This window comes from Pinus tabuliformis, chromosome Q (assembly GCF_031772625.1).
Source record: "Pinus tabuliformis cultivar Carrire ecotype Pingquan chromosome Q, CPIR1, whole genome shotgun sequence".
Taxonomy (NCBI): Eukaryota; Viridiplantae; Streptophyta; class Pinopsida; order Pinales; family Pinaceae; genus Pinus; species Pinus tabuliformis.
The window spans coordinates 1,144,636,270-1,144,907,430 of NC_142296.1; the positions used below are offsets into that span (position 1 = coordinate 1,144,636,270).

Here is a 271,161-nt window from a genome sequence, read left to right on the forward strand (position 1 = left end):
TTTTTCTCCCGAAAGGGTTTCCCAGAGAGAATACCTTGTGTCTTGTGTGTGTGTATGTGTGCATGCACTTATTTTTTTGTGTTCTCTATTTTTCTGCATAAATTCTATTCGCATGCATGCACTGATTACAATTAAATCCATAGATTTTTAAAGTTAATACATTGTAATAGTGTATAATTTTTAGAGTTTTAGTATAAATTTATCATATCTGTTATGAAAAATTGTACAGTGGAATATCCACAATAGTTTATGGATATTTGGTATCGAGCAGGTTTCTTTGGGTAGTTTTGGATATTTCAAGGGATCTAGGTCAGCAAGTCAAAAATCATAAAACCATAACCATGGTCATGAATCTATAAACAAATCGCTTGATCCTGAAGAGGTGAGGTTTCACTGCTTGAACAACAATTTGTGGATACAAACCATAATGTAAACCTCCTCATGGAGGCCCTAAACAATAAATTGGGGATATTTGGAGAAGATGGGGGTTCGAATGCAGAGGACAAATCAGAAGGGGGATCAGGAGATCCGAAAGACACTGAGACCCACCAAAGAAAGAACCCAGAAAAGATCAACCCAATTCGAGTATTATAATCAATCCCTGTTCAAAATGGAAGCAAAATTCCGATATCAAGTCATACCACGGCAAGATAGATGCTTTGAAGCTGAACCACTGGTTTCAGCAAGTGGAATTTATTCCAGCATCCATCAGATCAAGGAAGGGAAAAAGATCTCATTTGCGCGGCTAAAATTAGAGGGCCATGAACTGACTTGGTGAGAGAGCCAGACGAAAACCCTGAGGTTGGGAAGGAGAACCTCCAATGACTAAGTGAGAGGATTTCAAAAACCCTAATTAAGTCACAAATTTATCCCATTGGGTACGTGGAGGACCATGGATCCGTGGAATTACTTCAGGCCAAAGTAGGCCAAAGCATGCAGGAGTACACCACAGAATTTAGAAAGGTGGATATAATGTTGGTTATCTCTCGAAAGAACCTAAATGTACCCCTCAAGTACTGGGGTTTGCGCCACCATCTACGTGAGAAAGTGATGTTGTTCAAGCCCAAATCAATGGATGAGGCTTATGTACAAGCACAATACCTGGAGAATATTGGCCTGAAAAGAGCGCAATCAAGTGGCTCGAAGAAGAAGAAACATGAAGCTTCTAAGGAGGGAAGAAGAAGAAAAAAGGGGAAAAGATAAAAAGACAGTAACCACAACACACCAGTGCAAAGATCCTAGTAACCACTACAACAACTGCAACATTTATGGCCATATAGAGGAGAAGTGCTAGAAGTTGCATCTAGAGCTAAACCTGAAGAACAAGAAGAAAGATAATAAGAAGAAGAATCTCATGGCCACTGATCCGAGCAACCAAGTTCAAAGCATCTTGTGTGGATGTGATGAAAGATCGTCTCTACATCGGTTCAGAAGGAGGTGAATCTAAGTAGCCTCTAGCAACAAGAAGAGAAAGAAATGACCAAACTCTTCCATACAAAAATACAGATCAAGAAGACGAAGATTGATGCTTCGTTTAAAATTCATGATCATCCAAACCCATATCCATTGGGATGGTAAATAAGGATGCATAGCTAAGGTAACAAAACAACGCAAATTAGATTTGTTATCAGTGTTGATTTTATTGATGAAGTAGATCTGGATGTGGTTCCCCTTTATGTATGTGGATTCGTGTTTGGAGTCCATACATGTACATGTGTGATGCAATATTCATGAGGAGAGCTAACCAGTACTGGCTCATCAAGGATGGAAAAATGTTCATCATCAACGCACACAAAGGCAAGTAAAAAATTTCACTTGTAAGTGCCAACCAAATTAATAAATTTATCAGTTCCAACAAGAAGTATGTTTTACTGTTTTTAAGAGAAAGTCAGTGTGAAGAGGAGTCAATAAGAGGCAAGGCATCCCTAGAGGGGTGTACTAATAAATAGAAACAACAATTGGAGGAGTTGTTAGAGGCATATCGGGATGTGTTCCAAGAGCCCAAAGGTTACCAACTAAGAGAGAATTGGAGCATGAGATCCAGCTATTTCCATGCTCCCCGTTGCCAAATATTGGGTTGTACAGGTAATCTGTTATAGAGAAGTGAGGTGAAGAAACAGTTGTAGCAGATGCTAGAACAAGGTGTCATTCGACTAAGTACATCACCATGTGGATCACCCATCATCATTGTGCCAAAGAAGGATTGGACTTGGCGAATGTGTATAGATTATAGGGCATTGAATAAAATCACGCCCAAGAAAAGATACCCCCTGCCCAAGATAGATGATCTACTAGGTCAGTTGTAGCAAGAAAAGTATTTCACCAAGTTGGACTTGAAGTCTGGATATCACCAGGTTCGAGTCAAAGAAGAAGATACATGGAAGACCGCCTTCAAAACCAGACAAGGTTTGTATGAGTGGTTAGTTATTCCATTTGGACTATGTAATGCACTAGCTACGTTTATGATATTAATGAATGATATATTGTTCCCTTTTATAGATTCATTTTTTATTGTCTATATTGATTATATAATAGTAAATAATGCTACCTAGGAGGAGCATATTTCACATTTGACAGAGGTACTGGAAAAATTGAAGAAGCACCAATTACTAGCAAATATCAAGAAGTGTGAGTTTGCATAGCAATCCTTGGTGTATCTGGGGTATGTGATTGGTGGAGGAGAGCTGAAGATAGATTCTTCCAAGATGGAGGCCATCATGAAATGGTTGGTTCCTACTAATGTTTCTGAGGTTAGGATTTCATTGGGGCAGCATAGTACCTGAGGAAATTCATAGCCTCATTTTCAGCAGTAGCAGCACTACTCCACACCATAACAACAAGTGGCAAGATATTCCAATGGGGAAAAGGTTAGCAGAAGGATTTCCTGGAGATAAATAAGAATATCATTCAAGCACCAATTCTGGAATTTCCAAAATTGCAGCAGACATTTGAAGTGGAGACAATACTAGTGGGTATGTTATGGGAATTGTCTTGATGCAAGGAGGAAGACCCATTTGCTACCTTTCTAAAGTATTTCATGGGGAAATTCTTAACTACCCTACCTACAACAAGGATCTCTATACCATGGTGCAAGTTGTGAAAAAGTGGAAACACTTTCTGATGGGAAAGGAGACATTAATCCACATAGTTCACCAGTCGTTATAATACTTGCAAGCCCAGGGAAAGCTACAGTAGACCAGGCATTACAAGTGGATGGGGTTTTTACAGCAGCTTTATTTGGTGATCAAGTATAAGAAGGGAAGCACAAAAAAGTTGTCCAATATGCTTTCAATGCCACCCACATCAAATATTACAGCATTGAGGACTCTTATGCACATGGATCCATTCACCCATGGTGCATACAGAGAGGCATATTCAAAATACGAGTACTTCAAGGAGGTTTATTAGCAGTTGTAGAGTCAGATTCATGTGCACAATGGTGACAACATTGATGAGCCTCATCATTGGGTAATTATATGGGCCTTAATTCACCTCCTGGCTTAGTCAAACCAGCTTTTCTCATAACTTATTACATGTTTTTTATTATATTTTGTTTATGAGGTGAGTTAGAGTTGGATATTATGCTTAGTGGACTAATATGAATTGAATGCGGGATTAAAGGAGAAAATCAAGGAGTTTTGGCAAAGACTAAGGTCAAAACTTGAATGGGACAAGGGAGAGAGATTGTAGGAGGTAAATCCTCCTCATTTACTACTCCTACATTCGAATATTCCTCCATTCATCACATCAGCTCAGAGTGCAAACAGCCAAATCATGAGGACTAGAAGGTAGCCAAGCAAGTGAGAGACAAAGCCCCAGTTTATCTCGAGTTTGGGAGCCGAGCCTCCTTAATTTTAAGGAATTTGTTGGGGACTTCAATTGTATAAGTAGAGAGGCCTAAGACCTCAGTAGGATTCAGATTTTTATTGTAAAACTCTAAGCTATTTTCGAGCTGCAATACTTATGAAAGCTCTATTGATGTAATTTTCTTTTTTGGTAATAAGAATGAGTTTTGTTTTGAGCCAACACAGAGTTAACTCAGAGGGTTGAAGCTCTTGGGCTAGGGCCTAACCCTAGCAACCAAGGCTCCTCTTTCTTGTATATGTATGTTTAGTGTAGCTTCATAGCTTCATTGCTAATTTGCTTTTTAGATGCATTTCCATTACAAGTAGTGTAGATTAGATTGGTTGTTTATTAGTTTGCTTTCATTTGTGCCTTACTTCAGTAGCAGGTTAGTAGGGAAAAAGGATCACCATAAGGTTGACAGCAAGTGTCTCGGCCTCACTTTCTCCCTCTGGGATCATGACTTGAGGAAGGGACCCTTAAGCAACCCCAAAAACACAGATTTCTAGTTCTTTTATGAGCTTTGGAGTTTGTTGTCTTTAAATTAGTATTTGGTTAGTTTTGCAAGGTAGATTTCCATTGTCATATTTTTTATCTCCATTTTTGTAGTAGATCTCATCCATGCTTTCATTCCTTTCAGCGACTTTCCTCATGCATAGTGTAGGCAGTTAATTCATTAATTTTGCTTTTCTAGTTTATGAAAAGGTTTCTTGTTTGCATAGCTTTTGGAAGATATACATGTTTTATGCAGAGCAGGTGTTTCAGGAGGAGACTAATACTTCATAGCCAGCAGCCACCTTCCACTCCATCCACCTTAGCAATCCCTTGTTTTCACCATCACCTTCACTAGTTTTTCATCATTTTTCATAGAAATTCTTCCAAGCACATTGAGCGAATCCGCCATCTACTATCTTGGATGTTGACTTATGAGTGATCCTAGACCTTATCCCACTCCATTCCACCCATCACACACCTTTCTTAGGCCTTCCATCACCTCCAACACCTCACATTTTGCTCTCGGTTGTATCCTATAGGTTTACAGGGGATCCTGTAGGTTTCTAGTACATCCTATAGGTTTTCCTGAAATAGCCTGTTTTGAGGCCGAATTGATGGAAAACCTCTAGGAAGTCACCAAAATCCTCCCAGGGGTCCTCCAGACCATCCAACCATCTCATAACCCTTCCATCCATCCTCAAACATCCTTAATTCACCTGCCACATCAACAGAAGCAATTAGTTTGCATACTTGATTTTGCATAAAAAGACAAAAAAGCAAAAACAGATTTAGTTCAGTCTCTTTACTTGCACATTAGTGATGTTTGATGCTTCTTACTTCTATAACTTAGATAGTAGCATTTGTTTCATGTTGATATAGCATTTCTGCCAAGCATAGTTTCTTAGCAGTTAATTAGGAAATGGTGTGATTTAGCATTACATGTCGACCTTCTCCGTTATTGCAGTAGAGTAACTCTCTCTTAGAGTAGATTTACCTTTTTTCCATCAAAGAATCAAGCTTCTTCTGACTCCATAGAAGTCTGACTTGGAAACCCAGTGGTCTCTCGCCAGCTGAACAGTGACAACAAGTAGAACCATCACTTTTACTTGTGTATACAACACTGTCACCTCCAAGTTTGTACGAACCCTGGGTTGATAAAGTAAAGTTGGTAGCCCAGGAGTTGCAGCATCCTTGCTACAATACTGGCGCTCATCACTTTTTGGTGCCATTGTCGGGGAGGTGTCTGAGTAAAATGTGATTACTTCTTTCTTTTCTTCTATTTCTTGTCTTCAATATTCTGCCATTAGTTTATTTCTGCAAAAGTAATCTAGTTGTTTCCTTTCTTCCATTTTGCATTTTATGCTTTCCTTTCCATTTTTCAAGCAAGATTTCAATTCAGCAAGTACCTTTTTCATGCTGTCAGTAATTTTCATTCATTCAGCAATTTCAATTCTGAAAAGTATTTTCCAAATCTAAAAAAATACAAAACCAAACCAAAAATATTTCCTTTCATGCCTCGTAGGAATAGGGACAGCTTAGGGAAATTTTTTCCAAATACCCCCACTGCATCAAACAACCAACCTTCCCTCTTCTTCGGTGGTTGTGAACTGGAGGAACCCTTAAGTGAGCAACCTGGAATATTTGAAGAGCCTACAAGGGAAGAAGAAGGAGAAGAACACATTCCTACTGAACCAATGGTTGAAAACAGAAATGACAGAGGGAATAGAGAGAGAGTTAAGGGTGCCTTCCCCATCAGGGAAACCAATGGGGACACTAAGATGAAAAATATAAGCCCCTCTTCCCTACCTCATTTCCATGGCCTGACCACAGAGGACCCTGACACTTTCCTATTTGAGTTTGTTGTTATATGTCGAACCTATGACTATACAGATGATGAGCAAAAGTTAAAATTATTTCCATCTACCCTCAAGGATGCAACATTGCGCTAGTTCATGGGTTTACCTAGAGATAACATCACAACTTGGGCTTAGATGTAGTAGGCCTTTAACAACAAATATTGAGACTACTATCGGTCAAAGGATACTAAAGAAGAAATTTTCAGGATGACCATAGGCAATGATGAATCCCTAGAGGATTACGAAGAAATATTCCAGCTTAGTTACAAAAGGGCCAGGTGCACACTTGACCCTGAGTCCCTAAAGTTTGTCCTTCTTAGGGGAGTAAGGGAAGATCTTCTGCATACCCTACATTTGTTAGCAGGAGGAGATATCTACCAATTAGCCTATGAGGATATCAAGACTGTCTTTAGAAACCATTCTAGGGCAACTAGGAAAAAGGGTAGGGGTAGTCAACCTATGGTCAATACATCGTCTTCCAACTCATCCATCAAGGGTGAAATTGGAAACATGTTGGAAGATTTCAAAAGTGATATGTTGTAAACCCTTGCCTTGCAAATGTACACCATGCACATTAAGAGGAAGCAGGAGGAAGCAGAGAGATCCTTGGCCATTTTTTGTCCTAGATGCACCAGGAGGCATCCTAGGAATGAATGTCCATTGAACTCTATTGAAATTTGCTTAGTCTGTGAAGAAAACCACTCAATAGACAAGTTCCCTTCTTTGCCTGGACTGAAATTTGTATATCAAGGAGCTGAGGGGGTCACTGAGCAGCTCTGCTACATTAACCAAAGGAGACCTCATGGGCCTAAACCATACCAACAGGGCATGCAAGGGTCATCCCATGCATATTACAACCCCAACCAAACCACAACCATTCCTTCTTGGGGACCCCCTACTCATCCTTCTTGGTCTACACCCCTCCTTGGTCCTTTGCATCTCAATATCACTCCCAGCCAGCCAGCTAGTCATTTCAAACTTATGCTCCGCCACAACCTCCATGGAATGAACCACCCCAGGGGTGGAGGCCCCAATACAACAATGCTCCAACTCTATTGCCTCCACCACCTACCCAACCACAGCTCCTGCACTCTGCTCCACCCAAGCAACCCCAGATGCCTGCCCAGCCAAATCCGAACCTGAACAATAAGCAGGCTCAACAAGTATACAGTGGAGAGACATCATATCCAGCTTATGTTGTGGAAATCCAGGAGATTAACTTGAGATCTGGGAGAGTTCTCTCAGATAACCAACCTCCACCTCCACCTAAGGAGGTTGAGGAAGAAAGAGAGGAAAGAAATCTTAAAGTGAATCCAACCTTTCCTGAGAGATTAGCCCAACCACTCCAGCCTACCCCAGAAGAGACTGAACTTCTGGGAGAATTGAAAAATCTATGTGTAAATATTCCACTTCTCCAAGTGATAAAATATGTTCCTATTTACAATAAGTTGATTAAGGAGAAGTGCTTCAAGCATCCAGGGAAGCGAAGAAGGGATGCCCCTACCATTAATGTCATTGGGCAGCGGTCCGACTTAATGCTGGGGTAGGTAATCTGTCCAAAATATTTGGACCCTGGAAGCCCTATAGTAGATGTGCACATCAATGGCACCATTGTCCCACACACTCTGATCGATCTTGGGGCTGTCATTAATGTTATGAACAAGGACACCATGCTCAAGCTCAACCTCCAAGGTTCATTAAGGAAGACCACAACAGTTCTGCAACTTGTAGACCGCTCCACAGTAACCCCTGAGGGGATTGTGGAGGATGTGATGGTCTCCATTGACTCTTGGGAGTACCCTGCAGATTTCCTAGTTCTCCAGCCTAAGGCTAAGCTTACTGGTTACCCTCTCATCCTTGGGAGACCATGGTTGGCCACTGCTGATGCTTACATTAGCTGCAGAGTTGGGAATATGACCATCAAGAATGGGCATATGTCCAAGCAGTTAGTCTTGTACCCTCCTGCTCAACCTTCTCTAGAGCATGATTTACCTTTATGGTTGGAGGAGGAGGAAGAAGATCAAGTTTATTCCGCCCAACTTTATACTTTAGAAACAACCATGGGAGGAGGATAGCAAGATGAAGATGACTTGATTGAACACCTACTCCAAAGTCCAACTCCCAGTTCATTGCCCTTAGAAGAAGCAGTAAAGGAAACCCAGAACAATCATCCAATTGACTTATGCTTGGCCGATTCCAACCCACTCCTTGTCAAAACCATAAAATTCGGCCGAGAGAGAACCTTGAAAATCAATCCATCTCTTTCTCCTCTCCAAGAAGAGAAGTTATGCAACATGCTAAAGAAAAATCAAGAAGCCTTCGCTTGGAGTTACAAAGAAATGAAGGGAGTACACCCCTCAATGTGTACTCACCACATATACATCAAATAAGGTTGCAAGCCGGTCCGACAACCCCAAAGGAGGATGAATCCAGCGCTTAAAGTTATAGTCAAAAAAGAACTGCAAAAACTTCTAGATGCAGGATTCATTTACCTTATCTCCGACAATGGGTGGGTCTCTCCTTTGGTGTTAGTTCCAAAGAAAAATGGTAAGTGGAGAATTTGTGTCGATTATAGGGAGTTGAACAAAGCCACAAAGAAGGACCATTTCCCTCTACCCTTCATTGACCAAGTGCTAGATGGCCTGGAAGGGAAAAGGTTTTTCTCTTTCTTAGATGGATTCAGTGAGTACAACCAAATCCAGATCAGCCCAAAAGACCAGAATAAAACCACCTTCACTTGTCCTTGGGGTACTTTTGCCTATAGGGTCCTTCCATTTGGCCTATGCAATGCTCCTACCACTTTCCAGAGAGCAGTCCTGAGTATTTTCGCCGAATTAGTCCATGATGCGGTGGAAATTTATATGGATGATTTTATACCTTATGGTTGTGATTTTCAAGAAGCTTTGTCTAACCTAGGCAAAGTACTACACAAATGCATTGAAATGAACCTGTCTCTCAGTCCTGAAAAATGTGAATTCTTGATGACTACAGGAACCGTGTTAGGCCATTCAATATCTTAGCAAGGACTGCAGGTGGACCCAAACAAAATAGTTATCATCTAAACTATGAAACCGGATTCGTCCTATAGGCCCCACGAATCCTGAATCCATCGTGTCCGACACGATTCTCTCCAGATTCGTGTCCAAAAACCATGACACGTCGTGTCCTATTTTGACACGTCGAATCCGACTACGTGTCACGATTTTGGCAGCGTGTCCTGTTTTCCAAGACTCGTTAGGCGGCAAAAGTGACCTGCGCGGGTATGAAAAGGCCACATTTGGTCATTACAGCCATGCATATTTTCATTTGGCAAGCGTTTTGGCAGCTTAATGATCAAGTCTAGGCCCTAGTATTGATATGCTATTCATGGTAATGTTAAATTCTTAAAGTAAGAGTGACATTCTCCTTAATCTTCATTTTCATCCTTTTACTTAAATTTTTAACATTACCATGAAATGACTCAGGATGTTTGAGAGTGGTTCCGGCTTCATTGGATTTCATATGGAGAAAGTATAATTTTAGATTTCATTCAAAATCCAGTAGACTTATCAGTTTTTCAGGATTTTAGGATTGGGAGATTGCAATGTTTCCATTGAATTTTGTCATGTATTAGGGTATGGAACTCATATTTAATCAAGAGAACCAATCCCTCTATGTACCTTGATATTAGTGACATTGGTTGTCGAACTCCTGTATCATGACCCTCCTAAAAATGTATGCATCACTCAAACAAAATCTTGACTTGACATGTTATGCTTGTTCTATCTTATGTTAATGCTTAAAGGGTGATATTAATGACAAAGATCCCTATACAGATACAGAGGTAATGACAAAGATACTTCTCGATATTAATGCTTAGAGGGTGATATTAATGACAAAGATCCTGATTTTCCAACAAGACTAAAAAATTAGACATTTCTCGTGGTGGCAAGAGGGCCAAGCATAAGAAATAGATAATAGATTGACATGTATTTGAATTTTGTATGTACTATGCATGCTAATAGCTATAGATGAAGATTTATATTTGAAATCAATAAATTTGTATCATTAATTAAAATTTGTGTAAGAAATATCTAATATATATATATATATATATATATAACGAATCCTACGTGTCATGTTCTGGGGGGTCAACATGTCCGAATTCGACACCATGAATCTCGAATCCTACGAATCCCGAATCCCCGTGTCAGGTGACTTAGCATCTAAAGGGTCCCACCTGCTTAAAAGCAGAGAAATGTCAGAAGTTTCCTAGGGTTAGCTGGGTACTATCGAAGGTTCATAAAGGACTTCAGCAAGTTGGCCTCTCCTTTATTTGGTTTGTTGGCCAAGGACTCTGAGTTTATATGGTCAAAAGGTTGTCAATAGGCCTTAGACATCCTAAAGGGCAAGTTAACCATTGCACCAATTCTTCGAGGCCCAAATTGGGCCCTCCCCTTTCATATTCATGTTGATGCCTCACACAAAGTTGTTAGATAAACTTGACTCAGGATAGAGTCAAAGTTGACCAGGTTAAACAGTGATGGTTTTGGGGCACATGGTATTGTGCACCCATAGTATTCTGCCCATGGTATTATATGTAATGGAGCTTATAAAAGGCTGGAAGGACTTCATTGTAATGCAAGACCTGGAGGTGAGCGGTGAAGGCTCACTTGGTCGGATTGGCCAAGGTTTTGGCCAATGCTAATAAGATCTTATTAGGTTGGGTTTTTCCCCGGATTTGGGGTTTTCCTAGATAAACATTTGTGTTTATGTGTTTATGGTTGTTGCTGGTTATTTTTATATTTATTCCTCTCAGTAATTATTTATGTTATGCAGTAAATTTCTTAACAACTGGTATCAGAGCCAGATATTGGCTTCAAAGGGATTCTTTGATGCCAGGGGTTTATAGTGCCTGATGAGATCAATGCAGCCTTTTTTACAGATCTGGGTCTGAAAATAATGGTGGAACAATCGTACGCGGAAGAACCTCGAGGAGAATGTGCAGAAGATAGTGTTGTAACTGTCAGGGATCGCAGTGCATTTGCGATATTTACAAGTTTGGAACATGCTGACGAATTGTTTGGGATTCATGTGGCTTCGAAAATTGTTCGTTTTCTGCTACGTGAGGCCACCGGTGCTGGAATCTACGAGGTTCTCGTCGGGCTCGCAGTTGAAGCAGTTTGATAGAAGTTTTTGAGCAAATCAAATTGAGAGAGGATGGATCAAAATCACAACAGTAATAAACAAAACAAAACAAAATAATGAAGTCAAAATTATTGCATGTAAATGGGCATACCACTATAAGACCTGGTAAGGCATGTGTACCCCTCAGTGATCACCGGTAAAGTCTGGGTTACACCTAGGTGATAGGGGGGATGTTGGGTTAACAATACCCCAGTAAAAACTCTGAGGGGGGTAAGAGCTAGAGTGAGCGGGATTGTCTCACTTAGCAAGTTTAGCTGGAGTTAGTCAAGGAACCCCAAGTCAAGTTTAAGGGGGGAATTGTTAGATAAACTTGACTCAAGATAGATTCAAAGTTGACCAAGTTAAACAATAATGGTTTTGGGGCACATGGTATTGTGCACCCATAGTATTCTGCCTGTGGTATTATATGTAATGGAGCTTATAAAAGGCTGGAAGGACTTCATTGTAATGCAAGACCTGGAGGTGAGCGGTGAAGGCTCACTTGGTCAGATTGGCCAGGGTTTTGGCCAATGCTAATAAGATCTTACTAGGTTGGGTTTTTCTCCGGATTTGGGGTTTTCTCGGATAAACATTTGTGTTTATGTGTTTATGGTTGTTGCTGGTTATTTTTATATTTATTCCTCTCAGTAATTATTTATGTTATGCAGTAAATTTCTTAACAAAAGCCATAGGAACAGCCCTAGGTCAGATAGATGAAAATTTTCATTATGATATCTATTTTATTAGTAAGAATTTGTCAAAGGCTGAACAAAATTACACAGTGACCGAAAAGGAACTCCTGGCTGTTGTGCATTCATTGAACAAATTCGGGCATTATATTATAGGCTATCAAACATTTGTGCATACTGACCATGCTGCAATCAAATATTTAATGAACAAACGAGATTTGAATGCTCGGATTATAAGATGGTTACTTTTATTATAATAGTTTGATCTAACTATTGTTGATAAGCCTGGTAAGGAAAATGTTGTTGCAGACTTTTTGTCTAGAGTAAATTTACCTGCAGGTGAAGAAGGAATGGTTGATGACCAGTTACTGGACGAGAACTTATTTGATATTTCAGTTCTCTCTCCATGATTTGTTGATATAGCAAACTATTTGGTATCAGCACAGTTCCCACCAAACTTGTCCTCCAAAGAAAAGAGAAAGATAGTAAGGAAAAGAGCCCCCTTCACTTGGATTGGGGGCAATCTCTTCAAACTTGGCCCAGATCAAATCTTGAGAAGGTGTGTCAGGGAGGAGGAAGTCTTTGACATCCTTCTAACCTGTCATGATGGGCCTTGTGGAGGTCACTTTGTAGCAAAGAGGACAACATTCAAAGTGTTACAAGCAGGCTATTATTGGCCCACTCTTCATCAAGATGTGAAAAGATATACTAGTTAGTGTGATCGGTGCCAAAGGATGGGAAGGCCTACTCCAAGAGATGAAATGTCTTTGTAGCCTCAAGTGACTTTTGAGCCATTTGACAAGTGGGCATGGACTTCATTGGGCCTATTGACCCTCCTTCCAAGCAAAAATAGTACATCATTGTGTGCACTGATTATTTGACTAAGTGGGCTAAAACCAAGGCAATTAAGGCAGCAACAAAGGAGAAGGTGGTTGAGTTCCTAAGGGAGAATGTATTCTACAAATTTGGGTACCCTAGAGAGTTGGTCACAGACCAAGGCAGCCAGTTTACCTCTAACATGATCGAAGGCTTGCTCAGCCAGCACAAGATCAAGCATAGAACCTCCACTCCCTCTCATCCATAAGCTAATGGGCAAGTGGAGGTGACCAACAAAGCATTGGAGGGCATCTTGACCAAAGTGGTAAGCAGCAGCAGGAAAGATTGGGCAAATAGACTAGTTGAGGCCACCTAGGCCTATAATACCACATGGAAGACCACCACTAGATTCACAACCTATGAGCTGGTCTATGGGAAAAGGGCCTTGCTGTCCATTGAATTTGAGTATAACACATTAAGGATGGCAGCCCAACTAGATCTAGATCTTAGCAGTACACAAAAAGAGAGATTGCTCCAGTTGAATGGTTTGGATGAATTCAGAATGCAGACCCTCCTACATACAGAGGTATTTCAACTTCAGAGGAAGATCTAGCATGATAAAACATCAAGGAAATTCAATTTCAAGAAGGCAATTGGGAGTTACTATATGATTCCAGTATAAAGACTTCAAGGGCAAGTTAAGGACAAGATGGCTAGGACCTTATGTTGTAGAAAGATGCCATGATAATGGTTCAGTGTAGATTAGAACCATAGATGAAGAGGCCATCCCTTTACTTGTTAATTGACACCGATTGAAAATTTACAAGAGACCTTTATCAAAATAAGAGTTCATTGATAATATCAATAAAATAGTGATGATATTGGAGCAAGTTCCAGCTCCTCCTTCATCAAATCACTGAGAAAAAAGGAAAAAAGAAAAATAAGGACTCAGGTGAAAACCTCCATGAGGCGCCTGAGTCCCATCATTGGGTTGAAAAACTCTTGAGGCGGCCCAATGGTGTCAAAACCAAAAAAAAGAGAAAAAAGAGAATGAGAAAGATCCATGGGTGAAAACCTCTCTTGAGGCGCCCAGGGCAAACAGCTAGGGTGAAAACCTCTCAGAGGCAACCTAGTTGTTTTCAAAAAAAATAAAATTAAAATCATGAAATTTCCATTTGCAGGTCATCAAGAAGGACGGTCAAGGAGAAAAGGAGGATCACAAAGAGACCCCTTGTCACTCACATCTTTATTTTTCCACTCATTACTATTCATTCCTCCACCATTTCTGTCATTTTTTTCCACTCTGTTGCTTCATATTACAAAGGGAATGTGTTTTCTATAGGATCCCCTGAAAACCTACAGGATGATCCTGTAGGAATTACAGTCACCTAGAAATCCTACAAGAGGTAGTCCTAAGGAAAATGAATGACTTTCTATGCCAATAAAATTCACCCCCTTCATCATTCAATCCCCATACCTTGTCCACCATCATCACCCCTGCACTCACCATTAAAAACAAAATAAGTTTCAAGAGTATTTTTTTTCAGTCTTCGAAAAGAAGGGAAACAAGGAGGAATAGAGAGCATCACCTAAGTATTCCTTGTTCTCCACACTCCTATTCTTTCTATCCATCCATGTCACCATCCTCACAATCCCAAAAAAAAGTATGATTAAGAGTTCTGAGGGAGAAGCAGCTACAGGACATCCTGTAGGAAATCCTATACCAGCATATCCCACAGAATACCAATCATAACAGCAGCAAGCCTCCAGCATGATGATCCAGGAGCTCCAAAGCAACAGCACCACCACCATCTTCAACCACAGGTACCTGCACAAACAAAGGAGTCATTAGGAAACAGCAAGAGGAGGAAAAAGAATAGCATGCAGCCAATACACACAGCAGCACCTCTGGTCTTCGACAACTATAACAAAGCATTGGAACCACAGGTAAGTATCCCGCTCACTCTCTCATATGCATCATGTAGTCAAAAAAATGTAAGGGTTACGAGTAAGTTGGTTTATAAGAGAAAAGGTGGCCAGTTAACTTGGCCACCTTCGTTCAGTCAACACATACACAACAGGGTGTCCTCTCACACGTGGCAGCAGTCAACTCAAAGACAGAGAGGGAGAAGGACAAAAGCGGTTAAAACTACGGATGCATAAGGTGGGAGATAATTATGAGGAGTGGGGAATGATGAGGTGGTAGTGGGGACCAACGGTCCAAAAATGGAAACGTACCTTTGCTTCCAGCACACCACCTCACCCTGAATAACCATAAGAGGAAATAATCATTGTCCCCATGCATTCATGCATTCACTTCCTCGAAGCTCACTCTCATAGGTCGCTCTCATACCCAGGCAACCTACCAGAAGCAAAACTCCATCGTTTTACTACACAGTAATTCCTACAGGATTGCATAGGAATTCCTATAGGATTGTACATGAATTCCTACAGGATTGCACAAGAATTCCTACAGGATCATGCACAGGAATCCTACAAGATATATAGCATAATCTACAGGAAGCAGAAGAAGTCCTACAGGATACTCTGTTGAACCTACAGGAGGCACAAAAATTGGAAAAGGAGGTAGGGGAGCAACAAGAAACTAAAGAAGAGAACCCAAAGACAAAAGAACCCAACCCCCAACCTAACTTAGAATCCTACTACAGGTTTATTGAAGGAGGCAGGGTCATACCTCAAAAATTTGTTATCCCACTGTTCTTCGAGCTTGAGAAGGAGAGGGCCAGAACTCACTGATGGATGCAGATCGCCAAATCAAAGGGGGTGGAAGACATTGGGCACATGGAGGAGAAACTCAAGGAGATGGGCAGAGAGCTAAGTGGCTTGAGAGACAGAGAGGCCATAATGAGAAATCAAATAGAAGCAGAAAATGCATGGTTGAGAGGACAGATGTAGGAAAGAGAGAATCAATTGGTATGCATGGCCAATCTCTCTTTGGAAGTGATCCAATGTAGGATGCCAGCTAAATCCTATGCCCTATACCTCAAAGAACAGTGGTTGCAGTTCCAGATCAAGACCCTAGCACAAAGAGGCACCATGCCATTTTAGGACTACAGGCAGTTCATTAATCTTTGTGATCATAGCACACTAGAAGATAGGGCCAAGATGGCTAAGTTTTATTTTCACAACATGGCCCTAACATACATGAATGTATGGGACCCTAATGCCAAGCTAGGAGATTTACAATTGATGGCTTTGGCATCATGGATGAACCATGAGGAGTCAAGGGCTACAGAGATGAAAAGGATATTGGCAAGAGAGAAAACTAAACCTCTTATGATCAAAGTTGAACAATCAAATCCCATGGCCCTCATCAGTACCCATTATTTGTTGCAAATGATCCTCAGCTTGCACCTAGATATGTTGTGTCCCAAGAGCAAGCAATTTCACATTTTGAGGACATGTTCAAGTTGTTAGGAGAAGATAGCATACATGCTTACCTGAGGAGATGGAACACACTGCCATACAGCTTAAAGATAAGAGATTATCACTCTCCTCAAAGGTTAAGAGAGGCACTAAACAGGACACCCATGTATAAGAAATCTATGCAAAGGTTGAAAGTCAATTGGATTGTCCTAAAACTCAGTCCACCACTACTCTTAGGGATGCTAGAAGGGAGAAAGGAAGAAGAAGAAAAGAGGTAGTGGGAGGAGGTAGAAAATAAAGCAGGCTTCTATGAACAAGAGGAGGAGACCATAGTAGAGGCATGGGATGTTAGAGAGGCCACTAGAGTCACAAAGGATATGGATATTGATTAAGGTGCTCAGAGGATGAGCAACACCTTCAGTAGGGGGTGATGATGAGCCTCATCATTGGGTAATTATATGGGCCTTAATTCACCTCCTATCTTAGTCAAACCAACTTTTATCATAACTTATTACATATTTTTTATTATATTTTGTTTATGAGGTGAGTTAGAGTTGGATATTATGCTTAGTGGACTAATATGCATTGAATGCAGGATTAAAGGAGAAAATCAAGGAATTTTGGCAAAGACTAAGGTCAAAACTCGAATGGGACAAGGGAGAGGGATTGTAGGAGGTAAATCCTCCTCATTTACTACTCCTCCATTCGAATATTCCTCCATTCATCACATCAACTCGGAGTGCAAACAGCCAAATCATGAGGATTAGAAGGCAATCGAGCAAGTGAGAGACAAAGCACCAGTTTATCTCGAGTTTGGGAGCTGAGCCTCCCTAATTTTAAGGAAGTCGTTGGGGACTTCAGTTTTATAAGTAGAGAGGCCTAGAACCTCAATAGGATTCGGATTTTTATTGTAAAACTCTAACCTATTTTCGAGCTGCAATACTTGTGAAAGTTCTATTGATGTAATTTGTTGTTTTGATAATAAGAATGAGTTTTGTTTTGAGCCATCACTGAGTTAACTCAGAGGGTTGAAGCTCTTGGGTTAGGGCCCAACCCTAGCAGCCAAGGCTCCTCTTTCTTGTATATGTATGTTTAGTGTAGTTTCATAGCTTCATTGTTAATTTGATTTTTAGATGCATTTCCATTACAAGTAGTGTAGATTAGATTGGTTGTTTATTAGTTTGCTTCCATTTGTGCCTTACTTCAGTAGCAGTTTAGCAGGGAAAAAAGGATCACCATAAGGTTGACAGCAGGTGTCTCGACCTCACTTTCTCCCTCTGGGATCATGACTTGAGGAAGGGACCCTTCAGTAGCCCCAAAAACACAGATTTCTAGTTCTTTTATGAGCTTTGGAGTTTCATGTCTTTAAATTAGTATTTGGTTAGTTTTGCAAGGTAGATTTCCATTTTCATATTTTTCATCTCCATTTCTGCAATAGATCTCATCCATTCTTTCATTCCTTTCAGCAACTTTCCTCATGCATAGTGTAGGAAGTTAATTCATTAATTCTGCTTTTCTAGTTTATGAAAAGGTTTCTTGTTTACATAGCTTTTTGGAAGATATACATATTTTATGCAGAGCAGGTGCTTCAGGAGGAGACTAAGACTTCATATCCAGCAGCCACCTTCCACTCCATCCACCTTAGCCATCCCTTGTTTTCACCATCACCTTCACTAGTTTTTCATCATTTTTCATAGAAATTCTTCCAAGCACATTGAGTGAATCCAGCCATCTACTATCTTGGATGTTGACTTCTAAGTGATCCTAGACCTTCTCCCACTCCATTCCACCCATCACACACCTTTCCTATGCCTTCCATCACCTCCAACACCTCACATTTTTCTCTCGGCTGTATCCTGTAGGTTTACAAGGGATCCTGTAGGTTTCTAGTACATCCTATAGGTTTTCCTAAAATGGCCTGTTTTGAGGTCGAATTGATGGAAAACCTCTAGGAAGTCACCAAAAGCCTCCCAGGGGTCCTCCACACCATCCAACCATCTCATAACCCTTCCATCCATCCTCAAACATCCTTAATTCACCTACCACATCAACAGAAGCAATTAGTTTGCATACTTGATTTTGCATAAAAAGACAAAAAAGAAAAAACAGATTTAGTTCAGTCTCTTTACTTGCACATTAGTGATGTTTGATGCTTCTTACTTCTATAACTTAGATAGTAGCATTTGTTTCATGTTGATTTAGCATTTCTTCCAAGCATAGTTTCTTAGCAGTTAATTAGGAAATGGTGTGATTTAGCATTACATGTCGACCTTCTCCATTATTGCAGTAGAGTAACTCTCTCTTAGAGTAGATTTACCTTTCTTCCATCAAAGAATCAAGCTTCTTCTGACTCCATAGAAGTCTGGCTTGGAACCTCAGTGGTCTCTCACCAACTGAACAGTGACAACAAGTAGAACCATCACTTTTACTTGTGTATCCAAGTTTGTATGAACCTCGGGTTGATAAAGTAAAGCTGGTAGCCCAGGAGTTGCAGCATCCTTGCTACAATACTAGCTCTCATCAAACATTGCTGACTACCATCTCCAGGATGGGTTACTCTATAGGCTGGATAAGTTATGTGTTCCTAAAGGTGACTGTTTGCAGCTAATTACAGAGGCTCACACCTCCATTGTTGCAGGGAACTTTGGTGTAGGGAATATCGTGGCTAACTTGCAGAGGTATGTTTATTGGCCCAAGATGCAAGAACAGGTAGCTAGGTTCACAAGAGGATGCATGCTTTGTTGTACCAATAAGCATAGCAACAGGAAATAGGGTCTATATCATTCCTTAGTTGTACATACTCGTCCTTGGGAAAGAATTTCCATGGACTTTGAGGGAGGTTTACCGACAACCAGGAAGGGACATGACTACCTATTCATGGTAGTTTACAAGTACAGCAAGATGTGTGTTCTTATGCCCTGTAAAAAGACCATCCACATACAAGAAGCAACAAAATTGTTCTTTGGACAGGTCTGGGTGCACTTTGGATACCAAGGAGCATAATTTCAGATAGGGACACAAGATTTATCAGTGCATTCTAGACTACATTGTGGGAGAAGAGCGACACAAAGTTGAAGAGATCTATGACATTCCATCCACAGACAGATGGGTAGACAGAAGTAGCTAATAGGACTTTGGTGCAGCTTCTGAGGGGATACAACTAAAAGCATCCGAAGACCTGGGATGAAAATATAATATATATACACCACTCTTATAACAAAGTAGTCCACACTTCAATAGGAAAGTCCCCATTTGAGACTTGTTTTGGATATTTCCCACCTTCACCTTTGCATATTGCATATGGGCAGCAAGGAGGAGTGAGGGAAGATCTTACAGGAGATGTTTTGAGGGCTGAAAAATTTATAGAGAAGATTGGGCATATCCATCTATAGGTATAGGAAACATTGTAGAAGTCACAGGAGAAGTATAAGGCCAGGCATGATCAACACAGAACAGAAGAATCATTCAAGGTGGGAGACAGAGTATGGCTAAAGTTGAACAAGCAAAGGTTGCAAGGGCCTGGTAAGAAAATCAAGGCTTTAAGGTATGGTCCCTTTGAGATACTGGAAAAGGTGGGTGATAATTCATATTAACTTAGTTTACCACCATATATGTGCATGTATTCAGTTGTGAATGTAGAGAATTTGAAACTCTATGACCCTTCCATGCTAGATCAAGAAGAGGAACAAGTCCTACATTATGTGGAGGATTTGGCACCAGACATTCAGGTAGAGTTGACGAAAGATACAATTTTGCAGAAGAGTTCCAGAACTACAAGATGTTGAAAAGTGTGCAACAAGATGATGGAGCTTAGTGAAAAGAGTCGCCTTCACTAAGTGGGGGCGCAGGCAAATTATGGCGCAAGTTCTATTTTTGGATCCCAGTAGGGATGATCACAGCAGGAGTGACCACAACAAGGATGATCACAGCAGGAGTGACCACAGCAGGAGTGATCACAGCAGGAGTGATCAAAGTCTATTTTTAGACTGGCTGTCAAAAATAGAAAAGTCAAATATTATTGTCTCATAATAATATTTGGACTATAAACTTGATCTTATTCTCTTGGAGCACTTCAGTTTGAGCTACAGATGTGGCACACGCAACTGTCAGAAGGAAGTACGCTTTCTTTGTGGGTCAGTTGAGTTGTTGCATGCATGACTTCAGTTAGAACTCAATCAGTTGAGTTTGGTGGAGTTGATTGTAGAGTTGATGGAGTTGTGTTCAGTTTGACTTGGTTAAACTAGTTGTAATTAGTCTAACTGCAAATAGACTAATGATGAGTTGTTAAACTAATTATTAACTCATAATGCAACTATAGAATACATCAATTAACTCAGTTGCATGTCAGTGCATGTTCAGTTCAACAGGGACAGGTGTTAGAGGATCAGATTGCTATCAGTTGTGACTATAGTTGTGCATGATGATTTGCACAATCAAAGGGATTGAGTATGCCAATGAATTGGCCAATACCAAGTATTATAGCCTCTGCTCACGTCTTTCCCAGTGTGAGTGATTCTTTGGAGGTTAAATACGAGTTTGGTAAACCATTCTCATTCATTCTCTTGCAGGTATTGTGCAGTGGAGGCAGGCAAGCAGCGGGGGAGATTTGGAGATCAAATCTGAGCTGTATTGTGTGTAGCATGAGGAGATAGTACTGAGTACTTGGGATGAGTATTGTACTATGTATTGTTACATGATTCAATCAATATAATATACAGATAGTTGGGGTTTTTAGCGAGATGCTTTCCCCGGGAAAATACTGTGTTGATATGTGTGATTGATGCTTCTATGTGCGCATGTTATTGTTTCTGCTTCTGTAAATTGATGATCACGTAGAGGAGGTTATGTATTATGCATGTTCCGCTTATAAGTGTATAATCGGGATAATCTCTGTGAATATGTGTCATATTATTCAAAACTTCTACATGGTATCAGAGCTAGTTGATTTGTAGAAAAAGTTCTACATGGTATTAGAGCGAGTTGATTTGTAGAAGAAGTTATACATGATATCAGTGATGTATTGATCATCAGATCTATTATTCAGGATGTGTTTACATTTTATTTCTTCAGGCAGAGTCTGTGATCGGGCCAGGTAGCCTCTGGATTCATCCTTCCTTTGGAAGGTGAGATATCCGGTGAATGCCCAGACAGTCGATCTCTGTACGAGAAATACTTTGTTCTCACGAATTCTAGATCAGAAGTGGTTTAGTTTTGAGCTGGTGGAATTCGAATTAAATTCCAAAGCAAGAGCGAAACTTAGAAACATTAGGTGTGAGAATGGAGACAGTATGCCCCAGTATCTCACGAAGTTCACCCAATGCCGGGATGAACTGGGAAGTGTGGGGGTGACTGTCAGATGAGGATGGTGAGTCTAGCACTCCTTGACCTTCCTAAGAGTTGGCATAGCTACCAGGACTCGGTGAATGGAAGGGAGAAATTGGCAGGATGGGAGAGACTTTGGTCAGATCTTGTGCAAGAGGAGATTAGAGGGCGCACCAGAGACAGTTCTTCATCTATGCATGATGAGGAGAACTGTGCCTTAGCGAGTAAGGTGAAGAAGGGAAAGAAGAAGGTTTCTCTTTCTGAATCTTGTTCTTCCAATGATGGGAAGAAGGTTGACAAGGCGAAGGTGAGATGCTTTCGTTGTCATGAGTTGGGTCATTATGCTACTAATTGCCCAAAGAAGAAGTCCAAGAAGGGATCTGGGGAAGGATCTGAAGGTGAGGCACTTGCTTCACAGTTTGAGTTGGATTTCACACTCTTCGCATGCATGGTTTCATCCATGATGGGAAGTGGTTGGTTTTTTGACAGTGGAGCTTCTTTCCACATGACCGGTGACAAAAGTTTGTTTAGTACTTTGGAGGAGAAAGATCTCCAGATACTCATAGCGATGGGTAATGATGAGAAGTATAGTGTCTCAGGTGTAGGCATGGTTATTTTTCAGAGGGAGCATGGAGCTCGCCTTACCTTGACCGATGTCAAGTATGTACCAGGACTAAAGAGAAACTTGGTGTCGATCGCGATGCTGGAAGACAGAGGCTATGATGTGGTCTTCAATAAGGGAAAGGTTTTCCTTAGACACATCATCACTAGACAGGTGAAGCAGATTGGTTCACGGGTCAAGAACCTGTATGCTCTTGAGGTTCAAGATGCATGCAAAGCCTTGAGCAGCGAGGCAACTGATGGAGACTTGGTGGTTGAGAGGGAGCGTATATTACCTCTCGACATGCAGAGCCAGAAGAAGTCTCAGACGATTGTGGAGGAGCCACGATTGGTGCAGCAGCTTCAGGAGGTTGTGGAGCAGCCACAACAAGGGAAGCTGAGAGGAGATCGAGTAGAGACATCTACTCATGCAGAGACCTCCAATAGGGAGAAACTTCGAGCCAGGTGGGTTGAGGGATCGAATGCAACCATACCTCCAGGTAGGAGGTGGGGTGATGTGGATTGATCGTCCCAAGGAGGAGGGGCAGGATCCTGGAGGTACCCAACCTCTTGGATGAGACCTTTCTACGGGAGCCCCGATGTGTAGTAGCAGGAACTGACTGATTGGGTAGAGATAGATGCGAATGGAGCGGCAGAGAGAGCGACAGTGTAGGGAATCCCAGGACAGCGCATAGCTAGTAGGCTGCAGCAATGCGAGAGGCACAAGTGTTTTGCACAGTGTTAGGTGGCACAGAGAGGTGTGCAATGGTGCGAGATGCATGGAGATGTTGCAGTAGCGCAGATGTCAGAGAGGGAGCACTTGTCAGCTGCAGGTAGAGCTTCAGCATCAGAGGGTGTTTCTAGCCCAACAGGGAGGTCAGTTGGGAGGTGCAATGCGGATGCAATGCTGGGAGATAGAACTAGCAGCAGCACAGATGCAGTCAGAGATCAAAGTGACAGAGGCTAGAGCAGTCAGATACTGAAGAGCACAGAGATGCAGAGTTTTCAGTCCAAAGAGGCAATAGCAGTCAGAGACTTTGATGACAGAGAAAGTGGACCGGCCAGATGTATTGCATGGAGAACATTCCAGAGTTACAGGATCGGGTTTGAGAGGAAGCCTTTCTTGTTGAGAGGGAGTGTTGAAAAGTGTGCAACAAGAAATGCTTGTTGAGAATGCAACAAGATGATGGAGCTTAGTGAAAAGAGTCGCCTTCACTAAGTGGGCCCGCAGGCAAATTATGGTGCAAGTTCTATTTTTGGATCCCAGCAGGGATGATCACAACAGGAGTGACCACAGCAGGGATGATCACAGCAGGAGTGATCACAGCAGGAGTGATGAAAGTCTATTTTTAGACTGGCTGTCAAAAATAGAAAAGTCAAATATTATTGTCTCATAATAATATTTGGACTATAAACTTGATCTTATTCTCTTGGAGCACTTCAGTTTGAGCTACAGATGTGGCACATGCAGCTGTCAGAAGGAAGTACGCTTTCTTTGTGGGTCAGTTGATTTTTTGCATGCATGACTTCAGTTAGAACTCAATCAGTTGAGTTTGGTGGAGTTGATTGTAGAGTTGATGGAGTTGTGTTTAGTTTGACTTGGTTAAACTAGTTGTAATTAGTCTAACTGCAAATAGACTAATGATGAGCTGTTAAACTAATTATTAACTCATAATGCAACTATAGAATACATCATTTAACTCAGTTGCATGTCAGTGCATGTTCAGTTCAGCAGGGACAGGTGTTAGAGGATCAAATCGCTATCAGTTGTGACTATAATTGTGCATGATGATTTGCACAATCAAAGGGATTGAGTATGCCAATGAATTGGCCAATACCAAGTATTATAGCCTTTGCTCATGTCTTTCCCAGTGTGAGTGATTCTTTGGAGGTTAAATACAAGTTTGGTAAACCATTCTCATTCATTCTCTTGCAGGTATTGTGCAGTGGAGGCAGGCAAGCACCGGGGGAGATTTGGAGATCAAATCTGAGTTGTATTGTGTGTAGCATGAGGAGATAGTACTGAGTACTTGGGATGAGTATTGTACTATGTATTGTTACATGATTCAATCAATATAATATATAGATAGTTGGGGTTTTTAGCGAGATGCTTTCCCCGGAAAAATACTGTGTTGATATGTTTGATTGATGCTTCTATGTGCGCATGTTAATGTTTCTGCTTCTGTAAATTGATGATCAACATAGAGGAGGTTATGTATTATGCATGTTCCGCTTATAAGTGTATAATCAGGATAATATTTGTGAATATGTGTCATATTATTCAAAATTTCTACACAAGACATGGGCAGCATGACCTTTGGCATATTATTTTGAAGGGACAACTTCAAGGCAAAGCTAAATGGTACACCAGAGAGAAGGTGGAGGAAATTTTTCCTCACCTCATTTGGTAAAAGATTTTGGGGACAAAAAGCCTCCCAAAATGGGGAGGTGTGATATGCCTTGGGTTATTATATTTTTTTCATCTATATTAATGCATTTAGAGTGGGAAAAGTGAAGGAAACGGCTCATGGGACCTCTTTTACCGGTGAAACCTAGTTTGGCAAAACGGGGTCTGAAACCTGTTGGGAGAATTTTGAGGAATCAAACAAAAAATTTTGGGTGTAAACCATTGTTTCTTTAGCACAGAACCTTTTCATGTTATTCTATACATAGATACTTTTCCAATGGTGCAATAAGCACGTCAATTGGAGTTTGTATGCAAAAGTTATGCCACTCAGAAGTTGACCTTCCTATTTTCACACCTATAGTTCGGGAGGATGCCGCATCAGCCCCCATTATTTATGGAAAAGGGGCTAGCCACGTTTTTTTGATGTAAAATATTCTATAAGATTCTATATTGTAACTCTAGTTAAGAGTTGATGTAGTCAAAATTAATCATTAGTAGGTTATCGGGTTGTGTTATAACCAGGCCACTAGGAAGAAGAGGCATTCCATTCTTTTGAGAGAATTTTGTTCCATAGCTGAGAAAAGATAGCCAAAAGAGATAGGAGGTAGATCACGTAGAGAAGATTTGTGCACCATAGTAGCCCACAAGGCACAGAAATTACTTCTTTGTACCTACAGCCATATTTCTAGACAGAGAAAGAGAGCAAAGCGACCTCACCTTCCTGCTGGGTTTTCTCCCGAAAGGTTTTCCTAGAGAGCATATCTTGCGTCTTGTGTGTTTCTATGCTTATTTTTTCATTCTCTACTTTTCTGCATAATTTCCATTCGTATGCATGCACTAATTACAATTAAATCCACATATATTAAAGTTTAATAAACTGTAATAGTGTATACTTTTCAAAGTTTTAATATAATATTATCAAATCTGTTGTGACGAAATGTTTAGTGAACTATCCATAGAAGTTTACAGATCAGGCGCTCCCCTGCAGGGCCTCCCTTTGAAACTTGTCTCTTCAAAGCTCGGGAAACTCATATTTCACATTATTGTTTCTTCCTCAAAGAAGTTTGGATATTTCAGAACTTTACTTTCCTTACAAATCTCGGATGTGTACTTTAGGAATCTATGCCACTGACCCAAACCAATCTGCCACTAAAGACCACCAAAAATGTTTCCAAAAGGTAGCCTCCTGATGCTTTTTTCTTTATCACTTGAAGAACAAGTGAGAGAATGGTATCTTAGTCTTCCCCAAGCATGCATAGAATATTCTGATGACTTTGAGGACCTATTCATGAAAAGATGGTCATGCAATGCCCAAGAAACCTTTAACATTGAAAAAGATTATCAAATAACTAGGGGAAGGGAAGACATATGGGAATTCATTCAAAAGTTTGATAGGGTAGTCAGGGACATCCATGATCATTTAAAACCCGTTGATGCCAACATCCTTAAGAAATTCATAAAATTTATGGGTGTCCACCTAACTTATGCATTAAGAGACAAGAAACCTTCCACATTGGTGGAAGCTAAAGAAATAGCAATGGACCACCCTAGAGCCAAAGTCGAGCTCAAGAAGGAAAAATCCAAAGATCAACATTAAGAAACCCTTATGGCCATCCTTAATAAAATGGAAGTCTTAGTGAAGAATTCAACTCACGTGATAGGGTCATCATGAGCAAAATCACTGCCTTGGAAAGGGCCCAAAAATATAGTTACATACCAGAAGGAAAACCTTTTCTTAAGAATAAAAATGAAGAAGATAAGTGAAGCTCATCCCGAGTCCCAAACACTTTGGCTCCAACTAATGCATTGGAGCATTCTTCATCTTCTGAAGATGAGCACAGTGAAAAAGAACAAGAGTGATGATGAAGAAGTAGATGAGCAAGCTAACCTCGTAGAATCTGATGTCTTCAACATTTTGTTGGGAGGTTCATACACATATCCTCCCATTAACGAGGTCAACATTAAAGAAGAAAAGGAGGAACCCATTCTTAATGTTGATGATAATGGAAGATTCAAAGGGGTTCAATATTCACGAAAAGACAATAATGAGGACCCCACAATCTCTAAGGAACCTAATAAAGATGACTCATTTCCTAGGCAAACCCCTCCTAAATAAACTCTCCCTAAAATTCCTCATAAAAAGGATCCCAAGACTAAAGCCAATTTGAAAAAAGATCCCCCAAGGAAAGAGAGCCTCAAGAAGAAAGAGAAGGGTAAAGAAGTTTGACTTAACATTGACATAGAGACTACTATAGGGAAAATAACTATACCCGTACATTTGAAAGAGATTGAGAAACTTATTTAACAACAACAACAAATTAAGAAATCCCTAGGTTTTGAAGAGGAAGAATTGCCCGAAGACTTGCAAAACATTCATATTCATGATCGAAACCCTGGGTGTGAGCCATTTATGCTCACTTTGGCTATCAACAAACTTCTATTACATAATTGTATGTTATACTCAGGGGCTTCTGCAAACATCATGCCTTTGAAAGTCATGAAGCAATTGAGTCTCAACATCATGCGAGCATATAGAAAGGTGAGTGGTTTTAACTCTAAGCCCGTGGAAGTTGAAGGTCTCATAAAATACCTTAAGGTCTCTTTGGCTAGGAATCACAATATATCACTTCTCATGGATGTTGTGTTCATATACATTCTTGATGTATGGGGTATTCTTTGTACTTCCTTGATGGAAGAGATCCTCAATCCCTTCATATACTTCATGTCATCACATCATTATCTCATGGATTCCATAGGTTGGAATTCTTGTTGAAACACTTACTTCCTCTCTATATTAGAGAACCCTATGATGAGGATTCCATCAGAGAATTTTGAGGATCTTGTATATCCCCAACTGGATCTTGTATATCTCCCTCTTTCCTTGGCCCTTTTCTTTAGCTTCCTCTATCTTTCAGTGATATGAGCTTCCAAAATCTTTTTATAGCATTGAATCTTAACTATACTTATTTTTGTCTTTGCTTGAGGACCAACCTTGCCTTTCCTTTCTTCACATGGTTGAATTATTTTATACTTTAATACTATAGACTGCAACTTGTTTTTCTCTATCTAGCATAGAGACCAAAAATTGATAATCTTTCCTAGATATGCATGAAGTTATTCCTTCATTCTTTGATACCTTTACTATTGTGTAGGTCTAAGTTACCTTCTTTACTTTAATTTCCGAGAGTATATCTAGCATTTCATATATATCTCTTTATGTCTCCTCTTCTGTTGTTTAGGTATGAGAGGACTTTGAGTGATATCATATGAATCTTATGAATCTCTTGATGGATTCAAACAATGCTTGATCCATGTTACCTGCAACTACATGACATGTCATTATAATATTAAACACAAACATACATACCTTATTTTACCTTTAGGTCATCGAGGCTTCTTCCAATAGCTTCCTTGATGGAAGAGATCTTCAATCCCTTGATCTACTTCATGTCATCACATCATTATCTCATGGATTCCATAGGTTGGAATTCTTGTTGAAACACTTACTTCCTCTCTATATTAGAGAACCCTTCGCTGATGATTCCATCAGAGAATTTTGAGGATCTTGTATATCCCCAACTGGCAGATGTTTCCTTTTTTACTTGATGTATGATGAGCCTTAGATGACTCCTCTCTTTTCTTCAATGTCCACTGAGGTTCCCAAGAGCTATATACCCTACATGTTTGTCTTCCATGGATTTTTTCCTTTACGATTCCCATGGTGATGTCACGAGATCTTGTTTCTAATGCTTCCATGATTCCATGATGCATCTTATTATCATTGTCATATCTTATAACACAAGATATAGGGGCTTATGATAGGATCCTTTTGTGAGGGATACTATCTTACTCATAGGAGAGATTTGATACTCCCTCTTTCCTTGGCCCTTTTCTTTAGCTTCCTCCATCTTTCAGTGATATGAGCTTCCAAAAAAAATTTATAGCATTGAATCTTAACTATACTTATTTTTTTCTTTGCTTGAGGACCAACCTTGCCTTTCCTCTCTGCACATGGTTGAATTATTTTATCCCTTAATACTATAGACTGCAACTTGTCTTTCTCTATCTAGCATAGAGACCAAAAATTGATCATCTTTCCTAGATATGCATGAATTTATTCCTTCATTCTTTCATACCTTTACTATTGTGTAGGTCTAAGTGACCTTCTTTACTTTAATTTCCGAGAGTATATCTAGCATTTCATATATCTCTCTTTATGTCTCCTCTTCTGCTATTTAGGTATGAGAGGACTTTTGAGTGATATCATATGAATCCTATGAATCTCTTGATGGATTCAAACAATGCTTGACCTTCATAGACCTTTTCATAGATATCAATGATTTCTCTTTTCTATGAGGATTATGACAATCCTCCTTATTCTATGCAAGGACTTTCGATTATCTAACCGATTTATAAATCCCCTTGCAATCATGAAATCATTTAACCAAATCTGATTATAAAATTGAAAGATACTTACTTGGTGTGTGAAGAGGAGATCTTCACCTTGATGCTTCTTTTGCTTGAGCTGCCCATCATTAGTATCCTTTCATCACAACTTCCTTGGAGGCCTTCTAGCACCATGACATCAGTGGTCTTGACATCACCGAGACTGCTTCACGACCTTCCCAATTCATTTTTAAGGTAATTTTGACTTCAACATATTGTTGACATGTTAGTGATACTATGTTCTGATCCGAGCACCATGCTATTGATATCATAATCATAGACAAAATTTGATATTGTGATAAGCATATTGATATGAATAATATAACTAAACTGTGGGTGGCACTGTATAGATAGACTACCTCATCATCGAAATTTCCTTGATGTAATAACTATACTGAGATAGTGATGTAATCATGGATTGTGAGAGGTATTCCTTGGATTACTTCTGCAATACATATATATATATATATATATATATATATATATATATATATATATATATATATATATATATATATATATATATATATATATATATATATATACCTAATACTATCTTTTATGGCATGGAGAAAGTTCAATGATAAAGAAGTGAGGATCACTGATATGCTCCATCAAACTGAGCATGAGTTGAGCGCATGACTGTAATTACTGAAGTTGATACTCCATGATTGTTGTAGACTGCTTGTTGTATACTTTCTCCCTTAATCCTTTCAACCTTCTTTGATGTTCTTGAAGACAAATCCTTGTATGTCTCTTTTGTTGCCCTTCATTTGACTTCAGCACCTTAGCTCTGATACCATGTTAAAGAATCTAGGGAAGTTAGCATTAAATACATTCTTCTAAACTTGATAACAATTTGTGAAATGCTTTTACTATTTATCTTATCTTGATCTTCTTCATATTATGAGTGTGTGTGTTTACTTCATCAAACTGCTACTAAAACAAAGAGACAAGAACAGAAGAATTTGGCATTCTGCGAGGGCCAAAACCTCTCCAATTGACAAACACCAAGACCATTATACTTGACCCTCTATGCCACTCTAAGACAAAGACACCAATCCTCTTCCTTTGTTCCTACTGAGATCATCATCATAGCTGCTTCAGGACTTCTGCTTTATCGAAATCTTCAACGAGATTTCCACATATATGACTAATGTTTGTTCTTAACTTCACCGAGATCATGACTGTCTCATGGTTTCACCCTTAACTGAGATTATAGTCTTATGACTGTGTCTTCATTGAGATCATATTACTGCACTCTTGAGATAGAGTATCTTCCCATCATGTTTATGTCGAGACTATTTATGCCACTGTGGTTTACTTCAACGAAATCTTCTCCTTCACCGAGATTGTGCCATCAAGGAGGAGGCTTTGTCATCATTTTCGAGATCCTGTGAGATATCTCAGACAAGTCTGAGATACTGTCTTCACTGAGCTATCCGAGATTTTCTATCTTACTGTACTATCTGAAGTCCTAAACTATACCTCTAAAAACTTCAGAGATATCCGAGACTTTTCCTGTCTTTTGCAGATACCCCAGCTGGATATATATAGTGGTTATGTCTCCAGTTTGAGCCGACTTATCCAGGTGAACCGACATGTCATCTTTTAGTTATTTAAAATATTTTTGTAGGCCGACATGATGTCTTTTGATTGCTTTGTTTGCAGGCTTCTTCTTTGAAAGATGGTGCTTGTCGTGGAGGGTTGCTTGACTCTAGGTTGACTCATGTTCATTACATAAATGCTCAAGAAGAGCTCTTCAATATAATTTTGACTCTTTGACTTTCCTAGACCTATAGAATGAGCAAGAAACTCATTCATATAATTTATAAGAAATAATAATTATTTTTCTTGACAAGTACAAAGATAAAAATTACATTGACAAATACCGAACCTAGTTACCCTTTTCTTCAACAGAGACTACGCAGGGCAGCTCAGTCGGGGTTTGGGAAGTGAAGTTTTTACGTCAAGAGATTTTTCAGGAAAATGGCTAAGTGTGAGAGGCAAGTGAACTTGTGATGACTCGACATTGTAATCACACACTTAGCATACTTTGAAAACACGGTGACACTAACCACTGGGACAACATAGCAAAGTATGACCCTCTCTGGGACTGTCTAATGGCTAAAGCAACAAGTGCGACACTTGGGATAGACCTTTAGACAATCGTGACGACACTTGCACGACAGTTCTTACAAATTTGTGTGTGAGTGCGACAAGTGTACATATAGATAAGACAACCCAAACACACAAAGACAAACCTTCCAAATCTCCAGAACAAGATCGCAAGCATGGTGCGGCAATCAATATGCCAAAGATGACAGTTGGCCCAACACGCGAAAGGGAGCAAGACATGTAAAGGAAACACATGGAATGGATTTCAGTGTTTGCAAACATGCATGTCATTGAAGACAAAATGATATGACGATGATCAATAGTACTTCGATATGTACTTCAAAAATATGTACTTTACTTACCATACTTACCTTCCATATGGTTATGAATCCAACGGAGTTTGCATGTGGTTCCAGTGTTTTATCATAACTCGATTCCTTGGTTTTTCTCCTCAACTCCTTGAGATTCATCTAGCATGTCATCTTTCCTTATGGTCACTGAGAGATAGATCTGTGTAGTTTCAGCGGGCAGTGGTTGCTGCCAGAATGAGGCCCTAGGAGGCACATTTGCGCAGTTTCTGAATGAAAGGCAGACTAGGCAGTTGAGCACAACACTGCGTAATTTTTGAATGCAAAACACTACTCTGGGATGGGGTCCTAATAGGACACCTCTGTGCAGTTTCAGGTTGCAAGATAGACTAGGCAGCTGGGGACAACACTGCGCAGTTTTGAGATGCAGGCACTGCTACGGGATGGGGTCCCAAGAGAACATATCTGCGCAGTTTTAGGTTGCAAGACAGAGTGGGTAGTTGAGGGACAACACTGCGCAGATTATGGAAACAGTGGGTTTCAGTTGAGGGAAGGACACTGGAGGAAACCGCTATGCAATTTTGGATGCCAAGGGAGGTTGGGGTTCCTGTGCATTGCGCAGTTCAAGAAGGCAAGGGAAAAAGCTTGACGGTTGCAGAAGCGAAGTGTGCAGTTCCGGAAAGTTGGATGAGGCTAGGTTGCTCGGGAAACTGGCTAAGTGTGGGAGTGATAAAACTGATTTAACAGTGATAGAACTTTGACTGTGATCACACACTTGAACACTTAGTGATACAACATAGACCATCTAGAACATATAAAACATACTTTGCTTGATGCAACAACCTTCATGACAAGAGTGTGTGAAGTGAGTGGGAAACATATCTATGTGATGAGAATGACCCATATGCACAAAGATTTCCCCTTGAAGCAGAACAAACTTCCCTTTGCATGACAAACGATAATCCACATGCCAAAGGATGACACATGTTGCATAAAGACGAGAACGTGAACAACTCTTAAGATCGAGGAGGGGGCTCGAGATTATTAGCTTACCAATAAGTGACCAAGGAATGATCAATCATAGGATCCACGATAGGCTCTAAAATTTGCATGCGAGCCAAAATTTTGGAAGGTGGTTATAGCCACTACAACACTACAATAATCAAAGCTCAGGAATGTCAAGAAATCATACTTCTAGGATTATAAATAACTTCATAGAAAATGATGTGTTCCATCATTTTGTAGAAAATCCTAAATTCACACAAAATATCATCCCCAGAAGGAAGAAATCAATATGTGTGCTTTTGATTCATGGTCATCGTGGGAAGATTACAAGAATATTTCCAAGATTATCAAAAGATTACATTCACATGTGAATGTGCAGACATAGGTCCTTGGGCTTGGTCTGCATGTGTAAAATTTGTTATGAAAAAACTAATCCCAAGAGCTCAACATTACACACCAAATGACAAGTATGCCATAATAATAGATGTTTTATAGGATATGGCTATAGGAGGAATGACCCGTGCATGGCTAAGCTTTGAAATCAAATAGAATGGTAGGTAAGAATCTGAAATGGATGTCAGACCATCAGTTGAAGGACATTTTATCCTACATCCTCGTATTTCTCTTTTGATGTAATTCTTTTTTGTAATAATGGTGTCCCTCCTGCAATGCAAGATTCTTCTTTCAATATGTGTTTTAATGTAAAATTCCCAATTAGGACTTCCTCAAACTTCTAATAAAATTATGGGTTTATAAATAAAAATTTTAGTGGTCTCTTTCTTCAAACAGTTTGACATACACCTCTATAGGTGAGAAATATTTACAGGTGCCAAAAATATACACAGTGACATGCACCTATAGAGAAACCAGCCTATCACCAGGACTGGTATTTCATTTTAAATTCAAAAATAAGCACTAGCCATGGTATATATTATCAAAAGGGAGGTTGTTCATTGTATAGAGAACAAAACCATCAAATAGCAAACCCAGAAATTGCAAATATGTAACAACAGTTCACCCTTGAGTCTCAAATAACTTGAATTTTACAGGACATACAGAGAGAGAAAACATGGGATAATTGCATGAATATATTTGTAGTGGTGTAAGTTGCTGCTAGAGGTGCCACGCTTCAGCTAGTTCATGATTCGCTACAGGACAAGTCCACGTCCCTTTATCAACAATCCCCTTGACTGATATCACACCAGCAGTAAGTCACACTTACCACAATCAACAAATAGACTCAAATACTCGACCCAGTGAAAAGAATATATAGCCACACTTAACCTCTATAATGGCATCTAAACTGAGACAAACTCTTTCTAGTATGGCAAAATTGTCCCAGAATACCAACAGACCAACCAGCAGCAATGTATTAGATAACTCATCCCCTTTCTCTTCAGAAAAACTCGTGCTTGGTATGGACGCTGCCCAATAATAAAATTGAAATAACTCAACTCACTAAGAGGGTAAAAATCGTGTCGTTGGTGTATAGAAACTCGTTCCCATAACTTCCTTGAAAATCCAGTCACGCGAGGCTCTCCGCTTTCATAAAATATGCAAGCTCCTTCAGATAATTCGTGGGCCCCAAGAAGCTGGAGAATTTATTTCTCTGGTACACAATCTCTCTATTGGCTCATATTTGCTTTTGATGTTCCATTCTCCATGAAAATCTCCAACCAGTGAAAAGAAATGGAAAATATCATATAAAGATATAAAAATGATTGATAAATCTCGAATACCTCAACATTTCTCAAAAATATCGTTCTCCATTAAAGCTCTACGGTGAAATCCAAGCGACTTCACTCCGCTGGCCAAACTAGGGGTCTTGTTCTAACATTAAAGTCTGTTATGGAATCTAACATTGAAGTCTGTTATGGAAGCTAAGGCTCCAAAGCCCTCAGCTTCCTCTTCCAACTCTCTTCAAACTCACACAACGCCCTAATCAATTAGAGTCCCCTCAATTTTCATCTAAGCCTTCCCTTTTGTCTTTTCATCTTCACCTTCCCTTTTTCTCTTTATTATTTTCTTTCTTTTTATTAAATTCACTTTTATAAAGTCACTTTCTGATATTCCACTTTATAAATTCACTTTCCTTTTTCTCTATTTATTATTTTCTTTTTCTTTTTTATTAAATTCACTTGTATAAAGTCACTTTATGATACTCCACTTTATAAAGTTAAAGTGACATCCAACTTGCTTAGGAAATATCATCCTTTCTCCTTTTTTAATAAAGCCTTCTTAGGCAAATTTAAGTCCCCTTATTAATTATTTCACCGCTTTAGCCTACAGGAACCACTTTAGCTTAGCGGACTCCGTCATAAGCTTCCTATGGGGATGATGACATTACATTTAAATTATTACTTGTCATGGCTCCTTGATACATCTTTATTGAGGAAATGGAATTCTATTGTCAGTGATGAAGGATTTGATCCCCGGGAGGTTATCTATGTGATGCTCCCAGCACTTACTAGATTTTGTAAAAGTGTCCCAGGCCACGTATGCTCTATTGTGTAAATAATAGTTAAGAAGCGTTGTGGGCCATTTGCTCCACTTTGTATTATAGTCCAGTACAACTATTCAATGAAGTTCCCTCATGTCCTAAGGACCTTTAAGGGATGACAAAATATCATATTGTCTGCAAGATACCCTCACAAATCATTGATACTACTTTAGTTACTAATAGATACATGTTTCTTAGTAAAAACTAATTGGAAAGAATGTTATGAATAATAACTTTCATCTCTCATTTGGTGCATCAACAAATATAGCAAGAGCAAATAATGAGTTTGATCATTATTTGATACGAAAGATTGTTCTGAGAACATTGTACACAAAGACATTTTAGCTCTGTGAGAACCTAAAGTGGTTGCAACTATAGGAATCTATCTTTAGAAGTTTGTAACAGTACCAAACCTCATACTCATATATGTACATTCTAGATATCAATAAAATTTGTTATTTGCAAAAATCTTGTTGCCTTTCTTTATGAAGCTTTCTCAAGTTTAGTGTCTTACTAAAAATATTATCTATTATCTTTATGAAGTTGCTGCAAGGTAAGGATGGGACTATTGTGTGTTAACTGAAGAATTATTATATGGTTTGAAACAAGCCCCGAGGATGTGGTATGAGAAGATCCATAATGTATTTCTTGACTTTGGTTTCATTCTTTGTAAATCATATCACAATGCCTATGTTTTACGCATGAATGATGATACTTTGATAGTTGTACTCTATGTTCATGATTTAGTCAGTATTGGAGGTAGCATTGACTTATTTGTGGGTTTAGAAAGAAAAAAAATAATAGATGTATTTGAAATCACAAACCTTGATCTATGACATATCTTTCTAGGCATCCAAGTCTTCCAAATTGATGATGGTATATTTTTGTCTCGAGACAAATATGTTATGGCACTATGACATAGGTTCAAGATGGAAGACTATCAATCATGTGGTACACCATATTAATCAGTGATGACATTGACTATGGAGTGCAATCGTCTTAAGGCAATGCCACTCTGACAGGGAATGTGTTAGCAATATAATTGATTTAATTTACAATCAACCTCATATATTGTTTGTTATTAATGTGATTACTAGGTTCATGTAGGATCTAAATGAGAGCCACTTGAAGGTCACAAAGAAAAATTTCTACTATATCAAGGTTACATATCAACTTGGTATAAAACATCGTAATAAGAATGGGAACCGTGTAATTGACTATACCAACTTGAATTCAGCTAGAGATGTAGATCACAAGAAATCAACTCTTAATTTTGTGTTTCACCTTGGATCCAGGCTCATAGTCTAGTCTTCTAAAAACCAAAAGGTGGTCTACCTTTTAACAACAAAAATTGAATATCAAGTGCAATTGACACTAGTATAGAGGCAATGTAAATTGATGAACTAATCGGTGAGCTCAAAATTTCCTTTTCAATAATTGACTATAATGTATTGTGGCATTCAAATTGTAATGCAAGTCATCATTGACCCTATTGCTCACAACAAATATCCAAATATCCACCTCTTAAATATCCAAATAGTTACACTAGTAGGAGGGTGTTGACATTGTAGGTACATCACATTCTTGGATCTTCGGGAGACCATGGGTGCAAAATTATTGATTGTTGAAGATCCACTACAAGTCCAATAATTTGTCGATCAGGGAACTGGACTTATTAAAGTTGGTCCCCACCAAGTCCACTAGTGTACAAATTGAGGGAAAAATGTTAGAAACATGTAGACACTTGAAGTGATCAAAGTTGACATGTCTTCCTTATTTTATATAAGTCAGTTATGCTTTGAGTTGTATGTAGATGATCCTATGGATCAATATATCAATGCAATCAAGTTGTGTGTTATACCATATATTGAGCTATGTTCATTTGTGCTTCAAAATTATAACAGTATCCATCAATATCACCTCTTGGAATTTACTGTTATTCACTTCCACAATTCTTTGTCCCTCAACTTATCTACATTGAGAAGTTTGTCATATGACTGTCTTCATGCTTAATGTTTTTCATACATTTTCATCCATGCACCTGCTAGATCTGTCTATATGAGTCAGAGCTGCTTGTTTGTCCTTGCAAATGTGAATATCCTCGTGAGTTTGGTGATTTACTTGCCTTTAGGGTTTCAAGTTACTTTTTTCATGAGTTGCATTGTTTGTTGAGTTGGTGAATGTGTTTGTAGGTCAATGTCTACTGTGTTAAATATTCAGGGAAAACAATAGACTTGCAGGTTAACTTGAAGAAAGTGATGTTTATATTAGGTACATTTTTAGGACTAAATAAAGAATGAACCATTGCTGCAGTATTTATGGAGACACGGACAACAGCCAAAAACATTTATGTTACAGCCCCTATGTTTGTCCATAAAGCATTAGTTCCTCTTAGTGACCATGTCTTCTAAAAAGAAAAATGCATTTAGTTCAGTAATTCCTATGTTCTTATTCTGAAGGCTCAATGTTTGTTTAGGAAAATTAAGAAATAAAGATGTACATCTTCAATCTTCAAGTGTGTTGATGGGCATTTTGTGTTCCCACATGCCTTTGAGAGGCACATGTAATATTTTTGTCTTAATGCCAAAATGATGTTTTTTAATAAAACTAATAAAATGAAGGATATAAAACGTGATTGTAACAACAAATGAATATGTTTTCTCAGTGTCATCATATCATTTTATCAAAGTTCATATATCTTTATTAATACTGTTATCAGTTACTTATTTATAATAATCCTATTTATACCTTAGTAACTCATATTATTATGACTAGAATTTATTTATAAATGTTTATACTTTATTTACGCATATTATACTTCTATTTATTCTTGTTGTACTTCCCTCAAAATTACACTTCCCCATAAAAAGAGGAGAAAAATGTAGCCGCAAGTAGTGTACAATGCCACAAGTCATGCCTATTTCCAAAAAAAATACAAGAGCTAGAAACTCTCAAATGAGAATATGAATATTAAACAAAAGTCCACTATACAAAGACTAGGTTGCCGCTTTGATTTCTGCTCATAAATATTCATAATACATTTTTCATTAATTATAACCAACGAAGTTTTACAACACCCCTGTTTAATCAAATCTTAGAATTTCTTATTTGATAGCTCATGACAAGCACCTCATAAATCAGTATTTTTCCCCTGGTCACAAGAGAGAACATAGCATTTTCATGCCAAATCTAGCAGCAGTTGGTGGTGAGTTTACAGGATGAAACCCCAAACTCCAAAAACATTCAATGAGAATGCTGAGGACTTCATCTCTAAAATCCTTTGTTCTTCACCAAGTAAAACAGCAATATGGCTAGAAAAATAATGAAAATTTTGAACAGGAGATTTCCAGCTGCAAAACAGTAATAACTAATTAGCTCGTATTGCCGCCAAAACCAGAACTCCACTTTACAAAGTATCTTTAAAAGAAAAGAGCAAGTCCTCACAAAGGGGAAGATATTGACACAACAAAAACAACCCCACCTTCGTGTCTTTGTTCTTCAAGTTTTGTCACCAAGCAGAAACCAATGCTCTGTGCATAAATCCATGGAATCTCAGATCGTTTGTCACTTGTCAGACTCTAATAATAAACATCATGCATTGTCCAAATAAAACTGATTAAATATAGCATAGGGAAATAAATCACATAATGGTCAACAACCACGGAAATTGGCTTTAGATGGATAGCCTGCAATATCATTTGATCTCCACTCACTGTCCATGATAAAGTAAAAATGAAGATGCTTCAAAATTCAAACTTAAAGCTACAGCTCCATGAACTCACCTTGAATCACGTGAAAACTCCATTGAAGTAACAAAGAACGTATGAGCTCCTTTAACTTTTTGATATGGACGCATTTTGCCCACTTCGATTATAGAAATATCACCTTCACTTGTTCCACTGTGAAATCACTACCATATTAGACTAAACTTATAATTCAACCCCCAAAATATAAAATTGAATAAATAAAGAACAAACCATGCACCATTTTCCAACTGTGATGTAATAACTTTAATTTGATCCCTGCAAATTGACAACTTTGCGTGCTTTCTTAGTTGTTTAATGTGACATACCTTCAATAGTTATGGAATTCCCTAGGCATTCATAAGAAAAGGGACAAGCCCATATTGTCCACAAGGACAGAAATAATAATTAATAAGATTCAATGAATGATTGATATGCAGTCAAGAAGTCTTTGACATATGTATGGTATCCAGGAGACATCGCTACGCTAATAGATGACACCCTACATAACAAATTTTAGTATAATTCTTTTTCGAGAAATGCTTGTAATTCACTGTGGCAAGCGTCCACCTTCCCGATATGAAAAAAAAAAAATCACTGAAGCGAAGCCATTTTGTAACATTCAACTAGTCAAGCTCCTTCACCTAAGAAGCCACAAGTGGGGGGTACTTATTCTGCCGAAGTCGCTCGGGACTTGCTGCTGACCTGAACCACCACTTTCATGAACAAAACAAGCATCAACACAAGTGGAGAACCTGTCACTGGAGAGACTTGAACCTCAGTGAGGGCAACCCTGCTTCCACTGGCCCAGCAAGCCACTGTTGACAGTTATTAGTCTAATTGATATTAATTAGATACAATAAATCTAATATGTAAATTCCAAACTTTTTCCTCAGGATTTAAGAAATAATCCATTCTTAATTTTCCCTCAGCTTACTAATTTCACGTAGTCCATGTTCCTCCTGTCCTGTTGATCCTTTTTACGGGATTTCAATTCTCTCGTTTAAACTTTACAAATCATTATTATGTCTAGTGAAAGAATCTAACAAAGTATGATTATGCAACATTTGTTAGATCTGTCCATACAAAAGAACTTTCATACCACAATAACCTTTGACTGGCAACAACTGATATCCCTCAAATGTTAAGGCAGAAATGGCAATGTCATGACATATGAATAATGTAAATTTGACAGACGATATCATAAGCTTCAAAAATAAGGATAGATGGAGACATGAAACTCAAATAATATAGGATAAATACTGCATAATGGACAATCCCTAGAAAGATTTGAAATGGCCTTGTGGGAGATCATTTATGAATTACAAAACCACGGCAACTTTATTTTAAGATTCATCCACAATATCCCAATGTCAATCATCATAATCATAAGTGGACTTTCAAAGATCACAATAGAAGATGGATTAGGCAGTGTCAAGATATCCTCTCGTAAGTCTACAATACTTGATTGGATGGTTCTTCATAGCATTTTAACAATTAAGGATCAACAAATCACAGTACCTTTACCCATGGATGTTTTATGGTTTGCCAAAATTGAAAATGATTAAGCATGTTAAGTGGAACTACATGTTTATCTGTGTTTTGAGAATGGATAGTTTCTTAATGCAGTGCTTTCTTTATTGCCTCTCTTCATTGGTAAGGGATCCTTTTAATTAATTAATGGCTGATATGATAGACTGAGAGGCAAGACAGTGTGTGGGATGTGATCAGATAAACAAGTTTTTCCTTCTTATGGAAACGATTTGGGAGAACAACTAGCTTTTCCTTCTGAATGTGCATTTTTGGAAGGATGTAGATAATCTTGAGAGACCAAAGCGCTCGCCCTCCTTGATTATGTAAAGAGAGGGAAAACTGTGTTACTGGTCTTGGCTCCAATGGCATATCATTCTTGGTGTATATTTTTGTTGTTTAGTAATGAAATATCAGATGCATTTCAAAAAATATTTGCCTCAAGTTGTTTTGGTACTTACGTTGCAAGAAATTTTCCATCAGATGAAATACTGAAGGCAGAAATTGGATTTTTCTCAATTACTTGTGCCCCAACTTTTTTCCAAGTATCTGTATCCCAATATGCAATGAGGCCCTTCTCACCTGCAAACAAATGCTCCAACTTAATATGAAATAGCTCAAAAACAAATGCCTCGGAAATATATTTTTCTTGTTGTATAGTAATTACAATTATCTGAATCCCACCTTGTTTCACAGTGATAAAAAGTAATGGTCTTACACCATCTCGAGAAAACCGACAGGATCCAAGTCCTTCGCCCTGGACAAATGAACAGAAGAAGACATGTTATCATGCATGCACAAGATAATTGCATGTCGTGTCAGTTCAAAGAAGAAAATCAATGCAATCATATTTTGCAAATAACTTGTTCACCTTGTCCACTGATAAGGAAGCTGCTGGAGCTGAAGTTGAAAGATTCCATATTCTGCAAGGACCACTGTCTCCTAGTGATGCAAGAAAAGTGCCATCCAAGCTGCAAATAGAAAATCAGTTCCATTCGTCAACTTTTGTGTCCATTAATCTTTCTACAAAGCTGGCACTGCGAATAAGAAAATTAGTAGTTGATAGTATACCTGAAAATAATTGATTTGAAATACAACAAAATAATGTTCCTTCTTTATGAAAAAGTTCTGTCAATAGTAAATCTGAGGATTCGTGTTTACCTGAAGTCCATATCTTTAATTGATTTATGAGCATCAGGTTGATCAAGGACAATTTTCAGACTTGGCCATTCAAAAACTCTCAAGTGTCCATCCTGCATCACATCAATGCCAAAATAATTAGATGAGGCAACCATTTCATATAATTCATTCTGTGGAGATCCCATACTCAATTTGATTTATCACATTGACAAGAGAGAAGTGTTTATTTTTTACAAGTATAAGGTCAACAATCTAAGCAATGAATCATACCATATAGGGCACCACCATAAGTAGACAAACACTCCTATAAAAAATGATCATTCCAAATTTACACTCTGGAGCTAACTTGCAAATAAAACAGACACGGTGCACTTTCAAGCAAAGAAGCTACAAGTTCTGATGACATTTCTGTATTATAGGCAAAATGTGCTTCTCTTTCACTTTGACAGGTAATAGTTACTCTCCATTATCTGAGATACATAACCACAAATTTCATCACCTACCTTAAGCCTAGAGTGTTAGCTCAACCAATTGGTGCCACTGTTGCTAGGACATTTTCGGTAATCTGGTGCATTGTGCAGGTCTCTGGTTCGATTCCCACAGAGTCAGGTACACGGAGTCTACGTTGCCCACTTTACACTGGGTATCATAATTGGAACAAGAAGAAGTGCCCGGGAATTTCCTGGGGATTTATTTCCAAGGAAAAAAACTCATCACCTAGCCATGTAGCTTAACATAGCACATGTATTTGTAACTTTTAAAGCATGTTCAAACCTTTTATAACGTTCTACTCCATGACCAATGATAAGTGCAAGCATACACCTTCTCTTAAGATTTAGTCCAGGTGTTGACAACTAATTGCTTTCACTGCCTCAAAACATGATATATGATTTCCAGGCATTAGAAGGTCTCAAATATACCCTTGATTTGCACTAGAGGGTATTTTATGGGCTATTATCGTGATTAGCTAGCTATTGACCAGTTTTTAAAAAAGGAATTTGCCAGTTAGCAGTTCTGTAAAATACTACCTTTTTTCAATGATTGATGCCACCTTTGTTACAATTGCCAGATATATTTAGTAATAATTAAATAATCTTCTTGTTTGCACATTCACTTGTAATAATGTATTTCTGTCAAGCCAAAAGCTTGAACCAACTCTACTTGTGTAAAACTTTTTAATTTCTTCAATTTTGTCATGTTACATAGAGACTCATTCACGAATTATTTAGCTTTGAAATAGTATTGTGAAATCTTATGGAGGAAATGTTGAGAGTCAACATTCTTGGGCAACAAAAAAAAGGCTGATTAATGTAACGAGGTTTGCATCTTAGCAATTAATACCATCTGAAAGGACCAAACAACACAATATATTAGATATAAATTTATTGAAATTCAGAATGCTCAAAAATCATGTTTGTTGGTTGTTTGTTGTGTGCTTATGTATTCTAATGCCTTGTCATTTATAAGAAGACTTTATGGTTCTTGAATAAACAAGTTTTGAAAACCTGGTAAAAGATTCAGAGCATTAGTCTCACATACAAATAATACCAGTTGTTACACTCTGCACTTTGAATGATAGCAGTGCTATGGCATTATTTACCTAATGAATATTTAAAAGAAGACAAGCTAGAAACTGGAATAAAATGATGTAATCAAATAAGGAGATCAACAAAGCCACAGTAGTCGAAATTTCAGCATTATTTATCTAATGAATATTTAAAAGAAGACAAGCTAGAAACTGGAATAATACGATGTAATCAAATAAGGAGATCAACAAAGCCACAGTAGTCAAAATTTGATAAACAAAAAGGGGTTTAATTTATATGTGGACTCAAGTAGTACGCAATAACAAAAAAGCCAAGGCCCCTCCTTTGGAGCATGCATTTATCAAGGCCAAATTTGAAGAAGAAAGATTGTACTAAGGTCGATATTCAAGTCAGTCAAAATTAAAGAAAAGAAAATTATTATTTTTGAGTTCATGTAGGCTCCCGAAAGACAGCCCCACCATACGAATGGGTGTGACCCTTGGTCAAACCCACCTCCTTTGACCACTATTTATACACATTTGGCCTCCTCGTTTGGCAACCAATTCGGATCATAAAATATACATCTGTTTTCTGTTCACACGTGCAAAGGAGAAGGGAAGGAAGACCGAAGTTTGATTGAGCTCATTTGAGAGTCTGTTGACCACTGTTTGAACAAGTTTCTGAGGCTCTGTTGACCAAAATTCTGAGGCTGTTTGACCAAGATTTTCTGGGAAAGTTTGACCAAGTTCTGGGCAGTCTGGTTGACTGCAGTTTGACTAAGATTCTGATTTGTTGACCGACTAAAAGTCTGGGCAGCTTTGACTGCAGTTTGACCGAGTCTTTTGGCAGTTTGACCAAACTTCTGGACAGCAGGAAGCTGAAATTCAGCCTGTTGACTCAGGGTTGACTGAACTTGTGGGCAGCTGCAGGAGACTGAATTTAGCCCAGTTTGACCAGGTTTGAACTGTGTGGATTCTGCAGTCAGTTTGACCAAGTTTGACTAGAAAATCAGATTGAACTTTTGCTGAACTGAACTATTTCTTCTAGAAACAATTGCTACATTTTCTCCTGAGTTTGGGTTTCCCAGGAGAAAATTTTGGTGTCTACTATGCTTGGTCTTTCTACTATGATCTTTTCTGTTTCCATTATATTTACTGTTGAATTTTCTGTGTATAATTGCTTAATGATGTTCTGAAACACGCTGAAGTAAGACTCTATATCATTATAACTATAAGTAAATATCAGTGGCGGACAATTGTGCTTGTCTAAATTAGCATTAGAAAATCAACATGGTATCAAAGCTTTGGTGAAGAAGGGCTAGTTATGGATTGAAGATAACATCAAATGGATGTAAAGACCGCTTTCCTCAATGCAGTAGTTGAGGAAGATGAAGTGTAGATAAAACTACCTCATGGCTTTGAGGTACATGAGAAGGAATCTCATGTTTGCAAATTGAATAAAGCTTTGTACGGACCTTGGGCATTGTATTCTCAGATTGATGGATATCTAACGAGTCTTGGTTGATCTTGTTATTATATGACTTGTTTCTAACGGGAGCAAAAGGACTCACATGATAGAGGGAGCAGCAGTGGCAAAAGGATTTGCTTTTGTGACAAAGGAAGCAGTCAAGCCGTGCTTCAATGTCAAAGGGAGTTGACCTCCAAGTTTGAGATGAAGGATCTAGGTTTGATATATTACTTCCTTGGTCAAGGGAAGCATACTATTGAGATCCTTCAAAAAGATTTGGGATGATGGACTGCAAGTCCATGGACACTCCCATGGTGACAAATCTGAAGAAGTTGAGAGACTCTCATTCAGATTTGAGCAAAGGACCAACTGTCTAAGAGGATGACATAGGATTGAGAAAGTCAAACCAGATGTTCAGAGATGGGAAGTCTCTAAGAGCAGTATGCCTTCTATGAGTGGACCATGCCAAACAGTAAATATGCTTTATTGACTAGGAAGCAGCAATGGCAGAGAGAACAACCAGGTTTGCCACAGCGGGATCTGTTTCAAAGGGTACTCCAGTCTGGGTGACCAGAAAGCAGTTGTGGTGATGGATCCAGTGAAGGAAGACGGTCAGTCTATAGTTGAGCTGAGACATGCAGCACAACATGTGTTGAGTTACTAGCATGTCACAGTTAGATATGGATTGAGATATGTCTCAATTGATGAAGTACAGTTGCAGGGATATACAGATTCAGATTAAGCAGAGAGGGCAGAAGACAAGAAGAGCACATCAAGATGTTGTTTTAGTTTGGGTTCTGCAGGAAGCAAACATCTATCACACTCAGCATTGTGGACGCTGAGTATATTGCACCTAGTTTGGCGAGTTGTGAAGTAGTGTGGCTTCAAAAGTTGCTTGTAGGATTGGTTGACCACGTGCTAGAGATGATCGTGATGACAAATTGAAGCACATTGAGATCAAGTACCGAGGCATGGTACAGAAGGGAGCAGTATGGCTCCAGTAAATTCCTACAGACGAGTAGGATGCTAACATTCTCACAAAGCCTCTATCCTAGGGTAAAGTTTGTATAGGTCAGGGACAAGCTTGGAGTGGTTGAGAATGATTCCCTCAGTTAGAGGGAGTGTTGATGTTGTAGCATCAAGGGCAGACATTCTCCTTAGCTTAGGACATTGACACGTCAAGGGCATTGACCAAAAGCCATGAAATGTGGCTAGGGAGAATGGCCCGGAGGGAATCAAGGCCCGGAGTGCTCCCCTAGTCAGAAGGTTCTAACGATATTGCTAAGAGGTACTTGGCTAGTGGGTAGAGTGAGTGCCTTTAGCATCAGGCAAGTGTTTTACCATTCAATTGGCAAGTAGGAATGGTAATTGGCCCAAGGTTTCACCATTTTTGGTCAAAGGTATTGACCTTGCTCCAAGTCACGACTTGTTGAGCTAGTGACCCAGGACTAGTCTTGTTGACCCTAGTCAGAACATTCTGACCATATCGCCAAAAGGTTTTTGGCTAGTGGGTGACTAGATCCATTTGCAAAGGGGATTTGACTAGTAGGTGACTAGATCCTTTGCATGATGCTAATGCAGGATGCTTCCCACATGGTTCTAGATAAGAACATGAAGTGGATGGATACATTAACATAGCTAGCTCATTCAATCTTTTCTTTGGATCGAGAAATTGTTCAGCAAAGAGGACATCTGAGAAAGTCAAAGTTGAATACCTCCCTAGCCAAGAGGGAGTGTTGATTTTTCGTGACTAGGGTCAATATTCAAGTTAGCCAAAATTAAAGAAACGAAAATTATTAATCTTGAGTTCATGTAGGCTCCAGTAAGACAGATTGGCCCCACCATACGAATGGGTGTGACCCTTGGTCAAACCCACCTCCTTTGACCACTATTTATACACATTCAACCTCCTCATTTGGCAACCAATTCGGATCATAAAATATACATTTGTTTAATGTTCACACCTGCAAAGGAGAAGGGAAGGAAGACAAAAGTTTGACTGAGCTTATTTGAGAGTATGTTGACCACTGTTTGACCGAATTTTTGAGACTCTATTGACCGAAATTATGAGGTTGTTTAACCGAAATTATGAGGTTGTTTAACCGAATTTCTGAGGCTCTATTAACCAAAATTATGAGGCCGTTTGACCAAATTTTCGAGGCTCTATTGACCGAAATTCTAAGGTTGTTTGACCAAGATTTTCTGGGCAAGTTTGACCAAGTTTTGGGCAACTTGTTTGACTGCAGTTTGACCGAGATTTTGATTTGTTGACCAAGTAATACTATGGGTAGCTTTGAACACAGTTTGACTGTGTAGTTTGACAGTCTTTGGCCAGTTTGAATGAACTTCTAGACAGCAGCAAGAGGTCGAAATTCGACCTATGGACTTAGGGTTGACCAAATTTGTGGGCAGCTGCGGGAGGTCGAATTTAGGCCAATTTGACCAAGTTTAACCTGTTTGGATTACGTGATCAGTTTGATCAAGTTTGACTATAAAATCATATTGTACTTTTGTTGAACTAAACTATTTCTCCTAGAAAAGATTGTTGGTTTTCTCTCGAGTTTGGGTTTCCCAAGTGAAAATTTTGGTGTCTATTATGCATGGCCTTTCTATTGTGATCTTTACTATTTCGTTGCATCTATTGTTGAATTTTTTGAGTATAATTGCTTAATGGTGTTCTGAAATATGCTAAAGTAAGATTGTATATCATTAGAAGTAATTATTGTTGAAAATAGTAGCGAGAAATGTCCTTCTTTAACTTGTGTCTTAGTCAAAGAGACCAAGAAGCAGTTTTCCTTAGGATGGACAAGTTCCTAAAAATTAGGGTGAGTTCCTATAAGTTAGGACAGTTCATGAAGCAGTTTGACTGATATGCAGGAGTGGGAGGCTCAGTTTGTTGTCTTCTAGTGCGAGTTAGATTTGGGAGAAGGACGAGTGATTGAGTATCAAGTTCTAAATTGAGACGAGAAGAGTTACATGAGTTAGTTGCACTTAGTTAACTCATCAATCACAAATCGACTTCCTAAAATACAACTTGCCAGATTTAGCCTATGTGATTTGCTTATAAGAAGGACGAAGGCACCATTGTACATCATTGTTTTGTGAGCACGAGTTGGTGAGACAAAGCAATAGAGAGAACAAGTTTGTGTGTGTGAGCTTGTGAGAGGAAGAGTGTGCAAGAGAAGCTTGCACATAGATTTGAGGAGGAATTTCCCTTGGGATTTGAGCCAGCATTTTGGGAGAATTCCCTAAATAATAGGAGCAACCTATGCACATCGAAATAGGGAGGCAAGATTAGGCTACTTGCAAGTGTTTCAAGCCTAGTTCAAGCAGGGAGAACCATTGTGTTTTTTGTTCATATAATATCCAAAAGTTCCATAACGCTACAGTTACTAAGATACCAACCCAACTAATCACCACGAACCTGTGGAACTAATCCTTGAATAGGAAGAGGATGCACAAGCAGGATCGACCAAAGGGAGAGGAAAGGAGACTCAAGTTGGGAGAGATAAATATTGTATTATAAGAGATCTATTGTTCATGCTTCTATCAATAAATTTCTCAAACAAGCAAAGGGTTTTCCCAATTGGGTTCCCTAGAATTTTTTGTCTTGATTATTGAGTGACATTGTTTATTTATGTTCCTATTTCGCTACAAATAAGTAGAGATAATTTGTGTCCTAATGAAAAGAAACTAGCTTTCAGATTGTTCATTAGAGCAATTGTAGATTTTCGTGGATTTTCTACATGGTATCAGAGCAAGGAATGGAATAAAGACCAGCACAATTCACAAGTGCAAATATAGTAAGGCGAAGGACAGATAAGGGAGCCACAGCCTAGAGGAGTCTTTCCAAAGGAAGAAAGGACGAATCAGTGTTATATTTTCTGTGATTGGATGGTCGAGACTAGGCAGAGTGTTGGCCGAGTTTTAGTGGTTATTTTGGGCATGAGTTCATGGCAATAATCTTTGTGTTTAAGTCGAGTTTCCTCTAAGGTCTGGAGCAAGGCCGAGTCCCTTGAGGCTTGAAGAGTGTTGGGCAGTACGTATGTTATACCTATTCTGAAGCTATAAAAGGAGGCTGAGATACCAGGAGTTATAGCGAAGAGGAAGGGTGGCTTTAAGTGAGGTCTACGCAGATGTTTGGAGGCAAACAAACGGCTAATGTACAGCTATACAAGAAGCTCTAACCAAACCGAAAAACTTCAGTACATGCTACAGAACCGTGAAGCACTTAAGGACAGAAACTGGTCATTCCTTAAAGGTATGCTTTGTTCCTTCATGTTGATGTTTTGCTAGGTTGGTAGAGGTATTGTTTGGATAGTGGGCAGCTCATGTACAAGTTGGAGGACTGTTAGAGGGCTACAAGAAGAGCCCTAAGTTCAGTTTTTGTAAAGGACTACAAGACTGATAGGGGAGGCAAAATTATTTGAGCCCTAAGTACAGCTTCTTGTGAAGGATTACAAGGTTGTTAGTGGACAGGTGTTGGAGATCTCTAGGGAAGAAGGATGGCGTACCAAGGATTGAGAGCAGATCACTGTTTAGAGGGAGCATCTGAAGCATAAAACTTTTGGATAGACAGTAATATATATAGAAATATTTATTAATAAGATGAATTACAAATGATGATTGATTACAATGGGGTTCCTGGCTTATATACCGCCACGGACACCCTTTGGGAAAGGGCATGATCTTATGATCGTGCCCTTTTGTCTAATTAAAATTCAAATTAAATAATAACCCTAAAATTAACTAATTTTTTACATAACATTGCCTTCCTCTCAAAAGAATGCTTTGTCCTCAAAGCATAAGTAACAACGGATGTTGTTGAAGAATGATTCATTCTCCCAAGAAACGTCTTCTTCAGCAAGTCCTTCCACTTGATTATATATTCCAAGATGATCAAGGTCCCACACTTTAAAAGGTCTTGGATTAATCTCTCAATTTCCGTTTTTTGGAGATGTGGATATCGGTATGGCTTGATGTTGATGGGGTCTGACCCTGCCTTGACTTCTATTGTATGCTCAATTTCCCTATTAGGCGGCATCTTCATAGGTAGGTCTTGAAATACTTTTTCATGCTTTTGAATCATATCTTGTATCTCTAGTGACTCTTCCCTGGTCATATTTGCAGATAACATTTCTAACTGGTGACATTGTACTGCATAAGCAGGTGCTCTTCTTCGACTCAGCTTCATCATCTGAGATGATGATACAACTTGATTTTCGGGTGCTTGGAATCCGTGTAGTTTGTACTTCTGACCTCCCCATTTGAATTTTATAAATTGTACTTGATGGTTGGCGGCATAAGTACCTAAAGTTCGTAGCTAAGTTGCAGGAAACGTGGCCCTAGGGGTCGTTTCCTCCCGGGAAACGAAACGAAACGCGTTTCCGCGTACCGTACGGCCTGGAAACGCGTTTCCGGCCGTACGGCCACGTTTCCCGAAACGGAAACGTGGCCGTACGGCCGGAAACGCGTTTCCAGGCCGTACAGCCCGCGTTTCCCAATTGAATTGTGTTTTTTTTTAATTTTTTGTTTTTTTTCAAATTTGTTTTTTAATTTTCTAGATGTGTGTCTAAAGTTATAAAAGTGAATTTTTGCCCTAGTGTTGACATGCAGTTCATGGTAATGTTAAATTCTTAAAGTAAAAGTGATATTCTCCTTTATTTTTCATTTTCATCATTTTACTTAAATTTTTAACATTACCATGAAATGACTCAGGATGTTTGAGAGTGGTTTCGCCCTCATTGGATTTCATATGGAGAAAGTAGAATTTTAGATCTCACTCAAAATCCAGCAGACTTATTTGTTTTTCAGGATTTCAGAATTGAGGGGGTTGCAATGTTTCCATTGGATTTTATCATGTACTAGGGTATGGAACTTCTATTTAATCAAGAGAACCAAGCCCTCTATGCAGGGGAAACTCCCAATAATCAAAATCATGTAGGGTACTAGGGTATGAAACGTGTATTTAATCAAGAGCACTAAGGTCGTTCGACTATGTAGGAGGAGACTCCCAATACAATAGTGGTCCTTCTAAAGAATGGGATGTGGATGCAGAAAATCCTGATTTGGATCTCTCTCTTGCAGCCTTATAGTCTTTATTGTACTTGCAGCCTCATATATTAATATAAATAAAGGCTGATTTTGAGATTCAGATATCTAATAAAGGTTGCTTTTGGATATTCCGATATTTTTATTTTCATTATGTGATCATTCATGAGTAAATGTGATGTAAATTAAATCTTAATGTTTAAGTGTAATAAATTATAATGTATCATTTATGCTTTATGATTGCACACACACACACACACATATATATATATTTAAATATTTTCCATATATATATATATATATATATATATATATATATTCGCGTTTCCCCGTTTCCAAAATTTGGGGAGGTCGCGTTTCGTATCGCTTCCCGTTTCGGAAACTCGTACCCGTTTCCCCGTTTCGTGCAACTTAGGTTCGTAGCCATTGGATACCTAAGACTACATCTACTCCTCCTAACGGTACCGTGAAGAATGGAGACTCTAGATTAAAGTCTTGAATCTGCAAATTGACCTTATGGCATTTCCCTACCTTTTCAATCTTCTTACCATTAGCTACCATCACTTTCATGTTTGGTAAGGGAAATGAAAAAATATTGAGTCTCCTTGCCACGATTGCATCTAAAAAATTGTGTGTGCTACCCGAGTCAATGAGAACCACTACGTTGTTCTTCTTTATGTGTCCTTTTAACTTTAAAGTCTGAGGTTGTGATATACCTGTCATAGCTGATAATGACACTTGCGGAATACTTCCGTCATCTAATTCTGGTGAGAATTCTGGGAGTCTTCTGTGTCTTCTATGTCATAATCTTCACTGTTTGAATCATTGGTTGCTTCACAATTATATAGGTTCTTTGGTTCTTTTCCTTTAGCACATCTATGTTTGGGGTCCCATTTCTCACCACAGCGTTTACATTTACCCTCTTTATCCTTTGTATTTCCACATTAGATTTTTCATCTTCACGACGATGTGGTGGAACATATCTTGTATTATTTGAGTCCACATACTGGGGTATCCTTTGTCTTGCATAAGTTTTTTCCGCTTTTGACCAAAATATTGGTTCGGATTTCTTTTCGGCTGTTTTTGCTTTTCGTCTTGCTACTTCTATAGATGTAATGTCATGCATCTCAAGTTCTGCTTGTAAATGGGTTTTGAGTCCCAAGATGTATGACGGAATTAGACGAGATTCTGATAACCCAGGTACTCGTGTTACTAAGGTCTCCCATTCTTGAGTGTATTCGTCCACACTTCCTTTTTGTCGTAACTTGATGAGTTTTGAAAAGAACTCTTCTTCTCTTACAGCTTGGAATCTTTTAAAGAATGCATCTTTAAATTTTCTACAGCTAATGACGTGTGTTGTTTTTTTCCACCACATATACCAGTTATATGCTTCTCCTTCCATTTTCATGGATGCATGCCTGAGCTTTTCGTCATCGTCATTGATGTCATATATCTCAAAGTATTCTTCTGCTTTATTTATCCATGCAACATTGTTTTTTTCGTTTCCATCGAATTTAGGCATCTCGACTTTTGCCCTTCGCTGGTATGTTGCTAATGGTTGAGCGAAAAAAGGGTGTTGATTGGTAAAGTTATCCCAGAGTTGCTTGTTTGTAAAGGTTGTGTTACTCGCTTCTTGGTGGGGTGTCGCTAATTTTTTTGGGGATTCAACTTTTTCATGAGAGTCTGTTGACTTTGTTGAATCTGATGAGATGTGTTCTTGATTCTCTTCACCTTCTTTTAGTAGTTGTTCGGGTGTACAATTCGACCTTTTACACAGAATTTTCAGCATTGTTAAGACCTCTCTAATGCCTGCTTTTGTCTGAACATGGTAATTTTCCATCTTTATTTCTATTCGATTTGTCGTATCGTGAAGATTTTTTATTTCATCAGCTTGCTATTTATCTTATGCTCTGCATCCAACAATTTTTTTTGGAAATCCGCCATTGTCATTGTCGACATTGAGCGGGTTTGCGGGGGCATGTATTTATTTGCCAGCTAAAATATTTTTCCTCCCTATTTTTTTTTAATTAGCTAAAATAAATTTTATACATATAAATTTTAATTAATTAAAATAAATTTAATTAATTAAATTAACTTATATATATATAACTAACTTTTAATTAATTAAAATAAATTTAATTAATTAAATTAACTTTTATATATATATAACTTTTAATTAATTAAAATAATTTTAATTAATTAAATTAACTTTCTATATATATATATAACGGAAGTTGAGTTTTTTGCGACAGCGTGAGGTGGACGCCAGGAGTTGACGCAGGTGGGATGCACGCTAGCGGACAGGAGTAATAAAAGGAGTAACGAGCTGCCAACTATGGTTGGCTGGAGCGTTGCCGGGCAGAAGGATTGGAACAGTGGTGCGGATGGGAGAACGGTGGCTGCGTGCAAGGTGGTGACCTATGCAACGAGAATTTGTCCAGAGGATCGAATCCGCTCTGATACCAATGAAGCATAAAACTTCTGGATAGACAGTAATATATATAGAAATATTTATTAATAAGATGAATTACAGATGATGATTGATTACAATGGGGTTCATGGCTTATATACCGCCACGGACACCCTTTGGGAAAGGGCATGATCTTATGATCGTACCCTTTCGTCTAATTAAAATTAAAATTAAATAATAACCCTAAAATTAACTAATTTTTTACATAACAGCATCAAACTTTGTTCCATGGAAAGGGAGGATCATGATAGTGTTGGAAGATAATGGGGTGGGAGAGTTCATCAAGCAGGCGATAGCGCCACTTCAATATCCCCAGCAATTGGCCCAACATAATAAGAATGATATCAAGGCAAGAAGGCTTATTCTAGAAGGGGTCAGAGATCATATAGTAGCTCATATCCCTGAGAAGAAGACAGCATGTGAGATGTTCAATGCCATCTTAAAACTATATCAAAGTACCAGTGATACCAGGAAGGTTGTGGGGTATCCACATGAGCAAGGATGAGCACATTGTCACATGTTTGTCAAGGTTCACTCAAGTACAAGATGAACTAGTTGGTGTGGGCGTGATTGTATCTAATCATGACCTTGTGAGTTTTGCCTTACTTGGAGTTCACAAGTCTTGGCAGGCCTTCCAGGATGTTGTTAGTGAGAGAGAGAATTTTCCCAATTGGGAAAGGTTTTGGACTGACTACATTCAAGAAGAGATCCGTAGAGGGACTAGAGATGGTAGATCAGTTACAACAGTGGATAAGGAGAACCTTGCCCTAGCAAGAAAGGCTAAGAGCAAGAAGGGCCAAGGAGAGGTCGACTCCAGTCAGAAGGGCAAGAAGAAGGATCTAAAGAAGATAAAGTGCTTACATTGCCAAGAGTTCAGACATTATGCCACTAAGTGTCCTTAGTGGAAGGAGTCCAGTAAAGATCTTGTAGCTGCATCAGCAAAGATACATGCATTTTCTGCCTAGTTCGAGAACGATTTCTCTATGATTGCTTGCATGGAAAGCTCAGCAGATAGCAGTATATGGTATATTGATTTAGGAGCATCCTTCCACATGACCAGGAACAAGAAGAGTTTCAGCCACCTGAAAGAGAAGGACATGCAGTTTCAAATTGAACTAGGAGATGATGGTTAGTATGCAGCTAGAGGAGTTGAAACTGTCAATTTTTAGAGGGAGTTAGGTAATCCTCTTCATCTCAAAGAAGTTCTCTATGTTCCAAGATTGAGGCAGAATCTTGTTTCGGTAGCTACCCTTGAGGACAAGGAATATGACATCGTCTTCAGCAGAGTTAAGGCATACCTCCAGCACTTAGCTTCTGGATGCAAGACGCAGATAGGTGTGAGGATGAAGAATCTCTACAAGTTGTAGGTAGAGACAGATGCAGCATTGAGAAGCAAGGCGAGGAGTTCTCAGAGTAGAGATGTGGTGGTTGATTGAGAGTAGGATAGACCTCTCAAGATGCAGCCTCAGTCAGTATCTCAGTTTGAGTCTAAGCTAATTGGCAGTTGCACTGACCAGCAGGATGAAGAGGAGCATAGCGCAGGGCGAGTGGAGGCAGCCACTTGTTTAATTTCCATGACCTTGGGTCTAGGTTAGAGCCTTAAAATCACTGACGCTACCAAATCAAGAATCTCAACCATAAACTACTTTGCACAATAGAAATATAAAGTAGTAAATCTAATATGCACAATATACACAGTTTTAAACAAGATTGTACAATAATGTACAACCACCAATCTTCATTATATTAAACCAAATTCTGAATAATACAATAGTCTATGGTATACAAGATACAATGACAAACGTCGTTGCAACTTCTATGTCGTATCTTGTCCTGTCGGTCCTTCCCTCTCGTTCTGCTCACTAGTAGTGCCTTAGTCCATCAAGGCATCTACACATCGAGACTCCAAGAGGATTGCCTCTTATCACTACCGCAAGTCACGTCTACTACAATGAACACAGGCTCATCAAACTACTCTCTAGGTTCGCCAATACTCGAGCTCCAATCTGCCTTCTAGTAGCCTCTTTCGTCCATCAAAGAGCTACACATAAGGTTGCAATACTACACCCAATCACTCACCAACAACGTCCTTCTTGTCTACTGCTCTAGGGCTACTTTGGGTATCCAACACGCTGCCCTCCAATCAGCTCTAAGGCACCCAATCAATCACTGTCAATAATGCTCCTAGTATGACACTTCACTGCCTCAGAATGTCATACACATGGCATCAACAGGCTGCTCAACAAACTAATCCAATCTGGTCACAAACTTGACCCAATACACCTCTCCAAAACGATGTTGTCCTCTTCTTGCACTTGTTGTCACTGTACCACTGGTTAGGGCACACAATGTTGCCCTCCACCCACACACAGTGAGCAATATAAGTCTATTAAGGTTGTGATCTTCCAAGGAGAGACTCTCCATACCTATGTTGCCCCAAATCTAGGCTTAACCCTTCAACACTGCGCGTAGAAACAACTTAGTTGTTGGCTATGGCCTACGGCCTAGCACAGCAGCTGCTTTAGGCCAACGGCCTCCCTCAAATCACCCCAAATAACCCTTAACACAACTATGTTTTGTCTTTTAGCCCTGCGACCTTCACTACCCAGCCTTTCTGCACTAGACCACACTTGAAACAGCCCTTTCGGATCTACTTTAGCCCATAAAACAATCCTGCAAAGAGTCTGAACTCCTGCCCAAAAACTCGGCCTCAAACACAGGCCCTTCACGTTGTTCCTTGGCCTCCTTACACGCTGTCCCAAGTCCTCTTCTACTGCGGGTAGGTCTCTCCAAATTTCAAATCTCTCTTCGAGATGTATTGCCAAAAGATGGATGCTCTAAAACACTTTTATACACATACAAGGGCTCAACGAATTGATGAGGAGACCCATCTGTTGGATTGCTTTTACACCAAGCCTACATGACTTGGTAACCAATAATTACTTTGTCAACTTCAAAAATCCATTTCTCTCTAACGACAACTCGGATTCGAACAATTCTCGATGAGTTGGAATCGTATTGTCGAGCACTATCATCCTCATCTATCACATGTCGTACCTCCATCACAGTTTTGGCCCAAATCACGATGTTTTCAACTGTCACTTTTGCTTGCTTTCACTTTAATTATTGTCGTTTTCATGTTATCTTCGTTAAGGCATGTGTCGCTTTCACTCTCATCCGCATATCACAAGTGTCGTTTCTCCTTTTCTCTTCATATAGTAAATGTTGTCTTTTCGCATGTTAGCTGTTGCATAAAGTGTATAAGCTTGCTTTGGTGGTTTCAAGGGGTTACCATTGTGTAAATGAGTTGATCCATCCATGTAAACATTCATTGCACTCATTCCCAAAGTTTTAAGCACTGTCGCACAAGTGTTGTCACGGTCGTCACAAAGTGTATCTTTAGTGTCGCACTTGTCGTAACTCGTTGCAAAGTTGTCGCACTGAGGGAAGTATGGTGTTCACGTATCCTGGATGATCTATGTTGTTGTATCGTCAAGTGTTCTAAGTGTATGATCACAGTGAAGTCATATCATTGTTCACATCAGTTTCATTGATCCCACACTTAGCCAAATTCCATAAATTTCCCAGCAATTTAGCTACATCTGGCCCTCCTCAACTGCGCATTACGTAGTTCCAGCCCTCAAGCTGCAACCCTGCCCCTTGACACTGCGCAATATGCAGTTCCTACCTCCCCGGACCGCACAGTTTCAGTGCTCAAGCCCGGACCTTCGCCTCCAAAATTGCACAATTTAGCCCCCAGCCTGGCCCCAACTGCACATTGCGCAGTCTCTGAGCTCAAGCCCAACCTTTGAACTCCTTAACTGTATCATTACGTAATCACCAAGTCTGCTTTGCCTTCTAAAACTACACAGTTGGTTGAATCAATGCAAAACCCCTTAGCCTGACTCACTAAGTCCCAAAACTGTGCAATTTCCCTACTCAGTCCAGCCTAATCTACGCATTGTGCAGTCTCATAGCTCAAGCCTGATTCGTGACTGCCTGAACTGCGCAATTGCACGATCACTTAGTCTCTCCCTCAGCCTGCCACCCGATTCCAGCTTAGTCAGTGGTTCATCATGCAGCAGCTTAGACTAGGGATTTATCTAACTGATGTCATTAAGTCATGAGTGGATTGCAGATGCAGGTATTTTATCATGCTACGGCAAGATGATGAAGTAGATGGAGAAGGAGAACATCTAAGGAGTTAAGGAGATAAGATGGTCATCAAGCAAGAAGACGAAGGAACAATGGACTATAACAGAAGATGGAAGATCAAGACTACATTCAAGACTCCTTATCTTCATGTCATAAGGAGGAGGAAGGAGAAGAACATGCAGCATCTTCTCAAGAAGACATGTAGCAAGTAGCAGCAGAAGTGGCTTGACATTGCCATGTCATCAAGTAGTCCATGTCAGCAATGTCATGTCATGTCATGTCATGAGTTGTCATATGCCACATCATTATTATGGATCATGTAATTTCTTATTCGAAAATATATTGTAAAGTGGAAGTCCAAAGGGCATGTACAGAAGATGAAGAGTCATTAAAGTCGAAAAGTCATAGGAAGTCGAACAGTCATGAGTGTAGTCAAAGAGTCACAAGGAAGGTGAAGCATCACCTCCCCATTGGTTATATATACACCCTCATTGTATGAGCAGAGGACTTTTCACCTTGGCTCCTCCCGCAAGGCATTAGAGAGACAAGGCATTAGAGAGAACTATCATGGAAGCAATCAAAGCTATGTTGCATGATCAGAAATTGCCAATGTTTCTATGGGGAGAAGTTGCGAACACAGTTGTCTATGTTCAAAATAGATCTCCTCATCGTGCCCTAAACAACAAGACTCCTGAAGAAGTATTCACTGGCGAGAAGCCCGAAGTTGGGCACCTGAGGATCTTTGGTTGTCCTATCTACTTCCATGTCCCAAAAGAGAAAAGGAACAAGTTGGAAGCTTCAAGTAAGAAAGGTATATTTGTTGGTTATTGTGAGAATTCTAAAGCTTACATAATATACGTACCTAGTCAAAGAAATGTAGAATTTAGTAGGGATGTAACATTTGATGAAGATGCAGCTCTTGGAAAAGCAAGAGACACTCCTCTTTCTCATGCTAATGTTGATAGTCAAGATGATGTATTTGAAATACAAGAAGATCTTGAAGCTAAAACTGATCTTGTTGATGAACCCATGGAGCCATGGATCCTTTGGATCCTCCTCCATGTGATCCTCCTTCTAAAAGGAGACCTTTATGGCTTCATGACACTCTTCAAGATGTTGATAAACATGCTGCCACTAGAGGAACTTTCAAAGAAAGCAAGAAACCTTGCCGGTTCCAAGGATATGTTGTAGCCATGAGCAACATTATTCAAGTTGAACCGTGCACTTTTGAAGAAGTTGTAAAGGCCCAAGTGTGGAAATATGCAATCGCTGAAGAATATGAATCCATCATTCATAACGATGTATGGGAAGTGGTTCCAAGACCCTAAGGCAAATTGTTGTATCTTCTAAATGGTTGTATAAAATTAAACATGGTGTTGGTGGCAGTATTGAAAAATATAAAGCTAGATTTGTGGCTAGAGGTTTCTCTCAGAAAGAGGGAATAGACTATGATGAAACTTTTGCACTTGTTGCCCATTACACCACCATCCGATCTATTGTAGCTCTAGTTGCTAGCCAAGGATGGTATCTTCACCAAATGGATGTGAAGACTGATTTTTTGCATGGCTTACTTAAAAAGAAGTATTTGTGGAGCAACCACAAGGCTATGAAGTGCATCATCCAAAAACGCGTGTGTAGGCTGAAGAAAGCCCTCTATGGTTTGAAGCAAGCTCCAAGAGCTTGGTATGCTCACATAGATAGCTTCTTGATGAAGCTTGGTTTTACCAGAAGCAATGCGGATCCAAATCTTTACTTCAAGACAGTCCAAGGTTTGCCTTTGATTTTGGTATTGTACGTTGATGATTTATTTATGACTGGTAGTGAACCTCTTATTCTCTAGTGTAAGAGGGAGTTAGCTTCTGAATTTGAAATGAAAGATCTTGGTTTGATGCACTACTTTCTGGCCCTGGAGGTACGGCAGAAATCTAGTGATATTTTCCTTTCTTGAGGAAAATATGTTGTCAAACTACTAGAAAGTTTTGGCATGATTGAGTGTAAATCCATGAATACTCCAATGGAAATGAATTTCAAGAAGCTTTGTGGTAAAGCTACAGGACCTAATTTGGCTAATCCTTTTGAGTACTGTCAACTAATTGGGGCATTGATGTTCTTAGTGAACACTAGACCAGATATATGCTTTGCGGTCAATACTTTGAGTCAATACATGATTAAGCCTGGTCATGCACACTAGGTTTCTGCAAAGCATGTGTTGAGGTACCTGGATGGGACCATTAATCTTGAATTGAGATATACTATCGAAGATGTAAGGCTACATGGATAAATTGATGTTGGTAACTCTACAGACAAAAAGAGCACATCAAGGTGTTGCTTCAGCTTAGGATTTGCCATGATATCATGGATGAGCAGAAAGCAAAAGTATGTTGCCCTTAGCAGTAGCACGGCTGAAGCAAAATACATTGTTACTAGCATGGCTAGTTGTGAGGCAGTATGGCTAAGGAAGCTCTTTGGAGAGCTATTTGAGCAAGTATTGGATGCTACAATAATTTACTGTGACAATAAGAGTGGGATTCGACTCGCTGAAAATCCCGTGTTCTATGACAAGTCCAAACACATTGAGATCAAATATCACTATATCCGAGATATGGTGCAAAGAGGAGCACTAAGACTTCATCATATAGTGATCGATGACCAGATTGCCAACATTCTTACCAAGCCTTTGCCGAAAGTAAAGTTCTTGGTTTTTAGAGAGCAGTTTGGACTAACAGATGTGACCCTTCCTCGAGAGGGTGGTCATGGATGATAAGCCTTGGATGTGCGAGATCCTTGTCATGTGTTGACAAGTGGATCCCCCCAAGTAGTGATGAGCCTTGCATGTGTGAGATCCTTGTCATGTGTTGACAAGTGGATCCCCCCAAGTGTGTATAGGGTGATGGATGTATCTCCCCTATGATAATTCTTCTTCATTAGATTGTATCATCATTGTTCCAAAGCAGAAATAGAAAAGATCCTTGTATCCGAAAGAAATTCCTCCCTAGCTGAAAGGGAGTGTTAAAACTGTCGTAGCCTATCTAGAGTCTAGACTGTTTTTTTGCCCTGAAAATCATGGAAATCCTGGCAATATTTTGATAAAATCTGGCAAGGATTTTTGTAAATCCAGGTTATAACTGTCAAACTTTAATATTTCAAGTGCCCTAGAGGTTTTTGATGGTGCTAAATCCATTTCCACCATCAAAAACATGATTCCAACACTGCTACAGCAAGATTTGTTAAAAAAAAATTGCCCGGATTCCCACCACTTTTGGTCGTCCGAGCAATTCCTCCGCATCACTAAATGACGTCGCTGAAAATTGATAACTATGGGATGAATTTCCTTGAATAGAATTTCATTTCTGACCTTTCTAAAGTGGCTTTCTAAAAATAGAAAGTCATGTCTATCTTTGCAACCATGACTTTCCAAAAATAGTAAATCAACTTCCATCAATTTGTAATCATATATACATGATGGAAATTCACTTAACTTGTCCTTAATCAATCTCAATTGTTTAATTTTTAACTTAATCATCAATATTATTATTATTATTATTACTATTATCTTCTATGATATTATTATATTATTATCAAAAATAAATTCAAGTCTCTCAATCATGAGACTCAATCATGTCATATGTAAGTCCCCTCAATTAATGCATATATTACTCTCTCTCTCTTAATGGATTCATTCCTCTCTCTCTTTAATGCTTTACGCACCTCCTACACTCTCTTACACACTTTAATGACTCGTCATAAAAAGATTCCTCTTACACCTCGTTAATGCATAAGTTACACTTCTCTCCTAAATGCATAAGTTACACTGCTCTCCTTTATGGCATAGGTTACACTCCTATTTTGGCATATGCAACTCCTCCTCAAGGAGTAAGAATCACTCCCTCATGAATTCGACCTCCTTTCTATTCCTATATATTTGTGCCTGTCATCCTCACTTGACACACTTACTTGTGCTTGTGAAAGGAGAATTCGAACTTGAGAAAGAGAGAATTGGAGAGTCTAGAGGAAGATTGAGAAAGAGAGAAAGAGTCTTGAAGAGCAAGAGAAGATCTTGGAGAGCCAAAGTGATTCAGTGTTTGCATCAGCTACTGTTATCAGAGACCACCTTCAGATTTGGGTGAACTTCTTCATTCTCTCATTGTACGAAGAGCAAGAGAAGATCTTGGAGAGCCAAAGTGATTTAGTGTTTGCATCAGCTACTGTTATCAGAGACCTTCTTCAGATTTGGGTGAACTTCTTCATTCTCTCATTGTACTTTGTATCACTGTTGAACAATTGATTTCTAATAGAAGAAGAATCTGGTTGGGTTTTCCCCTTGTGGCTTTTGCCTTGGTCATTGACCTAACTTCTCTATGTCTCAATGATTTCTTGGTTGTCTTCCATTGTGCATATGGTTTATGTTCTATCTACAATTACTTAACTTATTTTGCAGCATAAAGTTTTGGATTTAAGTGATTGTAACAGCACTGAACATCAAAATTTCAACAAACACTACTTTTGTCTTCTCATCCTTTCCTTCTTTGTTGTGTTATCGGCGCCTTTGCTTGGCTGCAATTTTCTTTCACTCTGCTTGATCTAGAATGTATATGTTGTTTGGTCTTCTTGTGGTTGTTGCAACCAATCTTCTTGAGTCTTCTTCTCTGATTTCGCACTTCCAGGAATCAAACAAGAGATTATACCCTTACTCACACATCTTGCCAACACTTCGAAGATTGTGCTTCAAATCCTTAACTAGTAAAACATTTTGTGCTTTCATACGTTCATTTCCAAGATTTTATACCTTTTCCAAGTATCTTGATAGAAGAGTTATCTCCAAACGCAACACCACTGCTTTTTTCTCTTAGGCTGACAAATTTGTTTTGATCTCTAGTCATATGTGTTGAGCATCCATTGTTTATGTACCATTCATCTTCTTTATCTCCAACGATTAAAGCTAGATTGCAATTCTCCTTCTTCCTCTTCTCCCATGTCATATAGTTGACTTCTCTATCTGCATGATTGGAGCATTCTCTTTCACAAGCATGCTGTTAAGTTATGGTATGTTCTATGCTTATAACAGTTTACTTCTTTTTCTTATTATATTCCACAGATTAGCAATCACATGAACATAAAGTAAAGTGCAGATAGAACATTAAACGATCGACAGAAAACAAGCCAAGACAAGAGACACAAGATGTGGCGGCTAGCCAGGGACAAACCCCACAATGTGTGGGGAAACCCTTTGATCAAATCTTCTTTTATCTTCAATAATTCAGCAAAGAGAAATAGTACAATAAATCTGATTCATATCAGCAGTAGCAAACCCTAGATCAGCAGCATCAGCATTAGCGGCTTCATTATCAAACTAGGGCAGACGATATCTCACAAACTGACCGTCGGATTGACTTCATTCCACCACCAAAAGTTTCGGCTTCCAGAGGAGGTTCAGATGAACCTACAGCGTAGTTCAAATGAGGAGATCTTCTAAGCCACGCAGGTCAATTTTTACTTCTGCAGTTGCAGCTTCAGTTTCAGCAGTTTCCGGCTTCAAACTAGGGCAGTCGATATCTTGCAAACCGTTCATCGGATTGACTTCATTCCACCACCAAAAGTTGCGGCTTGCAGAGGAGGTTCAGATGAACCTATAGCGCAGTTCCAAAGAGGAGATCTTCTAGGCCACGCAAGTCAATCTTTACTTCTGCAGTTGCAGCTTCAAATTCAACAGCTTCCGGCTTCACATGTGTGAGAGAGAGACCCATTTCAGCGCAGTAGAGAAGAGACTCATTTCTGCGCAGTAGAGAGAGAGAGAGAGATGTGATGAGATGAGTGAGTCCAAATGAGGAAAAGTCCTCTTATACACAACGTTGGTGGGCGAATAGATGCGACTGTTGGGCTTCTGAGCCTACATGAGTTGTAGGTCGGCTTGATAATAATTCCATAATCAAAATAAATTCATATCTTCATGAATACTTATCGGGATCGGATGATCTTTATATCAATCCTACACCTCTCGACGAGAGGAATCTAATAAAAATATTATCAGCCATGAATAAGATGACCCACATGAAGTTTTGCCCTGGTTGCCAATTTTAACACTCCCTCTCAACTAGGGAGAACTTCATCTGCAATTTGTCTATCGGTCGTTACTATTCATCCATCAAATGCACTGCCTTGTACAGCCTGACCCTTGCCCTGCTCTGCTTTATTCTGCCTGTTCTGCTTTGTCTTGTTCTGCCCTGCACTGATCAGTACTGTTTTGCTCTATTTTGCTCTGTTCTTGCATTGTTTTGTTCTGCTCTGCTTTTGTCCGAATTATGAAGAAGAAGAAATGATCGAGGATGTATCATACTGACTCAAAGTCAGTCTCAGAGTATGTACCACTGGTCCCAGACCAGTCTCAACCAACCCGAAGTCAGCGTCATAGTGAGTACAATTCCACTGGTCCTAAACCAGTATCATCCTCCACTGACTCAAAGTCAGTCTCAGAGTGCGTACCACTGGTCCCAGACCAGTCTCAGCAGACCCGAAGTCAGCTTCATAGTAAGTACCACTCCTACCACTGGTCCCAGACCAGTATCGCAATCTCAAAGAGTGTACCACTGGTCCCAGACCAGTATCGCAATCTCAAAGAGTGTACCACTGGTCCCAGACCAGTCTCAACCGACTCGAAGTCAGCGTCATAGTATGTACCACTCTCACTGGTCCCAGACCAGTACTACACTAACACGAAGTCAGTCTCGGAGTATGTACCACTGGTCCCAGACCAGTCTCAACCGACCCGAAGTCAGCGTCATAGTATGGTACAACTCCTACCACTGGTCCCAGACCAGTATCGCAGTCTCAGAGAGTGTACCACTGGTCCCAGACCAGTACTGCACTGACACGAAGTCAGTCTTGGAGTATGTACCACTGGTCCCAGACCAGTCTCAACCCACCCGAAGTCAGCGTCATAGTATGGTACAACTCCTACCACTGGTCCCAGACCAGTATCGCAGTCTCAGAGAGTGTACCACTGGTCCCAGACCAGTCTCAACCGACCCGAAGTCAGCGTCATAGTATGTACCACTCTCACTGGTCCCAGACCAGTACTGCACTGACACGAAGTCAGTCTCGGAGTATGTACCACTGGTCCCAGACCAGTCTCAACCGACCCAAAGTCAGCGTCATAGTATGGTACAACTCCTACCACTGGTCCCAGACCAGTATCATTGATCCCAGATCAATGGAGGTCATCCTAGCGTAGGGAGTACGGTAGATACAACGATGCGTCCATCGGTACTACTATGGTCCCTAACTTCATTTCCCTGCTCATTGATCAGATGAGAGGTACTTCCCATGAGTCCCAGACTGCATGGGTAGGAAGCCTCAACAGGAGAACTAATCAATCCTGTCCTCACAGGAGAACACATCAATCCTGCTACAATCGCCATGGAGAACACATCAATCCAGGCCGCCATGGAGAACACATCAATCCAGGCCTCACAGGAGAACTAATCATCCTGCTACACAGGAAAGCGAATCATCCTGTTCCACAAGAGAGCGAATCATCTTGTCCCACAAGAGAGCGAATCATCTTGTTCCAGTGTGCACCACCAGGGGAGGGTGAGTCACCCTGTGGTAATATGTTGCTCCAGTAGGAACCGCAAGCCCTCAGAGCTCAATGTATGCAACATGCAGGACCCTTGTACAAGGGTTTCTTGCCGACTCCAAGTCGTTTGGGAAAATCACAGATTAGATCTTTCCTCGGGGCTTTGACAAGGTGTATCAACCTGTACATCATCTTAATGCGATGGAGCCTCCTTGCTCATCAACTTACCATATCCCAGATGATGTCTATCTACTGGAGCAATCAACGAATACGGGATTCCACAATAATCGAATCCCACCTCTGGTTGTTCTAGAGAATCACAGTGGTATCCAATGTAAATCCAAACAGCTCACTGAAGAGCTTTCGCAACCAGACTGCCTCACACGAGGTCATGCTAGCAACAATATATCCTGCTTCGGCGGTGCTCAAAGCCACCGACTTCTGCTTCCTGCTCATCCAGGATATCGAAGCAGATCCCAAGGTGAAACAGCACCCGGAAGTGCTCTTACGGTCCACCACACTGCCTGCCCAATCAACATCAATATATCCAAGTAGTCTCACATCTCCAACAGTGTATCTTAATCCATGAGAGATTGTGTCCTGAAGACATCTCAGAAGATTCTTGGCATCAATGTAGTGAGGCTCAACCAAATATGAGCTCACAGTGCTAACTGCAAAACATATGTTCGGATGGAGGTTCACCAAGAACATCAATGCGAATGAGTTTTTTTGAAACTCAGAGGCATTTCCCAAGTCTGGTCCGACATCACTACCATATAACTTCTAAAAGTTAAGATCCTCGAGGTAGTCACAGGCTTGCAGTCCATCATACCGAATCTTTCCAATATCTTTACCACATATTTTCCTTGAGATAGGAAAATTTCCCTTGGCTTCTGCCACACTTCAAGTCCTTGGTCCTTCATTTCAAATTCAGAAGCCATCTCCCTCTTACATTTGTGAATGAGAGGGTTTGCACCTGTTAGAAAGAGGTCATCCACATACAGCACCAGTATGAGAGGCTTGTCATCTTCAACCCTAATGTAAAGGTTAGGATCGGCTTCACTCTTAGTGAATCCCAGCTTCATCAAGTAGCTATCGATCCTCTCATACCATGCTCGGGGTGCTTGCTTCAGCCCATAGAGAGCCTTCTTCAACCTGCATACATGAGATTTTCAATCATAAATCTCAAATCCTTCAGGTTGCTCCACATAGACCTCTTCTTTGATAGAACCATGCAAGAACGCGGTCTTGACATCCATCTGATGTAGGTTCCATCCTTGTGAAGCAACAAGGGCTATGATCAAGCAGATGGTCGTATATCTGGCAGCAGGTGCAAATATCATAGTCTATACCTTCCTTCTAGGATAAACCACGAGCAACAAAATGAACCTTATACTTTTCCATACTTCCATTTGCTGCATGCTTTATCTTGTAAAGCCATTTTGAAGTAACAATTGTCTTGTCTAGGGTCTGGGAACTACTTCCCAGACATCATTCTCCATAATAGACTCATATTCTATGGTCATAGCATCCTTCCATAGTTAATGCTTGACGATATCTGAGAATGATGAAGGCTCATTTTGTATGATCGTGCTCATGATGGTCAGGTATCCCTGATACTTGTTAAGTTTCTTACTTTGATGGAAGGTTCCTCAGGGTGCAGCATGTCCTTCAGCATCATCAAGTATCCCCCTAAGCCATGAAGGCCTCTTCCTAGAAGAGGAAGGCTCATGTGGATGAGGATCAATCGGATCCATGGGTTCTTCTACATCAGGCATTGATTCATCATCCTTTTCTTTCGGTTCCCTGGTGTCGACTTCTGGAGAGCTACTCAAAGTCAGCAAATTGTCCACCTTGCTGAGAGCCATATCTTCATCAAAGGTGACATCATGACTAATTAGGACTTCCCTTTGACCGGCTACATAGATTCTATAGCCTTTCGTATTTTCACCATAGCCCACAAAAATTCCTTTCTTTCCAGATGCACCCAATTTATTTCTTTCTCTTTCGGCACATGAAAATATACAAAGCTAAGTTGCACGAAACGGGGAAACGGGTACGAGTTTCCGAAACGGGAAGCGATACGAAACGCGACCTCCCCAAATTTTGGAAACGGGGAAACGCGAATATATATATATATATAGTATTTAAATATATATATATATGTGTGTGTGTGTGTGTGCAATCATAAAGCATAAATGATACATTATAATTTATTACACTTAAACATTAAGATTTAATTTACATCACATTTACTCATGAATGATCACATAATGAAAATAAAAATATCGGAATATCCAAAAGCAACCTTTATTAGATATCCAAATCTCAAAATCAGCCTTTATTTATATTAATATATGAGGCTGCAAGTACAATAAAGACTATAAGGCTGCAAGAGAGAGATCCAAATCAAGATTTTCTGCATCCACATCCCATTCTTTAGAAGGACCACTGTTGTATTGGGAGTCTCCTCCTACATAGTCGAACGACCTTAGTGCTCTTGATTAAATACACGTTTCATACCCTAGTACCCTACATGATTTTGATTATTGGGAGTTTCCCCTGCATAGAGGGCTTGGTTCTCTTGATTAAATAGAAGTTCCATACCCTAGTACATGATAAAATCCAATGGAAACATTGCAACCCCCTCAATCCTGAAATCCTGAAAAACAAATAAGTCTGCTGGATTTTGAGTGAGATCTAAAATTCTACTTTCTCCATATGAAATCCAATGAGGGCGAAACCACTCTCAAACATCCTGAGTCATTTCATGGTAATGTTAAAAATTTAAGTAAAAGGATGAAAATGAAAAATAAAGGAGAATATCACTTTTACTTTAAGAATTTAACATTACCATGAACTGCATGTCAACACTAGGGCAAAAATTCACTTTTATAACTTTAGACACACATCTAGAACATCCTGGAAACCCTAAAAAAAATTAGAAACAAATTAAAAAAAAAAAATTAAAAAACAAATGTTTTTTTTTGGGAAACGTGGGTCGTACGGCCTGGAAACGCGTTTCCGGCCGTACGGCCACGTTTCCGTTTCGGGAAACGTGGCCGTACGGCCGGAAACGCGTTTCCAGGCCGTACGGTACGGGGAAACGCGTTTCGTTTCGTTTCCCCTGGCGAAACGCCCCCTAGGGCCACGTTTCCTGCAACTTAGATACAAAGCTTCCAAAAATTCTAAAATGAGAAACATCAGGTTTCTTACCGATGAACTTTTCTTCAGGAGTCTTGGAACCCAATGCTTAATGAGGGCATCGATTTTGTACATATACGGCAGTGTTTGTAGTTTCAGCCCATAGAAACTTCGGAAGTCTTTGATCATGTAGCATGAACCGGACAGCTTCCATCATCGTGCAGTTCTTCCTTCCCACCACACCATTCTGCTCAGGAGCATGTGGTGTAGTAGTCTCCCTCTTAATGCCAACCTCAGGTATGCCTGAGTGAACCAATTGTAATATATCGAAGGTCTTGCTTTGGCTTGAGGGGAATGGTCCCCTTTTGAGCTTTCCTTTGGCACATCCTGGAGATACACCTTCTTTCTCTACTCAGAATTCGGACATCCCTGTCACCATTTGTCTTACACCGAGTATAGCTTTATAATGAAGGGGGGCAAACCTCTAATGCCAAAGTTTGGACTGAAGAGATGTGTCATAAGACATGACACCTAGCAGACTTCCATCGACCTAATATAATGAATCAACACTAAACCCAAGAGTAAAGGCATCTTTAACATTATTTTTCCATATACGTACCTTGCCATCGTTGAAGGTTACCTTGTAGCCTTTGTCTTCCGTTGCCGAGATGGACACTAGGTTCTTTTTGAGGTCAGGTGCATTTAATACATCCTGGAATTTCTAGCCTTCTTGAATGCTTGTCCTCTTCCTTGATTCCCAGCTCTCCTCTTATCTTTGCTATTGAATTTGTCATTCCTTTGATTGCCATCAGAGGGATTTTGATCATCGTCCCAGTGTGAGTCCTTTCTATCAGGGCACTCCCTTGAATAGTGACCTGCTTTATCGCAGATGTAACATCGTCCTTTTCTTCCACCCTTAGGTTCAACCTTTCCTTTTGATTTAGTACTGGAATTATTTATTTTCTTAGCATGAGAAGAAAAGGCAGCAGGAGGATCTTTAGGCATGGGCATTTCTTGCTCTTCTTCCCTTGTTTCTTCTTGAATGCATCTAGCCATTAATTCCTCGAAACCAGGAATTACATTATAGTTCAGAAGAGTAGTCCTAAACACGTACCATTCGGATGGTAATCCTCCAAGAGTCGTGAGTGCCATTTCCCAGTCTATTGTAGATTTCCTTGGAGATGTCCAGTTCAGAGATGTAGGCCACCAAGTGCTTGTCGATAGAGTCCCGGATGATCTTCTATTGTTTTGACTTCTCCATTTTTCCATTTGTTCCAGGCAGCAGCGAATGCATTTAATGGAGGCTCAACAATATTGCCTCTCACATGATCCAACACTCCTTGATTCTCAAGGGTTAGATCGATAGACATCTTCCATCCGTGATAGTCAACTTTCTCACGGAGCTTGTCTTCGGCAGGTAAGAGTGTTGAGGACCCCATAGTTCTTTTAAGATAGCCTTGCCAATCTTCTCTTCGATGATTGCTCTTGCTCTTGCTTGGGCTTTGTCTTCACCTCAGCTCTGATACCATGTTAAGTTATGGTATGTTCTATGCTTATAACAGTTTACTTCTTTTTCTTATTATATTCCACAGATTAGCAATCACATGAACATAAAGTAAAGTGCAGATAGAACATTAAACGATCGACAGAAAACAAGCTAAGACAAGAGACACAAGGTGTGGCGGCTAGCCAGAGACAAACCCCACAATGTGTGGGGAAACCCTTTGATCAAATCTTCTTTTATCTTCAATAATTCAGCAAAGAGAAATAGTACAATAAATCTGATTCATATCAGCAGTAGCAAATCCTAGATCAGCAGCATCAGCATTAGCGACTTCATTATCAAACTAGGGCAGACGATATCTCACAAACTGACCGTCGGATTGACTTCATTCCACCACCAAAAGTTTCGGCTTCCAGAGGAGGTTCAGATGAACCTACAGCGTAGTTCAAATGAGGAGATCTTCTAGGCCACGCAGGTCAATTTTTACTTCTGCAATTGCAGCTTCAGTTTCAGCAGTTTCCGGCTTCAAACTAGGGCAATCGATATCTTGCAAACCGTTCATCGGATTGACTTCATTCCACCACCAAAAGTTGCGGCTTGCAGAGGAGGTTCAGATGAACCTATAGCGCAGTTCCAAAGAGGAGATCTTCTAGGCCATGCAAGTCAATCTTTACTTCTGCAGTTGCAGCTTCAAATTCAACAGCTTCCGGCTTCACATGTGTGAGAGAGAGACCCATTTCAGCGCAGTAGAGAAGAGACTCATTTCTGCGCAGTAGAGAGAGAGAGATGTGATGAGATGAGTGAGTCCAAATGAGGAAAAGTCCTCTTATATTTATACACAACGTTGGTGGGTGAATAGATGCGACTGTTGGGCTTCTGAGCCTACATGAGTTGTAGGTCGGCTTGATAATAATTCCATAATCAAAATAAATTCATATCTCCATGAATACTTATCAGAATCGGATGATCTTTATATCAATCCTACACCTCTCGACGAGAGGAATCTAATAAAAATATTATCAGCCATGAATAAGATGACCCACATGAAGTTTTGCCCTGGTTGCCAATTTTAACACATGCAATCATGTGCCTTGTGACCAAGATTATTGCACTTGTAGTATACAATGTTTTGATTCATTAGTGGTTCAAATGGATTGTAGTTTCTATTGTTGGATCCATGGACATTTCTAGATCTAAATCCACAATCATTCACGCCCCTTGCATAATTGGATCTTGTATTTATTTTACAATGAATTGCTTTATGCCCAAAATTTCCACCAGAGTAACAATGACCAAGAAAGATATTTTCATACCTCGGAGAGTAGGATGATCTTCTAAAATCGTTTTGCCTTAGAGGAGGTTCAATCCATTGTTGATCATTGTGATGGGTGTTCTTGGAATCATTAGCATGACTTCTTTTAGTTTCTTCCCTAGAGATTTTGCCTTCATTGCTTGAAGATGGACCTATATAGCCAAGCCCTGTTTTGTTCGTGATCTTTGATAATTGAGGATGGTATCCCATATTATCGTGTTGTTCAAATTCCTTTTGAATTTATCAACTTTAGCCCTCAGTATCACAATTTCCTCTTCCAACTTATAATCTTCTTTCTTCATCATTTGAGTCTTTATTACTTTCTCAACTCTATTTGCTTCTTCAAGTTGGACCTTTAAGGAGATAATTTCTTCATCGTGTTTTTCAAGTAAGCTTTTCAATTCTCTATTTTTGTTTCTGAGCTTGCTATTTTCCTTTTCATTATTCTTCAATTTTTCTTGAAGATCTTCATCTTCATGTTCGGTCTCTGAATCTTTACAAGTCCCTAGAAAGAATCTATTCTCGTATTTGGTTCTTCATCATCTGAATCATTGACCTCTTCGTCATCATGATCATTATCTTGATTTTCTTGGGTTATGAAGAGAACTTCTCTTGCATCTGGTTCTTCAGTAATACAGCAATATATGCATTGTAATACAACAATATATGCATTGGGTCCCATGAGTAAAGAGGAAGTCATGTGTGATTTAGCAACTACCATGTGGGGGTGACATGACATATGACTTGGGTAGCCACGTTGGTGCCGCGTGGAAGATTAGATGACGCGGTGAGACCAGATATGTCGGATTTTAAATGGCAATATCTTTTGATCCGGGAGTCGAATAGGGGCAAATTTCACCTCGTTGGAAAGGTCTTGACGGGGCAAACACAGTTTTAAGTTCTAAGGTACTTGAAAAAGATCGAAAAATTTAGACCCCATTTCAATAACTGGACTTTGGAGGTCGGATCATCAAAGTAACTGCCTCCTTCTAGCCCTAATAGGGGCTAGGCATAGTAAGGGTATGTTACAGAGTGGTATCAGAGCTTCCAGGTTCAACACTAGACCTCTGGAGATCAAATGAGGCCTTACAGCATGTGATAGCAAAAGTCAATGCAATTATATTGCAGAGCCTCTTAAACCTACAGAGGTAAAAGTAGCAGGAGTTGGGAGCTAACCAGAGAGGCAAATGGAGTTCCACAGAACAGGGAGAAAAGACTAATGGAGCAGATGAGAGCGGATCTAAGAAAAGGCATAAGTTGTCAAGTGAGGGCACTGTAAGAGGGGGTACTCAATTAAATACCCCAGAACAGAGGACAAACCACCAGAGGCAACGACCCAGTGATGTTCATAGACATCATCATCATCATCATCATAATCATCATGACAAGGGAAAGGGAAAGAAGTATGTACCCGAAGAATTTAAGAAGGCCAAACCTCCAAAGCATCCAAAGCAAAAGATGTTTAAGCATCGCTGCTTGGGATGAAGAAGTTCTTCAGAGTTCATAACTACTCTGGGAATATGAAAGCAAAGGTGGCTACCTTTGGCTTGAGAGGCAAAGCTAACACCTAGTGAGAAGACTTGAAGGATGTAAAAAGCATAAGAGAAGAAGAAAAATGTCATGGGGTGAGTTTGAGGGGCATTTCAAGAGCAAATATCTATCTGAAAGGTATTATGATAGCAAAGACAAGGATTTCTATGAGCTTATAATGGGACAGATGTCTGATGAGGAGTATATTACTAAATTCTTGGAGCTACTACTATATGTGCCTTACCTCAAGGAGGAAAAGGTAAAGGTTCAAAGATTCATCAGTGGACTAACACAGTGCTTCAAATACAAAATCAAATTCAATGAGCCACGAACATTTGAATATGTAATCCGAAAATTCAAGCACTGTTATGAACAGTCAAAACGCAAAGCAGAATTAAAGAGCGATTGGAAGGCAAGAAGTGGTCTGAGATACAAAGGAAAAGGGTATAAGAAGGAGTGGAGGCCGCAAGCTACGAACAAAAGGGAAGGTTTGATTCTAGCGAATCAAAACCGACCCCAACAAAAATTTAATTCAAAGAACAGAGGTCAAATTATTCAGCTCACGAGAGAAGAGATCAATAATTTTGGTAGAGGACCACATAAATGTTGGACTTGCAGGGAAAATCGCCTAAGGAAGGATTGCCCACGGCATAAAACTAATGAACCAAAGCTATACAACATCCGGGAGGCCGAAACAATTCAAGAAGTGGCCTAGAGCGTACCTAGGATCTACTCAGTGTTCGACAGCAGACACGCTGACCATCAAGCATCCATAATTGAGATGGAAGGTAGATTTGCGACCAAACTATCTCTATTTTAATTGATCCAGGATCTAACTATAGTTATGTTAACCCAAAAATCGTAGAGCAATGCCAATTGGCCAAGAAATCACATGAGGAATCATGGCAGGTCCAATTGGCCACAGGAGCAAAGAAAAGAGTGGAGCATTGGGTGAGACCGTGCCTATTGGAGCTAAATGGCATGCCAACTATTGCCAATTAAAATGTATTACCACAGGAAGCGTACAACACACTACTAGGAATGGATCAGTTGTATATGCATCGCACAAAGTTAGATTGCTTTAAGGAAGCCATAGAATGCTTAGATGAGTCTGGGGAGAGAAGAATATTGCAAGGGAACTTAAAACCCACACCCGTGAGGTTAATTACAGCCATGCAAGCCAAAAGAAGTCACAGGAAAGGGTGTATCATATTTACTGGTCAAATTAACAACATCGAAGCTCACAGATAGTGTTGAAGGTGATGGCCAGGAATTCTAATGAAGCATACCATTTTAAACCAATTTCAAGATGTATTCCCGAAGAAATTCCTAGGGTGCCTCCTCACAAAGAAATGGATTTCTCCATTGAATTAATGCCAAGGGCAACCCCAGCATCCAAGGTTCCATATAGAATGAGCACTCTATAACTAATTGAGCTAAAGCTATAGCATAAAGAAAAGTTGGACAAAGGCTACATAAGGCCATGTGTGACTCCATGGGGAGCATCGGTCTTATTTGTGAAGAAAAAAGATGGCACACTCAAGTTGTGCATCGATTATAGGCAGTTGAATAAGGTAACCATTAAGAACAAATAACCCCTACCACGGATCGATGACTTATTTGATCAACTAAGGGGAGCAACAATCTTCTCCAAGATTGATTTAAGATTTGGGTACCATCATGTGCACATTAAAGATGAAGACATTCATAATATGTCATTTCAGACTAGGTATGGGCATTGTGAGTTTGTGTTAGTGCTCTTTGGGCTTACTAATGCACTTAGAACTTTTATGTGCCTTATGAACAATGTGTTGCTCCCTTACTTGGACAAGTTCGTAATAGTTTTTGTCGATGACATTTTTTTCTATTCAAGGACAAAGGAGGAGCATGAAGAGCATCTAGCTGCGGTACTACAGTTGTTAAGAGAACATAAGCTTTATCCAAATCTTAGCAAATGTGACTTCTTCCAGTTGCAAATCCATTATTTGGGACACATTGTCTCAAAGGAGGGAGTAGTGGTTGATCAGGAAAAGATCAAGGAAATCATGGAATGGCCAATGCTGAAGAACGTGATCGAGATTAGATCCTTCATGGGATTGGCAGGCTACTACAGAAGATTCATCAAGAACTTCTCCAAGATTGGTTATCCAATCATTCCCTTGCAAAAGAAAGGGGAAGTTTGAATGGATAGTTGAATCTGCTGCAAGCTTCGACCAGCTGAAGCAATTTCTCACCAATGCATCAGTGCTAAGAATAGCAGATCCAGACAAGGATTTCATGGTTTGCACAGATGCCTGCAAAGAGGGACTTCGTGGGGTCTTGATGCAGGGAGTCCAAGTGGTTTGTTATGAATTACGAAAGTTAAATGAGCATGAGCAGAACTATGTAACCCACGATCTAGAGTTGGTTCTCGTCATTCACGCATTAAAAATGTGGAGGCATTATCTCCTTGGCAAGGGATTCATTTTAATGACTAATCACGGAACACTGAAGTATTTGTTTGATCAAACTAAATTAAATGCCCAGAAAGCGAGATTGTTGGCCACAGTCATCGAGTTCGATTTTAAAATCAAGTACATGAAGGGCAAAGAAAGTTGAGTTGTTGATGCACTTAGCAGGAGAGTACATATGTTCCATATAGCGACCGTAAGCTCTTATGGAACTAACCTTGAAGAAAGGATTAAAAATGTAGAACATCGTGATGAAAAATATTATAGCAAATAAAGGAAAAACTATAGTAAGAGTCAAAAAGTGAAAAGTAAAAGGAATATTGTCTGAGAAAATGGATTAATTAGATTCATGAATAGAATCTATGTACCAAAGGATGACGACTTGAATAAATTCATATCAAAAGAATTCCATGCAAAGCCATATTCTAGCCACACAGCTTACCAAAAGACTCTAACAGCCATCAAAAAAAATGGAGTTGTCTTTAGTGCGACTTTTTGGACTTTGCGGTGTTGCAATCCGGTGGAAAAAATTGAGGTGAAATCTTGATTTGTGTTATTTAAACTAGTTTTTTTACTGTATATATGGATTCAACACCCTCGAAAACCCCTAGGGCACTTCGATTGCATAGGATTACCCATCAAGTTTGTGATTTCAATAAATTCCTTCGGATTTTAGAGAAATTTGACTAGAAACCCCACCATAAAAGCTTCCAAAAAGTCACACTAAAGACAACTCCAAAAAAAATTATTATCAGCCTGATATGAAAAAAGAGGTGGCTCATTTTATTTCCAAATGCATAGAATGCCAACAAGAGAAAGTCAAATGCAAGCACCCAACTAGTCTACTATAGCCTATTCCCATTCCAGAATGGAAATGGGAGGTGATTTCCATGAACTTTATTTATAGGGTTGCCATGGACTTCGAAACAGCATGATGCAATCATGGTCGTGGTTGACAAGTTGAACAAGGTGGCTCACTTTGTGGCAATTAAATCTACCAATTCAGCAAGTGATGTGGCTCAAGTGTTTATAGAGAATTCGTAAGATTGCATGTTGTTCCCAAGAAGATTATCTCAGATAGAGATGCCAAGGTTGTTAAATTTCCAATGTTCTATGTTGTAACAATCACTTTAACAGTTTCTTCTAATAGTAGCAATCACTTTTCCAATTAAATTTCAATCACCCAATGACAGTGATCAATTGTAGATAGAAAAATAAACAATATGCACAATGGAAGATAACCAAGATCAATGAGACACAGACATTTAGGTCAAAGACCATGGAAAAACCCCACAAGGGGGAAAACCCAACCAAATTCTTCTTCTATTAGATGTTCATCAAATGTTCAGTGGAGATACATAGTCCAAGTACATCAACAAGAAGTCAAAGGTCAATGCCTTGACTATCTAAGTCAACAATCCAATATCCAATCAAAGATGAGCATAAAAGTCAAATTTGGTGGAAGTATCAGTCCTGCAATTTTGGCCCTATCAAAGTCAAAATCAGTAATAGTCAACGCAGCCCTAACCAATCAAAGTAAACGCTCCAAAGTGCTCAGAAAATTTCGGTCAAGGCAGCAATAAATTAGGCCCTCCTTGCTTGGTCAAACCCAGTCAAAACAGTCCAAGAAATCTGCCAACAAATTCTGGTCAAAGTCAAAGTCAACTTGCAAAAACCCTAGCTTTAGATCTACAGTCAAAGATGGTCAAAATGCCTACATCAAATCGGTCAAAGTCTCCCTGAATTTAGCCTTCCAAAACAGATCAAATTTTCGATCAAACCAAGTCAAATATCCCAAAGTCAATGTTGCTCAAATATGCAAAAAACATGTCAACACTGTCAAATCATAAACTGTCCTTCACATGTGTGAACTTGGCCCCTACAATTTCTAAATTGTACGAACCAATGAGGAAGATGTGATGAGTGATGTGATGCCTCCAAGTGATACCAAGCTAGGTGTATTTATATGTGGTCTTGGAGGGTCAACTTATCGTTTAGGATGACTTGTACTTTTTGAGTTAACTGGGACCCACATTAAAAATAATATTTTTCCATGTGCAAAAATCAGTTTTTCCAAGTGCAAGAGGGGTCTCCTTAGGGTTTGTTAGGCTTCTCCAAGGAGGGAATTGCACCCTCAGCTGTCAAGTTTCAACAAAGGTCACTTCAAAGTTTTGGAAGGAATTATTTGTAGGCTTGGGGACAAAATTGGCATAAAGCACGACTTACCATCCACAAACAGATGGGAAAACAAAGAGGACGAATAAAATCCTTGAGGACATGTTGAGAATGTATGTAATGCATCAACTAAGGAAGTGGGATGAACATCTTCCACTTATGGAGTTTGCATACAACAATGGGTATCAAGAATCACTAAAAATGAGCCCATTTGAAGCACACTATGGAAGTTGTAACACTCCTATCACCTGGAGTGATCCAATGAATAGGTCCTCATTGGGCATAATATGTTTAAAGAAATGGAGCAAGAAATGGAAACTACTAGAAGGAATTTAAAAATGGCACAAGACAGAGAGAAGTGTTACGCAGACCATCATAGGACACACAAAGAGTTCAAAGTTGGAGAGGATGTATACTTGCGAGTTAGACCCAAGAAAAGCTCCTTCAAAATTGCGCCATTTGAAGTGCTTGAAAGAATAGGTCCAATAGCCTATAGGCTGGCCTTGCTTCCATCAGTAAAATTTTATGATGTTTTCCATATTTCATTGCTTAAAAGATATGTGATGAATACTAATCATGTAATTCACTGGTTTGTGCTACAGATAGAACCAGAGGGAGAGTTCCAGCCGAAACCTCAATGAATTCTAGACCGGAGATAGCTCACACTCTGAAATCGAGTAATACAGTAAATCAAGGTGCAGTGGAGGCACTCCGGACCCAAGGAAGCCACATGGGAAATGGCTGACCAAATGCGAGCAACATATCCCTTTTTGTCTGTTGAATGAGGCAAATGCAAATAAAATTGTAAATGAATTATACAGAGTTACGTATATATAGCTCCAAATAAATTTGTGTGCTTGGCTCCAAATACATGTATATATATACATATATATGTATATATATATATAGATATATATGTATATATATAGATATATATGTATATATATAATTGCGCAGGGTTGAGCCCTTAAGGCGTTTTAGGGTCTGACCCTCGAGTCTTCATAGGCCCATGAGTTACAAAGTGTCATAACCGGGCGTTGAGGGCGAGGGCCCAAATGTAAATGCACGTATGCCCGCAAGGGTCGAAATTCATTTACCAGAGGCTAGAAGTTAAACTCCCTAGCGAGCCATATGGCTAGGAGTTGTGGCTAAGGGCACGTGGGCAGGGGAGTCAGAATTGTTATATGCCAAGGAAGCATTAGCACCGTCCACATGTCTAAGGGGTTTTACCCCAGAGATTGCAATGGGAGACCAAGGAAATCTCGTCGGGATTTTATCCCCGAGGTGGTGTGGCTAAGGTGGGGCCCACATGCAAGACTGTGAATAAAAGCGATGTAATGTGAGTAGGAGAGGTCCACGAAGGAGGTATGGCCCCATGCAATTGTTTGAGTGTTTTTCTCGGTCGACTGTTGTGGTGGTATGGCAAGTGGCAATCCCACATACCCCCGACAATTCCTTACCAACAGATTAGATGGGGGACTGCATTGGGAATTCTTGGGATTTAGCTTCAGGGGTGAGGTGGCATTGCGGGCCCAATTCCGATGTAACAAACGTCGCGGCTTTGTAATACAACTATATATGAATTGGATCCTATGAGTAAAGGGGAAGTCATGCACGAGTCAACAACTGCCACGTGGCGGTCACATGGCATGTGACTTGGGTAGCCACGTGGGTACCACATGGGTGCAACATGGCAGATTAGATGACATGGCGAGACTAGATAGGTGGGACTTTAAATGGTTATATCTTTTGATCCGGGAGTTGGATAGGGGTAAATTTTATCTCGTTGGAAAGGTCTCGACGAGACAAACGCAATGATGTTATTTGTTTCAACCTCTGAGGTAGTTGAATAAGATCAAAATATTTAGACACCATTTCCATAACTGGACTTTGGAGGTTGGGTCATCAACGTAACTACCTCCTACCCTTGGTAGGAGCTAGGGATAGTAGGGGCTACATAGCAGGATGCCAATCCCAACAACTAATGATTATTGACTCAAAGAATGGAGATGGATGATCGGGAGAAATGGAAAAAGTATGGATTACCTTGGAAATGCTATAGCGATTGGTACCTCCCCAGTCGTGCCCTTCCTAAACCCTAAATCCTCTGAAGAGATCTGACTAGACTAGAATCAAATGCTAACCTCCCATGTAAGTGTGGGAACAAGGATACAATCAAGATCGGTTAATCATCCAATTTGCCCTGTGATCCATAGCAATATGCCCATAACATTAAATGAAAGCACACGATTGCAAGAATGGTTAGAGTACCTATCAAGAGATTAACCACCTTCAAGAAGAATGCAAATGGGAGAGAGAAACTTGACCAAAGCATTGGGTGGATAACTCCAGCATAATGTTATGTGTTGACCATAATGGGGTTGCTCATTGGTTGGCTATCAAATAAGGAGAAAATTTTCTCCTGTGGGTTACCCATTTTGGGGGGGTGACAAGGATCTATGTACTTAGTTGGGATAAATATCATTTGGCTTCGGATCTATGCCAGTGCATTAGGTGATGACAAGGATGCCACATCGACTACTCCATGAGGGTGCCCCAGCTTAGTTGGATAATGTTTCCCACATGTGTGCCTCATTATCTCTCATGGACCACATGTTGGAGGTTGTTAAGGTAGTTGAGGACATGGACCCTAAGTTACTAAGAAACAAACACAAATATGGATATAAATTCGGATCCATATATGGATCCAACAAATTTTTGAAAAGACAATATACGAGTATGATGGGGAAATGCCACATACAAAAAATATAATAATATTTCTTTAATTTTAAGAAACTTTTTTAAGTTAAAAATCAAAATCATTCATGAATCACAACATTGGAATTGAAATCATTAGATAATTTATAAAAGACTAAAATCATGATTCATCATACCTTATACAATAGGATAATTATATACAAAATTGAGTCTCATTGATGATCACCCTATTGATATGATGTAGAGTAGGTCTAATTACATAACCAAAAATGCGTCTACATCCTCCTCATTTGAATATTTCAACTCTACATCATGATCAACCTTTCATCTTCCTTGAAATCTGCCTTAAAATCTAAAAATTCCTAGCTAGTTACAATGGTAAATGAAAATCATACACTATTTGAGAACATGTTATAGTCTATGTATAACTTTGTTCTAAAAGAAATCTTCACCTAGAGTTGGATGGGATTGATCTAATCAAATTATTAATGACACAACCATCCTTTGTACACAAAGAAAATTGAAAACTAAATAGATACAATATATTATTATCTCTATATTGTCTCAAAGCCTTCCCAGAGCATTCTCGCTAGCGTTATCAAAAATTACAAATTAGAATTTTAATCTCTCAAACCTTTTATGCTCACATTATCATGTGTTATACAGCCAACAAGTTACAAGTAATTAATAACTTCTTTATACAACTATATAGCCTACATATTAATAATGAGTAATCCAACTAAAAGTCTAAATAGAATATTTATTGCTTAAGAGGCAAATATCCTTTAAGAAAAATTCAAAAAAAAAAACTAAAACTCTAATGTTATTTGCCTGGGATCCAAGGTGTGAGGGCTAGCTGGCATAGGATCTATTTCAACAGCATGGGACCCATTTTTGAGTTTGAAGGATCCATTTACGTTGTGGATCTATATCTATATCCATATCCAAAATATGGATTCGTGGATCTAGCATCAAGGCCTCATAGATCTGGTAACAGAGCAAGGACCAATTAGTTACATGTGGTTACAGTGGTTGAGGTGGTTGTTGCCTCATGGACCATGCGCATTTCATGAGGCACCTCATTTTGGATCACACATGCCTCCTACAAGGGCAAACTTCATTTTTAGTTGACTATTCTTCACTCCGACTTGGTAGACCCTCACTTCATGGAGCTTGTCATGAGGGCACCTCATTTTGGGACCTTTGTTCCACTAGATCATGAGGACATTGACTTATTTTGAGGAGGGCACACATCTACCTATGCTTCTATGGACCATACATGTGGTATATGTTATGAATGTAATTCATAACAAGTAAATAAATAAAATAGATGTAAATATTAGATAATTAAATATTGATTATGTTAAATAGTCATTAAGTTAAGTGAAAAGGCATGTCTAAAAGACATGCCCAGTCACGAAAGGACACCTGCTTAAGTATATATATGCGGGTCCTCATTGTAACACTCATCACTTGTACAACTTTTATATATTAATAAATTATTAATTCAAATATCTTTGTGTATTTTTAAATTCAAGCCTACAAGCTATCAGTTTTTATGCTTCAGTGGTATCAGAGCCATGGCACACAATATAATCATGTGGGTCTTTGAATGTTGTTCGCCGCACAATGTGCCATTACGTTCACGTCCTGATTGTGTTGAGCAGTTTAATAAAATTCAAGAAGTATTTCAGCGATTAGAAAACTCATGTGCAGAAGTTAAAGCATGTCGAAAGGAAATCAATAGTAAGGGAGATGATAGCGATAGTGAAGAGACGAAACAAGGTGAAGCAGGAAAAGAATATGAAGCATTCGATTATTATAATGTTGAAGATGAAGATGTTGCAAAAGATGATCAAAATGACGATTCTGATGAAGCTAATATAAATCAAGATGAGGATTATCTTGAGAAACAAGGAGATGTACAATATCATAACAATGAAGAAGATGTTGTCAATGAAAAACTATCATCCATGACCCCAGAGCAAGAGCAGGCTGTTGTAGATATTGGAAATGAAAGGATATTAGATTTATCCTCGTTGGAAGAAGATGTCAATGAATATCTGCCATTGGTGGCTATTGAGAAAAAGCAGGTTTTTGAAGATGTGATGATTAGTGATTCTGATTTTGATGATAAAAGTAAAGTGAAAAAGGCTAATTCTGATAATGGAGAGAAAAATATGAATTCACATAGTAAAAGTGGAGGAATAAATGCCAATTATGGTGAAGGGAAAGATATCAAAATTGTTGAGTTGCAGGTAAACAAAGAATCTGAAATTGATAGTGAGAGTGAGGAAGATTTTCCCATGTTAAACAACACCTCTTCTCCTACTGATGGCTCAGATGGTGACATTGAAGGTCATTCAGAAGATAGGTCCTCACCGGGAAAGCAAGAAGATGATGCTCTGGCAAGTTCACGGTTAGTAACATCATCAGAGATTTTAGACAATAAGAGCAAACACATTAATTGTATTGATGGACCAATGGAGTGTCTCCAGGACATATCTAATCCAAATTGCAATTTAGTATCATTCCGTGATACCTCTACCAATGAAAAATGATGATTCTCAGTGGAGGAACCAAAAATTGCAAAATGATTCATTCTATTCATCATGTGAGGAAGAGTATTTCCCACATATCACTGAAAACTTATATTTGGCTAATAAGGACTATTCGCTTGGGAAGCAAATGAATTCCTCTGTCATGGAATCAAAAGATAAATTTGTTCTTATTGAGAGAACAGAATCGGTGATGTCATTAGTTTGTAGTCAGTCTTCAGCCACAAAAATTCAAATGAGGCGGGGAGATATTAAGAGTTCTCTATCAAATTTTTAAAAGGTTTTGGAAGTACACAATTTTTCATTCTCACATGCTAAGAAGTTTGGATTGGTAATCATGGAGAGGGTCTCTAATACAGAAATCAATGGAAAAGTTCACAAGCTTATCGATAAATTAGAAGTTATCACAGTGAGTGCTTCTGATGCAAAAATGACTGGAAAAGCTCAGGAGATTATCGATATATTAAAATTTCAAGAGATTATGGATATATTAAAAGTTCGGAACATTATAAAAATATTACAGCTCCCTTACAGAAAGTGTTTCCAACATTATAGAGTGTTTAATGAACACATTCAGCACCCAGGAATAGCCACACGAGTTCAAACAGAATTTGATGCGAAAGTTCAGAAAATAACCAAAGATATACAACTTGCTTAGGGAAAGTTAGAGAAATGTTCATTTTTTGAGGAATTTATGAGACAAATGCAGAGTCCAGAGATGGCGGCACGAAGAAAAAGGGAAATAGCCACAGACCCCCATCATTCACACTGGTAATAGGTTCTCTACGGTGTTGGAAGTTTCAATCCTAGGTTGAGAAAGTTGAACGGCGTTGGAAGTTTCAATCCTAGGTTGAGAAAGTTGAACGGCGTTGGAAGTTTATGACTTGTCAATTTGGGATAGACACGGTGAATGGGCAGGTTGGAATCTTCACGGAGCCCATGCGCATTTAACTGACCAACAGAATCATCTTGAGGATCTGCTCGAAGAAGCCACGCCGGTCAACAGAAACATGAGAGACAGTTGGGGCTAGGGGCGGACAGGTATTTACACTTCAGCTGAGGGCTATAGAGCGCTTCAAGGATCGAAGAACAGTAATCATCCGCCCACATTTTGGAAACAGGTCTGGGAGCCGCTAGCTCTTCCAAAAATAAATTTTTTCTTCTGGACTTTGGCGCACAACAAACTTTTAACAGGAGACAATCTCGTAAAGAGGAAGATCGAAGGGCCTCATAGATGTGTGCTATGCAGAAGTAATCTTGAAACTGCCCAGCACCTATTTTTGGAGTGCCTCTTCGCCAAAGAGGTGTGGGGACTCATTCTGCAAGATTTTCAGATCTCTATACCTTCTCAGACTTCTGTCCCGGACTTCTTTGCTACATGGAGTGCCTGCTACCCTCAGCGTATCCCTCCCAAGTCTTTTTGGCGCAAGGTATGGATAGCGATACCAAAATTTGTCTGCTGGCAGCTTTGGCTGGCTCGTAACCAGCAGATCTTCAAAGACATACAGCATTCCCCGGTTCAAGTTGCAGCAAAAGCAAAGTCTCTACTCTTGGAAACGGCCCAACAGCAATACTACAAAGATGATCCTCTGCTCACACCGGAAGAAAAGAGGTGGTTGGCCCTAGAGCCACATCCCCGAAAGTATCTACTGCCCCCCCAGAAAGCTAAACCGGACTGGCGAAAAAGAGAATCAGATGACATCTTCAAGAAATGGAGGGCCCAAAAATTAACTTCCATATTCTTTGACGGGGCATCCAAAGGGAACCCCGAAGTTGCAGGAGCTGGTGGGGTCATCTATTCCAGGGATGGGACTGAAAGAGATTCATTTGCATGGGGCCTTGGCCTGAAAACTAACAATCAAGTTGAGATCCTCAGGTTACTCAAAGCTTGCCTTATTGCTAGAGAGAAAGGTGTTAAAGATCTCCAAGTCTTCGGAGACTCAGAAATTATAATCAAAAATTTAATCAATGGTGAACTCTTCAACAACGTTGGTCTCAACAAAATTATGGACAGACTGAAGAGAGTATTACAAGACTTCAACTCATACAAGCTCTACCATATTCTCAGAAACTCCAACAGCGAAGCGGACCGGATGGCGAACATTGGATGCACTCTCAGGAAAGGGAGTTTAACTGTAAATGGGGAAAGCTTCTTCCAAAAACTGTGAAATTGTAATATCTCAAAGGCTGCAAAAAAGGAAAACAGCCATGTAATAGGGGTCGCTACGGCAAAGACCCACTATCCCTTTTGCAATAAATAAAAACCACAACCGTTACAGTTAAAAAAAAAAAAACCCTTCGTATATCACCGCTAAAAATCTTCTGATAAGCCCGAAGCTATTTTAGTTGGGCTCTTTAAAAACCACAGATCGGAAGTTGGCTAGTCCAACTGAAAACTTCCCCTAACGCCCGAGGATCTAAAAATCAAGATTTTCCTGCAAAACTCAATCCGGCCATTAAAATAGAGCGAGAAAATAATAATAAAATTCAGATAAATAGAGATCCCTGCTATTACATTCAAAATTTAAATTATCACTTAAACACCAGCGACTGAGCAACATACCTATACTCAAATCACTCTTCAAAAGCTATCATCAATGGCTAAAAAAAAATTATGCATGAAAACAATACATCTTACAGTATTTCCATGAAGAGAAAAACCAGCAAAATTTAACCCCAAAGTCTTTCTTTATTATCCATGAAAAAATTACGCAAGAGCTTTTCGCTTTGCACACGACTCAGAGATCGGATGGATCCACTGGCAAATGACCTCCTATTTAAAGATAAATCCTCCAACGGCTAGTTCGAGTGATCCTCGTCAAAGCAATCTCGATCGTTGATGAAGATTAAAATTTCTTTTAATCTCATCCATCGAAATATTTAAAATATTTGGGGAAATTCGAATTTTTCAATTAAATGCATTTTAATTAACTCATAAATTAAATTTTTTAGTTAATTTCCCCAAAATTTTGACTTTGACTTAACCCCAAGGATCAAAGGTTTAAAATTTATCAAAATAATTAATTTACCTTAGTCCCTGGGCCTCTTAAATTTTAATTTATAAGGATTGGTGAATTTTGCCTTTGGAGAATTTAAATTTACCTACAACCTAGCATTAATTAAATTTTTGGCTTAGGATTTTAATTAATTTTTTGCCAGAAAATTTAATTAATTAACCTATGAGGGGATAAATTATTTTTCCAACCCTCAAGACACTTTACATCATGATTTTCATATTTTTTACATCACAAGGGGGAAAACCCATTTATAATAGACCCTCACAGACTACCCATTTCTGCGACATAAATATAATCCAACAGACCAAGCAATTTGTAATAAAATAACCTAACCAAATAGTTAGGATTATTCACAAATCACTTTTACATAGACTCGATCTAGAACACTGAGACTCGCCTAAGATCCCAGTGACAAAATTGATTCCGGCTTTGGAGTAAGACTGAAGGAAAACTCTGTCAACCATCCGAGAATGGATCGTTGAGACAAAAAACCCCCAAAATGTATATCGTCACCAGAAACGTAGGTTTACCTAAGCCATCACATACATGACACGGATCTACTGAGATTATTTACATCATATATATATGCAGAATGGGTTTACATTGTAACATGATGATTAAGCTGATGATGATAGCTAGACGGCACGGACACATCGATCAGGCGCTATCCCTTTTGCAAAAAAAGGGGGTGTACTGCTATGGTTCGTTGACATGTAGTGGTCAACAGATCCCATTGATCCACCCCCTCATGTGCCCTCCTCCTCCAAAAAAGAGACCCTCATGGCTTAGGGAGACTCTCGAAGATGTCAAAAGACATGTTGCACCTAGGGACATTTCGTGAAAACAAGAAGTTGAATAAGTACCAAGGGTACTTAACTGCAATGAGCACCATTGTTCAATCTGAGCCTTGGAAATTCGAAGAAGCTGCAAAGCACCAACTTTGGAAGGATGCAATGAACGAAGAATATGAGTCGATTATGAAGAATGATGTCTGGGATGTGGTCCCCAAACCCAAGGACAAATCCGTTGTCACCTCGAAATGGCTCTACAAGATCAAGCATGGAGCTGATAAAGGTGTGGAAAAGTGCAAGGCCAGATTCGTTGCTCGAGGCTTCTCTCAAAAGGAAGGTTTACATTATGATGAGATATTTGCACCAGTTGCCCGCTACACCACCATCTGTGCGATCATTTCCCTTGCTGCCTCGCAAGGATGGAATCTACACCAAATGGATGTCAAGACTGCCTTCTTGCATGGTTCACTTAAGGAGGAAGTCTATGTAGAACAACCTGAGGAGTTCGAAGCTCAAGATCGTCAAACACATGTATGCAGGTTGAAGAAATCCCTCTATGGGTTGAAGCAAGCAACTCGGGCTTCGTATGAGAGGATCGATAGCTATCTAATGAAGTTGGGATTTACAAGAAGTGAAGTTGATCTGAACCTTTACTTTAATGTTGAGAATGATAAACCTCTCATCTTGGTACTCAATGTGGACGATCTCTTTCTTACATGTGCAGACCCTCTTATTCAATGTAGGAGGGAGTTGGTTTCAAATTTGAGATGAAGGACCTAGGACTGATGCATTACTTCCTAGGGTTGGAGGTCTGGCAAAAGCCAGGTGAGATTTTCCTTTCTCAAGGAAAATATATTGTGAAGATACTTGATTAAAATGGTGCACTGCAAATCCGTGACTACTCCGATGGAACTTAACTTCATGAAGTCATGCAAAAGTGTCATTGGGCCCGATTTGGGAATTCCTCCTGAGTATTGTCAACTTGTGGGGGCCCTGATGTTCTTGGTGAACTCTCGTCTGGACATATGTTTTGCAGTGAATACATTGAGTCAGTTTAATGTCGAGCCTCATCACATACATTGGATTACTGCCAAGAACCTCTTGAGATATCTACGGGGCACAATCACTTATGCACTGAGATAAACTGTCGAGAATGTGAGGCTCCATGGTTACTCTGATGCAAACTGGGCTAGCACTATGGTGGATCGTAAAAGCACCTCTGGATGTTGCTTCTCTCTAGGTTCTGCTTCGATATCATGGATGAGCAGGAAGCAGCAGTCGGTTGCACTAAGCACCGCTGAGGCTGAATACATTGCTGCTAGTATGGCCTCTCGTGAAGTTGTTTGGTTGAGGAAGCTATCTAGTGAGTTGTTTGGACATGTGTTGGATACCACCGTGATCTTCTGCGACAACCAGAGTGGGATTCGTCTTTCAAAGAATCTCGTGTTTCATGACCGCTCCAAGCATATTGATATCTGGTAACACTTGGGGTACTTCTTGGAGCGATGAGCGACCATTGGGTGAGTGGTTCACCTTCCCCTAATGGTGCACGATGTATAGGGTGAGTGGTTCACCTTCCCCTGTGATACCCCATGGTGACATATCCACAGGTTGAGTGGTTCACCTTCTCCTATGGCATATTGTTAAAATTGGCAACTGGGGCCAAACTCCATGTGGGTCATCTTATTTATGGCAGCTGATATTTTTCTTGGATCCCTCTCATCGAGAGGTGTAGGATTGATCTCAAGATTATCTGATTCCATTAAGTATTCATAGAGTTATGAATTTATTTGTGTTATAAGACAATTCGTCAAGGTCGGCCAACAACCAAATAAACCCCACGTGTGCTCAAGGTTTTAGTATAAAAAGAGATGACTTGATTGTCATTTGCACACACACTTCACTCTTGATTTCTCTCCACTTGTCTTGGGTTTTAGTGGAAAGAAGTCTAAGAGGAGGAAGCCCTAAATGCAGGTCTAGAATGAACCCTATTCGTTGTAAAAGAAGGATGCCCTAGCCGCAGGTCTTGTGAAGGTTTGGCTGCAGTTCAAAGAGAGATCTGGCACAGTGAAGGAGGCCTAACAGCTGACCCTAAACGTAGTCTTATCATACCCTAGATGCCCTAATCTATACGTTGTTTGAGACGACCCTTAGACGTTGGAAAAGAGGCAGCAAAGAGGCTCTCTAACTCGCTGCCCTAACCAGCAAAGAAGGTAGGGACAACATGGGTGTTTTAGGGCTGTTAGAACCTCTTGGTGACTGCGTGGAGTGTTGTTCCATGCTACAAAGAGGCCGAGTTAGGTAAGGAGAATTGCGGACTGTTTGTGGGCAGCTTTAAGGTAAGGGTGACACTGTTTGTTTGGCTAATAGGTGACAACAATCCCTGTGGTAGGCCGCAGGCCTTGCCTAACTAAAATAGGGATAGCATGGAGGCTTCTTGGGCTGAAAAGTACCCAAAACAGTGACACAAATGGAGGAGACCCTCCCTTGACAAGGCTGCAGGTTTTGAGGGATGTTTTAGGTGACTGTTTGAGGGTTGTTGTAGCACATGGGTGCCCTAACCAGTCACAGTAAGGAATAGCAGCAAACGCAATCTTCTACACCTCCTATCTGTTGTAAGAAAGAGATGTCATTGTGTTTTAGGTGCACATCATGTCCATTGTCCTAAAGACCAGCATGGTAGATACATAGGACAGCAAACATAGTGCTGCAATGTTTTTGCAATGTTTCATGGTGGATACATAGGACAGCAAACATAGTGCTGCAATGTTTCATGGTGGATACATAGGACAACAAGTACATAGTGCAGCAGTGGCACAACGGGACAGCCATGACATTGTGCAGCAATGGCACAATCGGACAACCATGACATAGTGCAGCAGTGGCACAACGGGACAGCCATAACATTGTGCAGCAGTGGCACAACGGGACAGCCATGACATTGTGCAGCAGTGGCACAATGGGACAGCAAGCATGTGCAGAATGGTGTTACACGATGTGTGCAGCATGAAGATGAAAAGCAGCAAGATGGGTATAGCATGATGAGGTACAGCACAGCAATGATGCCGCATGGTGCAGCTCTGTGATGAGACATGGTATGATGGTGCAGCATGGTGCAGCACTGTGATAGGGTGATGGAATCACATGAGTCCATATCAGTTACCTCATGAGACATCTTCTTAGAGAAGATCTATGTTCTTATCTTGTCAAGTCAAAGTGTTGACTTCTGATGTATATGTACTATCTCTCTCTCTCTCTGCTGAACTATTGAAGAACATATAAGAAGAATTGATCAAGGGTTTCCCCACATTGGGGTTTGTCCCTGGCTAGCGCCACATCTTGTGTCCTCTTGTCTTGGCTTGTCTTCTATGATTTATGTTTATGTTCTATCTGCAGTTTACTTTAATGCTGATGTGATTGCTAATCTGGAAGAGATATTGAGCTAACTGTGAAAATTGAAATAAATTGCTCTAAGCATAGAACATACCTGAAATTAACACATATGAGCAGGATGAGTGGTTCAACTTCTCCTGTCGGCACATCCTACCCATGCAGTCTGGGACTCATGGGAAGTACCTCTCATTTGGCCAATGAGTAGGGAAATGAGGGTAGGGACTATAGTACTACCGATGGACGCATCGTGTACTACTGTATTCCCTATGCTAGGATGTTGATATTGATCTGGGATCAATGGAAACTGACTTCGGGTCAGTTAATAGTATGACACACTCTCTATTATTGGAAACTGACTTCGGGTCAGTGGAGAATGGTATGATACATTCTCGATCATTTCTTCTTTCTTCATGGTTCAGCAAAGCAGAGACAGGGATGGTACAGATTGTCAGACAGTTTAGCAGGTGAAGTTCTCCCTAGTTGAGAGGGAGTGTTAAATTTGGCAACTAGGGCCAAACTTCACCTCAGACAGCTCATATGAGGCAACTGATATTTTTATTGGATTCCTCTCTCCGAGAGGTGTAAGATTGATCTAAAAATCATCCCATTCTGACATGTACAAATGGAGTTATGAATTTATTTTGATTATGGACAAATTGTCAAGGTCGGCCAATCATCTAATTTACACCTCAACGTTGCATATAAATTCAAGAGGCCTCCTCATTTTGGCACTTCACTCACTCACACATCTCTCTCTCCTTGATTGGGTACGCATTTCTAAGGTTTCTCTCTCTCCACGCATGTGAAGAAAGGACTGTACTATTTATGTCCCTGCGTTGACCGAAAATTGCAGAAGGTTGTTTTGACCAGCATTGACCAGTTTTGACTGCAGTTTTGTGTGGGGTATCTCTGTTTGGGTAGGCCACAGTTCTGCACACAAAAACCAAGGTTGTTTGACCATTGTTTGACTAACGTTGACTCTATAAGGGCTTGATGTTGCATTGAATTTTGTTTACTAGATTTGACTGGTCTTTTTCAGACTGTTTTGCACTGATTTGACTAGCTGTTGGAGGCCGAGTTGACCGAGTTTGACCGAGCTGTTTTGGAGGTCAAAATCTTCCCTATTGACTAGCGTTGACTTTCTGGTTAGGGCTTTTGTTTCTGTTGTTTGACTGATCAGATTTCACTGTGATTGGGCAAGTGAAAAATTGTATATTGCACTCTCTCTCTCTTTGTTGGACTTTTGAAGAATTATAAGAAGAATTGATCAAGGGTTTCCCCACATTGGGGTTTGTCCATAGCTGGTGCTATATCTTGTGTCCTCTTGCCTTGACTTGTATTCTACTGTTATTGTTTATGTTCTATCTTCATTTTACTATCATGATAATGTGATTGCTACACTGGATATTGATATTGGGCTAATAAAGAAATTGAAGTAAAATTGCTCTGAGCATAGAACATACCATTGTTATCTAAAATTAACAGATTGTGATCCGATATGCGAACTTGAGTCAGGAATGTGAATCATAAAGATATGTGATTTCTGTAACAAGGAAGATTCTGTGAGTTCAATAAATCTCAGTGAAATCTAGTGCGAACCTAATTTTTTTATTCCCTATGGAATCTATGCAATAAGCATGAATTCTGGAGCATATCGTGTTGAGGAATATCACTATGGATCTATAAAATTAAAACCAAGTTTCTATGATATCCAACTCTATGTGATCTAAATTTCCTGTGGCATGGAAGTAAGTCTGAATTCTAGAATTCTCAATATGTTGGCATTGGCAAAAATTATGAAGCCACCTTCTATGCAAGTCACTGAAGATGTGTGAGTTGCTGAGATACCTTGTCCTTTTGATCTGAATTAATGATGAAAGCAATCCAAGTCTGCTTGCCTATTATTGTTGATTGTTTCGAGAAATTGTTACAAAAGAATCTCTATGAATAAATTGATGGATTAATTTGATTATTGAGTTAATTAATTAATGGATAAATTTTGAAGATTCTATTGCCTTTGAAGAATCTAAGGTTTGAAAGTTTGAATATCTGACTAGATTCTTGAAATATCTTAACTCTAGTAAGGAAAGCTCTAGGGTTTGTGAAACCCTAGATTTGTTGATGGTGAAAAAGATAAAGGAATGCAAGATGTTGACAATGAAGATTAGATTTACTCATCAAGGGTTTGTAAACCCTAGATTGAACTCGAAAATTATTAGAATTTGAAGTCCTAGATATACAAATTGCTAACCCTAGCCAATCAGTTGCTAATCTTATCTAAATGAAAAGGGTTGAGAAAGTCTTGGGCTTAAGAACTGATTTGAAAGAAGAAAACCCTAGCACCTAGAAGTTTTGACATCTTGCACGAAGGCTAATGATTAAGAGGGAGTTGTCATGTTCTCAAAAGATAAAAAGATAAGTATCTTACATTTCTTGTATTCCTTTTATCATCACTAATAATATGTAACCCTTGATAATGATGTAGACAAGGTCAAACTTTTGATGATGTGGATTTCTTGAATTCTTGATGATGTGGATTTCACGATGATGAGATGGATTCCTTGATGATGTGGACACTTTGATGTTGACGATGTGAACTTCTTAATGATGATAATGAACTCCTTGTTGATGTGAACTTCTTATGATGTGGAATCCTTGATGATGATGATGTGGACAAGGTCAACTCTTTGATGATGATATAGACTCCTTGATGATGTACACTCCTTGATGATGATGTGGACACCGTGTTGATGATGTGAACAAAATGGACTCCTTATTGATGATGTGAACGAAATGGACTCCTTATTGATGATGTGAACGAAATGGACTCCTTGTTGACGAAGTGAATGAAGTTAAGTCCTTGATGATGTGGACGAAGTTGACTGAATCTTGTTGAAATTTCTAAGTGTTACCCGTTAGAAATTTTATCTGTATTCTCTGGTTTATTCCGCCTACTTGTTTAATTACTAACAAGTTATTTAACCATATAAATCCTGAAATAAACACAATACAGTCTCAACCATCTATAGATCAGCAACTGAAAGAAATGAACAAACACATAAAGGACCACCGTTATTTTTGGACAATCGTCCCCGAAAAAACCCAACTTGGGAAAACAAGTGCAACAATTCGAAGGGTTTTATTATTAAGCAGCTTTTCTTGAGTACACTGGGTGCCAAATTGGCTCACCCAACAGAGATAAAAAATCTGGCAGTAATACCTCTCTTGGAAGAAGATATTTTGAATGTCTACCCCACGAAACCCTCTTCAAAAACAATTTGAAGCACTATGTCAACCCTCCTAGCCTCTACGTTAGCCTAAAACCCTCTGAGGCTTTGCGCAGCCTCTCTGGCCCTCTGCGTCACTTCTGCAGCCTCTGCACAGTCACTGCTGGACTCTGTGTGGCTCCCTCTGGCTCTGCGTCTGCCTCTCTGCCTCTGCGCTGGTCTTCTGGCACTATCTCTGCCTCTTTGCCTCGTACTCACTGCCCCTCGCTGCAATACAGATCACTGGTTCGATTTCTCTTAGTAAACCTCGCCATAGAAAATCGAACTAACTGATCACTCTGGTGTGTCTCCAACTGACCCTCAAGCCTCCTCTTATAATTTTTCTGTTGAGTCTTCAACCGCTGAGATTACATCTCTAATCAACGGCTAAGATTAGATTTGGCTTGATCCATGTCATTTAGAACCTTCTAACCCAGTTTTATATTAATACCCATTAATATTTTTATTTTCCTAAGTTTAGACTTAGGAACCCATTAAAAATATTAATTATTTCAATATCTCCTTCACCGAGCAGAATTTCCCCAAACTATTTCTAGGTCTTGGAGATCTCATGTGCTTTGGCCTCTCCACCAATTTTCATGGCTAGAGCACATCCGATGCTACCCCAAATCAACACTCCCTCTTAGCGAGGAATGTGCTCTATTAATACTCCACCACTGAGCATCACCCTGATCATCCGGCACTGGTACCTGTGTTGATGCTTGGCCTTCCTGCCCAACATCCTCTGCACTGTTGTCCATGTCTCTACCACTACCACTACTACATCTGTACGACAACTCCCTCTGCATCCATGTTGTTGTTGGTCCTTCCTCCCAACACTGCATCTGCACTGCAGCCCTCTCTCATCATGTTGCATCGTGCTGCCCATAGCACTACCACTGCTATTGCTACACTGCAACTCAGTTACTGAGACGATGGTAACTTATCTACCCAACCACTGACATCCTTGTCAGGCTAGAAACCCTCCTGATGTTGAAGCTCTCTCTATCGCTACCCTGTGCTCCCTCTGTTGCCTCTGCGCTACTGCAACACCTCTATGCCTCTCGCACTGCTACGAACACCTTTGTGCCTTCTTGCACTGCTGCAACCTCCTTTGTGCCTCTCGCACTGCTGCAACCCTCTCTGCGCTGCCAAACACTGCTGCTCTCAACATTCGCCATCCTGCTACTATCACTTCGGGGCTCTCGTAGCCGGATATGATCCAAGAGTTTGGGTACCCAGGGATCTTGCCCGTCATCTCCTGTAGTCCTCCTGACTACAGCTCGATGTCTCCCCACCCCTTCTCTAGAGGTACATGAGCACTCATGGCACAATCGTCATCGTTCTCTACCTCCTTTTCTGCCTTTGTTGGCGCTACCTTGGAGTCAGATGCCTCTCCCTTATTCCTCTTCCTAGGACATTGGGTTGCATAATGGCCTAGTTCCCCACAATTGAAGCACTTTATCTTAGAGAGGTCATTTTTCTTCATATTCCCCTGCTGCCCCGCAGACGCTAGAGTTGCATCCTCTTCCTCCTCTTTCTTGACCCGAGCTCCTTTGCTGCTGCTTCCCGCCTTCGTCAGTCGTCTGATCTCTTCTTGGCGAAAAGCTGCCCACAATTCTTCCCATCCTGGAAGAATCGCTTTGCCCAAAATACTTTGAACAAATGTCTCCCACTCCTCGGAGACTACATTTAGGGCGGTCCTCACCATTAACTCTTGATCCGGCGTGGCCCCTATAGGAGTCAACTGGTCCTGAATCTCCTGCAATCTGCTAAGGAAGTGATCTATCTGCTCCCCCTTTTGCCTCTGGCACGACCGCAGCTGATTCTCCAGTAGCATCTTCCTCTGCACGGAAGTGCCTTGATACAACTTGGTCAAGGTGTCCCACATTTCCTTTGTCGTGTCCTTCTCGGCAATATGCTGGACCACATGATCCTTGACCCCATCAAGGATTATGCATTTCACCTTGGCCATCGCATCCTCATACTTTTCGTTATCAGCTGGGTTGACTGGAACAACCACGATTCTCAAGGTGAAGGCCTTGATGTGATGTCTATCTAGAACAGACAAGATCCTTGCCTTCCAGATGACAAAGTTGGACGCCCTTTCCAACCTATCCTGATCCCTCAGTCCATTCATGGCCATCTCTATGCTCTTCTTTTCGACTCCTCCGAGCCTCTACTTCCCTCCTAGAAGTTCTCTCTTCGACTCCCTCTGAGTCTCTACTTCCCTTCTGGAAGTTCCCCTGCCAATAGTTGAATCGCACCTCTAATCTCCTATGCTCCTGCAACACTGATCTGGATTTCTTGGCTATAAATCCGCCTAGGTAGCGACTCCCTCTACCTTGGTTCTGTCTCGTTAGGTACTGTTCTGCCTCGACAGCAACAACACCCCATCAGCTTCACTCTCTGCAATCTGCCCATAGCTTCCTATGCCCCAGCAACTAAAGAACTAAGCCTCTAGGCTCTTCGCAAACCCAACACTGGTTGAATTGCTCCACTAGCCAACTGCGTCACTCTTACTTGGCTGAGCAGGATGACATGGCTCTTCGTGAGCCTCTTCTACCTCTCACTGCTTTTGCGCTGGCCCCTTCTTTGGCTTGAACTGATGACGCAGGCCCTCTGCGTCAACCCTTCTCTGCTGCTTTCTGCTAGGAACAGCTTCTGTCACTCGGGACAGTTGTTTCTACTGCAAATTCTCTAATTCAGCTGGTGCCTTCAGCCCTCCTGTGATCTGCAATGCTTTGATACCATGTTGAAATTTCTAAGTACTACCCATTAGAAATTTTATCTATATTCTTTGGTTTATTCCACCTACTTGTTTAATTACTAACAAGTTATTTAACCATATAAATCCTGAAATAAACATAATACAGTCTCAACCATCTACAGATCAGCAACTGAAAGAAATGAACAAACACACAAGGGACACCGTTATTTTTGGACAATCGTCCCCAGAAAAACCCAACTTGGGAAAACCGGTGCAGTAGTTCTAAGGGTTTTATTATTAAGCAGCTTTTCTTGAGTACACTGGGTGCCACAATGGCTCACCCAATAGAGATAAAAAATCTAGCAGTATTACCTCTCTTCGAAAGCAGATATTCTAAAAGTCTGCCCCATAAAACCCTCTCCAGCACAATCTGAAGCACTGCGTCAGCCCCCCTGGCCTCTGCGTCAACCTAAAACCCTCTGCGTCAGCCCTCTGAGGCTCTGCGTAGCCTCTCTGGCCCTCTGCGTCACTTTTGCAGCCTCTCTGTCAAGCACGCTGGCCCTTCTGGCCTCTGCGTAGTCACTGCTGACCTCTGTCTGGCTCCCTCTGCCTCTGCACTGATCTTCCACACTATCTCTGCCTCTCTGCCTCGTACTCACTGCCCCTCGCTGCAATAATAATCACTGGTTCGATTTCTCTTAGCAAACCCCGCTCTAGAAAATCGAACTGACTGATCACTCTGGTGTGTCTCCAACTGACCCTCAAGCCTCCTCTTAGACTTTTTTTGTTGAGTCTTCAACAGCCGAGATTACATCTCTAATCAACGGCTAAGATTAGATTTGGCTTGATCCATGTCATTTAGAACCTTCTAACCTAGTTTTATATTAATACCCATTAATATTTTTATTTTCCTAAGTTTAGACTTAGGAACCCATTAAAAATATTAATTATTTTAATATCTTCCTTCACCGAGCAGAATTTCCCCAAACCATTTCTGGGTCTTAGAGATCTCATGTGCTTTGGCCTCTCCACCAATTTTCATGGCTAGAGCACATCCAATGCTACCCCAAATCAACAAATCTAAAAAAGTTAAAATCGAGAGGGTGTTGACACACTCTCAAGAGAGTACTTTCTTGATTATTTCTATTATTGTTTCATTATGAGTCTCTTGTCTTTGTATGTCTTGCTTGGTTGTATTTGTTCTTCCATGGCCTCCTAGTGAGGATTGCAGGTACATGATGTATGTCAAGGTTGTGGCAATCGTTGAAAAGATGGAAGAACAAAGTGACAAGAAGACTCGTGATTGGATGGGCTTTGGACTCAGAGGGAGCAGACAAGATCAACTTGATTGAAGCATGTTTTGATCCATGATGTATGGCTTGAAGTCTTGAAGATTGATGCTGATCCAAATCTGCTGAAGATGAGCCCGTGATTTTTTTTCTAGCTATGTATTGATGAGGACTAAGGTCCTCTTCGTCCTATATAAGAGGGAGTTGATTGAAGGATTGTAAGATTGAAAGTATGGCACGAACCTGATGAAATCCTTGTTGAGGTTGTGGCATAGACACTTGCTTGAGGAAAATTTGAAGAAGCTATGAAATTTGTTGTTGATTTAATGAATCCCTCTGATTGGCTCGTTGAACCACTTGATGCATGAAATTGCTGACTCTATCTGGACTGGATATATTCTGCGAGTTGTGTTGGTATGAATATCTTGAATGTTCCTACTGCATGTAGCACAATTAAAGTTGGAAATGCAGTTGATTTGTGAAGTGGATTGGCTTCAGAAGTTGTTTTTTTATCTATTAGATCTTGTGCTGAAATCAATTATGGTATACATGTTTGTCGATGTGCAGGTTCCCTGCTTCTGTGAGAAGCCACTTGTTCTCTGTTGATTTTGACCATTGTTGATGATGCTTGCCTCTATGAGAAGCCACTTGTTATTTGTTGGATTCAACCATTGTTGTTCATATTATTGTTGATGCATGCTTCTGTCACAAGCCACTTATTGTTTGACGGGTTCAAGTCTTCGACTATGGCACACTTTTCCGTTGATGAGCAAAGTGTTGATATTTGCTTCTATGAGAAGCCACTTGTTATCTATGGATTGTTGATGTTTGCTTTTATGAGAAGCCCCAGCTGAAGTTGAATAAATAGTTGGATGTTGTTTTCTGCTGAAACATTTGATAAAGTGTTGAAAACTACCATGGCTACTTTTTTGTTATTGAGAGGGTTGTTGATGATTGTGTGAATGGCTAAGAATCTCGTTGGAGAGGAAGCATTAATTATATAGCATCATGAATCTTCCTTAGGTTGTGAGCCATGAGACCTATGTATTGCTTGGGAAGATTGTCACTCCCTTAGGTTGTGGGCCAAGAGACCAGTGAGTCTGGACGAGGAGCTTGGTTCTAAGGCACTGAGTTTGTGATCTCTCCCTTAGGTTGTGGGTCACAAGACCTTATTTATGGTCAGGGATTGAGATAGGGATTCCTCCCTTACACTGTGGGCCGGGAGACCTTATGGTCGGGGAGATGTACCCTATGTATATGATTGAGATAGGGATTCCTCCCTTAGGTTGTGGGTCAGGAGACCTTGTTGTGGTCGGGGAGATGTACCCTGTGGATATGATTGTTTGGCCTCGTTGATTGATCCCACTAGTCAGTAGGGCACTAACATGTATGCCACAGGGTTGTGGCTCGTGTGACGTGTTGGATGCTATATATCTTTCCTTGGGATGTGTTGGATGCTATGTATCTTTCCTTATGATGACATTGATGATCTATCCCTTAGGTTGTGGACCAAGAGACATATGCATTGGTAGGGGAGATTGATCTTGATAAAGAGAGAGCCACATGCTTATCCCTTAGGTTGTGAGGCCGGAGACCTAAAGATTGGTTGAAGAGATTGATCTTGAGAGAGAATGAAAAGTATCTCCCTGGCTAAGAGGGAGTGTTGAAAATATGGTTGCCAAGGTCGATATTTTCATCATGTGGAAAAATATAAATTTTTGAATTTCGATTTTTGCCTCCAATAATTCAAGTCGGCCTCCTATTTGTTCAAGTCAGCTAGGTCTGTAAGAGGCACCCATTTGACCCCCTTGAAAGACTATATAAAGGAGATCACCTCTCCTCATTTTGACACATCGATTTCTCTCATTATGATCTATGTTCTAACGCAAAAGGAAGGAAGAAGGGGGCCGAAATCTGAAGGAGAAGGAGGGCTTGGCACTTGATCTTGGTTTTTGGTTTGGTTATTCTCTTGATGTTGGTTCTTCCTTGATGTTGGTTTTCCCCTTGTGGGTTTTGCCCTAGCCTCAGGCCTAAATCTCTGCGTCTTTTGTCTCATTGTCTTATGATAAGTTTACTGTTATTTTGTGTTTATTGGTTGATATTTTCTTCTGTGTAACTGCTTAATGATATTAAATGGATCTTATGTGTAATTAACGCTAAATAATCATTGGAAGTAGATATATGGTGACGAAAATTTGTCCTAGTTGTTTGCCCTAGAAAAATCAACAAATTGTTCAACTCCCCACTGTTAAAGAACCTTTGCTATTGAGAGGTCACGAGTTCAATTCTCTCAACACTCTTGAGGTCAAGCTCTATGATTCAGCTGACAGGAAATGATCCCTTCGGGTGGATTTCCCTAGTACATTTATTTCATGGACTTAGTGGTCATTGATCTCCGGGGTTCGTGAACCACATAAGAAAAAATATTATGAAGAAGCCTTTGCCCCTACTATAAATATAGTAACCTTTCAGCGAGTTATCTCCCTTGCTGTTCATTTTGGATGAAAGGTATATCAGATGGATGTTAAAGTGCCTTCTTGAATGGAGACTTGGATGAGAAGGTCTACATGATGGAGTTGTGCAACTGCAAAGGCTTCAGGTTACTAAAAAAACATCTAGTTTGTCAGTGGTTAAAGTTCTTGTATGAACTCAAGCAGACTCCTCAACCCTACTATTTCCAACTTTATCACTACCTTAGAGATTTTGGGTTCACAAAAAATTATTCTAAACCCACTCTCTATGTCAAAAATAGTGATGATGACATAGCGATCTTAGTGGTCTATGTCAATGATCTTACCATCACGAAATCTAGGTACAAATTATGTAGAAATCTTGCTAAGGAAAAAGTAGATCTACTGGAAATTGTTGTGCAACTCTCTTTACCAAGCGATCTAGAGCAAATCATTATGCAACTCTCTTTACAAAGCGATCTAGAGCAAATCACTATGCAACTCTCTTTCCCAAATGATCCATATCTACACAATGTTTAGCAAGTTCAAGTCTCAACAAGGAAACACTAAAAAACTCATTGGTTGGTTTGTTTGTGATGGAAAATTTTAAAATAGCCTTGCTCTCTTCATTGGTAATTGTCTTTGTTGTGATGTGTAGCTTGCGATGTAACTTACCATCACTATCTCTTGTGATGTGTAGCTTGAGATGTAACTTACCCGCACTGTCTCTTTTGTTGTGCAACTTGCCCACACCCTTTGATGTTTGTCTCCTTATTCTTTTTGACAAAACCAACAATGGCTCAGATCTCATCAATGCCTTGTTCTGTAGTCAAGGAATTTTCTCCTCTCATGTTCCGGCTCTCATCAATGCCTTGTTCTAACTTCTACTTGCAATGATGTATACCCATTCCTATTGCTTTCACACCAAATGTTGTGATTAAATATGACCAGCAAATACATTCAAACACACATCAAAGCAAGGGACACATGTAACTTGATAATGGGGAATTAAACTCTAATCAATCATTCCACTACCAATGTGTATATTCCAATGTACAAAAGCACCCTTTGTATGGCATTAACTAAAAGACATTATGATTTAGACATCCAATTTAACCATCTCCATAGTCATCTCCCATAATCTCTTTATTAATATTCATCCCTAACTTTGCTCTTTTTCCCTTGTCATTGTTTCATACATAGACTTTTATGCATAGTCTAATACATTACATATTGCCAAGTATATATCAAAGATAACAAGTATAAGTCATTACTTCATGATAGGCAAAGGGATGTTCCTAACAACTGGGGATGTTTTCATACCTATCTCTAGTACAAGAAAGGCATCGTTGTCTCGAGGACACCTTCTATAAACTAGTGGACACATCCCGAAGCAACATAGGTCATAAACCTATTATGGGGGATTAAATCTAAGCAATTCATGTGACTCTTTCATCTTTTAAGTGTATGAAAACCCTTTTTGGAGCCAAAAAGGGCTTTCTTTAATTGGTCACTTATTGTGGACAGTCTTCATGTAGGCCATACACTTTAGCATCTTGGAATTCTCGAGCCTCCTACTCTTTCTATGGTCAGCATAAGACCCTCAAACATCTCTTCCAATTTTGTTGTTTTACCAACTCTGCCTTGAGATGGGTCTAAGCCTTTTCTAGCTAGTTTCTCCCTACTCTCCTCTTATGAATATTCTCCCTTTTAAGGAACAAATTACCATGGGTTGTGTTATCACTCCGTAATTTTTGAGGTTGTGGAAAAAATCACAGAGGTAACCACAGAACCACTTTTGAAACTGGGAATCTAGCCCTTCCAGTTTCAGAGAGGGATCTCTCTTTATGATTTAGCTCTGTTTGAATGAAGGTATTAGGCTAGCTATTAAGTTCAGGTTTGGGTTTTTTGTGTTGTTGGGTTGAAACTAGGAAGAAAGGCCATAGGGCAAATGGAGTCACAAGTTTAGTATGATCAAATACAGAGTTTACAGGCAAAACTTACTGGGCAGGTTAGGCAAATTCATTGGATACTTTAAGATCTACGTTGTGAAGGAGAGGAAAGGATTTAGAGATCTAATTAAAAACAGACCAATTAAGAATTCTGATTTTAACCTTTCGTGGAAAACATAGGAATTATTCATAAACCAGAGACAGAGTGTACATTCAAACAAATTTTGTTTTTTATCTTCTTAGAATAATTTAGATTTTAGAATCACATATGAGAATAAAAAGAAAACAAATTGACAAAGAGAGATGCAATTCACCAATAAAAATGACACAAGAATCCTGTAATGATTGCACTGTCTTACTGAAAATCTGATCAATGGTGGCTCTGTGGGCTGCTTTACAATACAAGTCCTTTTCTTCAAACAAGTCTCAACCCTTCATACTTCGAATTATGAAGTATTTATAGAAAATATTACAAAATATCTTGATTCTAAAGATAAAGATAGGATCCTAAAAATATCTAAAAATTGATTATAAAATTAGTACAAAAATTTAGGAATTTTCGAACTGTTGGAACTACTGGCCCTATTGTTGAGGATGACTATTGATCGCTGAGCCTACAAATTTGCTGCGTTGTTTGCCTTGCTGTCGAAGATAAAAAAATTACTCAAGTAATTCACACAGCTTGTCCCATCTGTCTTCACTGGGGATAGAAAATTTAACTAATTTTCTATAAGCCTCATCCACATCTGTGTAATTCTGGAAAGTTGGTTTGATGATGAACAAATGTTCAAGCTCATGACTAATGAACAAGTCGAAATCTAAGGCCTCCAGGAATGCGAATTGTCTTGGGCAATAGTACATAGTTTCTTTTGGTACTCTGTCAAGCTCATGAGTTTATCTTCCCTACCAATTAGTCTTGGTAGACCTTTCCTGTTCAATACCTACAAAAATATCTTCTAATGTGGTTGAAACAGGTTTACCTGTCATGACTGTAGCAGCCTGCTAATCATCCCCCTGCATAAAAACTGGTGGTGGATTCTTTTTAGACTTCTTGGTATATATTAAAAACTGCTTGGCTTCAATTTCTGTTACTAGAGAAGACTCGTCTTCTTTGGGCCTTTTATCATGCCTTTATTGAGGTGTAGGAGTCTGAGAGGTTGTTGTTGATATGACTTGTTCCTCGGCCTCTTGCAGAGTATTCTCCTCCCACTAGTATTGGTTCATGTATTGCACGATCTCTGGCTAAGGAGTATCTGTGTAGGGAGTAGTCTTTTGCTCCACCCTCATATTTGAAATCATACCAAAAGGCTCATAAGACCAAGTGAAGCTCAATTTGAAATTTAATTGCTTCAACAGCAAATCAGTTTTTTTACCAGCTATTCTGGTATTGCACACAAAAGGTCCTACCTGTGCTTTAATTTTAAATTGTGCCTTCTTGTTATAGCCGCCACAAAATGTAAGTCATCCAAATGTATCATTTGTCTATTGTATTCTAATGAGAACAGTGTCATGGGAACAAATTTTTGTAGCTTATAGGGTGGAAATTCACACCCATAGACTCTGATCTCGGTGTAGTTCTGGTATAAATACCAGTCACCTGGTCACTAAGATGCAAAAAAAAAATAATATATGCTCCTATGCTAGGCTCCAAATCACTATGCAACAGAGAAATAATTGTATACAAAAACTGATCAACATAGTCTATGAAAGTAAACTCTGTGGAGTTTTTCCTAACCAGAGAGGTCTCATGTATGATTAATTGAGCACTACCCTACTCATCCATCTTCTGCAAAGTAAAGGGAAACCTGTCTGCTCGATGATAAATAAACATGTAAACTAAAACAGCAGAATATTTAAAGCTCCCTCTGTCGGAAACTTTATGAATTGATCATGCATTGCATCTGCAATAAATTCACTGTAATTAAAGATAACAGGTTTCTCACTAGTGGTAAAAATTGACAAGAAGCCAACAATGGCCTCATCAACCCACTGATCAGAGTGATAACCAAGTACATATGAAATGATGTTGATTATTTGTTTGGTTACCTCGGAGAACATAGAAGAGGATTATGGAGGGTTTGTTTTAGGTAATTGGACATCTTCAGGAAGAAAGATTTCAAATATTTTCGCTCTCTGATGGAAGGTTAAATTCTTGTAGAGCTCTGTGAGAGAGTCTACAGACAGTGGCTTGGAAGACTCTGGAATGATTACTTGGAGCATTTGAGATATGGCTTCGGCTGTGATGGTGATCAGAATTTCACCATCAATTAAGCTTGCTCTTTGGGAGGGTACATAGCTTAATTGACACCAGGAGACTAGCTCAGGGAAATGATGGGTTTGTGGGAACATGAATTGAGGGAGGGTAGACTCCCATAGATTCAATTCATCACTCTGATCTAAGAATTTCTGCTTCAACCAACTATGAAGTTCGAACAAGTCGAATTCACAGTTTTTCTCAACAATTTTGTATTGTAAATCGACTAAGGGTTGATGATCCGGGTCAATAGGAGGGGGTAACATGGGATTTGCCTCTGATTTGTTTCCCTTGTCTTTAGGAGTTCTACTTTCAGGAGGCATTGTCTATTTTTAAAAGCAAACACAGAGGGAGGACAACAATAGGATTACCTGGAACAAGAAGTTGACTATAGAAAGCTAGAGTGGAGCCTCTGATAGCGATTGGATCACTGTCGTTGGGCAATTGTCTGGCTAATGCGACATCGTGAAAGATGGAAATCTTGTACAGGTCGTGCAAAATAGCGAAGGAAAGGAATTTGTGGTTTAACAGTGCTTAATAGGGTAATTTTGAAGTTACAGTTCGTTTTTACCAATACTGGGAAAGGGAAAAATTAATTGGCGTAACGGTTTGCTGACATGGGCAGGGGAGTGCCAGATGGCGACCTCTGATTAGGAGTGGGACGAATTCTCGTGACAGGTTAAACAGAAGGGAAAGTTGTGGGAGTGGGGTTCGTGAGGAAGAGTTGGCGGACGGTGAGTGGGGTCGGGAAGGGTGTCGTGGCGAATAGGGACTGGTGGAGGGGCGAGCGGTCAATGCTGGAAGACTTTTCGGAGGGGGCGCGCAATGAGTGAAAAGGCAAGGGGGGGTGTGAAACGTTGTGAGGGTGACACGTAACAAACTTTTCGGGACCCCCCCCCCCCGGGGGAAAAATGGGATGGAGCTCGAGCGGGCCCGAAAACACTCCCCCGTCGTTGATCCGGGCGGGGGAGATCTCAACCTTTGATTCGTCGCAGTTGATAATCCCATGCCAACATACCATTTTGTCGTTTTATCATAAAACCAAACATTAGCGCCAGATGCCTTATTACAAACGATTAATCGTGATTAAATGAAACGATTAATTATTTTAAACCTAATTAATTTATCCTAAGCATGATTAATCTATTCTAAAGGCGCATTTTGATTTGCAAGCCCTTTTTATTCATTTTTCTAAGGTTTTTGATTATTTTTTCTTTGTCAGTTAACCACAATTAAATGGTGTGATTAAATTCACTAATCAAGCTCAATCACGATTACACTGTGTGATTGATTTATTCACTCACCTAATTAAATTTATTTTCAGACTAATCACGTTTAAACAATGTGATTAGACTAACTATTTCTAATTGTCCTATTTACAATGTGGCATTGAAACAAGCTGCACACAAAATCAAACATTCCTGAAGTATGCTTTCATGCAATTTTGATTTTCTTGGTGGCATTTAGACTTGCTCACCTAGGGGGACATTTTCATTTATTTTTTCTCTTTTTGTTTTTCTTTTCTTTTCTTTTCTTTCATTTCTTTCTTTATTCTATTTTTTATGTCCCTTACAATTTATTTTTATTTTTCTTTTTATTTATATATATATATGGAAATAAATTTCAAATAGGAAACATTATTTACATTTTTCAAATATAAATCATCAGGTAAAAACAACTCATCCTATGAAATATAGGACCCTAACAGGTTGTTGAGTTCTGCGAGGCAGCTTGTTAGAATTAAAGGTTTTTTTTTTAATCTGGAAGAAAAGGAATGCAATCTCAACTAATCAGACACGAGGATAAGATTTTTTCGTTGGTTTAGAGAACACTTATTTGTGTTAATCTTTCACTATTGATTACATAGCAAACACAAAAGGCAAAGTTGGACATGGTGCACATGCAACAACTCTAGAAATATTAGGAAGGGACACCTTATTGATATTTCTCAAAATTCAGAATTCAAACTGGAGGTTCCAAGATCTTAACCCTGTGAATTCAGCCATAAGGCTATTATGAAACATAGAAGAAAACAGCAGAAAAGGTGGACAATATTTCAATCCTTAACAACCCATCTTCTAGACAATCCAAGGAGAAAAAATACCAAAGTGTTCTGATAAGTTTCAGCCCTCTAAGGCAGTATTATCATACATAAACCAGATCTGAAAACTCATATTTACAGCAGTAAAACAACCCTTATCTTCTACAATTACATGTTAAATCACTAAACATAATTGCCCTTTATTTAAGTCAAAAAAACAAAATAAAAAACAAATATGCAATTTACACAAGTATTGGACAGTTGAAAACTTAATTAATATGCATAAGATGAAGTTCATGTACATACCATAGCTTTGTCACAAAGCCAGTACAATCCACTAGCTCTACAAAACCCAAGCTAAGCAAAACAATGAGAACACTAGTCCGACCAAGGAGCTTGAACATGAATGAATCAGTCAAACAAGTTCTCCAAGTAAAGGCATCTCCTATTCTCTTTCTTCACCAAATACACCCTAGGGTTCCATCTCAATACCTAATCTCAATTCTCTAAGGGATTAAACCCTGACCCTAGACTTCAATATGCTCCAAGAATATCAAGAAACCCTAGTGACTCCAAGAGAGAAAGAGACCAAGTACAAATGAAGATCTAAGGGAGAGAAGATAACTAGTGAACTCCACTTGATTACATCTCTAACCCAAGTGATAAGCATAATGAGCTATGATCAATGATGACGACATAATGTGCATCCATGCCCTTACATGCAACCTACAATAAACACATGTAGGCTCGCACAAGTGAAGCACTCCACTCCAAGGGTACACATGTCAAGTTCCAAGGTTATGTTGTACACAATAAACACTGCAAGATGTGTAGCTATATTAGGTATGTCCAGACTCTAGACTTATTTATCACAAGCCCACATAGACTCCATCATTCTTCCTAAGCCATGTGCTCCACTACGTCCACTCCCCCTACATGAACACTATCACTAACTAGGCATCCCTAAACCAACTCCAAGCCTCAGCACAGGAATCCAAGCTAGCCCATGCTATCCAGGGCCTGATGCTCCCCTTTAAAATGCACAACACTCCTCCTAAATAGAGCATTCTCCAAGCAAGCAGAATCCTCCATGTGACCATCATGAAAGATGTCCCCCAAGCTATCAAGAGAACTCCAATGCCTAAGGAAGAATGCCAAGCAAGCATCCACTTGAGGTCAAGCAACCACTGAGCAAACTAACTCCAATGTGCCAATCCATCAGACTATCTCACATGTGTTAATCCATCTCAAACCATACAAGGACTGAACGTACACCACGTACCCCAAATTCCATGAAGCACCCCCAAATAAGGTGTAGATACTTAGGAGTAACCCAACAGCTAACACACCTTGCAGCATGAGCAAGGAATCTCCCCTTGATTATCCAATCCCCTTTACCCAATCCACAATATCTCGATTGAGTGAGGAAGCCTAGCCATCTCAAGCTAGCAATTTCTCAAAAAAATAAACTTGAAGATGATGTTTGAGACATTGCTGTACATGAGATGGAGCCTAATAATGATGGTTTGGGGCCCTAAAGGAAAGACAAGAGTGATCCTTCACACAACGTGGGTTAATTTTAGTGGTGGCTTACATTGATTTCTTTAATGTGTCATGTTTTGTCTTTTCTTTGCCTTAATAGCAATCCTTTTGGGGACACACTAAACTTACATGTTGTATGGTCAAGTGGTACTAAATTTATTGTAAACCCTTCCAATGGTGGCTCACATTGATTTCCTTAATGTGTCATGTTTTATCCTTTCTGTGCCTTAATGGCAATCCTTTTGGGGACACTAAACTAAGTCGTATGGTCAGGTGGTACTAAATTTATGTTACATATGACATGGGGACATTTTGCTAGGATCTATGGCTTTTAGACCAATTATAATTTTTCCTGTGGTGGCCACCCACATGGTCTTTTTTTGTAAAAATGCCCTGTATGTATATATTTTAAACATATTTGTAATCAAAGGAAGCATTTTTTACCAACAAGAAAAGGAATTTCAGATTCTTGGTTAATTCATACTTGTGAATGTAAATCTAACACTTACTTCACCACCTGCCGCAAGCAAGAGCCCATTATTGCTAAAGATTAAACATTGCTGTCGACCCGCATTTTCTAACTGATCCAATGCTTTTCCTGAAGGCTTGATACCAATCTTTGTAGCCTCTGATTCATCCTGGCTCGTCAATTCAAATCTCCTGCAGCAATGATAAAATCAGCAATATCGTAAATTCCAATTATAGGAAGCTCCATTTTCATGATGCTGTACTATTTTATGAAACAGTAGTCGAAAGATCACTGATACATTTTGAGAATACTAAAACTGTGAGCTAATATCAGTTTGTAATAGATTGCAGAACCTTACTGGTATCCACGCTGATATCTATGACATAACACTCTATATCCTCTACTGGAAAGAAAATTGTTTCATTGGGTTATTTAGCAACCCAAAAAAGTAAAATGTGTATAAAAGAAATTAGAACATGCCATGAAGGTCCAAAAAAACAAGAATATAAAAAAGAATTTATTTTTTATGTTCTCAAGGCATAAGAACACTACAAGCATGTTAAAACCTAAGAGCGGAAATTTAAAATATGGAAATGCACCTACCAAAGTTATTGGAAGTTGTGAAGACAAAATCTCAAAAGGCTGTGGAAAAGAGAAACTAGTAGACAGCACTGACATGCTACACCACCACTCTCCCATATGTTTGAACATATTAATAAGATATCAGACTTTCTAGCTTCCTAACACAGAAGAGAAAATTTCAGCAAATGACACTAAATTACTTCTTTGCTTTTATTAGTATGACACCAAAAATCCTTTGTTTTTCTAAAAGCCTAGACTGTAACAGACCCACCTCAAGAAATTTATCACCCCTAAGCTCAATTCTGTTGATTTTCTGGTAGCATTGGTTCAGTATTTTGGATGTTTTTCCATTGCAGTTGTTGAAGAAGGCAGCAGCAGCAGTTGGAACAGAGTTGCAGTGCAGATGCAGTTGGCAGCAGCATGCAGAGTCAGCGGCGGCACGGATGCAGCATTTGCGCAGTAGTTGGTGGGTAGTAATGTTAGATATCAGCAGCGCAGAGGGATATGTTCAGAGTCAGAGTGATGCTTCAGCAGGTTGCATTACTAGAGCACATTCCTCGCTAAGAGGGAGTGTTGATTTCTGGTAGCATCGGATGTGCTCTAAGCGTCAAAATTTGCAGGGAGGTTAGGACACATGTATTCCAGAATACCGAGAAATCATTTTGGGAAATTCCACCCGGACACAGTTTTATTAAAATAATTAATTATTTTTAATGGATGCCTGAGTCTAAACTTAGGAAGTTAAAAAAATTAAAGGGTATTAATTAAACTGGGAGTGAAACTTCTAGAAGAAGACGAGGATCAAGTCAAAATGATCTGAGCCATTGATTAGAATCTAATTTGGGTCGTTGATTAATCAACGAGAGGATTATAAGAAGAGGCTAGATGGGCATTTGGAAAACACATCGAGTGAGAGATCAGATATCGATTTTTTCAAGAGAGCAGCGCAGTAGTTGTCGGAGAGGTCATCAAAGAGATTTCTTGCAGTGAGAGGCAGGGATAGTTTTCCGGTTGGAGAGTTTTCTAATCCGGGGATACATTGCAAAGGAGGCAGAGAGAGATCCAGAAGAGGTAGCGTAGAGCCACACTGGGCAGAGTAGAGCCACACTGGGGCAGTGCAAAGCCTGAGAGGAGATTTGAAATTTGCTGGAGAGTCGAGTTCTAGAGCCAGAAGTCGGGGTGTGAGACCGGAAGGACAGAGTGTCGAAGTTCCAAAGGCAAATCGGCCAGAAAGAAGGGTGACACAGAGCCTAGTCGCTGTGACGCTGAATTGCGTACGCTGGCGCAGAGGCAGTGTGGGGCTTGCCATCTAGAGCCTGGATCAGTATTGAATCTCCAATGATAGTGTGAGGTATTTCTCACTAATTTCCCTGCCAATCAGATCCTCTGTATCAGATAGCCAGTAAGGCATCCAAACATTGTATTCAAAAACTACTGCATAATTATAAAATCCTCAATTGTTGCACCGGTTTTCCCAAGTTTGGTTTTTTCGGGGACATTTGTCCAAAAACAACAGTGTCACTTGTGTGTGTTATTTCTTCTTGCTCAGTTCTTGTTTCCGCATATTATTTATGTTTTGAAGGCTGCAGTTGTATTTATTTCGATGTTTGTTGTGTAATACTATAAATAACTTGTAAGAGAATCAGCAAGTAGGAGAAATAACATCAGATTGTTGCAGTAGGGATTTGGGTCACCAGATTTTCACAAATTCTCTTTTCATGTGACTTCCAACTCATACCTACCTCAACTTTAGCGCATTTATGATATTGACAGTTGTAGACTTTGCTTCCAAGATTGTAAGCTGGTGCCACTCACTTTTGCCATTTGGAGCACTTATGTTGATTATTGTTGGTGTTTTGTTTTATTTGTGCCTCTATAAAGGATCCTCTTCAGTATTTCAACTTTCAACTATAGACTATAATGATGGCAAGTATGTTGCTTCTTGGTACACATGCATGCTTATGTGTAACTTGGAGCACTTGGTAAATTTTTTAATTCTTTTGCCCGAGAGGCAAATCAACACCCTTTGATTCCTTGAAGCACTTTGGTTGATCCTTCATGCTAATGCCTTATTAAATCACTTTCATCTTCTATGGAATTCTTGGGTTGCCTGAAGTATTCTTGTGGATCATCAACAAACATTTGCCTTTTCGTGCATTTGGCTAGATCTTTTTTGCTTCAACACTTCCAATTCTCTTTTAGTTATAACAAAAGTTTCTTTTTCTTCCTTTCAATGTGTGCCTTTTATGATGAGATGCCATCTTAGCACAAGTGTTGTTTGGAGTATTGGTTTTTAGGTTTGGTTGGATCACTCTTCATCTTCAGCACCTGTGACCACTATGAAATCACTTTCAACTTCAACATTTCCATCTTCTAGATATTGTTCTTCTACAACTTGCTTAGAGTCAACACACTCCACACTAAGCCCTTGACATTCCATCCTTTTACATCTTCAGTAAATGTTACGCACAGAGGAAGTTGTCATTAAGGATGGATAGGAATAAGTTCATAACACCTCCTTCCTTCTTCTTCTATTGCTTTTTAGATCAATGTTACATTTATTGTTATCAGCAATAATTTATCACCAGGGGTCCAAAATTTAAATTATCGGAAATATCGAGGAAAATATTGGAAATTATAGAAAAACTTGAAAAAATACAAAAATATTCATTTTTTTCCAAATTTGTATTATTTTAAAGCAACATCAGCATCACATAAACAAATTGTCACACAACTATGAAAATAAAACTACAATATAAAATGTATAATGTGCCAAGTGGTACATCAATCATTGATAGTAGATACTGAAAGTCTGAAATATGATATTTACTCAAGTCCTAACATTTTTTCAAATTTTTATTCTTTTAAAGCAAACATCAACATCAAACAAACACATTGTCACACAAATAAGAACATAAAACTACAATATAAAATGTATAAGATGTAGATACTGAAGTCTAAAATATGATATTTGTCATTTTGTCTTGACTCCTCAGTCATGACTCATAAGTTTTGACAAGATAATAGTTAAAGCTTAATACAAAATCACATTAAAACAAAAATAAATGTATCTCATGAGATGACCATCACGAGGCATCTAGATTCTAGATACTATAACAATAATCCGATAATAATACAACACTAAGAAGGTGTGGCCAAGGATTAGGTTTCCCTCTCCCTTGAGAAGCTTGTGGTTCCCATGAAATTCCTTAGTTCCTCCCTCCAATCTCTCTTTCTAGTAGTATCAAGAATTGAGTTCTTTGCAATAAGGACAATGTCTAGGGTAGCTTTAGGGCAAATATGAACATCATGACCTAGGATTTTGGCAAGGTGGTATTTCAAGCGGGTGATTTCACCAAACATTTCCATTCCACAGAGCTTGCACCTCATCTTTTCTCTATTATCATCCTCACATGGTTCACCATACTCCCATATTTGGTCCAATGGCTTTGCCATTTTATAGAGATCCGATTAAATTTTCAATTTTTGGACCTACCACACAAAACAAATGTGGAAATTCAAAAGAGGGTAAGAAGAGGCAGATTCTAAATTTATAGTATATACCAATCTTGGAAAACAAAGAAAAGGAAGGCAATTTATTTTTTTTACATAGCTGCAAATAATAAATATGGATATGGTATATTGGAGTAAATCTCCACTCAAAAAATATTCAGTTGATGGCAAAGAAAACTATAGATTTTCCCTTGTTTGTTTGATGAAAAATGGTCACAAGACTCACACAACCCTCAAAGCTCAATCTTAGCACAAGAAAAAACAAAAATGACCTTTGAAAAACCCAAACTGCAACTTATATTTGCGTTTTTTTTGTAGCAGGCCGATAATTTCCCATAATCTCGCAATAATTTCAAAATTTACCTAGGCATATTATCGCGATATTTTCTGGTGATAATATCAGCAAAGGCTCTTTCATCAATAATATCGCGATAATTCCTATATTATCGCAATCAATGTTGCAAACATCAGCATCGGGATAAAATAGACAAGGGTTCGAAAAACAAAAAGATCATAAAAATCGCAAAAATATCAGTAAAAATCGGCAAACATCGGCAAAATTAAGATACCACCAAAATATCGGTAAAAATTGACAAACATCGGCTAGGCCAAAAAATCGTGAAATCAGGATAAAATCGAGATAAAATTAGGTTGTTTGCAACACTGATCACAATATGTGCAACAATGTTTTAGATCCTTCTTCCTATCCCAAGTTGTTCTTAAGGGGGGATGTAAGGATATTAAACATTACAAGGTGGCTTAAGACCAACTTTGTTTAATGTTCTAATCATGTGCGCTTTTGCACTTAGTGATTTATGTTAAATTTTGTATTTGGAATTCAAAGAAACCACCAAAGATAAACATCTTTTGTTGGGCAATGGTTCATGGGAAAATAGTTACTGGAGATAACTTTATCAAGCGAGGAATTCAAGGTCCCACCACATGTCTTTTTTGTTTTCTCACTCAAACTCTATTTAACATCTTTTTTTGGAATGTGCATGTGCAAAGACTGTATGGCAAGAATCTTTTGCGGAAATTCTTTCCAAAGTGGATATGCCAATCAATTGGAAAGACATGTTCACAAGAAGGGTGAAAAATTACAAAGGATCATTCAATAATAAACCTCTTTTCAAAAGACTTTAGACAGCTCTTCCAAAGTATATTTACTAGAAATTATAGCTCGAAAGAAACAGATCCATCTTCAGCCATGAGCTCAATCCACCGTTTTAGGTTGTGATGGTAGCAAATTATATAAATTCAAAAATTCGAAAAAAAATAGAAAACACTTGATGGGAGTATGATGAACAGAGATGGATCCATTGATTTCAAATTTGTCCAACTCAATTAATAAAAAAAGGAATAAATCCTTTTCCCAGATCAATCCTGTAGCTTCAAATGGATGCAAGTGAATTCCAGCAATGGAGATCCGAGCAGCATTCATATATTCTTTCTTTGATGGCACTTCAAATAGGAATCCAGAAGCAGTAGGAACAGGGGAATCCGTTTCGATCTTAGAGGAACATTGGGTAATCTCCCAAGGGAATTTTCGCCCTTATGGTGTAGAAAATCCACGAAAATCTGCAACTGCTCTAATCAACAATCTGAAAGCTAGTTTCTTTTCATTAGGACACATATTTTCTCTACTTATTTGCAACGAAATAGGAACAGAAATAAACACAGTCACTCAATAATCAAGACAAAAAAATGCTAGGAAACCCAACTGAGCAAACCCTTTGCTTGTTTGAGAATTTTATTAATAGAAGAATGAGCAATAGATCTCTTACAATACAATATTGTCTCAACAAAAAACACAATGGTTCTCCCTGCCTGAACTAGGCTTGAAACACCTGCAAGTAGTCTGATCATGCCTCCCTATTTCTATGTGCATAGGTTGCTCCGATTATTTAGGGAATTCTCCCTAAATCCTTGCACAAATCCCAAGGGAAATTCCTCCTCAAATCTGCACACAACCTTCTCTTGCACACTCTTCCTTTCACAAGCTCACACACACAAACTTGTGCTCTCTATTGCTTTGTCTCACCAACTCATGCCCACAAAAAAATGATGAATTATGTGCCTTAATCCTCCTTATAAGCTTTTCGACCAATGCTAGTTGAGGCTCCATCTTCAGAGCTCTATCCTACTCTTGCTTAACCACCACTTCTCTACTCTGAACTCTCCCTGCCTTACTAAACAATGTTGCATTTGTCTCTACCTACAACTTGTAGACTCTTCGCCCTCACACCTATCTGCTTCTTACATCCAAAAGCTAAGTGTTGGAGGTATTCCTTACCTCTATTGAGGATGATATCATCTCCGTTGTCCTCAAGGGTAGCTACCGAAACAAGATATTGCATCAATCTTGGAACATAGAGAACATCTCTGAGATGAAGAGGATTACCTAACTCCCTTTGAAAACTTACAAAACCAACTCCTCTAGCTGCATATTGACCATCATCTCCTAGCTCAATCTAAAACTGCATGTCCTTCTCCTTCAAGTGGCTAAAACTCTTCTTGTTCCTGGTCATGTTGAAGGATGCTACTGAATCAATATACCATATATTGTTATCTGCTAAGCTTGCCATTCAAGCAATCAATGAGAAATCTTTCTCGCACTGGGCAAAAAATTCATCTACCTTTGTTGATGCAGCTACATGATCCTTACTAGACTCCTTCCACTTAGGACACTTAGTGGCATAGAGTCCAAACTCATGTCAATGGAAGCACTTGATATTGCTTAGATCCTTCTTTGTACCCTTCTGAATGGACTCAACCTCTTCTTGGCCCTTCTTGCCCTTGGCCTTGCCTGTCAGAGCAAGATTCTCATCGTCCACTATCATAACAAATCTACCATCTCTAGTCCCTCTCCGGATCTCTTCCTGAATGCAGTTAGTCCAAAACCTTTCCCAATTGGGAAAAATTTCTCTATCGTTGACAGCATCCTAGAAATCATACCAAGACTTGTGAAGTCCAAGTAAGGCAAAACTCACAAGGCCGTGCTCAGATACAATCACACCAACACCTCCCAGCTCATCTCGTACTTGAGTGAACCTTGACAAATATGTGACGATGGGCTCATCCTCTCTCATTCAGATACTCCTCAACTTCTCCTTAAGTGCAAGCTTCTTGATATCACCGGTACTCTGATATAGTTCTGAAATAGTTTTGAACGTCTCATAATCTCTGACCCCTTCTAGAATAATCCTCTTTGCCTTGATATCATTCTTAGTATTTTGGGTCAATTGTTGGGGATCTTATGGTGGTGGTATGGCCTACTTCACAAATTTCCCCATCCTATTATCCTCCAAAACTATCGCGATCCTCCCTTTCCATGGAACGAAGTCCGATGCTCCCTCTAAACAGTGATCTACCCTCAATCCTTGGTACACCATCCTACTTCCCAGAGAGCTCTCCAACACCTGTGAACTAGGGTTGATTCGCTAGCCCTCTTGGTTGCCCTTTAGTCCTTCAAAGTTCAACTCCAACAATTCGGCCTCTCCTATTAGTCTTGTAGCCCTTCACAAGGACTGAACTTAGGGCTCAATAGACACCTTCTAGCAGCCCACCAATCTGATCTTAAGCTGCCACCAAACTTGTCCCAAACTAAACACCATCAATCTAGCAAACCATCAACATGGAAGGAAATACATACCTCTTGAAAGAAGACTTCTTTACTCACTGAAACACCTCGTCCGGTGCAGCAACTTCTATGAATTACGGCCCTAGTTAAGTCTACCTATAGCAGTTGCTTCAACCCTCATACTCAGCCTCCAATCCACCTTCAGAACTGCCCGGTCATTGTGAAAATTCCTTGAAATTCAGCCACTGGAATTAATTCTCCTAACTGATTATTCAGTTTATTAATTTTTATGATTAATATTGGATTGATCACACTGCAATTTCTTCACCAAATAAATAAACATTATGGAAATAAAAATACTAGAAACTGAGAAATGCGAGCACACACAAAAATCATGACATCGTTATTTTTGGACAAAAGTCCCTGGAAAAACCCAACGTGGAAAAACCAATGCAACAGCTGAGGGTTTTATTATTATGCAGCAGTGAATTTCTAAGTAAAATCATTGGAAGCCCAATTGGCTATCCAATCAGCAAGAATCTGACAAAAATATTCAGAGACAAAATTCTCTCTCCACAAGCAAACGTCGGCCTCCGTCTCCCTGTGAAAACTAGTCGTCCAACCCTTGCGCAGGCCCTTTTTGTGCTGCTTCTGATCAATCTACGCTGCTGTGCTGGGAAACCCGCGCGATCCTCATGGTTGTACTGGTTAAACCAGCGTGACCCTAATCTGTGACTCGTCAGAAAAATGCACGCGACCTTTGCGGCTGTCTTGGGCTAGCTTCACTATGGAATATTTCTGTCACTTGTTGCTGCCTCTCCGGAACTGGAAATCTTCCTTTGGATCACTGTCTTCGCCCCTCTGACACTTGCTACTCAATCTCTAGCTCGATCTCTCCTGCTAAATCACTTGCACTGGAGAATCGAACTATCTAGATCACTAAGCATCTACACTAGTGTGTTCTCCATCTGCCCATCGACCTATTCTTATAATCTCTAGTTGAGACTCCAACAGCAACGATTAAAACTTAATCAATGGTTGATATCGTCTCCAAGTCGATTTGTGTGAGTTTCTAGAGAATTCTCACCTTTCTCAATTAATTACTATTCATTAACCATTTTTCCTGAGACTTAGAAAATTTTCGATTATGGTCAATTAATTTAATTGAACCATCTCTAGGTGGAACTTCCAGAAACGATTTCTGGGTTTTGGAGAACTCCTATGTTTTAGCCTTTCCACATAGTCTCGAGACTAGAACACCATCCGATGCTACAAAAACTAACACTCCCTCTTTGCGAGGAAGGTGTTCTCTCCAAACTTTGTCTTTGTAACATCCTCCAACCACGTTGTTGATGTCTGACAATTGTAGCTGCCTGCCATTGTCCAACAACCACTGTGCTAACTCTGATTCATCTACCACTTATTGTAGTTGAACCAAATTGTTGCACCTGTGCTGTTGCTGACACTACAATGTACATCATGTACAGCTGCCAATGCTACATCTAACTACTACTAGTGTTAATTTTAGGTATGTTCTATGCTTAGAGCAATTTATTTCAATTTTCACAGTTAGCTCAATATCTTTCCCAGATTAGCAATCACATCAGCATTAAAGTAAACTGCAAATATAACATAAACATAAATCACAGAAGACAAGCCAAGACAAGAGGACACAAGATGTGGCACTAGCTAGGGACAAACCCCAATGTGGGGAAACCCTTGATCAATTCTTCTTATATGTTCTTCAATAGTTCAGCAGAGAGAGAGAGAGAGAGTACATTTACAACAGAAGTCAACACTTTGACTTATCTAGATAAGATGATAGATTGTCTCTAAGAAGATGATACATGAGATCAGTTGAAGACATGTTGCTTCAACTGATTCTCCAAGGCGACTCCTTCACCTATCATAGTGTTGCATCTCGTCATCATGCTGCACCTCACTGTGCTGCACCATGTTGCACCCATCATAACAATGTTGGACCTTATGACCATGTTGTACACATCATACTGTTGCACCTTATGCTGCACTGTTGTCCCATGTGTCATAACCATGTTGTCATACAACATGTCTCATGTGCTTGTAGCACCATGCTTGCCACTGCTATCCATGTTGTCCATGCTTTCATGCTACACCATGCTTGCCATGTCGTGTCCATGCTTGCCATGCTGCACCATGCTTGCCATGCTGTCCATGCCTCACCATGCTTGCCATGTTATCCATGCTTCACCATGCTTCCTGCTAGCCATGCTTATTGTTGTCCCATGTGCCTTTGTTGCCATGTCACAACAGTCCCATGTATCTATACAGCACTACGTACCTTGTTGTCCCATGCATCTATACAGCACTATGTACCTTGCTATCCTATGCATCTATACAACACTATGTACCTTGCTGTCCCATGCATCTATACAGCACTATGTACCTTGTTGTCCTATGCATCTATACAGCTATGTACCTTGTTGTACTATTTACTTTGTTGCACTAGTTAGCAGTAGCATGTAGCCTTAGCACTGATGTACTAGTCGCCTTACTTGCTGAGCAGCACCATGTACCCTTGTTGCCATGTGTTGTTTCACCACGCTGCACTACTACAATGCATCACTGGATAGGGCATCATCCTACAGCCCTTATCCTCCATACAAATCAGCAAGGCAGCCTTCTAAAGACTGCGGTTCTCCAAGGGAATAACCCTCCATACCTACGTTATTCCTTAAGGCCTTGTTTAACTGCGACTAAGGCCACGCTGTCCCTACAGCTCCTTCATGTTGTCTAGGACAGCCTCCACGCTGTCCTTCTGGTCCTTCATATTGCGGCTAAGGTCACACTGTCCCTACAGTCCCTTCACGTTGTTTAGGGCATCCTCCACGTTGTTCCTTTGACCCTTTATACAGCGGCTAAGACTCCGTTGTCCACACAGTTGTTCCTTGGCTTAATCTACCCAGCAATATGCACTTGGAACAACCCTTACTTACCATGTTATCACCTACAGCAAACCCTCATTACAGCCCATAAACTTGACTGCGTTAGGGCTTCTCACTTGACTGCATCCTAGGGCTTCTTACTTGACTGCGTCCTAGGGCTTTTCACTTGACTGCATCCTAGGGCTTCTTACTTGACTGCGTCCTAGGGCTTCTCACTTGACTACGTCCTAGGGTTGTCCTCCTTGAAGTGTTAGGGCTGCCTTCTTTTCCTCCAACGTCTAGGGCTTCCACTCCTAGATTTCTCTTCCACTAAAACTCAAGACAAGTGGAGAGAAATCAAGATAGAAGTGTGTGTGAGAAATGGCTCTCAAGTCATCTCCTTTTATACTAAAACGTTGAGCACATGTGGGGTTTATTTGGTTGCTGCAATGTTGCAAGAAACGTCCCACCCATGGATCTAACCCCCGAAACGCTATCCGTACGGATGCATGGGGGAAGCGCCTCCCGAAACGCGCTCCAGAAAAACCGAAACGCGTTTCGGCGCTTCTTGGAAATTTCAAGAAGCGTCTGCCTAAAACGCGTTTCAGTTTTTTCCGAACCGCGTTTCGGTTTTTTCCGAAACGCGTTTCAGACGGCGCTTCGCCGTACGAAGCATCAAGCTTCCGGGGAAATAAATAAATAAATATATATATATATATAGCAAATGCTCCCTCATGGTAATGTTAAATTCTTAAAGTAAAAGTGACATTCTCCTTTATTTTTCATTTTCATCCTTTTACTTAAATTTTTAACATTACCATGAAATGACTCAGGATGTTTGAGAGTGGTTCCAGCCTCATTGGACTTCATATGGAGAAAATAGAATTTCATATCCTATTCAAAATTGAGCAGACTTAACAATTTTCAGGAATTCAGGATCAATGGGATTGTGGCATTTCATTAGATTATATCAAGTATGAAAGTAGGCGATTAGCATTTAATCAAGAACACCAAGCCCTATATGTACCCTAGTGTTGGTGGTGTTAATTGTTGAACAACTTTGTCACGCCGTTAGCAAAAAATTACCTTTCAATCAAGTCAAAATCATCGATCAAGCATGTTAAGCTTTTTCTACCATATTTTAAGTCTTGGATTAGGTAGTTTGATCAAAATTGGGCAATGTTAACTAATATCCCTAGACAATCGAGGTAGAGGCAAAGGCTAGACAAGAGGAGAAGAATCTAGATTCTAGATGGTTGATGCATCTAAATGGTTGATGCTCAAATAATTAATCATTAATGTACAATGGATGCTATATCTATCTTGATTTATGCAAAAATATGCATGTTTTCATGTCTTCTACAACTAATTTGGTATTTGGGATGTTTGTTTTGAGTATAAATGCAAAAAAATATAAATATATATATATAGCAGACGCTTCGCTCCCTAGATTTTAGGAAAATGACGCTTCCACGTCCCCGCTTCCAAAAAACGACTCTGTTTCATCCTCGCTTCGTGCAACATTGGGTTGTTGGCCGACCTTGACGAATTGTCTTATAACACAATTAAATTCATAACTCCATGAATACTTATCGGAATCGGATGATCCTTAGATCAATCCTACACCTCTCGATGAGAGGGGTCCAAGAAAAATATCAGCTGCCATAAATAAGATGACCCATATGGAGTTTGACCCTAGTAGCCAATTTTAACACTCCCTCTCAACTAGGGAGACCTCCATCCGTTGATCCATCTGTCCGACTGTACTATCTCTGTCATCAATGCCCTGCACTTCTCTACTCTGCTCTGCTCTGCTTTGCTGAGCTTTGCTATGCTCTGCTGAACCATGAAGAAGAAGAATTGATCGAGAATGTCTCATACCATTCTCTACTGACCCGAAGTCAATTCCATATGAAGAGAGTGTGTCATACCATTCTTACTGACCTGAAGTCAATTTCATTGATCCCAGATCAATATCACAAGAGAGTGTCTCAAACCACTCATATTGATCCCAAATCAATGGAGGTCATCCTAGCATAGGGAGTACGGTAGATACAACGATGCGTCCATCAATAGTACTACTATGGTCCCTAATCCCATTTCCCTACTCATTGGCCAGATGAGAGGTTCTTACCATGAGTCCCAGACTGCATGGGTAGGATGCCTCGACAGGAGAACCATTCATCATGTCCCTAAGTCACCACGGGGTATCACAGGGGAAGGCTGAGCCATTCACCCTGTGCACAGCGCACCATTAGGGGAGGGTGAGTCGCCCTATGGTCGCTGGTTGCTCCAATAAGTACCCCAAGCCCCCCGGAGCTCCCAGAGCTCAATGCATGCAATATGCAGGACCCTCATAAGTCTCTCAACAACTCCAAGTCGTTCGAGAAAGTCACAAATTTGACCTTTCCCAGGGGCTTTGACAAAATGCCTGCGACCTGTACATCAGTCTCAATGCGATGGAGCCTCCTCGCTCATCGACGTACCATATCCCAGATAAGGTAATATCTGATGTCTATCTGCTAGAGCAATCATAGAATACGAGATTCCTCAACAATCGAATCCCCCCTTGGTTGTCACAGAGGATCACGATGGTATTCATCATGTGTGCAAATGGCTCGCTGAAGAGCTTCCACAACCAGGCAGCTTCACACGAGATCATACTCATAGCTATGTATTCGATCTTAGCGGTGCTTATAGCAACCGACTTCTGCTTCCTGCTCATCCAAGATATTGAACAGAACCAAAAGAGAACTAGCACTTGGAAGTGCTCTTGCGATCCTCCACACTGCCTGCCCAGTCAGCATTCGAATAATCATGCAGCTTCACATTTCTGGCAGTGTATCTCAATTCATGAGAGATTGCGCCCCGAAGATATCTCAGATGATTCTTGGCACCAATCCCGTGAGGCTCAACCATTTATGAGCTCATTATGCTAACTGCAAAACATATGTCCTGACGGAAGTTCACAAAGAACATCAATGCGAATGAGTTTATGAAACTCAGAGGCATTTCCCAAATCTAGTCCGTCATCACTACCATATAACTTCTGAAAGTTAAGATCCTCGAGGTAGTCACTAGCTTGCAGTTTACCATTCCACATCCAGAATCCAACTCCCTCTTACTTCTGCAAATGAGAGGGTCTGCACCTGTATACATGAGATTCTCGATCATGAATCTCAAACCCCTCAGGTTGTTCCAAACCTGTGGACCTGCTACATAAGGGGAATGGTCCCCTTGTAAGATTTTCCTTCGGTACATCTCAAACATGTACCTTCATGCCCTTCTTGAATTCAGGCATCCCTGTAACCATCTGACTCACATCGGGTAGGGCCCCATAAGTAGACCTCTGGTGTTATAGATGAGATATGTCAATTGACATGATCCCCAATGGACCATCCTGCAACTTGATACAAATTGCCAACCTTGAACCCATTTGAAAAAGCATCTTTGAAAATTCTATTTTCAAACACGTACCTTTCCATCGATGAATGCCACCCTGAAACCTTTGACTTCCATTGTCGAAATGGACACCAGGTTCTTCTTGTGATCGGGTACATAAAAGAGATTCTGTAAATGAATCGAGTTACCCTCATTCAATTGAGGGGTAACATTCCCTACACCATTTCCGGGATAGGTGGCATCGACTCCAAGTATAATCCCACGATTGTTTCCATCTCTACCATATTAGAGAGAGCACCCTTCTACCTAGCGCTACTTATGCATTGACCTTGAGAGTTACTTGGCCCCTGTTCCATATCCTAGTTAGCCCTTACGTGACCTCCAACACTAGGATACAAGAGCTCAACCTCTTCCCAAAAAATTGCACAGAACCTACGGTTAATTCTTGAGAGAATTGGCACCCAAGACTATGCACAGATTTGACCCCAACATGTACCTGCAACTGCCCTAAACTCAGCCTTCTTCAAGCACAGAAAGAACCCAAAATAACTTGTCCTCCTCCTCTTGAAAAGACTCCTATAGTGGCTACAACTACTTCAAATCAGATATCCTTCCTCTTTGATGAATTTGCACTTGTGATGAATGTGTTTATTCACGCTTTGATATCATATAGAAAATCTACGAAAATCTACAACTGCTCTAATGAACAATCTGAAAACTAGGTTCTTTTCATTGGGACACAGATTTTCTCTACTTATTTGCAGCGAAATAGGAACATAAATGAACACAGTCACTAAATAATCAAGACAAAAAAAGTTCTAGGGAACCCAACTGGGAAAACCCTTTGCTTGTTTGAGAATTTTATTGATAGAAGAATGAGCAATAGATCTCTTATAATACAATATTGTCTCAACAGAAAACACAATGGTTCTCCCTGCCTAAACTAGGCTTGAAACACTTGCAAATAGCTTGATCCTGCCCCCTTATTTCTATGTGCATAGGTTGCTCCTATTATTTTGGGGATTCTACCTAAATCCTTGCGCCAATCCCAAGGGAAATTCCTCCTCAAAGCTGCACAAAAACCTTCTCTTGCATGCTCTTCCTCTCACAATCTCACACACACAAAAACTTGTGCTGTCTATTGCTTTGTCTCACCAACTCCTGCTCACAAAACAATTATTAATTATGTGCCTTCATCCTCCTTATAAGCTTTTTGACCCATCTAAGATTTGGCAAGTTTATTTTTGGAACTCCGACATGTGATTGACTAGTTAACTGAGTCTAACTGACTCATGCAACTCGTCCTAGACATAAATAACCTTTGAGACTGGTCACTTATTTTTTTCCAAAGCTAACTTGCACTAGGAGACAAATAACTGAGCCTCCAACTATTCGCATGAGTAAAACTGCTTCATGAACTCGTCCTGAATTTTAGGAACTCGTCCTAATTTTTAGAAACTCGTCCTAACTTTTAGGAACTTGTGCATGTTAAGGAAAGATTGCTTGTGATCACTTTGACTAAGGCACAACTCAAAGAAGGACCTTTCTCACTACTATTTTCAACATAGGGTTATAAAAAATCCCAAAATAAATTGACTAGCTTACACAACCTTCTTTCAATTGTTAAACAGATAAAGGGAATAAATCATATAGCCTGCAGTAGACTTTAGCAAACTTCAATAAATCATAGTTAATTCCAATTCAGCAGCTTGCTCTAGGGCTATTACACCAAAATCCGGGTTATATAGCCTTCACAACAGTGACAATCCCTCACTACAAACAGTGTAAGTTTAACAGTAATGCCCTTCCCGAGCTTGCTAACTGGTCATTGTCCTTATGTGTGGTTATATCGCCCTTCAAGTCTGGTACTAATATCCACTAGAGACCTCAGTTGTGTTGACTTGTGCTATGCAGACTCAAATTTTTTGTAACCAGTGGGATTCAAAAATTGTTTCGTACTTCCTCAAATGACTCGCAGCTACAACTGATTCATGGTAGCGTCCTTCAACAAGTCTCCCTGACTGGGACAGGGCCTCAGGAAGTTCAAAACTACCCTCACTGTCTTAAAACAGCCGCAAGAATGGTTACGTTTTGTTTCCTTGCCTCAAGGATTTTAAAGCACTGCTCCACTATCCAAAACGACTTCAGGGAGGTAAACAGGCCGCAGGTGAGCCCTAGATTCCCTTTGCTCCCTCAACTAAGATGGGTTGCTCCTTCGCCGCGCTAAAACAGGATTAGGTGACCAATGTAACCTTTGTTGTCTCAGATTAACCATAGAAATCTCGTTGACCAAATTAATACCACAGAGAGGTTCCTCTTGGCCAAAACAAATCTGACGTACTCTTGGAAAACACGGTGTAACAAGACAGAGAGAAAAGGGGGCCTTAGGGTGGGATCACCTCCAACGAAACTAGTCAAGAGAAAAAAAGGGGTCTTAAAACCCTCAAAGTGTAATGTTCCCAAGAAATTAATTGTCCAAGAGACAAAGTAACCTATCGATCACAATAGGCTATAATCCTTGATAAAGGGGAAAACCCCAAAATACCCAATGTTTGGGCAAGTTTTGGGGCAGCTGGACTAAGGAACCCAATGTTGGGGGTTTTGTGTGAACCTCACTCAATCAATTAAGGAGGAAGGTCCCCTCGAAGAAATCTATAAATACAAGAGGGTTGAATTCATTTGGATCATCATTGGATTGGATCATTCATCTCTGTTTTCTTTGAGCCTATGGCACTGAGGGTTTTAAGAACCCTTTTACCCTACTAATTTCGGTGGTGAAAGATTCCACCCTAGTTAGTTTTATTTTCTTCTTTTCTTTCTTTGTTCTGGCACAAGGAATTCCCTAGGAGCAGCTGAAGTTGCACGAAATCCTTGAGGTTAATTCATGACCAATTTGAAGCCCTGAGGCAGCAAGATAAACCTAAGGCTAGATGAGACTTTCTGCTGCAAGTTTATGAAGAAAGCGTAGTCCTGAGACAGTCAACTCTTCTCCTGAAGGCTGAAACAACCGAGTCCCCTTATAGCACAGTCCGAGGTTTGAGGCACCATAACCATTTAGAGTTGGTAATCCGAGTTCTCTGAGGCCCTTGAGCAAGTGTTCCTCTGGTGTTTTCGTTGGTCAATAAGCCCTATTCAGGAACAATGGAATCAAGTCTATGAGTGAGTTTTCTGCAGTCAATTTTGGGTGGCAGAACAGTTCGGCACTGCAACAGAAATCTGAACTGAAGTGGTTAGTAGGCGGCGAGGGTAGTTCTGAACCCTGTTACAATCAGCCAGTCATATCAAATAATGTTATCATAAATTAGTGAACCCGCGAGTCACTTGAGGGGGCACGAAACAAAATTTGAAATCCAATCGATTACAAGAACCTGAGCCACATAGTTTAAGTCAAGGCAGTTGTGGCCTATAGTGGGTCCAACACCAAACGCAAGGAACGATATCACTGCAGGAAAAGTCATGATCACTCAGCTCGACTAGGGCATTTGCACGAGGCATTTCAGCCCAATCCAGACTCTCTCTGCGACTGGTCAAGAATCGTTCAATGCTCAATCAGCAATCTCAGCTAGGGCATCCACACAAGCTTACTGTGACAGCCGTCAAGGCATTTCCGCACCCTCTCATGTGGCTGGACAATGATTTTCCCTACAGCATCTAGTTAGGGTTTGTATAGCACGAGTTTTAATCTCTGATTGTACCCACAGTGAATTAGTACAGGCATTGCATTGCTGCCAGCATTAGTTCACTTAGTATAATCACAGCAGAAGTATCTGGTGAACTGCGTACTGATCTTGAAATCAGGATAATAATTTAGTGGTTGAAAGAACCTACTGTTTGAAAGAATTATATGGTAGCCAGTGGTATTTATTACTGAGAAATCTTGTGCTATCGCAATGTTGTCTTGTTGAATAAATGAATATTGTTGTCAAATAATTTTGTTGATCTATTGTAACCCTAGTCAAGAATAGCTACCCTAGGGGAAAAATCTCCCTAAAACACTACAGTGATATCAAAGCAGAGATACTGCCAGCCTGGATGGTGTTTGAAGATGGAGCAGCTGGACAAATTTTTTTGCAAAGAGCATGCAGAGTCTTGCAGAGAGCTGGAAGGGCAGCAAACGGAAGCTATAAAACAATTGCAATATTGGAACAGAGTGGTTCTTACAGAATTTGAAAAATTTAACAACAAGGCTGCAGCATCCAAGCAAAATGATGGGGATCAGTCCCTTGAACCTGATGTTAAGAGTGCACAACAGAACGCAAGTATATGGACGATTTTTTTGGCTAGCTGTAAGAAAAACAAGTCGAGTACAAGAGAAACTAAGGCAAAGGCAAAAGCATGGACGTCGCTGTATTCCCCTAAGAAGAAGAAAAGCCATGATATGAATTCAAAGTTTTCAAAGAAGAAATCTCCTGATGAGGATGATCAATCTCCTCGAGCGAGCCAAGAAGGCCATAATGAGGAAGCTGATGATAATGATGATGGAGTGCAATGGCAGTGACACCTCTGTTGAGATTGCTCAGAAGAGGATTAAGGAGCAACTAACTCTTGCTACCAGTGAGATGGTGATGTTAACTATTCCTGAAGAAGGTATAAAGCAACGCACAGATATGAAGGATGTAGGTGAGATTGCTTCAAAACACAATGGCTGAGCCTGAAGACAAGCCTGCTGCTGAGAATGGTAAGAAACCCACAAGATCAACATCAACAACCAATATTTCACCAAGCTTTGCGCCAAATGGATATTCAAAATTCTCGAGGCATGTTCAGGGCCCTACTGTCGAGTGCACCAGCGACATCATTTTATGCCAACAAAGCAAATAGCCCACAACGTATGACATACTCAATTAATTCTTCAGTGACAACAAGCAGTAATGCAAGCTATGAAGAGGGTTCTGCAAGTGTTGCAACTGATACTGAAGGCAGTGATCATGATCAAGATGATGTAGGGAAGGAGTGTGACAAAAGCTTGTTTCCACAAGTTCAAGAGGATGTTTTTGCCATTGATAAGGTGGAGGTAAAAGTTGAAGATTGTCAAGCTAATTCTTTAGGCTGTGGCAGGAATCAACATGAAGATCCTGAATGCAATGGTGTTGAAAATGAAATGCTTGTAAACATAAATGGAAAAAATATAGCTGTTGTTATGGATGACAGTATATCTGACTACTGTCAAAATGCTGATGTTAGCTATACTCAACTTAACGATACTTTGGCTGGCATGGTTGAAGTCAGGGTAACTGATTCAGATTTTTGAAGAAAAGAAGCTGCTATAATTGGCAATGAGTACTCAGCAGATAGCTCTTTTGTGGATATTTATGAGAATTTGCCAGCAAACAATCCCACTCCCAACAAGAATAGTGATAGCACCTGGGAATATCTTCAGGCTACCCTGCAAAGTGACTTAGAAACAGAAAATAAGCAGAAACTCAACTATAGCTCGAGTCAAAACTTGTTTATGTCTAAATCTATGGAAAACCAAGACATTCAAACTGGTTCAGTTCCAGTGGATCAACTAAAATCTACTGAAAAACAACCAGAAAGTGGTTCAGTTCCAATACAATGATTAGTAGAGTGTGAATCAAGGTGTATGCAGGACAGCAACATCGCAGAATCTGCTGTGGGGATTGGAAAACAAACTGCTGTACACAAGTCAAGAGAGGCTAACCAGCAGGACAATATGTCTAAATTAAAGGGGAATGAGAGTTCTAGGAATTTCCAGAGTAGAGATGATACTAGGTATATCACAAGTGTACCCTCACATGGGTCCAGACTCCACATCTTCAGTGAATCTTTTAAACAGGGCAAACAGTTGCAAGTGGCTGGTTGTGCATGCAAAAGTTGTCAATGCCGCTGATTCACCAGAGGCTGGTTCTCAACTTAAACGATCTTTAAATGATTTGAAGAATTTAAGGTGTGAAGAGAATGCCTTGACTTCTCAGTCTGCTGATGCAGGGTTAACAAAACAGACAGAGGCTAGGGTATGTTGGCATTTTGGCACAGGTGTGGCACTATGGTACAGGTGTTGTCCTTGATGGCAACTCTCTTTGGTAACAGATCTCAGTTCAGGTTTTTAGAATGAAGGAAAAGACATATACGCAGGTTCATCTAGACGAAGGCGCGTATACACGCGGGTTAGACGTGTCAAAGGCGCGTATACGTATACACGCACTTTCATGCAATTAAAAGCACGTATATGTTGGAGAACTTATTTTTGGTCCGTGGTAGTTAGTCCTTGGTATTTGAACCTATGGTTTTGGACCATGGTATCTCGTCAGAAGCGTTGACCCTTGGTATTGGGTCCTTGGTATTGGTTTATTATGGTTTTGGACCGTGGTATTGTGGAAGGCCTAAAACTATAAAAGAGGAAGGAGATCATGTGGCAAAGTATCATCTGAATTATTGAATATCTGATATTGTGATAGATCTGGAATACTGGTGATTGGGTTATGGTGCAGATCTAGATCTGAAAGAAGGAAGAACCTGAGCGCAAGAAGGATAAGGACTATTGATGGATCAAAATCTCAAGGCTTGAACATTGGTATCTCTGTATGATTTTGATCTGTTATATGTGGCGCACTCTTGATCTATAAATCTGGGTTATCTAATGTCTGAATGTTTAAAAGAATAAATTATCCTTTATAGATCTGTACGCAGGTTCAGTGAATTGCAGGTGCGTATACACGCTTTTTCTGTGAATGAAAGAAGCGTATACGCAGGTTGGTTGTAGTACAGAAGCGTATACTCACAGGTTTCTGAACAGTGAAGTAGCGTATATATCTTGATTTATGTTCTAGTTGCTTCTGTTTTATTGCTGCAGTGTTCTGGGTTCAGAATTGGTGTTTGATTACAGTTACTGTGTTCTGGGTACAGCGGTCAGAGAAGTGTTTATTTGTTTCAGCTTTTGATTGGTGAAAAGGAGTTTGGGTTATGCAGAAATTCTTGATGTTTGATTGATGTTACTTGTGGATCCAGTCTGAAAATTAATGAAACGAGGTCCCTGAAAGCAAAGAGAAGGTTGCAGCCTTCTGCAGGTAGGAGCCTGCGTACTAGTATCTCAAGCTAGTACAAGAACTAAGGGGGTTGGAGCTCCCTTCCAGGAAAGCTGGAGAACGAGAGAGAGTTGTAGCTCTCTGCAGGTTGCAGCCTTCGTACTGGTAAAGACTGCACCAGTACAAAACATTGTAAAGAGAAGTTTCTAATTAAAAAGAAGATAGAGACGAATTGCAGCAGGGGGTTTTCACCCACATTGGGTTTCCTCCTTATATCTTGTGTTCTTGTGTGTGACTGTCTTCTACTCTGTTTCACTGGTTCTGGTACTGTTTATTTGCTTCTGATTCACAGATTAATAACTGACATCTGAAAGATAAATCAAATTATAAGTCTGCTTTGTATACGCGGGTTTCTTTATCTGTAGTTGCGTATATACGCGGTTTTTATTAACTGATGTACCGTATATCATCTGGAATTGAAAAAGGAAATATTTGACTTAATAATACTGATTCACCCCCCCTCTCAGTATTATTTCCAACAGGGTATTGCATCAGTCAAGCAGGAGACTGGATATAAACAACTCTGTAATTAATTCTAATTTCAAAGTGCCAATTGCTATTTTTACTCCAACTACAAAAGTAGAGTGACACAATCCAATCTCCAGTTCATAATGAGGATTCTACTCCAGAAGTTGGCATTACTTCCTTTGTAGATGTTTGTTTTTGAAAGTACAAATGTCATGCAATCTGGTGCTTCAAACCCTGCTACACCTGCAGCTGAAGATAAAACATGTGTAAATCAAAGTGCAGGTTTAGAGAACTTAAAAGGAAGAGATCCCATTTTGTCTATCACTGGAGTCAGTTTCATCTTTTCATGATAACCCTCTATCTACCGAAATGGATGAGAATGTGGACAATATGCTTGTATCAGGAATTATGAGCAAAGAAAAATGTTGTCAATGTGATGTCAATTTAGTCTTGGAAGCACGCGACTAGAGACATTTTTGTACTGAAAATTGTGATTTGTCTCAGATTGTACATTCCTCTTCCGAACAAGCAGGAGAGAATGCATTCAGAGATTCCAAGCAGGCAGTTCCACAGCCTCCTAAACAGGATAAAGAAAAAGCAGAAAATGGTTGTGATTTGTTGTTGGTTAGAAATGACAGCTCTCTACAGATCTCATTTGATACTGTTATCTCAAACGATGACAGTAATAGTCAAGAAGGGGTGGCAGATGGCTTGCAAGAAGGTGACAGGAGCTGTCAGACTGAAGCTACACCCTCCCTTGTTGATCAGAGTAATTCAAAGATACCGATAGAGCCTTCTACGTTGGCCACATCAAAAGAGAACACTCAGAGTGAAGATGTAAGCACAAAACATCCTGAGCCAGACAGTTGTAAGAATGAACTCGCTCCTGTTTCACAAGAACAAGCTATCAAGTCTGATCCTCCAAGAGGGTATCTTTCAAGAAATCTCACTCCGAAAGAAACAACAGATACCATATTGTTTTGCAGCTCTATAGTCCCCAATATTGCCTACAAGGCCGTGACTATTGGTGATATTGATGCTCATGTGAAAGATATTAACACCACCAAGGAAATTCCTGGAAGCACTAAGCATGGATTGGACAAACAATCTACAGAGGCTGTTATAGAAATTACCCATGGTGATGACTCTAAGTTTGATGGTTATGAAGATGAATACGAACTTGTTTCCGATTCTCAATGAGGTTGAAAATAACCATCAAGTTGAAGGGGGGAAACAAAGGGGGCAGCAGCGGAACTTGTCATTGCTTGAGGACAAGCAATGTCGGGAAGGGGGGATTGTAAAGTTCCCAAGAAATTAATTGTGTAAGAGACGAAGTAGCCTATCAATCCTCGTAGGCTATAGTCCTTGATAAAGGGGAAAACCCCAAAATACCCAATGTTTGGACAAGTTTTGGGGTAACTGGGGTAAGGAACCCGAAGTTGGGGGTTTTGAGTGAATCTCACTCAATCAATTAAGGAGGAAGATCTCCTCAAAGAAATCTATAAATACAAGAGGGTTGAATTCATTTGGATCATCATTGGATTGGATTACTTATCTATGTTTTCTTTGAGCCTAAGGCACTGAGGGTTTTAAGACCTCTTTTTCCCTACTAATTTCAGTGGTGAAAGATTCCACCCTAGTTAGTTCTAATTTTTTCTTTTCTTTCTTTGTTCTAGCACAGGGATTTCTCTAACTAAGGAGCAGCTGAAGCTGGACAAAATCCTTGAGGTTAATTCATGACCAGTTTGAAGTCCTGAGGCAGCAAGATAAACCTAAGGCTAGACAAGACTTTCTGATGCAAGTTTATGAACAGAACGTAGTCCTGAGAGAGTCTACTCTTCTCCTGAAACAGTCAAGCCCTCTTATAGCACAGGCCGAGGCATGTGGCATTGTAACTCTCTAGGGCTGATACTCTGAGTTCTCTAAGGCAAGCATTTCCCATTGAACAAGTGTTCCTCTAGAGTTTTTGTTGGTCAACAGGCCCAATTCAGGAACAGCAGAATCAAGTCTAGAAGCGAGTTTTTTGTAATCGATTTTGGGTGGCAGAACAGTGCGGTCGGCGGCGAGGGTAGTTCTGAACCCTGTCCCAGTCAATGAGTCGTATCAAAGAATGTTATCGTAAATTAGTGAAGCTGCAAGTCACTTGAGGGGGCACAAAACAAATTTTCAAATCCAATCGATTACAAGAACCTGAGCCATGTAGTGTAATTCAAGGCAGTTGTGGCCTATAATGGGTTCTATACCAAACATAAGGAACAATATCACTGCAGGAAAGTTAACATCAGTCAGCTCGACTAGGGCATTCACACAAGGCATTTCAGCCCAATCCAGACTCTCTCTGCAACTGGTCAAGAATCAGTCAACGCTCGATCTCGGCTAGGGCATCCACGCAAGCTTACTGTGACAGCCGTCAAGGCATTTTGGTACCCTCTAGTGTGGTTGGACAATGATTTTCCATAGAGCATCTAGTTAGGGTTTGTATCGCACGAGTTTTAATCTCTGATTTTACCCACAGTGAATTATTAAAGGCACTGCGTTGCTGTGAGACCTTAGTTCACTTAGTATAATCGCAGTATAAGTAGTTGGTGAACTGCGTATTGATCTTGAAATCAAGATGATAATTTAGTGGTTGAAAGAATCTACTGTTATGAAAGAATTATATGCTACCCAGTGGTATTTTTAATGAGAAATCTTGTGCTATTGCAATCTTGTCTTGTTGAATAAATGAATACTGTTGTTGAATAATTTTGTTGATCTATTGTAAGCCTAGTCAAGAATAGCAACCCTAGGGCAAAAATCTCCCTAGAACACTACACAGAGCTGCAACTCAAAAGAAACAGATATATTCCAATCCAAATTGATGATGAAGAAATGATTCCATCTCTCCTTTATTTATAGATTCTTTATGGGGGGTTTCTCTTCCATAATCTAATGTGAGGGGTTGATGTGCAACCTCCAATTTGGGCTTTTTGATCCCAGCTATCCCAAAATTTACCCATTGTTGCCCCAAAACATTGGATAATGAGTTTCCCTCCTTATCAAAGACTATAGCTTACAGGGTTGGATTGGCTACTTCATCCCTCCCTTGGGCAATTAATCCATATGGAACATTACAGTCCCCTCTTCCCGACAGTGCCTTAGAGAATTGCCTTAGAGAATTGCACAATCCTTGAGAGATCCCAGCCTTTCTCTCGGGAATTGCACAGTCCAAGCTGACAATGAGCCTTAAGCTCAAGAGTTGCACAGCATCAGATGACAACCAACCTTGAGCTGGGAAATTGCGCAGAGCATGAAAGGTAGCCTAGGGCCACTCAGCACAGAAATTGCGCAAAAGCCTTTCTGTGCTCAAAAACTGCTCAGTGCATGAGCCAGAGAGTTGCCCAGCCCTTCCCAGAACTGTGCAATCTTTCCGGGCAATGCATGGCAGGGTTCCCCCGGAAAAGAGAGAAAACTAAAGGGCAAGAAGCATCCCTAGGAAGTAGGGATCTATTATTAGTTTCCCAAAGGTGGCACATTGCTATCCTTAGAAATTTTTGCCAAGTGTCACTTTTGTCCTTGATCTCAGACATGTGTGTCATAAATTCCAATTTGCTCAATTATATGTAATGGACGCCTCTAGAGCTCATTTGTACATTCGATCATCAAGCTCTAGCATTCCCGAGGAGATCAAGGATCCTTCGGAGCATTGTTGTCACTTTTCCGAGTGAGTTTTGCTTTTATCGTCTTTTGCCACTTTTTGTCGCTTTTTGTTGTTTAACTTGGGTGAGTATTGTTTCACTTGTTTCTTTGCACGACTGTCACTGTTTCAACTTGTTTTAGCTTGTAGAAGTGTTGTTTCAAGTTATAGATTGTCTTTCCCAAATGTCGCATGAGTTTTCCTGTTTTTGCACCAACGATCGTTGTTGTGGCGACTATATTCACACGCTTCGTTTTCCTTCAATTTAATCAACTGTTGCACTTATTTCACATGCATGCATCAACACTTACTCAGATTTGCACCCAGCATCACATCATCTTTCATATCTACTTGATTTTCGCACTCCCCTATTGATTTCTGGTAGCATCGGATGTGCTCTAAGTCTCAAATTTTGCAGGGAGGCTTAGACATATGTATTCTACAATACCCAGAAATTGTTTTGGGAAATTCCACCCGGAGACAGTTTTAGTAAAATAATTAATTATTTTTAAGGGACCCTAAGTCTAAACTTAGGAAATTAAAATAATTAATGGGTATTAATCTAAACTGTGGGTGTAACTTCTGGAAGAAGACGAAGATCGAGTCCAAATGATCTGAGCCATTGATTAGAATCTAATCTGGGTCGTAGGTTCTCAACTGGAAGATTATAAGGACATTGAGAGGCATTTGGAAACACACCAGAGGCAGATACTCAGTTACCCGAGTAAATTCAATTTTCTCACTGGTCAAAGTTCGGCAAGAGAAAATTGAATCAAAGGGAGAGTTGCAAGTGAGAAGGAGAGAGAGGGGTTATCAGCATCAGTCTGAAGGTCAGGAGCAGAAGACGCAGAGCAGAAGGAGGACAGCACAAAGGCAGTGTGACGCTGGGATAGTGTAGTTCTCATGCAGGGGCTGACGCAGTGAGACGCAGAGGGGGCAGCAGGTCCTCTTCTGGATTAGAAACTCGTCGAGAAGTGTCTGTAAAAATTCTCACAGAGAATCTTCTTCTATTCTGTTGGTTGTATCTTGTACATGAGATTTTTGTTGAAGAATAATAAAGAAACCCTCATCTACTGCACTGGTTTTCCCGCATTGAGTTTTTCCGGGGACATTTGTCCAAAAATCACTATCATTGTGTTGTATCTTTTTCTTGTTCAGTTTCTTGTTTCGGCATATTAATTTTAAATAGTGAATGTTGCAGTTGTATTTACTTTGATATTTACCGTAGAACACGGTAAATAACTTGTATGGTTTAACAAGTAGGAGAAGTAATATCAGTTGTTGCAGTAAGGATTCTAGGTTTAGGAATTTTCACATGGTATCAAAGCAACAGGTGAAGCAAGAAGAACAAACCCAGAAGACCCAGCGCTCTAGGAAGAAGGGAATTCGAAATTCCTACAGAGGCAACAATTCAAATCCCTAGAGGGTTTGCGCAGTTCAGGCCGAAGGGCTAGATTTTCGAGGGAAATCTCTCTCTGAGTGAGCCGACAGAGAGGTAAGATAGCCAGATCAAGGTTTGTCAACAACAGCAACGCAGCAGAAGCTTCAGTAAAGAGGGTTGTCTGGTGGGATGCAGTTTTCTACAGGCAGTGCTAGGGCAGGATAGCGTCAGAGATCGTTAGAAAAATAGCACAAAGATGGAAACTCTAGATGTCTCTAAATTATCTTCCAGATTAGAAGAAGAATTTGCATGCTTAGCAAGTTCAGCGTCAGCATATGTTTGGTACATTGACAGCGGGGCTTCATCCCATATGACTAGAGTGCAAGAATATTTCTCGAGCTATCAAGAAGAACAAATGGACTTCCAAATTACTATGGGAAACAGAACAAAGTGTACTCTAGTAGGGAGAGGCACCATAGCATTTCAGACGGAAGCAGGAACCAGCATCCAAGCCACCAATGTTCTGCATGTGCCTGGGTTAGGAATGAATCTGATTTCAGTGTCCCAGTTACGGGACAAGGGATGCGATGTATACTTCATTGGAAAGAAAGTAAGAGCCAAATTGGAGCTCAAAGCAACAGACTATATAGGTTGTAGCTCGAGTCTCCAATGGCACTGATAGGCAGCACTCATAATGGTGAAAATGAACTGAATGAATTATGGCACGGGCGAATGGGACACTTACACCATGGAGCACTAAGGATGCTCAGAGAGACTGTTACAAGAGTTCCAGTCCTTAGTACTGAGCATGATGATTTATGTAGAGGATGCGTACTAGGGAAGTACACTAAAGCATCTTTTTCCAGAAGCAACAATAGAGCAGAATGTGCATTGGGATTGATACACTCAGATATTTATGGTCCAATGTCCACAAGAGCTCTTAGTGGTGGTGAATACTTCGTCACCTTTATTGATGATCACTTTAGAACAACTTGGATCTATTTCTTAAAGACCAAGGATGAGGTGTTTGATCGATTCAGAGAGTTTAAGGCTCTCGTTGAAAACATGACAGGGAAGAAGATAAAGGCATTGCGTTCAGATAATGGTGGAGAATATGCGGACAAAGACTTGACAGATTTTTGCACAAAGGAGAGCATCAAAAGAGAATGGACAACTCCATATAATCCAGAGCAAAATGGAGTAGCAGAGGGGAAAAATAGAACTATTGTTGGGGCAACAAAAGCTATGTTGTATGATCAGGACTTGCCTAGATAGATTCTTATGGGCAGAGGCTTGCAACATAGCATATATATCCAGAATAGAACTCCTCACAAAGCGTTGGGGAAGAGAACGACCGAAGGTGTCTTCACTGAGAAGAAGTCGCAAGTAAGTCATCTCAGGATATTCAGAAGCGTGGCATATTGTCACAGTCAAGACGAAAAGCGCAATAAAATGAATCAAACTGCAGAAAAGGGGTACCTCGTAGGATATAGTGAGACCTCAAAGGCATACAAATACATTCCTAATAGCATGAAGATTGTAGTGAGACGGGATGCGAAGTTCATGGAGGATAGAGCTTTCAGGAAATCTCAAGAGATGCCAGCAGAAGGTCAGTTGGTAGATGTTCCATTAGTCCAGCAGTAGCAGGGGTAGCAAGGAGGACAGGCAGGAGGACAGACCCCTGGATCAAGTACAGTGACCAGTACCAGCATTTCCTCAGAAGAAGGAAATCCAGATAGTTCTCAGCAGATGGAACGACAGGACCAGGAGGAGGAGTTGATTGAGCCTCCCACCACCAGTGGTAGAACCAACAGGGAAGTATGGCAGATGCTAAGGGACGCGAAGGAGTTTGTTGGAGCTCCTAGAACCGAGAAGAGGCAGCGTAGACAGCCTGACAGATACCAAGCCTTGGTAGCACAGGTTGAAGAACCATCTAGCTTTCAGGGAGTCGTTCAACACCAAGTGTGGGTGGATGCCATGGTAGAAGAGTATAGTTCTATCGTGACAAATGATGTCTGGGAAGTAATACCTAGACCAGAGGATAGATCAGTTGTAGGATCAAGGTGGATCTACAAGATCAAGTATGTTGCAGATGGCAGCATAGAGAAGTACAAGGCTAGGTTTGTGGCAAAAGACTACGCACATAAAGAAGGAATAGACTATGAAGAGACCTTCACCCTATGAAGAGTCCTTCACCCCAGTAGCCCAATATACCTCTATCAGATCCATTATATCCCTAGCAGCTCAAATGGGTTGGGAGATTCACTAGATGGATGTCAAGATAGCATTTCTGAACAAGGTGATAGAAGAAGAGGTGTATATAGAACAACCTGAAGGCTTTGAAACGCATGTAAAGAGAACTCATGTGTGCAGATTAAAGAAAGCCATGTATGGGCTCAAGCAGGCACCCAGAGCATGGTATGGTCGGGTTGATAGTTACTTGGAGCAGTTGGGATTCGTCAAGCGTGATGTTGATCGCAATCTCTATTATTTAATGGTAGAGAATGAGCCACTTATTATGGTATTATATGTGGATGACTTGTTTTTAACAAGGTCATCTAGGCTCATACAGGACTGCAAGAAGAATCTTGAAGCAGAATTTGACATGTAGGATATGTGGTTGATGCATTATTTTCTAAGGTTGGAAGTTTGGCAGAAGAATGGGGAGATCTTCCTTGGGCAAGAAAGATATGCTACAGAAATTTCGAAGAGATTCAGAATGCAGGATTGTCGGCTCATGGCTACTCCCATGATCACCAACTGGAAGAAAATGATGCATTAGGAGACAAGGAGGTGGACCCCACCTTGTTCAGATAGCTCATTGGGTTGCTCATGTATCTAGTCAACACTAGGCCAGACATTTGTTACGCTGTCAACACCCTTAGTCAGTTCATGGTGGAACCGAAAAGGGTGCATTGTGCAACAGCTATGCACATTCTGAGGTATGTGCGTGGAACAGTCAGATATGGGTTGAAATACTGCCAAGGGGATGACGTCAGATTGAATGGATTCACAGATGCAGATTAGGCAAGTTGTTCAATAGACCGACAAAGTACCTCTGGGTACTGCTTCAGTGTTGGATCAGGAATGATCTCTTGGTGCAAAAAAAAGCAAAATATGGTAGCTCTGAGCTCAGCAGAAGTTGAATATATGGCAACCAGCACAGCTACGTGCGAAGCTATATGGCTTAGAAAATTGCTTGTGAGTTTATTCAAAAAAAAGGATGAAAGCGACCAGGATTTACTGTGATAATCAAAGTTGTATCAAACTCTCTGAGAATCCAGTATTTCATGGTCAGTCGAAACACATTGATATCAGATGTCACTTTATCAGAGACTGTGTTCAGCGTGGGACAGTACAATTGCAGTATGTTCCCACAGGAGATCAGGTAGCAGACGTACTCACAAAGGCTCTAGGAAGAGCTAAGTTCATTCAGTTCAGAGAGCAAATGGATATGGTAGAGAATTCGTTTCAGTAAATAGGTAATTTCTCAGTTACAATGGCAGGGAATGAGAGAGAGTTGTTGTACAGATGCAGTGTTGGCAGTGGAAGGGTCAACAACAGTACAGATGCGGTAGTTGGTGCGCAGTGATGTCAGACATCAGCAGTGCAGAGGTAGATGTTACAGAACAGGGTGATGCTTCAGCAGGTCGGATTGCAAGAGCACATTCCTCGGTAAGAGGGAGTGTTGATTTCTAGTAGCATTGGATGTGCTCTAAGTCTCAAATTTTGCAGGGAGGCTTAGACATATGTATTCCACAATACCCAGAAATCGTTTTGGGAAATTCCACCCGAAGATAGTTTTATTAAAATAATTAATTATTTTTAATGGGACCCTAAGTCTAAACTTAGGAAATTAAAATAATTAATGGATATTAATCCAAATTGTGGGTGTCACTTCTAGAAGAAGACGAAAATCGAGTCTAAATGATCTGAGCCATTGATTAGAATCTAATCTGGGTTGTTGGTTCTCAACTGGAAGATTATAAGGACATTGAGGGGCATTTGGAAACACAGCAGAGGCAAATACTCAGTTACGCGAGTAAATTCGATTTTCTCACTAGTCGAAGTTCGACAAGAGAAAATCGAATCTGAGGGAGAGTTGCAGGTGAGAAGGAGAGAGAGCGGGTATCAGCATCAATCTGAAGGTCAGGAGCAGAAGGAGGATAACGCGGAGGCTGTGACGCAGAGGACAGCGTAGAGGCAGTGTGATGCTGGGATAGTGCAGTTATCACGCAGGGGCTGACGTAATGAGACGTAGAGGGGGCAGTAAGCCCTCTCCTGGATCAGAAACTCATCGAGAAGTGTCTGTAAAAACTCTCACAAAGAATCCTTTTCTATTCTGCTGGTTGTATCTTGTACATGAGATTTTTGCTGAAGAATAATAAAGAAACACTCATCTGCTGCACCAGTTTTCCCGCATTGGGTTTTTCAGGGGACATTTGTCCAAAAATAATTGTATCATTGTGTTGTATCTTTTTCTTGTTCAATTTCTTTTTTCGGCATATTAATTTTAAATAGTGAATGTTGCAATTGTATTTACTTTGATATTTACCATAGAACACAGTAAATAACTTGTATGGTTTAACAAGTAGGAGAAGTAATATCAGTTGCTGCAATAAGGATTCTGAGTTTAGGAATTTTCACATCCCCATGGGTAGATCTGGGCGCCCCTTGCCCTAATCTCACACTTCACTGCATGCACTGCGCAATCTGGGAACTCAAGGCCTCTGCCTTAGCTTCTAGAATTGCGCAGAGCCTGTCCTGGCCTGGCTCCAACTACGCACTGTGCAGTTCCAGGAGCCAATCTCCCATCCTAGCCACTGAGACTGCGCAATGCGCAATCTCTTCCAGGCCCTGGCCCAGACTGAACTATGCACTGCGTAGTTCCGGTCATCAAGCTTCCACACTGACTGCTAGGACTGCGCAGTGCACAGTTCCCACAGTCAATCAGTCACCCCAGGTCAGTCAAAATTGCGCAATCCCTCTCATCAGATGCCCTGATTGCTGCTTAATCATGCTATGAAGTTAAATTTGCAAGAGTTAATGTTTGTTTGCCATTAGTGTCCTTTTTGTCCCACAAGTACCACACTCGTGAAGCACTTCTCTCCAATCGTCATTGTACCATGGCATCAAAGAGAGTTGCTTCAAGAGAAACCATGGAAAGAAGTACTAAGAAAGGAGTTGAGCAAGCGTCAGTTAACTTTCCAATATATGCGGACACTCTACTATTCATAGAAAAGGAGTCAACACTAACATGGCAACAAGTCCAGCAGCAGTAGCAGAAGGCAACAATCCAGTTCAAGATCAGGGAAAGAAGAAGTGGTCGACATAATACAAGGAGAACAAAGATTCAATCTTCATGCAGGCAGCTTTGGCAGCAGAAGCAAAAGGAAGCAGAGGAAGAGAGAAAAACAGAGCTTGAAAATAGCAAAACTAAGAGCACATCAAGCAGAATAAGAACCAAAGGAAGAACGGGAGTTGAGGAGGAAAGAACGGGAAGAGAAGCAGAAACAAGAAGAAGAACAAAGGCAAGGCTCGATGACGGAGGAAACAGATCCCATACAGGTCGAAGAGTTGGAACAGCCAGTCGCAGAGGAGGAGAGTGAACAGATGCAGGATCGGAAACTTGCTTAGTAGATTGAGCAGCTGATCGAAGTGACAGACATGGAGTTGGAACAAGAGCCACAGAATGAAGACACTGACATTATGCCAAGAGCACCAGAGGTCATCTCTAAGTCTCCACCACCTCCAGTGTCAGAACCTGTTCCGAGCAAGTAAGGAGATATTGTTCTCCTTGATGATGATCTGGTCATGAATGTGTACAATCTATCATTTGACGAGCCGCAGAGGAGGATTGTACAGGCGCGGAGGAAGCACTTTCCGAATGATCACACATCACCTGCATTCATCAAGGAAAGGGTGATAGTGTCAGACACCAGGAAGCATCCAATTGCCCTTGCCAAAGCCAGCTTGGCCTATGCAGGAGTGACAAGCTCAAATGTTAAGTACCTGACAGCCGAGAACGAACAACTAGCAAAGAACTTGCAAGCTGCAAGGCAAGAGGCAGAGCACCTCCGAGCATCAACGCATAATGAAATTTTCGCAATGGGGGAGATGAGAAAGTGATCCTCGCTGAAGAATCAACACTTGAAGACAACATGCGGAAGCTCTATGACGGATTTGTCACCATGCATAAAGCAGTTGTTCGTGTACATGACCTACAGCTGCCATCGCCCATGTACAAGAGTGGACAATGTGGTACAAAGGGGCCCTACTTGACTTAGTTAAGAAGATGAGGCCATAGGCAGAGATGGAGAAAGCAAAGGTCTGAATGTTGATCCAGAACTATGAGCAGCTTGCCCCATTCATCAGCAGCATACAGGCCTCATATGTGTGGTTGTACAACAGTTTGGATGTCATGGTGAGAAAGCACAAGATGCCATCAAGCAGTTTCCCCACTCAGGCTAAACCCAAGAACCAAGCCTGGCTTGAGATCGATGAGTACATGGAGCAACTAAGACGAGAGGCCACCAGGGAAGACTTGGAGTTGAACGCACACAACATGCAGAAGTACATTGGTGGTCCTGTCAAGGTTAACACCATGTTGCACATGCTTCAAAACGAGTTGGATAAAGGTTCCAAGACCATCTACCTGGATGCCATGGAGGCAAAAGTCCACTTTCAGAAAGACACCATCAAGCAGTTTGGGGACACCACATTGCAGTACCAAGTTTGGCATCAATATGTGACAGAGAAGCACCAAGTGGAGGTTGCCGAGTTGGTCTTTCCCCATACTTCAGAGACAGTGTTTTTTGTCTTGTTAGGCTGTCTCTAGCCTATTACATGTGGAAAATGTAATATTACTTGTAAATATGTTGTAAGTGAAATTCCAAGTGTCATTAGTGGAACGTGAAAAGTCATTATGTTGTGTAATGAGTTACATGTAAAGAAGTTGAAGAGTCATGAGGAAGTCAAAGAGTCACAAAGGGGAATTTCAAGGGTCACCCCACCCTTTGTTATAAATAGAACCTCATAACTCATAGAACGAGCTTTTTGGGGAGCCAAGCTTTTGTCTAGGCTTAAGCTTAGAAAAGGCTTAGGAGTATTGTGACGAGCCTTTGCTTTTTCATAGCGTAGAGTGAGTATACTTCTTTGGAGGAGCAGGTGTTTTTGACTATAATGTTCCACTATTGGGGCTAGTGGTCGTCAATGGTGTATGAATAGATGGAACTTTCACTTATAATAATAATATCAAAGCCAGCATGCTTTCATGCATATGTTGTTATTGTAATTGGACTATTCGGGTTACTTTAGCAATGTATGTTATTTAACTTACGCATTTGCTTATGAACTACTTTGTATGCAATTGTACGAATCTTATTGGATGTGTATCGTTGGATTAACCCATCACTTTAATTTGTGGACTATTCCTCATTTTAGCTTGTGATGTCATTCTGCTTGTGTGTTCCTTTCAAGCTATGTACTATTATAGGCTTCTAAGGAGCACACTTCCTTTTCCCCTCCATGTGTCAGAAGTTTCATGCATCGCACTTGACTCTCCGCATGGTCACACACTTGCTCTCACCCAAAGTTATCTTACTTACCTCTGCGCACTACCGTGGTCAAGGCATTACACTACCACCCACTGTTGGGACTCCTACTCCAAACAGTTTGAGGTCTAGTTGGGACTTCTTATCGGAGAGATCCCCTGAATGTTGGCAACTCCAGCACCGTCAACATTTATGGCGCTAGAAGGAAACACTAGCATTCCACATTGCAGACTTCGTATTGGTGCAACTCTATTCTCTTGTTATCACTACAAATCTCAATATAACATGTGTGCCTTATTTAGTGTTTGGATTGGAGAGAAGAGGTTGTTTTTCTTATTCATGCAAGATTCCAGATTTAGCCTACAGGAAGGAGAACTTTTTATCATAAAAGGAGCTCCAAGCAAAGCTAGAAATGCATCATTTGTTCTTTAGTCTTCTTCCTCTTCCACCAACATCCTTTAGGCCTTCCGTTGGGCATAATGGGAGTATGAAGCTCTTCAAACCACGTACTTGACTAAGCAGCTCTGATTTAATGAAAGCAAGCAGCTCTGACTTAGTGAAAGACAGTAACTATCCCATTCCTTTGATTTATGATAAATGTTTGGATGATTGAGAATTCATTCTTATGAAATCTCTCATTTGTTTTTAGATTCAGCGGGGATTATTTAATTAGTCGGATCCAAAATATGGCTTGCCCCACTGATATCTTCATATTTTCACAATTTCCTTCTTCCTCCACAACTCCCAAGATAACAATGGCACTGGTCAAGATAAAATTTTGAATCTATTATCTTTGAATTTTGACTTTCAAAGCAGATATTACTATTCTTATTCACAGATTTCAAGAATCTGATATAGACACCCCCTTGAGTTAGAAAAGCATGAACTCAGCAGCAATTTCGGTGACAGCTGCACCTTCCCTAGATGTTCTCAGAACCCCCCTGGGACTGATTTCTCCAATGGAACATTATGAGTGTTAAAATTTTTATCGCCGTTGCCTGGAAAAGAAGACTTGTCTTTTGAGTACAACAGTTCCTGCTGCATGTGGTGTATGGTGAGAGACATTTGACAGCAAAGGGCACACAGATAAATATGATTCTAAGTCTCATCTAGTGACTGCAATTTGAGCGATCTGATCACCTGGACCAATAACACAATCAAGTAGGATGGTGGCATTGCGTTTTGCCATTGGACATCATAGGATACCTAGTTATCCAAATCCACTCCCTAGTGAAGTCTCTGACATGATTACCTTCCAAAGTTTCAAGGTTTTAATGGTATTTCAATTAGCCAATGCCATAGAGCTTTTGATAGATATGTTGGCCATTTTAATGTTGCACATGAAGATGTGTTGATGCAGTTTCTTATGATGTCCCTAACTTGGGGTGTAAGGATTTACCTGTGCAGGTAGTATAGGTAGTATTGATTCATTATGGGATTTCCATGAAGATTCCATAGACTATTTGGCGGACCCTAATGACAATGATAAGGACGAAGAGGAAGTTGTGAGGGACATTCCTCCTGTTTTAACTTTTGACTCATGTCTGAAAAGGAAGAGGATGATCATGAAACTTGTGGTTTTCATGACATGCATCTCAACGTTCATATATTCAATGAGATTGTTGTTGACAATTATGGAGAAAAAGAGCAAAGCTTAGAACCTGATTGGTTGACTACTCTCAGCAATGGTTTTGGGTTTGATATGCAAATTTCTCATATCTCTGAAATCAGCCACAAAAATTAGCAAAAGAGCTTATTTTCCCAGCTTGTCAAGATGTCTATTCAAGAGGAGCAACCTGTTGAAATTTCAATGCAGGATGAAGGACGGCCTTCAGTGCAAGAAGGAGATGATTTCCCAATGACTAGTTGGTGATAGCAGCTGCTGTAATTTGAAAATTTCCAAACAACCAGAGAAATATGCTGATTTGGTCATGATTTCAGAGTCTAATTTTAGTTTAGCATGTATTTTTTAGTATAATCATTCCCTGGATATTGGAAGTCAAGTTGAAGTTGTAGAGTGCTGGATGGAGGATAAGTTTTGAAGGTCAGCAAACACAGAAGAGCCTTGGATTTTCTGCATTCTTACTAACCAGTGATCAGTCATGTTATGGGTTGCATGCAGCAGTATGCTTGCCCTGTCTGATTGTTAAGCATTGAGTGGAATATCATTGGTTGGATCAACTGCATGACTAGTTATACTGGTACTTTGATTATGATGGTTGGTCTCGCAGGATTGACAAAAATGAAGAAAGTCATCGCTTTCCACAAGAAAGGTATATTTTAGCAATCAAGAGGGTGGGAAAAGATAAATGTCACATTGTAGGCCGTGTCTTTCGGGTTTAGAATTAACCTCCCTACAAAAAACCATACATGTGAAAGGTTATTAAGAATACTATTTGCGGTCCAAAATTTTATATATGTGTATCTGCATAGCTGCATTTCAAAAAATACCTGCAGCCATTTGAAAATGAGCAGATAATGCTATCGTCGAGTGGGTGTATAGCCATCCTGTATGGTGCATCATCATCGGTATCATAAAAATGTACCTGCAAAATGTACTTTTGATTATCACCCATGATTCAAACTATGTATTGTGGAGAAGCAATCAAAAACTCTGAATCTGAAATCACAATGAACAGAAATTACCACAACAATCCAATGGCATGACAATACGTGGTCTCCATAGATCCAAGCTCTCTCTGTCTCTCAAACACAAACACACACACAGGCAACCCAACCCACTTTTAAACTAAGAACAAAGCCAAAGTGGTCCACTTAACTTGTTGAACACGTAAATGGCAAGTGGAGATTGCCCGGACCTCGGTAAAGAACCCAAACACTTACTATAAGTTGAAATCCATGCTTTTGCACCGAATTCTATCCTACAATGAGTATTGTCTGACAGACACATTTAGAACGGAATTCATATTCTGTTCGGAAATATTTCCATAAAATCGAAGTCGAAATTGTTTCAATGCCCTCACAACCAGTGTAAATAAACGCCCAACAAAAAGAAGAGTTGGTAACTATAGCATGTAACCTCGTAGCTGGTAACTATTACCGAAATTGTTTCAGTGCCCTTATTCGAAAAATAAGCAACCTAATAGCTGGTAACCATAGCAAGCAGGAAATGATGACATGACATGGGGTTCTCAAACTATATTCTCCTTAACGATGACTGTGACCCTGCGCAACTTGATCCAGCGATCTACCTAGCTCCCCAGATCCGTTGATTTGCCAATCTGATTGCTCAAATCAAAACGAATGAGAAGATGAAAACACTTACCGATTCAGAGAGAATGTCTGTGTCGAAATCATGATGAGCCAATCCAAGACCACTACTTACGCCTGTTCGACCCTCTCCACCCCCGCCTCCAAATATTAAATACCGCCTTGTCTTCTTCTGCTGCTTATGTTCCTCCTCTCTTTCTCCTTCTTTGAATATCGATACGCAGAACAAAGGGAAACCGTAGTGCTTCACGCATGCTGGTGGGGGGTTTCTTCTGCCTCTGCCCATTTTTTGGGATGTGATGCGATGTCGATGCTGTGAACAAACACTGGTAATTGGCCAATTGAAAAACCGGTTGGATCCGAACAAGAGGGTTTAGATCGACGGCTGTAAATGTGTTAGAAAATCTGTACAGATGAATCTAGCTAGTGAAGGTTGAACACACAGGTTTGCAGAGCAAAAACGCTAAAAGAAAATCGAAAAAAGAAAAGAATTATTCAATTGAAAATTATGTTACAATGCTCATGATATAGCATCACTGGGTGAAGATGCCAAGGTAATGACTATAGTGGTGATCAATGAGAAGACTCAACAACTAAAACAAGTTCCGGAGATAACTAGTCAGTTGCGGAGTTAAAGAAGGAGCAAATCAAGGAGTAAATCATGCAAAAGGAATTTTGCATGCAATCCCATGCTCTAACTAAAAGTCCGCATGTAGATGTGTAGTAGTTCCAACATGCAAAAGGAATCTTGCATGCAGTCACATGCTCTAACTAAGAATCTGCATGTAGGTGTGTAGTAGTTCCAACAATGGCCGGCTAGTCGTCCGCTTGGACAAAATTGTCATGCTCGCTTCTCGTTATCACCAAACTTCTTCTGCCGTTCTCATTACGGGATCCAGCTTCAAGGCGGACTTTAAACCCTACAAACAGATCCGGCTATCGCCAAATACACATTGTGCGTAGTTGAGAGACAGCAAGAATATAAACGTATGCAATATAATTAATGATCGTAGATTTAATTCCAATATGCGGCCGAGTTGATTCCAAGCTCCAAATGTATCTCCTTTACACTAGTTTACCAAAAACCACCTTAAAGCAAACAAAAGGGTCATCTTACAAAAGAGGATCACAAATTTGTTCAAGCAAAATACATTTGTAAGACAATACGTGGGATCACAAACAAGGGAATATATTAATTTTTAATTAATTAGTTAGGTTAATAGAAAATATTGTTCATGTTACTTGGGATGATTTGAATATTTAGAGAAATAATTATTATTTTCTCTATTTAAATTTAATTTTCATAAATAATATATTAAACTAAAATTTGTTAAAAAGGCTTCCTATAAATAATATATTAAACTAAAATTTGTTAAAAAGGCTTCTTCTAATAGAAAATGCAGCTTGTAGATGAAAATGATTTTGGATTGAGCTACACGAACTTTCAGACAGATCCAATGCAAACGTATTTTTTCAACGGCCTCTTGCCTATACAAGCAAACTGCACTCAAGGATCCTAAGCGAACCTCAGATGAACCTCAGACGAACTTCACTCAATCACAGGAAGTTTATGCTCAGAGATATAGTACATAATAGAACTTCTTTTTATTAAAGAAACTGGATGTTACAGCTGATGAGTATTACAAGTAGATCCAAAGATCAACAAGACACAAAACTATCTCAGGCCAAACCAGAGATTGACTGCAAAGGCATTTACCAGTTATACTAGCTCATTATAAGCTAGGAACTAAAGGCTTCCTAACCTATTGCAGACTCTGTCTATGAACCAGAGTAGTCTAAACCAAAGGACTCTTCACCTATGAAAGTTCAGCAACTTTAGGTTCTCATCAAGCTCACAAGTCCTGATGCACAGGCTTTTCAAACATTCGACTCCTTGACTCTTACACACTGAGCTCTCTCAATCTCTCTCAAAACCCCCGATGCCCCAAATGGTTCTCTTCCCCCTTATTTATAAGAATTTGGGAGGGGACAAAAGGAATCCTATGGGACTATTGATACTGACTAGTGTCTTTTCCGTAGATGCTCTGAGATATGGGTCGAACCGCACCAATCATTAGAGAAGTGCTCCAAGTCTCAGATAATCATCCAATAAAGTCTTGTAATAATAACTTTTTGGGACGGGGAATCGTCCTGTGGAGTATACAAAGTGGAGATGTAAGGCCTCCATCGATACCTTTATTTACATATTGAAGATATTATCGGAATCCCACGATACCGGTCACACTCGTCGTTAGGTGGCTAGACTTTTACATTATTTCACACAGTGGATGTTTTTATCGTGCAAAGCCCACGAGAAATGAATATATGTACAACAGTTATGTTCCCAACATATTTGTGCTAGGGAATCTTTGTTTGGAATATCTTCCACTGGTGTCCCATGCTTTAGAAAAGATGTGTCGAACTATCATGGGCTTCCTAAGTACTATTTGATGCTTTCTTTTTGTCATGACTACCCATTGGTGATGTTTAACCATAAAATCCAAAAGAATCCCATCATCGGTGAATCTGTTTAAATCTGCTACAGTTTTACAAGGCCGGTGAAAGCAGTCCATACATTCTTCGCATGCTTGTCTGTAATCTGATTGGAAATAAATGGGGTCCATAGCAGTTTTGTTGATGTCGAACCATGTCCACCATACTTTTAACCAGTCGAGTCGATGTAGTAGCTGAGTGACCAATAGTGATCCAAATTTTCAGAGAGTATATTAGGTACCATCTGGTTTGTCTCTGCAAAGTAGGTTCCACCATAACTTTTTATATCCAGAGAAATCATAAATAGAATCAGGAAAAATAAGTTTTGGATTGTGTTGAGGCCACAGGAGTCTATGGAAATCTGGATCTCTAGCTCTATTTATCACATAATATTTGTGGAAAATATTAAATCTGTTATTTTCCTCTCCCCAAATTATGCTCAGGTATTTGAAATGAAGGTTTAAGGCATCTTCTACCAGATTTTCCTGATGTCTATAATGGTCAAAAACCATATCATGGATCCATTTATTGGAATTTGGATAAACCTTTCGTTATGGGACCAAAGGTTGTAAATCTCCATGAGGTTGGAGATTTGCATCTAAGACCGGAGTGTTTCAAAGCTGCCAAGTTGGTTTCCAAGAATTTATATAATCTTCCCACTTCATAGAGTTTGGAATTTCTCTAAGAGTTTCATGACTAAGAACAGGATCCCATTCAGTTACTATAACCATTAGATGGGCTTGTTCTTGGAGATTTTCTCTGCTGAGAAAATCAAGAATACAATTTTTACTTCCCTTTATGTGTTCAATTTCAAAATCAAAGTTTGCCAAGAGAGCTTTCCATCGTGCAAACTTTGACTCTCCTGGTTTCTTGATATCTTTGGTTAGCACCTTTTTCATGGTTGAAGCATCAGTTCTGAGAATAAATCTTTTGTTTTTTAGGTGTATATCAAATTTATCAATGCAATTCCAGGCAGCTTTTACTTCTTTCTCAATAGTTGAGTACTTTTTCTCTGAAGGATTCCACACACCTGAGGCAAATTGGATAATTTGGGTCCTCGATCTTCTTTGATTTGCTTGTGGTGGGTTCCAATATTGCAGCAATAATGTTGCAACTCCTGGGACTCCCTTCTTTACTCTTATCAACCCGGTAGTTCGTAGCAAACTTGGAAGCGACGGTGCTGTATGCACAAGTACTAGCTCTTGCCGCAGCTGTCACTTGGTCAGCTAGCACAAGTCCGCTAGGAGCTTAAGCCATCTTCTATGAGCTTTGAGAAGAAGCTTTTTAACTGATGGATGGAAGCTAACTCAAAGGAGGCTAACTTACTTGCAGAAAGAAACTGAAGAGCTGAGAGGAAATGTAAACCCTAGTAAACCCTAATGTTACCAGCTAGTCCTACTGATGCAAGAAAGAGGACAAAAGCTATTGAAAGCAATGGCATTGACTTCTAAGAATGTGAGATGCATGTGTCCAAGCTATTTCTACAGTAGAATCTGGGAGAACCATCTTTTTGTATTTTTTATTAATTTTGGAAAATTATTATGCATGTGCCTAACTCGTTTGATTGTGCGGAGATTGATTGATGGCAGGAAATGGTGAGGAAATGCTTGAAGGAGGTCGGGAAGGTTTAGAGAGGGCCTAAGAGGTCCCTAACACCCTTCCATAGAATTTCACAGAGTTTGGCTATCAAGAAACCTCATTCGTGAGCTTCTACAGGAAGTCTGCAAGGGTTCTACAGGATGTTCTGGATTTTCTACAGGATGTTCAGAAATGGGATTTTGGAGGATGGATGGAGGAAGAAAGATGACTGAGTAGGTATGGAGGTGAGATAGGGGTGTGAGGATGTCCAGGACTTGGTGAATGAGGCTGAAGAGTGGCTAAGGTGGGTTGGTTCAAGGATAAGAGAAGCAATGTTGTGTGAGAGTATAGGAATTAGGGCAGAGTGTGAAAATGGAAAAAGTGAGGCAGGAATCCAAGTGGATGATGGAGCAGATGGGATTGATGGATTATGGGCGGATAGAGAAGTGGCACAGGTGCTCTGTAAGTCGTTTCTCCAACTGAACCAACGAAGACTTGGAAAATCAGAAACTTAGTTACGTTAACCTAATCTGACCTAGCTAACAGTAAAGAGAATGAATCTGAAGTTTATTTGTAATGAAACCATGTATACTAACTATGCAATGAAGCAATCAAGAATCTGAACATGTAACCAACTTCTGCAGATAAAAATCGAACACTAATGATTGCATGGCAAAGCAAAGATAGTGTTTTTGGGGCAGCAAGGTCCTCTTGATCCCAGCTCCTGATCCCACTGAGGGAGAGGTGAAATCAGAGGTGCTTGTTGGCCTTTTTCTGAAGCTTTTCCCTGTTAATGACCTATCAATTCAATATGAATCATCAAAAGTCTTTCTAATCATCTACAGTGACCTATATAATCAGCAAGACTTTAATCTATTTAACAGAAATGATTTTGCAAAGACATAAAAAGCAAATAACAGTACATAAGGAGGCCTTGGCTCTTAGGTTGGGCCCAACCCCAAGAGCTACAGGCTCCTATAAAGAACTCAAAGCTGATGCCAAATAGAACTGCTTTTCATTACCCAAAAATAATCATGTCACCAGAAAGTTATACAGCAGGAGCTACAAAAACGAGTTAAGAAGATGACAACACTATAGTGCAAAAACAACAATTCAAAAAGTAAAGTACGAAGGCTAAAGGCCTTCCTATTTATGCCTACGAGGGTCCTCAATAGCCCTCCTTGACTCAAGGGACTCGGCTGTTCCAACTGCTAGTAAACAGTCACTCTCCATAAAGCTGCTCGGCTGCCTATAAGATTCGTTTAGGTGGCCTGCCGAGCTCCGAGTTGAGGGTGGAGATTTCGAGGAAGGACTATTCAATGCAAGAGACAACCTCCCTTCGAATCCTCACCCCTGTTCCTTCATGCTTGGCTATCACCTGGCTCATAATTGCTCGGCTTTGTTCCAAAATTTGTCCAAAAGACCTGAAACAACCACGTATTAGCCATCTTGGTAAAGTGACCAACCTTATTCGTTCAATTAACATAAACATACTCAAAAACATGCATAAACTATGAAAAATGGTGGATTGATCAAGAACAATTAGGCAAAATGAGCCCAATAAGTTACCCAATTCGGGGCTCATCAGCTTGAGGACTCCTCCTCATCCTATGTCACTGGCACTAGTTTCAACAATTTTATAGAAACTTTCATCAAAGATGTACATAATGGGAAGCATTTTTACCTTTTCTTTAATCTTTTTAACAACAGTTGTATGTGTTGCAGTCCATGGTTCTAGATTCTTTTGAAGTCTCTAATTTAGCATCTTTCTATCTTGTGCACAATCTTTGTAGAAATTGCAAACATAGTTGAGACAACCCAAGAATCGTTGAAGTTGGGTTTTGTCTTTAATCTCATCCGGGAATTTGTCTACAAATGCTACTGCATGTTGCTGGAGAGAAATTTGGCCATTTTCTATTGTATGTCCAAAGAATCTGACCTTCGTATGAAAGACTTCCATCTTTTTCTTGCTCAAAACTAACCCACTGCTTTTGACTATCTGCTTTAATTTATTTACATGCTCGAAGTGTTCATCTAATGATTTGGAAAATACTAAAACATCATCAATATATAGAATTAGCCAATCAAAATATGGCACGAATACCAAATCCATAAATTTTTGGAATTTGGAAGGGGCGTGCTTGAGGCCGAATGACTTAACATTCCATTCATAATGTCCAGAGGGGACACTGAATGTTGTCTTGAACCGATCTTCTTCTTTGGTTGATACTTGCCAAAAGCCTGATTTCATATCAAATTTTGAAAATATTTTTGCCCTTGCAATTTTTTATATAAGATTTCCCTTATGGGGGATTGGATAAGTATCATCGGCCAAAACATTATTTAACAGCCTATAATTTATCACCAATCTAGGTACTCCTCTAATCTATTTAGAAAGTTTATTTACATAGAAGCCTTAACAATTGCAGTGATTGTTTGATTCTCTTATCAAATTTCTCTTCAAAAGGTCCTGTATCTCTTTCTGGCAGAGCTTTCTCTATTCTTCATTCATGGGGATGGCTCTACTTTTACAGGGTTTTCCTTTATAATCTTCCTTGTAGGGTAGTTCCACAAAGTATTGTTTCATGTGCTATAAAGCATTTGGTTCTTCTGCACAACATTCTTTCTCTAACTGTCCCTTTAATCCTTCTATTTTTCTGATGACTACACCTTGCTTCAATCCTTCTTCAATCTTCAGGTAGGACTTTAGATCCTTGAGCTCTTTTAGACATTTTTCTGTTAGTCCTAATTCCTGCATAGCTTGGACCATGGTTGAGATTCTTGGTGTTGATACCAAGGCAATGTGATAGCTTTTAAATATCCTTGTTGATCTGGAACATAAATAAAATATCCAGATCTGCCATCATCTAGTCTTCTTGATCCATGGGGTTCTACAACTGCAAGGAATGGGTTTCCTAGGATGCAGTCTACTGGAATACCCCCTACTGCAAATTTGATTTTTATGTAGTAATTTTCTAGGTAGAGGGTGGCTTTAGGGACTTCATCTTGGAAGTTTTATTCTTGTTTTCCCAATCATATGACTTATCTTTTTGCCTTAACCCAGTATTTTGCAGGAATTGAAGTTTTATTTAACACATTTAGGTTAGCTCATGTGTCTAACAAAGCCTTTAGAATAAAGACTTCCCCTTGTATTTTGAATTTGAGCATGACATGGTATGGTTGGTGTTGTACTGCCATGATTTTCATATTGCTTAATCTTGAGAAATCGTCTGCCTTGACCTCATAAATTTCCACATTGGTGTTCTTTTTGAAAAGAGGTTGTTGTTCTAAGATACAATCTTCCTGCGTCTCTTTCCCCTTTTTTATTTTGGAAACCTGAGTTCTAAGTTTACTAATCTTTTTCTTCAAATTTTTTATTTCATGGCGAACTTCATTTAATTTGAGTATTCTCTGCTTATCTTGTTGATGGTTTCTTTGGAATGATTTAGTGTTTTTCTCATATGAAGCATCAACAAAGAGGGTCTTTGTGATAGTACCTTTGCTTGAAGGAGTTGAAGTAGACCCTTGATTTGTTATCATAGTCTGCAGAAACGTATCCATCAACTTTTCTTTCATTTATCCTTCAGGAAGCTTCTTAATGCCTGCCAGGACTTTAGCTTCTTCATCGTCTGAAATATGTGCCATGCATATTTTTAATTTTTGTTGTATGGTAGATTCATCTTCAGTGCTATATTCTAATTCTGACTCTGAGCCTTTGTAATGACATTCTTCTGAATCTTTACAGTCACAACAGTCAGCAAGAAAGATTGCTTCATGATCATCTTCATATTCTGTGTCAGAATCACTGAAACTGGAAGTTTCTATAGAATCACAACAATTTTGTCCCATAATATGTATTTCTCCTTTGATATGAATATTGGGACAATTTTCAGTTTTATGTAGTTTGGAACCACATTTATAGCACTGGATGTGGACTAAATGTTTTCTTTCTTCTCTTTTTTGCCTATCCTGTTGGTATTTTCTAACATTTTCTTGGGACCTTTTCCCTCTGTGTAGTTTTGATTCTTCCCCCTATGGACAATTATTTGAAGTATGTCCTGTTTTCCCACATAACCAACAGGTGAGCCTATTCCAGGCTTCTTGTTTGTGAGTATTAAGATGAATATCTTGAGGACCATAATAGTGGGAATTTGGAATTCTTTTGTAGTAGCCTTTTGCTTTTCTTATTCTTCGGGGTTTTGCAAAATGGTTCATTTTTCTTTTTGAGATTTCTTGAGGGCCTTCTTCACCCTTTTCTTTTGTACAACGGGATCATCTATAGATATACCATATTTGTTGCAGATAGATCTACTGTCTTGTAGCCTGGACAATTTCTGTATCGATTTATTCACCTTCATATTTGTGCATAGTCCAACCAAGGCTTCTATTACGGTACTATATATTCCCCCCCAAGTATAAGATTCATAGGGGTTTTGGAATACTTCTTGAATTTACAAATAATCTACAAATTTAGAAGGCAGAGTTGCAAGATACACTTGTTTCCATAAGATATTATTTCTATCTTTTACTTCATAGATTCTTTGAATCCAATTCCTATGGAAGTCTTCACACTGGGACATTTTTTTACATTTGTGATTCATTAATATTAGAGAGTGTTTATCTGATATTTTTTATCCCGCACCACACCAGTGTTCAAGGATGAATGATGTCAAAGCTCCAATCATGTTATTTTGGGGATCCCCGTTTTCATTATGTACAACATTCCTTGCTTCATCTTTAACTATTTCTTATGCCATTTTATCTACCAATGCTAGAGAGGATTTTGTTTCCCGCCATCTTCTGAGTGTACCAGTAAAACATTGGATTAGTGCCTTATATGCTTCTACTTTAGTTTTAGCCCTCATGCACATTAGCTTATATTCAGTGAAAATTTGATCAGTCATTTGCCTTGTCTGACCAGAACTTAGATTGTCAATGTTCCATTCTTTATGTGCATCATTGAAAAATGTTTGAGATTCTGGAAGCTTACTCTTACCACTCAAATCAGGAGCAGGATGTCTTGAGTACGGGTTGGGCAATGGATCATAAACTAGCAGTAGATGAGAGTCAAATGAGGTTTCTGATTTTTCTTTAGGAAAAAAACTGGGAAATTTACCTACTGATTTCTAGATAGAATGTACAGGGACGGGATGGCTAAACAATAGTGAAGAAGGAATGTCTTTATGTTTGGACGTAGAAGACAGTTTTCCCAATTGTGAGGAAAGATCTTCAATCTCTGTATGGGTCAACACAAAGGCTTTATGGATTTCATTTTCAATTTCCTCAAATGTCCATCTATTTTTGTAGACAATGTTCTTGCTTCACTATGACCTTCTCGTACAAATCTTTCTATTGTAGAAACCGAAAACTAGAAATCATTCAAACTTTTATTTATACTATTTACAGAGACTTGCAGAGGCTCTACTTGTTCTTTTGTGCATTTGATGCTGATGCATGCACATCTAAACCTTTCAAAGCAGTATTGGCCCAATTTACTTGTTCACTGACTCTTTTTATTCTTCCCTCAATTCCTATGGTTGAGTCATATTTGAGGACTAAAGGTATTGCTTTAACCACTTTTCTTGTTTCTTCAAGGACTTTTCCTTTATATGGAGGAAAAGTAGAGGTGGATTCTATCTTACTACCATCACAAGTTGTCCAATGGTGTTTAGAAGAAGATTCTACTGATAACATTTGTAAATCCATGTTTTCTTCTTGCTTCTTCCATTCATAAAAAGAAATCCATGAATATGTATAATCCATATATTCCTTCCATCTTAATGAAAGATTTGTTTTTTTCTATTAGTGATGTAGTCAAATTGAATTCCTTGGCATCTGGATGAGTAAATAAATCCCAATTTATCATTCTTTTCATCCAGTCTGAATTTACTTTATACTTAGGACAACCTTCCATGAAAGAGAAGAACTTAAACATCTCAGGCTTGGATGGCCTTTTGCAGTCACTTAGGACAGTGTTATGAAATCAGCTTGATGGGATGAGATGGTCCATTTGTTCCAAATACCCTAATCCATATATGGGCATACATGGTAGCCTCATTTTGCTAAACACTTTTGTTAGCATTGGATCTTCAGTTTTGAGGGATGGAAGTTCATGTATCATCATGGCAGTATCATGTGGAAATGAGATGTCACTGAATTTTGGATTTGGATAAGAATTGTTTAACAGAGCATATGGAGCTTCTCCTATCCCGAGATTATGATTTCTATGGGAGGTAATATGCACAAGAGCCTTTATATTTACTAATGTCTGTGTTGGGCCTAAGAATTATCCTTAAAATACATCCACTTTCACTCCATTCACACATTTTCTCACCTCTATTTCACCACCATGTCATCACATCAAGCTTCACTTTCATCATTATATGGGTTACCCTTGTGTTTTCCAAAACATTATTAATTCTTAGTATTTTTAAATGAATTTGTGGTTAAACTTTAGAAAATAATATCCTTATACTTATACCTAACAATTGGAATGAGAAATTTGACATGTGTAGGTACAAAGGAAGCTTCCAAGGCATCTTTATGTGGCACCCTATGTTCAAATTCGAATTTGAAGAGATCATGGACCTCATGGAGAAGATCATGGACCTCATGGAGGATATCATGGAGGATAGGGTTATGTGTCACCTCTATTCCACCGCCATGTACCACATCAGCTGCACTTTCATCATTAAATGGGTTACCATTTTGTTTTCCAAAACATTGTTAATTCTTAGTATTTTTAAGTGAATTTGTGGTTAAACTTTAGAAAATAATATCCATAGAGTTATGTTTAACAATTAGAATGTTGGGTCCCTATAATACTAGTGGTTACCCCATTACTATTGTAGTTATACCCCTTATTTATATTGTTGTGCCCCTATTACCCCCATATTGTTATTTCTGTGCCCCATAGAATCCCTCTATTGTTATTTTTGTGGCTTTATATTATTATTGTTAGGTCGGCTGGATTATATTGTGACTCCTTAGACTCCTATATATAGAAAGGAGGTTTTGTCATTTGTATCATCCAAGAATTGTTCATTTATGTAATGTAAAGGAGGTTGCCCCCTCGAAGAGGCTGAATTCTAAGGCGTGGATCTCTCTTTTCTATCTTTTTGTGAGCTGGTTTCATAACATTTGGTATCAGAGCTTTGGATTCTAGGGTTTCGCTGCTCCAAACAGGTCATCGTGGCATTTTCGCTATAACTTTTTTTCTGTGACGTTTCAGAAGTCGCAAAAAAAACCCATTTGAGAAGAATTGGCGCTGAACTTTGGGTCCGAATTTCAGAGCTTTTCGCACGATATTTTCGGAGATATGATCTGAGGAATTTGGCCTTTTTGCAGACTCCTGAATTACATTCAAAACAGGTGACCTGGGGAAAATCGTCATAACTCTCTCTCTGAGGATCGGATTGAAATTTCGTAAAAAGGTACAGAAAGAGGACGGACTGTAGTTTCTTGTGGGTGAGTTTCAGATTCAAAGGTTGAAACAGTGACTCGTGGCACGTCGTACAAGTTCGCTCTACTGAACCAGTCTAAAAGCAAGTCACTGTGGGAGATTTCACATAACTCTTCCTTGGAGAATCCAATTTGGCTCAGACTTGTGGCATTGGAAAGAGGACGCAGAAGGCTACTACAGGTAGCAATTTCAGAACTGGATGATCCGAAATTACAGAGATACATCAGATTCAATATCAGGCTTCTATAAAGTGAAAAAAGGTGTGTAGTTTTTTTTTAAATTTTTGTGTAAGCTTGGTTTAACGGAATTCAAAGGGCATAGTAAAGCATTATTATCGGTAACTGATGCCCCGAGGAAAGAAAATGCAAACACCTAGTAAGGAACCTGAAAGCTCTAGCATGACTCATGAAGAAGAGGAAGAAATGCTACATGATATATCAAAATTACAAGAACAAGTGCAACAAATGTCACGCTCACAAAAGCTAACAGAAGCTAAGATAAGTGGCGTGGAATCTAAGATAAATGGCGTGGAATCTAAGGTAAATGTTGTGGAATCTAAGATAAAGGGCATGGAAGCTAAGATGGATGGCATGGAAGCTAAGATGGAAGCTAAGATGGATGGCATGGACGCTAAAATTGATGGCATGGATGATAAGATGGATGAATTGAAAAAGTTGCTACAAGAAAGGGTCACTAATGGTGAAAAGGTAGTAAAGGAAACTCATGATGAGAACAAAAGAAATGTTAATCATGATTCCATAGACTCTAATGTTGGATCGAAGACTCACCATGTTCCAAAAATCGATATGAGGAAGTTTGATGGCAAGGATCCCGCCACATGGATATTACAGATGGAGCAATTCTTCGATCTCAATAATGTGCAAAACACACAAAAGGTACGTATGGCAACTTTATATTTGGAACCAAATCAGTTTGTATGGTATCAATGGCTTTGTTCTCGTAAACAATTTATCACTTGGGCAATTTTTACGGAAGAATTGATAGCACATTATGAGGATACAAAAAGCAACACTTTTTTTAGCCAATTGATAAGTCTCAAACAAAAGGGTTCAATAATGGAGCACATTGAGGAGTTCCAAAAATTGAACATAAGGGTAAAAGATATTCCAGAGGAGCATAGGATTGATGTGTTCATAGGGTCTTTAAAGGATAATATCCAACATGATGTGCGCCTTTGGGAACCTGATTCATTAGAGAAGGCATTCAGGTTAGCAAGAAAAATGGAAAGCAAAATTATGGCAACTAGGAAGCATACCGTTCACAACTATAAAGACGGAAGTGTTGTTGCCCATAGTCTTCCACAACCTACAAGGTTGACACCACAACAATTGGAAGAAAAAAGAGCAAAAGGGCTTTGTTACAATTGTGATAGCAAATACACAAAAGGTCATAAGTGTGCTGAGAAGAAATTATTCTACATAGATTGTGAAGAGGAAGAAGAAAAGGAGCAAGAAAGGTCAAAAGAAGAGGATATATTCCAGGAACAAAGCCTAGATGAAGAACAAATAAATCCGACCATATCTTGTAATGCATTGGCGGGAATTACCACTCCTCAAACCATCAAGATAGAAGGACAAATCAAGAAGAAAAAGGTAATAGTGTTGATTGATTCAGGAAGCACCCACAATTTTATTCATTGTAGGGTAGCAAAAGAATTGAATTGCTTCCTATATCCAGCACCAGAGTGTCAAGTGATGATTGCAAATGGAGGAACAATAAATTGCTCTGGAAAGTGCCATAATATCAAGCTATCCATGGGAGAATATGTATTGACTAGCCCAATGCTTTCCATTCCAATGGGAGGTGCTGATGTTGTACTAGGAGTCCAATGGCTACAATCCTTGGGTACAATAGCTTTTAATTTTCAAGAACTTTTCATCAAATTTTCTTCGGAAGGAAAGGAAGTTGAATTAAGGGGTATTGCAGGGAAACCAGGAAAGATAATCAGCTCTAATGGTATGACAAAGCTTCTAAAAAAGGAGCAAAGAGGTGTAATTGCACAATTATGTTCGCTAGATGTTTCCACATTGGAATCATCTATTTCTCCAGATCTCCAAAAAGTCTTGGACAATCATTCCAAGGTATTTGAGACTCCCAAGGGTCTCCCACCTATGCGTGATCATGATCATGCTATTCATCTGATTCCAGGAAGTGTTCCTCCAAACATCAGGCCGTACAGATATCCCTATGTCCAAAAAAGTGAAATTGAACGTATGGTTGCAGAAATGCTAGAGGCTGGTATAATTCAACCGAGTCAAAGTTCTTTCTCAGCTCCAGTAGTATTGGTGCACAAGAAGGATGGATCATGGCGCATGTGTCCAGATTATAGGGAGCTCAACAAGCTCACTATTAAAGATAAGTTCCCCATTCCTGTTATTGATGAATTACTGGATGAATTGCATGGATCAATTTACTTCACCAAGTTGGATCTTCGTTCGGGATATCATCAAATCAGAATGAAGATTGAAGACATTCCAAAAACGACATTTAGAACTCATGAGGGTCATTATGAATTTTTGGTCATGCCTTTTGGCCTTACCAATGCACCTTCAACATTTCAAGGTTTGATGAATTCAATTTTCAAACCATTCCTTAGAAAATTTGTGTTAGTATTTTTTGATGATATACTAATCTACAGCAAGTCTTGGAAGGATCATGTTGAACATGTTGACAGGGTGCTACAACTATTGGAGGAGAAACAATTATATGCAAAAAGATCCAAATGTTTCTTTGGAGTCCAGGAGGTGGAATATTTGGGTCATATTGTATCTCATGAAGGAGTTAAGGTAGACCCTAGCAAAATTAAAGCCATTAAGGAATGGAAAATCCCCACATCCATAAAGCATCTGCGAGGATTTCTTGGGTTGACAGGGTATTATCGCAAGTTTGTTAAGAATTATGGGAGAATAGCAGCACCTCTAACAACATTATTGAAGAAAGATTCATTTTCATGGACTCCGGAAGCAACAAAGGCCTTTGAACATCTTAAAGAGGCAATGTGCCAAGCACCGGTCTTAGCTACACCGGACTTCACAAAAACCTTTATTGTGGAATGTGATGCTTCAGGAAATGGAATTGGTGTTGTTCTAATGCAAGATGAAAGACCCATTGCTTTTGAAAGTCGTCCAATCAAGGGAAAGTTTTTAAGCAAAGCTATTTATGAGAAGGAAATGTTGGCAATACTCCATGCACTTAAGAAATGGCGACCCTACCTAATGGGAAGACACTTCAAGGTAAAAACGGATCATGATAGCCTTAAATACTTTTTAGAACAAAGATTATCCTCTGAAGAGCAACAAAAGTGGGTCACAAAGATGTTGGGTTATGACTTTGAAATCATCTACAAAAAAGGGAAGCAAAATGTGGTGGCAGATGCACTCTCAAGAAAGGATGAGGATGTGGAAGCATTGTTGTGTGCCATTTCTATTATCCAACCAGATTGGATAAACGAAGCAAGGGAGGAATGGAAGAATGACGAAGAAGTGTGGGCACTTATTCGAAAGCTACAACAAGATTCCAGTACTTCTGATACATTTAGCTGGAAAAATGATTCGTTATGGTACAAAGATCGCTTATACCTCTGTAAGAATTCCCAGCTAAAACAAAAGATTCTTATGGAATTGCACACTTCTCCCTTAGGAGGGCACTCAGGATTTTTAAAAACTTACCACAGGGTTAAGAAGGAATTTTTTTGGGATGGCCTTAAATCAGATATTCAAAAGTTTGTGGCGGAATGTTTGGTTTGCCAGCAAAATAAAGTTGAAACAATTAAGACACCGGGTCTATTACAACCTTTATCCATTCCAAGCCAACGTTGGGAGGAGGTTTCAATGGATTTTATCACAGGTTTACCCAAGTCTGAGGGAAAGAGTGTCATCATGGTGGTAGTTGACAGACTTACCAAGTATGCACACTTTTGTGCATTATCACATCCATTTAAAGCCAGTACAGTTTCTACTGCATTTATGGAAACAGTTCAAAAGCTACATGGAAACCCAAAGATTATTGTAAGTGACAGAGATCCCATTTTCACTGGAAATTTTTGGACAGAATTATTTTCTTGTCTTGGTACTCAGTTAGCTCATAGCTCATCTTATCATCCTCAATCTGATGGGCAAACTGAGATAGTAAACAAATGTTTGGAAGGATATCTTCGTTGCTTTGTATCTGATAAACAGACACAATGGGTCAAATGGTTGCCTCTGGCTGAATGGTGGTATAACACTTCCTTCCATACAGCAACAAAAATGACCCCATTTATGGCACTTTATGGGTATCAACCACCATCCATCACATCATATTTAAGAGAAAATTCTAAGGTTCAGGCAGTGGAACATCACATCGAACATCAACAACAAGTCCTCCAACTCTTAAAGGATAACCTCGTGTTGGCACAAAATAGAATGAAACAACAGGCAGATCAACATCGCAGTGAAAGAAGTTTTGATGTAGGTGATTGGGTATTCCTACGGCTACAACCATATAAGCAAATGTCCCTAAAGCAAGCTAAGAAGGATAATAAATTATCACCAAAGTATTATGGTCCATACAAGGTGTTGCAAAAGATTGGTACTATGGCATACAAATTGGAGCTTCCTGCAGCTTCTCGATTGCACCCAGTTTTCCATGTTTCATGTTTAAAGAAGGTTATAGGGGACAAGCTTCCAATTCAAACAATATTGCCAGAACTTGATGAGGAAGGAAAAATTATATTGGAACCGGAAGCAGTCACAGAAACAAGAACTCGACAGCTACGAAATCGATCAATTTCAGAGTATCTTATCAAGTGGAAGAACTTATCCGCTGAAGATTCCACATGGGAGGATGAGAATTTTATGCAGAAGTATCCAGAACTACTCAAGCGTTGAGGACAACACTTTTTTGAAGGAGAGGGGCATGTTGGGTCCCTATAATACTAGTGGTTACCCCATTACTATTGTAGTTATACCCCTTATTTATATTGTTGTGCCCCTATTACCCCCATATTGTTATTTTTGTGGCTTTATATTATTATTGTTAGGTCGGCTGGATTATATGGTGACTCCTTAGACTCCTATATATAGAAAGGAGGTTTTGTCATTTGTATCATCCAAGAATTGTTCATTTATGTAATGTAAAGGAGGTTGCCCCCTCGAAGAGGCTGAATTCTAAGGCGTGGATCTCTCTTTTCTATCTTTTTGTGAGCTGGTTTCATAACATAGAATGAGTTTGTTGACATGTGTAGGTACAAAGGAAGCTTCCAAGGCATCTTTATGTCGCACTCTATGTTCAAATTCGAATTTGAGGAGATCATGGACCTCATGGAGGAGATCATGGATGATAGGGTTATGTGTCACCATTGGTTGAGAAATATGTGGATCAAAGAAGGAAATAGTGGATCTATATTTATGAGTTTGTTATCATAGCTTTTGTATAAATAGGAGCGTTATCTCCTTCATTTGTAATCTTAATCTTAATCTTGATCTTAATCTTCATTTGTAATATTAATTTTTAGAATCTTAGAACCTAGTCCTTCATTGTAACCTAGTAATGTTAATCTAGATAGAATTTAGAATAGTTTTGGTTTGGATCATATGAGCTTATAGCCATTGTACTTTGAAAATTATGATGAATAAAATGGAGCTTCTTTGATCCTCTACATTTGACTTCTCTTTTGGTGTGCTTGTGAATCCTTGGGAGGATCCCCATTGCCTAGCAAGTACACTTTTGTTTTGGTAAGCTTTTATTTTATGTTTGTTTGTGAATTTCGTTAGATTAAATTATTAGGTTCATATGTTTGAAATTTTAATAAATGACCTTTCGTAAGAAAGTATTAATGTTTCCTTCAATGAATCCAATTTGTTATTTAATGTTTGATTTCATTAGTTTAAGTTTTTGATTTATATGCTTGAGATATAAACGAATAGTCTCTTGTAAGAGAGCTTTAATATTTCATGCAATCAATTAGAATTATGTTTAAGAGCTTCAATTTCATTAGTTTAAATAGTTGATTAGAAATATTAATGGACAGTCTCGTGTAAGGGAGCTTTAATATTTCTTCTCCTAGCTTAGTTTAGTTTGTCTCTGAGTCCATATATTAGATGATCCTCGAAGTTTTACTTACCCGGGTTGACAGTAAATGAAACTCTAATTTGCATCCGCTTTTTAGACCCAACAATCTAATAGGCAAAACACTTGATTACTAAATCTGAAAATTTTAAAATTTGTGCATGCTCAAATAACTCAATGTGGGAACAGTCTGTACAGGCGGATAGATGATGTGACGCAAATGCTTCAGAAGCAATAAGATGGGAAGATTTATATCCTTGGCATTCTCTTTCAATTTTTTGAGTTGGGATGGTGGATCTCCTTGGAAATGACAGAATGGCAGAGGAGGGATTCTCTTGAATTTGTGCAAAGGTGATGTTTTGTATTTTTGGAGATCTGGGCATGTCCACTACCCAACTTTCTGGAAAACTTAATTCTTCCCATTTTATGACCTAGTGTTCAATCTTCTGATTTTGAGCATCTGTAATGACTACAACACTTGAATTTGAATCTTGGCTAGGAGAATGTAACACAACAGGATACAAGGTATTTGTATGCCGAAAACGACCCCTTGTATGGATTGAAATATTTGTTCTCTTTTTCTTCATATCAAATCCAAAGGTTTTGATCTGTAGTTGTAGAATGTCTTTAATACATTCATAAAAGACATAGACCTAAAAATTTGGATAACAATCAAGCCATACTAGCCCATTGGACAGGGGAGCAACAATCCCACCAAGCAAGGAGTCAGTGTACTTGTTATGAGTGAGATCTCTTATAGTTCCTAAGACGAATGTGTTTAATCCTCTGTGAGTTAAAGCAGAGATCCCGACTCTTATATAACCAAGATGGACACATGAAGTATTATGCTTGCGGGCTTCCCGTTAAAGTTCTTTGGGATCTAATAGGGGAATGGTTTGGATGGCTTTTGGGTTTTCCTGGATTTGACTAACACATTCTTTAATAGAGACTCTTGTTACAACTTTGATATGAAATACAAAGAGATTAGAGTACACTTACGAGGGGTTGATATTAGGAAGCTTCCAGCATGATGAAGGGTGGATTTCTACAATCTCTAGCTCGGCTAAATTTATTATAGATGGCGATGCATTATGAAACAGACTTTGCATATCAAGGATTTTTTGTTTTTTGTCCATTCTCTTGAACTTCACAAAAATAAATAGATTTGCTTCTAGCTTCCATTTTTAACTGAGAAGAAGTCATAGAATTACCCGGAGAACGAGAAGTTACTAGCTCTGATACCAATTTGTTACAAAGGTTTCCTCCGACGGAAAATGAAGCTTGCAGATGAAAATGATTCTGGATTGAGCTACACAAACTCTTATAAACTTACAAAAAAAACAATATATTATTTTTTATAAATAACATCTTCAAAATAATTAATATTAAAATAAAATAAATGAGAGTCTCATAAAGTGAAACTAAAAACAAGTAAATATATTTTCCTAATGGCTTTAAACTTTATTATTCACTAGTTATACTTTAAATAATATAGAATTTACTATGAATGTCATTTTCTAAATTAGTGGAAGCATTTAAAGGTTTTTTTTTAAAAGACAATATTTATATTAACTTTGTAATTAATATGGTTGGGAGCATAGTTTGTTCTCCCTTTCACCAGAATTCAATTATTGTAAATGGGTATATTGGCTCATTGTGATAAGCCTAGAAAAGTAGAGAAAAACAAAAACAAAAACACAAAAGAAATCAATTGATTAATTGAAATGAACCTTGGTCTTGAAGATGAACTTCATTAGTAGATTTGAAATGTCAACAAAGCATTCTATGTGATTAATCCGAAAATTCGTCTTATAAATCACTATGGATTACAAAAGTCTGAGATAAAAAATAATTGAAATGTATTTTACTTAAACAAATCCAATTTTTTAATTAAAAAAAAACTCAATTAATTAATTATTTATATTAATAAAAAAATCACATTCACTTGTCATTTTCAACAATTATGCATTAATATCATTCCTATAAAAAAGGAACCACTAAGTAACTCTTCAACTAATTAACATTTATATTAATAGGTAACAACATTCATATTATTTCTTCAATTAATTAATCATTTATATTAACAAGATTAATATCTGCAACACAACATAGTCCCTACCTCTTCAGCTATCGCTAATTAATTGATTAAATATTGTACAAAGTGTAGAGAAAATTACGTACAATAAAAGCCAAAATCTCTTCGAGCAAAGCTCTCTCCACAATAAAATATCTCTGCAAAAATCTCTATGCACAGTGAAAGCTTCCGCATAAACTTCAACAAGTAGTTTAAATGACACACTTACCATTACAATTGAATAAAACAACAACTAGAATACGTGAAATTGGTCTATAAAATTAATTGTGCGGAAGTGCGAAGGAAAGTGCTTTCATTGTGTGGCATCTCTTACTTAGTTCCCCAGCTCACGCTAAGACATAGAGCTTAAAAACATTTACTAGACTTGTGCGGAGCTTTGCTTGTGTGGAGCTTTCACTGTGCAAAAAACTTCTCGCAAACAAAGCTCTAAATATTGTTTTACATGCAAAGTTTGGCATATTGTTTAAAAACTCTAAACATTAGGTGTTAACAAATGTTTAAGTTTGCATGTCTTCCTATCTTCCTTCAAAAAAAAAAAAAAATCAACACCACGTGTTCCTAAATGTTTTCTTTTATATGCATTGAAATAAATGATTAACTCATAAAAATATGATTAATTTCATGAATTTAATAAAATATTAAAGCTAAGGTTTCAATAATGCAATTACTAATGTGGAAATTTGTATTACTTTTACATGCATTGAAATAAATGATTAATTGATAAAACCATGATTAATTTCATGAATTTAATAAAAAGTTAAACCTAAGGTTTCAATAATGCAATTACCAACGTGGAAATTTGTAAAGGTAATAGTCGTATCTTACTTAGCTCTCTAAGAAATAAACCTTAAAAATATTTACTAGAGTTGTGCGTGACACTGCTTTACATACAAAGGTCCACATATTGTTTAAAAACTTTAGTTTACATGCCTTCCTTTCAACAACAACAAAAAATCAACGTCACGTGTTCCTAAATGCTTAATTTTATATGCTTTGAAATAAATGACTAACTAGTAAAAATATAATTTCATGAATTTAATAAAACGTTAAAGCTATAATTTCAATAATGCCATTATCAATGTGGAAATTTGTAAAAGTAATAGTCGTCTCTTACTTAGCTCTGCAGCCCATGCCAAGAAATTAACCTTAAAAACATTTACTAGACTTGTGCGGAGCTTTGTTTGTGTAGAGCTTTAATCAAAAATCTAATTTAATAGTAAAAATAGGTAACACAACATCAACTACCAATCCAAATAAACATGCTTTGAAATAAATGATTACTGGTAAAAATATTATTAATTTAATGAGATTAATAAAACGTTAAAGTTATAGTTTCAATAATGTTACTACCATTGTGGAAATTTGTAAAAGTAATAGTAGTCTCTTACTTAGCTCCCTAACCCACATTAAGAAATAATCCAAATAAACATGCTTTGAAATAAATGATTAACTAGTAAAAATATTATTAATTTGATGAGATTAATAAAACGTTAAAGTTATAGTTTCAATAATGTTACTACCATTGTGGGAATTTGTAAAAGTAATAGTAGTCTCTTACTTAGCTCCTTAACCCATACTAAGAAATAAACCTTAAAAATATTTACTAGACTTGTGCATAGCTTTGCTTGTGCAAAGCTTTGACTGTGCGGATAGCTCAACACACCGCACATTGTTTAAAAAATTTAGTTTACATGTCTTTCTTTCAAAAAAAAAAAAAAAATCAACGTCATTTGTTCCTAAATGCTTAATTTTACATGCTTTGAAATAAATGATTAACTAGAAAAAAATATAATTTCATAAATTTAATAAAACGTTAAAGCTCTAATTTCATTACCAATATAGAAATTTGTAAAAGTAATAGTCTTATCTTGCTTAGCTCCCGAACCCATGCTAATAAATAAACCTTAAAAACATTTACTAGACTTGTGCAGAGTTTTAATAACAAATCTTAGTTAATAGTAAAAATAGGTAAAACAACATCAACTACCAATCCAAATAAATATGCTTTGAAATAAAAGATTAACTAGTAAAAATATGATTAATTTCATGAATTTAATAAAATGTTAAAGATATAGTTTCAATAATTTCATTACCACTATGGAAATTTGTAAAAATAATAGTCATTTCTTACTTAGCTACCCAATCCACACTAAGAAATAAACCTTAAAAATATTTACTATACTTGTGTGGAGCTTTGCTTGTGCAAAACTTTCTATTGCAGAGCTTTCACTGTGCAGAAAGCTCTGCACACTGTTTAAAAGGTAGGTGTTAATGAAAGTTTAAGGTTACATGTCTTCCTTTCCGAAAAAAGAAAAAAATCAAAGCCACATCTTCTTAAATGTTTAATTTTACATGCTTTGAAATAAATGATTAATTGGTAAAAATATGATTAATTTCATAAATTAAATAAAACTTTAAAGCAATAATGTCATTACTAGTGTGGAAATTTGTAAAAGTAATAGTCGTCTTTTACTTAGCTCCCTAACCCAACCTAAGAAATAAACCTTAAAAATGTTTACTAGACTTGTGTGGAGCTTTGCTTGTACAAAGCTTTCACTGTGTTAAAAGCTTCGCACACTGCTTTACATGCAAAGTTTCGCACATTGATTAAAAACTCTAGTTTACGTGTCAACTTTAAAAAAAAAAATCAAGAGCACGTGTTCCTAAATGCTTAATTTTACATGCTTTGAAATAAATGATTAATTGGTAAAAATATAATTTCATGAATTTAAGAAAATGTTAAAGCTATAGTTTCAATAATGTCATTACAAGGGTAGAAATTCGTAATTAGATAGTCGTCTCTTACTCAGCTCTCCAACCCATGCTAAGAAATAGACCTTAAAAACATTTACTAGACTTGTGCAAAGCTTTAATGAAAAACTTACTTAATAATAAAAATAGCTAAAACAACATCAACTACCAATCCAAATAAACATGCTTTGAAATAAATGATTAATTGGTAAAAATATGATTAATTTCATGAATTTAATAAAACGTTAAAGCTATAGTTTCAATAATGCCATTACCACTGTGGAAATTTGTAAAACTAATAGTCGTTTCTTACTTAGCTCCCCAGTCCACGTTAAGAAATAAACCTTAAAAATATTTACTGGACTTGTGGGGAGCTTTCACTATGTGGAAAGCTCGTCACAAACAAGGCTTCACATAGTGCTTTACATGCAAAGCTCCACATATTATTTAAAAATTTAGTTTACATGCCTTCCTTAAAAAAAAAAGGGAAAAAAAGTTGGCGCCATTTGTTCCAAAATTCTAAATTCTACATGCTTTGAAATAAATGATTAACTCGTAAAATATAATTTCATGAATTTAATAAAGCGTTAAATCTATAGTTTCAATAATGTCATTACTAGTGAGGAAATTTGTAAAAGTAATTGTCGTCTCTTACTTAGCTCCCCAACTCATGCTAAGAAATACACTTTACAGACGTTTATTAGACTTGTGCAAAGCTTTCACTATGCGAAAAGCTTCGCACAAGCAAAGTCCTGCGCATTTCTTTACATGCAAAGCTCAACACGCTACTTTACATGCAAAGCTTCGCACAATGTTTAAAAACTTTAAACACTAGGGGTTAACGAATGTTTAAGTTTACATGTCTTCCTTTCAAAAAAAAAAAAAAAATCAAAGCCACGTGTTCTTAAAAGTTTAATTTTACATGTTTTGAAATAAAAGATTAATTGGTAAAAATATGATTAATTTCACGATTTAACAAAACGTTAAAGTTATAGTTTCAATAATGTCATTACCAGTCTAGAAATTTGTAAAAGTAATAATCATCTCTTACTTAGCTTCCCATGCCATGCTAAGAAATAAACCTTAAAAATGTTTACTAGACTTATGCAAAGCTTTGCTTATGTGAAGCTTTCATTGTGCAGAAAGCTTTGCACATTGTTTTACATGCAAAGCTCTACACATTGTTTAAAAAATTTAAACACCAGGTGTTAACAAATGTTTAAGTTTACATGCCTCGTGCCCGGCACATAACACCCCTTTGGGTCCCTGGATGCCCATTTTATTGTGTATCACACATCACTCTACCACAAGCTTCATCGAACTCATCCTTGCTTGTTCCGCACGTCATGTTGACTACCACTCATGTAGCTGGATCATACCTGTCTCACATCTCGCCCTGCCCATCCCCAACTTGCAAATATTGTCGGCACCCTTCGCTTAACTCGGCGATGGCACCCATCATGCAGTCATGTCGCCCGATGCTTCAGCTTGCCCGATTCTCATTGACTCGTGCATGAAATCCACCTATGGGCACTTGGGCACCTTGCCTTCATGCGGGTGCACCTAAGGCGCTCTCCTTTCTGTCATGCACTCTACGCGACACCCATGGTTCCACTTCATCCAACCAATCCCAACCCATGCGTCCAACATGTCATGTCTATGCTCCAGACCCATCGCATCACACAACTTGGGCGCGCACAGTCTATAAGTTGTCAAGGATAGTCATGGGCGCTCGTTTGACCATGGTGCCAACTTGAGGTCCTAACAATTATGTGTCATTTTCCATTCGTTTGTTTAGGTGGGTGCCCCTTCATAAGTCCGTGTGTCGTGCAAGCACACCCCTTCGTTCGGGTGCCCCAGCTTTCCTGGCACGCAATGCCCCATTGAGCACCTGGTTATCCTTCCATCATGCAGACGCACCTAGGGCATGGGCACCCATGTCGCCATGTATCGCATGCTACCCTATCACACACTTCACCTGACTCACCCACGGTCATTTCGCCCATAACATGTCTTGATCGGGTGACTTCCAATGCACGTATCGCCCCACCTGTGCCTTTTTCTTACTCTGCATGTCATGCCTGAACACCTCTCATGTGGCCCGGTTCATGCCCATCGCACATCTCGCCCGACCTGCACTTGTCATGCTCCAAATTTCCCACGTATCATTGAATTGTGCATGCAACCTAACCTATAGACACTTGGGCAGCACACCTTCGTGCGATTATGCCCAGGGTGTTCACCTTTGTGCTTGAAAGCTTTAAAATAAATGATTAACTAGGGATCCCACGCTAAGAAATATATCTTAAAAATATTTACTAGACTTGTGCGACACTATCACTATGATTCAAATTTAAACAAGAACGCAACAAATTATAGATATAACCATAAATACAAAAATGCAGCAGAAATAACACTTCATTTCAGTAATATCAAATATTGAAATATGCTTACAAACATAATGGAAATAAGACTAGCTCGGGGCGATGGTAGCTTATCTCTAAGAAGAGATGTGGTGGCTACATGCCTCTGAACTGTGTTACAATGAGGCTCAAGGGCCTATTTATTATTGAAAAACATGAGAAAACCCTAAACAAACAAAACCCTAACCCCAGGAGATGTAACGCCAAGAGTCTGTGGGCCCTGTTGGAGTTAGTTGGGCAACCAACTTCTTGGGGTCACAACTTGGTCATATTATCTCTGTTTGGTGCGTACAATACCTTGTTGGAAAGGTCTCTCCAAGTACTACAAGATTTGTCGCATGCCCCTACCTTTAGCCATGGGTTTGTAGCGAACCTAAAAAAAATGTCGTTTAGGGGGTCAAAACTGCTTCGAAAGTTCAGGACCCAAAAAACTACTAAAAATAGTAAATGCTGAAATAAACAAAGAAACAAATGAAACTAACTAGAGGTATAGGTGGGATAGGTGGGTGGTCGCCAATATCCACCTGGATCATTCCTTTCCCTTTAGGAAGCAATGGTCCCCATTGCGTGCAGAGCCTCCATGAGGTGAGCAAATTTCTGTTGAACCTGGTCCCTGGTTACATGCCTCTGAACTGTGTTACAATGAGGCTCAAGGGCCTATTTATTATTGAAAAACATGAGAAAACCCTAAACAACCAAAACCTTAACCCCGAGAGATATAACGCCAAGAGTATGTGGTCCTCGTTGGAGTTAGTTGGGCACCCAACTTCCCAGGGTCACAACTTGGTCATATTATCTCTGTTTGGTGCATACGATACCTTGTTGGAAAGGTCTCTCCAAGTACTACAAGATTTGTCGCAAGCCCATGCCTTTAGCTATTGGCTTGTAGTCGACCTCAAAAAAATGTCGTTTAGGGGGTCAAAACTGCTCCGGAAGTTCAGGGCCCAAATAACTACTAAAAATAGTAAATGCTGAAATAAACGAAGAAACAAATGAAACTAACTAGAGGTATAGGTGGGATAGGTGGGCGGTTGCCAATATCCACCTGGATCATTCCCCCCCCTTAGGAAGCAATGGTCCCATTACGTGCAGAGCCTCCATGAGGTGAGCAAATTTCTGTTGACCCTGGTCGCTGTTGAACCACTTGCCTTGGTGCAGGAGTTGGCTAGCTTTAACAACTCGATATAGTTGGATCTTTTGTTGGCGAGTGTTCTTGACCTGTGTGTCCATAATCTGATTAGTTGTGACTTGTTCCATGTAGTCTAGGTTTAACTCTGTTGGTGTGAGTTGTTCTGCAATGTCTGATGTACCCAACAATGGTGGGAAGTATGGTCGAAGGTGGTCCACATTAAACACTAGGTGCAGGCCAAGGAATGGGGGTCATATTATCTCTGTTTGGTGCGTACGATACCTTGTTGGAAAGGTCTCTCCAAGTAATACAAGATTTGCCGCAGGCCCATGCCTTTAGCTATGAGTTTGTAGTAGACCTCAAAAAAATGTCGTTTAGGGGGTCAAAACTGCTTCGGAAGTTTAGGACCCAAAAAAATTACTAAAAATAGTAAATGCTGAAATAAACAAAGAAACAAATGAAACTAACCAGAGGTATAGGTGGGATAGGTGGGTGGTCGCCAATATCCACCTGGATCATTCCTTCCCCCTTAGGAAGCAATGGTCCCTATTGCGTGCAGAGCCTCCATGAGGTGAGCAAATTTCTGTTGAACCTGGTCCCTAGTTACATGCCTCTAAATTGTGTTACAATGAGGCTCAAGGGCCTATTTATTATTGAAAAACATGAGAAAACCCTAAACAACCAAAACCCTAACCCCGAGAGATGTAACGCCAAGAGTCTGTGGGTCTCGTTGGAGTTAGTTGGGTAACCAACTTCCCGGGGTCACAACTTGGTCATATTATCTCTGTTTGATGCGTACAATACCTCGTTGGAAAGGTCTCTCCAAGTATTACAAGATTTGTCGCAAGCCCCTACCTTTAGCTATTGGTTTGTAGCGGACCTCAAAAAAATGTCGTTTAGGGGGTCGAAACTGCTCCGAAAGTTCAGGACCCAAAAAACTACTACAAAGAGTAAATGTTGAAATAAACGAAGAAATAAATGAAACTAACTAGAGGTATAGGTGGGGTAGGTGGGCGATCGCCAATATCCACCTGGATCATTCCTCCCCCCTTAGGAAGCAAAGGTCCCCATTGCTTGCAGAGCCTCCATGAGGTGAGCAAATTTCTGTTAAACCTAGTCCCTGGTGAGCCACTTGCCTTGGTGTAGGAGTTGGCCAGCTTTGACAACTCGATATAGTTGGATCTTTTGTTGGCGTGTGTTCTTGACCAATGTGTCCATAATCTGATCAGTTGTGACTTGTTCCATGTAGTCTGGGTTTAACTCTGTTGGTGTGAGTTGTTGTGCAGTGTCTGATGTATCCAACAATGGTGGGAAGTATGGTCGAAGGTGGTCCACGTTGAACACTGGGTGCAGGCCAAGGACTGGGGGTCATATTATCTCTGTTGGGTGTGTACGATACCTTGTTGGAAAGGTCTCTCCAAGTACTACAAGATTTGTCGCAAGCCCATACCTTTAGCTATGGGTTTGTAGAGGACCTCAAAAAAATGTCGTTTAGGGGGTCAAAACTGCTCCGAAAGTTCAGGACCAAAAAAATTACTAAAAATAGTAAATGGTGGAATAAACAAAGAAACAAATGAAACTAAATAGATGTATAGGTGGGATAGGTGGGTAGTCGCCAATATCCACCTGGATCATTCCTCCCCCCTTATGAAGCAATGGTCCCCATTGCGTGCAGAGCCTCCATGAGGTGAGCAAATTTCTGTTGAACCTGGTCCCTGGTTACATGCCTCTGAACTGTGTTACAATGAGGCTCAAGGGCCTATTTATTATTGAAAAACATGAGAAAACCCTAAACAACCAAAACCCTAACCCCTGGAGATGTAACGCCAAGAGTCTGTAGGCCTCATTGGAGTTAGTTGGGCAACCAACTTCCCGGCGTCACAACTTGATCATATTATCTATGTTTTGTGCGTACGATACCTTGTTGGAAAGGTCTCTCCAAGTACTACAAGATTTGTCGTAGGCCCATACCTTTAGCTATGGGTTTGTAGCGGACCTCAAAAAAATGTCATTTAGGGGGTCAAAACTGCTCCGGAAGTTAGGACCCAAAAAACTACTGAAAATAGTAAATGCTGAAATAAACAAAGCAATAAATGAAATTAACTAGAGGTATAGGTGGGATAGGTGGGTGGTCGTCATCCGCAATCTAATGTGTAGTCCAAGTCATCAACCAATGGAGTGACCTGGATCATGCCTCCCCCCTTAGGAAGCAATGGTCCCCATAGTGTGCAGAGCCTCCATGAGGTGAGCAAATTTATGTTGAACTTGGTCCCTGGTGAGCCACTTGCCTTGGTGTAGGAGTTGGCGAGTTTTGACAACTCGATATAGTTGGATCCTTTGTTGGCGAGTGTTTTTGACCTATGTGTCCATAATCTGATCAGTTGTGACTTGTTCCATGCAGTCTGGGTTTAACTCTATTGGTGTGAGTTGTTCTGCAATGTCTGATGTATCCAACAATGGTGGGAAGTATGGTCCAAGGTGGTCCACATTGAACACTGGGTGCAGGCCAAGGAATGGGGGAATGCTAAGCTCAAAAGAATTGTCTCCCACAACCTTGGTAATGGTGTAAGGACCATATCAGAGTGGTCTGAGCTTCCGATGGGCTCTGGTAAGGCATTCTTTCTGAAAATGCAACCAAACTTTGTTGCCCACCTGAAACTTGTGTGGCACCCAATGTTGATCATGTCGCTGCTTATACTTGGCATTTGACTTCTCCAATATGTTGTGAACCTGCTGGCGAATGTGTTGGATGCGTTCAATAAATTTGGTTGCTCTATCATCCTCGGACATTACATTTATGGATTCTGTATGCGTAGTTGCATGAGGCATGGCAACATCAATTGGACACAATGGTTGAAATCCTAGACCCACTTGAAAGGGACTGCGACCAATTGAGCTATGGAGATCTCTATTATAATTGTGTTGCACATATGGAAGACTCTCATCCTAGGCTCGAGGATGCCTGGAGTTGTACATGCAGAGTATGTGCACTATCATCCTATTAACAACCTCCGTGTGGCCATCAGTCTGGGGATGGAAGGCAGTCGATTTCATGAGCTTGGTATCCAATAGTGTCTAGAGGCTTAATGAGAATGTGCTTAGGAACCTGCTATCCCAATCTGATATAATGGTCTGTGGGATCCCAAAATGTATCCATACTTATTCAAAGAAGAGTTTAGTAGTGTCCTCTGTTGTGATACTCTTCTAGCAAGCTGCCAATATAATCATCTTAGAAAATCTGTCCATGGCCACAAATACACAGTCATTACCATGTTTGGTAGAAGGGAGGCCAGACATATAGTCCATGGATATGGATTCCCACGACTGGCTGGGAGTAGGCAAAGGAGTGTACAAGCCTTGCTTCTTGATGGTTGGCTTGGCAATGGCACAGGCAATGCAGCATCTGATATATTTCCCAACATCCAGTCGGATTTTGGCTAATAAAAGTACTTTTGTAGTACAACCACAATTTTCTCCACACCAAAGTGTCCTACGACCCAACTGTAGTGCGCCTCCCAAATCAGCTTGGCACGCTCGCTTGAAGGAACACAAAGATGGCCCAGGTAGCATAATAATGCATCCTGGGGGTGGAAATCAGTGACTTTCTTGCTAGCTACTAGCATCTGGTATGTCGAGGTGAACTCTGGATCATTTTTGTATAGTTGTGGCCATCCAGAGGTCTCGTGACCACAAGAGTTGAGAACAGTAGTCAATGTTACAACTGGGGGTCAGCTGAGGCAGTCTGCAACATGATTGGTGCTTCCCTTTTTGTATTTAATTTTCAAGTGGAATTGTTGCAAATATGTAGACCACTTCTTATGGCGATTGTTCTGCAACTTCCCTTATGTCTGTATAAACTGAAGAGGTCGGTGACCGATGTGGATGACCATCTCCTTCCCTAGAATGTAGTGCTTCCATTGTCGGTAATACTGCATGATGGAATACATCTCTTTATCATAGGTGTGGTACTTCTGAATTGTATCAGAAAGTGTCTCACTCTGATAGGCCACTGGATGCCCGTGATGGGTGAGGACTGCACCAATAACATAGTTTGAGGCATCTATCTCGATTTCAAATGGTTGTTGCAGGTCTGGTAGTGTGAGTATCGGTGTAGAGCAGAGGCGGTGCTTCAACTCAACGAATGCCTTCTGTTGGGACTCAGACAAGGAAAACTTTGCTTTCGCCCCACCCTTAGTAATTTGACTCAAAGGCCAAGTGGTATGGGAGAATCCCAACATGAACCTCCAATAGAAATTTGCAAGGCCCAAAAAGCTGCAAAGCTCCATTAGAGTAGTCGGGGCTGGTCAATCCCGAATGACTTGGATATTGTTCGGGTACACATGCATGACACGTTCATCTATGATGTAATCCAAGTATTGGACTTGGCTCATGCCAAAGGTGCATTTCTCCAAGTTGGCACATAGTTTGTGTTGCTGAAGGTTTTGAAGGACATGTTGAATGTGTTGCAAGTGTTCTTCCCAACTCTTGTTGAAGATGAGGATGTCATCCAGATAAACCACCAGGAACAAGTTGGTGAAGGGCCACAAATGTCATCCATTAGCCTCATAAAAGTAACAGGGACATTTGTCAACCCGAAGGGCATAACAAGCCATTCAAAAAGGCCTTCCTTGGATTTAAAGGTGACCTTCCGTACATCTGTGGGCTCTATTGAAGCTTGGTGATAACCAAGCTTCAGATCAATCTTGCTGAAATACTTTGCCCCCTTGAGTTGGTCCAGCAGGTCATCAATCCATGGGATTGGATACCTGTTGTTGACAACAATTTTGTCTAGTGCCTGATAATCAATGCAGAGCCTCCAGGTCCCATCCTTCTTCTGTACAAGTACAATCGGGCTCCCACAAGGCGAGGAACTTGGTCGGATGTGCCCTTTTTGCAACAACTCCTAGATTTGCCGCTTGATCTCTTCATTTTCCAGAATGGAGCGGCAATATATCGGCCCGTTGGGTAGAGGTGCTCTGGAGTCAGATCAATTGAATGCTTGACCTAACAATGCAAGGGTACCCCTATGGGTGAGGAGAAGATGTCCCTGTATTCTTCCACGTCCGTATCCACCTGCTTCTGTTGCTTGGAGGAACCCTTCTCAGGGGCCATGGATGTGGCTACGACCTTCCCCTTACTTTGAGAGTGAATCAGAAAGAAAACAAATTTCCTAGTCTGGGAGATGACCTTACTGCATTGCTTAGTAGAGATCAAAGAGATGGCGGTAGGTGGGGCTACCTTCGATATCCTATATAACTTAGTACACAAATAAATAATAACAGAGTGAGTTCTAGACTCATATATAACATGTCCCTTCCATAAGTATGGTTGTCCTAATAATACATCACAAACTTCAAGAGGGGCAACATCACACAGTACCTCATCCGTGAAGGGCTTGATGTTGTAGGGAAGGCAACATTACTGGCTGATGCAGAGATCTCGTCCTTGGTGAAGCCACTCGATGGTATATGGTTATGGATGTGTTGTAGTCGATAGGCCCAACCACTTCACGACCTCTATTGAAATGAGTTTCTTTTGTCTCCCGCTGTAAAAAATGAACTGTAGCGGAGAACCCTTCACCCACATCTGTGGGTGGAATAGGCACTACCCCTCTTTTGGATCTTCAGGCTCAATCTTTTGGATCTTGGTGGTGGCCAGAGTGGCACTGGGCTTCACGTCAATGATATGATTCACTTTGTCATTCCCCTTGTCAGGTTCTAACTCAGAGTCAGAACAGGCATCATAGTCAGAAGCCTTCAGCTCGGACACCAGTGACTTCTTGGCTTGACACTCACTTGTGTTGTGAGTGGAGCTCTTATGGAACTCACGCCACTTTCCCGTGTCCTTCTTTGTCTTCATGGTGTTGTTATTTACTTGTGGCTTTAGCGGGTTATCTTGGGTTGCCCCGCCTTGGCTTTGCCCTTTGTTCTACGGTTTGGGGGCGCCTTTCCCTTGCTTCGGATTCACAGATCCAAAGTCTCACTTTTTCTGTTTAAGCTTCTACTCGATCTTGACAGTGTATCGGTACACCGTGCCGAGCGAGGAGATGTCTAGGAACTCCTTCTCATCCTGGATGTACCTGTGTAGGCAGTCGCGGTACTTGAGTACCAAATGTTTCTCAAAGTCCTTGATACCCAACTTCGTGTGAAGGGTATGAAAAACATTGGTAAACTTTGTCATGTCTTGGTCCCTTCCCTGTTGCAGTGTGGTCCACTTTATATATTTATCCTCATAGCTTCTGATAGGGTAGTACTGATCCTTGATGGCATCCCAAAATGAATCCCAAGTGGGTGCGATTGAAAAATAGTGAGGGCGTACTTTCATCCTTTTGTTCATAGAAGGTTTCCCACTAGTCCTTGATGTGGGGGTGGGCTTTAAGAAGAGAAAAAGTATTCTTTTCTCGACTGGAAAAATCATGAACAGAAAAATACCCTTCTAGCAGATTTAACCATTTATCTACGACGTCTACATCTATCTAACCCTCAAATATGGGAATGTCAAAGTTAACTTGTACCTTAAAGGGCGTGGTGCTTCCAAAGTAGCTGTTGGAAGTAGATACATCGCCCTTGGGTAGCCGCTGAAGGATCTGGGCAAAGCTGTCCATCATCGCATTCTTTTGTTGCTCGAGGGCTTCTTCAAGTAATATTTTGAAAGGATCTCCTACCCCCTCGTCTTTCTTTTCTTCCCCCATGGAAGGCCATCGATATTTGTGAGGTTGGTCTTACAAAGTTTCTACCAGTTCAAGCCATAACTCCTTATATCTTGACCTCGTTGGGGACATGCAAAGAAAAACAGAGAAATAACAGACTGCTCTGATACCATTGATCCAAATTTAAACAGGAACGTAACAAATTACAGATATAACCATAAATACAAATATGCAACAGAAATAACACTTCATTTCATTAATAGCAAATACTGAAATATGCTTACAAAAAGAATGGAAATAAGACTAGCTCAGGCAATGGTAACTTATCTCTGAGAAAAGATTCGGTGGCTACATGCTTCTGAACTATGTTACGATGAGGTTCAAGGACCTATTTATTATTGAAAAACATGAGAAAACCATAAACAACCTAAACCCTAACCCTAGGAGATGTAATGCCAAGAGTTTGTGGGCCCCATTGGGATTAGTTGGGCAACCAACTTCCCAAGGTCACAACTTGGTCATATTATCTCTGTTTGGCGCGTACAATACCTTGTTGGAAATGTCTCTCTGAGTACTACAAAATTTGTTGTAGGCCCTAGCCTTCGGCTATGGGCCTATAGCAGACCTTAAAAAAACATTGTTTAGGGGGTCAAAACTGCTCTAGAAGTTCACGAACCAAAAAAATGCTAAAAATAGTAAATGTTGAAATAAATAAGGAAAAAAATGAAACTGACTAGAGGTTTAGGTGGGATAGGTGGGTGGTCGCCAATATCCACCTGGATCACACCATGCGGAAAGCTCTACACAAGCAAAGATTTTCACACTGCTTTGACTTATAGATTATGCACGCCCAAGTCATGTGATGATAAGTTGGATGAATGGGTTGAGTATTTGGTGTATTGGTTGGACGAAGTGTACCTGTGGGCGTTACGTAGAGTGCACGATAGAAAGGCGACTGCCGTGGGTGTTCCCACACGAAGGCGAGGCCTAGACACTCATAGGTAGACTGTGTGCGTGAGTCAACGAGAAGTGGGTGAGTTGAAGCGTCAGGCAACACGACTGCAAGATGGATGCCATGGTCTAGTCAGGTAAAGGGCGCCAACAATATACATACGATGGGCACAGGTTGGGTGAGATGTGCGATGGTCATGACCGGGCTACATGAGCAACAATCATCATGATGTGCAGAATGAGCAAGGGTGAGTTTAGTGAAGCATGCGACAAAGTGACATGTGATACACGACGACATGGGCACCCAGGCACCCAACAGGGCATTGTTTGTGGAGAACGAGGCACATAAACTTAAACATTCGTTAACACCTGGTGTTTAAAGTTTTTAAACAGTGTGCAGAGCTTTGCATGTAAAGTAGTGTGCGAAGCTTTCCACACAGTGAAAGCTCTGCACAAGTCTAGTAAATATTTTAAAGCTTTATTTCTTTGCATCAGTTGAGGAGCTAAGTAAGAGACAATTATTAGTTTTACAAATTTCCACACTCGTAATGGCATTATTGAAACTATAGCTTTAACGCTTTATTAAATTCATGAAATTAATTAGATTTTTACCAGTTAATCATTTATTTCAAAGCATGTAAAATTAAACATTTAGAAACATGTGGCGTTGATTTTTTATTTTTATTTTAAAAGAAGGCATGTAAAGTTAAACATTCGTTAACACCTAGTGTTTAAATTTTTTAAACAGTGTGTGGAGCGTTGCTTGTGTGGAGCTTTCTGCACAGTGAAAGCTCTGCACAAGTCTAGTAAATGTTTTTAAGGTTTATTTCTTAGAATGGGCTCGAGATCTAAGTAAGACATGACTATTAATTTTACAAATTTCCACACTGGTAATGGTTGTAATGGTCCCTTCTCAGAATGTCTTGAAAACCCACAAATTTTCTAAGCTTATACAATCTGGTTCAGTGGATAATTTCTACAAACAATTCGTATGCATGGTATTTTAAGTGTGTTTTTCATTTATTTAACTCATAGAATGTGTACAATAGTCATTACATGCCATGAGAATGTTTCCCAATTAACCATACTAATTTATAACCACTCAAAGATACATAAAGAATGTTGATGCAAAATGAAATGACATAAGAGACAAATCACATTAGGAAATGAGAGTAATGCATGCCATTGATAAACATTTGCTACAACTATAAGAAATCATAACATCATTCACACTAGCAGTATATATGATAACAATAGGCAACAAACAAATCTAAGCAGGGAATATATAAATATCATTGTTCGCTAGGTGTACACTTAAGTAAAAGATGACTGGCCTCATGAAATATCAGATTGCATGCTTTAACTCAAGATATTTTTCCTTATTTCTTTGAACATAACAATCACTCCCAACATTACAAATGTTTCTAAGAAGGAAGAACCATGCGCAGAGGTTCCTCTTGAATGGGGAGGTTTCCAGTAGTAAATATATCATTCTCTAATCCAGGTGGATATTGGTGTCCACCCGCCTATTCCACCTAAACGTCGAGTTGGTTTCATCAGTTTCCTTGATTATAGCACAATTTACTATTTTTAGTAGTTTTTTCTGGTCCTAAACTTCTAGAGTTGTTTTGACCCCCTAAACAACGCTTTTTTAGGTCCGTAGCAGGCTCATAACCATAGGCTAGGGCCTATCGTAAATCTTGTAGTACTTGGATAGATCTTTCTAACAAGGCATCGTACACGCCAAACGAAGATCATATGACCAAGTTACGACCTCGGGAAGTTGGTTGCCCACAAAATCTTGGCATTCCATCTCATAGGGTTAGGTTTTTGGTTGTTTAGGGTTTCCCCTTGTTTTTCAATAATAGAAAGGCCCTTGAGCCTCATTGTAATTAATCTGATTCTCACCCTATGAGTGAGCTCAGTTAAAGATTTAATAAACAAAGGTATTAGAGACTCATGTGCTGGTGTGTGTGTTCTGTGTGATTGAAACAATGGATCGATCAGATTGCCAATACACAGACAATTGGAATGGAAAGACAGCAGAGAAATACAGTAAGCAATACTAGACACAGACAATTTTTAATAAGGAGTTCACCCTAGTCTCCAGGGCTACGTCTCCGGCCCAGCTTCAGTGGTGGCCTTGTTTTATTGTGTCTTTTAGCAGAGAATTACAAATGCAGGGACTCAATATGAGTTCTCCTGAAGCAGAATTTGCTTGGTAAGGTGGTCCTTGGATTCCCCAAGCCACTCGGAGTACACAGACTCTCGTTCTTCCTACCAGCTCTGTGACCATAGGTCTACAGTGGAAAGAGCCAACTGTGATGCTCAATCCAGATAGATTCCCCTATGGGAAAGCCTGAATTTTCAAGCTCTCTGGTGCTCAATGCTGCCTATGGTCAGCTCGGCCCTCTGTCTCTTCTGCTCGGCTTTACTGCTCTCTGTGTTCAGTCCTCCTCTTCGGGTTCACCATTCACTGTCTCTCTGGTCACTTGGACTCTTCTCCATAACTTCCCCGTTCCCTTGACTGTCTCTCTGCTCACGGCTTTAACCAATCGATCCTGTGCTAGTTCGGTTCCCCTCCTTCCTGCGTCGATTCACCTGTCGCCTGTGTGCTTGGAATTCCCTGTTCGGCGTCAGCATAATGCTTAGGAAGTAGCCACGTCTCTTCATCGGAACTGCACCAGCTCGCTTGTCGATTCGTTGCTTTCTCCACCGTGGCGGTCAACGGATTCCAAATCCTTTTAAATCGCGGCTTAATCCCATGTCAATTCCGCTCTGTCTATCGGGCGCAATCTCAACAGTCCGATCTGGGCTCCTCCAGATCCAACGTCATTCACACGTCGAGCGCGATTAACTTGCTCGACTGTTAACGCGCGATCGCAGCGGTTTCTCTCTCTCCTCTGCTGTCACGCGTCGATCGCTGATTGTGATCGCTCCGCTTTCTTCCGAAACCGCTTACCGTTCAAGGGCGTCCCGGGGAAACCGCCGGTTTTCAGGGTGTGGGTCCCACCGTTGTACGTTGGCGCTTTTTTACTTTTTTCTGCCCGTGGTATTTCGGCTCCTTCATGCGACCAAGTGCTAAGCTCTACCACTTTGGCCCTATTTGCCCAGCGAATCGCGCATCGAAAACTGCCTCCTTTCTCCGATCTGGGGCTCCCAGGGGCTGTTTTGGCCTCCTGCGCAGTCTCCATGGGCCTCGGTCAGCGCGCTTTGACCAAGGTCCTCGTCGTTTCGCGCCGGCTGCCATGGCCACTGGTTCAAGGCATTTTCGATCGCTGTTTTGGATTTCTCAAGGATTTGTTCGACCTGTTTTAGTCACGGTTCTATGACAGTCGTTCATGGATCCGATTCGGATCAGTAATACAGTTCAGAGACATGTAGCCGCCACATCTCTTCTCAAAGATAAGCTACCATCGCCCAAGCTAGCTTATTTCCATTTTGCTTGTAAGCGTCTTTAAGTTCTTTGATATTAATGAAATGAAGATTTATTTCTACTGCATCTCTATGTTTATGTTTATATCTGTATTCCGTTGCATTCCTGCATAAGTCTGGACCGATGGTATCATAACAATCTTCTCTTTCTATGTTTTTCTTTGCATGTCCCCAACGAGGTCAGGGAATAATGATTTAGGGCTTGAACTAGTTGAACCTTTGTAAGACCATCCTCACAAACCTCGACAACTTCCCATGGTGGAAGAAAATAAAGACAAGGAAGTAGGATATCCTTTCAAAATATTGCTCGAGGAAGCCCTCGAGCGACAAAGGAATGCAATGATGGATAACTTTGCCTAGATCCTTCAGGGGCTACCCACAGGCGACGCATATTCATCCAACATCCTCTCTAGAGGCGCCACTCCCTTTAAGGTACAAGTCAACTTTGACATCCCAATATTTGGAGGCCAGATAGATAGAGATGTCGTAGATAAATGGTTAAATATGTTGGAAGGATATTTTTTGGTTCATGATTTTTCCAATCAGGAAAAGATTACTTTTGCACTCCTCAAAGCCACCCCCCACATCAAGGACTGGTGGGAAACCTACTGTGAGAAGAAGGACGAGGGGGAATCCTCACTATTTTTAGTCACACCCACTTGGAATTCTTTGTGAGATGCCATCAAGGAGAAATGTTACCCTGTCGGGAGCTATGAAGATAATACATAAAGTGGAGCACGTTGCAGTAGGGAAGGGACCTAGACGTGCTGAAGTTCACAAATAATTTTCATACCCTTGGCACAAAGTTGGGTATCAAGAATACTAAGTGGTATCTAGTACTCAAGTACCACGACTGTCTATACAAGTACATTCAGGATGAGATGAAGTTCCTGGACATCTCCTCGCTTGGCACCGCCTATCGATATGCTCTCAATATCGAGCAAAAATTTAAACAAAAGAAGCAAGACTTTGGATTTGCGAATCCGAAGCAAGGGAGAGGTGCCCCCAAACCACAAAACAAAGGACAAATCTAAGGTGAGGTGACCTAGGACAACCGGTTGAAGCTGCAAGCAAAGAACAACACCAAGAAGACAAAGAAGGACATAGGAAAAAGGTGTTACATAAGAGCCCCCCTCTCAACACGAGTGAGTGTCGGGCCATGCGATCACTGGTGGCTGAGATGAAGGCTTCACAATTAGATGCATGTTCCGACTCTTAGTTAGAACTTGACAAGGGTAATGACAAAGGGAAGCAACTTATTAATGCGTATCCCAGTGCCACCATTTCCACCACCAAGATCCATAAGATTGAGCCCAAAGATACAAAGGAGGGGGAGCGTCTCTTCCACTCACAAATGTGGGTCAAGGGTTCTTTGTTGCATTTCATTATCGACAACACAAGCCAAACGAATCTCATTTCAGCAAAGGTCGTGAAGTGGTTGGGCCTACCAACCACTCCACAACCACAATTGTATAACATTGGGTGGCTTCACCAAGGACGAGATCTCTGCGTCAGCTAGCAGTGTCACCTTCCCTACAACATCAAGCCTTTCATAGATGAGGTATTGTGTGAAGTTGCTCCTCTTGAAGTTGTGATGTATTATTAGTCTAACCATACTTGTGGAAGCGTCATGGTGTGTATGAGTCTAGGTCTCTCACTGTTATTATTTCTTTGGGAAATAAATTATATAGGATACCAGAGGTAGCACCACCTACCGCCATCTCTTTGATCTTTGCAAAGTAATGTAGTAAGATCATTTCCACGACTGTGAAATTTGTCTTCATTATGATTCATCCTCATGGAAAGAAGAATATTGTGGCCACATCCACAACCTCTAGATAGGGCTCCTCCACATGGCAACAATAGATGGACATGGTCATTGAGAAGTACAGGGACATCTTCACCTCACCCACAGGGGTACCCCTGCACTGTCAGGTCAAGCATTCCATCGATTAGACCCCAGGCACGCCGCTACCCAATGAACCGATCTATCGATGCTCTGTTCTAGAGAATGATGAAATTAAGAGGCAGATTCAGGAGTTATTGCAGAAATGGAACATCAAGCCAAGGTCATCACCCAGTGGGAGCCCGATCATGTTGGTACAGACGAAAGATGGCACCTAAAAACTTTGTATTGAATATCGAGCATTGAATAAGATCACTGTCTGAAATAGATATCTAATGCCACAGATTGATGACCTTCTGGACTAGCTCAAGGGGCCAAATATTTCAACAAGAATTATTTGAATTCTAGTTATCACCAGGTGCCAATTGAACCCTCTGATGTGTGGAATACTACCTTCAAATCCAAGGAGGTCCTTTTCAAATGACTGGTCATGCCTTTCGAGTTGATGAATGCCCCTGCAACCTTCATGAGGCTGATGGATGACATCTTGCAGCCCTACACCAACTCTTTCATGGTAGTGTATTTGGACGACATCCTGATCTTCAACCAGAGTTGGGAAGAGCACCTACACCACATTCGATAGGTCCTCCAAAACTTGTGACAACATAAGCTGTGTGCCTATTTGGAGAAATGCACTTTTGGTAGGATCCAGGTTCAATATCTAGGGTACATAATTGATGAGCGGGGTGTACATGTGGACCCAGCTAAGATACAAGTTATTTGAGATTAGACAACCCCAACCACTCTAACAGTGCTACGCAACTTTTTGGGTCTTGCCAACTTCTACCGTAGGTTCGTGTTGGGTTTCTCTCATATCACTTGGCCTTTGAGTCAAGTCACCAAGGGTGGAGCGAAAGCAAATTTCTTCTAGTCTAAATCCCATTTTTTTCGAATTAAAGCATCGCCTCTTCTCTACACCAGTGCTCACATTACCAGACCTGCGAAAACCATTTGAGATTGAGACAGATGCCTCCGACTATGCTATTGGGGCAGTTCTTACTCAACAGGGGCATCCAATGGCATATCATAGTGACACACTTTCAGGCACAGTATAAAAGTATGCCACCTATGACAAAGAGATGTATTCCATTATGCAGGCTTGCCGATAATGGAACCATTACATTCTAGGGAAGGAAACGGTCATCCACACATACCACCAACCCCTGCAGTTCATACAGACACAAGGAAAGTTGTAGAACAATTGCCATCAGAAATGGTCCACATACCTACAAAAACTCCATTTGAACATCAAGTACAAGAAGGGAAACACCAATAATGTTGCAGACTACCTCAGTTGACCGCCTGTCAAAGCGCTGACCATTGTGCTCGACTCTTGTGGACACAAGATTTCAAAATCGCAACGTCTTTACAAGAGTGATCCAGAATTCGACACCACATACCAAATACTCATGGAAGGTAAGCAAGTTCTAGACTTTCACCTCCATGACACACTGTTATGTCACCTAGGACGCCTATGTGTTCCTTCAAGCGAACATGCCAAGATGATTTGGGAGGCGCACTATATTCAGATCGTTAGATATTTTGAGTAGAGAAGACAATGGCAGTGTTGCAGAAGTATTTTTATTAGCTGAACCTTCAACATGATGTTGGGAAGTACATAAGATCCTACACTGCCTGCGCCATTTCCAAACCTACAACCAAGAAGCAAGGCTTGTATATTCCCATGCCTACTCCTAGTCAACCTGGGAATCCATCTCCATGGAGGACATGTTACACATTCCTTCAACCAAGCATGGCAATGACTGTGTTTTTGTGGTCATCAATAGATTCTCCAAGATGGCCATTCTCGCGGCCTACAAGAAGAGTATCACAACAGAAATGACTGCCAAACTCTTCTTTGAACGAGTATGGGTACACTTTGGGATCCCACAGTCCATTATCTCATATTGGGACAGTCGGTTCCTAAGTGAATTTTGTTCAAGCCTCTATTTGTTGTTGGATACAAAGCTCACTAAGTCCACAACCTTTCACCCCCAAACTGATGGCCAAATAGAGGTCGTCAACAAAAGGATCATGCACATCCTGTGCATGTACAACTCGAAGCACCCACGCACATTGGATGAGAGCCTTCCCTATGTCTAACAAAACTACAACAGAGTTCTCCACAACTCAACTGGCCATAGCCCCTTTTGACGTGGGATTGAGATTCCAACCACTATGTCCCATTGATGTTACCATACCATTTGCAGCTACTAAGGCAGATTCAGCTCATGTCTAGTATGAAGCTAACAGGTCTAACGACTTCATTGAGCGCATTCAACATATATGCTAGCAGTTCCATGACATATTGGACAAAGCAAATTCTAAGTATAAATAATGTCATGATCATCATTGGGTACCACACAAGTTCCAGGTGGGTGACAAAGTTTGGTTACATTTGCAAGAGGAGTGCCTCGCTGGGCCCCACTGCAAGATTCACCCACTCTAATATGGGACTTACACCATCATTAAGGTTGTGGGGGATAATTCTTTCGAGCTCAAAATTCCACTATTCCTTATACTACACCTAATATTCAATGTGAACCAGTTGCGGCCATACTTCCCCCATTGTTGGACACATCGAACATTGTTGAGCAACTGACACCAACAAAGCTCAATCCAAGCTGCATTGAGTAGGCCACAATTGATAGGATCATGGACACACAGATCAAGAACACTCACTAGCAAAGTATCCAACTATATCGAGTTTTCAAAGCAGACCAACTCCTTCACCATGGCAAGTGGCTCACCAAGGATCAGGTTCAATAGAAATTTCCTAACCTCATGGAGGCTCTGTATGTAATGGGGCCCAATGATTCGTGAGGGGGTGGGGGGGGGGGGACGATCTAGGTGTATATTGGTGTCCACCCTCCTATTCTACCTAGACCTCTAGTCAGTTTCATTAGTTTCCTTGATTATAACACAATTTAGTATTTTTAGCAATTTTTCGGGTTTTGAGCTTCCAGAGTTGTTTTGACCCCCTAAACGGCTTTTTTTTGAGGTCATACCCATAGCCATAGGTAGGGGCCACCTATAGCCATAAGTAGGGTCCCCCCACAAATCTTATAGTACTTGGATAGATCTTTTTGACGAGGTATCATACGCGCCAAACAAAGATCATATGACCAAGTTACGACCTCAGGAAGTTGGCTGTCCAACTAAACTCAACTAGGCCCACAAAATATTGGCGTTCCATCTCCTAGGTTTATGGTTTTGGTTGTTTAGGGTTTCCCCTTGTTGTTCAATAATAAAAAAGCCCTTGAGCCTCATTGTAATACAGTTTAGAGGCATGTAGCCGCCACATCTTTTCTTAGAGATAAGCGACCATTGCCCGAGCTAGTTTATTTCCATTTTTCTTGTAACCATCTTCTAGTCCTTTGATATTAATTAAATGAAGATTTATTTATGTTGTATCTCTGCTTTTATTTTTATGTTTTCATTCTGTTGCGTTCCTACATAAGTCTGGATCATTCCCACTTCAATTGAGAGGTACAGTGGCTACTCCAAATAAGTTTTGTACATATCTGAGTCCCCAAAAAAGTAATTCGACCAACAAAATGAGAGGTTTCACCTCTGTTCAACTAGCACTATTACTATGAGACTCTGCCCCAACAAAATTATGAATAAATCGACTTATGATTAGCAAGAGAAAACGACCTCTACAAGCCCACTCGACCTCCAAAAGAGTATGTGCATAGTTAGAAAATAGATGGATAAATGATGAAAAATTTGGCCTCTGTTGTTGGTCATAAGAAACCCTCTTAAGGAAATCTGGAAAGTGAAATTCACCTCTGCTACAGACTTTAGATCTAAGATGATGGATTTGGAATGAGACTGGGCATCACATTTGAGCAACTCGGCCTTTCCATAAACATATTTCTACTCCTGGAAAATGAATAGATCAACACTTCCACTCTTCTATAGACTTGGTCTTGGCCCTCATTTGGAAATGCACTTGTCCTAGGCGCCTTGAAGTCTTTACAAGCACGATCTCCCTTCTTAAATTGAAATTTGGCCTCTAACTTCTTAACAATTATTTTGGACTTGAGGGTACTAACTCAGGCACAATTGAGTTTCGCTCTAAACTCCTGGAAACTCGCTTGAGTTTCTTCACAATGTCAAATGGAAATGATAAAATAAAATGATTTGCAATTGAGTCCCTCTTTTATTTATAATTCTCCATTGAACCTCATTATAGCTTCTAGTTTCTCCTTTTTCCCTATTATTTTATTGGTGGGGCCCATTTTCCACTAAGATACTTTTGCCGCCATTTTGAATAAAATAATCATTTGCCTCCTTTCCCATTAAAATATTATTTACCCGTCATTCTCCAACAAAAATAATAATTGTCCTCCATCCTCTGATAAAATATTAATTTGCCACCATTCTTGATTAGATTAATGATTTATTTCTTCTCTCACCAAAATAATATCTCCCCTTTTCAATAATTCCAAAATTATGCAAAAATCCTAAGTGATTTTGCATGCACAAAATTTTTGGGAATATCACAGTCTTCCCTACCAAAAATTTCTTTTCCTCAAGCAATATCACCCTATGTTGTTGATCCACAGGCTAGCCGAGCTTATGCTAGGGCCCCAAATGTGTCACTAAACTACTCCTCATTGTCACGCTACATCACATGAACAAATCCTATGCTACCAGGGTCCCAAACCAACCTAATCCCCTCATGCAGAAGATCCAAACATACTAGTGAAGTTCCCCATGTTATTAATGAATCGCCAAAGTCCAATGGAATTTATAAATGATCTCCCCTTATAGAAACCAACTCACCCCTAAGGGTAGCTGAACCACCAAATCCTGTGATGACTTGATCCCATGCTAATCACAGAATGGTACCATCACACTCATGTTGCGCCACTCTGACTATGACAGATTTCCCATCATGCGCAGACTGTGTCCTTCTCTCCTAGAACCTGATGACAAAAAATATGTGAAGGCCAAGCTCATCCTGCCCAGGCATCTACAAGATGTCAATGTCTATCCATCCACTGTTAATCTCAGTCCTAAGCAACAATAGGATAAATCTGCCTAGCCATACAATGGAGGTCTAAGCGACTCCCCATGTATCAAACCCAAGGCGAATTGAATCAACTACTGCCCTGATCGTGCTAATAATGGAATGTAGTGTCGTATCAACCAAATTAATCCTAGGATCCCATAGCCAGATCTGTTTTGGTTGAATTCTGACTGTTGTTGGAATCCATCTATGCCTCGTCTCTGGCCATCCATATAACTAATTTGTATATCATTAATAGACTTGATGCATGCTAAATTGCCTTGTGCCGTCCATACCACCCAATGAGATCGACTATCCTGTCTCTTGAAGGCGCACCCTAATACTACTAAGAGTCTAAACATCTATTTGTAAGAAATATCCACCACCTATTGTATATTCTATTGTAACTCCTGAGAATGCAATTGTGCATATGAAGCCTGTATGTTTCTGACGAACGGGGCGAGATACTCATAGTTTTGGATCAACATTCAGACCTTTACTTTGTCTAGCTTTTCTTGTGGCTTCATCATCTTCGACAAGTAAAGTGGGGCCCCTTTTTATCACATTGTCTACTCTTGCACATGGGCGATGGAAGCATGTATGTCCCTGAGAGTTTGAACCAACTTTTTGCTTCGTTGTTGCAAGCCATGCACATGGAAAACTGCATTATGCACGGTGAAAAATATGTCATAGAGCTTCCACATTGTAGTCTCAAGTGTTGATACTTCAACAAGTATCACTTTCCTCATCTCTGCCATTGCAGAAACTGCGCTCTTATCTCTAGATTTTTCTGCCTCTTGCCTGGTTGCATGTAAGTTTTTTGCCATTTGTTCATTCTTGGCTAACAAGAACTTAACATTTGAGCTCATGGCTCCTGCATAGGCCAAGGTGGCATCGACAATGGCAACTGGATGCTTTCTGACATCTGGCACTATCACCCTTTCCTTCGTGAGTGCAAGTGACGTGTGATCATCTGGAAAGTGCTTTCCCTACACCTATACAATCTTCTTCTGCAACTCATCAAATGATAGATTGTACACATCCATCACCAGATCATCATCAAGGAGAACAACCTCTCCTCGCTTGCTCGTAATTGGTTCTAACACTTGAGGTGGTGGAGACTGAAGGGTGACCTCAGGTGCTTTCGGCATGAGGTCAGTGTCTTGATCCTACGACTCCTACCTGAGCTCCATGTCTGTCACTTCGATCAATTACTTAATCTACTAAGCAAGCTCCCGATCCTACATTTGTACACCGTCTTCTTCGACTAACGGCTGTTCTGACTCCTCAACCTATATGGGTGCTATTTACTTCGTCATTGCACTTGTTCTTTCTTCTTATTCCTATTTATGCTTCTCTTCCTTCTCTCTTCTTCTCTGTTTCCTGCAAATTTCGTTCTTCTTCCTCCAGCCTTTTCTTTTCACTCTTCCTTTGCTCTGCTCTCTTTAGCCATTGCTCCCTCTTTTCCTCCGTTGTGAAAGCTTCTTTCTCAGTGATGGGATTCACTCTCATCTTGTAGCTTTGTTCTGCCTTTGGGTTCTCGGAAACCTTCCTCTTGCCTTTGTCTTGCACTTGCAGGCTACTTATTGTTGTTTCTTCCTATAAAGCATCTTTCCAGGCTGTGGCTATACTGATTGGCTCTTGGAGCTTAGCGTCATTGTAACAATACCTCCAAGGGTCCTCCTCGTGCCAATGAAATGTCTTGTGGATCCATGGATAATACACCTTCGCATAATGGTTCTTGCAAATACCTTGGGGATCACACAGATTAATGTCTTTGGTGCCAAACTCGAACTTTACTATTTCCTTAGCTTCGGCATCCACATCCTTCAAGCTCTTAATCTCATATAATCCAATCCACAAAGGAAAAGCAGGCCATGGTGCCTTCTTCCTCCTATGCAACCCTACTGATAACCATGTGGAGATGTGATATGAGACCTATTGCATGACCAAATTGTCCATGGCACACCTTGGTAGAACATGCAGAGGCTTCTCTCTGCCAAACATCCTGATGAAGGTGCCACTGGGTGAGGCACAATAATATGTAATGTCAAGTATTTCCTCCATCGCCTCTTGGGACATGTAAGGTGGATCCTTCTCAAAGATCAACTTGTACAACGAGATGATGAAATGGTTAGTCAACCTCGCCATAAATCCTCGATCACTGCAGTCGAAAAGCAACTTGCAATAAATGTTGATGGGAGTCCCTTTCGGTGTCATCCATGATCATTTAAAACCCGTTGATGCCAACATCCTTAAGAAATTCATAAAATTTATGGGTGTCCACCTAACTTATGCATTAAGAGACAAGAAACCTTCCACATTGGTGGAAGCTAAAGAAATAGCAATGGACCACCCTAGAGCCAATGACCACCCTAGAGCCAAAGTCGAGCTCAAGAAGGAAAAATCCAAAGATCAACATTAAGAAACCCTTCTGGCCATCCTTAATAAAATGGAAAGTCTTAGTGAAGAATTCAACTCACGTGACAGGGTCATCATGAACAAAATCACTGCCTTGGAAAGGGCCCAAAAATATAGTTACATACCAGAAGGAAAACCTTTTCTTAAGAATAAAAATGAAGAAGATAAGTGAAGCTCATCCCGAGTCCCAAACACTTTGGCTCCAACTAATGCAGTGGAGCATTCTTCATCTTCTGAAGATGAGCACAGTGAAAAAGAACAAGAGTGATGATGAAGAAGTAGATGAGCAAGCTAACCTCGTAGAATCTGATGTCTTCAACATTTTGTTGGGAGGTTCATACACATATCCTCCCATTAACGAGGTCAACATTAAAGAAGAAAAGGAGGAACCCATTCTTAATGTTGATGATAATGGAAGATTCAAAGGGGTTCAATATTCACGAAAAGACAATAATGAGGACCCCACAATCTCTAAGGAACCTAATAAAGATGACTCATTTCCCAGGCAAGCCCCTCCTAAAGAAACTCTCCCTAAAATTCCTCATAAAAAGGATCCCAAGACTAAAGCCAATTTGAAAAAAGATCCCCCAAGGAAAGAGAGCCTCAAGAAGAAAGAGAAGGGTAAAGAAGTTTGACTTAACATTGACATAGAGACTACTATAGGGAAAATAACTATACCCGTACATTTGAAAGAGATTGAGAAACTTATTTAACAACAACAACAAATTAAGAAATCCCTAGGTTTTGAAGAGGAAGAATTGCCCGAAGACTTGCAAAACATTCATATTCATGATCGAAACCCTGGGTGTGAGCCATTTATGCTCACTTTGGCTATCAACAAACTTCTATTACATAATTGTATGTTATACTCAGGGGCTTCTGCAAACATCATGCCTTTGAAAGTCATGAAGCCATTGAGTCTCAACATCATGCGAGCATATAGAAAGGTGAGTGGTTTTAACTCTAAGCCCGTGGAAGTTGAAGGTCTCATAAAATACCTTAAGGTCTCTTTGGCTAGGAATCACAATATATCACTTCTCATGGATGTTGTGTTCATATACATTCTTGATGTATGGGGTATTCTTTGTACTTCCTTGATGGAAGAGATCCTCAATCCCTTCATATACTTCATGTCATCACATCATTATCTCATGGATTCCATAGGTTGGAATTCTTGTTGAAACACTTACTTCCTCTCTATATTAGAGAACCCTACGATGAGGATTCCATCAGAGAATTTTGAGGATCTTGTATATCCCCAACTGGATCTTGTATATCTCCCTCTTTCCTTGGCCCTTTTCTTTAGCTTCCTCCGTCTTTCAGTGATATGAGCTTCCAAAATCTTTTTATAGCATTGAATCTTAACTATACTTATTTTTGTCTTTGCTTGAGGACCAACCTTGCCTTTCCTTTCTTCACATGGTTGAATTATTTTATACTTTAATACTATAGACTGCAACTTGTTTTTCTCTATCTAGCATAGAGACCAAAAATTGATCATCTTTCCTAGATATGCATGAAGTTATTCCTTCATTCTTTGATACCTTTACTATTGTGTAGGTCTAAGTGACCTTCTTTACTTTAATTTCCGAGAGTATATCTAGCATTTCATATATATCTCTTTATGTCTCCTCTTCTGTTGTTTAGGTATGAGAGGACTTTGAGTGATATCATATGAATCTTATGAATCTCTTGATGGATTCAAACAATGCTTGATCCATGTTACCTGCAACTACATGACATGTCATTATAATATTAAACACAAACATACATACCTTATTTTACCTTTAGGTCATCGAGGCTTCTTCCAATAGCTTCCTTGATGGAAGAGATCTTCAATCCCTTGATCTACTTCATGTCATCACATCATTATCTCATGGATTCCATAGGTTGGAATTCTTGTTGAAACACTTACTTCCTCTCTATATTAGAGAACCCTTCGCTGAGGATTCCATCAGAGAATTTTGAGGATCTTGTATATCCCCAACTGGCAGATGTTTCCTTTTTGACTTGATGTATGATGAGCCTTAGATGACTCCTCTCTTTTCTTCAATGTCCACTGAGGTTCCCAAGAGCTATATACCCTACATGTTTGTCTTCCATGGATTTTTTCCTTTACGATTCCCATGGTGATGTCACGAGATCTTGTTTCTAATGCTTCCATGATTCCATGATGCATCTTATTATCATTGTCATATCTTATAACACAAGATATAGGGGCTTATGATAGGATCCTTTTGTGAGGGATACTATCTTACTCATAGGAGAGATTTGATACTCCCTCTTTCCTTGGCCCTTTTCTTTAGCTTCCTCCATCTTTCAGTGATATGAGCTTCCAAAAAAATTTATAGCATTGAATCTTAACTATACTTATTTTTTTCTTTGATTGAGGACCAACCTTGCCTTTCCTCTCTGCACATGGTTGAATTATTTTATCCCTTAATACTATAGATTGCAACTTGTCTTTCTCTATCTAGCATAAAGACCAAAAATTGATCATCTTTCCTAGATATGCATGAAGTTATTCCTTCATTCTTTCATACTTTTACTATTGTGTAGGTCCAAGTGACCTTCTTTACTTTAATTTGCGAGAGTATATCTAGCATTTCATATATCTCTCTTTATGTCTCCTCTTCTGCTATTTAGGTATGAGAGGACTTTTGAGTGATATCATATGAATCCTATGAATCTCTTGATGGATTCAAACAATGCTTGACCTTCATAGACCTTTTCATAGATATCAATGATTTCTCTTATCTATGAGGATTATGACAATCCTCCTTATTCTATGCAAGGACTTTCGATTATCTAACCGATTTATAAATCCCCTTGCAATCATGAAATTATTTAACCAAATCTGATTATAAAATTGAAAGATACTTATTTGGTGTGTGAAGAGGAGATCTTCACCTTGATGCTTCTTTTGCTTGAGCTGCCCATCATTAGTATCCTTTCATCACAACTTCCTTGGATGCCTTCTAGCACCATGACATCAGTGGTCTTGACATCACCGAGACTGCTTCACGACCTTCCCAATTCATTTTTAAGGTAATTTTGACTTCAACATATTGTTGACATGTTAGTGATACTATGTTCTGATCCGAGCACCATGCTATTGATATCATAATCATAGACAAAATTTGATATTGTGATAAGCATATTGATATGAATAATATAACTAAACTATGGGTGGCACTGTATAGATAGACTACCTCATCATCGAAATTGCCTTGATGTAATAACTATACTGAGATAGTGATGTAATCATGGATTGTGAGAGGTATTCCTTGGATTACTTCTGCAATACATATATATATACCTGATACTATCTTTTATGGCATGGAGAAAGTTCAATGGTAAATAAGTGAGGATCATTGATATGCTCCATCAAACTGAGCATGAGTTGAGCGCATGACTGTAATTACTGAAGTTGATACTTCATGATTGTTGTAGACCTGCTTGTTGTATACTTTCTCCCTTAATCCTTTCAACCTTCTTTGATGTTCTTGAAGACAAATCCTTGTATGTCTCTTTTGTTGCCCTTCATTTGACTTCAGCACTTTAGCTCTGAACCATGTTGAAGAATCTAGGGAAGTTAGCATTAAATACATTCTTCTAAACTTGATAACAATTTGTGAAATGCTTTTACTATTTATCTTATCTTGATCTTCTTCATATTATGAGTGTGTGTGTTTACTTCATCAAACTGCTACTAAAACAAAGAGACAAGAACACAAGAATTTGGCATTCTGCGAGGGCCAAAACCTCTCCAATTGACAAACACCAAGACCATTATACTTGACCCTCTATGCCACTCCAAGACCAAGACACCAATCCTCTTCCTTTGTTCCTACTGAGATCATCATCATAGCTGCTTCAGGACTTCTGCTTTATCGAAATCTTCAACGAGTTTTCCACATATATGACTAATGTTTGTTCTTAACTTCACCGAGATCATGACTGTCTCATGGTTTCACCCTTAACTGAGATTATAGTCTTATGACTGTGTCTTCATTGAGATCATATTACTGCACTCTTGAGATAGAGTATCTTCCCATCATGTTTATGTCGAGACTATTTATGCCACTGTGGTTTACTTCAACGAAATATTCTCCTTCACCGAGACTGTGCCATCAAGGAGGAGGCTCTGTCATCATTTTCGAGATCCTATGAGATATCTCAGACAAGTCTAAGATATTGTCTTCACTGAGCTATCCGAGATTTTCTATCTTACTGTACTATCTGAAGTCCTAAACTATACCTCTAAAAACTTCAGAGATATCCGAGACTTTTCCTGTCTTTTGCGGATACCCCAGCTGGATATATATAGTGGTTATGTCTCCAGTTTGAGCCGACTTATCCAGGTGAACCGACATGTCATCTTTTAGTTATTTAAAATATTTTTGTAGGCCGACATGATGTCTTTTGATTGCTTTGTTTGCAGGCCTCTTCTTTGAAAGATGGTGCTTGTCGTGGAGGGTTGCTTGACTCTAGGTTGACTCATGTTCATTACATAAATGCTCAAGAAGAGCTCTTCAATATAATTTTGACTCTTTGACTTTCCTAGACCTATAGAATGAGCAAGAAACTCATTCATATAATTTATAAGAAATAATAATAAATTTTCTTGACAAGTACAAAGATAAAAATTGCATTGACCAATACTGAACCTAGTTACCCTTTTCTTCAATAGAGACTACGCAGGGCAGCTCAGTCGGGGTTTGGGAAGTGAAGTTTTTCCGTCAAGAGATTTTTCAGGAAAATGGCTAAGTGTGAGAGGCAAGTGAACTTGTGATGACTCGACATTGTAATCACACACTTAGCATACTTTGAAAACACGGCGACACTAACCACCAGGACAACATAGCAAAGTATGACCCTCTGTGGGACTGTCTAATGGTTAAAGCAACAAGTGCGACACTTGGGATAGACCTTTAGACAATCGTGACGACACTTGTACGACAGTTGTTACAAATTTGTGTGTGAGTGCGACAAGTGTACATATAGATAAGACAACCCAAACACACAAAGGCAAACCTTCCAAATCTCCAGAACAAGATCGCAAGCATGGTGCGGCAATCAATATGCCAAAGATGACAGTTGGCCCAACACGCGAAAGGGAGCAAGACATGTAAAGGAAACACATGGAATGGATTTCAGTGTTTGCAAACATGCATGTCATTGAAGACAAAATGATATGACGATGATCAATAGTACTTCAAGCACACTAAGATATGTACTTCAAAAATATGTACTTTACTTACCATACTTACCATCCATATGGTTATGAATCCAACGGAGTTTGCATGTGGTTCCAGTGTTTTATCATAACTCGATTCCTTGGTTTTTCTCCTCAACTCCTTGAGATTCATCTAGCATGTCATCTTTCCTTATGGTCACTGAGAGATAGATCTGTGTAGTTTCAGCGGGCAGTGGTTGCTGCCAGAATGAGTCCCTAGGAGGCACATTTGCGCAGTTTCTGAATGAAAGGCAGACTAGGCAGTTGAGCACAACACTGCGTAATTTTTGAATGCAAAACACTACTCCGGGATGGGGTCCTAATAGGACACCTCTGTGCAGTTTCAGGTTGCAAGATAGACTAGGCAGCTGGGGACAACACTGCGCAGTTTTGAGATGCAGGCACTGCTACGGGATGGGGTCCCAAGAGAACATATCTGCGCAGTTTTAGGTTGCAAGACAGAGTGGGTAGTTGAGGGACAACACTGCGCAGATTATGGAAACAGTGGGTTTCAGTTGAGGGAAGGACACTGGAGGAAACCGCTATGCAATTTTGGATGCCAAGGGAGGTTGGGGTTCCTGTGCATTGCGCAGTTCAAGAAGGCAAGGGAAAAAGCTTGACGGTTGCAGAAGCGAAGTGTGCAGTTCCGGAAAGTTGGATGAGGCTAGGTTGCTCGTGAAACTTGCTAAGTGTGGGAGTGATAAAACTGATTTAACAGTGATAGAACTTTGACTATGATCACACACTTGAACACTTAGTGATACAACATAGACCATCTAGAACATATAAAACATACTTTGCTTGATGCAACAACCTTCATGACAAGAGTGTGTGAAGTGAGTGGGAAACATATCTATGTGATGAGAATGACCCATATGCACAAAGATTTCCCCTTGAAGCAGAACAAACTTCCCTTTGCATGACAAACGATAATCCACATGCCAAAGGATGACACATGTTGCATAAAGACGAGAACGTGAACAACTCTTAAGATCGAGGAGGGGGCTCGAGATTATTAGCTTACCAATAAGTGACCAAGGAATGATCAATCATAGGATCCACGATAGGCTCTAAAATTTGCATGCGAGCCAAAATTTTGGAAGGTGGTTATAGCCACTACAACACTACAATAATAAAAGCTCAGGAATGTCAAGAAATCACACTTCTAGGATTATAAATAACTTCATAGAAAATGATGTGTTCCATCATTTTGTAGAAAATCCTAAATTCACACAAAATATCATCCCCAGAAGGAAGAAATCAATATGTGTGCTTTTGATTCATGGTCATCGTGGGAAGATTACAAGAATATTTCCAAGATTATCAAAAGATTACATTCACATGTGAATGTGCAGACATAGGTCCTTGGGCTTGGTCTGCATGTGTAAAATTTGTTATGAAAAAACTAATCCCAAGAGCTCAACATTACACACCAAATGACAAGTATGCCATAATAATAGATGTTTTATAGGATATGGCTATAGGAGGAATGACCCGTGCATGGCTAAGCTTTGAAATCAAATAGAATGGTAGGTAAGAATCTGAAATGGATGTCAGACCATCAGTTGAAGGACATTTTATCCTACATCCTCGTATTTCTCTTTTGATGTAATTCTTTTTTGTAATAATGGTGTCCCTCCTGCAATGCAAGATTCTTCTTTCAATGTGTGTTTTAATGTAAAATTCCCAATTAGGACTTCCTCAAACTTCTAATAAAATTATGGGTTTATAATTAAAATTTTCAGTGATCTCTTTCTTCAAACAGTTTAACCTACACCTCTGTAGGTGAGAAATATTTACAGGTGCCAAAAATATACACAGTGACATGCACCTATAGAGAAACCAGCCTATCACCAGGACTGGTATTTCATTTTAAATTCAAAAATAAGCACTAGCCATGGTATATATTATCAAAAGGGAGGTTGTTCATTGTATAGAGAACAAAACCATCAAATAGCAAACCCAGAAATTGCAAATATGTAACAACAGTTCACCCTTGTGTCTCAAATAACTTGAATTTTACAGGACATACAGAGAGAGAAAACATGGGATAATTGCATGAATATATTTGTAGTGGTGTAAGTTGCTGCTAGAGGTGCCACGCTTCAGCTAGTTCATGATTCGCTACAGGACAAGTACACGTCCCTTTATCAACAATCCCCTTGACTGATATCACACCAGCAGTAAGTCACACTTACCACAATCAACAAATAGACTCAAATACTCGACCTAGTGAAAAGAATATATAGCCACACTTAACCTCTATAATGGCATCTAAACTAAGACAAACTCTTTCTAGTATGGCAAAATTGTCCCAGAATACCAACAGACCAACCAGCAGCAATATATTAGATAACTCATCCCCTTTCTCTTCAGAAAAACTCGTGCTTGGTATGGACGCTGCCCAATAATAAAATTGAAATAACTCAACTCACTAAGAGGGTGAAAATTGTGTCGTTGGTGTATAGAAACTCGTTCCCATAGCTTCCTTGAAAATCCAGTCACGCGAGGCTCTCCGCTTTCATAAAATATGCAGGCTCCTTCAGATAATTCGTGGGCCCCAAGAAGATGGAGAAATTATTTCTCTGGTACACAATCTCTCTATTGGCTCATATTTGCTTTTGATGTTCCATTCTCCATGAAAATCTCCAACCAATGAAAAGAAATGGAAAATATCATATAAAGATATAAAAACGATTGATAAATCTCGAATACCTCAACATTTCTCAAAAATATCGTTCTCCATTAAAGCTCTCTGGTGAAATCCAAGCGACTTCACTCCGCTGGCTAAACTAGGGGTCTTGTTATAACATTAAAGTCTGTTATGGAATCTAACATTGAAGTCTGTTATGGAAGCTAAGGCTCCAAAGCCCTCAGCTTCCTCTTCCAACTCTCTCCAAGAGCTCTCTTTAAACTCACACAACGCCCTAATCAATTAGAGTCCCCTCAATTTTCATCTAAGCCTTCCCTTTTGTCTTTTCATCTTCACCTTCCCTTTTCTCTCTTTATTATTTTCTTTCTTTTTATTAAATTCACTTTTATAAAGTCACTTTCTGATATTCCACTTTATAAATTCACTTTCCTTTTTCTCTATTTATTATTTTCTTTTTCTTTTTTATTAAATTCACTTGTATAAAGTCACTTTATGATACTCCACTTTATAAAGTTAAAGTGACATCCAACTTGCTTAGGAAATATCATCCTTTCTCCTTTTTTAATAAAGCCTTCTTAGGCAAATTTAAGTCCCCTTATTAATTATTTCACCGCTTTAGCCTACAGGAACCACTTTAGCTTAGCGGACTCCGTCATAAGCTTCCTATGGGGATGATGACATTACATTTAAATTATTACTTGTCATGGCTCCTTGATACATCTTTATTGAGGAAATGGAATTCTATTGTCAATGATGAAGGATTTGATCCTCGGGAGGTTATCTATGTGATGCTCCCAGCACTTACTAGATTTTGTAAAAGTGTCCCAGGCCACGTATGCTCTATTGTGTAAATAATAGTTAAGAAGCGTTGTGGGCCATTTGCTCCACTTTGTATTATAGTCCAGTACAACTATTCAATGAAGTTCCCTCATGTCCTAAGGACCTTTAAGGGATGACAAAATATCATATTGTCTGCAAGATACCCTCACAAATCATTGATACTACTTTAGTTACTAATAGATACATGTTTCTTAGTTAAAACTAATTGGAAAGAATGTTATGAATAATAACTTTCATCTCTCATTTGGTGCATCAACAAATATAGCAAGAGCAAATAATGAGTTTGATACGAAAGATTGTTCTGAGAACATTGTACACAAAGACATTTTACCTCTGTGAGAACCTAAAGTGGTTGCAACTATAGGAATCTATCTTTAGAAGTTTGTAACAGTACCAAACCTCATACTCATATATGTACATTCTAGATATCAATAAAATTTGTTATTTGCAAAAATCTTGTTGCCTTTCTTTATGAAGCTTTCTCAAGTTTAGTGTCTTACTAAAAATATTATCTATTATCTTTATGAAGTTGTTGCAAGGTAAGGATGGGACTATTGTGTGTTAACTGAAGAATTATTATATGGTTTGAAACAAGCCCCGAGGATGTGGTATGAGAAGATCCATAATGTATTTCTTGACTTTGGTTTCATTCTTTGTAAATCATATCACAATGCCTATGTTTTACGCATGAATGATGATACTTTGATAGTTGTACTCTATGTTCATGATTTAGTTAGTATTGGAGGTAGCATTGACTTATTTGTGGGTTTAGAAAGAAAAAAAATAATAGATGTATTTGAAATCACAAACCTTGATCTATGACATATCTTTCTAGGCATCCAAGTCTTCCAAATTGATGATGGTATATTTTTGTCTCGAGACAAATATGTTATGGCACTATGACATAGGTTCAAGATGGAAGACTATCAATCATGTGGTACACCATATTAATCAGTGATGACATTGACTATGGAGTGCAATCGTCTTAAGGCAATGCCACTCTGACAGGGAATGTGTTAGCAATATAATTGATTTAATTTACAATCAACCTCATATATTGTTTGTTATTAATGTGATTACTAGGTTCATGTAGGATCTAAATGAGAGCCACTTGAAGGTCACAAAGAAAAATTTCTACTATATCAAGGTTACATATCAACTTGGTATAAAACATCGTAATAAGAATGGGAACCGTGTAATTGACTATACCAACTTGAATTCAGCTAGAGATGTAGATCACAAGAAATCAACTCTTAATTTTGTGTTTCACCTTGGATCCAGGCTCATAGTCTAGTCTTCTAAAAACCAAAAGGTGGTCTACCTTTTAACAACAAAAATTGAATATCAAGTGCAATTGACACTAGTATAGAGGCAATGTAAATTGATGAACTAATCGGTGAGCTCAAATTTTCCTTTTCAATAATTGACTATAATGTATTGTGGCATTCAAATTGTAATGCAAGTCATCATTGACCCTATTGCTCACAACAAATATCCAAATATCCACCTCTTAAATATCCAAATAGTTACACTAGTAGGAGGGTGTTGACATTGTAGGTACATCACATTCTTGGATCTTCGGGAGACCATGGGTGCAAAATTATTGATTGTTGAAGATCCACTACAAGTCCAATAATTTGTCGATCAAGGAACTGGACTTATTAAAGTTGGTCCCCACCAAGTCCACTAGTGTACAAATTGAGGTAAAAATGTTAGAAACATGTAGACACTTGAAGTGATCAAAGTTGACATGTCTTCCTTATTTTATATAAGTCAGTTATGCTTTGAGTTGTATGTAGATGATCCTATGGATCAATATATCAAATGCAATCAAGTTGTGTGTTATACCATATATTGAGCTATGTTCATTTGTGCTTCAAATTTATAACAGTATCCATCAATATCACGCCTTGGAATTTACTGTTATTCACTTCCACAATTCTTTGTTCCTCAACTTATCTACATTGAGAAGTTTGTCATATGACTGTCTTCATGCTTAATGTTTTTCATATATTTTCATCCATGCACCTGCTAGATCTGTCTATATGAGATTGGCTCATTCTTTCAGAGTTGCTTGTTTGTCCTTGCAAATGTGAATATCCTCGTGAGTTTGGTGATTTATTTGCCTTTAGGGTTTCAAGTTACCTTTTTCATGAGTTGCATTGTTTGTTGAGTTGGTGAATGTGTTTGTAGGTCAATGTCTACTGTGTTAAAGTGATATTCAGGGAAAACAATAGACTTGCAGGTTAACTTGAAGAAAGTGATGTTTATATTAGGTACATTTTTAGGACTAAATAAAGAATGAACCATTGCTGCAATATTTATGGAGACACGGACAACAGCCAAAAACATTTATGTTACAACCGCTATGTTTGTCCATAAAGCATTAGTTCCTCTTAGTGACCATGTCTTCTAAAAAGAAAAATGCATTTAGTTCAGTAATTCCTATGTTCTTATTCTGAAGGCTCAATGTTTGTTTAGGAAAATTAAGAAATAAAGATGTACATCTTCAATCTTCAAGTGTGTTGATGGGCATTTTGTGTTCCCACATGCCTTTGAGAGGCACATGTAATATTTTTGTCTTAATGCCAAAATGATGTTTTTTAATAAAACTAATAAAATGAAGGATATAAAACGTGATTGTAACAACAAATGAATATGTTTTCTCAGTGTCATCATATCATTTTATCAAAGTTCATATATCTTTATTTTTTTTTGAACTCAAACGGTTATATTTTTATTGATTTGAAAAATCTTGGGTCTAATCCCAAGCAGCTTCAGTTACAATACATACTTCACCCTATTGCTATTTAGATCTGCTTTCTTTTCAAGGCATATATATAGTGCTTTCATTGTTTACAATTAGAAGACCTTTCGTCAAAGAGCTGCCTTTATTTGCCAGCTGATCTGCTTCCCCGTTTGACTTTCTGAGAATATGGTAAAACTTACAGGTGTTAAAGTCTAACATGACCCTCTTTAACCTGTCCTGAATTTTGTTTAGACTAGCATTTCTAAAAGGGTTTGCCATCTTCATGCTCTTTATTATTAGTTCTGAGTCTCCAAACACTTGGATGTCTTTAGCTCCTTTGTCTCTTGCAATGTTGCATGCTTTCAGAAGCCCGAGGATCTCTGCTTGATTGTTAGATTTCTGGCCGAGTCCCCAGCTGAAACAGTCTTTTGCAATCCCATCTATGGAGTATATGACTCCCCCTGCTCCTGCACTTCCTGGATTGCCTTTGGATGCTCCGTCAAAGAAAATAGTGGTTAAATTTTGAGCCCGCCACCATAGTTGGAATTTGTCATCTTCTTCTCTTATGCGCCATTCCTGGTTTGCCTTTTTTGGAGAGGAAAGCTGCTTGTGTGGGTGAGGCTCTAGCGTACCAAGCCATCTTTTTTCTTCAGGCATTAACAGATGATCCTCTTTAAAATATTGCTGTTGAGCTGCTTCCAGTAGGAAAGATTTAGCTTTCGCTGCTACTTTCAATGGAGTGTGACTTATCTCTCTGAAGATCTGCTGATTTCGAGCTAACCAAAGCTGCCAGCATACATACTTTGGGATAGTTGTCCATATTTTTTTCCAGAACGATTTGGAGGGTATGCACTGGGGGTAGATTCTATTCCAGTTGGCATATAAATCTGCAACAGAGGTTTGTGAAGGAATAGTAATCTGAAAATTTTGTAAGATAATGCTCCATACCTGTTTTGCAAAATTACATTCCAAAAAAAGATGCTGAGCTGTTTCTAGGTTGCTGTTGCAAAGTGCACATCTGTGAGGTCCTGCTATATTTCTTTTTGCCAAATTGTCACCTGTTAACAGTTTGTTATGAGCCAGGGTCCAGAAAAAGAATTTTACCTTCAGAAGGGCTAAAGGATCCCATACATTCTTCCAAAAGGCCGAGTTTTCTCTGCTGTTATTTAAGGTCTGCATTGCTCTATATCCTGCTGTTGTTGTGTAGATTCCAGTCTGGCCCCACCCCCATTTGTCTTTCATGGTTCTGTTGATGGGCGTTGCTTCCTCCAGCAAATCTTCAAGCAATGTTTGTTGATGTATTAACCTTTCTGGAACTCCTTGGAAGTCCCATCCTACCCAATCCCCACGTTGATCCCACTTTGACAAGTCAAAAACAGTATTAACTCCTGCCTGCTTCAGCCAGTCCCTGAGGTTAGCTATATCATCATCGTCCCTCAAGGGTTCTTTCCCCATAATTCTGTCATTCCATAAATGTGTATGCTTGCCATTGCCCGGGTTCTTGTAGACATGTTTGACGAAAAACTTACTGCTCTTGCAGCAAAGTTTCCATACCTGTGTGCTATTGACTGTATTTGCATTCTGAAGATTGCTGAGATTTTTGTTGGGACTGTATTTGGACCTCAGTATTTCGCTGATCGGATGTGTGGGTTCGTGTAGCAGCTTCCAGAGAATCTTTCCTCCAAGAGCTAAATTTATGAGGGCTGGGTCTCTGATCTGCAATCCTCCATCTGCCTGTGTTTTTTTTACCACATCCCATTTCACCAAATGAATTTTATTTTCATTTCCTTTTCCTCCCTGCCACAAAAAATCTCTGAGCAATTTGGAGATTTGCTCTGTCACGTTTCTTGGAGCTAGGAGGAACGCTGCCTGGTATATTGGGAGCGCTAAGAGTACTGCTTTAATTAAGATTACCTTTCCTCCCTTCGTCAGCCAGTGGCCTCCCCATGCTGCGATTTTGGCTTTTATCTTCGATATTAATTCGCTCCACAACGATCTTTTGTTTGTTCCTGATGTAATGGGGAGACCTAAATACCTGAAACTGTCCCAATTTACCTGTCCTTTGAATCCCAGGAGCGAGGTTATGTCTGATAGCTCCCTCTGTTCTATATTCCAGCTATAAACTTCTGTTTTATTTTCATTTATTAATGCCCCTGAGACTCTACAGTATTTGTTGAGGGTTGTGTTTATGGATCTGGCAATTCTTGTGGTGGCTCCTCCTAAAAGGATTGTATCGTCAGCAAATAATGCATGATTCTGTCCTTCTGCTCCATGGAATGCCTTCAGTCTCGGAATGTTGCCTCTTAGTTTTTCTTCAGCAAGTTTTCGGCTTAGAGACTCCGCCATTAAGATGTACAGTGACGGGGATAGGGGGCATCCCTGTCTGATGCCCCTCTGTGTTTGGAAAAAGTTCGTGGGACGCCCGTTGACTAGCGGGGTGATCCAGGGATTTCCTATACAAGCATTAATTAGATTTATGAATTGCTGCGAAAAACCAAACGCCAACAGAACCTTGCAAATGAATGAACGGTCCACTCTGTCAAATGCGCAGGCCATATCTAACTTGACCAGCATGCCTTTTTCCTTCCGCTGTTTGCTGGAATGTATAATCTCTTGGACCTGTATTACATTGTCTAAAATATTTCTGCCTTCCACGAATCCGCCTTGAGAAGGTGAGATCAATTTTTTTAGCAATGGCTTGATCCTGTTAGCAATCAATTTTGCCAAGATTTTGTAAGAAGCATTACACAATGAAATCGGCCTGAACCTGGCGAAAGTTTCCGGGTTGGTCTCTTTGGGGATTAGCGCGAGGTATGTAGAGTTTGTTCCTCCGCCTACCTTAGCCTTTTTCATAAATCTACTTATCATTTTGTATAGATCATCTTTTATAATCTGCCAGCACGCCTTATAGAAATGGATTGTAAATCCATCGGGTCCGGGAGCCTTATCTGCATCCATGGACCAGACTACTTTAATAATTTCTTCCTCCGTAGCTGGCCTGCATAATTCTGCGTTTTCTTCAGGCTAATCAGATTTGGGATATTAGATATGAAGTCCACAATTTCTTCATCGTTACTGTGATTTTCTTTCCTGTATAGATTCCTGAAATAGTTTTCTGCAGCTGCCTTGATCTGGTGATAACTGTTGCATACACTGCCCTCTGGGGTTTTAATCTCTGCTATGTGATTCCTGGACAATCTTGCTCTGTATTGTCGATGGAAGTACGAGGTGTTTCTGTCTCCGACCTTCAACTACAAGCTCCTGGATTTTAATCGCCAGTATTCCTCCTCCTTTCTGAAGGTTTGGTGAGCAGAACATTGAGCTTTTGTTTCTTTCTCCAACAGTTCTGCAGTTATATCTATGTTTTCCATCTCTGTTTGCAAATTTTGAAGTGCCTGGACTGACTCCTTTCTTTGCTCTGTAGGGGTATGCACTGGCTTTTTTATCCAGTTCTTCAGCGCATATTTAGTTGCTTTTAACTTTTGCTCCCAGACATAACTAGGAGATCCCAATACCGGTTTGTCCCAAGCTTCCTTTACTGTCTCTTCGAAGCCTTCCTTCTCAATCCATAGGGGGCTGAATCGGAAAGGTATGGGTCCTAAGTCTTTTTCATCTTCTAGCAGGAGTTGGATGGGTTTGTGGTCCGAGGCCAGTTTGGGCAAAATTTTTGTGGTTATTATTTTTTTATTCATCATTATGGAGCTTTGAACCATGAATCTGTCTAACCGAGCTGAGATGTGATCATTTCCCACTCTATTGTTGGACCAAGTGTAAATACCTCTGATGGGGTTGAAGTCCAGCAGGTCCCATCGCTGGAAGAGATCCTCCACCTCATCAAGCATGGGATCTCTGTTATATGTCCCTCCCCTCTTTTCCTTAGCTTTCATAGTAATATTTAGGTCCCCTGCTATGATAATGTTGCTGGGTGCAATCTGTTCTAGATAAGCTGATAGAGATCTCCAACATTCTCTCTTTTCCTCGTAAGAGACAGGTACATAAAGATTAAAAAGGTTGATATTTAGCTTACTTGCTTTGTGCATTAATTCAGTTTGGATCCAATGCTGCGTTTCCTTGTGATCTTCCAGCTGGAAAAGGTCTCCATTCCAGAGTGTTGCCAGTCCTCCAGATGTACCCCTTGAGCTGACCGCTTTACCTGCTTTTTTGTTCCACTTTGAGCTACTGATCTCTAGAAGGGCATGCCCTTCTATTTTAGTCTCTTGGAGCAAGAGTATGTCTGAGGGTTCTGCTTTCATAAGATCCTTGACTGCCTCTATTTTTGAGGGGTTCCCCAGACCTCTGCAGTTCCAAGAGACGATATTCATTATTTACTTGAAGGGGTGGTGAGCCCTCCCTTGGAGGACCTTGGTCTGGTATTTCGCCCAATAGTCATTTCTATGGTGGCTTGGCTTCCTTGCGTTTTAAGTCTCTCTGCCTCCTCCTCCCTTTTTTCTTTGCGGGATTTCCTTCCTGCTTTTTTCGCTTGGCGCTCATAAACTTCGTCCTCTGAGGAACTAGAACTTTCAATTGGTTTTTTCTTTATTATTTCTGCATATGTAGGGTTCAATGGGCTGCCCTGATTAGTCTCCCTCTGTATTACTTCCTCTACCTCTTTGTTTGGAATAGAGGTATCCTCTTGTTTTTCATTCTCCTGATTTAGGATCACTTGATTAGCCTGATCCTTATCCGAATCTTTAGGATTTGCTTCTGTTTCTTGATTGGCTTTACTGGTACTGGGATCTCCTTCTGTTTCTTGATTGGCTTTACTAGTATTGGGATCTCCTTCCGTGGATCCTTTACCATTTCCTTTTTTTTTGGAGGATGGATTCTTCTGTACAAGGGTCCATTGTTCCCCATTCTGCTTTTCTATTTGCTCCTCTGCTCTCTTTTTGCAGTTCTTTGCGAAGTGACCATGGCTGTGACAATGTCTGCATTTAAAGGGTAACTGTTCGTAGTTCAACTCCTGAACATACGACCACCCAGCTACTATGAGGTTGATAGCTTCCGGTAACCCTTCCTCTAAGTCCACTTCTATGCAAATGCGGGCACATGAGTACTGGTCTTTTCTCGCTGCTTGATCTATATACTTTCCCAGGGCATTACCTATGATTTGAAAAGATTTTTGATTCCAGCAATGCAATGGCAAATGTGGGAGTCTGACCCAGACCGGGACTGCAGTAGGGATGTCCTGAGTGGGGTCGAAATCTGGTGCCCATTTGTTCAAGTATAGGCCTTGTGGCCCCATAAAATACGGTCCATTTCTAAATATCAAGCCTTTATCATCTGGGTTTTCAAAGACAAACACAAAGTAACCCTTACCTACAAAATAGCTCTTGACTCCTTCTTTGATCAGGGGCTTCCAGTTCCTTTGTGTCCATTCCTCTACCGACTTAGGTGATGGCCAGAGGCCTGTGAACTGGTCTATGAGGCCTCTTTCCGTGAGATTCATTGCTGCTTTGCAAGTTTCTTGTTCAGGTAGTGCTACTGAAGGGATCGAATCCAGCTTCTTCACAAACTTCTTCTGCATACCTGAGGGCGGGCGCTTTGTTCCAGCAGCGATCATTGAGCGGAAGGCCATCACCTCCGGTGGTACTCGAGGGGGATCCGTATCCCCGCTGCCCTCCATTGGATCGGCAGGGGGACGCGAGGGGCGTGGAGGTCGCAGAGCGCAAGGGTTTGGGCAGGCTACTGCAGGCAGGGAGCAGCAGGCGCGCGTTTTCATATATCTTTATTAATACTGTTATCAGTTACTTATTTATAATAATCCTATTTATACCTTAGTAACTCATATTATTATGACTAGAATTTATTTATAAATGTTTATACTTTATTTACGCATATTATACTTCTATTTATTCTTGTTGTACTTCCCTCAAAATTACACTTCCCCATAAAAAGAGGAGAAAAATGTAGCCGCAAGTAGTGTACAGGGCTCTTATATGGCATTGTAGAATGCCACAAGTCATGCCTATTTCCAAAAAAAATACAAGAGCTAGAAACTCTCAAATGAGAATATGAATATTAAACAAAAGTCCACTATACAAAGACTAGGTTGCCGCTTTGATTTCTGCTCATAAATATTCATAATACATTTTTCATTAATTATAACCAACGAAGTTTTACAACACCCCTGTTTAATCAAATCTTAGAATTTCTTATTTGATAGCTCATGACAAGCACCTCATAAATCAATATATTTCCCCTGGTCACAAGAGAGAACATAGCATTTTCATGCCAAATCTAGCAGCAGTTGGTGGTGAGTTTACAGGATGAAACCCCAAACTCCAAAAACATTCAATGAGAATGCTGAGGACTTCATCTCTAAAATCCTTTGTTCTTCACCAAGTAAAACAGCAATATGGCTAGAAAAATAATGAAAATTTTGAACAGGAGATTTCCAGCTGCAAAACAGAAATAACTAATTAGCTCGTATTGCCGCCAAAAACAGAACTCCACTTTACAAAGTACCTTTAAAAGAAAAGAGCAAGTCCTCACAAAGGGGAAGATATTGACACAACAAAAACAACCCCACCTTCGTGTCTTTGTTCTTCAAGTTCTGTCACCTTCAAACTTGAGTCTCCAGAAGCAGAAACCAATGCTCTGTGCATAAATCCATGGAATCTCAGATCGTTTGTGACTTGTCAGACTCTAATAATAAACATCATGCATTGTCCAAATAAAACTGATTAAATATAGCATAGGGAAATAAATCACATAATGGTCAACAAACACGGAAATTGGCTTTAGATGGATAGCCTGCAATATCATTTGATCTCCATTCACTGTCCATGATAAAGTAAAAATGAAGATGCTTCAAAATTCAAACTTAAAGCTACAGCTCCATGAACTCACCTTGAATCACGTGAAAACTCCATTGAAGTAACAAAGAACATATGAGCTCCTTTAACTTTTTGATATGGACGCATTTTGCCCACTTCGATTATAGAAATATCACCTTCACTTGTTCCACTGTGAAATCACTACCATATTAGACTAAACTTATAATTCAACCCCCTACATATAAAATTGAATAAATAAAGAACAAACCATGCACCATTTTCCAACTGTGATGTAATAACTTTAATTTGATCCCTGCAAATTTACAACTTTGCGTGCTTTCTTAGTTGTTTAATGTGACATACCTTCAATAGTTATGGAATTCCCTAGGCATTCATAAGAAAAGGGACAAGCCCATATTGTCCACAAGGACAGAAATAATAATTAATAAGATTCAATGAATGATTGATAGGCAGTCAAGAAGTCTTGACATATGTATGGTATCCAGGAGATCGCTACGCTAATAGATGACACCCTACATAACAAATTTTAGTATAATTATTTTTCGAGAAATGCTTGTAATTCACTGTGGCAAGCGTCCACCTTCCCGATATGAAAAAAAAAAAAAATCACTGAAGCGAAGCCATTTTGTAACATTCAACTAGTCAAGCTCCTTCACCTAAGAAGCCACAAGTGGGGTGTACTTATTCTGCCGAAGTTGCTCGGGACTTGCTGCTGACCTGAACCACCACTTTCATGAACAAAACAAGCATCAACACAAGTGGAGAACCTGTCACTAGAGAGACTTGAACCTCAGTGAGGGCAACCCTGCTTCCACTGGCCCAGCAAGCCACTGTTGACAGTTATTAGTATAATTGATATTAATTAGATACAATAAATCTAATATGTAAATTCCAAACTTTTTCCTCAGGATTTAAGAAATAATCCATTCTTAATTTTCCCTCAGCTTACTAATTTCACGTAGTCCATGTTCCTCCTGTCCTGTTGATCCTTTTTACGGGATTTCAATTCTCTCGTTTAAACTTTACAAATCATTATTATGTCTAGTGAAAGAATCTAACAAAGTATGATTATGCAACATTTGTTAGATCTGTCCATACAAAAGAACTTTCATACCACAATAACCTTTGACTGGCAACAACTGATATCCCTCAAATGTTAAGGCAGAAATGGCAATGTCATGACATATGAATAATGTAAATTTGACAGACGATATCATAAGCTTCAAAAATAAGGATATATGGAGACATGAAACTCAAATAATATAGGATAAATACTGCATAATGGACAATCCCTAGAAAGATTTGAAATGGCCTTGTGGGAGATCATTTATGAATTACAAAACCACGACAACTTTATTTTAAGATTCATCCACAATATCCCAATGTCAATCATCATAATCATAAGTGGACTTTCAAAGATCACAATAGAAGATGGATTAGGCAGTGTCAAGATATCCTCTCGTAAGTCTACAATACTTGATTGGATGGTTCTTCATAGCATTTTAACAATTAAGGATCAACAAATCACAGTACCTTTACCCATGGATGTTTTATGGTTTGCCAAAATTGAAAATGATTAAGCATGTTAAGTGGAACTACATGTTTATCTGTGTTTTGAGAATGGATAGTTTCTTAATGCAGTGCTTTCTTTATTGCCTCTCTTCTTTGGTAAGGGATCCTTTTAATAATTAATGGCTGATATGATAGACTGAGAGGCAAGACAGTGTGTGGGATGTGATCAGATAAACAAGTTTTTCCTTCTTATGGAAACGATTTGGGAGAACAACTAGCTTTTCCTTCTGAATGTGCATTTTTGGAAGGATGTAGATAATCTTGAGAGACCAAAGCGCTCGCCCTCCTTGATTATGTAAAGAGAGGGAAAACTGTGTTACTGGTCTTGGCTCCAATGGCATATCATTCTTGGTGTATATTTTTGTTGTTTAGTAATGAAATATCAGATGCATTTCAAAAAATATTTGCCTCAAGTTGTTTTGGTACTTACGTTGCAAGAAATTTTCCATCAGATGAAATACTGAAGGCAGAAATTGGATTTTTCTCAATTACTTGTGCCCCAACTTTTTTCCAAGTATCTGTATCCCAATATGCAATGAGGCCCTTCTCACCTGCAAACAAATGCTCCAACTTAATATGAAATAGCTCAAAAACAAATGCCTCGGAAATATATTTTTCTTGTTGTATAGTAATTACAATTATCTGAATCCCACCTTGTTTCACAGTGATAAAAAGTAATGGTCTTACACCATCTCGAGAAAACCGACAGGATCCAAGTCCTTCGCCCTGGACAAATGAACAGAAGAAGACATGTTATCATGCATGCACAAGATAATTGCATGTCGTGTCAGTTCAAAGAAGAAAATCAATGCAATCATATTTTGCAAATAACTTGTTCACCTTGTCCACTGATAAGGAAGCTGCTGGAGCTGAAGTTGAAAGATTCCATATTCTGCAAGGACCACTGTCTCCTAGTGATGCAAGAAAAGTGCCATCCAAGCTGCAAATAGAAAATCGGTTCCATTCGTCAACTTTTGTGTCCATTAATCTTTCTACAAAGCTGGCACTGCGAATAAGAAAATTAGTAGTTGATAGTATACCTGAAAATAATTGATTTGAAATACAACAAAATAATGTTCCTTCTTTATGAAAAAGTTCTGTCAATAGTAAATCTGAGGATTCGTGTTTACCTGAAGTCCATATCTTTAATTGATTTATGAGCATCAGGTTGATCAAGGACAATTTTCAGACTTGGCCATTCAAAAACTCTCAAGTGTCCATCCTGCATCACATCAATGCCAAAATAATTAGATGAGGCAACCATTTCATATAATTCATTCTGTGGAGATCCCATACTCAATTTGATTTATCACATTGGCAAGAGAGAAGTGTTTATTTTTTACAAGTATAAGGTCAACAATCTAAGCAATGAATCATACCATATAGGGCACCACCATAAGTAGACAAACACTCCTATAAAAAATGATCATTCCAAATTTACACTCTGGAGCTAACTTGCAAATAAAACAGACACGGTGCACTTTCAAGCAAAGAAGCTAAAAGTTCTGATGACATTTCTGTATTATAGGCAAAATGTGCTTCTCTTTCACTTTGACAGGTAATAGTTACTCTCCATTATCTGAGATACATAACCACAAATTTCATCACCTACCTTAAGCCTAGAGTGTTAGCTCAACCAATTGGTGCCACTGTTGCTAGGACATTTTCGGTAATCTGGTGCATTGTGCAGGTCAAATAAGGAGATCAACAAAGCCACAGTAGTCAAAATTTGATAAAAAAAAAGGGGTTTAATTTATATGTGGACTCAAGTAGTACGCAATAACAAAAAAGCCAAGGCCCCTCCTTTGGAGCATGCATTTATCAAGGCCAAATTTGAAGAAGAAAGATTGTACTAAGGTCGATATTCAAGTCAGTCAAAATTAAAGAAAAGAAAATTATTATTTTTGAGTTCATGTAGGCTCCCGAAAGACATCCCCACCATACGAATGGGTGTGACCCTTGGTCAAACCCACCTCCTTTGACCACTATTTATACACATTTGGCCTCCTCGTTTGGTAACCAATTCGGATCATAAAATATACATCTGTTTTCTGTTCACACGTGCAAAGGAGAAGGGAAGGAAGACCGAAGTTTGATTGAGCTCATTTGAGAGTCTGTTGACCACTGTTTGAACAAGTTTCTGAGGCTCTGTTGACCAAAATTCTGAGGCTGTTTGACCAAGTTCTGGGCAGTCTGGTTGACTACAGTTTGACTAAGATTCTGATTTGTTGACCGACTAAAAGTCTGGGCAGCTTTGACTGCAGTTTGACCGAGTCTTTTGGCAGTTTGACCAAACTTCTGGACAGCAGGAAGCTGAAATTCAGCCTGTTGACTCAGGGTTGACTGAACTTGTGGGCAGCTGCAGGAGGCTGAATTTAGCCCAGTTTGACCAGGTTTGAACTGTGTGGATTCTGCAGTCAGTTTGACCAAGTTTGACTAGAAAATCAGATTGAACTTTTGCTGAACTGAACTATTTCTTCTAGAAACAATTGCTACATTTTCTCCTGAGTTTGGGTTTCCCAGGAGAAAATTTTGGTGTCTACTATGCTTGGTCTTTCTACTATGATCTTTTCTGTTTCCATTATATTTACTGTTGAATTTTCTGTGTATAATTGCTTAATGATGTTCTGAAACACGCTGAAGTAAGACTCTATATCATTATAACTATAAGTAAATATCAGTGGCGGACAATTGTGCTTGTCTAAATTAGCATTAGAAAATCAACATGGTATCAAAGCTTTGGTGAAGAAGGGCTAGTTATGGATTGAAGATAACATCAAATGGATGTAAAGACCGCTTTCCTCAATGCAGTAGTTGAGGAAGATGAAGTGTAGATAAAACTACCTCATGGCTTTGAGGTACATGAGAAGGAATCTCATGTTTGCAAATTGAATAAAGCTTTGTACGGACCTTGGGCATTGTATTCTCAGATTGATGGATATCTAACGAGTCTTGGTTGATCTTGTTATTATATGACTTGTTTCTAACGGGAGCAAAAGGACTCACATGATAGAGGGAGCAGCAGTGGCAAAAGGATTTGCTTTTGTGACAAAGGAAGCAGTCAAGCCGTGCTTCAATGTCAAAGGGAGTTGACCTCCAAGTTTGAGATGAAGGATCTAGGTTTGATATATTACTTCCTTGGTCAAGGGAAGCATACTATTGAGATCCTTCAAAAAGATTTGGGATGATGGACTGCAAGTCCATGGACACTCCCATGGTGACAAATCTGAAGAAGTTGAGAGACTCTCATTCAGATTTGAGCAAAGGACCAACTGTCTAAGAGGATGACATAGGATTGAGAAAGTCAAACCAGATGTTCAGAGATGGGAAGTCTCTAAGAGCAGTATGCCTTCTATGAGTGGACCATGCCAAACAGTAAATATGCTTTATTGACTAGGAAGCAGCAATGGCAGAGAGAACAACCAGGTTTGCCACAGCGGGATCTGTTTCAAAGGGTACTCCAATCTGGGTGACTAGAAAGCAGTTGTGGTGATGGATCCAGTGAAGGAAGACGGTCAGTCTATAGTTGAGCTGAGACATGCAGCGCAACATGTGTTGAGTTACTAGCATGTCACAGTTAGATATGGATTGAGATATGTCTCAATTGATGAAGTACAGTTGCAGGGATATACAGATTCAGATTAAGCAGAGAGGGCAGAAGACAAGAAGAGCACATCAAGATGTTGTTTTAGTTTGGGTTCTGCAGGAAGCAAACATCTATCACACTCAGCATTGTGGACGCTGAGTATATTGCACCTAGTTTGGCGAGTTGTGAAGTAGTGTGGCTTCAAAAGTTGCTTGTAGGATTGGTTGACCACGTGCTAGAGATGATCGTGATGACAAATTGAAGCACATTGAGATCAAGTACCGAGGCATGGTACAGAAGGGAGCAATATGGCTCCAGTAAATTCCTACAGACGAGTAGGATGCTAACATTCTCACAAAGCCTCTATCCCAGGGTAAAGTTTGTATAGGTCAGGGACAAGCTTGGAGTGGTTGAGAATGATTCCCTCAGTTAGAGGGAGTGTTGATGTTGTAGCATCAAGGGCAGACATTCTCCTTAGCTTAGGACATTGACACGTCAAGGGCATTGACCAAAAGCCATGAAATGTGGCTAGGGAGAATGGCCCGGAGGGAATCAAGGCCCGGAGTGCTCCCCTAGTCAGAAGGTTCTAACGATATTGCTAAGAGGTACTTGGCTAGTGGGTAGAGTGAGTGCCTTTAGCATCAGGCAAGTGTTTTACCATTCAATTGGCAAGTAGGAATGGTAATTGGCCCAAGGTTTCACCATTTTTGGTCAAAGGTATTGACCTTGCTCCAAGTCACGACTTGTTGAGCTAGTGACCCAGGACTAGTCTTGTTGACCCTAGTCAGAACATTCTGACCATATCGCCAAAAGGTTTTTGGCTAGTGGGTGACTAGATCCATTTGCAATGGGGATTTGACTAGTAGGTGACTAGATCCTTTGCATGATGCTAATGCAGGATGCTTCCCACATGGTTCTAGATAAGAACATGAAGTGGATGGATACATTAACATAGCTAGCTCATTCAATCTTTTCTTTGGAACGAGAAATTGTTCAGCAAAGAGGACATCTGAGAAAGTCAAAGTTGAATACCTCCCTAGCCAAGAGGGAGTGTTGATTTTTCGTGACTAGGGTCAATATTCAAGTTAGCCAAAATTAAAGAAACGAAAATTATTAATCTTGAGTTCATGTAGGCTCCAGTAAGACAGATTGGCCCCACCATACGAATGGGTGTGACCCTTGGTCAAACCCACCTCCTTTGACCACTATTTATACACATTCAACCTCCTCTTTTGGCAACCAATTCGGATCATAAAATATACATTTGTTTAATGTTCACACCTGCAAAGGAGAAGGGAAGGAAGACAAAAGTTTGATTGAGCTTATTTGAGAGTATGTTGACCACTGTTTGACCGAATTTTTGAGACTCTATTGACCGAAATTATGAGGTTGTTTAACCGAATTTCTGAGGCTCTATTAACCAAAATTATGAGGCCGTTTGACCAAATTTTCGAGGCTCTATTGACCGAAATTCTAAGGTTGTTTGACCAAGATTTTCTGGGCAAGTTTGACCAAGTTTTGGGCAACTTGTTTGACTGCAGTTTGACCGAGATTTTGATTTGTTGACCAAGTAATACTATGGGTAGCTTTGAACACAGTTTGACTGTGTAGTTTGACAGTCTTTGGCCAGTTTGAATGAACTTCTAGACAGCAGCAAGAGGTCGAAATTCGACCTATGGACTTAGGGTTGACCAAATTTGTGGGCAGCTGCGGGAGGTCGAATTTAGGCCAATTTGACCAAGTTTAACCTGTTTGGATTACGTGATCAGTTTGATCAAGTTTGACTATAAAATCATATTGTACTTTTGTTGAACTAAACTATTTCTCCTAGAAAAGATTGTTGGTTTTCTCTCGAGTTTGGGTTTCCCAAGTGAAAATTTTGGTGTCTATTATGCATGGCCTTTCTATTGTTATCTTTACTATTTCGTTGCATCTATTGTTGAATTTTTTGAGTATAATTGCTTAATGGTGTTCTGAAATATGCTAAAGTAAGATTGTATATCATTAGAAGTAATTATTGTTGAAAATAGTGGCGAGAAATGTCCTTCTTTAACTTGTGTCTTAGTCAAAGAGACCAAGAAGTAGTTTTCCTTAGGATGGACAAGTTCCTAAAAATTAGGGTGAGTTCCTATAAGTTAGGACAGTTCATGAAGCAGTTTGACTGATATGCAGGAGTGGGAGGCTCAGTTTGTTGTCTTCTAGTGCGAGTTAGATTTGGGAGAAGGACGAGTGATTGAGTATCAAGTTCTAAATTGAGACGAGAAGAGTTACATGAGTTAGTTGCACTTAGTTAACTCATCAATCACAAATCGACTTCCTAAAATACAACTTGCCAGATTTAGCCTATGTGATTTGCTTATAAGAAGGACGAAGGCACCATTGTACATCATTGTTTTGTGAGCACGAGTTGGTGAGACAAAGCAATAGAGAGAACAAGTTTGTGTGTGTGAGCTTGTGAGAGGAAGAGTGTGCAAGAGAAGCTTGCACATAGATTTGAGGAGGAATTTCCCTTGGGATTTGAGCCAGCATTTTGGGAGAATTCCCTAAATAATAGGAGCAACCTATGCACATCGAAATAGGGAGGCAAGATTAGGCTACTTGCAAGTGTTTCAAGCCTAGTTCAAGCAGGGAGAACCATTGTGTTTTTTGCTCATATAATATCCAAAAGTTCCATAACGCTACAGTTACTAAGATACCAACCCAACTAATCACCACGAACCTGTGGAACTAATCCTTGAATAGGAAGAGGATGCACAAGCAGGATCAACCAAAGGGAGAGGAAAGGAGACTCAAGTTGGGAGAGATAAATATTGTATTATAAGGGATCTATTGTTCATGCTTCTATCAATAAATTTCTCAAACAAGCAAAGGGTTTTCCCAATTGGGTTCCCTAGAATTTTTTGTCTTGATTATTGAGTGACATTGTTTATTTATGTTCCTATTTCGCTACAAATAAGTAGAGATAATTTGTGTCCTAATGAAAAGAAACTAGCTTTCAGATTGTTCATTAGAGCAATTGTAGATTTTCGTGGATTTTCTACATGGTATCAGAGCAAGGAATGGAATAAAGACCAGCACAATTCACAAGTGCAAATATAGTAAGGCGAAGGACAAATAAGGGAGCCACAGCCTAGAGGAGTCTTTCCAAAGGAAGAAAGGACGAATCAGTGTTATATTTTCTGTGATTGGATGGTCGAGACTAGGCAGAGTGTTGGCCGAGTTTTAGTGGTTATTTTGGGCATGAGTTCATGGCAATAATCTTTGTGTTTAAGTCGAGTTTCCTCTAAGGTCTGGAGCAAGGCCGAGTCCCTTGAGGTTTGAAGAGTGTTGGGCAGTACGTATGTTATACCTATTCTGAAGCTATAAAAGGAGGCTGAGATACCAGGAGTTATAGCGAAGAGGAAGGGTGGTTTTAAGTGAGGTCTACGCAGATGTTTGGAGGCAAACAAACGGCTAATGTACAGCTATACAAGAAGCTCTAACCAAACCGAAAAACTTCAGTACATGCTACAGAACCATGAAGCACTTAAGGACAGAAACTGGTCATTCCTTAAAGGTATGCTTTGTTCCTTCATGTTGATGTTTTGCTAGGTTGGTAGAGGTCTTGTTTGGATAGAAGTGGGCAACTCATGTACAAGTTGGAGGACTGTTAGAGGGCTACAAGAAGAGCCCTAAGTTCAGTTTTTGTGAAGGACTACAAGACTGATAGGAGAGGCAAAATTATTTGAGCCCTAAGTACAGCTTCTTGTGAAGGATTACAAGGTTGTTAGTGGACAGGTGTTGGAGATCTCTAGGGAAGAAGGATGGCGTACCAAGGATTGAGAGCAGATCACTGTTTAGAGGGAGCATCTGAAGCATAAAACTTTTGGATAGACAATAATATATATAGAAATATTTATTAATAAGATGAATTACAAATGATGATTGATTAAAATGGGGTTCTTGGCTTATATACCGCCACGGACACCCTTTGGGAAAGGGCATGATCTTATGATCGTGCCCTTTCGTCTAATTAAAATTCAAATTAAATAATAACCCTAAAATTAACTAATTTTTTACATAACATTGCCTTCCTCTCGAAAGAATGCTTTGTCCTCAAAGCATAAGTAACGACGGATGTTGTTGAAGAATGATTCATTCTCCCAAGAAACGTCTTCTTCAGCAAGTCCTTCCACTTGACTATATATTCCAAGATGATCAAGGTCCCACACTTTAAAAGGTCTTGGATTAATCTCTCAATTTCCGTTTTTTGGAGATGTGGATATCGGTATGGCTTGATGTTGATGGGGTCTGACCCTGCCTTGACTTCTATTGTATGCTCAATTTCCCTATTAGGCGGCATCTTCATAGGTAGGTCTTGAAATAATTTTTCATGCTTCTGAATCATATCTTGTATCTCTAGTGACTCTTCCCTGGTCATATTTGCAGATAACATTTCTAACTGGTGACATTGTACTGCATAAGCAGGTGCTCTTCTTCAACTCAGCTTCATCATCTGAGATGATGATACAACTTGATTTTCGGGTGCTTGGAATCCGTGTAGTTTGTACTTCTGACCTCCCCATTTGAATTTTATAAATTGTACTTGATGGTTGGCGGCATAAGTACCTAAAGTTCGTAGCCATTGGATACCTAAGACTACATCTACTCCTCCTAACGGTACCGTGAAAAATGGAGACTCTAGATTAAAGTCTTGAATCTCCAAATTGACCTTATGGCATTTCCCTACCTTTTCAATCTTCTTACCATTAGCTACCATCACTTTCATGTTTGGTAAGGGAAATGAAAAAATATTGAGTCTCCTTGCCACGGTTGCATCTAAAAAATTGTGTGTGCTACCCGAGTCGATGAGAACCACTACGTTGTTCTTCTTTATGTGTCCTTTTAACTTTAAAGTCTGAGGTTGTGATATACCTGTCATAGCTAATAATGACACTTGCGGAATACTTCCGTCATCTAATTCTGGTGAGAATTCTGGGGCGTCTTCTGTGTCTTCTATGTCATAATATTCACTGTTTGAATCATTGGTTGCTTCACAATTATATAGGTTCTTTGGTTCTTTTCCTTTAGCACATCTATGTTTGGGGTCCCATTTCTCACCACAGCGTTTACATTTACCCTCTTTTATCCTTTGTATTTCCACATTAGATTTTTCATCTTCATGACGATGTGGTGGAACATATCTTGTATTATTTGAGTCCACATACTGGGGTATCCTTTGTCTTGCATAAGTTTTTTCCGCTTTTGACCAAAATATTGGTTCGGATTTCTTTTCGGCTATTTTTGCTTTTCGTCTTGCTACTTCTATAGATGTAATGTCATGCATCTCAAGTTCTACTTATAAATGGGTTTTGAGTCCCGAGATGTATGACGGAATTAGACGAGATTCTGATAACCCAGGTACTCGTGTTACTAAGGTCTCCCATTCTTGAGTGTATTCGTCCACACTTCCTTTTTGTCGTAACTTGATGAGTTTTGAAAAGAACTCTTCTTCTCTTACACCTTGGAATCTTTTAAAGAATGCATCTTTAAATTTTCTCCAGCTAATGACGTGTGTTGTTTTTTTCCACCACATATACCAGTTATATGCTTCTCCTTCCATTTTCATGGATGCATGCCTGAGCTTTTCGTCATCGTCATTGATGTCATATATCTCAAAGTATTCTTCTGCTTTATTTATCCATGCAACATTGTTTTTTTCGTTTCCATCGAATTTAGGCATCTCGAATTTTGCCCTTCGCTGGTATGTTGCTAATGGTTGAGCGAAAAAAGGGTGTTGATTGGTAAAGTTATCCCAGAGTTGCTTGTTTGTAAAGGCTGTGTTACTCGCTTCTTGGTGGGGTGTCGCTGATTTTTTTGGGGATTCAACTTTTTCATGAGAGTCTGTTGACTTTGTTGAATCTGACGAGATGTGTTCTTGATTCTCTTCACCTTCTTTTAGTAGTTGTTCGGGTGTACAATTCGACCTTTTACACAGAATTTTCAGCATTGTTAAGACCTCTCTGATGTCTGCTTTTGTCTGAACATGGTAATTTTCCATCTTTATTTCTATTCGATTTGTCGTATCGTGAAGATTTTTTATTTCATCAGCTTGCTATTTATTTTTTTGGAAATCCGCCATTGTCATTGTCGACATTGAGCGGGTTTGCGGGGGCATGTATTTATTTGCCAGCTAAAATATTTTTCCTCCCTATTTTTTTTTAATTAGCTAAAATAAATTTTATACATATAAATTTTAATTAATTAAAATAAATTTAATTAATTAAATTAACTTATATATATATATATATATATATATATATATATATATATATATATATATATATATATATATATATATATAGATATATATATGTTAACCGTTATATATAATTTGCCGATATAAATATATATTATATATTTCTACCCGAAGAGTCACGTTCACTGATAGAACCTTTTGACCGTTCAAAAAAAACATCGCGCAGTTTATCACCGCAATCTTTTAACGGATGCTATGGGTCGATGGTGGGTGTGAACAGGTGACTGGCAGAAGGCGGAAATGGACGGGATAAGTCTGGACAGCGGACGGATGGGGACGGTTATGTCAAAGACTGCAGACGGAAGTTGAGTTTTTTGCGACAGCGTGAGGTGGACGCCAGGAGTTGACGCAGGTGGGATGCATGCTAGCGGACAGGAGTAATAAAAGGAGTAACGAGCTGCCAACTATGGTTGGCTGGAGCGCTGCCGGGCAGAAGGATTGGAACAGTGGTGCGGATGGGAGAACGGTGGCTGCGTGCAAGGTGGTGACCTATGCAACGAGAATTTGTCCAGAGGATCGAATCCGCTCTGATACCAATGAAGCATAAAACTTCTGGATAGACAGTAATATATATAGAAATATTTATTAATAAGATGAATTACAGATGATGATTGATTACAATGGGGTTCCTGGCTTATATACCGCCACGGACACCCTTTGGGAAAGGGCATGATCTTATGATCGTACCCTTTCGTCTAATTAAAATTAAAATTAAATAATAACCCTAAAATTAACTAATTTTTTACATAACAGCATCAAACTTTGTTCCATGGAAAGGGAGGATCATGATAGTGTTGGAAGATAATGGGGTGGGAGAGTTCATCAAGCAGGCGATAGCGCCACTTCAATATCCCCAGCAATTGGCCCAACATAATAAGAATGATATCAAGGCAAGAAGGCTTATTCTAGAAGGGGTCAGAGATCATATAGTAGCTCATATCCCTGAGAAGAAGACAACATGTGAGATGTTCAATGCCATCTTAAAACTATATCAAAGTACCAGTGATACCAGGAAGGTTGTGGGGTATCCAGATGAGTAAGGATGAGCACATCGTCACATGTTTGTCAAGGTTCACTCAAGTACAAGATGAACTAGCTGGTGTGGGCGTGATTGTATCTAATCATGACCTTGTGAGTTTTGCCTTACTTGGAGTTCACAAGTCTTGGCAGGGCTTCCAGGATGTTGTTAGTGAGAGAGAGAATTTTCCCAATTGGGAAAGGTTTTGGACTGACTACATTCAAGAAGAGATCTGAAGAGGGACTAGAGATGGTAGATCAGTTACAACAGTGGACGAGGAGAACCTTGCCCTAGCAAGAAAGGCTAAGAGCAAGAAGGGCCAAGGAGAGGTCGACTCCAGTCAGAAGGGCAAGAAGAAGGATCTAAAGAAGATCAAGTGCTTACATTGCCAAGAGTTCAGACATTATGCCACTAAGTGTCCTTAGTGGAAGGAATCCAGTAAAGATCTTGTAGCTGCATCAGCAGAGATACATGCATTTTCTGCCCACTTCGAGAAAGATTTCTCTATGATTGCTTGCATGGAAAGCTCAGCAAATAGCAATATATGGTATATTGATTTAGGAGCATCCTTCCACATGACCAGGAACAAGAAGAGTTTCAGCCACCTGAAAGAGGAGGACATGCAGTTTCAAATTGAACTAGGAGATGATGGTTAGTATGCAGCTAGAGGAGTTGAAACTGTCAATTTTTAGAGGGAGTTAGGTAATCCTCTTCATCTCAAAGAAGTTCTCTATGTTCCAAGATTGAGGCAGAATCTTGTTTCGGTAGCTACCCTTGAGGACAAGGAATATGACATCATCTTCAGCAGAGTTAAGGCATACCTCCAGCACTTAGCTTCTGGATGCAAGACGCAGATAGGTGTGAGGATGAAGAATCTCTACAAGTTGTAGGTAGAGACAGATGCAACATTGAGAGGCAAGGCGAGGAGTTCTCAGAGTAGAGATGTGGTGGTTGATTGAGAGTAGGATAGACCTCTCAAGATGCAGCCTCAGTCAGTATCTCAGTTTGAGTCTAAGCTAATTGGCAGTTGCACTGACCAGCAGGATGAAGAGGAGCATAGCGCAGGGCGAGTGGAGGCAGCCACTTGTTTAATTTCCATGACCTTGGGTCTAGGTTAGAGCCTTAAAATCACTAACGCTACCAAATCAAGAATCTCAACCATAAACTACTTTGCACAATAGAAATATAAAGTAGTAAATCTAATATGCACAATATACACAGTTTTAAACAAGATTGTACAATAATGTACAACCACCAATCTTCATTATATTAAACCAAATTCTGAATAATACAATAGTCTATGGTATACAAGATACAATGACAAACGTCGTTGCAACTTCTATGTCGTATCTTGTCCTGTCGGTCCTTCCCTCTCGTTCTGCTCACTAGTAGTGCCTTAGTCCATCAAGGCATCTACACATCGAGACTCCAAGAGGATTGCCTCTTATCACTACCGCAAGTCACGTCTACTACAATGAACACAGGCTCATCAAACTACTCTCTAGGTTCGCCAATACTCGAGCCCCAATCTGCCTTCTAGTAGCCTCTTTCGTCCATCAAAGAGCTACACATAAGGTTGCAATACTACACCCAATCACTCACCAACAATGTCCTTCTTGTCTACTGCTCTAGGGCTACTTTGGGTATCCAACACGCTGCCCTCCAATCAGCTCTAAGGCACCCAATCAATCACTGTCAATAATGCTCCTAGTATGACACTTCACTGCCTCAGAATGTCATACACATGGCATCAACAGGCTGCTCAACAAACTAATCCAATCTGGTCACAAACTTGACCCAATACACCTCTCCAAAACGATGTTGTCCTCTTCTTGCACTTGTTGTTACTGTACCACTGGTTAGGGCACACAATGTTGCCCTCCACCCACACACAGTGAGCAATATAAGTCTATTAAGGTTGTGATCTTCCAAGGAGAGACTCTCCATACCTATGTTGCCCCAAATCTAGGCTTAACCCTTCAACACTGCGCGTAGAAACAACTTAGTTGTTGGCTATGGCCTACGGCCTAGCACAACAGCTGCTTTAGGCCAACGGCCTCCCTCAAATCACCCCAAATAACCCTTAACACAACTATGTTTTGTCTTTTAGCCCTGCGACCTTCACTACCCAACCTTTCTGCACTAGACCACACTTGAAACAGCCCTTTCGGATCTACTTTAGCCCATAAAACAATCCTGCAAAGAGTCTGAACTCCTGCCCAAAAACTCGGCCTCAAACATAGGCCCTTCACGTTGTTCCTTGGCCTCCTTACACGCTGTCCCAAGTCCTCTTCTACTGCGGGTAGGTCTCTCCAAATTTCAAATCTCTCTTCGAGATGTATTGCCAAAAGATGGATGCTCTAAAACACTTTTATACACATACAAGGGCTCAACGAATTGATGAGGAGACCCATCTATTGGATTGCTTTTACACCAAGCCTACATGACTTGGTAACCAATAATTACTTTGTCAACTTCAAAAATCCATTTCTCTCTAACGACAACTCAGATTCGAACAATTCTCGATGAGTTGGAATTGTATTGTCGAGCACTATCATCCTCATCTATCACATGTCGTACCTCCATCACAGTTTTGGCCCAAATCACGATGTTTTCAACTGTCACTTTTGCTTGCTTTCACTTTAATTATTGTCGTTTTCATGTTATCTTCGTTAAGGCATGTGTCGCTTTCACTCTCATCCGCATATCACAAGTGCCGTTTCTCCTTTTCTCTTCATATAGTAAATGTTGTATTTTCGCATGTTAGCTGTTGCATAAAGTGTATAAGCTTGCTTTGGTGGTTTCAAGGGGTTACCATTATGTAAATGAGTTGATCCATCCATGTAAACATTCATTGCACTCATTCCCAAAGTTTTAAGCACTATCGCACAAGTGTTGTCACGGTCGTCACAAAGTGTATCTTTAGTGTCGCACTTGTCGTAACTCGTTGCAAAGTTGTCGCACTGAGGGAAGTATGGTGTTCACGTATCCTGGATGATCTATGTTGTTGTATCGTCAAGTGTTCTAAGTGTATGATCACAGTGAAGTCATATCATTGTTCACATCAGTTTCATTGATCCCACACTTAGCCAAATTCCATAAATTTCCCAGCAATTTAGCTACATCTGGCCCTCCTCAACTGCGCATTACGTAGTTCCAGCCCTCAAGCTGCAACCCTGCCCCTTGACACTGCGCAATATGCAGTTCCTACCTCCCCGGACCACACAGTTTCAGTGCTCAAGCCCGGAGCTTCGCCTCCAAAATTGCACAATTTAGCCCCCAGCCTGGCCCCAACTGCACATTGCGCAGTCTCTGAGCTCAAGCCCAACCTTTGAACTCCTTAACTGTATCATTACGTAATCACCAAGTCTGCTTTGCCTTCTAAAACTACACAGTTGGTTGAATCAATGCAAAACCCCTTAGCCTGACTCACTAAGTCCCAAAACTGTGCAATTTCCCTACTCAGTCCAGCCTAATCTACGCATTGTGCAGTCTCATAGCTCAAGCCTGATTCGTGACTGCCTGAACTGCACAATTGCACGATCACTTAGTCTCTCCCTCAGCCTGCCACCCGATTCCAGCTTAGTCAGTGGTTCATCATGCAGCAGCTTAGACTAGGGATTTATCTAACTGATGTCATTAAGTCATGAGTGGATTGCAGATGCAGGTATTTTATCATGCTACGGCAAGATGATGAAGTAGATGGAGAAGGAGAACATCTAAGGAGTTAAGGAGATAAGATGGTCATCAAGCAAGAAGACGAAGGAACAATGGACTATAACAGAAGATGGAAGATCAAGACTACATTCAAGACTCCTTATCTTCATGTCATAAGGAGGAGGAAGGAAAAGAACATGCAACATCTTCTCAAGAAGACATGTAGCAAGTAGCAGTAGAAGTGGCTTGACATTTCCATGTCATCAAGTAGTCCATGTCAGCAATGTCATGTCATGTCATGTCATGAGTTGTCATATGCCACATCATTATTATGGATCATGTAATTTCTTATTCGAAAATATATTGTAAAGTGGAAGTCCAAAGGGCATGTACAGAAGATGAAGAGTCATTAAAGTCGAAAAGTCATAGGAAGTCGAACAGTCATGAGTGTAGTCAAAGAGTCACAAGGAAGGTGAAGCATCACCTCCCCATTGGTTATATATACACCCTCATTGTATGAGCAGAGGACTTTTCACCTTGGCTCCTCCCGCAAGGCATTAGAGAGACAAGGCATTAGAGAGAACTATCATGGAAGCAATCAAAGCTATGTTGCATGATCAGAAATTGCCAATGTTTCTATGGGGAGAAGTTGCGAACACAGTTGTCTATGTTCAAAATAGATCTCCTCATCATGCCCTAAACAACAAGACTACTGAAGAAGTATTCACTGGCGAGAAGCCCGAAGTTGGGCACCTGAGGATCTTTGGTTGTCCTATCTACTTCCATGTCCCAAAAGAGAAAAGTAACAAGTTGGAAGCTTCAAGTAAGAAAGGTATATTTGTTGGTTATTGTGAGAATTCTAAAGCTTACATAATATACGTACCTAGTCAAAGAAATGTAGAATTTAGTAGGGATGTAACATTTGATGAAGATGCAGCTCTTGGAAAAGCATGAGACACTCCTCTTTCTCATGCTAATGTTGATAGTCAAGATGATGTATTTGAAATACAAGAAGATCTTGAAGCTAAAACTGATCTTGTTGATGAACCCATGGAGCCATGGATCCTTTGGATCCTCCTCCATGTGATCCTCCTTCTAAAAGGAGACCTTTATGGCTTCATGACACACTTCAAGATGTTGATAAACATGCTGCCACTAGAGGAACTTTCAAAGAAAGCAAGAAACCTTGCCGGTTCCAAGGATATGTTGTAGCCATGAGCAACATTATTCAAGTTGAACCGTGCACTTTTGAAGAAGTTGTAAAGGCCCAAGTGTGGAAATATGCAATCGCTGAAGAATATGAATCCATCATTCATAACGATGTATGGGAAGTGGTTCCAAGACCCTAAGGCAAATTGTTGTATCTTCTAAATGGTTGTATAAAATTAAACATGGTGTTGGTGGCAGTATTGAAAAATATAAAGCTAGATTTGTGGCTAGAGGTTTCTCTCAGAAAGAGGGAATAGACTATGATGAAACTTTTGCACTTGTTGCCCATTACACCACCATCCGACCTATTGTAGCTCTAGTTGCTAACCAAGGATGGTATCTTCACCAAATGGATGTGAAGACTGATTTTTTGCATGGCTTACTTAAAAAAGAAGTATTTGTGGAGCAACCACAAGGCTATGAAGTGCATCATCCAAAAACGCGTGTGTAGGCTGAAGAAAGCCCTCTATGGTTTGAAGCAAGCTCCAAGAGCTTGGTATGCTCACATAGATAGCTTCTTGATGAAGCTTGGTTTTACCAGAAGCAATGCGGATCCAAATCTTTACTTCAAGACAGTCCAAGGTTTGCCTTTGATTTTGGTATTGTACGTTGATGATTTATTTATGACTGGTAGTGAACCTCTTGTTCTCTAGTGTAAGAGGGAGTTAGCTTCTGAATTTGAAATGAAAGATCTTGGTTTGATGCACTACTTTCTGGCCCTGGAGGTACGGCAGAAATCTAGTGATATTTTCCTTTCTTGAGGAAAATATGTTGTCAAACTACTAGAAAGTTTTGGCATGATTGAGTGTAAATCCATGAATACTCCAATGGAAATGAATTTCAAGAAACTTTGTGGTAAAGCTACAGGACCTAATTTGGCTAATCCTTTTGAGTACTGTCAACTAATTGGGGCATTGATGTTCTTAGTGAACACTAGACCAGATATATGCTTTGCGGTCAATACTTTGAGTCAATACATGATTAAGCCTGGTCATGCACACTAGGTTTCTGCAAAGCATGTGTTGAGGTACCTGGATGGGACCATTAATCTTGAATTGAGATATACTATCGAAGATGTAAGGCTACATGGATAAATTGATGTTGGTAACTCTACAGACAAAAAGAGCACATCAAGGTGTTGCTTCAGCTTAGGATTTGCCATGATATCATGGATGAGCAGAAAGCAAAAGTATGTTGCCCTTAGCAGTAGCACGGTTGAAGCAAAATACATTGTTACTAGCATGGCTAGTTGTGAGGCAGTATGGCTAAGGAAGCTCTTTGGAGAGCTATTTGAGCAAGTATTGGATGCTACAATAATTTACTGTGACAATAAGAGTGGGATTTGACTCGCTGAAAATCCCGTGTTCTATGACAAGTCCAAACACATTGAGATCAAATATCACTATATCCGAGATATGGTGCAAAGAGGAGCACTAAGACTTCATCATATAGTGATCGATGACCAGATTGCCAACATTCTTACCAAGCCTTTGCCGAAAGTAAAGTTCTTGGTTTTTAGAGAGCAGTTTGGACTAACAGATGTGACCCTTCCTCGAGAGGGTGGTCATGGATGATAAGCCTTGGATGTGCGAGATCCTTGTCATGTGTTGACAAGTGGATCCCCCCAAGTAGTGATGAGCCTTGCATGTGTGAGATCCTTGTCATGTGTTGACAAGTGGATCCCCCCAAGTGTGTATAGGGTGATGGATGTATCTCCCCTATGATAATTCTTCTTCATTAGATTGTATCATCATTGTTCCAAAGCAGAAATAGAAAAGATCCTTGTATCCGAAAGAAATTCCTCCCTAGCTGAAAGGGAGTGTTGAAACTGTCGTAGCCTATCTAGAGTCTAGACTGTTTTTTTGCCTTGAAAATCATGGAAATCCTGGTAATATTTTGATAAAATCTGGCAAGGATTTTTGTAAATCTAGGTTATAACTGTCAAACTTTAATATTTCAAGTGCCCTAGAGGTTTTTGATGGTGCTAAATCCATTTCCACCATCAAAAACATGATTCCAACACTGCTACAGCAAGATTTGTTAAAAAAAATTGCCCGGATTCCCACCACTTTTGGTCGTCCGAGCAATTCCTCCGCATCACTAAATGACGTCGCTGAAAATTGATAACTATGGGATGAATTTCCTTGAATAGAATTTCATTTCTGACCTTTCTAAAGTGGCTTTCTAAAAATAGAAAGTCATGTCTATCTTTGCAACCATGACTTTCCAAAAATAGTAAATCAACTTCCATCAATTTGTAATCATATATACATGATGGAAATTCACTTAACTTGTCCTTAATCAATCTCAATTGTTTAATTTTTAACTTAATCATCAATATTATTATTATTATTACTATTATCTTCTATGAAATTATTATATTATTATCAAAAATAAATTCAAGTCTCTCAATCATGAGACTCAATCATGTCATATGTAAGTCCCCTCAATTAATGCATATATTACTCTCTCTCTCTTAATGGATTCATTCCTCTCTCTCTTTAATGCTTTACGCACCTCCTACACTCTCTTACACACTTTAATGACTCGTCATAAAAAGATTCCTCTTACACCTTGTTAATGCATAAGTTACACTTCTCTCCTAAATGCATAAGTTACACTGCTCTCCTTTATGGCATAGGTTACACTCCTATTTTGGCATATGCAACTCCTCCTCAAGGAGTAAGAATCACTCCCTCATGAATTCGACCTCCTTTCTATTCCTATATATTTGTGCCTGTCATCCTCACTTGACACACTTACTTGTGCTTGTGAAAGGAGAATTCGAACTTGAGAAAGAGAGAATTGGAGAGTCTAGAGGAAGATTGAGAAAGAGAGAAAGAGTCTTGAAGAGCAAGAGCAGATCTTGGAGAGCCAAAGTGATTCAGTGTTTGCATCAGCTACTGTTATCAGAGACCACCTTCAGATTTGGGTGAACTTCTTCATTCTCTCATTGTACGAAGAGCAAGAGAAGATCTTGGAGAGCCAAAGTGATTTAGTGTTTGCATCAGTTACTGTTATCAGAGACCTTCTTCAGATTTGGGTGAACTTCTTCATTCTCTCATTGTACTTTGTATCACTGTTGAACAATTGATTTCTAATAGAAGAAGAATCTGGTTGGGTTTTCCCCTTGTGGGTTTTTCCTTGGTCATTGACCTAACTTCTCTATGTCTCATTGAGTTCTTGGTTGTCTTCCATTGTGCATATGGTTTATGTTCTATCTACAATTACTTAACTTATTTTGCAGCATAAAGTTTTGGATTTAAGTGATTGTAACAGCACTGAACATCAAAATTTCAACAAACACTACTTTTGTCTTCTCATCCTTTCCTTCTTTGTTGTGTTATCGGCGCCTTTGCTTGGCTGCAATTTTCTTTCACTCTGCTTGATCTAGAATGTATATGTTGTTTGGTCTTCTTGTGGTTGTTGCAACCAATCTTCTTGAGTCTTCTTCTCTGATTTCGCACTTCCAGGAATCAAACAAGAGATTATACCCTTACTCACACATCTTGCCAACACTTCGAAGATTGTGCTTCAAATCCTTAACTAGTAAAACATTTTGTGCTTTCATACGTTCATTTCCAAGATTTTATACCTTTTCCAAGTATCTTGATAGAAGAGTTATCTCCAAACGCAACACCACTGCTTTTTTCTCTTAGGCTGACAAATTTGTTTTGATCTCGAGTCATATGTGTTGAGCATCCATTGTTTATGTACCATTCATCTTCTTTATCTCCAACGATTAAAGCTAGATTGCAATTCTCCTTCTTCCTCTTCTCCCATGTCATACAGTTGACTTCTCTATCTGCATGATTGGAGCATTCTCTTTCACAAGCATGCTGTTAAGTTATGGTATGTTCTATGCTTATAACAGTTTACTTCTTTTTCTTATTATATTCCACAGATTAGCAATCACATGAACATAAAGTAAAGTGCAGATAGAACATTAAACGATCGACAGAAAACAAGCTAAGACAAGAGACACAAGATGTGGCGGCTAGCCAGAGACAAACCCCACAATGTGTGGGGAAACCCTTTGATCAAATCTTCTTTTATCTTCAATAATTCAGCAAAGAGAAATAGTACAATAAATCTGATTCATATCAGCAGTAGCAAATCCTAGATCAGCAGCATCAGCATTAGCGACTTCATTATCAAACTAGGGCAGACGATATTTCACAAACTGACCGTCGGATTGACTTCATTCCACCACCAAAAGTTTCGGCTTCCAGAGGAGGTTCAGATCAACCTACAGCGTAGTTCAAATGAGGAGATCTTCTAGGCCACGTAGGTCAATTTTTACTTCTGCAATTGCAGCTTCAGTTTCAGCAGTTTCCGGCTTCAAACTAGGGCAGTCGATATCTTGCAAACCGTTCATCGGATTGACTTCATTCCACCACCAAAAGTTGCGGCTTGCAGAGGAGGTTCAGATGAACCTATAGCGCAGTTCCAAAGAGGAGATCTTCTAGGCCATGCAAGTCAATCTTTACTTCTGCAGTTGCAGCTTCAAATTCAACACCTTCCGGCTTCACATGTGTGAGAGAGAGACCCATTTCAGCGCAGTAGAGAAGAGACTCATTTTCTGCGTAGTAGAGAGAGAGAGAGAGAGATGTGATGAGATGAGTGAGTCCAAATGAGGAAAAGTCCTCTTATATTTATACACAACGTTGGTGGGTGAATAAATGCGACTGTTGGGCTTCTGAGCCTAAATGAGTTGTAGGTCGGCTTGATAATAATTCCATAATCAAAATAAATTCATATCTCCATGAATACTTATCAGAATCGGATGATCTTTATATCAATCCTACACCTCTCGACGAGAGGAATCTAATAAAAATATTATCAGCCATGAATAAGATGACCCACATGAAGTTTTGCCCTGGTTGCCAATTTTAACACATGCAATCATGTGCCTTGTGACCAAGATTATTGCACTTGTAGTATACAATGTTTTGATTCATTAGTGGTTCAAATGGATTGTAGTTTCTATTGTTGGATCCATGGACATTTCTAGATCTAAATCCACAATCATTCACGCCCCTTGCATAATTGGATCTTGTATTTATTTTACAATGAATTGCTTTATGCCCAAAATTTCCACCAGAGTAACAATGACCAAGAAAGATATTTTCATACCTCGGAGAGTAGGATGATCTTCTAAAATCGTTTTCCCTTAGAGGAGGTTCAATCCATTGTTGATCATTGTGATGGGTGTTCTTGGAATCATTAGCATGACTTCTTTTAGTTTCTTCCCTAGAGATTTTGCCTTCATTGCTTGAAGATGGACCTATATAGCCAAGCCCTGTTTTGTTCATGATCTTTGATAATTGAGGATGGTATCCCATATTATCGTGTTGTTCAAATTCCTTTTGAATTTATCAACTTTAGCCCTCAGTATCACAATTTCCTCTTCCAACTTATAATCTTCTTTCTTCATCATTTGAGTCTTTATTACTTTCTCAACTCTATTTGCTTCTTCAAGTTGGACCTTTAAGGAGATAATTTCTTCATCGTGTTTTTCAAGTAAGCTTTTCAATTCTCTATTTTTGTTTCTGAGCTTGCTATTTTCCTTTTCATTATTCTTCAATTTTTCTTGAAGATCTTCATCTTCATGTTCGGTCTCTGAATCTTTACAAGTCCCTAGAAAGAATCTATTCTCGTATTTGGTTCTTCATCATCTGAATCATTGACCTCTTCGTCATCATGATCATTATCTTGATTTTCTTGGGTTATGAAGAGAACTTCTCTTGCATCTGGTTCTTCAGTAATACAACAATATATGCATTGTAATACAACAATATATGCATTGGGTCCCATGAGTAAAGAGGAAGTCATGTGTGATTTAGCAGCTACCATGTGGGGGTGACATGACATATGACTTGGGTAGCCACGTTGGTGCCGCGTGGAAGATTAGATGACGCGGTGAGACCAGATATGTCGGATTTTAAATGGCAATATCTTTTGATCCGGGAGTCGGATAGGGGCAAATTTCACCTCGTTGGAAAGGTCTTGACGGGGCAAACACAGTTTTAAGTTCTAAGGTACTTGAAAAAGATCGAAAAATTTAGACCCCATTTCAATAACTAGACTTTGGAGGTCGGATCATCAAAGTAACTGCCTCCTTTTAGCCCTAATAGGGGCTAGGCATAGTAAGGGTATGTTACAGAGTGGTATAAGAGCTTCCAGGTTCAACACTAGACCTCTGGAGATCAAATGAGGCCTTACAGCATGTGATAGAAAAAGTCAATGCAATTATATTGCAGAGCCTCTTAAACCTACAGAGGTAAAAGTAGTAGGAGTTGGGAGCTAACCAGAGAGGCAAATGGAGTTCCACAGAACAGGGAGAAAAGACTAATGGAGCAGATGAGAGCGGATCTAAGAAAAGGCATAGGTTGTCAAGTGAGGGCACTGTAAGAGGGGGTACTCAATTAAATACCCCAGAACAGAGGACAAACCACCAGAGGCAACGACCCAGTGATGTTCATAGACACCATCATCATCATCATAATCATCATGACAAGGGAAAGGGAAAGAAGTATGTACCCGAAGAATTTAAGAAGGCCAAACCTCCAAAGCATCCAAAGCAAAAGATGTTTAAGCATCGCTGCTTGGGATGAAGAAGTTCTTCAGAGTTCATAACTACTCTGGGAATATGAAAGCAAAGGTGGCTACCTTTGGCTTGAGAGGCAAAGCTAACACCTAGTGAGAAGACTTGAAGGATGTAAAAAGCATAAGAGAAGAAGAAAAATGTCATGGGGTGAGTTTGAGGGGCATTTCAAGAGCAAATATCTATCTGAAAGGTATTATGATAGCAAAGACAAGGATTTCTATGAGCTTATAATGGGACAGATGTCTGATGAGGAGTATATTACTAAATTCTTGGAGCTACTACTATATGTGCCTTACCTCAAGGAGGAAAAGGTAAAGGTTCAAAGATTCATCAGTGGACTAACACAGTGCTTCAAATACAAAATCAAATTCAATGAGCCACGAACATTTGAATATGTAATCCGAAAATTCAAGCACTGTTATGAACAGTCAAAACGCAAAGCAGAATTAAAGAGCGATTGGAAGGCGAGAAGTGGTCTGAGATACAAAGGAAAAGGGTATAAGAAGGAGTGGAGGCTGCAAGCTACGAACAAAAGGGAAGGTTTGATTCTAGCGAATCAAAACCGACCCCAACAAAAATTTAATTCAAAGAACAAAGGTCAAATTATTCAGCTCACGAGAGAAGAGATCAATAATTTTGGTAGAGGACCACATAAATGTTGGACTTGCAGGGAAAATCGCCTAAGGAAGGATTGCCCACGGCATAAAACTAATGAACCAAAGCTATACAACATCCGGGAGGCCGAAACAATTCAAGAAGTGGCCTAGAGCGTACCTAGGATCTACTCAGTGTTCGACAGCAGACACGCTGACCATCAAGCATCCATAATTGAGATGGAAGGTAGATTTGCGACCAAACTATCTCTATTTTAATTGATCCAGGATCTAACTATAGTTATGTTAACCCAAAAATCGTAGAGCAATGCCAATTGGCCAAGAAATCACATGAGGAATCATGGCAGGTCCAATTGGCCACAGGAGCAAAGAAAAGAGTGGAGCATTGGGTGAGACCGTGCTTATTGGAGCTAAATGGCATGCCAACTATTGCCAATTAAAATGTATTACCACAGGAAGCGTACAACACACTACTAGGAATGGATCAGTTGTATATGCATCGCACAAAGTTAGATTGCTTTAAGGAAGCCATAGAATGCTTAGATGAGTCTGGGGAGAGAAGAATATTGCAAGGGAACTTAAAACCCACACCCGTGAGGTTAATTACAGCCATGCAAGCCAAAAGAAGTCACAGGAAAGGGTGTATCATATTTACTGGTCAAATTAACTACATCGAAGCTCACAGATAGTGTTGAAGGTGATGGCCAGGAATTCTAATGAAGCATACCATTTTAAACCAATTTCAAGATGTATTCCCGAAGAAATTCCTAGGGTGCCTCCTCACAAAGAAATGGATTTCTCCATTGAATTAATGCCAAGGGCAACCCCAGCATCCAAGGTTCCATATAGAATGAGCACTCTATAACTAATTGAGCTAAAGCTATAGCATAAAGAAAAGTTGGACAAAGGCTACATAAGGCCATGTGTGACTCCATGGGGAGCATCGGTCTTATTTGTGAAGAAAAAAGATGGCACACTCAAGTTGTGCATCGATTATAGGCAGTTGAATAAGGTAACCATTAAGAACGAATAACCCCTACCACGAATCGATGACTTATTTGATCAACTAAGGGGAGCAACAATCTTCTCCAAGATTGATTTAAGATTTGGGTACCATCATGTGCACATTAAAGATGAAGACATTCATAATATGTCATTTCAGACTAGGTATGGGCATTGTGAGTTTGTGTTAGTGCTCTTTGGGCTTACTAATGCACTTAGAACTTTTATGTGCCTTATGAACAATGTGTTGCTCCCTTACTTGGACAAGTTCGTAATAGTTTTTGTCGATGACATTTTTTTCTATTCAAGGACAAAGGAGGAGCATGAAGAGCATCTAGCTGCAGTACTACAGTTGTTAAGAGAACATAAGCTTTATCCAAATATTAGCAAATGTGACTTCTTCCAGTTGCAAATCCATTATTTGGGACACATTGTCTCAAAGGAGGGAGTAGTGGTTGATCAGGAAAAGATCAAGGAAATCATGGAATGGCCAATGCTGAAGAACGTGATCGAGATTAGATCCTTCATGGGATTGGCAGGCTACTACAGAAGATTCATCAAGAACTTCTCCAAGATTGGTTATCCAATCATTCCCTTGCAAAAGAAAGGGAAGAAGTTTGAATGGATAGTTGAATCTGCTGCAAGCTTCGACCAGCTGAATCAATTTCTCACCAATGCATCAGTGCTAAGAATAGCAGATCCAGACAAGGATTTCATGGTTTGCACAGATGCCTGCAAAGAGGGACTTCGTGGGGTCTTGATGCAGGGAGTCCAAGTGGTTTGTTATGAATTACGGAAGTTAAATGAGCATGAGCAGAACTATGTAACCCACGATCTAGAGTTGGTTCTCGTCATTCACGCATTAAAAATGTGGAGGCATTATCTCCTTGGCAAGGGATTCATTTTAATGACTAATCATGGAACACTGAAGTATTTGTTTGATCAGACTAAATTAAATGCCCAGAAAGCGAGATTTTTGGCCACAGTCATCGAGTTCGATTTTAAAATCAAGTACATGAAGGGCAAAGAAAGTTGAGTTGTTGATGCACTTAGCAGGAGAGTACATATGTTCCATATAGTGACCGTAAGCTCTTATGGAACTAACCTTGAAGAAAGGATTAAAAATGTAGAACATCGTGATGAAAAATATTATAGCAAATAAAGGAAAAACTATAGTAAGAGTCAAAAAGTGAAAAGTAAAAGGAATATTGTCTGAGAAAATGGATTAATTAGATTCATGAATAGAATCTATGTACCAAAGGATGACGACTTGAATAAATTCATATCAAAAGATTTCCATGCAAAGCCATATTCTAGCCACACAGCGTACTAAAAGACTCTAACAACCATAAAAAAAAATGGAGTTGTCTTTAGTGCGACTTTTTGAACTTTGCGGTGTCGCAATCCGGTGGAAAAAATTGAGGTGAAATCTTGATTTGTGTTATTTAAACTAGTTTTTTTACTGTATATATGGATTCAACACCCTCAAAAACCCCTAGGGCACTTTGATTGCACAGGATTACCCATCAAGTTTGTGATTTAAATAAATTCCTTCGGATTTTAGAGAAATTTGACTAGAAACCCCACCATAAAAGCTTCCAAAAAGTCACACTAAAGACAACTCCAAATTTTTTTATTATCAGCCTGATATGAAAAAAGAGGTGGCTCATTTTATTTCCAAATGCATACAATGCCAACAAGAGAAAGTCAAATGCAAGCACCCAACTAGTCTACTATAGCCTATTCCCATTCCAGAATGGAAATGGGAGGTGATTTCCATGAACTTTATTTATAGGGTTGCCATGGACTTCGAAACAACATGATGCAATCATGGTCGTGGTTGACAAGTTGAACAAGGTGGCTCACTTTGTGGCAATTAAATCTACCAATTCAGCAAGTGATGTGGCTCAAGTGTTTATAGAGAATTCGTAAGATTGCATGTTGTTCCCAAGAAGATTATCTCAGATAGAGATGCCAAGGTTGTTAAATTTCCAATGTTCAATGTTGTAACAATCACTTTAACAGTTTCTTCTAATAGTAGCAATCACTTTTCCAATTACATTTCAATCACCCAATGACAGTGATCAATTGTAGATAGAAAAATAAACAATATGCACAATGGAAGATAACCAAGATCAATGAGACACAAACATTTAGGTCAAAGACCATGGAAAAACCCCACAAGGGGGAAAACCCAACCAAATTCTTCTTCTATTAGATGTTCATCCAATGTTCAGTGGAGATACATAGTCCAAGTACATCAACAAGAAGTCAAAGGTCAATGCCTTGACTATCTAAGTCAACAATCCAATATCCAATCAAAGATGAGCATAAAAGTCAAATTTGGTGGAAGTATCAGTCCTGCAATTTTGGCCCTATCAAAGTCAAAATCAGTAATAGTCAACGCAGCCCTAACCAATCAAAGTAAACGCTCCAAAGTGCTCAGAAAATTTCGGTCAAGGCAGCAATAAATTAGGCCCTCCTTGCTTGGTCAAACCTAGTCAAAACAGTCCAAGAAATCTGCCAACAAATTCTGGTCAAAGTCAAAGTCAACTTGCAAAATCCCTAGCTTTAGATCTACAGTCAAAGATGGTCAAAATGCCTACATCAAATTGGTCAAAGTCTCCCTGAATTTAGCCTTCCAAAACAGATCAAATTTTCGATCAAACCAAGTCAAATATCCCAAAGTCAATGTTGCTCAAATATGCAAAAAACATGTCAACACTGTCAAATCATAAACTGTCCTTCACACGTGTGAACTTGGCCCCTACAATTTCTAAATTGTACGAACCAATGAGGAAGATGTGATGAGTGATGTGATGCCTCCAAGTGATACCAAGCTACGTGTATTTATATGTGGTCTTGGAGGGTCAACTTATCGTTTAGGATGACTTGTACTTTTTGAGTTGACTGGGACCCACATTAAAAATAATATTTTTCCATGTGCAAAAATCAGTTTTTCCAAGTGCAAGAGGGGTCTCCTTAGGGTTTGTTAGGCTTCTCCAAGGAGGGAATTGCACCCTCAGCTGTCAAGTTTCAACAAAGGTCACTTCAAAGTTTTGGAAGGAATTATTTGTAGGCTTGGGGACAAAATTGGCATAAAGCACGACTTACCATCCACAAACAGATGGGAAAACAAAGAGGACGAATAAAATCCTTGAGGACATGCTGAGAATGTATGTAATGCATCAACTAAGGAAGTGGGATGAACATCTTCCACTTACGGAGTTTGCATACAACAATGGGTATCAAGAATCACTAAAAATGAGCCCATTTGAAGCACACTATGGAAGTTGTAACACTCCTATCACCTGGAGTGATCCAATAAATAGGTCCTCATTGGGCATAATATGTTTAAAGAAATGGAGCAAGAAATGGAAACTACTAGAAGAAATTTAAAAATGGCACAAGACAGAGAGAAGTGTTACGCAGACCATCATAGGACACACAAAGAGTTCAAAGTTGGAGAGGATGTATACTTGCGAGTTAGACCCAAGAAAAGCTCCTTCAAAATTGGGTCATGTGCCAAGCTGGCACGTGACCTTTTTGTGGGCCATTTGAAGTGCTTGAAAGAATAGGTCCAATAGCCTATAGGCTGGCCTTGCTTCCATCAGTAAAATTTTATGATGTTTTCCATATTTCATTGCTTAAAAGATATGTGATGAATACTAATCATGTAATTCACTGGTTTGTGCTACAGATAGAACCAGAGGGAGAGTTCCAGCCGAAACCTCAATGAATTCTAGACCGGAGATAGCTCACGCTCTGAAATCGAGTAATAGAGTAAATCAAGGTGCAGTGGAGGCACTTTGGACCCAAGGAAGCCACATGGGAAATGGCTGACCAAATGCGAGCAACATATCCCTTTTTGTCTGTTGAATGAGGCAAATGCAAATAAAATTGTAAATGAATTATACAGAGTTACGTATATATAGCTCCAAATAAATTTGTGTGCTTGGCTTAAAGGCTTGTTATTTTTTGTGTTCAGTTATAGAACACTGAGGACGGTGTTCCCCATGGGGGGGGGGGGGGGGGCAAGGGTGGGGTTGTTATAGCCCTAGCGATTCACTCTTATTGTAAATATTATCTCTATTTTGTCAAGTTAAAATCACTAAGAAATTGCGACGCAGATTCTAGAATTTAGGGAAGGAGATTTGCTTGAGGGGACCTGGTTGATTTTAATGGCGAATCATGTGCTTTAATGAATTGGTTGCATAATGAATTCAACTGAAAAAGGAATGATTGGGAACCATACTAATATCTATAGAGAGAGAATTGAAACTAAATAAATCTAGTTGTGCTGCCAGACTGACAGGGGCGACGAAGAGGGTATGTCCGTGCAACCAGAGTTAGCAACTGCAACATTTAATGGGAGAAAAGCCACGACTCTGTGCATTTGGAAGAGGCAAGCATTGATAGGGAGAAAAGCCACAACTTTGTGCATCCAGAAGAGGCAAGCATCGAAAGAGGAGAAGAAGCCAGGACTCTATGCATATGGAGGAGGCAGACATCAGAATTGAGAAGGACGAGAAGAGAGTTATTTAAGGGTTCCTTATTTTCTAGAGGTGGCTCAGCGGAGACTGGAGGAAAACTTCATTCTGAGCGAGAGAGAGTTCACATTATAGCAGTGTAGCTCATGACACCACTGTGTGTGGCTTGATGGCTAAGAAAAACTCTAGAGTAGTGGCTTGCCTTGAAGTTGATGAACCCACTTTGAGTGGCTTGCTCAAGTGTTGATGAACCCACTAGGAAGCTTGCAAATTGATGAACCTACTAGCCAAGAGTTAGAGATGCCCGAGTACTTGAGAGGTTGATGAACCACCAAGTGTGGCCCTAAATTAGGTTGGTTATTGTACTCTCTGATGAACAACCTAGATGGGTGATCTCCATGCTCTCATGGTAGCTTGTTTGCTAATGAACCTTCCCAAAATTAGAAAGAACTCTCCTCTTGGTATTGAGCTATAAGTTTGTTTGCTAGAAAGAATTACAGAATTAAAGTGGACCGAGACAGCAACCTCTATGTTGTAACAACCGAGAACCGTTGAGAAAGTCCAAGGAAGTGGATTCTTATCTTTTGTACTTGACTTCTGATTCGTTGGTGGGTAAAGGAGGTTGAACCTTTGGAGACCCTATTTCAATTGTGGTATTAATTTTACCCCTAAGTACTCCTCAAGCTCTGGAATGTGGCTCGAGGGTGACTCCTGCAAGAAAGGCTTGGTTGCAGTGTGTCTAAGGTTGGGAGGAGAGTTGAAGTGTTGAAAACATTTCAATAAGATAAGTATACTCAAGCCTTTGTACATTACTTGCTAAGCATATGTTTAATCTGTAGTTTAAATCCTGTTTTGGTATCGATTTAATATATTGGTTAAATGTTTGCAATATGACATGGAATGTGCTTTTCTACATACTTGAGGAATGTTGCATTCTTTTGTAATTCCTAAGTAAATTAATGACTCTTTGCATGTGTTCATGGTCTGGTTTTTAGGTTTAATATCAGTCTCAGAAGCTTGTAAATTTCTAATATGTTATGAGCTTGAGATTTGTCCAATGGGCTTCAGAGTAAATGAATGGACAGATCTTTGTCTCGTTTATTATGTGGTTGAAATAACTGGCTATAAGCCTTGTTTTATTTCAAGCTCAAGAAGGATAGTGTTTACATGTATGTGAGTTATATATATATATATAGATATATAGGCGGGGTCGAAGCCACTACAAGCACAGGAAGGATAGTGTGTACGCCATATAGGCATATACATTGTAAGCTCAAGGGAGACAGCTCTAATGAGCTTCGCAATATATATACATATATATATATATATATATTATATACATATATATGTATATATATACATGTATATATACATATATATATATATATATATATATATATATATATATATATATGTATGTATATATATACATGTATATATACATATATATGTATATATATATATATATATATATATATATATATATATATAGATATATATGTATATATATAATTGCGCAGGGCTGAGCCCTTAAGGCGTTTTAGGGTCTGACCCTCGAGTCTTCATAGGCCCATGAGTTACAAAGTGTCATAACCGGGCGTTGAGGTCGAGGGCCCAAATGTAAATGCACGTATGCCCGCAAGGGTCGAAATTCATTTACTAGGGGCTAGAAGTTAAACTCCCTATCGAGCCATATGGCTAGGAGTTGTGGTTAAGGGCACGTGGGCAAGGGAGTCAGAATTGTTATATGCCAAGGAAGCATTAGCACCGTCCACATGTCTAAGGGGTTTTACCCCAGAGATTGCAATGGGAGACCAGGGAAATCTCGTCGGGATTTTATCCCCGAGGTGGTGTGGCTAAGGTGGGGCCCACATGCAAGACTGTGAATAAAAGCGATGTAATGTGAGTAGGAGAGGTCCACGAAGGAGGTATGGCCCCATGCAATTGTTTGAGTGTTTTTCTCGGTCGACTGTTGTGGTGGTATGGCAAGTGGCAATCCCACATACCCCCGACAATTCCTTACCAACAGATTAGACGGGGCCCAATTCCGATGTAACAAACGTCGCGGCTTTGTAATACAACTATATATGAATTGGATCCTATGAGTAAAGGGGAAGTCATGCACGAGTCAACAACTGCCACGTGGCGGTCACATGGCATGTGACTTGGGTAGCCACGTGGGTACCACATGGGTGCAACATGGCAGATTAGATGACATGGCGAGACTAGATAGGTGGGACTTTAAATGGTTATATCTTTTGATCCGGGAGTTGGATAGGGGCAAATTTTATCTCGTTGGAAAGGTCTCGACGAGACAAACGCAATGATGTTATTTGTTTCAACCTCTGAGGTAGCTGAAAAAGATCAAAATATTTAGACACCATTTCCATAACTGGACTTTGGAGGTTGGGTCATCAAAGTAACTACCTCCTACCCTTGGTAGGAGCTAGGGATAGTAGGGGCTACATTGCAGGATGCCAATCCCAACAACTAATGATTATTGACTCAAAGAATGGAGATGGATGATCGGGAGAAATGGAAAAAGTATGGATTACCTTGGAAATGCTATAGCGATTGGTACCTCCCCAGTCGTGCCCTTCCTAAACCCTAAATCCTCTGAAGAGATCTGACTAGACTAGAATCAAATACTAACCTCCCATGTAAGTGTGGGAACAAGGATACAATCAAGATCGGTTAATCATCCAATTTGCCCTGTGATCCATAGCAATATGCCCATAACATTAAATGAAAGCACACGATTGCAAGAATGGTTAGAGTACCTATCAAGAGATTAACCACCTTCAAGAAGAATGCAAATGGGAGAGAGAAACCTGACCAAAGCATTGGGTGGATAACTCCAGCATAATGTTATGTGTTGACCATAATGGGGTTGCTCATTGGTTGGCTATCAAATAAGGAGAAAATTTTCTCCTGTGGGTTACCCATTTTGGGGGGGTGACAAGGATCTATGTACTTAGTTGGGATAAATATCATTTGGCTTCGGATCTATGCCAGTGCATTAGGTGATGACAAGGATGCCACATCGACTACTCCATGAGGGTGCCCCAGCTTAGTTGGATAATGTTTCCCACATGTGTGCCTCATTATCTCTCATGGACCACATGTTGGAGGTTGTTAAGGTAGTTGACATGGACCCTAAGTTACTAAGAAACAAACACAAATATGGATATAAATTCGGATCCATATATGGATCCAACAAATTTTTGAAAAGACAATATACGAGTATGATGGGGAAATGCCACATACAAAAAATATAATAATATTTCTTTAATTTTAAGAAACTTTTTTAAAGTTAAAAATCAAAATCATTCATGAATCACAACATTGGAATTGAAATCATTAGATAATTTATAAAAGACTAAAATCATGATTCATCATACCTTATACAATAGGATAATTATACACAAAATTGAGTCTCATTGATGATCACCCTATTGATATGATGTAGAGTAGGTCTAATTACATAACCAAAAATGCGTCTACATCCTCCTCATTTGAATATTTCAACTCTACATCATGATCAACCTTTCATCTTCCTTGAAATCTGCCTTAAAATCTAAAAATTCCCAGCTAGTTACAATGGTAAATGAAAATCATACACTATTTGAGAACATGTTATAGTCTATGTATAACTTTGTTCTAAAAGAAATCTTCACCTAGAGTTGGATGGGATTGATCTAATCAAATTATTAATGACACAACCATCCTTTGTACACAAAGAAAATTGAAAACTAAATAGATACAATATATTATTATCTCTATATTGTCTCAAAGCCTTCCCAGAGCATTCTCACTAGCGTTATCAAAAATTACAAATTAGAATTTTAATCTCTCAAACCTTTTATGCTCACATTATCATGTGTTATACAGCCAACAAGTTACAAGTAATTAATAACTTATTTATACAACTATATAGCCTACATATTAATAATGAGTAATCCAACTAAAAGTCTAAATAGAATATTTATTGTTTAAGAGGCAAATATCCTTTAAGAAAAATTCAAAAAAAAAAACTAAAACTCTAATGTTATTTGCCTAGGATCCAAGGTGTGAGGGCTAGTTGGCATAGGATCTATTTCAACAGCATGGGATCCATTTTCGAGTTTGAAGGATCCATTTACGTTGTGGATCCTACAAGGATGTAGGTGGATCTATATCTATATCTATATCCATATCCAAAATATGGATTCGTGGATCTAGCATCAAGGCCTCATAGATCTGATAACAGAGCATAGACCAATTAGTTACATGTGGTTACAAGTGGTTGAGGTGGTTGTTGCCTCATGGACCATGCGCATTTCATGAGGCACCTCATTTTGGATCACACATGCCTCCTACAAGGGCAAACTTCATTTTTAGTTGATTATTCTTTACTCCGACTTGGTAGACCCTCACTTCATGGAGCTTGTCATGAGGGCACCTCATTTTGGGACCTTTGTTCCACTAGATCATGAGGACATTGACTTATTTTGAGTAGGGCACACATCTACCTATGCTTCTATGGACCATACATGTGGTATATGTTATGAATATAATTCATAACAAGTAAATAAATAAAATAGATGTAAATATTAAATAATTAAATATTGATTATGTTAAATAGTCATTAAGTTAAGTGAAAAGGCATGTCTAAAAGACATGCCCAGTCACGAAAGGACACCTGCTTAAGTATATATATGCGGGTCCTCATTGTAACACTCATCACTTGTACAACTTTTATATATTAATAAATTATTAATTCAAATATCTTTGTGTATTTTTAAATTCAAGCCTACAAGCTATCAGTTTTTATGCTTCAGTGGTATCAGAGCCATGGCACACAATATAATCATGCGGGTCTTTGAATGTTGTTCGCCGCACAATGTGCCATTACGTTCACGTCCTGATTGTGTTGAGCAGTTTAATAAAATTCAAGAAGTATTTCAGCGATTAGAAAACTCATGTGCAGAAGTTAAAGCATGTCGAAAGGAAATCAATAGTAAGGGAGATGATAGCGATAGTGAAGAGACGAAACAAGGTGAAGCAGGAAAAGAATATGAAGCATTCGATTATTATAATGTTGAAGATGAAGATGTTGCAAAAGATGATCAAAATGACGATTCCGATGAAGCTAATATAAATCAAGATGAGGATTATCTTGAGAAACAAGGAGATGTACAATATCATAACAATGAAGAAGATGTTGTCAATGAAAAACTATCATCCATGACCCCAGAGCAAGAGCAGGCTGTTGTAGATATTGGAAATGAAAGGATATTAGATTTATCCTCGTTGGAAGAAGATGTCAATGAATATCTGCCATTGGTGGCTATTGAGAAAAAGCAGGTTTTTGAAGATGTGATGATTAGTGATTCTGATTTTGATGATAAAAGTAAAGTGAAAAAGGCTAATTCTGATAATGGAGAGAAAAATATGAATTCACATAGTAAAAGTGGAGGAATCAATGCCAATTATGGTGAAGGGAAAGATATCAAAATTGTTGAGTTGCAGGTAAACAAAGAATCTGAAATTGATAGTGAGAGTGAGGAAGATTTTCCCATGTTAAACAACACCTCTTCTCCTACTGATGGCTCAGATGGTGACATTGAAGGTCATTCAGAAGATAGGTCCTCACCGGGAAAGCAAGAAGATGATGCTCTGGCAAGTTCACGGTTAGTAACATCATCAGAGATTTTAGACAATAAGAGCAAACACATTAATTGTATTGATGGACCAATGGAGTGTCTCCAGGACATATCCAATCCAAATTGCAATTTAGTATCATTCCGTGATACCTCTACCAATGAAAAATGATGATTCTCAGTGGAGGAACCAAAAATTGCAAAATGATTCATTCTATTCATCATGTGAGGAAGAGTATTTCCCACATATCACTGAAAACTTATATTTGGCTAATAAGGACTATTCGCTTGGGAAGCAAATGAATTCCTCTGTCATGGAATCAAAAGATAAATTTGTTCTTATTGAGAGAACAGAATCGGTGATGTCATTAGTTTGTAGTCAGTCTTCAGCCACAAAAATTCAAATGAGGCGGGGAGATATTAAGAGTTCTCTATCAAATTTTTAAAAGGTTTTGGAAGTACACAATTTTTCATTCTCACATGCTAAGAAGTTTGGATTGGTAATCATGGAGAGGGTCTCTAATACAGAAATCAATGGAAAAGTTCACAAGCTTATCGATAAATTAGAAGTTATTACAGTGAGTGCTTCTGATGCAGAAATGACTGGAAAAGCTCAGGAGATTATCGATATATTAAAATTTCAAGAGATTATGGATATATTAAAAGTTCGGAACATTATAAAAATATTACAGCTCCCTTACAGAAAGTGTTTCCAACATTATAGAGTGTTTAATGAACACATTCAGCACCCAGGAATAGCCACACGAGTTCAAACAGAATTTGATGCGAAAGTTCAGAAAATAACCAAAGATATACAACTTGCTTAGGGAAAGTTAGAGAAATGTTCATTTTTTGAGGAATTTATGAGACAAATGCAGAGTCCAGAGATGGCGGCACGAAGAAAAAGGGTAATAGCCACAGACCCCCATCATTCACACTGGTAATAGGTTCTCTACGGCGTTGGAAGTTTCAATCCTAGGTTGAGAAAGTTGAACGGCATTGGAAGTTTCAATCCTAGGTTGAGAAAGTTGAACGGCGTTGGAAGTTTATGACTTGTCAATTTGGGATAGACGCGGTGAATGGGCAGGTTGGAATCTTCACGGAGCCCCTGCGCATTTAACTGACCAACAGAATCATCTTGAGGATCTGCTCGAAGAAGCTACGCCGGTCAACAGAAACATGAGAGACAGGTGGGGCTGGGGGCGGACAGGTATTTACACTTCAACTGAGGGCTATAGAGCGCTCCAAGGATCGAAGAACAGTAATCATCCGCCCACATTTTGGAAACAGGTCTGGGAGCCTCTAACTCTTCCAAAAATAATTTTTTTCTTCTGGACTTTGGCGCACAACAAACTTTTAACAGGAGACAATCTCGTAAAGAGGAAGATCGAAGGGCCTCATAGATGTGTGCTATGCAGAAATAATCTTGAAACTGCCCAGCACCTATTTTTGGAGTGCCTCTTCACCAAAGAGGTGTGGGGACTCATTCTGCAAGATTTTCAGATCTCTATACCTTCTCAGACTTCTGTCCCGGACTTCTTTGCTACATGGAGTGCCTGCTACCCTCAGCGTATCCCTCCCAAGTCTTTTTGGCGCAAGGTATGGATAGCGATACCAAAATTTGTCTGCTGGCAGCTTTGGCTGGCTCGTAACCAGCAGATCTTCAAAGACATACAGCATTCCCCGGTTCAAGTTGCAGCAAAAGCAAAGTCTCTACTCTTGGAAACGGCCCAACAGCAATACTACAAAGATGATCCTCTGCTCACGCCGGAAGAAAAGAGGTGGCTGGCCCTAGAGCCACATCCCCGAAAGTATCTACTGCCCCCCCAGAAAGCTAAACCGGACTGGCGAAAAAGAGAACCAGATGACATCTTCCAGAAATGGTGGAGGGCCCAAAAATTAACTTCCATATTCTTTGACGGGGCATCCAAAGGGAACCCCGGAGTTGCAGGTGCTGGTGGGGTCATCTATTCCATGGATGGGACTGAAAGAGATTCATTTGCATGGGGCCTTGGCCTGAAAACTAACAATCAAGCTGAGATCCTCAGGTTACTCAAAGCTTGCCTTATTGCTAGAGAGAAAGGTGTTAAAGATCTTCAAGTCTTCAGAGACTCAGAAATAATAATCAAAAATTTAATCAAGGGTGAACTCTTCAACAACGTTGGTCTCAACAAAATTATAGACAGACTGAAGAGAGTATTACAAGACTTCAACTCATACAAGCTCTACCATATTCTCAGAAATTCCAACAACGAAGCGGACCGAATGGCGAACATTGGATGCACTCTCAGGAAAGGGAGTTTAACTGTAAATGAGGAAAGCTTCTTCCCAAAATTGTGAAATTGTAATATCTCAAAGGCTGCAAAAAAGGAAAACAGCCATGTAATAGGGGTCGCTACGGCAAAGACCCACTATCCCTTTTGCAATAAATAAAAACCACAACCGTTACAGTTAAAAAAAAAAAAACCCTTCGTATATCACCGCTAAAAATCTTCTGATAAGCCCGAAGCTATTTTAGTTGGGCTCTTCAAAAAAGACAGATCGGAAGTTGGCTAGTCCAACTGAAAACTTCCCCTAACGCCCGAGGATCTAAAAATCAAGATTTTCCTGCAAAACTCAATCCGGCCATTAAAATAGAGCGAGAAAATAATAATAAAATTCAGATAAATAAAGATCCCTGCTATTACATTCAAAATTTAAATTATCACTTAAACACCAGCGACTGAGCAACATACCTATACTCAAATCACTCTTCAAAAGCTATCATCAATGGCTAAAAAAAAATTATGCATGAAAGCAATACATCTTACAGTATTTCCATGAAGAGAAAAACCAGCAAAATTTAACCCCAAAGTCTTTCTTTATTATCCATGAAAAAATTACGCAAGAGCTTTTCGCTTTGCACACGACTCAGAGATCGGATGGATCCACTGGCAAATGACCTCCTATTTAAAGATAAATCCTCCAACGGCTAGTTCGAGTGATCCTCGTCAAAGCAATCTCGATCGTTGATGAAGATTAAAAAAAAAATTAATCTCATCCATCGAAATATTTAAAATATTTGGGGAAATTCGAATTTTTCAATTAAATGCATTTTAATTAACTCATAAATTTAATTTTTTAGTTAATTGCCCCAAAATTTTGACTTTGACTTAACCCCAGGGATCAAAGGTTTAAAATTTATCAAAATAATTAATTTACCTTAGTCCCTGGGCCTCTTAAATTTTAATTTATAAGGACTGGTGAATTTTGCCTTTGGAGAATTTAAATTTACCTAAAACCTAGCATTAATTAAATTTTTGACTTAGGATTTTAATTAATTTTTTGCCAGATAATTTAATTAATTAACCTATGAGGGGATAAATTATTTTTCCAACCCTCAAGACACTTTACATCATGATTTTCATATTTTTTACATCACAAGGGGGAAAACCCATTTATATAGACCCTCACAGACTACCCATTTCTGCGACATAAATATAATCCAACAGACCAAGCAATTTGTAATAAAATAACCAAACCAAATAGTTAGGATTATTCACAAATCACTTTTACATAGACTCGATCTAGAACACTGAGACTCGCCTAAGATCCCAGTGACAAAATTGATTTCGGCTTTGGAGTAAGACTGAAGGAAAACTCTGTCAACCATCCGAGAATGGATCGGTGAGACAAAAAACCTCCCAAAATGTATATCGTCACCAGAAACGTAGGTTTACCTAAGCCATCACATACATGACACGGATCTACTGAGATTATTTACATCATATATACATGCAGAATGGGTTTACATTGTAACATGATGATTAAGCTGATGATGATAGCTAGACGGCACGGACACATCGATCAGGCGCTATCCCTTTTGCAAAAAAAGGGGGTGTACTGCTATGGTTCGTTGACATGTAGTGGTCAACAGATCCCATTGATCCAACCCCTCATGTGCCCTCCTCCTCCAAAAAAGAGACCCTCATGGCTTAGGGAGACTCTCGAAGATGTCAAAAGACATGTTGCACCTAGGGACATTTCGTGAAAACAAGAAGTTGAATAAGTACCAAGGGTACTTAACTGCAATGAGCACCATTGTTCAATCTGAGCCTTGGAAATTCGAAGAAGCTGCAAAGCACCAACTTTGGAAGGATGCAATGAACGAAGAATATGAGTCGATTATGAAGAATGATGTCTGGGATGTGGTCCCCAAACCCAAGGACAAATCCGTTGTCACCTCGAAATGGCTCTACAAGATCAAGCATGGAGCTGATAAAGGTGTGGAAAAGTGCAAGGCCAGATTCGTTGCTCGAGGCTTCTCTCAAAAGGAAGGTTTACATTATGATGAGATATTTGCACCAGTTGCCCGCTACACCACCATCTGTGCGATCATTTCCCTTGCTGCCTCGCAAGGATGGAATCTACACCAAATGGATGTCAAGACTGCCTTCTTGCATGGTTCACTTAAGGAGGAAGTCTATGTAGAACAACCTGAGGAGTTCGAAGCTCAAGATCGTCAAACACATGTATGCAGGTTGAAGAAATCCCTCTATGGGTTGAAGCAAGCAACTCGGGCTTCGTATGAGAGGATCGATAGCTATCTAATGAAGTTGGGACTTACAAGAAGTGAAGTTGATCTGAACCTTTACTTTAATGTTGAGAATGATAAACCTCTCATCTTGGTACTCAATGTGGACGATCTCTTTCTTACATGTGCAGACCCTCTTATTCAATGTAGGAGGGAGTTGGTTTCAAATTTGAGATGAAGGACCTAGGACTGATGCATTACTTCCTAGGGTTGGAGGTCTGGCAAAAGCCAGGTGAGATTTTCCTTTCTCAAGGAAAATATATTGTGAAGATACTTGATTAAAATGGTGCACTGCAAATCCGTGACTACTCCGATGGAACTTAACTTCATGAAGTTATGCAAAAGTGTCGTTGGGCCCGATTTGGGAATTCCTCCTGAGTATTGTCAACTTGTGGGGGCCCTGATGTTCTTGGTGAACTCTCGTCTGGACATATGTTTTGCAGTGAATACATTGAGTCAGTTTATTGTCGAGCCTCATCACATACATTGGATTACTGCCAAGAACCTCTTGAGATATCTACGGGGCACAATCACTTACGCACTGAGATAAACTGTCGAGAATGTGAGGCTCCATGGTTACTCTGATGCAAACTGGGCTAGCACTATGGTGGATCGTAAAAGCACCTCTGGATGTTGCTTCTCTCTAGGTTCTGCTTCGATATCATGGATGAGCAGGAAGCAGCAGTCGGTTGCACTAAGCACCGCTGAGGCTGAATACATTGCTGCTAGTATGGCCTCCCGTGAAGTTGTTTGGTTGAGGAAGCTATCTAGTGAGTTGTTTGGACATGTGTTGGATACCACCGTGGTCTTCTGCGACAACCAGAGTGGGATTCGTCTTTCAAAGAATCTCGTGTTTCATGACCGCTCCAAGCATATTGATATCTGGTAACACTTGGGGTACTTCTTGGAGCGATGAGCGACCATTGGGTGAGTGGTTCACCTTCCCCTAATGGTGCACGATGTATAGGGTGAGTGGTTCACCTTCCCCTGTGATACCCCATGGTGACATATCCACAGGTTGAGTGGTTCACCTTCTCCTATGGCATATTGTTAAAATTGGCAACTGGGGCCAAACTCCATGTGGGTCATCTTATTTATGGCAGCTGATATTTTTCTTGGATCCCTCTCATCGAGAGGTGTAGGATTGATCTCAAGATTATCTGATTCCATTAAGTATTCATAGAGTTATGAATTTATTTGTGTTATAAGACAATTCGTCAAGGTCGGCCAACAACCAAATAAACCCCACGTGTGCTCAAGGTTTTAGTATAAAAAGAGATGACTTGATTGTCATTTGCACACACACTTCACTCTTGATTTCTCTCCACTTGTCTTGGGTTTTAGTGGAAGAGAAGTCTAAGAGGAGGAAGCCCTAAATGCAGGTCTAGAATGAGACCCTATTCGTTGTAAAAGAAGGATGCCCTAGCCGCAGGTCTTGTGAAGGTTTGGCTGCAGTTCAAAGGGAGATCTGGCACAGTGAAGGAGGCCTAACAGCTGACCCTAAACGTAGTCTTATCATACCCTAGATGCCCTAATCTATACGCTGTTTGAGATGACCCTTAGACGTTGGAAAAGAGGCAGCAAAGAGGCTCTCTAACTCGCTGCCCTAACCAGCAAAGAAGGTAGGGACAACATGGGTGTTTTAGGGCTGTTAGAACCTCTTGGTGACTGCGTGGAGTGTTGTTCCATGCTACAAAGAGGCCGAGTTAGGTAAGGAGAATTGCGGACTGTTTGTGGGCAGCTTTAAGGTAAGGGTGACACTGTTTGTTTGGCTAATAGGTGACAACAATCCCTGTGGTAGGCCGCAGGCCTTGCCTAACTAAAATAGGGATAGCATGGAGGCTTCTTGGGCTGAAAAGTACCCAAAACAGTGACACAAATGGAGGAGACCCTCTCTTGACAAGGCTGCAGGTTTTGAGGGATGTTTTAGGTGACTGTTTGAGGGTTGATGTAGCACATGGGTGCCCTAACCAGTCACAGTAAGGAATAGCAGCAAACGCAATCTTCTACACCTCCTATCTGTTGTAAGAAAGAGATGTCATTGTGTTTTAGGTGCACATCATGTCCATTGTCCTAAAGACCAGCATGGTAGATACATAGGACAGCAAACATAGTGCTGCAATGTTTTTGCAATGTTTCATGGTGGATACATAGGACAGCAAACATAGTGCTGCAATGTTTCATGGTGGATACATAGGACAACAAGTACATAGTGCAGCAGTGGCACAACGGGACAGCCATGACATTGTGCAGCAATGGCACAATCGGACAACCATGACATAGTGCAGCAGTGGCACAACGGGACAGCCATAACATTGTGCAGCAGTGGCACAACGGGACAGCCATGACATTGTGCAGCAGTGGCACAATGGACAGCAAGCATGTGCAGAATGGTGTTACACGATGTGTGCAGCATGAAGATGAAAAGCAGCAAGATGGGTATAGCATGATGAGGTACAGCACAGCAATGATGCCGCATGGTGCAGCTCTGTGATGAGACATGGTATGATGGCGCAGCATGGTGCAGCACTGTGATAGGGTGATGGAATCACATGAGTCCATATCAGTTACCTCATGAGACATCTTCTTAGAGAAGATCTATGTTCTTATCTTGTCAAGTCAAAGTGTTGACTTCTAATGTATATGTACTATCTCTCTCTCTCTCTGCTGAACTATTGAAGAACATATAAGAAGAATTGATCAAGGGTTTCCCCACATTGGGGTTTGTCCCTGGCTAGCGCCACATCCTGTGTCCTCTTGTCTTGGCTTGTCTTCTATGATTTATGTTTATGTTCTATCTGCAGTTTACTTTAATGCTGATGTGATTGCTAATCTGGAAGAGATATTGAGCTAACTGTGAAAATTGAAATAAATTGCTCTAAGCATAGAACATACCTGAAATTAACACATATGAGCAGGATGAGTGGTTCACCTTCTCCTGTCGGCACATCCTACCCATGCAGTCTGGGACTCATGGGAAGTACCTCTCATTTGGCCAATGAGTAGGGAAATGAGGGTAGGGACTATAGTACTACCGATGGACGCATCGTGTACTACTGTATTCCCTATGCTAGGATGTTGATATTGATCTGGGATCAATGGAAACTGACTTCGGGTCAGTTAATAGTATGACACACTCTCTATTATTGGAAACTGACTTCGGGTCAGTGGAGAATGGTATGATACATTCTCGATCATTTCTTCTTTCTTCATGGTTCAGCAAAGCAGAGACAGGGATGGTACAGATTGTCAGACAGTTTAGCAGGTGAAGTTCTCCCTAGTTGAGAGGGAGTGTTAAATTTGGCAACTAGGGCCAAACTTCACCTCAGACAGCTCATATGAGGCAACTGATATTTTTATTGGATTCCTCTCTCCGAGAGGTGTAAGATTGATCTAAAAATCATCCCATTCTGACATGTACAAATGGAGTTATGAATTTATTTTGATTATGGACAAATTGTCAAGGTCGGCCAATCATCTAATTTACACCTCAACGTTGCATATAAATTCAAGAGGCCTCCTCATTTTGGCACTTCACTCACTCACACATCTCTCTCTCCTTGATTGGGTACGCATTTCTAAGGCTTCTCTCTCTCCACGCGTGTGAAGAAAGGACTGTACTATTTATGTCCCTGCGTTGACCGAAAATTGCAGAAGGTTGTTTTGACCAGCATTGACCAGTTTTGACTGCAGTTTTGTGTGGGGTATCTCTGTTTGGGTAGGCCACAGTTCTGCGCACAAAAACCAAGGTTGTTTGACCATTGTTTGACTAACGTTGACTCTATAAGGGCTTGATGTTGCATTGAATTTTGTTTACCAGATTTGACTGGTCTTTTTTGGACTGTTTTTGCACTGATTTGACTAGCTGTTGGAGGTCGAGTTGACCGAGTTTGACCGAGCTGTTTTGCAGGTCAAAATCTTCCCTATTGACTAGCGTTGACTTTCTGGTTAGGGCTTTCTGTTTCTGTTGTTTGACTGATCAGATTTCACTGTGATTGGGCAAGTGAAAAATTGTATATTGCACTCTCTCTCTCTTTGTTGGACTTTTGAAGAATTATAAGAAGAATTGATCAAGGGTTTCCCCACATTGGGGTTTGTCCATAGCTGGTGCTATATCTTGTGTCCTCTTGCCTTGACTTGTATTCTACTGTTATTGTTTATGTTCTATCTTCATTTTACTATCATGATAATGTGATTGCTACACTGGATATTGATATTGGGCTAATAAAGAAATTGAAGTAAAATTGCTCTGAGCATAGAACATACCATTGTTATCTAAAATTAACAGATTGTGATCCGATATGCGAACTTGAGTCAGGAATGTGAATCATAAAGATATGTGATTTCTGTAACAAGGAAGATTCTGTGAGTTCAATAAATCTCAGTGAAATCTAGTGCGAACCTAATTTTTTTATTCCCTATGGAATCTATGCAATAAGCATGAATTCTGGAGCATATCGTGTTGAGGAATATCACTATGGATCTATAAAATTAAAACCAAGTTTCTATGATATCCAACTCTATGTGATCTAAATTTCCTGTGGCATGGAAGTAAGTCTGAATTCTAGAATTCTCAATATGTTGGCATTGGCAAAAATTATGAAGCCACCTTCTATGCAAGTCACTGAAGATGTGTGAGTTGCTGAGATACCTTGTCCTTTTGATCTGAATTAATGATGAAAGCAATCCAAGTCTGCTTGCCTATTATTGTTGATTGTTTCGAGAAATTGTTACAAAAGAATCTCTATGAATAAATTGATGGATTAATTTGATTATTGAGTTAATTAATTAATGGATAAATTTTGAAGATTCTATTGCCTTTGAAGAATCTAAGGTTTGAAAGTTTGAATATCTGACTAGATTCTTGAAATATCTTAACTCTAGTAAGGAAAGCTCTAGGGTTTGTGAAACCCTAGATTTGTTGATGGTGAAAAAGATAAAGGAATGCAAGATGTTGACAATGAAGATTAGATTTACTCATCAAGGGTTTGTAAACCCTAGATTGAACTCGAAAATTATTAGAATTTGAAGTCCTAGATATACAAATTGCTAACCCTAGCCAATCAGTTGCTAATCTTATCTAAATGAAAAGGGTTGAGAAAGTCTTGGGCTTAAGAACTGATTTGAAAGAAGAAAACCCTAGCACCTAGAAGTTTTGACATCTTGCAGGAAGGCTAATGATTAAGAGGGAGTTGTCATGTTCTCAAAAGATAAAAAGATAAGTATCTTACATTTCTTGTATTCCTTTTATCATCACTAATAATATGTAACCCTTGATAATGATGTAGACAAGGTCAAACTTTTGATGATGTGGATTTCTTGAATTCTTGATGATGTGGATTTCACGATGATGAGATGGATTCCTTGATGATGTGGACACTTTGATGTTGACGATGTGAACTTCTTAATGATGATAATGAACTCCTTGTTGATGTGAACTTCTTATGATGTGGAATCCTTGATGATGATGATGTCGACAAGGTCAACTCTTTGATGATGATATAGACTCCTTGATGATGTACACTCCTTGATGATGATGTGGACACCGTGTTGATGATGTGAACAAAATGGACTCCTTATTGATGATGTGAACGAAATGGACTCCTTATTGATGATGTGAACGAAATGGACTCCTTGTTGACGAAGTGAATGAAGTTAAGTCCTTGATGATGTGGACGAAGTTGACTGAATCTTGTTGAAATTTCTAAGTGTTACCCGTTAGAAATTTTATCTGTATTCTCTGGTTTATTCCGCCTACTTGTTTAATTACTAACAAGTTATTTAACCATATAAATCCTGAAATAAACACAATACAGTCTCAACCATCTATAGATCAGCAACTGAAAGAAATGAACAAACACATAAAGGACCACCGTTATTTTTGGACAATCGTCCCCGAAAAAACCCAACTTGGGAAAACAAGTGCAACAATTCGAAGGGTTTTATTATTAAGCAGCTTTTCTTGAGTACACTGGGTGCCAAATTGGCTCACCCAACAGAGATAAAAAATCTGGCAGTAATACCTCTCTTGGGAAGAAGATATTTTGAATGTCTACCCCACGAAACCCTCTTCAAAAACAATTTGAAGCACTATGTCAACCCTCCTAGCCTCTACGTTAGCCTAAAACCCTCTGAGGCTTTGCGCAGCCTCTCTGGCCCTCTGCGTCACTTCTGCAGCCTCTGCACAGTCACTGCTGGACTCTGTGTGGCTCCCTCTGGCTCTGCGTCTGCCTCTCTGCCTCTGCGCTGGTCTTCTGGCACTATCTCTGCCTCTTTGCCTCGTACTCACTGCCCCTCGCTGCAATACAGATCACTGGTTCGATTTCTCTTAGTAAACCTCGCCATAGAAAATCGAACTAACTGATCACTCTGGTGTGTCTCCAACTGACCCTCAAGCCTCCTCTTATAATTTTTCTGTTGAGTCTTCAACCGCTGAGATTACATCTCTAATCAACGGCTAAGATTAGATTTGGCTTGATCCATGTCATTTAGAACCTTCTAACCCAGTTTTATATTAATACCCATTAATATTTTTATTTTCCTAAGTTTAGACTTAGGAACCCATTAAAAATATTAATTATTTCAATATCTCCTTCACCGAGCAGAATTTCCCCAAACTATTTCTAGGTCTTGGAGATCTCATGTGCTTTGGCCTCTCCACCAATTTTCATGGCTAGAGCACATCCGATGCTACCCCAAATCAACACTCCCTCTTAGCGAGGAATGTGCTCTATTAATACTCCACCACTGAGCATCACCCTGATCATCCGGCACTGGTACCTGTGTTGATGCTTGGCCTTCCTGCCCAACATCCTCTGCACTTTTGTCCATGTCTCTACCACTACCACTACTATATCTGTACGACAACTCCCTCTGCATCCATGTTGTTGTTGGTCCTTCCTCCCAACACTGCATCTGCACTGCAGCCCTCTCTCATCATGTTGCATCGTGCTGCCCATAGCACTACCACTGATATTGCTACACTGCAACTCAGTTACTGAGACGATGGTAACTTATCTACCCAACCACTGACATCCTTGTCAGGCTAGAAACCCTCCTGATGTTGAAGCTCTCTCTATCGCTACCCTGTGCTCCCTCTGTTGCCTCTGCGCTACTGCAACACCTCTATGCCTCTCGCACTGCTACGAACACCTTTGTGCCTTCTTGCACTGCTGCAACCTCCTTTGTGCCTCTCGCACTGCTGCAACCCTCTCTGCGCTGCCAAACACTGCTGCTCTCAACATTCGCCATCCTGCTACTATCACTTCGGGGCTCTCGTAGCCGGATATGATCCAAGAGTTTGGGTACCCAGGGATCTTGCCCGTCATCTCCTGTAGTCCTCCTGACTACAGCTCGATGTCTCCCCACCCCTTCTCTAGAGGTACATGAGCACTCATGGCACAATCGTCATCGTTCTCTACCTCCTTTTCTGCCTTTGTTGGCGCTACCTTGGAGTCAGATGCCTCTCCCTTATTCCTCTTCCTAGGACATTGGGTTGCATAATGGCCTAGTTCCCCACAATTGAAGCACTTTATCTTAGAGACATCATTTTTCTTCCTATTCCCCTGCTGCCCCGCAGATGCTAGAGTTGCATCCTCTTCCTCCTCTTTCTTGACCCGGGCTCCTTTGCCACTGCTTCCCGCCTTCGTCAGTCGTCTGATCTCTTCTTGGCGAAAAGCTGCCCACAATTCTTCCCATCCTGGAAGAATCGCTTTGCCCAAAATACTTTGAACAAATGTCTCCCACTCCTCGGAGACTACGTTTAGGGCGGTCCTCACCATTAACTCTTGATCCGGCGTGGCCCCTATAGGAGTCAACTGGTCCCGAATCTCCTGCAATCTGCTAAGGAAGTGATCTATCTGCTCCCCCTTCTGCCTCTGGTACGACCGCAGCTGATTCTCCAGTAGCATCTTCCTCTGCACGGAAGTGCCTTGATACAACTTGGTCAAGGTGTCCCACATTTCCTTTGTCGTGTCCTTCTCGGCAATATGCTGGACCACATGATCCTTGACCCCATCAAGGATTATGCATTTCACCTTGGCCATCGCATCCTCATACTTTTCGTTATCAGCTGGGTTGACTGGAACAACCACGATTCTCAAGGTGAAGGCCTTGATGTGATGTCTATCTAGAACAGACAAGATCCTGGCCTTCCAGATGACAAAGTTGGACGCCCTGTCCAACCTATCCTGATCCCTCAGTCCATTCATGGCCATCTCTATGCTCTTCTTTTCGACTCCTCCGAGCCTCTACTTCCCTCCTAGAAGTTCTCTCTTCGACTCCCTCTGAGTCTCTACTTCCCTTCTGGAAGTTCCCCTGCCAATAGTTGAATCGCACCTCTAATCTCCTATGCTCCTGCAACACTGATCTGGATTTCTTGGCTATAAATCCGCCTAGGTAGCGACTCCCTCTACCTTGGTTCTGTCTCGTTAGGTACTGTTCTGCCTCGACAGCAACAACACCCCATCAGCTTCACTCTCTGCAATCTGCCCATAGCTTCCTATGCCCCAGCAACTAAAGAACTAAGCCTCTAGGCTCTTCGCAAACCCAACACTGGTTGAATTGCTCCACTAGCCAACTGCGTCACTCTTACTTGGCTGAGCAGGATGACATGGCTCTTCGTGAGCCTCTTCTACCTCTCACTGCTTTTGCGCTGGCCCCTTCTTTGGCTTGAACTGATGACGCAGGCCCTCTGCGTCAACCCTTCTCTGCTGCTTTCTGCTAGGAACAGCTTCTGTCACTCGGGACAGTTGTTTCTACTGCAAATTCTCTAATTCAGCTGGTGCCTTCAGCCCTCCTGTGATCTGCAATGCTTTGATACCATGTTGAAATTTCTAAGTACTACCCATTAGAAATTTTATCTATATTCTTTGGTTTATTCCACCTACTTGTTTAATTACTAACAAGTTATTTAACCATATAAATCCTGAAATAAACATAATACAGTCTCAACCATCTACAGATCAGCAACTGAAAGAAATGAACAAACACACAAGGGACACCGTTATTTTTGGACAATCGTCCCCAGAAAAACCCAACTTGGGAAAACCGGTGCAGTAGTTCTAAGGGTTTTATTATTAAGCAGCTTTTCTTGAGTACACTGGGTGCCACAATGGCTCACCCAATAGAGATAAAAAATCTGGCAGTAATACCTCTCTTCGAAAGCAGATATTCTAAAAGTCTGCCCCACAAAACCCTCTCCAGCACAATCTGAAGCACTGCGTCAGCCCTCCTGGCCTCTGCGTCAACCTAAAACCCTCTGCGTCAGCCCTCTGAGGCTCTGCGTAGCCTCTCTGGCCCTCTGCGTCACTTTTGCAGCCTCTCTGTCAAGCACGCTAGCCCTTTGGCCTCTGCGTAGTCACTGTTGACCTCTGTCTGGCTCCCTCTGCCTCTGCGCTGATCTTCCACACTATCTCTGCCTCTCTGCCTCGTACTCACTGCCCCTCGCTGCAATACTAATCACTGGTTCGATTTCTCTTAGCAAACCCCGCTCTAGAAAATCGAACTGACTGATCACTCTGGTGTGTCTCTAACTGACCCTCAAGCCTCCTCTTAGAATTTTTCTGTTGAGTCTTCAACAGCCGAGATTACATCTCTAATCAACGGCTAAGATTAGATTTGGCTTGATCCATGTCATTTAGAACCTTCTAACCTAGTTTTATATTAATACCCATTAATATTTTTATTTTCCTAAGTTTAGACTTAGGAACCCATTAAAAATATTAATTATTTTAATATCTTCCTTCACCGAGCAGAATTTCCCCAAACCATTTCTGGGTCTTAGAGATCTCATGTGCTTTGGCCTCTCCACCAATTTTCATGGCTAGAGCACATCCAATGCTACCCCAAATCAACAAATCTAAAAAAGTTAAAATCGAGAGGGTGTTGACACACTCTCAAGAGAGTACTTTCTTGATTATTTCTATTATTGTTTCATTATGAGTCTCTTGTCTTTGTATGTCTTGCTTGGTTGTATTTGTTCTTCCATGGCCTCCTAGTGCGGATTGCATGTACATGATGTATGTCAAGGTTGTGACAATCGTTGTAAAGATGGAAGAACAAAGTGACAAGAAGACTCGTGATTGGATTGGCTTTGGACTCAGAGGGAGCAGACAAGATCAACTTGATTGAAGCATGTTTTGATCCATGATGTACGGCTTGAGGTCTTGAAGATTGATGCTGATCCAAATCTGCTGAAGATGAGCCCGTGATTTTTTTTCTAGCTATGTATTGATGAGGACTAAGGTCCTCTTCGTCCTATATAAGAGGGAGTTGATTGAAGGATTGTAAGATTGAAAGTATGGCACGAACCTGATGAAATCCTTGTTGAGGTTGTGGCATAGACACTTGCTTGAGGAAAATTTGAAGAAGCTATGAAATTCTGTTGTTGATTTAATGAATCCCTCTGATTGGCTCGTTGAACCACTTGATGCATGAAATTGCTGACTCTATCTGGACTGGATATATTCTGCGAGTTGTGTTGGTATGAATATCTTGAATGTTCCTACTGCATGTAGCACAATTAAAGTTGGAAATGCAGTTGATTTGTGAAGTGGATTGGCTTCAGAAGTTGTTTTTTTATCTATTAGATCTTGTGCTGAAATCAATTATGGTATACATGTTTGTCGATGTGCAGGTTCCCTGCTTCTGTGAGAAGCCACTTGTTCTCTGTTGATTTTGACCATTGTTGATGATGCTTGCCTCTATGAGAAGCCACTTTTTATTTGTTGGATTCAACCATTGTTGTTCATATTATTGTTGATGCATGCTTCTGTCACAAGCCACTTATTGTTTGACGGGTTCAAGTCTTCGACTATGGCACACTTTTCCGTTGATGAGCAAAGTGTTGATATTTGCTTCTATGAGAAGCCACTTGTTATCTATGGATTGTTGATGTTTGCTTTTATGAGAAGCCCCAGCTGAAGTTGAATAAATAGTTGGATGTTGTTTTCTGCTGAAACATTTGATAAAGTGTTGAAAACTACCATGGCTACTTTTTTGTTATTGAGAGGGTTGTTGATGATTGTGTGAATGGCTAAGAATCTCGTTGGAGAGGAAGCATTAATTATATAGCATCATGAATCTTCCTTAGGTTGTGAGCCATGAGACCTATGTATTGCTTGGGAAGATTGTCACTCCCTTAGGTTGTGGGCCAAGAGACCAGTGAGTCTGGACGAGGAGCTTGGTTCTAAGGCACTGAGTTTGTGATCTCTCCCTTAGGTTGTGGGTCACAAGACCTTATTTATGGTCAGGGATTGAGATAGGGATTCCTCCCTTACACTGTGGGCCGGGAGACCTTATGGTCGGGGAGATGTACCCTATGTATATGATTGAGATAGGGATTCCTCCCTTAGGTTGTGGGTCAGGAGACCTTGTTGTGGTCGGGGAGATGTACCCTGTGGATATGATTGTTTGGCCTCGTTGATTGATCCCACTAGTCAGTAGGGCACTAACATGTATGCCACAGGGTTGTGGCTCGTGTGACGTGTTGGATGCTATATATCTTTCCTTGGGATGTGTTGGATGCTATGTATCTTTCCTTATGATGACATTGATGATCTATCCCTTAGGTTGTGGACCAAGAGACATATGCATTGGTAGGGGAGATTGATCTTGATAAAGAGAGAGCCACATGATTATCCCTTAGGTTGTGAGGCCGGAGACCTAAAGATTGGTTGAAGAGATTGATCTTGAGAGAGAATGAAAAGTATCTCCCTGGCTAAGAGGGAGTGTTGAAAATATGGTTGCCAAGGTCGATATTTTCATCATGTGGAAAAATATAAATTTTTGAATTTCGATTTTTGCCTCCAATAATTCAAGTCGGCCTCCTATTTGTTCAAGTTAGCTAGGTCTGTAAGAGGCACCCATTTGACCCCCTTGAAAGACTATATAAAGGAGATCACCTCTCCTCATTTTGACACATCGATTTCTCTCATTATGATCTATGTTCTAACGCAAAAGGAAGGAAGAAGGGGGCCGAAATTTGAAGGAGAAGGAGGGCTTGGCACTTGATCTTGGTTTTTGGTTTGGTTATTCTCTTGATGTTGGTTCTTCCTTGATGTTGGTTTTCCCCTTGTGGGTTTTGCCCTAGCCTCAGGCCTAAATGTCTGCGTCTTTTGTCTCATTGTCTTATGATAAGTTTACTGTTATTTTGTGTTTATTGGTTGATATTTTCTTCTATGTAACTGCTTAATGATATTAAATGGATCTTATGTGTAATTAACGCTAAATAATCATTGGAAGTAGATATATGGTGACGAAAATTTGTCCTAGTTGTTTGCCCTAGAAAAATCAACAAATTGTTCAACTCCCCACTATTAAAGAACCTTTGCTATTGAGAGGTCACGAGTTCAATTCTCTCAACACTCTTGAGGTCAAGCTCTATGATTCAGCTGACAGGAAATGATCCCTTCGGGTGGATTTCCCTAGTACATTTATTTCATGGACTTAGTGGTCATTGATCTCCGGGGTTCGTGAACCACATAAGAAAAAATATTATGAAGAAGCCTTTGCCCCTACTATAAATATAGTAACCTTTCAGCGAGTTATCTCCCTTGCTGTTCATTTTGGATGAAAGGTATATCAGATGGATGTTAAAGTGCCTTCTTGAATGGAGACTTGGATGAGAAGGTCTACATGATGGAGTTGTGCAACTGCAAAGGCTTCAGGTTACTAAAAAAACATCTAGTTTGTCAGTGGTTAAAGTTCTTGTATGAACTCAAGCAGACTCCTCAACCCTACTATTTCCAACTTTATCACTACCTTAGAGATTTTGGGTTCACAAAAAATTATTCTAAACCCACTCTCTATGTCAAAAATAGTGATGATGACATAGCGATCTTAGTGGTCTATGTCAATGATCTTACCATCACGAAATCTAGGTACAAATTATGTAGAAATCTTGCTAAGGAAAAAGTAGATCTACTGGAAATTGTTGTGCAACTCTCTTTACCAAGCGATCTAGAGCAAATCATTATGCAACTCTCTTTACAAAGCGATCTAGAGCAAATCACTATGCAACTCTCTTTCCCAAATGATCCATATCTACACAATGTTTAGCAAGTTCAAGTCTCAACAAGGAAACACTAAAAAACTCATTGGTTGGTTTGTTTGTGATGGAAAATTTTAAAATAGCCTTGCTCTCTTCATTGGTAATTGTCTTTGTTGTGATGTGTAGCTTGCGATGTAACTTACCATCACTATCTCTTGTGATGTGTAGCTTGAGATGTAACTTACCCGCACTGTCTCTTTTGTTGTGCAACTTGCCCACACCCTTTGATGTTTGTCTCCTTATTCTTTTTGACAAAACCAACAATGGCTCAGATCTCATCAATGCCTTGTTCTGTAGTCAAGGAATTTTCTCCTCTCATGTTCCGGCTCTCATCAATGCCTTGTTCTAACTTCTACTTGCAATGATGTATACCCATTCCTATTGCTTTCACACCAAATGTTGTGATTAAATATGACCAGCAAATACATTCAAACACACATCAAAGCAAGGGACACATGTAACTTGATAATGGGGAATTAAACTCTAATCAATCATTCCACTACCAATGTGTATATTCCAATGTACAAAAGCACCCTTTGTATGGCATTAACTAAAAGACATTATGATTTAGACATCCAATTTAACCATCTCCATAGTCATCTCCCATAATCTCTTTATTAATATTCATCCCTAACTTTGCTCTTTTTCCCTTGTCATTGTTTCATACATAGACTTTTATGCATAGTCTAATACATTACATATTGCCAAGTATATATCAAAGATAACAAGTATAAGTCATTACTTCATGATAGGCAAAGGGATGTTCCTAACAACTGGGGATGTTTTCATACCTATCTCTAGTACAAGAAAGGCATCGTTGTCTCGAGGACACCTTCTATAAACTAGTGGACACATCCCGAAGCAACATAGGTCATAAACCTATTATGGGGGATTAAATCTAAGCAATTCATGTGACTCTTTCATCTTTTAAGTGTATGAAAACCCTTTTTGGAGCCAAAAAGGGCTTTCTTTAATTGGTCACTTATTGTGGACAGTCTTCATGTAGGCCATACACTTTAGCATCTTGGAATTCTCGAGCCTCCTACTCTTTCTATGGTCAGCATAAGACCCTCAAACATCTCTTCCAATTTTGTTGTTTTACCAACTCTGCCTTGAGATGGGTCTAAGCCTTTTCTAGCTAGTTTCTCCCTACTCTCCTCTTATGAATATTCTCCCTTTTAAGGAACAAATTACCATGGGTTGTGTTATCACTCCGTAATTTTTGAGGTTGTGGAAAAAATCACAGAGGTAACCACAGAACCACTTTTGAAACTGGGAATCTAGCCCTTCCAGTTTCAGAGAGGGATCTCTCTTTATGATTTAGCTCTGTTTGAATGAAGGTATTAGGCTAGCTATTAAGTTCAGGTTTGGGTTTTTTGTGTTGTTGGGTTGAAACTAGGAAGAAAGGCCATAGGGCAAATGGAGTCACAAGTTTAGTATGATCAAATACAGAGTTTACAGGCTAAACTTACTGGGTAGGTTAGGCAAATTCATTGGATACTTTAAGATCTACGTTGTGAAGGAGAGGAAAGGATTTAGAGATCTAATTAAAAACAGACCAATTAAGAATTCTGATTTTAACATTTAGTGGAAAACATAGGAATTATTCATAAACCAGAGACAGAGTGTACATTCAAACAAATTTTGTTCTTTATCTTCTTAGAATAATTTAGATTTTAGAATCACATATGAGAATAAAAAGAAAACAAATTGACAAAGAGAGATGCACTTCACCAATAAAAATGACACAAGAATCCTGTAATGATTGCACTGTATTACTGAAAATCTGATCAATGGTGGCTCTGTGAGCTGCTTTACAATACAAGTCCTTTTCTTCAAACAAGTCCCAACCCTTCATACTTCGAATTATGAAGTACTTATAGAAAATATTACAAAATATCTTGATTCTAAAGATCAAGATAGGATCCTAAAAATATCTAAAAATTGATTACAAAAGTAGTACAAAAATTTAGGAATTTTCGAACTGTTGGAACTACTGGCCCTATTGTTGAGGATGACTATTGATGACTGAGCCTCCAAATTTGCTGCGTTGTTTGCCTTGTTGTCGAAGATAAAAATTACTCAAGTAATTCACACAGTTTGTCCCATCTGTCTTCACTGGGGATAGAAAATTTAACTAATTTTCTATAGGCCTCATCCACATATGTGTACTTCTGGAAAGTTGGTTTGATGATGAACAAATGTTGAAGCTCATGACTGATGAACAAGTCGAAATCTAAGGCCTCCAGGAATGCGAATTGTCTTGGGCAATAGTACATAGTTTCTTTTGGTACTCTGTCAAGCTCATGAGTTTATCTTCCCTACCAATTAGTCTTGGTAGACCTTTCCTGTTCAATACCTACAAAAATATCTTCTAATGTGGTTGAAACAGGTTTACCTGTCATGACTGTAGCAGCCTGCTAATCATCCCCCTGCATAAAAACTGGTGGTGGATTCTTTTTAGACTTCTTGGTATATATTAAAAACTGCTTGGCTTCAATTTCTGTTACTAGAGAAGACTCGTCTTCTTTGGGCCTTTTATCATGCCTTTATTGAGGTGTAGGAGTCTGAGAGGTTGTTGTTGATATGACTTGTTCCTCGGCCTCTTGCAGAGTATTCTCCTCCCACTAGTATTGGTTCATGTATTGCACGATCTCTGGCTAAGGAGTATCTGTGTAGGGAGTAGTCTTTTGCTCCACCCTCATATTTGAAATCATACCAAAAGGCTCATAAGACCAAGTGAAGCTCAATTTGAAATTTAATTGCTTCAACAACAAATCAGTTTTTTTACCAACTATTCTGGTATTGCACACAAAAGGTCCTACCTGTGCTTTAATTTTAAATTGTGCCTTCTTGTTATAGCCGCCACAAAATGTAAGTCATCCAAATGTATCATTTGTCTATTGTATTCTAATGAGAACAGTGTCATGGGAACAAATTTTTGTAGCTTAAAGGGTGGAAATTCACACCCATAGACTCTGATCTCGGTGTAGTTCTAGTATAAATACCAGTCACCTGGTCACTAAGATGCAAAAAAATAATAATATATGCTCCTATGCTAGGCTCCAAATCACTATGCAACAGAGAAATAATTGTATACAAAAACTGATCAACATAGTCTATGAAAGTAAACTCTGTGGAGTTTTTCCTAACCAGAGAGGTCTCATGTATGATTAATTGAGCACTACCCTACTCATCCATCTTCTGCAAAGTAAAGGGAAACCTGTCTGCTCGATGATAAATAAACATGTAAACTAAAACAAAAGAATATTTAAAGCTCCCTCTGTCGGAAACTTTATGAATTGATCATGCATTACATCTGCAATAAATTCACTGTAATTAAAGATAACAGGTTTCTCACTAGTGGTAAAAATTGACAAGAAGCCAACAATGGCCTCATCAACCCACTGATCAGAGTGATAACCAAGTACATATGAAATGATGTTGATTATTTGTTTGGTTACCTCGGAGAACATAGAAGAGGATTATGGAGGGTTTGTTTTAGGTAATTGGACATCTTCAGGAAGAAAGATTTCAAATATTTTCGCTCTCTGATGGAAGGTTAAATTCTTGTAGAGCTCTGTGAGAGAGTCTACAGATAGTGGCTTGGAAGACTCTGGAATGATTACTTGGAGCATTTGAGATATGGCTTCGGCTGTGATGGTGATCAGAATTGCACCATCAATTAAGCTTGCTCTTTGGGAGGGTACATAGCTTAATTGACACCAGGAGACTAGCTCAGGTAAATTTTCAATTTTTGGACCTACCACACAAAACAAATGTGGAAATTCAAAAGAGGGTAAGAAGAGGCAGATTCTAAATTTATAGTATATACCAATCTTGGAAAACAAAGAAAAGGAAGGCAATTTATTTTTTTTACATAGCTGCAAATAATAAATATGGATATGGTATATTGGAGTAAATCTCCACTCAAAAAATATTCAGTTGATGGCAAAGAAAACTATAGATTTTCCCTTGTTTGTTTGATGAAAAATGGTCACAAGACTCACACAACCCTCAAAGCTCAATCTTAACACAAGAAAAAACAAAAATGACCTTTGAAAAACCCAAACTGCAACTTATATTTGCGTTTTTTTTTGTAGCAGGCCGATAATTTCCCATAATCTCGCAATAATTTCAAAATTTACCTAGGTATATTATCGCGATATTTTCTGGTGATAATATCAGCAAAGGCTCTTTCATCAATAATATCGCGATAATTCCTATATTATCGCAATCAATGTTGTAAACATCAGCATCAGGATAAAATAGACAAGGGTTCGAAAAACAAAAAGATCATAAAAATCGCAAAAATATCAGTAAAAATCGACAAACATCGGCAAAATTAAGATACCACCAAAATATCGGTAAAAATTGACAAACATCGGCTAGGCCAAAAAATCGTGAAATCAGGATAAAATCGAGATAAAATTAGGTTGTTTGCAACACTGATCACAATATATGCAACAATGTTTTAGATCCTTCTTCCTATCCCAAGTTGTTCTTAAGGGGGGATGTAAGGATATTAAACATTACAAGGTGGCTTAAGACCAACTTTGTTTAATGTTCTAATCATGTGCGCTTTTGCACTTAGTGATTTATGTTAAATTTTGTATTTGGAATTCAAAGAAACCACCAAAGATAAACATCTTTTGTTGGGCAATGGTTCATGGGAAAATAGTTACTGGAGATAACTTTATCAAGCGAGGAATTCAAGGTCCCACCACATGTCTTTTTTGTTTTCTCACTCAAACTCTATTTAACATCTTTTTTTGGAATGTGCATGTGCAAAGACTGTATGGCAAGAATCTTTTGCGGAAATTCTTTCCAAAGTGGATATGCCAATCAATTGGAAAGACATGTTCACAAAAAGGGTGAAAAATTACAAAGGATCATTCAATAATAAACCTCTTTTCAAAAGACTTTAGACAGCTCTTCCAAATTATATTTACTAGAAATTATAGCTCGAAAGAAACAGATCCATCTTCAGCCATGAGCTCAATCCACCGTTTTAGGTTGTGATGGTAGCAAATTATATAAATTCAAAAATTCGAAAAAAAATAGAAAACACTTGATGTGAGTATGATGAACAGAGATGGATCCATTGATTTCAAATTTGTCCAACTCAATTAATAAAAAAAGGAATAAATCCTTTTCCCAGATCAATCCTGTAGCTTCAAATGGATGCAAGTGAATTCCAGCAATGGAGATCCGAGCAGCATTCATATATTCTTTCTTTGATGGCACTTCAAATAGGAATCCAGAAGCAGTAGGAACAGGGGAATTCGTTTCGATCTTAGAGGAACATTGGGTAATCTCCCAAGGGAATTTTCGCCCTTATGGTGTAGAAAATCCACGAAAATCTGCAACTGCTCTAATCAACAATCTGAAAGCTAGTTTCTTTTCATTAGGACACATATTTTCTCTACTTATTTGCAACGAAATAGGAACGGAAATAAACACGGTCACTCAATAATCAAGACAAAAAAATGCTAGGAAACCCAACTGAGCAAACCCTTTGCTTGTTTGAGAATTTTATTAATAGAAGAATGAGCAATAGATCTCTTACAATACAATATTGTCTCAACAAAAAACACAATGGTTCTCCCTGCCTGAACTAGGCTTGAAACACCTGCAAGTAGTCTGATCATGCCTCCCTATTTCTATGTGCATAGGTTGCTCCGATTATTTAGGGAATTCTCCCTAAATCCTTGCACAAATCCCAAGGGAAATTCCTCCTCAAATCTGCACACAACCTTCTCTTGCACACTCTTCCTTTCACAAGCTCACACACACAAACTTGTGCTCTCTATTTCTTTGTCTCACCAACTCATGCCCACAAAAAAATGATGAATTATGTGCCTTAATCCTCCTTATAAGCTTTTCGACCAATGCTAGTTGAGGCTCCATCTTTAGAGCTCTATCCTACTCTTGCTTAACCACCACTTCTCTACTCTGAACTCTCCCTGCCTTACTAAACAATGTTGCATTTGTCTCTACCTACAACTTGTAGACTCTTCGCCCTCACACCTATCTGCTTCTTACATCCAGAAGCTAAGTGTTGGAGGTATTCCTTACCTCTATTGAGGATGATATCATCTCCGTTGTCCTCAAGGGTAGCTACCGAAACAAGATATTGCATCAATCTTGGAACATAGAGAACATCTCTGAGATGAAGAGGATTACCTAACTCCTTTGAAAACTTACAAAACCAACTCCTCTAGTTGCATATTGACCATCATCTCCTAGCTCAATCTAAAACTGCATGTCCTTCTCCTTCAAGTGGCTAAAACTCTTCTTGTTCCTGGTCATGTTGAAGGATGCTACTGAATCAATATACCATATATTGTTATCTGCTAAGCTTGCCATTCAAGCAATCAATGAGAAATCTTTCTCGTACTGGGCAAAAAATTCATCTACCTTTGTTGATGCAGCTACATGATCCTTACTAGACTCCTTCCACTTAGGACACTTAGTGGCATAGAGTCCAAACTCATGTCAATGGAAGCACTTGATATTGCTTAGATCCTTCTTTGTACCCTTCTGAATGGACTCAACCTCTTCTTGGCCCTTCTTGCCCTTGGCCTTGCCTGTCAGAGCAAGATTCTCATCGTCCACTATCATAACAAATCTACCATCTCTAGTCCCTCTCCGGATCTCTTCCTGAATGCAGTTAGTCCAAAACCTTTCCCAATTGGGAAAAATTTCTCTATCGTTGACAGCATCCTAGAAATCATACCAAGACTTGTGAAGTCCAAGTAAGGCAAAACTCACAAGGCCGTGCTCAGATACAATCACACCAACACCTCCCAGCTCATCTCGTACTTGAGTGAACCTTGACAAATATGTGACGATGGGCTCATCCTCTCTCATTCAGATACTCCTCAACTTCTCCTTAAGTGCAAGCTTCTTGATATCACCGGTACTCTGATATAGTTCTGAAATAGTTTTGAACGTCTCATAATCTCTGACCCCTTCTAGAATAATCCTCTTTGCCTTGATATCATTCTTAGTATTTTGGGTCAATTGTTGGGGATCTTATGGTGGTGGTATGGCCTACTTCACAAATTTCCCCATCCTATTATCCTCCAAAACTATCGCGATCCTCCTTTCCATGGAACGAAGTCCGATGCTCCCTCTAAACAGTGATCTAATCTCAATCCTTGGTACGCCATCCTACTTCCCAGAGAGCTCTCCAACACCTGTGAACTAGGGTTGATTCACTAGCCCTCTTGGTTGCCCTTTAGTCCTTCAAAGTTCAGCTCCAACAATTCTGCCTCTCCTATCAGTCTTGTAGTCCTTCACAAGGACTGAACTTAGGGCTCAATAGACACCTTCTAGTAGCCCTCCAATCTGCTCTTAAGCTGCCACCAAACCTGTCCCAAACTGGACACCATCAATCTAGCAAACCATCAACATGGAAGGACATACATACCTCTTGAAAGAAGACTTCTTTCCTCTCTGAAACACCTCGTCGGTGCAGCAACTTCTATGAATTACAGCCCTAGTTAAGTCTACCTATAGCAGTTGCTTCAACCCTCATACTCGGCCTCGAATCCACCTTCAGAACTGCCCGGTCCTTGTGAAAATTCCTTGAAATTCAGCCACTGGAATTAATTCTCCTAACTGATTATTCAGTTTATTAATTTTTATGATTAATATTGGATTGATCACACTGCAATTTCTTCACCAAATAAATAAACATTATGGAAATAAAAATACTAGAAACTGAGAAATGCTAGCACACACAAAAATCGTGACATCGTTATTTTTGGACAAAAGTCCCTGGAAAAACCCAACGTGGAAAAACCAATGCAACAGCTGAGGGTTTTATTATTATGCAGCAGTGAATTTCTAAGTAAAATCATTGGAAGCCCAATTGGCTATCCAATCAGCAAGAATCTGACAAAAATATTCAGAGACAAAATTCTCTCTCCACAAGCAAACGTCGGTCTCCGTCTCCCTGTGAAAACTAGTCGTCCAACCCTTGCGCAGGCCCTTTTTATGCTGCTTCTGATCAATCTACGCTGCTGTGCTGGGAAACTCGCGCGATCCTCATGGTTGTACTGGTTAAACCAGCATGACCCTAATCTGTGACTTGTCAGAAAAATGCACGCGACCTTTGCGGCTGTCTTGGGCTAGCTTCACTATGGAATATTTCTGTCACTTGTTACTGCCTCTCCGGAACTGGAAATCTTCCTTTGGATCACTGTCTTCGCCCTCTGACACTTGCTACTCAATCTCTAGCTCGATCTCTCCTGCTAAATCACTTGCACTGGAGAATCGAACTATCTAGATCACTAAGCATCTACACTAGTGTGTTCTCCATCTGCCCATCGACCTATTCTTATAATCTCTAGTTGAGACTCCAACAGCAACAATTAAAACTTAATCAATGGTTGATATCGTCTCCAAGTCGATTTGTGTGAGTTTCTAGAGAATTCTCACCTTTCTCAATTAATTACTATTCATTAACCATTTTTCCTGAGACTTAGAAAATTTTCGATTATATTACTTTGAATCCTAACACACCAATAGTATTTTTTCTACTTGTTTTATCAAGAAATATAATCCTATTAATGAAACAAGATGACTATTTCATTGATGAGCACCAGTATTGCAGCAAGAATTCTGAAACTTCTTGGGCTACCAACTTTACTTCATCAAAC

At 39.7% G+C, this 271,161-nt stretch overlaps 2 protein-coding genes and 1 long non-coding RNA gene across 3 annotated transcripts; all 3 read right to left on the reverse strand.

Moving 5' to 3' along the window:
* Positions 1–37,900: 37,900 nt before the first annotated feature.
* On the reverse strand, positions 37,901–38,471 carry LOC149223633 (uncharacterized). The gene is made up of 2 exons (XR_016249481.1): positions 38,440–38,471; positions 37,901–38,308 (listed from the first exon to the last, which is right to left on the reverse strand). It is a non-coding gene; the product is annotated as an uncharacterized LOC149223633 (long non-coding RNA).
* Positions 38,472–38,721: 250 nt separating this feature from the next.
* LOC149223634 (SEC12-like protein 2) lies at positions 38,722–145,016 on the reverse strand. The gene is made up of 8 exons (XM_089385895.1): positions 144,569–145,016; positions 143,734–143,828; positions 107,219–107,369; positions 41,393–41,484; positions 41,103–41,202; positions 40,916–40,988; positions 40,693–40,813; positions 38,722–38,857 (listed from the first exon to the last, which is right to left on the reverse strand). The coding sequence occupies exons 1-8, from the start codon at positions 144,797–144,799 to the stop codon at positions 38,737–38,739; spliced, it is 984 nt and encodes a 327-aa protein (XP_089242021.1). The 5' UTR covers positions 144,800–145,016; the 3' UTR covers positions 38,722–38,736.
* Positions 145,017–208,448: 63,432 nt separating this feature from the next.
* On the reverse strand, positions 208,449–212,036 carry LOC149223635 (SEC12-like protein 2). Its single transcript, XM_089387957.1, has 7 exons — positions 211,873–212,036; positions 211,583–211,682; positions 211,396–211,468; positions 211,173–211,293; positions 209,223–209,339; positions 208,903–208,970; positions 208,449–208,771 (listed from the first exon to the last, which is right to left on the reverse strand). The coding sequence occupies exons 1-7, from the start codon at positions 212,034–212,036 to the stop codon at positions 208,692–208,694; spliced, it is 723 nt and encodes a 240-aa protein (XP_089244083.1). The 3' UTR covers positions 208,449–208,691.
* Positions 212,037–271,161: the final 59,125 nt, after the last annotated feature.

Excerpts from the sequence above, each read along its gene's own strand:
- LOC149223634 (XM_089385895.1), bottom strand. The coding sequence starts at position 144,799 with ATGGGCAGAGGCAGAAGAAACCCCCCACCAGCATGCGTGAAGCACTAC. Across the intron at positions 143,829-144,568 it reads CAGACATTCTCTCTGAATCG|GTACATTTTTATGATACCGA; the intron begins GTAAGTGTTTTC and ends TACATTTTGCAG. Across the intron at positions 40,814-40,915 it reads TTTTATCACTGTGAAACAAG|GTGAGAAGGGCCTCATTGCA; the intron begins GTGGGATTCAGA and ends ATTTGTTTGCAG.
- LOC149223635 (XM_089387957.1), bottom strand. The coding sequence starts at position 212,036 with ATGGGATCTCCACAGAATGAATTATATGAAATGGTTGCCTCATCTAAT. Across the intron at positions 209,340-211,172 it reads GATGGAAAATTTCTTGCAAC|TGGAACAAGTGAAGGTGATA; the intron begins GTAAGTACCAAA and ends GTGATTTCACAG. Across the intron at positions 208,971-209,222 it reads GAGTTTTCACGTGATTCAAG|AGCATTGGTTTCTGCTTCTG; the intron begins GTGAGTTCATGG and ends ATTTATGCACAG.